The following is a 243,793-nucleotide window of genomic DNA, read 5'->3' as shown; positions in this document are numbered from 1 at the left end:
TCCTGATGAGAGTAGCAGGGCCCTTTATCTCAGGGTGAGTCACTGAGTGGGCAGGTGGCTTCGTTGTCCTTCCTTCATTCATCCTGACCTCAACCTGGCCAGGAGGGGAATGGCATCCCTACTTTACAGGCAAGAAAACTGAGCCAAAGGAGTTAGGGACTTGCCCAAAGCCACACAGCTAGAAGGGACAAGGTCTCCTCTGAGTCCAGAGCTTGGTCCCCTTCCACAAAAGTGGTTTTATTTTTCCTTCTCAACTACTGAATATACATAAAGTTTAAGAAGCATTCTATTGATCAGTTATATATCTATTATTTGACTGTTAATCGCACGACATTACGATGATTCCCATCACTGATGACTAAAAGTACCCAAAATAAGATTATAGCAAGATGGACATGAGCAAGGTGACTCTGAACAGCTATGGGATTAGACAGTGCTGCGCGTAAAACTGCACTTAAAATGTACGTATGACTAAGTGCAGGTGCCCTGGAAGCTCTTGAATGAAAATGCATGTTTCTATAAACACATACACATACACATAAACCTTAAGGTGGCTTTTTCCATCAGCGTAGAACCATTTATTCATGTTTCTGATTAGGCTGTGTGGAAACAAAAGGTGGGAAGGGAAGTTTGAATGAGGTAGGAAGAAACTGGAAGAGCAGTGAACAGTCGAGGTGGACGTGGTCCTCACAAACAACTTTGGATCTCCCCAAGCTCCCTACGACGACCCTGTGCGTTTAAATCGGTGCTATGGGGTCACCGCGTTAAGCACCTGACGATCATCCAATCAGAAAGGCAGACAGCAGAGAGGGCGACCATGAGTTGTAGAGTCAAAAAGGTGGATACTGTTTTCTTGCCAGTTTTGTTTGCAAGAGCACTTTTGTTTAGGATAAGTCATCGTTGCTGGTGGATACCTCGGGCATGTCTCTGACCTTCTATTTCTTTACCCATGAAAGGGAGGTGACAGAATGGCATCTGCCTTACAGGATTAACAAGAAGTTTATGGGGGGGAATTCCCTGGTGGTCCAGTGGTTAGGACTCCGAGCTTTCACTGCCAAGGGCGCGTGTTCAATCCCTGGTCAGGGAACTAAGATCTGGCATGCCCCGTGGTGTTGCCAAAAAAAAGCAAAGCAAAGCAAACAAACAAACAAAAAACCCAAGAAGTTTATGGGATCATAGACCAAATGAAAGCTTTATAAAGCATTACTCACTCAATCAGTTTTAACTATTGTGCTATTTAAAGCACTAACACACCATCATAAAGTAATTATACTTCAATAAAGATGTTAAAAATAAAATAAAAAATAAAATAAAATAAAGCACTTAACACAGTTTCTGGCACATAGCAGGTGCCCGCAAATTATTAGTGTCTGTACCCCTTCTCTTCCTGCACTGATTCATACTTCTTTATTGCCAGGACTGTATCATTAGGAATCCATTCAGCAAACTAATAGTGACTTAAATAATAAAGACGTTTAATGATCTCACATAAGCCATCTGAAGGCACCTGCATTGGTGCAGTAGCTCAACACAGGTATCAGAGACCCAGCAGGTTTGTTCTATATTACCCCACTGCTACCCTCGACATAATAGTTTTTCAGCTTTAGGCTTGGGGCCTCATGGCTGCAAGGTGGTTGCTGCAATTCCAGCCAGCATATCCTCCCCATATTCAAGTAAGGAGAAAGGTGTAGCTCAGAAGGGCCCTCTCACATGCCTTTATGCTTTATTAAGAAAGAAACATTTCCCAAAAGCTTCTAACAGACTCACCCTTAGGGTTTTGGGGTCATATTTGGGTTTCATGCTCAGCCCTAGACTAGCCCTTGTCGTGGAAGCATGGGATTACCATGATGAGCTGAGAATGACTATTAAACATTCCCAGGGACTTGGGGAGGAGGTTACCTTCCTTGAGTGCTTTTCAGTTTTGTTGGTAAGGAAGAGGGATGAATGGCCGTCGGGTGGGCAACCAACAGGGACCACAGCTAGTAAACCTGCTTCCCTTCAATTGTCTAGAACTGTCCTAAGTACACAGTAGGTGCTTAGTAGGTGACAAGGCACCATCCACCTGGGAAGGGGGCTCCCTCCTCAACTCTGGCTCCTGGTGCACCCTCCTCCCCTCCCCCAGACTGCCTGGGCTCCCACTTCACCTGGCTACAGGATGTCTTCACCAACTTCCCCGCGCTGCTCCAGTTCGTGAGTGGTATGAAGTGTGTGGCTGGTCTCTGCCCCCGGGACTTCGAAGACTACGGCTGTGCCTGCAGGTTTGAGATGGAAGGGCTGCCTGTGGACGAGTCTGACAGGTGAGCACGACCAAAAGGTGAGCTCATGGAGGCCCGGCTGAGGCTTGGGAAGAGCACAGATGCGGAAAACTCCCTTGGCTTCGTTTGTGTGTGCAGGTGTATGTGGGTGTGTGCAATAAAATTTAAAATCTTAGAAGCATCCGGGGTTGGCAAGGATATGGCAAATAGCTACTGGTAGCAGGAGGGTCAATTAGGACAAGTTGGTGGTATCTGTTAAGAGTTTTATGCATGTCAAAGTAAAGGAGCTGTTACAGTGGAGGATTACTGGACTGAATGTCAATATTATGACATAGTATGAGTGTGTTTCATGTTTGGTAATTGCAATCATTGTTGCTTTTGTTGTGGTCATCCATGTACAATGCTTGGTGTCAGTCTATTTATCTCTTGTAAAAATAAAATACAGTGTGTGTGTGTGAGAAAAAAAAAAAAAAAAAGAGTTTTATGCATGTCACCTATAACCCAGTAATTCCAATTCTCTGTTCCTAAGGGACTCTGTGATCTTAGGCACGTTCTTTTACTTCTTTGTGTTCCATTTATTCATCTATTAAATGGCGGTAATAATAACACCTACCTCATAGAGTTATTGTTTAGAATTACATGACCAAATACAAGTTAAAGTGATTGGGATTCTGCCTGGCTTATTAAGTCTTCAAGAGTAGTTGCGATTGATAACAATATTAGTAGGGCTGTAGTAGTAGTAGTGATAGTAGTAATAGTACTGTGGGAGTCATAGTCAGGCTGTAATAGTAGTAGTAATAGTAACAACATTAGTAGTAACAATTGTCTAGGTAGCTATAGTAGTATTAATAGTAATAGTGGTAATAATAGTAGTGACAGCAGCAGCAGCAGTACTAGTAAACCGGTGGTGGTGGTGGTGCTGTTAGTAGTAGTAGTAACAGTAGTAGTAGAATAGTTGTCACAGTAGCTGTAGTAATAGTAATAGTAATAATAATAATAGTAGTAATAGCATCAGTGCTAATAAAACTGTAATGGTGGTGGTGGTAGTAGTAGTAGTAGCAGTAGGAGTAGTAGTAATAGCAGTAATTGGAGCTATAGTAACTGCAGCAGCAACAGGAGTGTGGAACCAGGAAATTGAACCCACATCTCACCCCTACTCCAGGACCATGTCTACACCTCACTGGTATTATATTTGTGCCCAAATCCAGTGTGATAAAGTGTGTGCTTTCATCTACACAGACTCCCAGAAGATAGGGAAGGATTCCCATTGGTGTAAGTTGTTTCTGCACCAAAAGGGCAGTTTGTCATTTCTGGGGCCATAAGCCAGCTCGTTGACATTCAGAGAGGCGGAGTCTGATTCTGTTCCGGGCACGGTGCCAGAACCATTTCTGGGCATGTGTTTTCCTTTCAGGTCCTCCCTTACCACTTCCTTTAGTTATTAAAACACCCACAAACCTAGAAGTCAAAGAAATGAAGCAGTAATTCATCCCTGTCTGAATGGTCAAAGCATTGATGGCCAGAACTGGCAGAATGGTGGGCCTACCCAATTTCAATTACTTTTCACATTGCAGTTGATGGAGGTGGGAATTTCCAGACTCCTGGAGGATAGATTATTTCCACCTTGAACTTGCACGCCAGATTCCAAAAACAATTGCCATAGTTTATTGAGTGTCAACCACATGACAGGGTCTTTATAGACATTCTCTTGACTCCCCCAAATTCTTACGAGTTAGGTAATGTGAGAAACTTAGTAGCTTGCCCATACAGCTGCCTGCATATCTTCTTCTTTACATTGGTTTTCACTGCTTGCTGCATGCACTGCAAGAGCCACCTGACTCCCTTGTTTAGTGTCAGCCTCTCCCTGTGATCAACCTTGACCTTGGCAAGTTACAGAGCTTTATGTGTTTCACTTTTCACATATGTAAATGCTCATAAGAATAATAGTACTTGCTGCATAGGTAATATAATTCAAATTCAAATATCGTGTGTGTGTGTGTGTATACACTAAGCATTTGGAACAGGCCACTGCCAGAAACCAACGAGAGACACAGAATGATCATGTGCTGCCTGCCCCTCTTCTGACCCTAACCCACACTCTCACCCTGTCCCTTCCCCATCCTGCCACAGCTGTTGCTTCCAGCATCGCAGGTGTTATGAGGAGGCTGCAGAGATGGACTGTCTGCAAGACCCCGCCAAGCTTAGCACAGATGTCAACTGTGTCAGCAAGAGTATCACCTGTGGTGAGCATCTCCAGGTGTCCCAGGAGGCTGGGCTGAGAAATATCAGTTCAGAGATCGCAGGCCCGGGCTCCCAGGGTCCGCCCTCATCATCATCACCATTGGCAACATCACTGTGTGTACTTAGAGCACTACAAGGGCCAGATCTATGGCATCTGTACCTTGCATGGAGTAGAGGCACAACAAATTCTTTTTGAATTGAAACAATGGCTGCTCAGCAGATTATTTGATCTACAATTTTATGCTTGTACCAAGCCTGGGCGCTTGAGAAGAGCAAATAGCTTACTACTTATGCATTGCGTGATTTAGGGGGAATACCCTGACCTTCTACTTAACAACTGGGACCCTCAAAATGGGGAGGAGGAAACCTGCTTCAGAGATTTGTTATAAAAATTAAGTAATGCAACAATGTTACATTTTAAAAATGTAAACAATGTTAAGTGTAAAACAGTTAATATGGTGACTGGCATCTGTTGAGAACTCAGTGACGGAAGTGGAGTCCACGAGGGAGGAATAAGGCTGGTGTGGTTGTAGGAATCAGGCACACACGGCGGTTCAAATCTCAGCCCTCCACATTACTAGCTGTGTGACTCCAGGAATTTTATTTCATGTCTCTGGACAATCCCGGCAGAAGAAGTAGAATAGGCAAAGGCATTGAGGGAAGAGGACCATGGCACGCTGGGGTAGTATATTAGGGCATCCTCTCTGAGTGCCTGTTATGTGCCACGGATGTTGTACACAGCAACTCTGATCGTCCTGACAACCCTATCAGATGGGGGTCATCATCCCCAGTTTTCAGACAAGGCGAGGAGAGCTCAGAGAAATTAAACAACTTGCCCAAGGTCACACAGCTGCCAAGTGGCTAAGGCAGAGTTTGAGCCCAGGTTTGACTGGTCCCACAGTCCAGGTCACATGGGCTGGCTGGAGTTCAGAGCATCAGGAAGGGTGTAAGTTACAAGGTGAGGAACACAGCGAACACGAAGAAACGAGACTCATTCATTCACTCGCTCAACTCACGCGCGCTGAGCACCTACACCAAGTGTAAGACAATCGCCTACGTGTTGGGGGTACCCTGACCTTCTGGAATTTCCTCTTGGTTGTCAGACACTGAAAATGTCAGAAACAAATCATATGGTATGTTAGATAATGCTAAGATCTGCGGAAGAAAATAAATCAGAGGAAAGGCATAGGGAGGGCTGGGGTGTGGGTTCCTTTTTAAATAAGAAAGTCAAGAGAAGCCTCCTTGGGAAGATGACAGTTGAGCAAAGACTGAGAGGAGAAGGGATGCTAGCCTGTGGCTACTCAGAATAGCAGATGTTGGAAGCAGCCTGTGGTGGACCCCAGGCTCCAGGTGCCTGGTGTGTTTCAGAAACAAGGGGGACAGTGGGTCAGAAGTGGGGAGACGGGGGAGGAGTGAAAGAAGGTGAGGTCTGAGAAGGAACAGGGGGCAGTGGCATTTACTTTGAGTGCAGAAGTTGCTCAAAGTTCTGAACACACACACACACAAAGGTATAGTTTGACCTGGGTTTGTAAAGGACTGTTCTGGCCCCTCAGTGAGAAGAGGCTGGGCAGCCGGGGAGGAGGCGGGGGGACCCGTAAGGCCACTCACATCACCCAGGCAGGGGATGATGGGGGTGGAGTGGAGATGGGGACACCTGTCAGACTCAAATAGGTTGAGAGTAGCTGGTAGGATGGCCTGGTGGATCGGGTGTAAGTGCGGGGGAAAAAGGAGTACCTATGGCTCCCGGGCTGGGCCCACACGGCTGAAGGGATGGAGCTGGCGCGGATGAGATGAAATTGGCGTGGGTGAGATGAAGAAAACCGCAAGAGAATCAGGGCTTTGGGGGCAGAGCGGGAGTCAGTTTTAGAGTTTGCCTCACCTCTTGGGATTCCCAGTGAGCTCTTCTGGTCTGCTCTGCCCTTGCTCTGTGGACAGAGTCCGGGGACGCTTGTGAACACCTGCTGTGTACCTGTGACAAGGCTGCCATAGAGTGCTTGGCTCAGTCCAGTATCAACTCTTCCCTGAACCTTCTGGACACGTCCTTCTGTCTGGCTCAGCCTCCAGGTAGGAAGATCTGGGCCCTGCATCAGCGGTGGGGCTGGCGATCTGCGGCGGGAGCTGGTATGGGACCAGTCGTTGCTGCGTTTCTTCAGATGCCAAGTCCAGTGCCTTCTAACATTCTCCAAAACCACTTCTCTAATGTGCTTTCTCTTCAGAGACAACCAGCAGGAAAGAGCTGCTGACACTTCTGCCCAGAGGTAAGGTCTTCTCGGGAAGCTGCTCTTGTTTGGACCACAGGGCTCTGGCTACTGATGGGAATGGGTGGATACACCTCCTCCACCCGGCCTGCCTCCCCGAAGCTGGAGTGACCCATGGCACTGAAGACGTGCCCACATCCCCCAGCCGGAGACGCCATTACTTCTGATAAACTCAGTTCACACCCAAAATCAAATGGCCCTTTCTATGTAGACAGGTGTGAATTTAATCCAGTTAGGATGAAGACCCCAGGTTCTTTCTCTCGGCCTATAATTGTAAGCAGGACAGGGTCCAGTGCTCAGATGGGGCAAGGCCCCTCTGAGCGCTGGGGGCGCTCCTGGCCACTGAGGCCTCCTGGGAACAGACCAGCTGTCCCCCTCCTCCGCCCCCCAGAGCCTGCAGCCCAAGGAGCTGCCTGGATCCAGGTGAGGCCCCTTGAAGGGGAAGCTGTATTCTCATGTGTCACTTTTCAGGACAGAGTAGCCTCCTTATAACTGTCTACTGAGCTAAGCAAGGGATGATTCTGACTCTAAAACATGCATCTTATGAAAAAAGTGAGAGTTAAGTTTATGCCCATCATTCCTTGTCTGCCAAAGTTCCCACGATCTTTCAGTCCCGATACTGTGGGTACCTGGGGATGAGAAGTTCCAGGTGCACCTCGGCCAACCACCCCTCCTTTCCCGGGGCCAGGGTCTCTTTCTCAGAATTAGCACTGCAGTGTTTGTTAAAGAGGAAGCCGATATGGCTGTGTGTGCGTGGATGCAGGTGTGCCCGTGCCTATGAGTGTGCACGGGTGTGTGCACGTGTGGGTTTGTGTATGGGCATGTATAGGCTGACGCGTGTGTATGGCTGCGTGCGTGCGCGCGGGTTGTACCTCTATGGACTTTCTGTGTCAGCGCCCTTTTCTCTCTGCCATCTGCCTTCCCCTTGAACAGAGGTTTTCTCAAATTGGGACCACACTCCATAGGCACAAACCTTTGGAGTCTGCAGCCCTTTCGTCGCCACAGCCTGTGTCCAATGGTGTCGCCTTCTTCCCCAGAACCCAGCCCTGGCTGGAGTCCCTCCCGAGGGGGGGCCCTTGCTGGGCACCCCTGTGTCCTGGGCGGTGTGCGAGAGGCAGAGGTATCCCGAGGCGGGACAAGCAGCCCTTCTGGGAACATCTTTTACAGCCCCTTATCCTCCCGCCTCATCCAGCCACCCAGCCTGTCCTTGGGGACCCTTGGCACTTGCATCCCTCACTCGTTGCTCCTGGGGGCTCTCTTTTTCCAGTGGTTCCCGTGGAGCCCACGGACTCCAGCCTGACGGCCCTCTCAGGAGAAGGTGAGCAGAGGGGGACCGGTATGGAACCCAAATATCTGTGGGTTTTTTTTTTTTTTGTAGAGTAGCTTTCTTTTCTTTTTTTAAATTTTATTTTTTATTGGAGTATAGTTGATTTACAAAGTTGTGTTAGTTTCAGGTGTACAGCAAAGTGATTTATTTATACATATACATATATCTCTTCTTTTTCAGATTCTTTTCCCATGTAGGTTATTACAGAGTATTGAGTAGAGGTCCCTGTGCTCTACAGTAGGTCCTTGTTGTTTATCTATTTTATATATAGCAGTGTGTATTTGTTAATCCCAAGCTCCTAATTTATCCCCCTCCACGTTTCCCCTTTGGTAACCATAAGTTTGTTTTCAAAGTCTGTGAGTCTCTTTCTGCCGTGGTTTTTTTTTTTTTTTCTGCCGTGTTTTGATTGTGCCAGCTGCCTGCTTGCTGGGATTATCTCCCTTAAAATGCTCCCTGCCTGGGCTTACAATGGAACTGCCTCAGGAACATTCTAGAAACCCTCTTACTTCCTTTTGACTGCCAAATCTCTTCTCTACTTGCTCAGCTTTCTCCCACACTCCTAGTCCCACTTTAGGAGAATTGTCAGATAAAACACAGACCCCGCCCTCGACCATCTGACATTGAACTTCAGATCAACAACACATACTTTGTTAACATAAGTTATGTCCCAGGATTTGCATGGGACTTACTTCTACTAAAAATGTATCTTTTCTTCATGCGAAATCCAAATAGAACTGGGCATCCTGGATTTTTATTTGCTAAATCTGGCAACTCTTCACCTCAGGGAGATCACGCTGCACACCCACCGCCCTACAAGTCCGTGTACTGCTCTCTTCTGCTGTTACTGCTGCTGCTTCTGCCAGGTTAAAAGCAGAGGCTCATGTGTTCACCCCCAGCCATCCTCCATGTCCAAGGGCATGTCATCCCCAACGGCTTCTGGACAGCCCGTGCCTTGGAGACCAGGTCCAGAGAAAAGAGGAAATGGCACCAACGCCAAACCAAAGCTCCACCATACGCCCTGCTTCCAACCGGCAGCCATTCCCAGCATGCCTGGCAGTGGCCACGTCCCTTCTAAATTGAGGATAAGCTACGGGCTTCACGGCCCCGCCAGACAAGCACAAAATAACCCCAAATTCGTACATTTTCCACTTTCTTCAGCCTGAACCATCACCCCTTTGTGGCACAACCCTGGAAAAGACTCAAAGTAAATAAGGTTCCTCAAGGAGTCTAGAGCCTAATGGGAGGAGGTGAGGGGGTACACCCTCATCTTCGCTCCCCAGCGCACTCACACTCTCCCCCTCACATCCATGACCTAGGCAGTGGCCACAGATGCCCTCAGAGGAGGGGGCAGCCTGAATGCGGGCTCAAAAATCAATCATGCAGGTGCAGGTGGGACAGTTTGTGAGGAAAAGATCTGGGGTTTGTAGTTGTTCTCACCATCATGGGATGAAATTATGTTTTGGAGTCAGGCAGATTTGGGATGGATTCCCTGCTCTATTTCTCATCTGTGTGACTTGGGAAGCGTGGTTTAAGCTCTTTAAGCTTTAATTTCCCCTTTGCATAAAGCAGGTATCAGCTTTTTTTTATGTTAAGGGCCAGATAGTAAATATTTTAGACTTTGTGGACCAGAGGATCTCTGTCGCAACTACCCAACTCTGCCATTGCAGCAGAAAAGCAGCCATAGACAATCTGTAACTGGATGGGTGTGGCTGTGGTGCCAATAAAACTTTATTTACAAAAACAGGCTGAGGGCCGGGCCATAGTTTACCAATCCCTGGAAAGGGATGATTATTCCGGTCTGTTGTGGTGACCGAAGAATGAGACAGAGCATGGGAAGATTCTGGACCAGCATCTTCTTCCAAAAATTCTAGTGTGACTATAAAAAACCGCACACAATGTCAAATCACATGCAGGATACTGGACGACTTGCCTAAAATACATAATCTCATTTAATGCTCATACAACCCTATGAAATAATTGCTGTAACCTCCATATTGAGATGGTAAATTGAGATGGAGAGGGAAGTTGTCCAAGCCCAGAGCTGGGTGGTAGGGCTGAGATTTGAGGCCGCCACTGTCTCCATCCTTACTTCTAGACCTAAACTGCCTCTTCAGCTGCCTTCCCCAACAAAGCCATTCCAACCAGGGGAAATAATGGCCCTTTCTCCCAAAGAGGTCATTTGCAGGTCTCTCTGCCTAAACACAGGACTGGCCCTTATCTGGCCTCTTGTCCACTGAACTGGGAAGTAAGGGAGCAAAAACATCCAGACGTAGTCTGATCAGATTGCCATGGGCCTTCTCTCCTCTGCCCAGCTAAGGTGCTGAGCTGGGTTGGTAATTGAGATGTGGTGGTTTCTTTTCACAGTGGCGGCTGAGACCAGAGCTGCCCGACTGACCATTCTCTCCAGGACAAGTAAGCAGAGGGGACTACATAGGAGGACAGCAAGAAACCCAGTGGAGAAATGCCACCTAAATATTTGTGTTCAGTTCTGGTGACCAGTTTTTGACATGGCCTGGAGGAAATATTATTATACCCATTTTGCAGATTATATCGGAAACTCGGGCTCTGGGAGGTTAAAAGCTCTGTCATTCAGCAGTGACTTGTAGACTGATTTCTAACCCCAGACTTCATTCAGGCTTTCTGTTATACAATAGTGATTCACAGAGAACAACCTCCTGCTTAAAAATACCTAGACCGAGATGTCATCAGAAGAATTAACATATTTACTTTGCTTGTGGTCATTAACAACCATGGCTCCTTTATTAATAAGTATAAATAACGGATAATAACAGTTTACTAAATACTAAGAGTGACTAAGTAAACAAATGGATTCCTTGCTTAATAGGCAGTGACATTGTTGGGGACCTCCGATGTGTCGGCGGGTTCCTAGGCCCCTATGCACCTTCTCTGAGTTAATCCTCCCTCATCCTAGAGACCCGCTGTTATCCCCATTTTACGGGTAAAGGAGGAGCTCTGAGAGGCGGGGTCATTTCCCCAGGGTAGTACAGCTTAGTATTCCTTTAGTTCTGAATCTGTACATTCTGCCTTTGACGAGAACCCTCTGCCCCAGCTTAGAACTGCCGAGATTTTCTCTCTTTGTTGAGCATTCGTGTCCACATCAGGAAATGTCAAAGCCTATTTTCACATAACATCATCATAAACTTGGTCTTTGGCACATTGAAGTTAAGGCAGTTCCTTCCTTTCTGAAGCATTTTGGAGTTCCCACCTCTAGCTCTCTGGGGTACAGCCAGAAGGGAAGTAGTAGCCTAGCATAGTGGTTAAGTGGGTCAACTTTAGCCAGGTGGCCCAGGTTTGCATGTCACCATTTCCTGGCTCTGTGACCTTGAGCAAGTGTGTCCCCTTTCTCATTTGTGAATGAAGGTGAGCATAGTTCTAACTCACGGGGTTGTTATTGAGTTAATGTAATCGAAACACTTAGTGCTGTCTATGGCATGTAGTAAGTCTTAGTTCATCCTGGCTGCTATAACAAAGTACCACAGACTGGGTGGCTTATAAACAACAGACGTTTATTTCTCATGGTTCTGGAAATCCAAGATCAAGATGCCAGCATCGTCAAGTTCTGGTAAGAGTCCACTGCTTAGTTATGGACGGCTGGCTACCTTCTCACTGCATCCTCACATGGGAGAAGGGATGAGGGAGCTCTCTGGGGTCCCTTTTATAAGGACACTAATCCCATCACAAGGGATCTGCGCTCATGACCTAATCACCTCTCAAAGTCCCATCTCCAAATGCCATCCTATTGGGGGTTAGGTTTCCATATATGAATCTGGGTGGGGGGGAAACACACTCATTCTATAGCATACTAGAAGCTTGATGACTGTTAAACAGCAACAAATTCATTTCACAAAGAAACCAGGGCCCAGCAGCCTTCCTGAAGCCACACCACAAGCAACTGGAATCACACAGTTCTGCTGCCTTATTCTCCCCTGTTCAAAAAATGTGATTTTTATTTGTTTATTTATTTTCATTCAAATTCTGGAGAAGTCTGCTTTCTCAAAGTATTTCAACAGACTCACCTGCTTGCAGCATGACAAGTTGCGGCTGTGTTTATCAGCAAGCCTGAGTCTGGGGGTTTTTTAGCTCAGCAGGGACCCTGCCCTCACCAGCTCTCCTGGGAGGCGACCAGGGGCAGAGCAAGGAGCACGTTGCCTCCTGGGCTCAGCGGGATGGGAGCTGCCTCTGGAGACCAAGATGGGACAGACTGGAGTTAATGCTTACTCCCTCTCTCTTCTTCTGGGGACAGAACCAGGCCAAGTCCAGGAAGACACAGAAGATGCAAGGGCCACACCTTCTCCAGGTAAGCATGCTCAGCTTTGTATATGTTGTATATATTGTTGTCCCCCATATATTTATGAAATCAAGTGTGTTCCCCAGAATGAAAGAAATCATTGAAGCCGATTTACTTTTATATCCCCCAGCCCAAAAGTAGACAAGTGAAATCAGAAAATAGATCCATTAGTAGGAAGATATTGAAACCTACCTGCTAAAGAGATGCATTTAGAAAAATATAGAAAACTGTACTTAGTTGTCTATTTAAATCCACATTACAAAAATAGCTACTTTTAATATTTGAGGATGCTTTCTTCCAGTCTGCCCCAACCCACAGTGAGCACATCTGTGAACATAAATAAAATGAATTTGAGATCACTTGGCAGCCATGGTTTTGCAGTCTGAGTTGCATCTCTTCATACAATGAGATGATATTCCCCTGACATGAAATATTTTTCTGTAACATGATTTTTAGAGGCTGTACAATGGTTTCTTGTATGGAATCCTATAAATTGTTTAATCAATTATTTCCAACATGTGTTATTATAAATAATAGATATGCACTTTCTTTATGCCCATCCACTTCTGATAAATGCCTAGAAGTTGAATTGCTGGATAAAAGGTATAATCATTTCAGGGCTCTCAATATGTTGCCAAATTGCCCTGGAGAAAAATTGAACCAATTTACATTCATATGCACACGCCAGGGGCCAATAGCGCCTACTATTATTTAAAAACAAGGAAACAAAAAACCTGTACCCATTTTTAATAGAAAATAAAGGTAGCTCATTATTTTCCACTGTTCCCTCTGATTCACCTTTGTGGGGTTGGAGAGCTGGGCAGGATACTAAACCTAGGAGACTGAGGTTACGACAGGACTACTAAAGGGCTGCTTCTAACCCATCAGGACCAGTGTTGAGCAAGCTGAGACAGAAGCCCAGATGTATGAAGCAAACCAATATGGTGGATTTGGGGAAGGACTGCAAGTCAGAGGCCCAGGTCTTACCCAGAGCGCTGGGAGCTGAGCCTGGGTCAGCAGATGAGTGGGCACATAGCCTGCCGAGGCTCCCTTGGTCTGGACCACACTGGGCTGGAGATCTGGCCTGTGGGCTGGAGATCTGGCCTGTGGGCTGGAGATCTCCCTGCCTCCAGCCAAAGGAGCTGGTGGGACTGAGGTCTGAGAGCAAAGGGAGATCCAGACAGGGCCAGGGAGCCTGCATGGGGCAGGCAGAGCCACATCACGGGCAGCCTTGACGGCCACGGAGAGGACCTTGCACTTAATTCTGAGTATGAGGAGAAGCTGACGCAGTGCTTTGAGGAGTTTGCATTACTGGGTACTGTGAGTTGGCTTAATCGCTCCACCATTCTTTTTCTCTCTTCACCCGTGAGCATCATCGTGGACCTTCACTTGGCAGGCTCATGATGGTAAACACAGCACAAATACAGGCCTGAGAGGCTATGACTTTTCTCGCCCACGAGATGTCATCCAGGTGGTCTAGCTCCTGTCAGTTTTAATGTTATCGTAGGAAATTTGGAAATTCTCATGTAGTGTCCATGGATCCCTGAGGCTCTGCCCTGATGCCTGCAGACCCAGTTTGAAGACACTCTCCCGATGCTTTGTCTGCATTTGGCCCTGACTACATGTCCATCTGCAAACCTCTTCTTGAACCACTTTTCAAATATGGACCATAAAGGTATGTGTTTTCAGGGTCTGCAGAGATTGTTGCCACAGCTAAAGGTGTAACCATCGTCCCTGCCGGCATTAAATCTTTGGGGTTGGCTGTGTCATCCGTCAGAAGTGGTCCTGAGGAGACATCTGGAAAAGGTGAGCAGAAGCAGGCAGAGATGTCTGTCCTCTCCCGGCCTTGGGATCCTCCGGTGAAGTCGTTAACCAAGCCCCTTCGGCTACCGCATCGTACTGTGACTGTCCCACTTGGTGCCACTAGGAGGCGCCATCCCTCCTGCCGCTTGAGCACTTCGATTCTCAGAGCGGGCAGGTGAGCCTGCAGCCATCAGCTGCTGGAGGCCGAGCCGGGGAAAGGAACGCCTGACCGAGGGCTCCTGTCGCTCTTACTGGCCCTGAAGGGAAGAGCTGGGCGTCATCCGCAGCATGGTTTTGCTGGAAAGAGTGAAACACTTGGGTTTGGATGGTTCTCCTCCTTGGCTGTCCTCCCTCGGCTGCCTTAGCAAAGGCCCCGCACCGGCACGCAGCCACAGCCGGTGGGACACACAGGGCTCTGCTCACGCCTGGGCGAGCCCTCCACGCATGCAGGGCTCTCGAGGGGGAGGTTGGGGAGGAGCCCTGCGCAGGCCTCCGGCTTCGTGGTTCTTCCCCCTCTGAACGGAGGACAATGGAGTTTGCACAGTGGGCTTTTGCTTAGCTTAGCACAAGTTGCAGGCTGAGGAGGAGGGGAGAGGAGAAGGAGGGCAGAGACAGAGAGACAGAGAGTCCTTGTTTCTCATCAGCCTGTGACAGGTTCACCTTCCTGCACCTGGGAAGCGGGGACAACGCTTGGGTGATGCCACAGCTTGGAGAGATGCTCTTTTGTCTGACATCCCGGTGCCCGGAAGAATTTGAATCTTACGGCTGTTACTGTGGGCAGGAAGGACAAGGCGAGCCAAGGGACGCTCTGGACAGGTACGGCCGGGCAAGGATGGCGGGTGGGCGGTGTTGATGCTGCAGCGAGAGATGATAGCCTTCCTCGATGTCGGACATCGCTTGGGGCTCACAGAGAGCTCGCCGAGTGGCATTATTTCACTCAGGAGGGCTTGTTGCCATTATGGTCCCATTTTCCTGATGAGCAGTTGAGGCCCCGAGGCTGACTTGTCTGAGGTCCTTCAGCCACGAAGGGGCAGAGCCGGGCAGATCCAGATCTTTCGATTTGGTCTAGAGCTCCACCACGAATACTGCCCAGCTGCTCTAAGAGGGTCAATCTGCAAAGACACTTCAGAAGACCCCAAATCTGCCTATTTTGCAACGAGCAGCATGTAGAATTGGGGTCCCTAGTTGATTTGCTCTGCAGGATGACACACTGAGATGAGCTTCTCAACAACTTTTAGGTGTAACTGTCAAATGTTTTACCTACTGTTCTTTGAAGAATTTTCACTGACCTCATGCATTCATTAATTTATTCCTTCATTTATATAGGCATTCAGCCTACATTTGTTGTGCTTTTGCTCTGTGTTGGGCACTGTGCTAGGTGCTGGAGACATAAAAAGGATTAAACCTAAACAAAGCAGATTAAAACAAGCTGCCTCTGCCCCATAGGAGCTTGCTGAGTGAAAGAGATGGACAATTCAACAAAATACCACCCACTACAACAAATGCAGTGGGGACACAGAGGAAACGATGGGGAACTCAACCTGGAGATGAGTTAGAGAAAGGTTCTGAGAGCAGAATTGATCAGGTTTAAAGACTGATTGCACGTGAAGACTCACCCAGTTCACAGCCAGTTAGAGCTCTAGTGAAATTGTGTATGCCCGCCTCCAATGTTGGGCTTGCCAGGGGAGAATCAACAACTATAGCTGAGAGTGAAAAAGACAATTCTTATTGTAGTTAACACAAAGGACACAGTACCGGCAGGAACGTGGAACATGTCCACTGCAGGTCACGTGGCGTCTTCATGGCTGTATGACTCACACACCCACCTACCTCCACAGTAGCTCTCCTGTCTCCACTGAACAGTCATCCAGCCCCATCATCCAACCTTTGCAGGGCATTCCAGGAAATCAGGGGCTCTGCTGCCCAGGCAGACTTCAGAAAATTTACCTCCCACCAGGTGATACTAAAGAAGTTTTTATTCTAGCAAAGTATATACCACACTGTGGAATCACTGTGTTTTCATCATGGGGCTTGACAACATGCCCTCTACTCTCCAAGACAGAGAACCATTTAAGGATTGTTCCTGAGTCCACAGCACTCAGTGAGATAAGGCAAAATAGAAATCTAGGTAGCAGTAGTCACTGTGTTCTGTTGAACCCTATGGAAAGAATATGGGGGTGCTGTTGAAGAGGTTTCCTGACTACTGACCTTATTTCACAAAAAATATGAGATTTGACCAGGCAGGCAAGTGAGCTATGATACGGCTTCCTTGACATCCATTAGGAAGAAATGGAAAAATGGAAAGCCATAGCCTTGACCAAGGAAGGATTAGTCAAAATGGTATTATTTTCTGCAACGGTGTTTTTCCAAACCATGTATACTTTATATTCTGGGACACCTGAATGGTTTTCAAGGGTAGTTGGATCATATATGATTTCTGATTCACTGACTTTAGATTTTAACTATTATATTAACTATCCACCGCCACCCACCCCAGCCGAATGCCACACAAGATAGTGGCTCGGCTGTCCTAACAGCAGAATGGGGGCTGCAGTTCTCATCCCACACAGGCTAATGTGATGTGAGAGGTGGATTGTTCCTCCTCCGACTGCTGGCACCACAGAATGGGTGGTGAAGCCCATACGTGCCCAAGCACAAGCACTACCAAAAAGCCACAAGTCTGCCTGATCCCAGCTCCGGCTGTGGTCTCCAGGACGGAGTGAGAGTAACTAAAGGACAGGGGAGAGTTGAAAAGAGAGGATTTAAGGAGCAATTGTAGCCCCCTATTGGTTGGAGCCATCACAAGTTCCCTCGGGATGTCCATCAGCTGGGGGGACACTGTGAGGCTTTATCAGGCCAGATGGGTGGGTCTAAAAAGCAAGGACATGATTCATTCTCATCTATTTCCTGAGGCCTTGCTCTTTGCTGGACACTTTCCTAGATGCAGTTCTTGATTTACGTTCGAGATAGTTACTCTGTTCTCTTTTAAGGCTATGGACAAAGGGGGTACCTTATGGATGTGAGATTAACTGTTCTATTATGTAAAAGGTTGGAGGGAGTGGGTTATTTCTAGCCCACATGGTATGCTAGAAGTGGTACCCCTTCCTCAAGACTCTTTATTTCCATCTTTTGGAAAATTATTGTAATAAATATGCAAGTCACCCATCTTTTCAGTCAACAGATTCACAATAAAAACACCAAGTTTTTTAAAAAAGAGTAAGATACATCCAGTGTGATGGACACTGCCTTAGATGGGGCATCCTTGTGCAGTCCGCAACCTGAACAACCATACATGGTGGCCCTTGGGATGTATATACATCAGTCCAGTGGCACTGGAAAGGAGGCACTGGCTTCTCTCATTAATATAGGGAGTATGGGATAAGCAGGCCTGGAGTTCTGGGGACAGCTGGGGGCTCTGGGCAGTAAGCGATTTTCCTTGCTCTTAGGTGCTGTTTGTCCCATCACTGCTGCCTGGAGCAGGTGAGGAGGCTGGGCTGCCTGCTCGAGAGGCTTCCTCGGTCACCAGTGGTATGCGTGGATGGTACCCCCAAGTGTAAGTGCTATGAGCCAGCATAGTGGGTTGTTCTTTCATTCAAGTCAGCATCAGGACCACAGCTCATCTTATAGATGCTTTCCCAAGCACTTGTTCATCTCTAATGTGATTTAAAACGTTTCTTAACTTTGAGGCACACATTAGTACTCCTATTCCACTGAGGAGGAGACTCAAGTTCAAGAGGCTAAGTCAGCTGACAAAAGTCACAGAGCCAATAAGAGCAGACGGGGAACAATGTAAATTACCCATGCTTATCGAGTGCTTCCCATGTGCTCTTCTGAGTTTTTCATGTGTATTAACAGAGTTCATCCTCACACCAATCCTATGAGGTAGCACCACGAGACTTCCCATTTCACAGAGGCGGCGACTGAGGTCCACGACCACACAGGTAGAAGGAGGTGATAGAACTGGGGCTGGAACTGTGAAACCATAGAGCCTCAGACGCAGAACCGAGTCTTCACTGTGCCAGTGGGTCTCTTTCCCTGAGAAGCAGAACGCTTTTCCCAAGTGAGGTCCCCTGAGGAAGCCCATAAAAAGGGGAGTGTCTCCGGCTGAAGGAAGAGGTGGGCCTGCATCTCCACTCCTCCCAGGTGTGGAAGCCGGAGGCGCCTCCATGGTCATTCAGGGCCTGGGGGGTGGGGGGGCAGGGGGGAGGGGGACATTTAAAAACAGCCCCACTCCCAGGAGCTTCACTCTGCTGGGCTTGCTTTACAACTGGCTTCATCTTCATTCTCTGGCTGCATTTCCTCATGTACATCAGTGGATGTATTTCCCTTACCCTTTGCAGTTTAAAAGGAAATGGTCCCTATAGCATTTCTCGAGAGCCCTGAGAGGGCTTGTCTCACCCTCACTTTTTATCTGGGGAAGCCCCAGGCTGAGGCTTCAGTGCTACCTTGTCCCTCGGCCTCCGGGAATCCTGACCTTGGAGGATCCTGTGTGCCTCTCATCTCCCAGGAGGGAGCTCTGTGCTTTACATATCACTTACTCATTCATTCATTCACACAATTATCTGCTTATCCAAAAAACCTCCCATCGGGACCTAGAAACACAGTGAACAGACATGATCCCTGCCTCAAATTGCTCACAGCCCGGAAGGAAGAGAGACAAGCAAGGGACTCTTCTATTATCATTAGTATTGCTACGAGGTGGTACAGGTGCCCGGGACCGTGGTGAAAGGGGTTTTGAGACCGCGGAATACGGCAGCCAGGATGGGAGAATTTGGGAGAAGTTAGAAGGGCAGTGAAGGAGGTTTTCCAAGAGGTTAACAGGTTCCCAGGTGGCCGCGCTGGGTGTGGGTGTTCCAAGAAAAGGGAAGAGAAAGATTGTGGCCTTTGGGGAACTCCTGGCAGTTTGGGAATGACACGTGGTTCTGTATTTCGGGAAGAGATAGTGGGAGTCGTGGGACCATGGTGATGCAAGGTGAGGCTGGCGAGACAGGTACCAGATCACGAACCCAAGGCTGAAACATTTACATTTTGTCCTCTAGGGGGTGAGAAGCCAGGGGTGGGTTTAGAACCCATGAGTGACAGGATCAGATGATCGTTGTTGTCTGTGATGCAATCACGCCCTGAGGTCCCATCAGCTCAGGTAAAGGCGCCTTCATCTCTCTGGTCTCACTGAATCCAGGAAGGTTGTGTGTGTCGTTTGAACCCCTACAGGGCTTCTGTGAACTGGTTCCGACCCTCTGTGAGCCCTGAGCACCGTGTCCTGTAGCAGCTGCAGGTGGCGGGTTGTGAGAAATGGGGGCATCTCGGAGCCTGCTCCGGGCCACCCCACATAAGGCACAGGGGCCCAAGCGCAGAGCTGCTCTGGGGAACAGGCTCATGTCTGGGTCCACTCTGCTCTTCCATGTCTCCTCTTTCTGCTTCCTGCTGTGGAGATGCAACGAGTATGTCTGGGGCTGATGTGAAGGCCAGGGTAGGAGACGTGGAGGGTCAGCGTGATGAGAAAAGGTCTGGTTGACCTGGTTGATGAATACTTTGCGGTAGGATCAGAAAAAAAACATTAAACAGACCAAATACGTCTTTGAAAACCACAGACAAGGAAAACGTCTGCAGAATGCTTGCCTATGTCCGAGCACCTTCACACACGTTATTTCCTTTGAATCACACGCGTGTTCTGCACGCCAACCCGCACTACATGCAATTGAAACCTTCAAGAAATAAAGTAGGGTCACCGGACTGAGCAAATAAAAATACAGATAGCAAAAATATATGTATTTCTGCTGTGATAGTAAGAACCATAGGGTGGGATTCGATGGGAACCCAAAGGAAAGACACTCCCTTTAGCCAGAGGGGCTGGAGGAAGCTTTCTGGACCGGGGGGTGGGGGGGGTGGGGGAATGCCGGGTGGATTCCTGATGTACGAGTATGCGCTAACCAGGAGGAGAAAGTTAAGAATATTCCCAGTAGGGAATCAGTGGACGCAGGACCAAGAGGTGCAAGGTGGAGCCGGGGAGCACAGGGCGGAAGGGCCAAGCATCCTGCGGTGTCTCAGGTCTGCTGCTCTGTTCTTGCCCCCTAAGGTGTGGGGCAGAGCCTGTGCGAGAAGCTGCTTTGTGTCTGTGACGAGACGGCGGCTGAGTGCCTGGCCTCCGCCTTCTATAACCAAAGCCTCAAGTCACCTGGCAGACAGGAGTGCCAGGGCCACCGGCCGTCCTGCGAGGACGGCAGCATTTCAGCTTCGTCCCTTGGCTCCAGCTCTGAGGAGAACAGCGAGGAGGCCCCGCCCCCCAGGGAGGGCCTGAGAAGAACCAGAAGATTCCTGGGGAAGTCACTTGGTCTCCTGGGGACCAGGCCACAACGTGGCCCCAGATAGATTCCCAGAGAAAATGACCATCACACCCTGTCGTTCTGTCCCTCCTGCTACTGTAACCTCTCTGGGCCCATCTCCATCCTCTCTGTCCTCAGCAGAGGCTCAAAGCGGGGAGAGGCAGGAAGACCCTTGCACACGTGCATTGTGATGTTTGTCAGCTCACATCCGAATGTGTCTTTGGAGAAGGCAAACGAGGGGGTGGTTATACGTTTCCTGGAGGGCACTGTAGGGGCTCAATAAATATTCCCGTCAATGTTTCTTTGTCTGGTTTGGTTTTGAAGATACTGGTACATGAACGGATGGCAAAGGTGAGATGGCAGAGGAACGGAGGGGGAAAGATATCTCCACTCCCCAATCACTGAAAGCTACTTTTTCTTCTATTAAAAAAATACAGAAGGGAGTATGTTTAATCAATCTTATGAGATCACCTGTGGGTCACCAATAACCCACCAAAGACATATGCCAAGCACGGAGATGACAGCTCTCCGGTGTGTTATTAGGAGAATGGCCTCAGCCACCTCCATGAAGAATCGCTGATAACCCTGTCGTGGGTCTGGCAATACTAAATTGATTTAAAAAAAAAAGATAGGGTTTATCCCAGTGGCTGGAAGTTTGGGGGAGGCCAATGCCCACTCGGACACAGACAAATATAATGGGAATTACAAAAAAACGGAAATTATATCCCTCCATTCATCCACCCACTCATCCATCTGATTATTGAGATTTTACTGTGCATCAGGCAAAAAGGCAATGTGCCTCCGGAATCCCCTGCAATATTTGATAAGGACACGAACTATAGTTCACATCACATCCTTGGTTCTCTATTCCCATAAATCACGTGTCCTGCAGTGGGAAGATACAGGGTCCCTGCCTGCTCCTCAGACAGGCGGGAAAGCAGAGCCTCTGAAGAGTTTGTGTTCGTGACCTTCTCATGGTGCGGAACTATCCTGACGTTAAAGAATTGAAAACCTTAAGAAATCAAAAGGTTGTGGTGCCAAGCCAGCAGCTGATACCCTTCCCTACCTGCCAGCGAAATCACCTGATGGGCACCTGTTGATGAATCCAACACATTGGAATCTTTTTTTTTGCATGGCATGTGGGATCTTAGTTTCCCAACCAGGGATCTAACCCTTGCCCCCTGCAGTGGAAGCGTGGAGTCTTAACCACTGGACCGCCAGAGAAGTCCCTCACATTGGAACCTTTTGAATAATGTGACCTTTTAAGTAACAGCTTAAAGTTGGGTCCTCCCAGAAGCGCACCCTTAGACAGGGACTTGAGAGCAAGTGGTTTATTTGGAAAGTGCAGGAAACGCTGAGGGGAGAGCAAAGAGATCAGACGGCAGAGGAACGGTAGCCAGTGAAAGCTGCGTTATCAAGGCAGTTGCCACTGGAAGTATAATACGCATAGCACACACACACACACACACACACACCCTGGAGAGGAGACAGATCACCTTCTATCAGATCAGTCTCTACTCCCGTGGAGGGCGATGTCTCCTGCCTGCTGCAGCTGGGGGCCGGAGGCTCTGGCGGCTGAGGAAGCCTTTAGGCAAAGAAACGCAGGTGAGAGTGGCCGGCAATCAGCCCGCGGGCACAAGAGCGGTCAAGGCGAGGCGTGCCACCGATGGCACTCCCTTCCTTCAACCCAGCAGGTGTGTGCCGAGTGTCTGCTTCCCATGGCCGGCACCGTGCTGGGCCGCCCACAGGTATGGTGACCGCCTGCCTTCTCTGCACCTTCACCTGAGGCAGCTGAATGTTGCTGAAGGACTAAAGCAACTGAGCTGACCCACTTCACTTGAAGCTCATGACCACAAAAACCTCAAATGGACGCTCAACCTTTTCTTAGTAAGCTGAGTTTTCTGCTCTCCAAGACAATTGTTTGGTCCCTTTCCTCCTCTCCTCAAACCTTCCACACCTCCCCTTGCTCTCAGCTGAGAATTGTCCAGAGCGGAAGGGCCTGAGATTTTACCTTATTTGTAACTTAACAAGTTGGTCTGCATTTCATGGATGCTGGCAGAAGATACGAGATGCTTGGGTCAGAGACAAAGGACTTTATTACTTACAGTAATGGCAGTAGCCTGAGTATGAGTATTTATGCTGGTTCCTCAAGCCCTGGGCCAATGCAAAGAGGGTCAGGTAACACCTACACACAGGGTGGGTTTCATTACATAGGGAACCTAAAATATTTATAATTGGCCACAAGCCTGCATTTTACCCCAGAAAAGAGATCATCTGTATTATACAGGACAAGAAGCATGTCTGCCCTGGGCTTCAAAGGGAGATGCCATCTCTGTGTTCCAAGTCTGTAGGATGTACTATATCCTTAAAAAAGATAATCCAGAATAAAGATAGTGTCTTTGTTCACAAGACATGCAGAAATGCAAGGCACATGGCAACAATGACCTCACCTAATACTCCACTGAGAAAATTGAAGTTTTCCAGTGGGAATGTCCTGATCTTCTAGCCACCAAAGCTACAAAATTACCGGCGGTCTTTGTCTTCCTTCTTGTTTCAATGAAAAAAGTGTTCCTTATTCATATCAAAGGTCAATCCCTCCACCTATGCTCTGGATACAGTACCCCCCATTGCCTTTTCCAGGGCTTGAATCCTGCAAATATTTCCTTTTTATTCTGTATCAATTCATCCCTCTCTTCTTCTGTATCATTCTAATCAGCATGCAAACATGCCCTAAAGTCTCCCATCTTTAAAAAATCTCTCCCTTGACTCATTAAACTAAGATGGTGGAAACATGAAATTATAAATCTGATGCTCCTAGATTTAGTCTTGTCCTTAAATACCACACTAGGTGGTGCTATATTGGATATCTTCTGCCTGACTTCACATCATCCAGCCCTACCTCACTCCAGATCCTGCCGCGATAACCAGTTGCACACAGGCTTCAACCTGCCTCATGCGTGGGGGTGGAATCTGACAACGCCTGCCTTCTGCACTTCTACACTTCGTGCATGGGACGCAGGACTTCTCTGAGAAAAAGGCATGGCACACCTTGGGAAACTGCCCAGTGCGCAAGCACACACAATCCAAAAACGCGGGGGAGTGAATGTCCACAGGGCCACCCTTGACCATGAAGAACAGAAGCCGAGGGTACATGCTTCCCCAGCTTTCGTCACCTGGGTGGACAGGTCTGAGATTATTTCATGAGACTCCTGTCCAGTAGGATGGATCTCCAGTCACCTATGGTGCTGGCAATTCATAAATAAACCCTCTTAATGAGCTTTTTCTCATTCCACTTCACGGGTCCAGTCCCTCGCTGGGGTTCCTTGGAATCACTTCCCAGAGCAATTCCTACATGTAAGCCTTTGTCTGAGGCTCTGCTTTGGGAGAACCTAGGCTAAGTTACTGGCTCCCTAAGTCTGCCTGTGACTCAAAGTGTAAGTACAAAGCGAATGTAATGTAGCAAAACTAAGAGGCAGAGCTTGATGCTGCACACCGGCTCTGCTTTCTCATTCATGTGAACTTATGTATCAGATGAGAGAACAGGACGCAACAAGTTACAGCTGAAAAGAAAACACACGAGATAGTGTATCACACAGGCTGCTCGTTTTACACCTAAAGAAAACAGGTTCAGAAAACTGGAGTGACTGGCCTAAGACTGCAGAACTGAGACAGCTGCCCAGGTTGCTTAAGACGCTATGCATAGTGACCTCAAGGATTATTAATGACAAACACTGACTCAGTGTCTAGTCTGTGCCGTGTAGGCATGACACGAGGAACCTCTTCTAAGTGATTCATTTACCCCTCAGCAGATGACCTCTGAGGGCAGAACATACTATCCTCATTTTACAGACTTCAAAGCTCAAAGTTCAGTCACTTGCCTAAGGCTACTTGGCCAGGAAGTGGCAGCGTGGGATTTGAAGCCAGAGTCCGTGCTCCTCATTGCTTTGCTAAACTCCTAAAGGAAGTCCCTGAAGCCCATCTGGCTATGGTGGGCTTTCCTGCCAGCGGTAGGAAAGCAGACCAGGTGGCAGAGGGTACTACAGAGGAGCTATTTTTTTAGAGAGAGGCTTCATGTAACTTATACAGCAAAGGGGTAGGGTTGAAAATACAAACAGTAAGACTGATGCAGAGGTGGAAACCGTGCTTTCGCAAGCACACGCTAAGAGCTTAATCTTAGCTGTATCTTACCACGACTGCAGTTATGGTTCTGATTCTTCCAATGTATGTGAGGATGAATCCATTTGGCAGCTTGATTTTCACTGAAGTTCTTCATTTTTAACTAAAGCAAAATAGTGAATACGTTTAATTTAATAAATGCAATGGCTATTACAAAAATGTACTTATACAGAAGTAATTTGATTTTGTTTTATTGCTTACATATGAATTGCACAGTGAATTGTTACATTTCAAAAAACTCAATTCATTACATTTAGTACATATATTGGTATGAATAAAACAAATTAGTACCATTTTCAGAAAGGAAGAAAAGAGATATTGTGAGGAAGGGGAAGTTAACTGCTGGTTAAGTACAGTATTATGATTCTAAAAGATAATGAGTTCAGAAGTATTAAGGAAGTGTGTGTGTGTTTAGCTTAACTCCAATGACTGTATAAGCAAAGACAACACAAGTATAGGAGGAACATTTCAATGTTAACTATTCAATGTCAAGGAAAAAAATGAATGATATAAGCAACAGTATACAGCAAAAAGAGAATGATTAACAGTTTTTATTAAGAGTTTTAAATATCTACAAAAATATAGCAATACAGTGAATTTCAACACATCCTAAACTTTCAGTATCCAAACTGGCTGTAATATAGTAGGCATACCTATGACGTGCAGGATCTCCTGCAATCTCCTGGAAGGGACAGAAAGCCTAAGAAAAGACCCCTCATTTCTTGGGAATCGTTGTTAACAAGACCAGTTCAGTAATCTAGGATATACAGAAGTCTACTGTGATTTAAAAACAACTACTACAGGAAAAAAATCCCACAAAACCCAAATCTACAGTTTACAAAACAGACCAAAAGAGAGGTGTGATAAACATTAACTGAAATGGTTTTCCTTTACATGCTATACATGCATTTTTAAATCACAGAGAAACATGAAATTTTGTAGAGCAAAGTTTGTTTTGCATGAGTGCAAATGAATATATATCTTCTTTTCTTATACTATTAAATTATATATATTTTTTCATACAAAAGCACACAGTGTTAATCTATAAAATGACATCCAAGTGGATGATGATTGTTTTTGCATGTCCCCCTGCTTAGATTTTTACACAATCTTTCTTTAGAAATACAGAAGAAAAAAAGGGAAATTAAAAAAACATAAAACTTGGCCTATTAAATGGTGAAACATTTTACCTGGTCAAGAGGTAAAGTTACAGTGACAGCTGCAATGGGGCCATTTAACCCCCCAGGTGGTGACTGCACTATCACTTGGAAAACAATGCCTTGTTTATCTACAGTGAGTAAACCACCCAGGATGCTTGAGTATCATTTAATAGGTTTAAAAAGACTAGGATCTCCTGCAAGATGTTTCAAGATGCTGTACTTTGGCTTAAATATTCAAAAAAATTTTGAGTATGCTTGTTCTATTATTACTTCCTCACTTTTTTGTTTCTACTAAAGGTGCCCAAATAATTGTAAACACCAAGTAATAACATGCCTTCCTTCACTGCAATTTTTCAAACAAAATCTAAAGCTAAAAATGCAATTGTTTTTTGGGTTACAATTTTTGATATGTATATTGTTTTATGTAAAAGGGAATCAAATCTGAAAAGGTAGTAGAATTATAAACAGATTATTTTATAAAAATGTCCTAAAAGAATTTTATGAGTTGCAAAGAAAATTGTTCATTTTTGCCATGTGATGGACTTCACTAAAATGTACACAATTTTAAGAATTTAAGTCTGTCAGCACATGTAATCTTGGTAGCTTAAATCAACACAAGCTTAAATTGACGATCTGTAGCACACTTGATTGCTAAACCCATAGGCACTCTCTTCAAATGTAATATCACAAATCCTAGACAGAGATGCATACAAGTTGCAGTTCAAATCTTACAAACTGAAAGTCCATTTGGGGCATTTTTTGACTATGAGGATTTAAAAATCGCACAATATTAAAATGTAAATTAATATGCTCTCAACAGAAATCAAAACGTACACACTCTTCACAGGTGAACTAGTAGCTGTTTTAAGTGTCTTTTTTTCCTATACTAAATATATAGCTCATTTAATTAATGGAGCCACAGCAAAGTACTACTATAATTTCAAAGCATAGTCTGTAAACTAATACATCTAACGATGTAAGAAATATTGCACAGTTCAGTACTCCAAGAGCAAGCTCTAAGACTCTCAAGTAGAACGGTCAAACTTTTGGCGGAAAACACAGTATTACAAGAACTAGACACTTTAAAGTCGGAGATTTTAGTGTCATATTCTAGGAATACTACTCAGTAAATGTCATTTCCACAAACAAGCTGAGGAATGACTGTCACATAGTGTTACAGCGAACGAACAGAGGGATGCCCAGCACGACGTCTACAACACGGGGACAAAGAGCCACAGAACAGCTGCAGCTCCAGGATTAGGAATATATTTGTATGGTTTTGCTTTTGCAGATAAAGAAAAACAACAGCAATTCTAATTTTAAGCAGTTGCGTAGGTGTCTAAGAAATACAGTAGACACTTCATACATCTTCAGCCCTCTGAAGGCTTAATTTTTTTTTAAATTACATGTTTGTGAAAATTTTTAAATATACTATTTAACAATTAATGTGAGACCCATATACGTTCAATTTTAAAAGCCATCAGGAACCTCAAAAAAAAAATGAACATGGCATAAACCTATCTTCAAAAGTACTCTAAATCATATAATATAGCTGCAAGATATCTAATCTGATATGCCAAGCATTCGGTTAAAAGATAAATTCCACCATAATTTTCAAGAAGTATGTTAACACACATTAAGTAAACCCTGAAAACTCAGCTTGGCCCTAAGTTTTAGGCTTCATGCTGAGGTCTTCGCGAGCCACTCAGTACACACACAGATCTGGAAACTTCATCTCGTAGACCGGGACAGACTGGTATTGGGCGTGCCCAGAAGTAATGGTCAGTGTTCCTGATGGACTGGGAGGAGGGCTGTAAAAGAGCGAGGCATTGTCAACAGGCGAACTGCAAAGCTGCTCACGTCACAGAGCACTCCCGTTACTACCTGCTAGCAGCACAGAGTCTCCTTCACCGCAGGGATCAGTGCGACGGAGCTGCGGGCCAGCTACAAGCTGGCGTGGCACACAGCTCGCAGTGGTACCAAGCTGTCTTTAAGCCTACACTAGACATTCTCCTCTGAATGTATGTATACATAACTTTTACAGTGGGATTACGCTATACCCACTCATGTAAGCTTGCTTTGTTTCACTAGTAAAAAATCTTATATATACATATATTAACTTCTTTTGATGACCACCGCATGGTACTTCAATATATAGATATTATTATAACTGATTTACTTCAATGGACAGATATAGGTTCATTTTCATTTTTCATTGTCATAAATAATGCTGACAGGTCTATTCTTATACATAAATTTTATCCTGTCTCCTTGGTTTATAGTCTTACACACAGAATTTCTGCATCAAAGTGTATTTACATTTTTGAGACTGGTACATATTGCCATAACACTGGCAATTCATACTTTCAACATCTGAGTGTACCCATCCTCTTACACCATTATAAATATTGGGTATAATCATTCTTTCTTGTTATTTTAATCTCTGGCACTCTGGCAGGCAAAAGGGAATTCATTCTTTCTTTCATTTTCACATTTTGGGTTACTACTAATGCTACATACCTTTGTAGATTTAGTATCCATTCTGTGTTTCTTTTAAAATGAATTTTCTATTTGAGTCTACTGCCTGTATTTCTACTCAGATATTTTTCTTTTATCAGTTTTGGAAACTGATCTTTTGTCATATGATACCAATGTTCTTCCCTCAATTCATTACTTCATTCTTATCTCTACCATAGATAAAGATACTGACACTTTCATCATTCAAAAAAGGTCCTTTGTGTCCTCAACCAATTTCTCCCTACTCCCACATACCCATTCACATACACCCACATCCAACAGTAACTATGTTCTGATCACTGTCACTGGAGGTTAGTGTCACTTGTTCTTGAATTTCACATGGTCTATACAGCCTATAGGAATGGTCCATACAAGCTATACTCGTTTATGTTTGATTTCTTTTGCTCAATGCATTCTTGAAAATTTACCCCCAAAATGTGTTCCTTTTTACTGCTGAATAGTATTTCACTATATTAAGAGTACCACTATTTGTCTACTCTCTCTCCATTCTCCTGTTGATGGACATCTGGTAATCATGAAAAAAGCTGCTAAAACATTCATGTACATGTCTTTTTGTGAATCAAAGTTTTCATTTCTCTGGGCAAATACTGAGATATGGGATTACAGGATCAAGAGCAGGTATATGTTTAACTTTATAAGACACTGCCGAAGTTTTGCAAAGTGTACCAATTTATACTCCTATGAGCAATATATGCGAATTCTTCTATAACGTCCAATATACTATTAAGCCCATCCAATAACATTTTTTTTCTTTCAGATATTATAACATTCAGTTCTTGAACTACAATTTGGTTCTTTTTTAGACTTTCCATTTCTCTCCTAAAATATACATAATTTTTCCTTTAAATTCTTTGATATGTGTGTGTGTTCTTTTAAGGTCACTGTCTACTAATTCTAATAATTGGATCAATCATCTGCGGGGCTGCTTATTCTTTTTCTGTATTTTCCTGCTCCTTTGCATTTCTTGTAATTTTTTTCTTATTGTACTAAGGTCAAAGTGAATGAAGGAACAATGGAAACATATAGTTATGATAGTGTGATTAAATGTAACATGGTGGTCTCTAGCAACATTTCTTTTAAGAACATGAGTTAAGGATTTGAATTTTGATCATTTCCACTCACTAGCTGGATAAACTTCAGCAAGTTACTTTACTTCTTTACTTTACAACTTACTTTACTTCTCTAAGCCTCAGTGTCTTTACCTGGGGGGTGGGGGGAAAGCATCCACCTAACTTTTCAGGACTATGGGGAGGATTAGTAAAAACAACAGATACAAAGCGGCAGATATTTACTGTTACAATTAAGAGGCACCAAAGAAGCTGTGGACAGGGAGTGCTGCCTGCCATTCCAGTTTGCAAGATCAAGCCATCAGCCACTGCAGTCGCCTACAATGGTGCGCCCTGAGGGGAATTCAGGATGGAGGAAAACAGGGAGCAGTCTGTTCTTTGGATACTGGCCCTAGACAGTTAAGATGCATATCTAAGGAATAATTTCAATGCACCCAGATCCTTGCACCTTCCCATGCATAGAAAAGCACTAAAATCATCAACCTGAGAGGTCTGGTCTTTGTGATTGGCAGTGATCTTTTGATGTTTGACTACATGTTTTTTTTCCAGCCCCAAACTCCTAAATATCTTGGCTCCTCCCTTACCTCTTCGGAGCAGTTCCTCAAAGCTATCTGAGAGGCTGTCTCCTGGGCTATAGTCCTCAGCAAGGTCCCCAAATAAAACTTAACTCTCAACTTTTAGGTTGTGCGTAAATGCCCACACCCAGCAATTTTCTTTGAATCTAAGGTATATAGTATATTGCATATTTTAGTCTGATTCTCTGTTCTGAACTTTTATAAATGAGTGATTCTCATATAGTGGGGGGGGGGGCGCAATATTGGTGGTAAATGCCTAGAATAAGATGTTAAAGTGATGAAAACATGCTTTTGAGTATGAAGGCAGAAAAAAGGCTGGGGAAAAAAAAGCAAGTGAACTTGAGCATCTACCTGTTTATTCTGTTTATAAGGATACATACAGGGTTTGAAGCAAAACAGATTTAGTTAATCAAGTTGAAAATATAAAAGATACGGCGATGTAAAAAAAAATTTCAGACGCACAATTTCTATCTATGGCTCCTTTACTGTGCCACATTATACACAGACTAGTCTCCACACTGAAGTCAATATAAGAATATGCAGAGGGCTTCCCTGGTGGTGCAGTGGGTTGAGAATCCGCCTGCCAATGCAGGGGACACGGGTTCGAGCCCTGGCCTGGGAAGATCCCACATGCCGCGGAGCAACTAAGCTTGTGAGGCACAACTACTGAGCCTGCGCGTCTGGAGCCTGTGCTCCGCAACAAGAGAGGCCTCAATAGTGAGAGGCCCGCGCACCGTGATGAAGAGTGGCTCCCACTCGCCGCAACTAGAGAAAGCCCTTGCACAGAAATGAAGACCCAACACAGCCAAAGATAAAAAAAAAAGAATAAGCAGAGGTTCTTTCCTTAGGTGGAACCTGGAGTTTTTCTCTCCCTCTGCCATGTGCTTCATTACTTAATAACCAATAGACACAGAAAAACCGATATTAGATACCTTACGTTTTTGGAGCATAAGATACAATCGTTCAATGGTATCCACAGGGGATTGGTTCCTGGACCCTCCACACAGACCAAAATCCTTGGATGCTCAAGTCCCTTATATAAAATGGAGCGCTACTGGCATATGGCCTACACACATCCTCCCTTATACTTTACATTGTATCTGGATTATTTATAATATCTAATACAATGTAAATGCTATGTAAATAGTTGCCAGCATGCAGCAAATTCAAGTTTTACTTTTTGGAACTTTCTGGGAATTTTTTTTCCCCCAAATATTTTTGATCCACAGTTGGTTGAATTTGCGAATGCAGAACCTGCGGATATGGAGGGCCGACTATAATAACTAATAACAGGACACAAACAGACATGACTTAGGAAAACTCAAGTGAAGTTTAATAATTCAAGTGAGCCATCTGCATATGTAGAATCATGATTGCCCTGGAAAGAACTATGAGGTTGAACCATATAAAACTATAGTTTTTATAGGTCACAATGGTTAAATCTGAGAAATTACCTTTTTAAACATATCATTAGAATAAGAGTCTTCCAATTACTCAAATGTCCTTATAGGACCATTTTAAAGGAATAAACGATCTAAAAAGGAAAGCTAGAAAAGCTAGAAGCCCCCGGACAAGAAATGGTATCAGACAATCCAGTAAACAGAATAACCACTGAGACAGAGCACCTGTATGATCTTGTGTTTACCCTAAATGAAAAGCACAATTACTTAAAAAGCCACAAGTTTACAGGGATCTAATAGTTTCTATTTTGTTGCTTTATTGCTCTTGTAGTACCAAAACTCTTACCGTACGGTGAGTTCCAATATTTGAGCAAGTCTATCATGAAGCAAATTTGCCTACAAAGGAGAAAAAAAACGTTAAGAATGGATCTGTTATTTTCCAAACACCCATATGTAATAACACAAGTGTGATTTAAAGGACAAAGCATAACTCTAACTATTAAACTGATGCTTTAATGTTTTGGTTTTATCTGTCTCATACACTGGAATTTAATGTAAAGTTTCTCTTTTATTCCTTTCCTAGTCTCACTGGTAAAAACAAAATCGATAGACACACAAAATACCTACAGCAAAATCATTGAAAACCACTGCAAAAACAGTTTCAAAGCAATAACAATCGTTAACATTTAATTTGGGGTCTGCCATTCCCATCAGCTGACATTACACAAAAAAATTATTTAGGCTTCATAGCTATGTCTTCAGTTTTCAGTCCCGATCAAATCCACTACCTTGTGGATTCTGTTGATCTGCCTGAAGCTTGGAATCTACCTACCAATTACCAGGACAGCTTCCACAAAGTCAAACTCCACCCCCCACCCCCTTCACCATGTGTTCACTTACTTTGGATTCACACTGTGCTGCTATTTCCTCAAAAGGTGCTTTCTGGAATTTCTCTATTACTAGACGCCTCTTTTCCTTTTCCTGTTCTTCCATTCCACTGGTATCTATATAAATGTTTACAAAGACCCATTAAAAGGAACACAAAATTTCATAGAACCTTGCCAATGACCCTAAGAGCAAATGATCTATAAATAAAAAATAAGGGTAATTTATAGGACTACTTGTATAGGGAAGAAAGCAAATGGTGTGACATCCTTGAAGTGTCTTAGTTAAGGCTAGAAAGCCCACACATAAAAAAATTTAAAAACTACACAGCACAAAACCCTTTTTCATAAGACTACCTTTGTCTCTCTTACCAAATAAAAGCAGAAGCATGACAACTTCCTACAAGTCAAGCAACTTCAAGGCCCTTCCTGAAGGATGATTCTTTTATTAATAATCATGCCCTTGCACATATGAGGTACTAAATTAAAAGTCTGCTAAACTTGATAGTGAATGGCGTGATTGAAATATAGATAGGGTCATGAGGAACCATATTGTTTTAGCCTTTTCCATTTATCTTCCACAATTTGAAAAGGGATTTTTTTAAATCTTAAGATGACGTGTGGTCTGGCCAAAGTTTGTGAGATAATAAAATAATAAGTGTCTGTCATTTTGATACATATAATAACTATGTCTATTTGCTTAAGAATCTGAAAAGAAGGCTAATTAATGGCTTATTTATTGATGGTCTACAGTAACAACTCAGTAACTCTTCAGCTTTTTTTTTCTCCTGGTCAAGAATTTCATAAGATGAAACACAATCTGTTCAAGGTTCTTCAAAAACAAAGCTTCTCTTCAGGTAGACAAACTGTAACAATTAGCTAGTTTTAAAAAATGGATATAGCAGGTACAAACGAAATAGGTTTCTTTTTCCCCCCTCTGAAATTGTGGCAGGTTAACAAAGTTGTCGAATTTATGTACTTTTTCTGAATGACTATAATACAGAATTATGATCACATCTCTCGTGTTCACTAGTTCAGGGGCACAAGCTCAAATGTGCCAGAGGCTAGGCAGGAAACGTAAATGTTTTAAGAGCAGTAAGAAAAACAGGACTTGGGCAAGCTGAGCATACATCCCTGGTCTTTATTCAAATCCAATTTCTGAAAATAATACTTCCACCTAAATTTGGCCTGCAGGCAGCAAGTTTCTTTTCCATGCATTAGTCCAGTAGTTCTCAAACTTTTTGTTTCAAGACTCCTTTCTACTCTGAAAAATTATTAAGAAAGCCAAATTGCTTTCTTTATGTATTACATCATTTGATATTTTCCATATTACAATATAAAAATGAGAGACTTTAAAAATATTCATTAAATGCATTAAAGAAATGAAACCACTATATGTTAACATAAATAACATTTGTTTCATGAAAAAATAACGATATTTTCTAAAATGAAAAGATTTAGTGAAGAGAATGGCATTGTTTTCTATTTTTGCAAATCTCTTTAATGTCTGACTTAATAGAAGCAGTTGGATTCTACCTGCAAATGCATTCAATCCACTGCAATATGTTATTTTGGTTGAAGTATATAAAGAAAAACTAAACTCACACAGGTATGGACTGGGAAAGAGTAATTTAATAAATAGCCTTTTCACAGAATTGTAGCTATTTCTTCTTGGACACTACAACAAAACATGACAAACGGTAGTTTCTTAAAAGTTAGTTGCAATATGGAATTTGAAACCTTATTAATGAACTTTTTGTAATTGGTTATATTAACATCTATTGGTCTGTTCTACAGTTTGAATAGAGCTTTACTCATGTATGGTTTTGTAACATCACGCAAGGTCATTTGGAATATTGCTCCACTGATTTATGCAGACCCTCTAAATGTAGACATATCTCACTGTAAAATACTCTTTAAAATCACATTTGTTAGTTATTATCACTGATCTCATTAGAAAAGTCTTTAAATAAATATTGGGGAACTGTCAAACTTGCAGTGGCAGACATAAGCTTCAAAATTCTAATTTTGGTAAAAAGTGCTAATTTTATCACTGGGAGCAAATACCATCAGGGTGGTTTTTTTCTCTTGAAGTGACAGCTTCCCTTCAAATACCACAGGTTTTCTGTCTTTCTTTTTTTTTTTAAGTAAAAGTGATCTTCCTTAAAAAAACCAACTAGTTCTGCTTGCAAATAAAAGCAATCAAAGAAGTGCTTTATATGTGCTTCCCAAAGGCATGTATTCATGGGATGAGATTAATAAAATTAATCATTTATACTGATTCTTCAAAGGCATTCTTTTTTTTTTTAAAGATTTATTGATTGATTGATTGCTATGTTGGGTCTTCGTTTCTGTGCTAGGGCCTTCTCCAGCTGCAGCAAGCGGGGGCCACTCTTCATCGCAGTGCGCGGGCCTCTCACTATCGTGGCCTCTCTTGTTATGGAGCACAGGCTCCAGACGCGCAGGCTCAGTAGTTGTGGCTCACGGGCCTAGCCGCTCTGCGGCATGTGGGATCTTCCCAGACCAGGGCTCGAACCCGTGTCCCCTGCATTAGCAGGCAGACTCTCAACCACTGCGCCACCAGGGAAGCCTTCAAAGGCATTCTTAAGAGAAATCTTGACTTTTAAAAATAACTGGGGATGTGTGGTGCTGAAGAATTCAATGACCACTAGTACAGTTTGACGCCACTGCCTTCATTCACGTTAATCCATGCAGTAAAAAGGCAAATAATGTCTTAGTATTGTGCTGAATATACTTTTTGACTTGAAGGATCCCTTGCAAGAGTCTTCCCCAAAGCTCCAGGGGTCCAAAGACATACTTTGAGAACCACTGCCGGACTGTAAGTTCCTCAACATGTCTTATTAATTTTTAAATGTCTCACAGTATCTTGTACATAATGGGTGTTCAAAAATTGCTTACTAAATTCAATTTTATTTTGGCAAATTTGATATTACAATAAGAAAAAAAAATCCTCTGATGGATTAAGCTGAAAAAGGTCAGATTTTATTTCATGTATGATGGGTACTAGAGCACTTCACCTCCCTTGTTAATGATTTTCTTATTCTAATATTTCTTAAAAATTAAAGGCCAATTTCCACTCTATCGTGAAAGTTCATTTCCACCCTCTATTGCTTTACCAATTAGAAATGAATTGAGATCAAGGCATCATGAGCCTAGCAGGAATTTATATTAATACTTAATTGAAGGAATCATTTAAAAAATTTTTAAAAGAGGCAAATTATATAAGGTAAAATTTATTTCCATAAAGGCTACAGGAGAAAAAAAAAATCAGAGTATTATTGTATGCAAAGATAAGTGAAAAGATTACAGAGTCAGTCAGACCTGGGTATGAAATTTGTCTCCGGTATTTACTAGCTATGTGATCTCAGGAGAGTTGCTAATTTCTCTGCCTCAGTGTTCTCATTGATAAAATAGCAAGGATTAATGTGACTCTATTGTGCCTGCTGACAATTTCGGCCAGCTCCTTTCTCTTACCCCATTAGAAACACGCTTCTAATTACACTGCTATATGCCTACTAAAAATCATTCTATGTAATTCTCTCAGAATTATTCACCTGCCCATCTCCTATAAAAGAAAATACATTCACTATTTCTCATAAATTCACTCAGCCTCAATGTTGGCCACCAAATAAGGGCACCATTCAAATACATGGCAATATGCTTTCATAATTCTAGAAAAGTCCTTCTATAGAGAGGAAAATAATTATCTATGACAAGACAGGACAATTACAAAAGTCTAAAGAACATAAGCTAATAAATTGATTATATATTTATATAGAAATCGACAGTATATACACTTACCATGCTGCCTCTGTTAATTCTGGCATTTAAACAAGTAACAAGATATAGATAAGCTAGAAAATACTAGAAGAGTTAACAAGCAAAATCTCACCAATTGCTTTCTTTAACGCCTCAAAGGTGATTTCTTCAGTGTTACTAACCTAGAGAAAAGTGATTTTAAGTAAAATAAAGAGTTAAGAACGGTCAATATAAATGATACCTTCACCTAGTTACAAGTCATCTAAGAACTTTGACAAACATTTTCTCTTCTTTGTGTTGGCTTGCTTTGTGATCACACTCAACAGTATCAAATAATCTCCACGTTTTCATTGGTTTTAACAATGGTCTACCACAGTGGTTCCCCAAAGAAGCCTACAGATTGATGTTAGGCTGGCAGAATTAGCAACCTTTAAGGCAACCCAACCAATATTCAAGGCAGAGATTATATATAAATGCAGCTTCAGCTATGTAATAAATGAAAACTAAGTATTCTATACTCTTTATAATTTTGGTACCACATACAGTTTAAAAATCAAAAATGAAATAATCTAGAACTTTAAATGCAAAAATTTTAAAGCAAAAAATCACTACTTTGGGAAGTGTTCAATGAGTACAGTTAACGAACATTTAAAAATAATTATATTCTGGATCTTTTAAGGTCAACCACCAAGTCTTATTCTCCAGAAACTCCCTTTAACTTGAAGTTTTCAAATCTCGCTTGCTTTGAGACATGTAAAAGGTATGAAATCAAGTGCTTACATAAAAAGTCAGTAATACTTTTTGTGGCACTAGCACATTTTCAGAAGGAATAACATATCCAGTTACTATAGTATCTCTGAATAAAAGTTACGAAATGATATATGAGTACTTGCTTTGGACTCTGGTCATCCCTAATTTTAGCTTATGAGCTTCTTTTTGCTAAGTCTAAGGCAGCAAGACTAGTGAAAGCAAAAGACTTCATGCTTTGCACCTTAGCTCTCTGTACAAAGGATTTAGCTGGAAATCAAGCAGCAAGAGTTCTACTACCTCAGTTTTTCTACTGAGGGCTCATATTTCTAGTTGAAGTCAGATTAAACTTGGGAGTCTTCAGTTGCTTTGTTCTAGACATTTGGAGCAGATATATAAGATTAGGCTCTGGCTGGTCAATTATTTGTACCTAGAAGCAATCCAGTACTTCAAAGTTGTTCTTACAACTGGTTAAGAGCTTTAGACTTTTGAGAATCAACTATAGTATAGGAGAAAGAACATAGGAGAAGCTAGAAGGCCAGAATTCTTATTACATAGAATTTTTACTTATTACCTGTTCAATCCTGGATAAGTGAAAAGCTAGAGTACTTTATCTAATAACTCTTCTCTGTTTGTTGTTTTCCTTAATTTGGATAATGATGATGCATTCGCCCAGCATCAAAGAATCATGCCTATGGTGCTTTATTCTACTAGTCAAGCTGATCATTTAATTTCAGGAGGCAGAGACGCCGCTGAAATAAATAAATGTTTTAGCCATTTATCTTCTTGAATACCTTAATTTAATTAGGTATCTTTATACATATATAGTGCAATTTTTAGGAGAAGTTCACTAAGTGATTCATGGTGGGCTAAAATTTGAATTGCAAATGTCAGGACTCACATACCTCAGAAATGAACCAGGTATTTTAATAGACCATAGTAATAAGCTGAGTTATATCTAGGGAAAACAAAAGTTTTGCTATGATCTCCATCTAAACAACATTACAAGCTCTAAAAGCAGGTATCAAATATATCTGAGGACTAAGTGGGATTATGTATATACAATTTCAAGTAATTTTGATGAAATAATGAGCAATTTTTCAAATGAGCAATTTTTAAATTTGATTCATTGTTTGCAAATATACTTATTCTTAGTTTGATATTTTGTTACACCATTAACTGGTGAATACCTAACTGATGACACTTTCTCCTGTCCACACAATGAAATTAGTTAGTTTTAGCCTAGAAGGTACTGTTATTCTGTCTTCTGGTGTTTCAACGACCATTCCTAATACACAAAATCAGATACCATAATGGTAAATGAGTTTGAAACTCCAATGTGCTCAAGTAAATCTTATACACTAAACTGTACTTAACTTTTCAAATACTCAGGGTGAGGCATATTTGACTTAGGATTTATAGTTAGAGCAAAGATAAAACAAAAGGATCTTTAATAAGTTAACAAATGTATTAATGAACTTTTAATGTAAAATTCATGCTCAAGAATGTTCCTCCTATATTGTCTTCATGCAAATGTTTCTTCAGTTCATTTTATCAAAATAGACTGATTCTTTGCAACCATTTAAAGTGCTATATATGTATTTTTAAAAGAAATAAAAATGGTTAACAAAAGGCAAATGGAAAAATACCAGTCAATAAAATAGACTGCACTCTTGACAAGTATAAACTAAGGCTTTGGATGAATTTCTTCCCTCAAAAGGTAATAGCAGCAAATTCATAATCACCGAAAGATATCGCTAGCAAGATATCCTTCTTGCTAGTAAGGAGTGTAAAAATTAAAATGGCTTTGAAGAGGTGAAATTTAGGGAAGATGATTTTTCCTGAGTCTTAAACTGGTAAGAAACTCTACACCAACCTTAAAGCCCCCAGTTCCAAAATGAACACTAACTGCCTATTCCAACTACTCTGATGCTCTGCAGATAATTCCTTGATAAAACTGATTAATTTTACATAACAGGGCGTTAAAAGCATGAAAGATATAAATTAATTGGCTGTACCCTGGCCACCAAATAGTTTTAATTCCTGAAGACAAATTAACTGGCAGGCATTGGAAGCAGGAGGGAGAAAGGAGGCTGAGAAAGCATGAATTCAGACAACTTCCTTCCTCTTTTCTTACATGGATATTCTTTTAGTTATTTACATTGTACCAATGAGAAATAATGAAATACCTAGGAAGGCAAACAATGGATAAACCACAAGGAGGAGGCTGACTTGACATGCTGGCACATTGGCATTTTTACTTGACTATCAAAAAATTCTCTGCTGATTTGTGTGGACAAGTCCTAGAGAATACTGGCTGCTTTTTCTTCCTATAACTCAGTTGGGGACACTCTTGTGCTCTATTGAAACAGGAGGAGAACATTAAATCTATGATGTTTCAAATAACTCCTTAAAGAGTACACAGGTCACTGATACAGCTTAACCTACGTTAAATTCATTATATTTACTATCCAAAAAGATAAAAAAATTTCTCTCATAGGTGAAATTCTGAAACTTTCTAAAAGTAGTGAGCATTTGGCTTCACATGAGAGTGTATAATTCCATTTATTTTCACAATTTATGTTTCATAAATCTTTAAAAATAAATAGGATTAGAGGGCCTACTTATTTAATAACAGGCCTTGTGTAGCATTTCTTACTTATTAAAAAAACTTACTTAGTTCTATCTTATGGTTCCTTTTACTACAATGTGAAATCTAGTGATATCATAACATACAATATTAAGTTTATGTATCTTTATAGGTATATGAAATGAGTTCAGTAAAATAAATTATAAATAAGTTCAAGCCTAAATCAAAGTTGTATTTGATCCTGTTTAGAAGTGTGGAGGGGCAAAAAGTTCTTTTAAATTGATGTCTATCTCAGACAGTACTTCATCATAAACTTTCAGCAACTTACCACATCATCTGAAGGAATGCTGTTGGGTAAGATATCCACCTGAATGGATACAGTGTCCACAATACTTTTCCTTCTAGAAAGTCGATCTTCATCTAAAATTTTAAAACATTTCCCCCATTATGTGCTAGTTAGAATGATATGTCACTTATAAACTCCACCTATTTCAGATTTAAACTTTCAGAAAGTTAAGACCGTTTTTTGCCTTTTTTGCTTTTTTACTAAATATACGAAACAGTGCGCTCTCAGACTGTTATATGTCGTGAAGTAGATTAAAAAAATAAAATTGATGGCTGAACTCAGTTTAATACAGCTGACCCTTGAACAACATGGAGGTCAGGGGTGCTGACACCTGCACAGTCGAAAATCAGCACAGCACTTTACAGTTAGCCCTCCACATCTCCAGTTCCACATCCTGTTCAAATTTCCCAATTCTCTATTAACCAATTCTATTCGACATGTTCTAAACCCAATTTTAACATCTCTAATAAACCTCCTGTATCTCCACAATGCCATATTTATTTTTCAAGAATGCCATCATTCAAAAATCTTTATATTTTCTTACCTAGATCTGAGGATAGCTTACTAACTGGTCTAATACAACACTCCCTCCTATACTACCAGTAGAGTTGTTCTAAAATAAATCTTTTTCACACTAAACTATAATTTTAAAACAAATCCAGGGACTCCCCTGGTGGCGCAGTGGTTAAGAATCCGCCTGCCAATGCAGGGGACACGGGGTTAAGCCCTGGTCCGGGAAGATCCCACATGCCGCGGAGCAACTAAGCCAGTGTGCCACAACTACTGAGCCTGCGCTCTAGAGCTTGCGAGCCACAACTACTGAAGCTGCACACCTACAGCCCGTGCTCTGCAACCGCAATAAGAAGCCTGTGCACCACAACAAAGAGTAGCCCCCGTTCGACGTAACTGAAGAAAGCCCGCGTACAGCAACGAAGACCCAATGCAGCCAAAAATAAATAAATAAATAAATAAATAAATTTATTTAAAAAAAAAACAACAAAAAAACAAATCCAGCCCACTGACTAATGCTGAGCTTCGCAAATTTTTTCACATCAAAACACATATATATAATTATAATACGTGTAAGGCATATGGAGATAAAAGGAAGAGGTTGCTCGCACTGCAAGCTGACTACCCCAGGCCCGACCCAGCTACCTGAAGAACTAAGGAGATAAATATCCAGCCTGTAAAGCTCCCAATAACAACTGGGAAGCTCAGGTCTAGAATCTTAGTCGAACAGCACAGTCAGTCACTTCATAATCTGGCAACACTCCATCTTTCTAATCTCATTTTGTATATAGAGTTGACTCTTGAACAACATGGGGGCTTGGGGCACTGACCCCTGCACAGTCAAAAATCTGCATTATAACTTTAGTCGGCCCTCCATATCCATGGTTCTGCATTCACAGATTCAACCAACTGAAGATCATAAAGTACTGCAGTATGTATTTACTGAAAATTATCTGTGTATAAGTGGACCCGTGCAGTTCAAACCCGTGTTGTTCAAGGATCAACTGTACTGTGATTTTATCCTTCTGAAGGGGTGAAGAATGAACTAAAAGAAGGCCAACATAAAGAAACTAGCTTCTTTCTTACTGACTACTCCTCTACTCCAAGGTAGCCTTCCATGGCAGTAATTAATGCTGTTAATCAAATACGGCAATTTACTCTCTTTCTGGGACATAGCAGGATTGCAATTCCTGGCCTCTTTGTGGTTAGGCGGGACTGTGTAAGTAGTTCTGGCCAGTAAAGTGTGAGTAACATTTCAGATGGCGGCTATCCCGTCAGCTTGGATTCCAGAATACGGATGACATGAAGTCATGCACAGTTAGTTGGAGCGATGAATACATCTTTACTGGTTTAAACTACTAAGAACCTGTGACTGTTTGTTCTCACAGCACAACCTAGCCAGGGTTTCTTAGCCTTGGCACTAGTGGCATTTTGGCCCAGGTAATTCTTGCCGTGGGGACTGTCCTGTGCCTCACTGGATGTTCCGTGGCATCCCTGACCTCTACCCACCGGATGCCAGTAGGCCTGCCCCAGTGGTGATAACTAAAAACGTCTCTAGGGTTGACAAATGTTCCGTGGGATGGGCAAAATCACCCACAGTTGAGAACCACTGACCCCGTCTATCCTGACTGATAACAGACCTTTCTAGAATTTTCCCTCTATGCCAGCATGAGATTCTTAAACACTAAAACACTAACCACATCACTCCCCCAAGCAAATCTGCCCATTGCTTGACGAAGTAAAAAGGCATCTGGGTTCTCCAGTCAGATCTTGCCAACAGTAACTTCAGAGCTGCTCCCTTATTTATCTCGTGTTTAAGGCAAACGTGCCTATTCTCCAACCTCTGAGCAGGCTTTGGCACATCTGCCTTACATGCTTGTCTACAAACAGAAACTCCTACTGGAAGCCCTTTATTACCTGCCCTTTCTTAGGTCCTCCCCACTGTAAAGATTCTCACCTTTCAAGCCCTGGTTAAACATTACATCGCTTCCTTTAAATCTTAAATATCACTCTAATTATTTTTACTTATCCCTCTTTCTTCTAGCTACAAAAATTTACTTTCAGTTATGACTGATCTTTCCTTGTCACTCTTCAATCATCATCACCCTTTATTCATCTAGTGGGCCTTGAAGTACAGACATATGACTTAATGTCTTATGTCCCCAAGTATACAAGAAATTCAGGGGCAGACTCTGTGTCTGCATCTAGCACACACCAGTTACTCAGGTTCTGCTGGGTGAAGGCTGGAGGAACACAGACCTATATCTGTGACAAGTTATTACCTATCGTTTTTCTACAGTTTTCAGGCTGGAAATATTATATCTCTTGCATAGGGCCATTACTGAGGTAGCCTAGATACTGTACTTTGTCTACTTTTTCTTCATGATCATATGCACTAATATAAATCACCAAAGCTAATGACCAAACATCAATGGAACTGCCACAAAATACTATGTGGTCATCACTGCTGACTTGCTTTTTTACCCTCTCATCACGCCAACTTTCAATGTCTTACCAGAATTCAAAATGAGGAATAAATAATAGCCTGCTTCCCACCCACACAAGAATTTCTAGGTTAATATACAAAGGCTGATGGTTGCAGAGAAAAGTCAAATTGAAGCCTAAGATAAAAATAAAAAGGAAAGGAGAAGTACCGAGGCAGGAGAGGGATTACTGAGTGACAAAAATCAACAAGAAGAGAAGGGAAGTATAGCGAGCAGAGATTAGGGAAGAAAATGAAATTCAGTGGGAAACTCTAATACTATATTCTCAGAAAGTTCTTTCTTTTGACCTATAGAGCAACCCGCTTGTAGGTGACAGAAAAAGCCCAGATACAACTATCATCAGATATCTTGTACATCTACACAGAAGTAAGCTTTCCAAAACAGAGCTTACCAAAGATAACTCTCCTGTTTCCATGGGCCGTCCACATGGGTTCCTGACCTGCCTTTCAACGTCTGCTGGAACGCAGCATCACTGCAGCCTCCGCGGACTGCGCTGTCCGGCCAGTTCGAGAACCACCCCGTCACCATCTCAGCGCCTGACGTACGCACCCCCTCGGGAGGCCCCTGCTTCCCTTCCTGAGGTTGGTTTGGGGGAGTCCCAGACACCACTTTCTGTGCCCTTTCGTTTTCCCATCCCTTCTCCCTCTCCGCTTCCTATAATCTGCCGTTCACAATGGTTATCGTTGTTTCTTCTTTTTGTTTTTAATTAGAACCTGGGTTTTAGAAGTAATACTTAGAGAGAGCGAGGCCTAACGTCCTTCAGTGATATTTTGCTGCCACCTGGTGTATCTGTGTGTAATGTATATAACTGCATTCAGATGGCTAAAGAATAGAGAAAACAGTCTGAATACAAGTATAACACAGAACTACATTAAATTACTCAATATAATTTTCTATGGCTATATAAAAAATAAGATGTAGGAACTTACTTAACTGTATATAATAAATCACAAATGTAATTAGGGCTACTATACCACTCAGATTCAATGAAAAAGCTAACTGGGGCAAAATGAAATTTCACAGATAATTTATCTACACGAAATTTAAAACGTCAGTTTAATGCTGATACTACTTATACAGATATACTTTTTTTAGTCCTGTAGAAAAACACAAAATTCCATCTAGAGCTAATGCATATTTATAAAATAAAAAGAACCTAAAAAACCACTGTCACCATGAATAAGAAGCCAGTGTAATATAAAAGACAATCTTTTATTTCTAAAACAAGCTTTAAAACAAAACCTCTACAAGGAGAGATAGAATATATACATGAAAATACTTTTATAAGCAGATATTTGTTGGAAAATAATGGAGGTTTTGATAAAGCAGATAAAGGCATCCATGTGTTGTAAGTGCTTTTAATCAATAAAACAAATTAACAAAATTCAAAATGCCAACTGGAAGATTAAGACATTAAAAAAATACTAATAACATTCTTATACTGATATGGCATTTTGTAGTTTTTTTTTTTTTTTTTTTTTTTTTATTTCTGAGATATACATTTTAAAGTAGTAACTAGGATTGTATGTAGTTTTTAAAAGTACTTTCATGTATATATCCCACTTGAGCGAAATGGCTTCAGGGCTATGGTCCTCGCTTCACATGAGGATATGGGGTCATTGAGAGATTAAGGGGTTATGCCCAAGGCCACATAGCAAGGGTAGAACAAAGCCGTTCTATTCTCTCTTCACTTCTTCACTTTGAGAAGTCATCTTTCCTGAAAGCTCTTGCAAAATTCCCTATACTGCTAATTTCAAAATTCTCATCATAACCTCTGTCTCGCACACAAAACACCGTCCTGACCCCTACCGTACTTGGGTGCTCCATTGTCCAAGACACTCAACAAAAGGCTGAACTCCAAAACTACTCCCTCTTCCCTCTTCATTTCTGTTAATAAAAAGTCCATCCTTCTATCACCCAAGATTCAAAACTACTTATAGACAGTTACATTTGAAATGCACACTTCTTTCTTTCTTGACTTAAACCCAGTCACACCACCCGTCCCTCCTAAAACAAAAACAACAAAAAGCAAGCAAATGAAGCAGCAAACAAGCTCTGTCTGCTCTTCCTCCTGGTGCTGTACCAAGCACCCAAATGTCCATGGTAGAGCCCTAGACAAAATCTTTGCCTTTCTCCCTGCCCCACCCCCACCACCGTATCACTCAACTGTTTATAGATTCTCTCTTGCAGTGTTCTAGAGTCCACTCACTTTCCTGTAGTCACGCTGGGACCTCCTTAGTACAGGTCACTGCCATCTCTCCTGGAGATTACTGAAGAGTATTCTAAATGGCTGTCCCATCTTCAGTTTGCTAAACTACAACTAGAGTAACATTTCTAAATGCAACTCTTATCATGCCATCCCCTGTTTAAAATCATTTAATGACTCCCCATTGCTTTTAGGATAGTTCAAACTATTTAACCCGGTTTTAGAATTCCCAACCCTACTCTTCCAATTCCCTCCAAGTAGACTAACTTTATACTAATTCCTTGAAAAATCATGTTCTTGCCTACCTCCATTCCTCCACATATGCGATTACTTCTGCATGAAACACAGTTCACTTGCCTAACACCTGCTTCAGGCTCAGCGTAGGGACTTTTTCCTCTGGAAGACATCTGTGTCACCAAACCTGGACCAAACATTCTCCTAGGTGCTGCCTGAGGACCCCAAACCTCTCTGATCATAGCCTTTAAGGCATATTGCAACTGTCCTGTTAGACAAATTGTATAATGAATTAACTTCTTTCCTATGCATCTCGAATAAAACTGGTGAAGTGCCATCTTGGGAGAACTGAGAAAAACGTCACTCAAAATCATCTTCTGTGTTTTGTGGTCCAGATGAGGAACCCGTTAGGAATGACTATAAGTGTTGTGAAAGCAGAAACCTCTACCTGTCTTGTTCATTTTTGCTTCTGTTTGCACAGCAGCTGGCACACTGTAAGTACTCATTAAGTACTGTACCCCCTCACAGAGGAGCATTTAGCATACACCTAGACATACGCTATTAACTCAAATTCTAGGTTGATTTGAGATAAAAGGAAAATGCAATAATCAGCTAACATTTATTGATCACTTACTATATGTCAGTCACCAACAGTTCAGTAAGCTTTAGGCAGACCATTCTTCTTTCTTTAGAACCAGTTACCATTACATTTCAATCATTTGTCTGTCTTCTCCACCAGATTTTAATCCTTGAGGATAGGGACTGAACCTTAACATCTTTCTACCCCCAAAAGTCAGAAAAGTGCTTGATATATAGTAGACTCTCAGTAAAGGTTTGTGGAATACATAAAAAAATAAACTTGGATCAATATGGATGACTGAACAATCTTTGAGCACACAGTTGGCAAAAATCAATTTATTAAGCACCTAACTGAACAGGCAAGGCAGTTAATTCTAGTGGTCTTACCTAACCAAATTATTTAATTTCAGTCTCACTATCCTCATTTGTAAACAAAGACAGTGCTACCTTCCTCACCAAACTATGTTACAGATTAATTGAGAACATGAATACGAAGTGCTTATCACAGTGACTGGCATACAGTTAGTGCCTAATAAATGGCAGCTACTATTTTGATGATGATGGGTGTATATGCATGACACACAACAAACTATTTTGTTTTTTTTCTTTTGATATATTGTTCTTAAATCCCTTATTTTTTAAAACGAATATCTGATGGTTATACAGCAGAAGGAAACTTTAATAACCGATTGATTATCCCATAAAGTATCACTGTATCTTCTGACTCCTTCTGCATTAAGGCAGGACACACATGCCACGGACTGGTTCTAAACTATCAAAATCTTTATAAATCAGAAAAACCTTATTTATATTGAGGGATTTCTGTGCAGTTATGTAACTAAGTATATGCTGAAATACTCAGAATTCTCCTAGTCAATGATAGGGAGGCATTAAGAAAGAGAATATATCATTTTCAGGGGTGGGAGGAAATGGGAAGAGCAAACCACCTCTTAAAAAAAGTACCATAATTTTCATTAAAAATTGTTTAGAGTTAAAGGAATAGGGTAAAAGGAAATAACAAGGAGTGAAAATAAACTACAGCTATGGGGAACGTAGAGCAAAATAATAACTGAACTCACAACTATATAAAATATACAGGCCACTGGCTCCATTTTCTAGAAGGTAAATTGTATTAAGCTATTTTCCTAGAGGACAGGTGAGGGAAAGGGCAAGCCAAACTGACACTTGGATTTACCTTTGTACTTGTGCCTGGGTTTATGAGGTTTTTTGCCTGAAGGAAAGAGAGCTAAATCCAAGTTATAAGAATGAAATATTTTAAAAGTCGGTTTTAAAAATTCTTTTAAATTATAAAGCTCTACTCATGTTTTATTCTTAGCACTTTTATTTCCCCAAGGAACTCATGAGGAATAGAATTTTCTATACTATGGAATTTAAAAGAAAATGCAAAAGCTTTCATTAACATCTCAGACTATTATAAACAACCATCATTGTAATAAATGTATATACTTTGGATCCACATTATAAAAAGATAGCTATTCCCAAAGACTGTGCTACTTCTAGTGATTAATCCAGAAAACTACCTAACTGAAATCAAATAGTTCTCTTATAGAACAGAGGTATCCCCAAAGGAAGAACTAGTTTTTCTACCAAATTTAATATTTATATAGTCATCAAATGAAAATGAAGGTGTAAGATAAAAATTCTTCGATTTTAGTTTTCAAAGTAAAAACTGAATGCAAGACACCATGCAGTTTTGCCTTGAAACAAAACAGAATTATCTCAGGCAATGAAAAGAATGGAAGGAAATACATAATGCACAGAGCAAAACATATTCTTAACTTAAAAAGTTTGCAGATTTCTTTACATAGCAAATAGTCTGTACTCTTTCAAATGACAAAAATTACATAATTCATTAAGGTCAATAGTCACAAATCACTAACTAAACAATTTTCACCAATTTCCCTAAGTTAAACACAATATTGCTTAAAGAGTAAAGATCTCACTTTGCTTCTTTGTTTAAAGGATAATATTATTCAGTATAATATCAATAAAATATGAAGTACAATAATAACGATAATCACTTGAGGATTCAACATGCTCATGATAAAATCATATACATGTTTTTAGAGATTTACTAAAGGTTTTCAAGATCAAAATTTTAAAATAGAAGTAAATTCTCTTAAGCTAGTAAGTATACAAACATCATTAACTTTCTAACTGGGCTAACCAAAAAATTGCTGACACATAATCACCAGAGTAAGAGTTCTAATTACCTTCCTCTTACCTGTTACTTGTGGTACGTAAGGTACTGACAATCTCTCAACACTATAGCCACTGCCACCTAGTGACTCTGCAATCTTGTTGGTCAGAAAGTACAAATTTTTGTCATGCTTCTCTAAAGATTTTGGAAGCCTGTCAAGTTGATCAAAAAAGAAGTCATTTAGTATTATTTAAATTACTGGGCAAAAATAAGTTAACATATAAACATTTTAGATCAAGGTCTAAATATAAATTTAAATGCAACTTAAACTGTAATTAGTAATAGAAAAATCAGTGTATTTTAGGTGGCTAATTTGAGCTCTTTAAAAACATATGGTACGTGGACCCATATATGAAGTATTCTGCTGATTCTTTCCCCAGTAATGTCCCAACGGTGATGCCAGCCTTACATGATTCCACTGGTATTCACACATTAAATGATGAAGAGGACTAAATTCAGCTTTAACTTTCATGCTAATTAAAAATCTACTGAGAGAAGAAAATAAAAATGAAGCTCACTGACTGTTAATGAAGAAGATATTAGCCAACTAAGTGATACGAAGCACTTGGCTAAGACCTACGATTTCACTTTCCTTTCAAACTGCTTAATATTATCTTATGCGCATGCTTTCAATATTAAACTGGTTTTAGAGTCCAAAAGTTTGAATAAAGTATTTTTCATATATATTTTTTTGTTTGGACAGCAAGAAAAAAATTCAGGGTATGACACTGATTTTCCGTAATACATTCTTTCTCCTACAGCTTTATTAATATTGTTGTCAGTTATTGAGAGTCTTGAACAGGATATTGTATTCTCTTAAAGGAGTGTTCACTTATATATCAGAACATGCTATATTTAAGAGATATACCTCCATATTAAAAAAAGGTAAGATAAATTTTTTTCATCAAAGATTGATTCCATGTGTTCATGAGTCTACATTTATACTGTACAAGAACTTTTATAGCAAGAGAAACAAGTTAGATGAATAATGACAGAAACATAAAACGATGAATATTTTAAAACACCGGAAAATTATTCTAACAGTAGTTTACTCCTTTGTAATTATCATTGATTGGTTTCCCAAGTCAGTGCCCCTTCCTTAAAATGTAAAGAATTAACATACATGCACTTATCTCTGAAAATATGCTCTGGTAGAAAATAAGGGGCTTCCATAGTTCGGATTTCAATAACCTGAAAAGTATTCAAAAACAAAACAAAATAAAAATCAAAAACCTCACTCCTCAGGACCCTGCCACAAAAATTTGGAAAACTAAAAACACAGAAACGGAATCTAAACATTTATACAAAATACCGTCATTTTATTTTGGAATTTAAACTACATTTAGAGCCTAAAAGCAGAGTTCATTTTGTTTTCACATTTATTATTTTAAAAAGTCAGCAGGTAACAAAATCGTGATAGTAAAATAATACAGGTTGTAAAAAAAAAGAGGATACATTACATTTGATTAAACCTACTACGGAGGGGTTAGAAGCTGTACTTTCTCAAATGCCCCATGTGGGAAATGCCTTCACAAGCACCAGGCCCTCGCTGTCCCCCCTCCTCTGCACCACCTTCTGCAGCACGTGCAGGTGGTCTCAGCGCTCTTATGAGGTCTGGCTCCTCCACTCACCTGGGAGCCACTTAAAGGGGGACCCTGCTTTCACAGCATTTGTATCTCTAATGGCAGATGTCAAATATTCACTCATACATCTGTTTAATGAAGGAATGAGTTTTATTTCTTAGAATGCTCTAAAAACCTACATTTTAGCAAGGACTGAGAGATGTGCTTCCAATTTCATAAAAATGAGGTTCTCCCTGAAAGATGTTTTTTTTTTTTTTTTTTTAATTTATTTATTTATTTTCGGCTGTGTTGGGTCTTCGTTTCTGTGCGAGGGCTTTCTCTAGTTGCGGCAAGCGGGGGCCACTCTTCATTGCGGTGCGCGGGCCTCTCACTATCGTGGCCTCTCTTGTTGCGGAGCACAGGCTCCAGACGCGCAGGCTCAGCAGTTGTGGCTCACGGGCTTAGTTGCTCCGCGGCATGTGGGATCTTCCCAGACCAGGGCTCGAACCCGTGTCCCCTGCATTGGCAGGCAGATTCTTAACCACTGTGCCACCAGGGAAGCCCGAAAGATGTTTTTAAAGAATAAAAACTACAGTGGACTTTTTCTGCCAGGTAAGTTAGGAGCTCTGAAATGTATATTAAATCATGCAAGTAACTATTTAATGAGTTATTGCTGAGAAAGCTAAACACAGTTGAATGACACAGGACAAATCTCTGAGAGGCATATTAATTATTCAACTTTTGAGATCTAACTCAAGTAGATTGGTTAAAAACAATAACAACAAAAACAGTATAATTAAAGAAATATTAGATACTATGATTCATAATGGTTTAAAAAGGAAAACAATTATATAAGAAATCACATGAAGTATTTTAGAAGAAAATCATATATTCTACTCAACCATTACACAGAAAAATTCTAACACAACAACAGGTATCAAAGAAAACATAACACTAGTCATAGTTAGAGCTGTAGTGTCGATTTTGTCACTATTGAAAAAGTCATGCATACTTTTATAGCATTATCTTAATAATTTGGTACATAATCATCAAAATTAAAAATAATCATCACTGGAAGAAAATCCGCCACTTTTGTATAAAAATCAAATTCGAGGGCTTTTCTAAATACATTACCTTGCTAACATGCTGGCAAAACGCAGGGACAGCTATCATCTGACTTACAAAGTTGAGGTATGCAGCAACCAGCGCCATGATTCCACAACGATGGAACATTGGCAAATTATCCTCATTGATAATTGCACTGTCCTTTAATAAAAAACCAAAAAACAAACGCTGAAAGATCAAGGTCTTACGCTTCATTAGCATTTTCTCTGTGATTATACTAAAAAACTGCAGGTAGTTTGGAATGCTAACAAAAATGTCCCCTTATAAGAAGCTTTTTAAAAAAAAAAATTCTAAAAAGAGAATAAATGCCCATTTATAAGAGACTTAAATCTCTCAATTCAAACAGTTCTTTAGGAAAGCCCTTCCTAAACGTGGGCGTGGGCAGAATATATATAAGATATATAAAAATAAATATATATATTCTCGTTGCAAACTGTCCTGTTATTGCGTAACACTTAAACTCCAATTAAACAATGACATATATGTAATTCTTATTATTTAACGACCATCTTCCCCGCTAGGATGGGCACAGGGACCATGTTGTCTTTTTCATCACAGTATTCCGGTGGCCTTGAACAACAGTTAGCACACAGTCAATACTTACTCAACATCTGTTAAAAGGATAAATGAATGGGATCGTAGCCTTGAGTATTTTAGATTTAAAACTAGACATCTCACTTAAAAAACTCATGTCCTTGGATAAAGGCAATAATATTTTAAAGATGGTGTCTAATTCATGAAAGAATCCTTTCTTCAATGAAAGGTTATGAAAACATACCTGTAAAGCAATGGCTAATCGAATGAGATCAATAACCACTTCTTCATTGGCCAATTCAATAGTTATAAGAGCAAGAGAAGTATAAAGTAGCTCATAGTTTTTCTGAACATTGTCTTCTTCTTTACAGCCCAAATAAATGTGCCGATATAGTTGTTGCCCATTCTGAAGAGGGGAATGACAGAGGAAAAAGATAATTTTGCTTAAAATGTAGCAAGGCAGATTTTACATGCATATATAACCTCTTAAAAAGTAGCTATCTTATTACATAACTTAACATGGAAGAGATTTAGGCTGATAATCGGAGGGTCAAATTGTATTCCAATTATTAACGTCAATAACTACACCAATGTATGACTACAAACTAATATTGGAGTTGAGGACAAATAAGAGAGTTTCTCCCATTTCAAGTTACTATGTGGTAATTAACTCAACGTGTTGCATTGGTTCTCAACACAAACTGTAAGCTACGATCACTGGGAAATGGAAGGACCACCATGCCTCCTCCCCACTATTCACCACTGCCCACCCCCGATATGATTTAACCCGTCAGTGGCGAAGCCCAGGCATCGGTGTTTTTAAAGCATAAAGCTCCCCCCGTGATTGTAATGTGCAGCCAGGGTAAGGCCTACTCATTCCACGTGGAGGGGCCTGAGCTCAACACTCCAAGCTCAGTTTCTGTTTCTCAGAAGGTTCGTCTGCTTCCTCACTGGAGGAGAAAAGAAGTGAGCAGCAGCAGCACAGTCTTTGCACGCCAGCCTGTCTTGAAAGGTGCACATTTTGCTCTGTTCTCTACTTAACATGCACATGGACCCACGCAGGTGAGGGTGGCCACAGTCCTCCAGCTGCGCCAGGGACTGGTTAAGTCTGTTTAGGTCTGTGGTTCAGTATCAGCAAGTGGGGGGTTTTGCGGCTACAGATACACAGCTATGTATGCTCTCCTAACAGATTCCTCTCTATTTCTGAAGCTGACATTTTGGTTTCCATCTTTCTGAACCCAGAGTTTGTCTCTCTCTCAAAAGATTCTATACTCTGGTGTATAACAGTCTATGTATTGGGCCCTCTCCAATCCTTTTCTTTCTCTTTCTTTTTTTTAACATCTTTATTGGAGATGAAGATAATTGCTTTACAATGGTGTGTTAGTTTCTGCTTTATAACAAAGTGAATCAGCTTTACATATACTTATGTTCCCATATCTCTTCCCCCTTGCGTCTCCCTCCCTCCCACCCTCCCTATCCCACCCCTCTAGGTGGTCACAAAGCACCGAGCTGATCTCCCTGTGCTATGCGGCTGCTTCCCACTAGCTATCTATTTTACATTTGGTAGTGTATATATGTCTATGCCACTCTCTCACTTTGTCCCAGCTTACCCTTCCCCCTCCCCATATCCTCAAGTCCATTCTCTAGTAGGTCTGTGTCTTTATTCCCTTCTTGCCCCTAGGTTCTTCATGACCTCCAATCCTATTCTTAAATCTGACGTTCCTAAACGTCATTAACAACCATTAAAGCAGTGCTTACACACATGGGAGTTTAAACTTCGGGTTCCTTAGTAATTCAAGTTTATTTTTAAAAAATTACCTACTACATACCTACCATATTAGATAAAATTAAAACCTAACATTATGTATTATTATAGTGCAAATAGACATAATGACTTCAAAAAGTGGTTTGGCATTGTCTAGTAAATTTGAAGAATGCATAACTTATTACTCAGCAATTTCTCTCCTACAGGCATCAGAGAAATGAGAGTTATATACAGCACAATACATGGACAAGAATGTTTATAGCCGTACTGTTCATAACAAACCCAAACTGCAAACAATTCATAATTCCACCAACAGAATGGGTAACTTGTGGTATATTCATGTCATAAAATACTATAAAGCTACACATGTGAATGAATTTCACCAAAATAAAGCTAAATGAAAGAAAGAAAACATAAAAAAATATATAAGGTATGGTTCCTTTCACACAAAATACAAAAACTGATAAAACGACACTGTACTGTTCAGCGATATACAGATATACACTTAGGTGGCAAAACTGTAGGAAAAAAAAGCAAGGAATAATATTCATGAAAGCAAGAACAGTGATTACCTCTTGGGGAGAAGATGGAGTTGTAAACAAGATGGGCATGTGGGATGCTTTTAGCTGTACTGCTGTTCACTTAAAAGTAATTAAAATAATAATGCCTATATATTTTACATTTCATAATAAGAAGTACTTTTTTTCTACATAATCCTTAATTGATAAAACACTAACAAGAGCTCTTTCATACAGTGACATTCTGCCAGGAATTTAGCTCTAGGAGAGTAGCCCTGGCAGGTGAGGAAAGAGCTGTTTGGAACAGCTGAGTGGAAACAGCTGTTTTCTCTTATCTGGAAATAGCTTCATTAGGATATTAGAGCTGAAAGGGCACCTACCAATGTAATTTGTAAGGGCACCTTGCCCTGGGACAATTTTTCAAACTTAGATCCAATGTCTAAGATGTCCCTAAAACATTCAGGTGGAGCAGTTTTAGGCTGGGTAGTCATCTGAGACACAGCTGCCTGGACATAATGCTTGCATGGAAAAGCCAAAGGTACTGTCCATTCTAAACTGCAAGCTTCTCTTAACCAAAGCGCAGTCCACAGTCCCCTGGCTATAGACCTCAATTTTTTTTCTTCAGGTCCTCATTGAAATTTCCATAAGTGGCTAGTTAAAGTTGCATATGAAAACCAAACAACATTTTTACTGATAAAATAAATTAGAAAGTAAATGAAAAAGGGTATCCAATTGTAAAAATAAAATTTGATAATGGAAAGATGTGAACAGATTGTTCCTAAAGAAAAATATACTAAAGAAATGGTTTATACTAATGGTAACAAATGCTTAGCCATTTATTTTAGATTATAAAATGGAAGGAAAACTAATTCAGAGAACAGTTTAATGATTCAAAATTTAACAAGGAATAAATAGTCTAACCTTTCAGTTAAACCATACCCTTTCAAACTGATTGGCTAGCAAAATTAAGCACAAAGGATTATTTCTATCATACTAGATAAAATAAAATCAATCCAGTCCCAAAGTTCAGGATTGCTTAATGTCATGATGTTAAAGTAAAAAAACCCCAAATTAACTATCAGTAAATTTTTAAAATTCATTCTGTCACTCGATTAAAAAGTTCCTCAGTTATGGGGAATAATTTCTTTGATTAACTAGATGATATAAAATATCGAAAAAATAAAAGTTGGAAAGAGTTAATGCCTTTGACCTATTATTAACCGCTTTTTTCATGCACAATACAGTCAAACTTAAAGAATTCTTTCACATTAATTTAGGAACAGTGATAGTTTGTAAATTATTTTTCAAATGAAGTTTTTAAACTGTGAGGCCATTAACTTGAAACACAGCAATCGATATTAACGGATAAGGACAAAAAAATAAAAGATGGTGACAGGAAGAAAGCAGGGTCTGACAAAGAGCCAAAGATGATCAGGGATTATAGATATCTGTACCTATCTTCCTATAGGTCTGTTGTTCTCTGTACCTCTAAAGATCCAGGCTCAACAAAACTGTGATTATACTGAGGTCAGTTAGCACACATGGCATGTTTACTGTTGTAACTCTCAATGCTGAGCTCAGCGTCTGGCAATACTAGGTGCTCAAGCTTTGGATGAAGAATAACTGCACAGAAAGTTTATTTGATATACTAAATAACTCTAGATGCCATAATTTTCTAAATTCAGCCATTTGCCAATACGCCTACAAAATTTAAGCGATCATAATGATAATCTAGCTAAATACTAGTTATACAGGCAGAGATCCTGCCTACCTGACCTTTATACCCCAAATAATGCACAGAATAATGCCTAATACACAATAAATACTCATTATATGTATTTAATCAATGATGATAAGTATTTTCAAAAGCTTGAAGCTGTCTATTAAAGACCCATTAAAAGCGAAATCAATATTTGTGTTTGGGGTGGCGAGGAGGGCAGGGCAGAAATTACAGAGAGACATTTTACTTAAAGGGAGAAATTTGGAACTATCACAGCAGACCGACAACCCAAAGTTTAAACGCAGGCCGGAGGAGACGCCATCAGGACGGTTGTGGCAATGTGGGGAGTTGAAGATGGCTTCAGATTTTCAACTCCAAAATGCTATGGCTTCATCTTAAGGTTATCGATCAATATAAAACTACCTAACAATTCAAATGGCTATAACTTAAGTCATGCATTCTTTTTCAGAAGATAATCTTACCTTTTTCATGAAACTTGTGTCTTGTCTACAAATTTTTTCTCTTTTTATTTTTAGGTCAGCCACATCTGGTATTATTCTAGAGACAATCAATGCATCATTTTTAATGAACAGCACATTTAGTTATAATATCATATCTTATATGATGAATCAGCTATACTTAGGAGTCTGAACTATTTAACACTCATTTCAATGAGCATTTTAAATAAGCCTATATGTAATAATACGACTGAATTCCAAGTTTAATCAAGTAGAACTGCATAAAGTAATCTTGACTTCTAACGTCATTCCTAAGTTTAAAGCAAAACCAAAATAAAATTTATGTAACTAGTGATTACTAGTAGATGAGATCTCTGAAAGTACATTAAAAGACCTTCAACACTGAGTATCTTAAAACATATTAATAATTAAATTGTCACAATACCAATTAAATAAAATTCTGGATTAATAAAACCTGAAAATCCTAGATTAAAAAAATTACAATACTTAGAAATCTGAAAACATTACCATTAAGCCTATTTTCAAATAGCACATTACCTGATCCCTCGAAGCTTTGCCCTATTGTCATGGCGATCCATGAGATTATGCATTACTTCCAAGACTAACTGTCTCAGTTCATAGTCTTCCATGAGGGATGGTGATAACAAAGGATCCAGAAAAGACCCCGGCAGTGCAGTAACTATTGTCTTTGCTTTGTATCCAGAGGTTACCTGATTATAGGGAGGAAAAACAAAGAAACAAACAAAAAAACCTTTGCCATGAGTCCTTCTTTGGTAAAACTCTCAAGCTGTTTTATAAGAACCATAAGCTTAGAGAAAACAGCAAGTATGGACACAAGCTTGAAGGAAAAACTAAAAGGAAATTTGTGAGATGATGAGGATTTTACTGAATTTACAAAAACATCATTCATAGAGTTAATAAAATTAATAATAGCACACATTTACCATATGCCAGGCATGAATCTAAACACTATATGTGTATTAACTTCACTGTTACCGTATTCCTATGAGGCTAGGCATTAGTGTACCCCCATTTTGTAAAAGAAAACTGAAGCTCAGAGAGACTAAGAATATATGGAACAGGTAGTCAGTCCTAAATGGATATAAGGAGACTAGGCAGCAAATAACACAGGTAAGACCTGAAAATTTTAAAATGGCAAATAATTCTTTTATTTTAAATTAAGCAATTTAGGTTAATAGGAAAGCATTTTCATTTTGGAAAGCTGTACTTTATTCTTTATTTGATGTGACATTTCTGAGTGTATCCCTATGTCTAAAGTTGGAGCTTTTAATTAGCATATACTTTAATGCTATTAAATAGTTTAACCATACCACATAGAAATTCATTCAGTTGACTATGTAGTACAATTAGGATTAGAGACAAGGTTATTTATTCAGGGAATTTATTTAATAAAAAGGCTTAGGACCAAATGAAATTTCATGTGGGTAATCTCTATTTATATTCAGGATTACTAGCATATATAGAACATCTAACATTTACATTTGGGCACTCATTATAGGATAAAAGTGATTTTATAAGTGAGCAGAAATTGGTGGGACAATTACTACCCACCTAGAAAAATTAAAAATATATCCATATCTTATACCACATACAAAAATAAACCTCAGATCAAAGTTCTACATGTGGAAAGCTGAATTTTAAACCTTTTGTAAGAAGATATAAACAAATGTGTTTATATCATCAGAGTAGGCAAGGAGCTCTTAAACAAGATCCAAATAAAAAAGCAAAGATCACATAGGAAAGGACTGACAAATCTGGCTCTAGCTGGGCCCAGGCATCTTCATCTATAAAATAGCAATGCTTCCTGCCCTCGGTATGTTTCATCATTAGGAAGATCAAATAAGACGACAGGAGAAGTGAGGAATAAACAATAAAAGTAAAATTTTAAAGAATGAAAAGCATAATATTCAAGTATATAAACCACAGAAAAAAAACTTACTGTAAATACTATCTTATAATACAAGAAAAAGAAACCGATAATGTGAAGCTATTCTTTTAACCTCTTTAATAATTTAGGGTTAAGTGTGTTCTTCACCTGTCTTAAATTCCTTACCATAAGTAAAGATCTCAGCAACATTATCTGAATCCGCCTGGTTCCCAAATCCCTAAAATATACAAAATAGTGGTATTATCTTATTAATAGTAATTAACTTCATTTCCTTACATTATTATTTATTGATTTAAAAACTCTATTCATATTAGCTATATAGATTTTATTTTCATACTAGCTAAAGTCAAGGCTCACTTTATACTCTAAAGTAAATTTCACATGAATTAAAGGGTTATGTTAAAAAAAAATTAAATTTGAACAAAAAAAATTAAAAAGCTATTGGCTCTCAAAGCAAACAGACCTCTGCACGTAATGACATGAAAAGTCAGTTGTATGAATACACAACAAAACAACCTCAATTAAAAGATACTATAAATTGGAGAATAGATCTATTGCAAATATAATTGACAAATATAACATCTATTTAACATATACTAATAAGCAGGTAAGAATGTGCCTAAATAATTCTTATATAAATAGTTCTTCAAAAAAGAATTAACAAATGAAGAAAGGGTTCTCTAATTAATGGCCAAATAAATATAAGTCAAATAAGACTATCATTTCCTTATTAAATTAGCAACACACAAACATATTTACAAACTAAAGCTTTAGCATGTTGTAAAATCAAAGCAAATCTATAAAATGAGGGGAGGGGGCCAAGACATATGATCTTTAAAATAACTTTCAGTTCTAGAATTCTAGAAATAAGTCAACATTCCTTCCACAGTGACAAACTTGAAACTTTACCCTAAATAGTCTACATATATAGAAAATGCCCAGGCTGAATAGACCTTCCACCTAGCCAATATAAGAAAATTTGAGAATTTATGATATACTGAAAACTGATTCTAAAAGCATGCAATGTTTTTTAATTTTTATTGGAGTGTGGTTGCTTTACAATGTTGTGTTGGCCTCCACTACACAACAAAATGAACCAGCCATGCACATACAGATCTCCCCTCCCTTCTGGACTTCCCTCCCATTGAGGTTACCACAGGGCATTAGGCAGAGTTCCCTGTGCTATACAGTATGTTCCCATCAGTTGCCTATTTTATACACAGTATCAATAATGTGTATGTGTCAACCCCAGTCTCCCAATTCCTCCCACCCAAGCATGCAATGTTGATTCAACTGCTTAGCAATCTAGTGCCATAACAACACCACAGGACTTTTATTACTGAGTAAAAAGACAAAACAGTTTATAGATTTAAGATAAAATTTAATACAAGATTAAGTTCAACTTTACAGTTTGAGAACGCAAAACAACTACATACACATACCCTAGTTGACTGATATCCAAAGTATGGGTGGATGTTCCAAAGACGGGTACTTTCCCCATAATGAACATCATGATTTCTGACCTCTGATAATCTGGTAGGTTACTTCCAAAAAATCCTATAAAAATATTAAGATAAATTTAAGATAAATTTTGCAAATGGAAAAGTTTATTTTTCCATATAATAAAAAATCATAATATATTTTTAACCACAGCTTTCAATATGTGGTAAAATAATGTCTTTGAGCTACATGTAAGTCTAAAGATATTATAATTTCTTTGGTGAAAATCATTTAATGATGTACATTATAAGATGTGTTTAATGGACTAATACTTAGATTAAGATAAATGTTTGAAAGTCTTTTGCATACAGTTAACAGTGGCAAATCATCAATTTGAATTGACTGGAGTTTTAGAAAAAGGAAAAAAAAACTTTTGGTAGTATTTCTGATGAAACCCTTGTTCCCATTTTGTAAGCCTAAATTCCTGTTCTAGTAAGAAAGTCAATAATTAAGCCACTACTTTGGCTTCCCCAGGATTGTTGAAATGTTCTAGAATGTCATTATAATGAGCCAGGTTTACAGTCTAACACTGTGGGTTAATTCAATATTAATTCAATATACATAATTCAACTAATTTACTTATTTGTCATTTTTCTCAAGGAACTCTTGGGTATTGTGCATATTTTGAATTTATCTGTTATAGCTTTGGAGAGTTTACTTCCTGGTCACAGAAGACTTAGGACACTTAATTCACTTACTCAAACTTTTAACCCTGTTGTTTCTTTGACAGATCAGAACAGGTATTAAAACCTGGCTATTTTTGATCATTTCTTAAAATGCAACATAATCATTACAGAAACCTACATTTTTAATATTTCTTTAAGAGTAAATTAGTTTTTCAACTTAACTCTTCAGCCTGTATTACTGGAGTTAATAATATCTTTCTATAAATTCAAATTGTTCTATTTATCATTTTGATTAGATCTAGGGGTAAAACTCATTTCTCTTTAAAGATAACATACTCTAGCAATCAAAAATCTCATGATCTTAACATTATTCAATCAGCATAAAGTATATTATTCTACCTAACACTTGAGCACAGATTTATGGGGGTAAGAAGCTACTTTGTATTTCTATCCTTACAGCAACAAATAGTAGTACCTTATAAATCCAGGTACTATTATTTGTGTCAGTTTCCTCTTGTGGAAATTAGGATAAGAGAGGTTAGGAATTCACACAAGAAATTACACAGCTAACATTAAGACCTGAGGTGAGATCTATTCATCTCCAAAGCCTATGTATGTTATTATTACTCTCTGCTTCCTCTCTATAAGGTATTTTCAACTTTCCAAGAACCCAATTAGGTATGTTCCTAATCACTGTACAAAACTGGACACTGATTTTCTGTTCCAAGCAAGTTGGTCATTAACCACAAAGGCAGAAATTTTCCAACAAGTCAACTGTGAGGACAGCCAGAAAGTTAACTCATTCTCTATTCCCATTGTTTGTATTTGAACTGCTGAATAGAAGTGCTAATAAGCCTCCCCCAAAGAGGAGAGCATTTTTTTAAAAGAGCTTGGCCAACGGCCTCCTATCTTCAAGTGCAAAAGCTACAGCAGCCCTGTTCTGTGTCCCACCAATATTCACGTGATCTGATAAATAAAGAATACTGAGAATTTCTGAAAGAAAATATTGAGGAAAGCAGAAGTGTGACTTAAATAAAAGTCTTATTCACTGTGCCACACTGCACTGTTTTTCTCTCATGTTTTAATTTTCACGTTATTCTGAATGTGTTATGTCACAGAAATATTGCTTGTCTGTGGTATATACATTTTATAACAACATACTTGAGAAACAATAAATTAAATACTCTAGAGTAAAACAGTAACACTGAATTAACTAGAAGTCACTAAAGCAATTTAAATTAATTCTCTGAAAACAAGACTAGCTGATTTGATATACCATCTTAAAATATCACAGACACTCTGGGCCTTTGCCCTAATGAGGACAATTTCTATGCACATGATGAGATTGTGATTAGGTGAAACAGAGGTACTACCCCAGGCAGATCAACCAAAGGCATCCACAAGGTAGGAGTCACGTGCATCAAGAAGCCCAAGCATACGGCCTGGTGTAAGTTCAATATGTTCAATAAAAAGGTGCTGAATGTGGATGCGTGATGCATGTATGCATATCCATAAAGCTTTAGAAATAAACAAAGGAAAACTCTGTATTAAATATTCCAAAGGACTATTATAAACAGGTGGCCCATAGGTAGGATATTACTCAAATGAAAGGCATAAACTGAGCTCCAGAATAAATTTATATGACTCTATTATTAGTAGAAACTATTAGTAACCACTAGAAATTAGGTACTAAACCCCAAGAATACAACTCAATTTGGAAATTATCCTAGAAATCATACAGTTACATTAAAATATGATCTGGATACTCTAAAGAAAATATTGGAAGAGGAGGGTTAAAGTAGGAAGAGTTTGACTGCTTTAATTTGTATTTATATACAGTCTGATCATTTAATTTCCCAAAAAATTCCCCATGGCTTTCTTTTTTTTTTTTTTTTTTTTAAGTAAGCTCTTTACCCTTTTACCCTTTGTGTGTGTGAGGGGAGGGGGAAGCATATGATATTAAAGCCTAAGTATCAGTACCCAGATCCTGGTCTCTAGTGCCTCTCCCCACTAAAAGGAACCACAGCTCCTTAGAGAAATGACTGATTCTAGGATTGGGGCAGGAAGTATAAAATGAACCTAAGGCTGTGCTTAAAAGAAATGTGGGGGGATATTACAAAGATACAGAAAATAGGGGCTCCACTGGCCAAATCTGGGACAGTTTGACCGCCGAAATAATAATAATAATTTAAAAAGTACAGAATAAATTATGAAGATAAAAATATAAATCCATGAGCTCATACCACTGTATTTAAATAGATAAACACATGTATTCCTACATACATAAGTAGGGATAAAAAGGGGCTCTTGCTTACAATGAACACTGAGTGCCAAGTGAGAGTGCCAAGTTGATAACCATCATTTTGTAACCATCATGGTAAAGACTGGTTCAGGTAAGAATTTTGAATGGTTGCTACATCTAGGGGGTGGTTTGGATGGAGAGCAGAATATCTGCACGGCCTAAAAGTATCTTCTCAGAGACTGCTTATTATTTGCAAGGGGAAAAATGGAAACTGCGCAGCAGAGAAATAGAACAATACTTTGCGTGATCAAAACTAACATCACCAGCGAGAAGCAGGTGTACACTGTGTACCTCCGAATGTGATAATCTGAGAAGAACACTATCACTTACGTAGTATACAGCCAGGAACCCATAACCTGAATTTAACCATGAGGAAAGAGCAGACAAACCCACGTGAGGATATTTTTTTTTTAAGTGAGGGGTCAGGGGGACCTATAGTCTTAAAAAATGCCCATATCATAAAAGAGAAATGTTCCAAACTAAAGGAACCAAAGAAACATCACAACTAAATGCAACTAAATGATCCTAGACTGGATCCTGGACCTAAGGAGAAACATGCTATAAAGGACATTATCAGGTCAAATGACAAAACTGAAATATGAAAGTTTGACTAAAGTACTGTATCAAAGTTAAATTTACTGATTTGGTAACTGTTCTCTGGTTATGTAAGAGTACTCTGGTTTATTCTTTGGAAAAATAATCTGTAGTCAAGACCCATGCACTTACCATCCAGTGGTTAGGAAAAAAATGTAGATGTGTATATGTATGTATCTATGTCTCTCTATATGTATATATTTATATATGTGCTTATGTGTGTATATCTATATATACACACATATACATACACACACAGAGAAACGGAGAAAGGGATGGAGAAAGGCAGACAGAGAGAGAAAGGAAATGATAAAGTAAATGACATAAAATATTAATAGATGAATCTGGGTGAAGGGTATATACAGTGTTCTTTGTCGTAGTCTTATATTTGTTTATTTTCCAAACAGAAAGTTTTTTAAAAAGTCTAAGCTATCATTCACCTTTGACTAATGTCCCGTAAGAGACAAGTACCTTCTGTGAGGGCTTTCTGAATCACTGTTTTCCAGAACAATTTGAAAAGTGAAATGTACTCACCTATTGTTTGGATGATAGCATTCTGCACAATCTTCTCATCACTGTCTTTGGAACTTGTGCTTAAGTTGGCACTGCTTATAGATCCTCCCTGTAAATCATTTGCTTCAAATTCAACACTGAGACGCAGATGCTTCAATAGGGTGTTAAAGACTTCCAGCACTGTGGGTCCTGCAAATGAACCCTGATGTGAGCAGATACATTTTTCCGGCAACGTACACTCAAAACCAATCCTCGTATTTCTCAGCAGAGATTTCTGCATATTTTCTAAGTACTTGGAAATACTTCATAATTTATGAACTAACTAGCACATTAAAAAAGTAAATGAGAAATACCTAAATAAGAAAGTCTCCTAGCTATTCCAACAAACATTTACTGGGCATCTCTGAGCAACTCACTGTTTGAATCCTTGGTACAAACCACACAAAATGTATATATTCATATAAAGATTACCAAAAACTTTCCATCTATCTAATCTTGTCTACTCAGAATAATGTGTACAGTATTGGGATAAACTGACTGTTGGGTCAGAATCCACAGAACTATAACATAGCTCACTGTGGCCTAAGAAATTTGTTTGGCATCTTTTGAGGCTGAAGAAGAAAGAATTTTGCCTCAATTATTAGACAGAAACTAGCTAATTTACCACATTCAGGTAAACTAAATATGCTCTCTGTTTTTAGTACTATAAATACTCTGCCTGTGTTTCTGGCACTGCATCTATCACGCTATACTTTAATCAGTGTTTTTATTTCTGCCTCCTACTCTAGATTCCAACTTTCTCCAGGACAGACAGCCACGTTCAAATGCTTCTTTGAATGTACAGAACCTAAAACATAGCAACCTCACACATAATAGATATTGGCAGGTGAGACGATTCAGTCAATGCATCATCTGTGTTTCACTTCATATTTCAAGTTAACTCTTCAATTAAATAACCTGCTTCCATCTCTTTGAGATAAGTTATGAGTAATGACAAGTCCATATCCAAAATGCCCACTCTCATTTGACACTGAGTGAATATTAGAATACTTCAGCAGCTAATATATAGTTCCACTTTCATTTTGAAGCAAAGAAACCATAACTAGATTTTCCTCCTAACTTCAGTAATTTTATTAGGGACCCTTCCATTCTTCTGATCACATGTGAGTGAAAAAGCATGATGTCTGACCTGTCCCGTCTCCTTGTTACCCCTCTCTCTAGTCAGTCACTTATCAGATCCTGCTGGCTTTACGTTCCCATTCCTACTGCTGCCATCAAGGTCAAGTTCTTTCTCTGTGCCTCCAATGGTGACAACCACCTGCGACTTCCAATGTGCCCTACGCTCTGCAGCCAGATGAACTGCCCTGTAACACGCCTCTGATGAAGAGCACAGTAAATCTCTAACTAGTGTCAGTCCACTGTAGAATGACACCCGTGACCTGGCCACGACTGGAACTTGAAGCCTCTTCTCGGGCTTCCCCCACACTACCACCACACGTCGTAGTCAAACGGGCTACGTAATACTTCCCTCCTGCTGATCCATTTTCCCTCCCTTCTCTGGACCCTGGTTTTCTTATGATATGTGATCAAATTCTGCCTTGTATTACAGTTATTAGGTAAAGTCATCTAACTCCAAGTAAACCATAACTTTCTTGTATCTGTACCCTCCCAATGTTTAGCATATAACTGGTATTCAAAAATCTTTACTGGAAAAAAGGATGAAGGGAAGAAGAGAATGATTTGGAGGGAAATGTTTAACTGTACACTAGGGAAGTCTGACAACAGTCATGTGAACCTAACATTTCAAGAGAAATTAGAGCACATTTAAAAACATTGCAAATATTTTCAACGAGTTTTCCACACATTGCTATTCCTACTGAAAAAAAAAACATTCTGAAAATGATTAATGAATTTTTTTTGGGGGGGGGTGCTGGCACTCACCTATGGAACCTTTTGCAGCAATGGCAACGGCCTCTAACAGAACCTGAATAATACCTGCTCGAACTCGTGGAGAATCTTTTTTACGAGCATCAAGGTGTCCTAGAATCTCCTGGATCACATGGTGAGAATACTGAGCCTAAAAGAACAAAATAGTGTAAAAGTATATGAACAATTACATGCATCCTGGCAGAATTCATAAGAATGATAAACCATGTGACATTTAATGGAACAACAGGTAGCCATTAGAAACCATTCTTTTTTTTTTTTTTTAATTTATTTATTTATGGCTCTGTTGGGTCTTCGTTTCTGTGTGAGGGCTTTCTCTAGTTGTGGCGAGCGGGGGCCACTCTTCACAGCGGTGCGCGGGCCTCTCACTGTCACGGCCTCTCTTGTTGCGGAGCACAGGCTCCAGACGCACAGGCTCAGTAATTGTGGCTCACGGGCCCAGTTGCTCCATGGCATGTGGGATCTTCCCAGACTAGGGCTCTAACCCGTGTCCCCTGCATTGGCAGGCAGATTCTCAACCACTGCGCCACCAGGGAAGCCCTAGAAACCATTCTTTTTAAGAATAAATAGGGATACCGGAAAATATTTACGATATCCTGAGTGAAAAAAAGCAAGTTATAAAATACTACGTTAAATAAAATTCTGTTTTTTAGTATATAAGACTAGAATTATATGTGCCTACATATTAACACTGGTCATCTCTGAGAGGGAGATTTATGAGAAATTTTTACTCTCTTTGTACTTCTCTGTAATTCCACAAAGAATATTTATACACTCTTATAACTTGATAATAGGACAAAATGTTGTTAAAAAATAAGACAGATTATGACATTTATAGTACTTCTCTCTTACCCAACCAGATACATACTATTTCTTATCATGGACATTTAACAATGCTAAACAGTTAAAACTCTCATCTAATCAAGAGCCACTACCAAAATTGAAGTCTTAACAACGTGTACCTGATGAAATTTCCTGATTAGGGCCAGCTAGTTTAATGTTTTATGGACAGAGGTTGAAATATTACCTAAGAATGATTCCTATATCAATTTTATAGTAAATGGCAATTAAAACAATCAAATCTATCAGAAGTTTTGATTGTATCAGGATAGTCTTATTAAACAGAAACTCCCATTCTGGTGGGTACTACCATGTAATTTTTGATTAATGGACTTCAAAAAACATATGGTGCACTTAAAGCTCCTTCTAAAGCAATGCTCTGGACCAGAAGTCATTTCTCAGAAATTTAATCAACAAATACTTATTGATTCCTTCAGTTTCTTCAACTTAGTAATTTACTTTACTTTTTGTAAAAAACAATTTCATCTAGTAACTAAATCTGAATGAGGAGGGCAAATGAAGAAATACAAGGCTACTGAAGACCAGGGGAACAGCCTTAATTATGTCCACAGATTGCCAGATCAACTTCTCACCTACTAAACTAAAATTAAATTAAAAGATCTTAAAAGTTCTCATCAAAGGGGAAAAAAAATGTGTAACTATGTGAGGTGATGGATCTTGAGAAAACTTATTACGGTAATCATTTTGCAATGTTGTATGCCTTAATCTTATATAATGTTATATGTCAATTATAATCTCAATAAAACAGGGAAAAATTTTTTTAAATTATCCTTCCACATCCAAACCAGCTTTATAATAACTACCATGCATTGAAAACCTACATTATGGTAGGCATGCTATAGTAACCTAAACTTAATGTTTAATTTAGACCAAAAGTTCTAGAACAGAATGACCGGAATTTGAATCCTTACGTTCTACCTGTGTACCCTTGAGTGAGGTGTCTGACCTCTCTAAAGGTCAGTTTTCTGATCTGTAAAATGGGGATAATAACAATATCTACTTCATAAAATAAGGAGGATTAATGAGATAAAGCATATACATAAGGTTATTAGCATATTCAGAGGTATAGCCAGCACTTGATAAATGGTACCTTCTATTTTAATATAAAAATGAACCATTCAATGAATTCATTAAAATTTCCTTTTCAGAAATGAGGAAATTGAAGCTCAGAGGGGCTAAATAATTTGCCCAAGTTCTATGCAACTAGTAAACAGCACATCTAGGATGCAAATCCTGGTATGACCTATACTAAAAGCTGTACTGCTTCTTACTACCTTATCTCCTTTAAATTAATGATGACTTTTTAGGGCATTAAAAATGTAGATAGTGTTAAAAAATAAAGACCTAAAATCCCACTTGAATTAAGAGCTAATTGGGTCTGTTCAAGGTTTGAGGAAAACCAAGGCTGTCCTCTGCAGTAGATGAGAGTGCCTCATCAAGTGCCTCAATCTATAAAAACTACACTATTGCACAGTAAATATCCAATAAATGTATCAGCTATATGATGCTGTAATAAATATCAATTCTAATACCAGTTTATCATAAAATATAAATGCTCAATAATGTATTTAATAAATGCACAATAAAGATTGTCATCATAAAATCATTTAGTTCTTTTTAATTAGATATTTTCTCATCTTGGCAAATAAGAATATAAGCGGTAAATAAAAATAAATGAGACAAAGAACTAAATTAAGAACACGTCTTATCTCCTACATTGTTCTCTATCTCTGTCTGAGGACATGCTTATCGACACAGAACTAAAATTACTTATATATAAAAATAACAGTTAACCAATCCTTACCTGAATGGAATACATTATAATTTTAAAGCAGTGAACTGCAAATTCATTGGGATCCCATAGTCTGTGATGATCTAAATGCCTGTAAATTAACAGTAAGAAAAGTACTTTAAGAATTCCTTATTTTTATTACACTTTCTCCTCTAGAACCCTCAACAATATGCAAAGCCTACCAATCAAAAGAATATTATCTAAGAGAAAGTCAATGTTTCCATTTCCAGAAAAACTGCCAGATCCTTTCATAAAACAGTAACAATAAAAGACTAGAATATATATATATATACACACACATATACATACATATACATATATATATGATTTTTCAATACCAACATGAGCTGGCAAGAAAGAAAAGTCCCTCAGTCCAGACTCCACAGGAAGGTGAGAATCTGGAGAGGTAAGTATACACTGAAGCCAGCAGTTGTCTTAGGCACATCTTCAGATCTCTGGTAGCTGATAGCCAGTGGTTTAAAGGGTTGTATACACAGGAGACTGGAGACAAAGTTTAGGGTCCACCCAGGAAAGGTGGCTATCAGATCAGAAATACATGCATCAATTCAAGCCGTAAAAGACGACACCTTCAGTGAATCTGGGGGAATGTTCTATGTTGTAGAAGACTGTCAAGAAGCTTGTCTGCATTGGTCTTGGCTCTGAGAAGAATCACGAAAATGAAAGTCTCTCTGAAGAATTCAACCATACACCTAGCACCCAGGCTCTCGCCTTGGCTGACAGAATTCACAAGTATCTATGTGGCTCAAAAAAACTGAAGATAAGAATGTAGTTCAAAGCGGTGCCTGGACAACACTGCATCCATGCCTTCAGCAGAAGCAAAATAAAGCCTCTTCTGGAGTACACACCATTAATGCAAGCCTCAAAGAAGTCTCACAAATAAAGTTACAATGAATATGAGCTCAAAATTAAAATTCACAGAACACACAAGGTAAAAAGCCACTATGAATGTCAATTATCAATCAAGTTTTTAAGGACTAGGACAGTTTTATTCATGTATATATTCCCCCAAAATACCTGGTACCTTACTTGCAGAGGGCATTTAATATTTAATCAACTAATTAACTAAATAGCTAATATATAATTAACTATTTAATTAACATTTAATTAGATTAATTAACACATGATCAGGAGGTAAGTCCACTAAGTTCTACATAGAAAAGAATATGGCCCACTTCCAAGTTACTCAAGTAATCAAGTATAGTTAATTCAGTATTTTCTTTCTTTTAGACTAGCTCTCTAGATTTTTAAGGCCTTATAGATTACCTCTCGGTTAACAAGAGGATTAAGATAAAAACTGGAATTCTGATATTAAATCAGCATGTCTGGAAAAAATAAATCTGCCTTTAGTTATATTTGACATAATTTGATTAGTTCTTAGTAGCATTTTCATAAGCCCACAGAGTCTTTAAACGGTAAATCTCAAATTTTTGGTGGTGGCAGCAGTCGGGGGTGGGGTGGGGGGAATCCTTTTGAAAACACTATAATGATTCTCTGATGCTTAATTTTGAGGTTTATAGATTCTTGTAACTAAAGCTCAACTTCGAACCCAAATATCTGCCCTAAATAAAGAATTCTGGATATTACATTTCGACTACTTTATATATGCTATAAAGACATTATTATAGTCAGGAAGGGGAAAGGACAAGGCAAATGATTAACGAAAGAAAGACTAGCAAAAATGTCCAGAAATTACACAGAATGTTATATAAATCTATCACCTGACAATTGAGTTAGAACTCAGAGGCTTTACAAGGCTTGAGAGATAATGTCTATGTCGAGAAACTCAAAGCTCACAAATGTATTCTGCTTGGAAGGCAGCATATAAGTACCAACAAGATATTTAATATTCCTGCTCTGCTCAGTCACTCGGTATAAGATACAATTTACTCAGAGAAGAGAATGCGACCTAAGGCAGTCCAGCCACGGCAAAAAGAAAGCCAGTAGAAGCCAGGGAATATGAGGAACTGACCAGAAGTTAATAAAACAAGATCCATCATACTTGGACATTCGTTTGTTTTAATATTTTACTGGATATATACATTTCAAGGTGTGAATAAAAACTCTAGTGAAATGATGCACATGACTGTATTTCCTACTTAAGGGGGAAAATCTAGTGAAGTGGTTGAACAAGTGCTCAAAGGGATGTTGTCTGACTCAATCCTGTACCCTTCCCACGTTGCTACACTGGCTCTATTAATAACTCACTCACACAGGTAAGAGTATTTGTCCTCTGTAAGTAAATTAAAACAGAATGAATATAGCACAGTCACAAGTAACCAGGAAAACACCAACTACTTACGCAAAAACTGGTCTCACAGCATTATTCATATTCCCAAAAGTTGCTCGGCCCAGCAGTTCTCTGAAGCAGTTTTCAGCCAGAACGGCGGGATTCTCCTCTTTGTCAGCTGCTGAAGGAGAAGGAGGAGGGCCTATGCGACTGAAAAATAAAGACAAAAAAATGAATGCGAGGATTCTGACACTAGTTCTGACAGTTAAACAGAACAGATTTTTACTTCTCGGAAATATTAGAATGACATTTTCTTTTTATCCCAAAATAACTTTAGAGCTTAATTCTACTTCATGAACTCAACACCTTGAAGCTAACCACATAATCTTTCAAAATTGGAGAGCTAAATTCACTTGTATAACTTGTTTCTAACTAATAGAATATCTTTTCTAAAGGCAAAATACTCAGTAGTTGCTATTTTGTTAACTTCCTACAACTTCGCTACATTTATAGCAAAATCCTAGTAAGAACAAGGTGCCCAAAGATCACCCAGTTTAACTGTAAGTGAGCAAAAATTGAAAGCTAATTAGAACATTTGTATAAGTAGATGTCTTCAATAGACACTATTTGTTCATATTTTAAAACCTTATTTTAGACTAATGTATTCATGTGCAATAATAATTTCAAAAAAGCATGTATCTGTAGCATTGGGATAAAACCATGAGAAAACACAACTTCTTAAAATTTGGCAACCAATGGTATCAGCATTCCTGTATCCTATTTATGCTAATCCTGTACCTCAAGAGCCATAATTATGGGGAGTCAATTCTCAACTAGCCAGGTACCTTTAGAAGAATAAATATTTTAGACAGAAAAACTAACCTCAGCTACATTGCCAAGAACAGGAAAAATACAGAAGGTGTTAAAATATATCGTTTCACATTTTAGGTTTCCAAAGCTGGGGACAATCACATCTAAGGAATCTAGCAAAAATACTTGCTGTAATTGCCATAAATTTTGATAAACATATAAGTGCTTGCAGAGTTCCCAGTTTCACCTTTTCACTTCTAGACCACTTTTATTTTGATATTGCACACACAATCATCAAAATTACAAATTAAGTTAAAATTTTAGAACTACAGAATTAAATATCTTTTAAATTTGATTTGGATTTCCCTCTTTAAACTGCAATAATCAGGGAGATCAGCATAATAAGCCAAACTGGAGAATACTGGTTCTAAAACTTGGTTGCATAGTACCTCTGTGCAAGGCAACAGAAATTTGGGAGGAAAGCATGCTTATGGCATTTGGAAAAAGAGAATAAAGTACAGAATTCTAAGTTCAACAGGTTACTGGGGTGGGTGGGTGGGGGAGAAATCAGCATATACCCCAAAACAATATTTCATGCCAAAATATCTTAGAAGAATAAATAAGACATGAATAGTCTAGTCTAGTTTTTATTTCTGTTGAAAAATATATATACAGTGAATAGTAGCTGCTATTATTATTATTACTTTGATTAGTACTAACTCCCTATGAAAAAGCATGCTGGATCTCTAAAGAATAACAGAAGTTCAGTTTATAATCTCTGTTTCTTACACTTGCAGCTTTAAGTAGTATTAATTCAAATAGCAATGTGGATGCCCAATAATAAGCAGAAAGTAAAGTGAAAATTTATTCTGAAAGAAATAAAAGCTTAAGTGTCTGAGTCAGAATCTGTCTGCTCAGTCTAATTTGACGACTGAAGCTGACATTTTTTCAGAAAGGATACATATTTAAACTTGCTCAAGTTTATGAGACTACTATACACACAATACTAAAGACAAACGTTCTTACCCTAGCAAGCGAGCACACATACACACGTATTAAAGTAACACAGCCCCAGCCCTAACATCTTTATTCAATACCTGTCAACCTCTTCTATCTTTTGCATGTTAAACAGCAGGGATGGAACAATTTTATCCATATGCTGGGGTTCCCAAATGGTAGCCCGAAGTTCATCATTAACTGTTTTGCGAACCACACCTTGAATACCTCTGATTCCAGCAATTCGGATTCTGTAAAAAAGAAAAAAAACTGAGTCATGAAAAAAAGCTATTTAAACAAGTCTGCTTACTTAGCTAAGAGAATGGATGTCAAATAAATAGTTATCTCAAGACAATAAAAATAACATACAATAAGTCTAAGAAATAAAAATCTCAAAAATCTAAGATGGACAGAGATATGGCAGTTCCAAAAGAGGCTTACTTTTTTTTTTTAATAAATAAATTTATTTATTTATTTATTTTTGGCTGCGTTGGGTCTTCGTTGCTACATGTGGGCTTTCTCTAGTTGTGGCGAGTGGGGGCTACTCTTTGTTGCAGTGCGAGGGCTTCTCATTGCGGTGGCTTCTCTTGTTGTGGAGCACATGCCCTAGGTGCGTGGGCTTCAGTAGTTGTGGCGCACGGGCTTAGCTGCTCCGCAGCATGTGGGATCTTCCCGGACCAGGGCTCAAACCCGTGTCCCCTGCATTGGCAGGCGGATTCTTAACCACTGTGCCACCAGGGAAGCCCGAGGCTTACTTTTAATACCATCTTTTTACAATCAGCATTTAAAGTAGACATATTTAGTCTGTATCAGTTTTCAATAAAAAATAATTTAATCAAAGGAATTAGGTTCTCCTACATTCTTTGACATAAACTGTACCAATGTTTTCTTAGGTCACTCTCCCAAGGCAATAGAAACAAAACCAAAAATAAATAAATGGGACCTAATCAAACTTATAAGCTTTTGCACAGCAAAGGAAACCATAAACAAAACAAAAAGACAACCTACGGACTGGGAGAAAATATCTGCAAATGATGCAACTAACAAGGGCTTAATTTCCAAAATATTCGAACAGCTCATACAACTCAATAATGAAAAAACAACCCAATCAAAAAATGGGCAGAAGACCTAAATAGACATTTCTCCAAAGAAGACATACAGATGGCCAACAGGCACATGAAAAGATGCTCATCATTGCTAATTATTAGAGAGATGCAAATCAAAACTACAATGAGGAACCACCTCACACCGGTCAGAATGGCCATCATTAAAAAGTCTACAAATAACAAATGGTGGAGAGGGAGGGGAGAAAAGAGAACCCTCCTACACTGTTGGTGGGAATGTAAATTGGTGCAGCCACTATGGGAAACAGTATAGAAGCTCCTCAAAAAACTAAAAATAGAGCTGCCATATAATCCAGCAATTCCACTTCTGGGCATGTGTCTGGAGAAGACTATAATTTGAAAAGATATATGCACCCTAATGTTCAATGCAGCACTATTTACAATAGCCAAGACATGGAAACAGCCTAAATGTCCATTGACAGACGAATGGATAAAGAAGATGTGGTATATACATACCATGGAATACTACTCAGCCATTAAAAAGAATGAAATAATAGCATTTGCAGCAACATGGACGGACTTAGAGATTACCATACTAAGTGAACTAAGTCAGAAAGAGAAAGACAAATACCATATGATATCACTTACATGTGGAATCTAAAACACGACACAAATGAACTTATCTACAAAACAGAAACAGACTCACAGATACAGAGAACAGACTTGTGGTTGCCAAGCGGGGTGGGGAGGGATGGATTGGGAGTTTGGGATTAACAGATGCAAACTATTATATATAGAATGGATAAACAATGTGCTACTGTACCGCACAGGGAACTATATTCAATATCCTGTGATAAACCATGATGGAAAGGAATATGAAAAAGAATGTATGTATATGTATAACTGAATCACTTGGCTGCACAGTAGAAATTAACACAACATTGTAAATCAACTATACTTCAGTAAAATTTTTTAAAAAATGAAAAAAAAAGAATTAGGTTTTCCTAAGAGGATGATGATAATTCAAACCAAAGTGGACCAGATTCTCTCCCACTTCTTGCCTAGAAGTCTCAGCAGCTGAGTGAGAACAGGATTTATTTCACTGTTCCTGAACACCCTTAATGCGTCCGCAGACTTTTCATTCACTGTTTCTCCCTGAGAACCTCTCACCTCCCTTAGTCCACCTAGATGGAAGATGAGGCTGGTTCCTTAAAAGGTATGACAAAGGAGAACCATCAAAATGGAGTGCCGATAACCTGAGCCGTATACATATACACATATACATCCGTGTGTCCCATTGTGTATACATTACTGTGTACATATGGGACTTAAAATTTATCCATACTGTGAGAGAATGCTGCCCTATCCTCCCTTCCCAATTCACAGCCCTCAACTTCTTCAAGCTCTTCCTCATTCTTCTTTAAAAATAAAATCTATTCAGTTCAAGGATGAGAAAAGTAGTTAGAAAACAGTATATAAAATCTGGGTAAGAACAATCTCGCGAGCAGAGCTAACACGGTAGCCCCTCTGCCCCAAAACACCTTCATTCTGGCCAAATTTGATTGTTATTTACCCTCCTTTTTTGTTACTACCTGAAATAGTCACCATTAGAAGTTTACTCAGCTTACCCAGCACTTTTTCCAAAAGCTGCAAATAGGGTTAGAGAATGGAAGCTGTGGGGAAGGGGGTGATACTGCTTAGAAACCCATTGGGAAGTAATGCAGGCATTCAGTAGTAGCAGGTGGAGCATGGGATACGGCGGTAACATGACACTGAACAGGTGAGAAAGTGAACTAGGAGACAAATTTTGCCTCTTACAAAGCTGTGTCTTATTTATGCTGCTTTCTACAGCAAAAAGAAAGTCTTGAAAATCTCTTCTGCAGCGATCACAAGTGGGCAAGCCTAACATTACTACAAAGGTAGTATTTGCAAGTCAAATATTTTAAGAAAATCTTAACAGTTATCTGCCCCGTTTCCTACTGGCCATGCCCCCTAAGTTTTATTTGACAGTGTATTGCTAAAAATAGAGGGATTTATAATAATTATCTAAGTTAGAACCTAAGAAGGAATATAAATAGTCCTGAAGAAAACCCAAAGAGGGTTTTTACTAAAAATGAAGCAGAAAAAAAATCAAGCCCTCTAAGTATCTTAAAGCATTTTAGTTTACTCATTTGTTTCACAGTGATTCAAATGAAGTGTTATTTTGGAATATCAAATATTATATAATAAAGAATTAAGACAAAGTACCACCTTTCATTTGTGTACAGAAAATTTCAAGTTTCTTTTTTGTAAATTGAAAAATGTTACGAAAATACATGTTCAAAAGACAAGATTTTTCACTAGGGGGCACTAAAACCTAAAAATCAGATACTATGTAAAATTTTTGAATTTTTAAAATGCATCCTTTCATGTTTATAATATCATAAACACTTTTCACTTACATTGGTTTATATGTGAAATTCACCACCTCAACCAAAAATTGGGAAATGCCTATGTGAACAAACTAAACAAAGAAACAGGTTTAGAAACCCCTATCTTCTGGATTATTTTCTGTATTTTAAAAGAAAACGAAATTGTTACAACTTTGAAAAAAACCTGCCTTTTTTTTTTTTTAATTCTATTGTGTTTGAGCTGTTTTATTATTTTTTGGGTTTGTTTGTTTTTGCAGCTAGTGTTACCCTAACTAATACAGCAATTGAGAGGGGAATTCTCTGGAGAATTTGAATTTTTTTTTTTTTTTTTTTTTTTTTTTTAATGGCTGTGTTGGGTCTTCGTTTCTGTGCAAGGGCTTTCTCTAGTTGTGGCAAGTGGGGGCCACTCTTCATCGCAGTGCGCGGGCCTCTCACTATCGCGGCCTCTGTTATTGCGGAGCACAGGCTCCAGACGCGCAGGCTCAGTAATTGTGGCTCACGGGCCCAGTTGCTCCGCGGCATGTGGGATCTTCCCAGACCAGGGCTCGAACCCGTGTCCCCTGCATTGGCAGGCAGATTCTCAACCACTGCACCACCAGGGAAGCCCAACCTGCCATTTTATTTAGCTAATTTTTATACCTTTTTGCCCCATTAACAAGTTAATACCAGCTTCTGAGAACAGGGAACAGTTTTATAAAACATTTTTTGAATATCCTTTAGGGAGAAAAAGAGACTTTAGCAGTGATTGGGAGAAACAGGAAATTTATTATTATAAGATAGTTATAGTTATCCCTATTCTTCTATAAGGCTTTACACTCGTAATAAAGGAATAACATCAGGATCCTAAACGGCCTATAGTATACCAAGGAAAAATTATACTAACAGCATCTCAGACAGAAATAAATCTTATATCTGAAAACTATTAAATTACCCCTCAGCTTTCTTTCTCCAAGTTAAGTAACTTTTACACGTTTTTGTTCGTGTAAAGCAACACTGTAGCTTGCATACTTAAAGCTAACTAGTTACATTTCTGTATATTCCTTTATTTTAAAAGAAAAGTAAAAATCACAAAACATGCTAAATCTTGACAATCGACTGCCCATGACAACACTCTGAATTTGGGTTAGTTTCTTTCTTTTTAGGTGTATTATGGTAAAGCTCAAACTACATTTACCAGGGTCATTTTGAATTTAATTTTTAACTTTCATATACATGTCAATCTATCGATTGTGTTTGCAGATAAGTATTTGATTCTAGATTACTACCAGGACGTATCTAGAAGAAATGTTTAAAAATGCCCAAATCAGTTGTCATGACAACCTCAGTCAGACAATGATCCCGTAACATACAGTCATTCATTCATTCAATTTATGTATGTATTCATTCAAAAAGTGCTTACTGAGAGCCGGCAACGTGCTCAGCAATATTCAAAGTACTAGTGATACAGCAGTCCTCAAAACAAAACCCTTGCCCTCCTGCAGTTCATCTTCCATAGAGGAGAGAAAACAGACAACAAGATATGAGAAGACAAAGCTTAACTGGGAGTGGGATGGAAGGGTTGATATTAATAAATAAAAGGTGGCTGAGGGAGGATTCTCACGATAAGACGACATTTGAGCAGAAATCTGAACAAAGTGAGGTAAGGCCGAGAGACCACTGTGAAGTCCAAAGGCCCTGGGGAGAAGTGTGCCTCATGTATTCAAGCAAGCGAGGAGACCCATGTACTAGAGCAGAGTGAAAGGAAGAAGAAATGACAGGATCCAACACTGGGGTATGGTGAGCATTAAAGGGCATTCTGGGTTACAGTAAAGACTTTGCATTTTATTCTGACTGAGTTAGGAAACCACTCTCAATTTTGCTGCTTTAGTCAGTTCTTCTAACAGCAATGAAAAGTTGTACTTCAGGAATAAAGCATATGTTTTCCCATCTCCTTTGGTGATCATTATGTAATATATAAATACAATATTCATCAATAAATAACTCCAAGACTATAAACCATAAAACAATACATACTCTGTTCGTGTTTCTGGATCACTGTCACAGGAGTGACACATGGCACTGAAGCGAGATACAAAAAAATCATAACGTCTATGATAGGAAGGTGTGTCTTCTTCAATATTTGCAAATTTGACAAACTAAAAAAATAACAATAAGATGTATTATCACCTTTTTGAAAGTGTGGAACAAACACATTTACTTTCATTCATTATTTGTTACATACATCGACAAGAAATATCCAAGTAAAAAGCAAACGAAATATGAAATATCATAAATGCCACATATATACGAAAGGAAGTTTTTGATAACGAACTTTACAAAATCAAGAATATAGCATTATAAACATCGAATATAACTTTGTGATGCAATCTCTTTTGAGTGAGCCCACTCTCTCAAGAGCTCTAAAGCCCTTCTGCATTTCCTGGATGCTGACAGTGTTTCCATGACAACCTCAGTGAGGCCCAAACCTTCAGGGAATTTTATTTCTTAAATCTCGGGTAGGAAATCTTGACAGTTGTTACATAACGCATGAATGAGTAATATTTATACAAATGAGATGGGACAAGAAAAAAGGGCCCTAAACTGAAGAAAACCAACTCAATAGAGAAGAAAAAATACTGAGATGGTAAAATTTATTCTACCTCTTTTCTAAAGATTACAAAAAGAGAGATATCCATATGTTTAGGAAATTTTAAATATCCTACATGAGTCACAGACCTAGCCATATGATTCCTTAATATGTACTCTTTTTTTCTTATTTGCTTTCTCATTTATTTGGTAATTTATTACTTCTAAAATAGCCTAAAGCTGTCCTGGAAACAAAACTAAAGTAAGCATAGAATAAATTTGAAAAAATAAAATTATGATACTAAAAGTATTTTAAATTAATTTAGCCAGAGCCAAGTCATCTGTTTTAAATGATAATTTCATATGATTCATATTATCTAGAAAAAGACCACAAATACCACACCTGGTAGAGATGAAACTGACACTCATTACCTATTCTGTACCATACTCTGTACTAGGTGTTTTCACACGAGTTCTTATCTCATCGTTCCTACAATCCTGTAAAGAATGTGTCATTATCCCCATTTTACAGACGGGAACACTGAAATTCAGAGGCTAAATCGCTTGCCCAAAATGACACTGTGAGTAAATGGTGAAACTGGCATTACAGTTCAGGGGTTTGATTCCAATTTTCAAGATTCCCATACTACACACTGACCATATGAAGAGTTTCAGAAAATATTAAGCCAAATATCTGTATTTTTCATTAAAAGAAACTTTGAATGACACCAGGAAATGCTCAAAAAATGTAAATGATAAAAACACATACAAGTGTATATACAATATGTTCCCCATTTTCTAAAATATATTTTAAAAAGAAATTAAAATATTAAAGGACTACTTCTGGATACTGAAATTACAGGTATCTTTAACTTGTTTACTCTTTCATATTTTCTTACATTTTCCAAATTTGCTACATATCACATATTAAATCACATATTAAATTAGAAAAAAATTAATCAGATATTTTAAAATTTGGCCATTAAAATGTTAAATGTTCTAGAAAATTTTTAGGCAACACTTTATTCTCTTTTCACTTGTTGAAAGTCACAAATACTCAAGTATAATCTGAGTGATCATTTACAGAAGCCTCTCCTATTGCCCTTTGGCATAAAGAACAGGATAAAACACGTGCGGCTATGTTCCAGGGCAATGCATAAAATATTATCTTCCTTCCCAATTTTATGGAAAAGCTCTTCTAATTCCTGTAACTCTGGGAGCTCTCTAACAAATTCTAAACCTATACACCCTGTGCTAAGATAAATCAATAAAAAGAAAGGTATTATCATTATAGACTTCTTATCATACGTAGGAGTGGAAAAAAATGAGACAGTATGGTGCAGAGATTAGGAATGGATTCTGTTAGATGGCTCTGGATTTGGATCCTGGATTTACTAACAAAATATGTGACCTGTGAAATGGAATAGTTAACTTACAGGGTTGTTGAGAAGTTCAAATGAGAACCAAACAAAAGTTAGCACAAGGCCTTGCTACTTTCTCCCCCTCTCAGCTCGGTGCTCTGTGATGACCCAGATAGGTGCAGGAGTGGGAGGGAGGTCCAAAAGGGAGGGGATATATGTATACACATAGCTGATTCACTTCGTTGTACAGCAGAAACTAACACAACATTGTAGAGCAATTATGCTCCAATAAAAAAAAATTTAAGTGAAGAGCTAGATATGTTTTAAAAGGTACAACAAAAGGCAGCAGCAGTGTGATCTGAGATGTAGTTTCTCACAGTAAGCGCTATTACATTTTCCACCCAATAAGCTCTGTGGTGGGGACTGTCCTGGGCATTACGGATAGCATGTTCAGCAGCACGCCCAGCATCCTAGATGGCACTAGCACTCCCCCGACCCCAGGTGTGAAAAATCAAAAACGCCTCCAGACACTGCCAAACGTCCAGTGAGGGTTAGTGAGGCGGGAGAACTGTCCGTGTTTGAGAATCACTGCTTTAGTGTAGTGAATGGTTTAAATGACTGGGCCCTATGGACAACTGTCAAAAATAGTTAAAGAAAAGGTTAAGATTAGCAATAGGCTTCAGAAAAGTGAGATGGATCAATTGAATACAAGAGGAAGAAAAAAAGGAAAGTAACCTCTGCTTTTCCTAGATTTTAATCCACAAAAATGACAGTGTATTTATATAACACAAGTTTTGGAGTAGGAAAGGCCTAGCACTGAATCCCAGTTATATAACACTATTATTTCACTATGTCTTTGGACATGTTATTTAGCTTCAATTCCTCATCTGTAAAATGGGAATAATACGTCTAAGCTTGAAGGGTTTTTGTGAGAATTAAATGACATAATGTATATGAAGTATCTAGCGTATACTATATGGTTTCTTTTAAAAAACATGAACCAATGTTGCAGAGTGTTAACATTGATTACTATTATGTATTATTATTTATAACAATAATTATTATGTATTATCATTAATTGATATATTAACTACTTAACATTTTTCTTGCCTGAATCTGTGTTTATGCGGGTATGCTATATTATTCTCTATACTTTTCTATATTTGAAATAGTTCACAATTTTAAAAAAGGGTAAAAATAAAAAGTACCTAGCACAATTTCTAAAACAAAGGAGAACCTGAATAAATCATGTACTGTTATACTGAGTCAGCATCAGCACAAAGTGGCAAATGTCAACAAATTAAAATAAAATGTACAAAGACCACTAATAAATACAGAAGCACTAAATCAGTACCAGTCGTGTTTGACAATATTTTTTTAATATTCAATTTTCAATGTTAGACAACTTAGCACCACTAAGAAATTAAAATCAGACTTTCAGGGAATACTATATAAATAATGTTGGTCAAGATAATATAGCATTTCATTTAATACAATTCATTCAAATCAAAGTAGGTAACTGGAGAATTTTGTCTTTTTCCCAAATGAGTCATTAAAGGAATTCTAATGGCATTGCTGGCTTGAAGTAAAGAAACATCTGGAGATATACACTGAAACTCCTTCCCCCACAGCCATTAAAACATTTCCCCTAATATATAGGATGGATAAACAACAAGGTCCTACTGTATAGCACAGGGAACTATATTCGATATCCTGTGATAAACCGTAATGGAAAAGAATATGAAAAAGAACATATATATATATATATATGTATCTATAACTCAGTCCTTTGCTGTACAGCAGAAATTAACACAACATTGTAAATCAACTATACTTCAATAAAATTAAAAGAAGAATTTCCCCTAAACTTTCCTCACCTAAATGTAAAGGAAACAGGAGAAACATAAGTAGCTATGTTGCCAGAAATGGAGCCTGTCACACCACCTAACTGCACTTGGAAATAGCCAATATTTTCCCTCTGAAACAAATGGACAAAATCATATTAAGGGCTTTTTAATGAGGATTTTATTTACATACTCTTGCTTCAAGAAAAGAAAAACATTATATCACTACCAACAATAACTAACAGTGCCAAACACTGCTCTAAGAACTTTATTTATATTAACTCGTATCACACAACAAGAGTACCAAGATCGGTACTATTACTACCCTCATTTCACAGGTGAAAAACTAAGGCAAGGAGAGGTTAAGTAACTTGCCCAAGATACACAGCTAGAAAGTGGCACAGGCATAATTCAAAGAAAGGCAGTCGAACCCTAGAATCCATGCTGTCAGTCACCCCCTACACTTCCTAACCACAAAATAGTTATCTATAAACAGTAGCAGGTAGTACATGCCTTGTTATTTGTTGATAAAAATCTGGATGGGAACATATAGATTGGTTGAATGCCTGAAAGCTTCCTCAGAGATGAAGTTGGAACCGAAAGACTGAAGGTTATACAATGAAACTAACGACAAGAGGAGAAAGGTTATCACTGTATTTTATTTTCTTTATTAGATATGCCTTCCCTAACCCCACACATGTTTAACAAACTATGGTTCCGGATAAAAGAAAATGAATGTTGTTAGCAGAGATAGTTCAGAAGTAGTGTAAGAAGGCCTGGGGGGAAAAGAAAAACCTTCTATTTATGGCCAACTGAGTTTCTGTTGTTCCTTATGATTGGTTAACACCCCAGATTTCACAAGCAGCAACAATAAAAGCTAGAGACAAAATGTTCTAATCATCTACCACTGTACTGGTTGTCCAAATGCCCTGACCAGAGCATCTGCTTCTACCAGATAGACACTCTAAGAAGAGTTAATCCAAGTTATGCTAATTAAACTTAAAATTAGAGAATAGTTTTACTCACAGAATTTGTTCCAAGAACTTGAAGCTTTGGTTCCCCTGATTCCAGCAGCTTTGCTACCATATGAAGAAAGCTTTCTACAAATGGCTTGATGCTTTGAGAATGGCAGGCCATAAGAAGTTGGTCCAATGCCTCCATAGCAATTAAAACATACCTAAATATAAGAGAAAAATAATGTCAACACATCTCTAGCTCTCTTAATTCTCCTAATCACTTTCATAGGGATAATTAAAGTAAGTTTATTTAAATGCACAGAACACAGAAAGGCAAATTTAGCAGCTTCTAAGTGAGATCCTAATCTTCACACAACACAAATGATCTTGAGATTATAAAATATTCCTCATATGGAAGTATATAGAAACTATACTGTACTACCCCATTTTCTCCTGCTCACCAAAAACTCTTCCAGAGCTTCTTTAACATTACCTTCATGTGAATTTTTTTGTAAACACAGATATTCTCCATTTTCCAGGCTTTTAACCACATTTCTTTGCATCCAACCCAAAAGTTATTATAAGAAATGTGCCTAAATTTCTAACATAAGCTATTTGTATTTGTAAATATGAGTACATAAAACAGTATCAGCAATATTATAAGGAAAGGTCTCATACATTTTACCATATAATTCATCAGATTTTAAAGCCTGTACTAAAAATTAAAATTCAGACTTTAGATAACTTTGCTTGAACAGTCAACTTTAAAAACTACTTGTATCAAGACTCACATTTGTATCAAATGCTCTAAATGGTAACAATGCAGAAGTAGAGAAAGCCAGTATAGCACTTGGAGAAAGGAATACTCTAAGAAACCAGTATCATAAAATGACAATATGGAAAAGTATTTATAAACCAAACTGCAAAGTTACTGCTGTTCAAGCACAGAGAATGGATTAAGATGGTAGACCTTTATTTATAGGTAGATGTACAGCTAGCACAGGTCAAATCAGCATGCGCACATATTCTGAACCTTAAGCCTAACATAGCTCTGTTTTATTGCTCCTCTGATAGGTAAAACTGGAGCTGTGATAAAAATCAGTTCGTTAACAGAATTTCTGATAGTTTTCTATTTCGAGACTGATTTTTAAATTACAGTACTGTGCTGACAGACTAAGGGAATCAATTTCTACTATTTCCATTAGGGAAGTCTTAAAAATTAATGGATACTTAAACAACTCTGTTAAGTAACATGAGTTTATTCTTAAACCTGACCACCAGGAAAGTAATAAAAGCTACAGCATCTATTTGATATTACACATTTCCTTATATGATATTACAATGTTTTATTCTCCATATGTTATCTTTCCCTGACTAGATGGCAAAATAATTTATAGGATGATTTAGCCTAGGAAGAATTTTCCAAAGATCCTATATTAGCAGCAATTAGTTTCCTTACCCAGACCGATGTCTGACAACATCCCTGCTCAACCTTTCTGCCAGGTAAGAACCAATTCGATCCAGTTTCTCTGGAGCAGATACAGCATAAAATGTCAATTTCTCCATATCAGCTTTAACAAGGCCATCCTAAAAATAAAAATGAAAAAAACAAGTGAAATAGGTTATATTTATATCTATATTTTTCATGCTTATTTTTTGTACTTCTAAGTGTTGCCTGCGTCACATTTCCCCTTTTTGGATTGGTAATTAACCCATATTTATGCTGAATCTTCCTGGATATAGCCTCTTAAGAGCTAATCACCATTCTGGATATGCAGAATTTTCAAAAAGGTAAATAAATGCCCCATTTAGGAAAAGCATTTAAATATGCTTTCACAAGCAATGGATTATTCTAACACCTTCCTTTACAGAAAAATAGCTCCATTAACTGCATATAGTGCGTAAGGAATAGAATATATTTTAGTAATTATAAGAAAAGGTTTGGTTATTTGTTCCCCTCATTCGAGCACTCTCTGAAGGCAGGACTATGACAAGTAGACCTCTGCACTCTGGGAACCTACTGTTGGACGCGTTTTGGATATACCACAAGATTTGCTCGTTTAATAAATTAAAAATAAGAAATGTAGTCAATTGGGTTTATGGTTGCCATATGTATGCAAGGTTCATGTAAATCTTTTCTTTTCCTTAAACCTTATTTTACAGATTGCTATTTAAGTAAATCTTATCTAAATACTTGACAAAAATAAAGATTCTTTCTGTAACCATTCTCTAATTTACCTGCCACCACTCCCATGATCAAAAGTGTTCAAAGCTCCCTCACTGCCTGTAAGTTAAAGGGGGTAAAGTAGATGCCTTGTCTGTCATTCACATTCCTCCATAATCTGTGCTCCACCTTATCTTCAGTAATCGTATGTTCCAGATTCCTTAAGAAAATGATCTGAATATTCAGTCTATTAAATGATACTTCTGAAACTTCCAATCAGGAATTGTGTACAATTATCATTCATTGCACTTCAATTAGGCTATAGGCACCTTCATTTGAAGGCTCTTGTTCTCAAATGTATCTCTTACTTTACCATGATTTTTCTCTTGCTGGCAACAAAGAGACTAATCTCTGCTTCTCCAGATGGTGTACATCCTTCAAAGTTCAGCAAATTGCATTTCTTCTGAGAATGCTTCACAGAGATTGCCAACCCATATGATACCTCCTTGATATAAAGGCAGAAACTTTACCACCTGTTTTACTTAACATTTTACTTACTGATTTATGCATTGTGATTTAATATTTAGTATGCTTTCGCTTTATTTCAGTCAAATGGATGGAAAGCTTCTTAAAGGCAGGTACCCTATCTTAGAGTTATTTATATGCCATAAATTATCCAGGATATCTCGCAGCCAAAATATTTAATTGGCAGGTCTCCTACAAATAGCTGAATATTTAAATCAGATTTGATTAAAAATGAGGCGTATCTCATAAATTAATATCAAGATAACCAAAAGGTTTCTAGAGTTGGCTACATTTTAAAATAAAGCAACTTCTGGAAATCAAACCCATGTAACATTTTTTTGTTCCTATCCATTTAACACTAGACTAAAGGAGTCTTGGAAAATTTAAGACAGTGTCAAACAAAATCAATCAAAGACAATTGCTTTGAAACCAGTCGTCTTCCACAATAAAGTAACTTTTATGAAAAATTTAAAAGCACTTAAGTAAAAAGAGAACAAACTCTGCCCGGAATATTCTCCCTTTACTTCTCAATTCTCTTCTGAAAATTGTGTGGCCAACCCTATTTATTCTTTGGATCTTAGCCTAGATTTCATTTCCTTCAGGCCTTTCTTCTCCCAAGCCCAGATTAGATATCATTCCTACCTACTCCAGCAGTACCCTGTACTTATTTCTCTATCACAGCATATTCTTTCACACAATATTGTAATTGCCAATTTACTTGTCTAGGAGCTTGGTGAGAGCAGAAGACCACGTCTGTATTCACAGCTGTGTTCTTGGCATTGCATACAAATGATCTGACACTAGTTCATAAATTTTTGGTAAGTGAGTATTACTTAAATTGAGGAACTATACAGACTAAAGAACATCATCCGTCCAGCATTCTGAATTTATGCTTAATCTAAGAAAAGAATCCGAAAACAAGACAAGCAAGCATGGATCATTTAAAGGTTAAAAAAAAGGAGAGTAGTATAAAAATAGTAGTGTACATGATGAGATTTGGGAGTAAAAGTAGAGAAATGAAATTAGGGAAACCTTTAGGGAGGTCAGCGGGGGGGAGGATGGGCCAGCAAAGAGAAGGAGCAGTAGATGCAGATCAAATTACTTTTGGGTCTTCAGGGAAGATGTTGTCCACCAGGCGCTTGTAGCGAGGACGCAAAGCAGAACAGCAGCAACACACTCCTGTTCAAAGAGAATAAAATCACCAAGTACAGAGATTAATCGTACTGTAAACCGATCTAGAAATTCAAGTTTCTGAATATTTATGGGTTCTTTAAAATAAAGGGGGAAAGTTCAAACAGGCAGAAATAGAAAAAGGCATGCAAATTCAATTACTAATGAAGAAGTGAAAAAGTTAAATTTCTCCTCCCCTCCCCAAAGACACCAGGTCAAAACGAACATGCTAATGAATTATTCCAAAGTTTCAAACCAAACTGTTCAAACTGTTTTGGGGCGCGTGTGTGTGTACACGCATGCACGCACATCCACGTAAAACCCACCCAATTCATCCTCTAAAGCATATACACAACTGGTACCCCACCTTGCCTCCTTTCTGGTCTCACTTCCTACTACTCTCTGCAGCCCCTACCCCTACCTTGACCTCCCTCACCCTCACTTTTCCTGCCCAGCCCAATCCACTCAGCTCCAGTTACAATGGTCTTAAAATGGCAGTTCGCTCCTAGTGTAGCTGGTGAAAACAGGTAACACCTGTATCTATATGATGCATCATACAAAGGAACCACAATAGTTTGGGAGAACCAACATCGAGGGAAAGTCCAGGAATTTCAAAAAATGCTCAAAGGCTGCTCTATACATTTTCAGTTGTTGGCATCTTGGAAAGAGTCAAGGATTTGGATTAGAAGACCTGGATTCATTCCAATTCTTTCACTTAAATGGCTACATGACCTTGGGTAAGGCACATCAGCTCTCTGGAAAGAACTATGTAAGTAGGAGGGATCCATTTTCTTGTACTACAAACTAATAACTTAATGGGAATGTTGGTCTTGAGCCATTATAAAATTCTTCCCATGATTTATGAAACTGGGGTATGTGTGTCTGTGTGTAAGTGTGCACTTGTATGTATTTAGAAACCAAAATATGGTATGAGAGAACACTTAAGCTAGAAGTTAAGAGAACTCAGACTTAAGCAGACTTCTATGATCTTATTGAGTAATGTTATTCCACAGACAACTTCTCCAGACCTCACTCTGCTCATGAAGTATACATGACTCATGCATGCAGTCATATATCACGTCAAGTAAGTGTCCAACAGGCCAAAACATACAAGACTGAGTCCAGATTTGTCGTAGAACGGAGCCATTATATTGATAAAAACAAGACAGAATTAAGACATGTACAGCATCTTTAGTCATCATAAAGCAGTGTGCATACATTATTTAACATTTCCAGCAAATTAGTTAGGTATTATTATCATTACTACTTTACAAGAGTGGAAACTGTAGCAGGACTGACCAAGTAACTTACTCAACAGCAATGGCTGGGTGAGAATCCAATGTCTAACTCTGAAACCTCATGCTCTTTCCACAAACCCATAGACATTAGTGGTCAAATCAATCAAGATCCAAATATTTCATCTGCACCTGCTATGTCCCTAGCCACCATCTGTGGCTAGATGCCACAGATACAAGAAAGTATAAGAGACAAGATCCCTGCCCTTGAGAAGTTCATAAACTTGTTATTAAAAAACAAACAGTGAATAATTCAGCAATATATACACAGGCACTACATGCTGATAATGCGAAATGTTATACATTGTTCAGGATGTTTTCTACTTTAATAGAAGAAAAAATTCCAAAGAGTCCATTAGGGAATTTTTTTCAGACTAACACCAAAATACCTGAACTCTTTTTAAAGTCCAAAAGCAAAACACAGGCCTGATTGCTAGAAAGAAAAACAAGGGTAAAAGCCAAGTAAGCAAAAGTCATATTTCTGTGTCAACTATACCTAATATAAAAATACTTCAGATGAATATTAATACACTGAAATAAATTAAAATCAAATATGTATCAAGTGATTAACTTACACAGGGCACTGAGCTAGGTATTGCAATGATGAAAGAAGCTTATAACCTGATAAGAAGATTAGGATGAATACTTTGCTATCACTAACACAAGGCCAAATATAGTAAATTCAAATTGCTATTATGGCAAAGAGAGAACGGAACTGAAAAACAAGTCCCAAAGCTTCAAGTTTCCTGTCAGAATGGTAAATTATGTAATTTTCAGTAAGTAAGAAAGAATTCTTAATAAGGTATTACATCTCACATTGACACTTTCTGATATTATACACTGCTTTTAGTTTAAAGAGGCTTCCAAAAATGGGGACTTGGAATACACGTAATATCCAGTTCCCACTTTCAGGAAGCTTGGGTGTACCGGAAGAGACAGATGAGTAAAAAGACAAAATGCCCAATAGGTAGCATGGGGTTAAAGGGCAGGGGCTCTGGGGTCACACAGACTGTGGTGAACCCAAGGTCTCTCACTGTCCAGCTAGGTAGGCACGTTACCTTCTCTTATTTTACCTACGTTTCCTTATCAGTTAAATGGGTATAATAACGCCTTCTTCATATTTATTGGGAAAATGAAATAAAACTATATGTAAAGTTCTTATTAAGGGTGTAATACACAGTAGCATTCAATAAAATGGTAGTTATTACTAGTAACGCTGTAAGTGCTTACAATCAGGGTAAGCAGAGGTGCTTGAAGGCCCTTGAGATAGTATTGCCAACAACGTGAAAACTTTTGCTGCGAATTAATCATCTAAAAATCCAACAAATTTTATATGTGGTTCACAACAAGCCTTCAGTAACAAGAGGAGAACCAGTGGGGTAACCGCTATTTTCTGAACGTGATGTGTGCAGCACTACACTAAGTACTTTACAGCATCATTCATTTACTCCTACGGCGGCTCTCTGAGGTGCTATTTCCAGCTTTGTGTGATAAACGAGGAAACAGAGGCTAAGGGAGGCCCATCTGTCCCACATCATACAGCTGGTAAGGAGAGGAGCTGAGATTCCAACCAGATCTGATGACTTTAAAGGGTAACTGCCACTCTGAATTCAAGTACCAGACAATTTCTAAATTACTTTAAACGTTTTAGCTCTCCACAGACCATTACCAATGAACATGACTGCAGGAATGAGTCTGGCTAACAGATGAGGAATGCACTGCCATGGAGGGAAATAAACAATCACAGTGAGCTTCTCCAGGAGGTTCAAAACGAAACAGAACAAAAACAACTTCTTGACCACTTACTATGCATGAAAACTTACCAACTATAGAGAAGACAGATGAAACTAGATTTGAAAGCTTCAATTTACTCAGGTTTCTATAAAATGATAACATACTGAAGGTAATACAAGGTGAAAGTGAGTGGTAACAGTAATCACAAAAGAAATAACTCTATTTTAAATAAGACAATTCTGTACTTATCAGCACCACAAGAACAAGTAAAATAAAATCACTGGACCTACTCAGGCACAGAAATGTGGTTGACTCCCTTGTTGAAGTCAGTTCATAAGGCTTTTCGAGTTCAGCTGCAGGTACCTGCACATAGTCCTTCATGTTGTAAGAGACGATTTTCTAGCTGATCTTCCTGCTCTTAGATCCTTTTACCTACTGTCCAGGAAGTGCCTAGCTCACTTTACTTGTAATTAATTAGCAGAAGGTACTAATACACTGTAACTTATCTAACGTGCTGACATCAAATATAAAGCTATGGAGAACTTGATAATATCCCTATCAAATTCTGCTGACAAGGCCAAACAGCTTAAACAAGATACTATTAAAGTATTGTATTGCTAGTTTACTAAATATAGATTTTCATATAGTTTGAATAAGAAAATAAACTTATATTTTTTTTCTTGAAGCATCCCTTTAATTCCTTCTCATCCTAGCTTCTGATCCCTTCCAACAAACTCCTCACTTTTCAACTGCTTCCCAACCTCGTCTTTTCCAAAGGAAAAAGGGGCTAAGCATATCACAAGAAAGCCTTAAGCAACTGGCAGGTCTAAGCAATATGAATTCTTCCTTTAAATTTAATTCTAACACACAAAGGAGAAGGTAACTCACTATCCTCCTCCTGTAGCATATGGAATTTAGAACCCTACGTATGATACAGCAGGAGGAGAAACAGGAAGTCTCAAGTAGGTAACGGAACTATGGTAAAATGGAACTGGGGCATAGCTGGAAAGAAAAATTATGACCAAAAAAAAAGTGCCAAGCTGCATATGACAGTGGTGTGCAGACAGGCTCATGGGGCAATCTGTTCAATAATGCTCTCTGAGCCTTAGTCAGGAAACAGAAAAATCCTACCAATCTCTCAGGGTTAGGAGTACTAAATCAATATAAAAATTGCCTGGAATATAGAAGCCACTTTAAGAGCATTATATATATATAATAATATACATAATCTTTTGGTAAATTTTGTTTTGGTAAATTTTGCCCTCCTAAATTAACCATTTCTTCTTTAAAGACACCCAAGACATCATGTGGCTTCACCAGTGTCTCCTAGTCCTCACCTCAGGCAGGAGTGAAATGTATCGACCTCTATCATCCTCCTTCTTTGATGGTGAGGTGTTAGAAATAATTTCCAACCCGTCCTGATCCTACAGGCATTCACAGAAGGACTTGAGTAGCTGCACAGAAAACCTCATGGCTGAGCTGATAGAAGCCATGGATCGGATCGGGTACATGGGCACACAGGGGTGCTGGGAGAATTCTGCTTAATGGGGCCAGTAATCTAAGTGGTTGGTCCACCAGTGAGTACTCCTAGTTTGTGATGACATTTGCTTTCCTATGCAGCTTTGTAAGTCTGGGGGTTTGGATAATTAATTAAGACCCCTTTTAAAATAAGTTACTTATGCTTTCAACTAACTATATTACCAATGATAATTTAAACCTAACTGGAAATAGTAATATCTCCATTATTAAATTATTAATAATTAAACTATTAATGTCTATTATTAAACACCATCATGGTACTGGGTACTTGGGAAAAAGCTACCCTCTAAAACAAAAATAATAAGTTACTGTCACTGAAGTTGAAGAATGATTAGATCTTATGATGGGAACCAACTGTATGATTTTGAATTAGGTTTGTCTCATGATCTATTAAAGGAGAAATTAACAGTATCTATACCTTCTACAAAACAATTATATTATCTCTGTTAATTCTAACATGTAATGCATTAGGAATTCTCTGGCATATTTAGGGCTTACTAGGTGTCATACTTTCAAATGGGAATGGCTATGATTACTGGATTTTGGTCTTTACGATATTTCTATCATTGTGTCTATAACAAATTATTGTACTTATTTATACATATGTCTGTCTTTCCCCCCAGAAAATGAGTCACTCCAACATAAAGCCCATACGTTTTGTTCATTGTTGTGCATGTCTGGAATATAAGCAGACATTCACAAAAAATGTTCCTTCACTAAATGAATGTGGACCCAAAGTTCACTGATAAACAAAATGAATTTAATATCTATCGATATGTGGTATAAAAATCAAAATGATAAAGTACACTGCCCACTACAAAATACTAAATAAATGCCAGAACAATATAATTTCTCCAACGAATAGCTGACAATGTCAAACGAATCACTTTGAACAATTCAAGTTTTATTTTTAGGCCTAGTGGAAGCTATCAGTAATCAAGGTGAAAAGAGACAGCGTGTTTTTCTATTAGAAGATTTAAAAAATTCATTACTTCAAGACCTCGAGCTCTATGGTATCCAAAGCCCTTTAAAAGAGTCTGCATCACATATAGTCTCTTCAAGGTTAAAAGTAAAAGTCAAGTTATTCATTCAGTTAGTGTCAGAACAAGACATTCACTTCATACAATTAAAAGATTTAGCAATATTACAGTCCCACTCACACATATCCCTCCCAAGTACCAAACATGTAATATGTAGATTTACATATACCATACACACTCATATAGACACCATATATAAAGCCTGTAATACGGCTGTTCTTCCTGCACTTCAACACACGTACAAGGCACTGTGTTAAGAGCCACAGGGGATCAAAAAGGTAACTATTTACTTGAAAAGACAAAGGTTTAAAAACTGAAATCTAAAACAAGATTTGGACATCACTGGAGGACAAGGGACATCTAATGTCAAATGGACCACATGGCCATAGGGCCACAGAAGTTCAGAGAAGAGAGAAAGCACTCCCAGGTCAAATGAAGGGAGGTTTTGTGAAGGACATGGGATTTGAGCTGAGGGCTCCCCCTGCAGAACAAGTAGACTGAACTATAAGGATACACTGAAGACAGTGGAGGACGATTACAGGCAGGTGGAACAGTGCAAGTTTCACTATGGAGGACGGCGCATGGAAAACCCAAAATGCGTTTTCTAATGACCCAGAGCTTAGAAAGGAAGGAACGTAGAAGGTGGCACAAAGGAAGCATCAAAAGGGTTTGGTGACTAATTAGATAGGGGTCAAAGTAAAATGGGAACAAAATAGTCTTATCTTTAGGAAAGTGTTCCTTTTGAAAGGATTCTAATCCATTAGAGGAGTATTTTATTACATGATTCTTTCCACATGTAATTCTATACGTTCTCTCCTTTCATTCTCAATTTCACTACTTGTTCTTTATTCCCAGGCACATAAACTTCATGGAAAAGAGGACAACAAAGGCAGTAAATGGAATTAAAGCTCCAATTCTTTTTTAAAAGATGGTCTTCCCACTGCATTGCAATACTTGCCTCTACAAAAGGCATAACATAGACAAAACTCTGCACACTTCACAAAACTACTCTGAGATACTCTCTGTAGGGAAAAAACAGCTTTTTGCTGCGTCAACTAGTGATCAGTCTGTACTCAACACATTTTTCCCCCACTATCACAATTTTAAAGGAAAAAAATATATTAGGCATTGTCCTACTTACAGTCAATTTACAGATTTATACCTAGACTTTACAGTATACTATCATACTTAACTGAAAAAAAAATAAATATTACTCAGTAGAGTTACCCAAGGACAAGAGCAATAAAATACAGAATAATCATGGTTTTTAGAAAATCTAATCCTGCAAGATTGCATTTGAAAACCTTTTGGAATCCTCATATGGAAAAAAAAAAATACCACAAACATTAAAATAAGGAAATACAATTCTCTATTCATTTCATCTGATGTTGGCTTAGTTTGCAAAACAAATAAGAAAGGATCCACTGGATGATACAGAAACCAGAGCTGCAACCAGGAAAAAAAAAGAACTCACACCTCTGTCCCCACCACCATTAGGACATAGTGTACGGTTCATCCCGACTTCTAAGACAGTATGACCAGACTCTGCGTGCCACAGCCCTTCTTCAAGTGCGCTCAGGGGTGGTCTTGGAAGGGAGTACACAGCGCTCCGGTGTCCCCATCTCCGGAGGTAAGAAATTAGATGAGGCAGAACTGAAAACTGAAATAGTATGTGATTCCCTTTTTTGTTTAATAGATAAAATACTGACTAAAGGTCCTCTATGATAATGTCAGTAGTACTGTTAAGAATTACAAAAGGAATCACATTTTCTCCATATGTAATTGTTTAAAAAAGCATGTAAACAACAACTTTCCCCTTGAATCCACACCATGGTACTGACTATTATATTGATAATTATTTTGCACAATTACTATGTTTGGGGGGAAGAGAGAATTATGTAATGGTCAAAGATAAATTTAAGGATTATGATTAAGATAGAGGAACAAGGGCATAAGGCAAATCAGACTATGTAGAATTTATAACGTAAATGAGAAGGTAAAGTACTAAAGCACAAATGTGTTTTAAGAGTCCTATTTAAAACACAGTCTAACAAAAACTCTAGCTGACAAAAAACCCTTTATCTTCAAAAGGAGATTTAATACCCAGCTAGGGAAACAGTTGGCAAAGTAATTGAGGGCTCTGACAGTTTCCATCTCTGTAGTATATTTCAACAAACCAATCTTTGGAGCTTTGTACAAAAACTTATTTTCCACTTCTCAGAGCAAATCTTGGTAAATATGTAATATGACAAAGCTAGCCAAAGAGTACAGGAGTATCTTACATTAAGAAGAAAATGTGTTCTTCAAAGATAAACAAAGATTGAGATCAGTGTATATCTGAATTCCTTTACTATGAAAAAGAACAAAAGAAACTGAACTTACAACTTTCCCTTTAGTTAGAACTTCTTGTAAAGAACCCTTAACATGAACAAATGTTCATGGAACACCATGGAATATTGTTTTTTTATGTGTTCTTGAAAATTGTTTTTCTTATATCAATGCCTAGACATAAGCTAATGGCCCAAGAATTCTCTCTCACCCATTTAGAATCCATTTTGAAAGGGCAAAATTTTCTTGAGACAGCCAAAACCTTCTATTGCATTGTTCAAAAATAAGATTAAAATAAGTTAAAAATTCCACATTTAAAAAACACAAAAATTCTCAATGAAAATAAAGATGCTACTAGTGCTACCTGTTAGAGGACAACAAAACTTCAGGGTCTAGGAATCCTCACATTAGAAATCAAAATACAGAAAGAGCCACTAACATTAACACAGCAAAGACAAACTTGCAGAGCCTCAGAAGGACCTCCATGGATAAGTAAAGGCAGGAACTCCATTTGCAAATCACTGATTCAGATGGTTCTGAGGCCCAGGGATGCTTAGTAATTTAGCATCTCTAGAGTGACTTCAGGATGCTATTAATAATTATGCCAGGACCAGTGATATAAATCTCGGCAGTCACAGGCAACCTAGGACCTAGGATTATCCTTATTCTCTTAGACGGAGTATTGGGACATGTCTAAAGGCATCAAACAAAGTAGACAAGTTTTCAGTTACAGCTACAAAATGAGGAAAAGCAGCAACAATCTAGCCAAGGAAGATAAAGAAAAAGGTAAGGAAAAAAAAAAAAAGAAACATAGAACATTGGCTACAAAAATAATAATAACTTAAGAGTTTACCTGGCTTTAATTTTTCTGGTATATAATAACTACAATCGTAATATATCAAATGATGTAATAATTTTTTGTTATTAACTGGTAAAGTCCCTGCACATCTGTAATTAATGTTCTATAAAATGCCTACTACAGTCAAGGTACGAAGCTAGGGACTGTGATGGGATGCGTGAATAAGTCACAAAACTGGTTCCTAACATGAAGACCTTTAAAATATAACAAAATTGTTTTTTGTTTTTTGTTTTTTTTTTTAGATTCCATATATATGTGTTAGCATACGGTATTTGTTTTTCTCTTCCTCGGGGCAGGACAAGAATAAAGATGCAGACGTACAGAATGGACTTGAGGACACAGGGATGGGGAAGGGTAAGCTGGGACAAAGTGAGAGAGTGGCATGAACATATATACACTACCAAATGTAAAATAGATAGCTAGTGGGAAGCAGCCGCATAGCACAGGGAGATCAGCTCGGTGCTTTGTGACCACCTAGAGGGGTGGGATAGGGAGGGTGGGAGGGAGACGCAAGAGGGAAGAGATACGGGGATATATGTATATGTATAGCTGATTCACTTTGTTATAAAGCAGAAACTAACACACAATTGTAAAACAATTATACTCCAATAAAGATGTTAAAAAATTTTTTTAAAAATCAAGCAACAACAAAAAATACTAACAAAATTGTAAGAAATCAATACTACAGAAAACAAGATGATTATTCCTTTACTAAAAACGAAAGGCATATGCAAACAAAACCATAATGGCAAGTAACCAAATTCACCCTCAATCTCCGGGTAGAATTATATATATCTAATTATGCTGATTTTTCTACCATACTCTTAACACAAACATTATCTCTAGGGAACAATTAGAACACCCTCAACTTCCCTAACTAAAACAACACTCTCAACTCTTCTGCTTTCACGATGTGAATGTGTTTATTACTCTCTTATGATAAAAGGTTACCTCATAAGAAATCCTACCTAAGTAAACTGTGTTTCCATAGTACAATGCTTTCCTTAGGGTTCTATGAGCCATCTGAAGAACAATCTCCTGGAATATATGTTTTTAACTGAATACTCCCTGGCCCCAGCCAGGACCTTCCGAGTCAGTCTCTAGAGATGGGATACCAGAATTCCTATTTCTAGAAATAACCCCCGCTTCCTACTATGACCATTCAAGTTCTCAAGAACCACTCCCCTTGCATAATGATTTAAAGAACTACGTATATGATTTTTTCTAATTGTGTACTTGAGGTACGCAGGACATTGTACTTACTACCTAACTTACGCAATGGATAAAAAATGGTAATACCGGCGGCATCTTAAGTTCATCTAATACATTACAATAAATGAATCATATAAAGCACCATTTATGAGACCAAATGAATGACAGAGATGACAAATACTAGGGCATTTGGAAACAACGTCACAGAAGATACTGACCTGACAGAACTTCACTGCCAACAGTGCACTGGTATTCGTGGCTGAGGTCTCTAGAACTTCCCCATCACTGTGAGGTGCCACCACCATACCTCCCTGTGGACTAGATTTTCTAAGCAACTTACATTAAGTGAATACTTGGCAGACCCATGCTGGAGTAAATCAGGGTGAGGCACTAAATGGCCTTTAAAATCCTAAATCAGGTACTGGAGCAAAGGAAAACAAATTATCATGGTCAGACTTCGCACATGATTTTCTAAAATATGACCAGAACTTTGAAATTTCCCCTTTTCCTAAAAGACTGCTCTGGTATGCTTCTCTGTATTTCATGCCACTTTGTCCTTAAAATTATCAGTCCTTGGAATTTATTTTACATGCAATAGCTAAGGAATGAGCTCTACAGTTTGGAAAAATTGTTCTATTCTCCTGACCTACCTTTCCTAGAGAAAATTTCTATTATAAGGAGGAAGAGTGACTTACTTTACTGGTGAGTCTGGACAAAGGAACTGAGCGTGCCTTGAAACATAAGCTCCGGATATGTATTCTTAGCACTTACGCAACGCCCAGCGCATAGGGAGAGTGCATATCTATTTGCTGAATGAGTGAATGGTGCACTCTCAAACGTTTCTCTTTCCAATCTGCATTCTGCAAGTCACTCTTTCTGCCTCTACGTGATCAGTATATTTGGTCCTGGAAGGCTGTCTCTTATGTGGCCACTAGGGGGTTACCCAGAAGTCTAACTCAGAATGTCCTCCTTGCAGAAGGCTGGTAAGTGCATTTGCTCTGCCAACCTGGAATGTCCCTTAGACACATCGTTGGAAAGTCTAGATTTGGATGGAAAGTAAGTGGGAAGCCTGATGACAGACAAAAGTCAAACCATATTTTCTGACCCAGCTTTACTAGTAATAAAGCTCATATTTTGACTTTTATCAGCCTGATATTTATGTTTCTCTCAGTTGGTTCCAAATTCAGAGGGGAACAAGGGTGCAACTGCTACAGTCTTAAAATCAACAGAAATATATCTAATTGGAAAAAACACATACACAATCACATTAATTCTTTCAGCAAGGTTTTCATGAGACCTGCCATGCCCCAGGCACTAGGCTAAATGCAGGGAAGACAAATACAGGTCACAGTCCCTGGCCTTCAGGAGCTCATAGTCTGATAAGAGAAGATAATCACATACAAAGAGAATTATAACTCTATGTGACAACAGCTATGACAGAAGAGATTGCTATAGGAGAACAGTAGTGCAGCCCTAACCTTCCTGCAAGAAGTAATAACTAAACTAAGTCTTGAAGAAGAAGTAGGAATTCAGCAAAGGGGGGAGGATTATCATTCTAGGTGGAGAGAGCCACATGTTAAGAACAAGAGTGTCGTTTTAATTTGCAAACAAACATAAAGTTCTGCAATATGAGAGAAATGGCTAGACAAACTTGTAGGAAGCAGACTTGGAAACCAACTGAACTTAGAAGGTACAAAGAGGGAGGAGTCAAAAGTAACAGACAGGGTAGTCTGGACAAGTGGTTGGATGGTGGTGTCCAATAAGGAACAGAGGAAGACAAATTTGGGGGTAGGAGGAAGTATCAAAAAGAGAATAAATTTTATTTTGTACATGTTAAACTTGAGGTTACAAACCTGAAAGTGGGACATCCTGTAGTAGGCAAGTGATCTAGACTAGAAATATAAATTTAAGAACCAAAAGCATATAAATGATAGCAAAAGAAACTAGTTTGAGTAGCTAAGGTCGTCAAAGAAAAATAGGATGTAATTGGGGAAAGAATCCTGGGGAAAGCAAACATTTAAATAATGACTGGCAGAGAAAGAAGTGAAAGGGAAGATATTTAAAGAAATAGGAAGAAAACTACAAAAAGAATAGTATTAGAGAAAACAAAGGAGAGTTTTCCAAATCCTATACCTTCTCTAAAAGTACCAATTACATAGATAAAATAAGAACTCCAAAAAAATAAAATAAAATAAGAAAGACTCCAAGAATTCACAAACCTTCAGTTAAGTTGTTCTATAATTTTGTTAGTAGGTGGTGTTCAGTTTATTGACTTGTACTTTCTGAGCTCCACTTACTGGAAGGTAGTATTTGGTCCCATATGTATGCCATGATATTTCATTTTACATTCACCACTTTTCAGTCTAGGGTATGAGAACCCTGTCACAGTCAGAGTTCTTGAGTTTGGAAAACACAAACCTAGAGGAAGACTTCTAGTCATTCCCACAAACTCTGAATTTAGCTCTTTTGCTTAACAATCCTATAGCTTGGACATAGAACAAAAAGGCAACGTTCTGCATGTTGCATTTTCAAAGGCACTGGCAAACTAATGTATATGAAGAGGGTAGGCTTCTCTGTTGCTGCTCCTTTCCTCAGCTAACTTACTCACCTCCCTGCCTCAGCCTAGCGTTACTGCTGAAGGAAGTTGTCCTTGATGACCACCCAAAGCTGGGCCAGGCCCACCCTTCTCAGCCACCACCACCACCATCATCATCTGTTTAAATGACCTAGTGATCTATTTCTCTTAGAGGTCTATAAACTCCTCAAGGGCAGGGCTGTGGTTTACTCATTTCTGAGACTCAGCAGGTAAAAGATGTTGAAAGGGTAAGGATCCAGAAATGTCTAGAAAGAAAGTCTACAGTTATGTACATTTTTCCTTTCTGTGAAAGAAAAATGGAATCTTGAAATTTGGAGACCTCTTTGATATATTAGACTAAAGCAATCTTTTCTTAGTTTAAATCAGTTATAGTCAAAATGATACAATAGGAAAAGAAAAGTAAGAGCACTTGACTCCCACACTTAAAATGAAAGACATAAAAAGTTATACAGACAGTAAATGCTGGCAGCTGGTAGGTATACAGCTTAAAATGTAATTTTTAGTATTTGGTCCCATATGTATGCCATGATATTTCATTTTACATTACTGTATCACAATAAAGCTTTAAGGCTTTATTGATTTCATGATCATACAAAAAAACCAAACAAGAACAAACACATTTTTTCTTTCTTAAATTTCATCATTGTTGATGTGGTTTTTGTGTTTAAAATGTGTTGCTGTAACATTATAAAAAGCAATACTGTAGTCATTTGATCTTAACTACTATATAGGACCATCATATATATTTAAAAGGAAGTTATATAAACTTGAAATCACAGAAGAGACAAATGGCCTTTTAAAACATAATACTTTCTCAAACTTTGTGACTAATACATTGCATTTGTGATCAATGAACTAAGCCACTGAAATAGCCGTTAGAACTAATATTTGAACTAACACTCCACTCCATATGTTTCATAATTTTTAAAGCATGTGCAATTTTTAAGCCATGCTGAATACCAACATTATCCTGGTATATTCATTTTGTATACACTACTGTTCTCTGTTTTAGCAAAATTTGGGGAGGGAGACAGGATTTTGTTTTTTTGTTTGTTTTTTAAAGTAACTTCCTCCATTCTGCCACAGGAAACAAATTACTTGTTCTTGAGAACTTCTCCATTCAGACTTCTGTAAAAGTACGTACGTATATTCTTATCATTTTTATGGTTTTGTGTTTTTCTATTTAATGTCCTTTGAAACCAAATCAAAATCATTTCTTCATAATCATTTCTATATAATTCTCTGGATGCTCCTCATCATGTATCAGTGGTTAGAAATGGACTGCAATGCAGTATCAGCTTACAAGAGCTAAGTAGGTATCTTACCGTTAACAGAAAGGAATTCTGCCCTGCTTCATGGATTCTGCAAAAATGAATTGCTGTTGGATTTGACTAACTGTACATAGATTGTGGTATGGTAGATTTGAAGGCTACTAAATGCAATTCATAATTCTTAACAAAAATTTTCATTCTTTTAGTTTGAAGAAATGTTTAGCACAGACTGTATCATGTAGTAAATGTCAAAATATCAGGTACTACCCAAATATTTAAAAGACATCATGTAAAAAAAGGACTAGTCTATAATGCCCTCAAAGAATAGAACTTGAATAAAAGTAGTCAAAATAATTGAGAACTCTCTGAGAACTTCCAAACAGGATCATCTGTCAGTTGCTGTCCAGATTCAAACTAGAGGTTAGATTAAATAATCTAAGATTCCTTCTAACTCTAAATGCACATGACATTCCAACTCAGCTGCAAAACAAATATTAATGAATACCAATTATGTGGAAAGTACTATACAAGGTATTGTGGAAGGTACAGAAAAGACCAGCAATGGAAACTATTATTTAACAAGGACTCATATGCTTTGATACTTCCCTTCTAAATTAACTTGCTATGCAGGTAATAAGAAAGTCTACTTAACTTCTTGGTAAACAAAACACTTTATACTAAAACGAGATGAATGTTTAAAGTTCAAACCTTGACACCTTTGCAGTAAAGATAAACAAGATGAAAAGGCAGAGGGCTATGTACCAGATGAAGGAACAAGATAAAATCCCAGAAAAACAACTAAATGAAATGGAGATAGGCAACCTTCCAGAAAAAGAATTCAGAATAATGATAGTGAAGATGATCCAGGACCTCGGAAAAAGAATGGAGGCAAAGAACGAGAAGATGCAAGAAATGTTTAACAAAGATCTAGAAGAATTAAAGAACAAACAAACAGAGATGAACAATACAATAACTGAAATGAAAAATACACTAGAAGGAATCAATAGCAGAATAACTGAGGCAGAAGAACGGATAAGTGACCTGGAAGACAGAATGGTGGAATTCACTGCTGCAGAACAGAATAAAGAAAAAAGAATGAAAAGAAATGAAGACAGCCTAAGAGACCGCTGGGACAACATTAAACACAACAACACTCGCATTATAGGGGTCCCAGAAGGAGAAGAGAGAGAGAAAGGACCAGAGAAAATGTCTGAAGAGATTATAGTCGAAAACTTCCCTAACACGGGAAAGGAGATAGCCACCCAAGTCCCGGAAGCAGAGCGAGTCCCATACAGGATAAACCCAAGGAGAAACACGCTGAGACACACAGTAATCAAACTGGCAAAAGTTAAAGACAAAGAAAAATTATTGAAAGCAGTAAGGGAAAAATGACAAATAACATACAAGGGAACTCCCATAAGGTTAACAGCTGGTTTCTCAGCAGAAACTCTACAAGCCAGAGGGAGTGGCATGATATACTTAAAGTGATGAAAGGGAAGGACCTACAACCAAGGTTACTCTACCCAGAAAGGATCTTACACAGATTCAATGGAGAAATGAAAGCTGCAGTAGCAATACTCATATCAGATAAAATAGACTTTAAAATAAAGAATGTTACAAGAGACAAGGAAGGACACTACATAATGATCAAGGGATCAATCCAAAAAGAAGATATAACAATTATAAATATATATGCACCCAACATAGGAGCACCTCAATACATAAGGCAACTGCTAACAGCTCTAAAAGAGGAAACCGACAGTAACACAATAATAGTGGGGGACTTTAACACCTCACTTACACCAATGGACAGATCATCCAAACAGAAAATTAACAAGGAAACACAAGCTTTAAATGACACAATAGACCAGATAGATTTAATTGATATTTATAGGACATTCCATCCAAAAACAGATTACACTTTCTTCCCAAGTGCGCACGGAACATTCTCCAGGATAGATCACATCTTGGGTCACAAATCAAGCCTCAGTAAATTTAAGGAAACTGAAATCATATCAAGCATCTTTTCTGACCATAACGCTATGAGATTAGAAATCAATTACAGGGAAAAAAACGTAAAAAACACAAACACATGGAGGCTAAACAATACGTTACTAAAGAACCAAGAGATCAATGAAGAAATCAAAGAGAAAATCAAAAAATATGTAGAGACAAATGGCAATGAAAACACGACGATTCAAAACCTATGGGATGCAGCAAAAGCAGTTCTAAGAGGGAAGTTTATAGTAATACAAGCCTACCTCAAGAAACAAGAAAAATCTCAAATAAACAATCTAACGTTACGCCTAGAGGAACTAGAGAAAGAACAAACAAAACCCAAACTTATCAGAAGGAAAGAAATCATAAAGATCAGAGGAGAAATAAATAAAATAGAAACAAAGAAAACAATAGCAAAGATCAATAAAACTAAAAGCTGGTTCTTTGAGAAGATAAACAAAATTGATAAACCATTAGCTAGACTCATCAAGAAAAAGAGGGAGAGGGCTCAAATCAATAAAATTAGAAATGAAAAAGGAGAAGTTACAACAGACACCGCAGAAATACAAAGCATCCTAAGAGACTACCACAAGCAACTCTATGCCAATAAAAAGGACAACCTGGAAGAAATGGACAAATTCTTAGAAAGGTATAACCTTCCAAGACTGAACCAGGAAGAAATAGAAAATATGAACAGACCAATCACAAAGTAATGAAAATGAAAGTGTTTCATTAAACTGGTTAAAAATCTTCCAACAAACAAAAGTCCAGGACAAAAGTCCAGATGGCCTCACAAGTGAATTCTATCAAACATTTAGAGAAGAGCTAACACCCATCCTTCTCAAACTCTTCCAAAAAATTGCAGACGAAGGAAAACTCCCAAACTCATTCTATGAGGCCACCATCACCCTGATACCAAAACCAGACAAAGATACTACAAAAAAAGAAAATTACAGACCAATATCACTGATAAATATAGATGCAAAAATCCTCAACAAAATACTAGCAAACACAATCCAACAACACATTAAAAGGATCATACACCATGATCAAGTGGGATTTATCCCAGAGATGCAAGGATTCTTCAGTATATGCAAATCAATCAATGTGATACACCATACTAACAAACTGAAGAATAAAAACCATATGATCATCTCAATAGATGCAGAAAAAGCTTCTGACAAAATTCAACACCCATTTATGATAAAAACTCTCCCGAAAGTGGGCACAGAGGGAACCTACTTCAACATAATACAGGCCATGTACGACAAACCCACAGCAAACATCATTCTCAATGGTGAAAAACTGAAAGCATTTCCTCTAAGATCAGGAACAAGACAAGGATGTCCACTCTCACCACTATTCTTCAACATAGTTTTGGAAGTCCTAGCCATGGCAATCAGAGAAGAAAAAGAAATAGAAGGAATACAAATTGGAAAAGAAGAAGTAAAACTGTCACTGTTTGCAGATGACATGATACTATACATAGAGAATCCTAAAGATGCCACCAGAAAACTACTAGAGCTAATCAACGAATTTGGTAAAGTTGCAGGCTACAAAATTAATGCACAGAAATCTCTTGCATTCCTATATACTAATGATGAAAAATCTGAAAGAGAAATTAAGGAAACACTCCCATTTACCATTGCAACAAAAAGAATAAAATACCTAGGAATAAACCTACCTAGGGAGACAAAAGACCTGTATGCAGAAAACTATAAGACACTGATGAAAGAAATTAAAGATGATACCAACAGATGGAGAGATATACCATGTTCTTGGATTGGAAGAATCAACATTGTGAAAATGACTCTACTACCCAAAGCAATCTACAGATTCAATGCAATCCCTATCAAATTACCAATGGCATTTTTTATGGAGCTAGAACAAATCATCTTAAAATTTGTATGGAGACACAAAAGACCCTGAATAGCCAAAGCACTCTTGAGGGAAAAAAACGGAGCTGGAGGAATCAGACTCCCTGACTTCAGACTATACTACAAAGCTACAGTAATCAAGACAATATGGTACTGGCACAAAAACAGAAACATAGATCAATGGAACAAGATAGAAAGCCCAGAGATAAACCCACGCACCTATGGTCAACTAATCTATGACAAAGGAGGCAAAGATATACAATGGAGAAAAGACAGTCTCTTCAATAAGCGGTGCTGGGAAAACTGGACAGCTACATGTAAAAGAATGAAGTTGGAACACTCTCTAACACCATACACAAAAATAAACTCAAAATGGATTAAAGACCTAAATGTAAGACTGGACACTATAAAACTCTTAGAGGAAAACATAAGAAGAACACTCTTCGACATAAATCACAGCAAGTTCTTTTTTGACCCACCTCCTAGAGTAATGGAAATAAAAACAAAAATAAACAAATGGGACCTAATGAAACTTCAAAGCTTTTGCACAGCCAAGGACACTATAAAGAAGACGAAAAGACAACACTCAGAATGGGAGAAAATATTTGCAAACAAATCAATGGACAAAGGATTAATCTTCAAAATATATAAACAGCTCATTCAGCTCAATATCAAAAAAAACAAACAACCCAATCCAAAAATAGGCAGAAGACCTAATAGACATTTCTCCAAAGAAGACATACAGATGGCCAAGAGGCACATGAAAAGATGCTCAACGTCACTAATTATTAGAGAAATGCAAATCTAAACTACAATGAGGTATCACTTCACACTGGTTAGAATGGGCATCATCAGAAAATCTACAAACAACAAATTCTGGAGAGGGTGTGGAGAAAAGGGAACCCTCTTGCAATGTTGGTGGGAATGTAAATTGACCCAGAGAAAAGCATAATTCAAAAAGACACATGCACCCCAATGGTCACTGCAGCACTATTTACAATAGCCAGGTCATGGAAGCAACCTAAATGCCCATCGACAGACGAACGGATAAAGAAGATGTGGTACATATACACAATGGAATATTACTCAGCCATAAAAAGGAATGAAATTGGGTCATTTGTAGAGACTTGGATGCATCTAGACTGTCATACAGAGTGAAGTCAGAAAGAGAAAAACAAATACTGTATATTAACGCATATATGTGGAATCTAGAAAAATGGTACAGATGAACCGGTTTGCAGAGCAGAAATTGAGACACAGAAGTAGAAAAAGAAACGTATGGACACCAAGGGGGGAAAGCGGCGGGGGTTGGGGGTGGGGGTGTGATGAATTGGGCAATTGGGATTGACATGTATACAATGATGTGTATAAAATGGATGACTAATAAGAAGAAAATAATAAAAAATAAATAAATAAAGTTCAAACCTTGACTCACAATAAAAACCTTCTATTTCTCCTCAGAAGCTGTCTGACTGTGACATTTCCAATTTGTGAAAGTTAAAAAAAAAAACAAAAAAAACCTGACATTTTCCAAATGCCTTTGAAAAAGACTGTGAAGTTTATATAAGGCAAAGTTAACACAGAAAGAATATGACTACAAGACATTTTATTGTATGTCAGAAATATATTGAGAATATAATGGAATATAATGGAAAAGGTTATTAAAATAGTATCCATGATTAGACAAATTATCAGATAGTTCATTCAGAGCATACCTACAAAAACCCAAATCACTTATTTTACAAAATGTATATGACAAATTTAATAGTTTATTTTAGCTACACACACACACATTTATTTAAAGATTGAAAAAGTGAAGTCAGTTACACTTTACCAAAATAAAGATCTCCCCAATTTATTTACACTTCATTGTTAGGCTGGTTTTGGAGATGAACCTGGGCACAGTCTCTAACTTTTCAGCCTTACTTCCCAGATAAAAACTGTGAATATTCACAGCTCTTAAATCAAGCCCCAAACCTATTCATCCCCATGCACCTGCTCACACCATTCTATCTGTATAGAATACCTTGTCTTCATAAAAAGTACTACAGATAAGATGCACTCAGCAGTAAGATAACATGCGTTCCAGTTACAAAAGGCTCCTGGAATTGAAATCTATTGTAAACTATACAATAGTAGGTTCAGCAATTTCAAACTTAACTCATAACATTGAGTTGGTAAAGAAAGTATGAGACAAAAGGCACTTTAAAAAGAATTTGCAACAAACTACTGAAACAGGACAAAGAGCTGAAAGTGAAGCATAATTCTTTACCTGGAAAACCAAGGTAATGGGTTAACAATCAAGACACTGGGAGGGTTCTGAATTGTGAGGCTCAAGAACATTAATCTGTGATAACAAAGTTGTCCATTTACTAGTCAAGAATACTTGCAAGGTTAGAGAAGTTAAAAGAAACTAACTTTTTAAAGCAATGGACAAACGTTGCAGGTTGAACTGTGTTCCCACAAAAAAGATATGTTGAAGTCCTAACCCCAGTACCTGTGAATGCGACCTTATTTGGAAACAGAGTTTTTGCACATGGAATCAAATTAAACGGAGGTCATCCTGGATTAGGGTGGGCCCTTAATCCAAAGACTGGTACCCTCCTAAAGAGAAAGATAAGACAAGTGGGTAAGAGAAAGAGGAGACACACAGGGAAGAAGGCCACATTGGAGACAGGAAGAGATGAGATTCATGCTGCCACAAACCAAGGAACTCTAAGGCTTGCCAGCAGCCACCAGAGCTAGAAGAGGCAAGGACGGATCCTTCCCTAGAGACTTATGGGGGAGCATGGCCCTGCCCACACCTTATTTCAGACTTCTAGGTTCCGGAACTGTGAGAATATTCTGTTGTCTTAAGCCACTTGGCTTATGGTACCTTGTATACGGCAGCTTTGAAAAACTAACACAAGTAAGATTTCATATAACATGTAGGCCAGTAAATTCTGTATTTGCTAGATATTAAGATATGTACCATTCCTGAAATCAACTCAAATGCCAAAATGACTACAAGTCAGCCTTCAGAGAATTTAGTAGCATACCAAATAACTGAGCCATGAAAAGAAAGAATTTTTGTTCCATTCTACCAATTTTCTTCTAGTGCTAGATATACTTCACCATAAGTTTAAGTAAATGAATATTTGGTTATAGTAAAAGAAAAAGTTACTATGCCATCAGTTTACATCGAAGTTTAATAAATAAGCATGGCTTAGAAAATGGAAATATTGTAAGTAAAAAAATCTGTTTCACTTTCATGTCTCACATAGCTATTATGGGTTGAACTGTATCCCCCTCAAAATTCATATGCTGAAGTCCTAACTCCCAGGGCGTTAGAATGTGACCTTATTTAGAGATAAGGTTTTGCAGAGGCAATTAAGTGAGGATGGAGTCATTAGAGTGGGCCCTAATCCAATATATCTGGTATCCTTATAAAAAGGGAAAATTAAGAGACAGACATGCATATAGGGAGAACTCCAGATGAACATGAAATTGGCCATCTACAAGCCAGATCAAAAGACCTGGAACACACCCTTCCCTCACAGCCCTCAGAAGGAAGCAACTCGGCCAACACCTTGATTTCAGACTTCTGACCTCCAGAACTGTGAGCCAATAAATTCGTTGCTCAAGTCACTCAGTTTGTGGTATTTTATTACAGCAGCCCTAGTAAACTAATACAACAGCAAATACTAAATGCAAGTTCCCTGCGGCACAAATTCTGGTTTCATGGATATAATACAAAATATAGTAGAAAACCAGAAGACCTAACCTAATCTACCCCAGGAATAAATACCCTGTTCTTATCTATTCCTTATCTGCCAGTCTTTCAGAATGCATTCAACCAATATTTGACCATCTACTATATTCCAGATTTTATCTTCCTTAATGCTCATAACTGTATGAGGTAGGTATCAACATCTATAGGTTACAAATAGGAAATCAGAAAGATAAAAGTAATTTGTCCAAGGTCACACAACTAGAAGTTGTGGATCCACTTAAGAGCCTGTGCTCTTAACAGTTTCTATACTGTACTGCCTTCCTGAGATGGCTTTTTTTTTTTTTAAATAAGCTGAACTGTTTAATATGGAGAGTAGAGCAACATAGTCAAAAAAAATACTCAAATAAAATATACTCAAATAAAAAATACTCAAAAAAAATATACTCTTGTTACCAAGCTCTCCATCAAGTCAGATGGCAGAGAATGGAGAAGTGACACCCTGCCTGAGAACCTGTCATATTACAAAACTTCCCACTTCGAGAAAGTGTCTTCTTTTCCTATTGTAGGTTACTGAGCTCTAAAATATCCCTAAGAATACAAGAACATCATGAAAGGAAAAATGAGAAGCTTTTGTTAGGCTATTAGATTGCCCCCACAAAAAGTTACTGGTGAATTCCCAGCACACCTGACAACAAACAAGAGCTGTATGGAGCTCAGCCACTGAAAAAAGGGGGAGAGAACCTCATTACTTTACAAAATCACAGCCAAATGACAACCGCTGTTTAGGATGTCTTAAAGCTTCCCTATCCACTGTGCACTGTGAGTTTCAGCTTGTGACAACGAAATACTCCCAAAACTAACAAGGAAAATAACAGAAGCATTTATATGTAAACTTTCACAAAACTCTAGCAGCAAATCCATACTTAAAGCAAGTTTCAGTTTTGAAGCTACAACCCATTTTCACTTTGTAGAAATAAGGTGGGAATCCTTTGCTTTATTATAATTTGGGCATGCAGAGGAAAAAGTCTAGTTAATTCTCCCCTCTACAAACTAAAACACTCGTTTTGGGATTATGGTAATCTGACACTGGATGATTTCAGATTTTTAAATTTAAAAATATACTGTGTAAATTTTAAAATCCAGAGGAAAAAATATCTGATTTATAATAAAGAGGTTAAAAAGAACTAGAATTTCACAATCTTGCCACTCAGTATCTTTAATTTTAGCAAGTCTCCTAACACCGTGCAATTTATCGAATTGTGAGTCCTACTGAATCTAAATCTGGGGGAAAGGAAAGGTTGGGCATCTAGGATTTCACATTTATAATCACTGCTCAGGTAATTTGTACAGTTTTTATTTTACATAAAAATCAAGCTTTTCCATATACTTAATACAGGTATGCAAGTTATATATCTCAATACAGCTCTTCTTAAAAATCAATTATTTCCATCAGTATACTTACTGTGACCTTAATAAGTATTTGTAATACCAAGGTCACAGTTTAAAACCCTACTGCTACCCTACTGTCCACAATGAAAACCTGGATACTAAACAAAGATAAAAGTGGGGTTTTCTGCAGATTTTTAGCTAAGTTCTTTAAAAAACAAAAACAAAAACAAAAACAAAAAAACACCAACACATCCAAATCCAATTTCTGCTTAAACGAGCTAAGGCACTGTAGTCAGGAAAATAAACCCTTAAATCAAAAGATACTAACTTGTCCCCATTACAGACATAAAGAATCCACCACAGACGATGACTAGGATCTTTCTCAGTGAACCAGATGTTTGAGTTATTTTTAATTAAAAATTCTCTGAATATTTCAAAAGTAGGATATGAGTTATTTCAGGCAAAATTCAAAACAGCATTAAAATTCCCCAACGATTTAAATTTTAACAAATTCTTATTTCCTTATTAGTCACAGAGTAACAAAAGGGTTAAATCTGGGGTGTTTGTAACTTCCAAAATTATTTTCAGAACGAATACATTCAATATACCAACGGCATTGATTCTTCTTACAGATTTCACAACACCCACGGTGTCTATGCCATATGTTGAAGATTTTCATTTGAACTGAGATGATTAAATTTCCTGATTAAACAGTAAAGGGAAAGATAGGGAACATTCTCATTATGTATCTAAACAGAATATATATTTAATTTCTCTATCCAAAGTTTGAAGATAGGAAAATATAACACATGACTTGCTGAGTGGGTCTAGCTAAGTACAAAGTTTAATTTAAAAAACATTAAGCTACTAATTTAAACTTTCAAGGTTCAGTGCTTGACATAGTCTCCCCAAAACTTCCAGCTAAGACATAAAGACTCTAAACATTTTGTATTCACTTGGGTAACACAATGTCAAAAGCCTAAGACTTCTTTAAATTAGGTATTCTTTTAATTTATTATACACATTATGGTCACAGCATGCACAACTTTTATCTTAATCAAAACTCTTAAGAAGGAAATCTAATCTTCTCTAATATCTTTTTTAATGAATCATAAACCAAAATCTGATGCTACCCGAAGATTTCAATGTACTGCTATATCTTCCTCAAGTTCAAAGGTAAGACTTATAACAACGAATGCATGGAAGAAATAAAAAACACGGCAACTTTCTGTGGCATTTATACACAAAGGGAGAACCTGGAAATCTATACACACTTGTGGTATTCATGTTATTACTACAACTACAAAAAGAAACTATTCACTCTTGAAAATTAAAAGGGAACAAGAGAAAATCATCTCACTTTTGTGTAAATACTCAGATTCTTTAGCAAGGTTGAATACAGTGAAATTTTAGATTTAAAAAATTAAGAATGGTGGAATCAACTGCCATTCCAGCAAAAGCTCTGCAGCCAAACCACACTTAATTGTACTCACCCCTCCCTAATGTTCTTGAAACCACTGGATACAAAGCTTTTAAAATTATTCAGCCCTTAACCAGCATGTTGCTGTACCCTATCAGGGCAGGCAGCAAAAAGAGCAGCAATATTTCTTTGCTGCTGAAAAGAGAAGAGAGGCTGTTTACTCCATGTCACTGAGTAAATACGCAGAAAGCAATGGATAGGGAAGGGAAAAAAGAGGAGTATCAGGTGTGGGGGGAGAATGTGGTGCTCAACACTCAAAGAGCTAACTGATGCTCTCAGGTGACAGCTCCAGTCTCTAAATGCTCCCTCAGTTCTCTGTTTGAAGTAAAGCAGTTCCTCAGCAAGTTTACATAAGCATTGTATCTGCCACGAGCAGATCATTCAGTTCTTCCACAAATACACGTAACAGTGAGACTCAAAGAAGACAGCATGGGATGATAAGTTACTAATAGTTTAGTTCTATATGAAAGTTTTAGATTACATGTGGGGAGCTTCCCTAATTTCTACCTGCAAATTGCACAATTTAGCTTGTCTACCCAGGAATTATAGAACAGCTTATATCCTCTCAACCAACTATAATCTGACAATCTCTTCCCTCAGCTAGGAAGCAGTGACAAGTTAATGACATAAGTACAGGATAGTACATACCACAATTAAGACATACAATCATCTTTAAGGTTTTAAAGTAAGATTTATTTTTCCTAACAACACTTCATAAATCATCATCGTCAAAGCCTCACATCAAACAGTAAGCGACTGTCCAGCTTCTTTTCCTCGCTACACTGAAATGCTTGCAGTGCGTCTATAAATAAAGGGACTGTCACGAGCCTTACCTAGTTCTTGTCACGCACGCATTTGTTTTAGCAATGTTCCACCTGCTCCCTCTGCCTATTCCATCCTTAAATGAACATGTTCCTCGAGGATCTGCCTCAGCATCTTTACTCCCTTCACAACCTATCCTTTAGTAATTTCATCCACTGTTATTCCTACAAATGTACCTGAAAGCCCTGTAAGGCACCACACACTTATCATACCCTAAGATGGACTCACCTGCCTTCTCCAAAAAGTCCCTGTATCATACCAGAGCAGTTCACCCGAACGATCACGCCTGAAATCTGGGAGTGAATCCTGACTCCTCCTTCTCCCTCAACCCCTCATCCAATGAATCCTACGAATTGTACTTTCTCAACAATATTCAGATTTCTACACTGCAATCCATCCCACTATCATCCAAGTCCAAAAGCCCACCACTCAGACTACTGTATTCTAATAACCTCTAACTGCTAACCCTCCAACCTCGCTCATGTGTTTCCATAGCAACCTGTGTTTCTCCTTTAGTAATTTGAGTCACTCTACAAATATACACCGAATGTGTACCATGAGCCACCTACTGTATCAAAAACTATATATACGTTGGCAAAGAAAACAGGCATTAGGTGCTTGTAATTAGTCTGGTGAGGAAGATAAGGGCTGTTGTGTGGAGAGGGTGCTGAAGAGACTGAGCAGGTGGGCCTTTCTGCCTGACCCCGCTTCAGCCAGGCCAGCTCTGTCTTTAATCTGTCAGCACTTGTCCCTGGTCAGCACTTGTCTTTCTCACCAGATTAAGCTTCATGAGAGCAGAGAAGATGTCCGGGGGGATGCCCATGTGTCTGGTATGAGGTAATGCTGTGTCCTCAGTGCCTATAATAACTGGCACATACTAGGCGTTGATGTATGTGTTGCTTAAAAGACAAAATTACCAAATATATATATGGCCTTAAAGTCGTCACGCTCCCCAGCACCAATGACTTACTCCCGCCAGCTGTTGGTTATTTCCACCTGTATGACTCAAACATCTTCCCCAAACCCGCACTCTCACCTCTGGTAACTATTCAGGCTGAGGACGCCATCTCCCACTCACCTTTTCCTTGCGGTCTCTCTGTGAACCCCACAGCACTTTCTCAGGGGGCTTGCCATTTCCTTCTTTGTGTGATAGCCATCTACACAAGGTTCTATAAACTGGATAGACTTTTTAAAGCTAGGGACTGCTTTATTCATCTCCATATTCCCCACCTATCACTGCCTTGCACATGTAGGCACTAAAATAATCTGCTGAGTGAATCAATCCCTAAGAGAAATCCAACAGGAAAATAAGAAAGACTGAAAGAGAATGTTTGTGACTCCAAGAGTATACAGACAGCGCCTATGACCGAAACGACTACAAGGAGAGATGAGACAACTCCATTCCCAGAGATCGTTAGAGCAAAAGCAGGTGAGACACCATCAGCTAAATGGCTTTGGTTTTGCCTCTAGGTCCCTAAGCTTTTGATTCTAAAATATCTTACGTTCTTGTCAGAAGGCATATTCTAATATCTAAGACCATAAATTTCAAACTTTTTAAAAAGGAAACAATGTTATTTACCTCCTGAAATTGGAGGCAGAATCTTACCATAAAACAGATTAAAGACAGAGCTGGCCCGGCTGAAGCTGGGTCAGGTAGAGAGGCCTACCTGCTCTTTCAGCACCCTCTCCACACAACAGTCCCTACTATATTTCCATGGAAGACATTCTGAAAACTTAGGTCTAGCGGTAGCTCAAACTTCCCTTGTGCCACCCTCCAATACGGATCAGGAACAACATGTAATGCTCAGGAACTCCCAATGAGAATCCTGTGCCAGGGGATGGAGCTTTAGTAAAGGTAATACAAATAGAACTGACCTGGGGCAGTTTCTTCCCTCAATCTCCTGGACCTGAGCTGTTCCATTTCGTAAAGATGGCGCAGTAAGACAAACCTGGGGCAGCTTCCCAAAGGTGCTCCCATCCTTGGAAGACCAAGTGATGAAGCAGGATGGAATCAAGGGAAAAGGCAGCATGGAGTAGACAAATTATTTAAGGCTGTTTCTGATCCGGGCTGTGAACTGAAAAAGAAACTGGACCCCTGAAGTTCACGTAGTCCAGCCAGCTAAGAGAATGCGAAAAACCTATACAGCCTATACAGAAAGGGACTGTAGACCCCAAATCCTAGCTATTACACATCTGCCTGGACTACCCTCCCCTGTAGATGCCCTTCTGGAACCAGCTGCAGCAAAGGATAACAATCCAAGAAGCAATTCTAATTCTGATTCTGATTCTAATCACATGTTCATAAAGTATTTCTACCTCTAAAGCACAATTACATAAATTCTACTGCATCTAAATCTCCCTGAGAAGTATTATCATTTTCCATTGAATGGATCAAATAGTTAATAAAAATACTTATAACTAAGTTCAAAAAACAATTTATGTCAGATGTCATAAACGGACCACTCCTTTCGACTTCCAGGCCAGTCCTTTAGCCTGGCCAGTACCTTTTGCCATTTACGAGGCCCCAGGCATTGACCGCAGCAAACTTGAACATCTTATATTTCATTTTCCCTGCCCAGCGGGAGTGAGATCCATTTAAAGTTAAGTGCAACCACAGCACAGAGAACTTTGTAGCAAATTGCCAAGACAGCTGTTCAAAAAGCCAATTAAATAGCAGGGGTGTGAAGAACACTTAGAATTATCCAGAAAACTGGATACAGTACAGCAGAAATACCCTGGAGTTCAGGTAATGAACTCACCAACTAAGAATAAAACCAAAAATAATGGCATTGAGGAGAATGAAAGTCCTCTTGAAGACTGCAGAGCAAAAGGTTTAATGCCCATTTTTTAGAATATGGCAAACTTGATGCAGAGGTACAATGACAAAAGCTGAGTAGTGATTCCTTCTTTAATAAAAATTAGAATCATGCTATCTAATAATACCTAAAGTTAGGAAGCAGTAAATAAACATGCAGAAGGGAGGATATGACAGCCTATACAGAAAGAGGAAAATTAATAGTAGCTCCTGCTTGATTTCGAGCATATGCGAAAGCAGGCTCATTTTAAGAGTGGAATAAACCTGGCAAATACAAATGATGAAAGAATTTTGACAGGTTTGACATATTAATCATAGGAGGAATTGCCAACATCCATTTTGTGATCATACTTCCCTAGAATTGTGTTCATTCTACAATACACAATCATTCAGGGAAAAAAAAACAAAAAAAGCCTACAAGCTCCCAATAAACCAAACCCAAAGTGATTCATTTCAACCCTTCAGGTTTTCACAACTGGAACCACCACTTAATAAATCAGAAATTATTTCTTCCTCCTTTCAGAATAAAACACCAATGATAAGCATTTGCTATCACCTGACAGTAGCAATCAGACAGTAAATGCACTGTTTTCCTAAGCCATATATATATACATACACACACAATCAACACTATCTGATCAGTTACCCAAAATTCTTTTCTATGGGGTAAAGGAAGAACCAGTTCAGGGCAATATTTTGTTTCATTTAGGTTTTGGAAAGAATTACGAAAATGTTGAAAAAAATTATGGTAAAGTTGTAAAAAAAAAACTTAAGCATCTTTTTCTGATTGTGGATTATATGCTAACTGTAGAAACTCTGGAAAACACAAATTATAGAAAAGAAAATAAAAACAGTTCATAATCCCAGTGCTTTCGTAAGTATTTTAAATGGCTGCATGATATTTTGTTGCAAGGATGTTCTATATTCAATTTGCACCACTTCTCCATTATTGAATATTAAAGTTTCTAGGTTTTTACTATTTTACAAATATTAAGGTGACAGACACCTCAGTGCAGACATCCTAGTGCAGTTTATGTTTTTAATCATTTCTTAAGGATTCCCAAAAGTGAAATTACTGGGTCAATGAGTAAAAGCATTATCAGAGCACTTGATAAAATATTGCCAAATTACTTTCCAAGAATTGTACCAATTTAAACTTCTGCCTTTTCTACTGCACCTCACCACCACCTTTGCCTATTACTGTTAAAGTCTTCGGTAATGCGGTAAACCTAAAATGATTTCAGCTTCTAATGAGCATTTCTTTATTAGTAAAATTGAGCCATCTCCCCCCAGATCTTTATCAATCATTTGTACTTAGACTTTGACAAGCATAGGTGTGTGCTTTAACCACGGAGGGTTGGTGGTATTTTGCTTTCCGATTTGTATAAATACTGCAAATATTGATCTCTTATATTTGATGTTAACTTTGAATCCTTCTTCAAATCTTTAGCCACAGATTTTTATAATACTTCTATACCATACCTTTCCATCCCCCATAAAGGTAGTATGAAGTAGTACATAAAGGTAGTATGTAGTTGTGAATACCCACCCAGTATTCAGGTGACCTGGGGTCATTCCATACCTAAGTTGAGCTATATAATAGGTAAGATGCGGCTTTCTCCTAAGAACTAGTGCCTTCATTTGACTCGGGGGGAAAAAAGGGCCTCTGCTTCCCACAACACAGTTTTCTTTCCTTTTAGAGAGGTACCTGTGGGTGGGGGAGGGGACAATACTGAAAATCACATCCTAGGAGACCAGAGAAAGATGGCGGCAGCTGTTTTTCTTTGAAGTTGCCCACCCCAAATCACCCGAAGTGGGAGTCCAGGCAGATGGAGTTTCCCGAGAAAGTGGGGCTTCCTCCACCCACCTGCCCCTCTACTCAGGTGATAGAGCTTTGGGAGGTGCTTAGAACCGTACCAAACTCCTGAGATGGAAGTGAGGTAATGGGGGCCGGGGGGGACCTTCTCACTCAGGCTCCCCAAAGAAGCTGGACAGGGTCAGGCAAGACCCCACCCTGACCCAACAGATCACTGCTGACCGGATCAGGCCTGTAGTCTGCTTGGACCTCCAGGTTGAGAAGGTAATCTCTGGGGAGCAGATTGTAGGGACCCTGGATGGGAAAGCAGGCCAGGCTGTGGCCACAGCTTGGTCTATAACATTTAATATTTAGACCAGTGGTTCTCAACCCAGGGACAATTCCCCCCCCGCCACAGGGGACATTTGGCAATGTCTGAAGACATTTTTGGTTGTCACAGCTTTAGGGGACAGGCAGAATTACTACTAGCTTCTAGTGGGTAGAGGCCAGAGAAGCTGCTACACATCTTACAATGCACAGGAAAGCCCTAGACCTCCCAAACAAGAAATGATCCAGTCCAAGACATCAAGAGAGCAAGAACTGAGAAACCCGAATTTAGACTATGATTTGCGGGCCTCCATTTGTATTCTTGTCTCAGGTCTTGCAAATATTTCAGGCAGGTGTGCTAAGAATCTAATTATAAACTATAAAACTTTTTATAACACTGTTTTTATGGGAAAAAAGTTATTTCAGGTTATAGTATCCAAAGAATAACTTCTCTGACTCCAGTTAGAATTCATTCTTTTATTCAACATTTACCAAGTACCTATTATGTGATCAGGCATAGTGCTAAGCAAAAGTGACAGTGTTAAAGGAAACTGATAGGATCTGAGGACTGCAGATTCAACTCCTGCCCGGCTCGGAGCAGTGCAGTGTGAAGAAAGAACTGGAACCGTGAAGTCACACCTATCCACTTCCAATCCCAGCTCCACCACTTACTGTCATTAGGCATGTTACTTGACTTCCCCGAACCAATCTCTTCATTTCTATAATTGGTCAAATAGGACCCTCCTCAATGTCGGAGACAACTAAGTAAGATCATTCCTGTAAAGCACAAAGTATATTGCCTCGTACACAATCAATATCCAATAATCAATTTCTATTACTAAGAGGGAATTTTAAGTTTTTAAGTAACCACTAAGTTGGAAACTGCTAATATGCCTACAAAATAGCCACTAACTGTGACTGTGACAGCTGGAACACAATTTTAGTCACGTTAATTGCACAGCATCTTACATCCTTCAAATTCTGGCTCCTTTCTCCTTCTCCAGCCTCATCTCCCATGACCTACATCATCTTTAATGCAGCCCCGTGTCCCCATGAGTGGGGACAGATTGAAAGATGAGATCTGGTAGTAACCAAAACACGTCAGGCCAAAGGTCGCTGTGAGAAAGAAAACTCTTCAGCTATAACTCTGGCAGTGTACATAGGTGCTGGGTGGGAGAGGGAGAAAAGGGGGTGAGGGGCAGAGAGGGAGAGAGAACGAACAAACACAAAAGGTTCACAAGCCAGTAACAGATCAAGTTTACTTGTCATGTGTTTCTAAATGAAAACACTTTCACCAGCATTCATCCCTCACTTCACAATTCACCTATATTCTGCACTTATTTCATAAGAATGGATGGAAAAATAAGTCAAATATAATCAACCTCATCAATGGAAAAATCCACACACAGATGGACCACATTACCACAGCCTAACAAATGCGGCCAGATATCAATGCCAACATCTAAATGAGAAAAGAAAGCATTACCCACAAATAATTACTGAAAGTATAGTTTAACAGCAAAGAATGGTTAATAGTTGCAGTTTCCCTTAGCCAATATACAATGTTTTCTTTTTTTTTTTTTTTTACAATGTTTTCATATATAATAAAAGGGCACATTTTATTGGACCTGCTTTGAGACAAGTTATCTGTCAGCTAACAAGTCCCTTTCATATAAGTAGTTTATTAAAAAGTTTACGTCTATACCTATATAACCAAGCATCTACCTAGCACACCACTGGAATCCCCGGCGATCTCTGCTAAGATTCCTGTGACAAGACAGAAGCAAAGGCAAAAATGTTAAATATTCTTTTAAGTTCACACGTCTGATGTAAGTTTTGGCCAACCTCACTTTTGCCTTAGTGTGACTCCAGGGAAAATTTTTTAAAAAGATAAACTATTATCAACTTAGCTATGGAAAAATAAACATTATCTATGCTCAGTGTGATTATGGATAGGAACCCTAACCCAAACCCTAACCCCAGGTCTGTGTTCAAGTCCTGGTTCTACTCCACCTGTGACCTTAGCCGAGTTACTGAAACTCACCGAGTCACAGTCTCCTGATATGCAAAATAAAATGAAACGATTGGATTGAGAAGCTTTAACATTTCTTCCACTCAAATTCTGATACAGGGTTTGGAAAATCTTCACAATCAAAATGTTTCTTAACGATCCTTTGGGTGTAGGAGGATGAAATGACGGCCTTTAGAGAAATGATGTGACAAATTACAGGTTTGTAGATTTGAAAAGATCGTTTAGTGAAACAGTCTTGAAATCTGTGCTTAGTGATTATTGCAAACTACTGCCTGAAAATACACAGTGACACGACCACAGAACTGTTCCTGTGTCGCAGCAACTTCCTGTCACACATCCTTCCAGGTAGCTGTTTTCTGAAAAAGCGTCTATGGGGCTTCCCTGGTGGCGCAGTGGTTGAGAGTCTGCCTGCCAATGCAGGGGACACGGGTTCGAGCCCTGGTCTGGGAAGATCCCACATGCCGTGGAGCGACTGGGCCCGTGAGCCACAACTACTGAGCCTGTGTATCTGGAGCCTTTGCTCCGCAACGAGAGGCTGCGATAGTGAGAGGCCCACGCACCGCGATGAAGAGTGGCCCCCGCTCGCAGCAACTAGAGAAAGCCCTCGCATAGAAACGAAGACCCAGCACAGCCAAAAATAAATAAATAAATAAATTAATTAATTAATTAAAAAAAAAAAAGAGTAAGAAATCCTGCATGTCACCTGATGACTACAGCATTAGCAGGAAGGCATGTCAGGTCTTGCCATATCCAAGGCATATCAGACATTCAGTGCAAAAAAAAAAAAAAAGAGTCTATGGATCTACGAAATAAGTCCAATGAAGTGACTATTAACACTCATGAGATATGCCATCGTTCAGCCTTCAGGGGTGTACTATGCGCCACTGGATTCTACTTACCAATTCCAGTTTCAATGACTGAGGGTATCAGTATTCCAAATAAACAACAAAATAGCAAGAGTAGAATAATTCTATGACTTGGAATAAGGGTCACCCTCAGAATTATAGAGTCTGAAAAGACCCTAGTGATCATCTCCAACACTTTCATTTTACAGAAAAGCATTACATTTATTTCACTAAACGCTTAAGGATTAACTGGCTGAGCATGTATGTACATGAGCCTCCTAAGTCATTTGACATTAGAAAGAAAAAAAGCTTCGCTTATTGCGGGGACGGGGGGGCGTTCCTTCCTAAAAAATCCCTAAAGAAAATAATAATTTTGCTGGAAATTACTTATTCTACATGCAGAATTTCTGAGAAGTACTAATATCCATACACTATCACAGCTATTTTGGTGGTTCTGGTCACAAAAGAAGAGAAAAAGGCAATTATGAACACAACTGACTTCACACGTATACCACCAATCGGTACCACACTTTTAAGCAACCACAGAAACTGTACCATAATAAATATTAACAGCAATGATAGATAACTCAAATATTTCACTTGCCCTCCAGTCAGGTCACGGATCTTGTAATCCTAACTATGCAAAGTACACCACGGCTCATCATTGTGTCATTCTGCATTGTAAGTCACACAATTAGGGGGAAAAAAAGGTCCTCTATCCACTCTATGGGGCTAAATAACCTTAGAACATAACTAAAAATCTCTGTTTAATTGCCATTTTACCAATAAAGTCCACATGAAGCCTTAACTTTCAAGAAAGGTGTTCCTCCCCCACCCCCTTTGCTTTCTAAGAAAGTGAAAGATTAGCACAGTGCTAATTCACTTGTTAACATGAATATAAATTTAGGAACAAAAAATTGACAATAATACTGATGATGATATTCCTCCAGTCTAGAAGAATAAAATATAAACTGCTGACATACGTACGGGATACAAAAATCCAAGAACATCAAGTTTAGGACACACAGGACTGGGTTAAGAGAACAAAATCCACCTTACCCATACATATATGAGGAGTTATTAGTAATCTTTACATCAAGATTGTTTAAAAAGTTGTAACAGCGTTACATAAACCTTTCTAGTATCAGGAAATAATTCCTCTTTACCCACCACTGGACAAAACATGCATTTGAGGCTGACCTGGAAATCCAATGTCCCATGTGTCTACAAAAATAAGGACAATTAGGAAAAGTTATGAATTCTAAGAAATATGAACTAATTGGAAACATACCGACAAGTGTTTCAAGATTCTACAGCATGAAACGCTTGCAAGAGCCCTACTTGAAAAGAATCTCAAATCAATCATCATCATGCTTGCTCTACGTCCAAAATCAGGAGCTTCCCTAGTCTGCACGTATCCAGATAGGTCACCGGGTTTAAAGTCACAGGGTGATTCTCTGGGTAGTTTTAAAATTTGTCGTTGGTAGTGTTATAGTACCCTGTTTGTCCAAAACGCCTCCACTATCCAGCAATTTTCAAACTTCAGGGTCCCTCAGTAACACGTAGGACACGCAGATTCCAGGGCCCAAGCTCCAGAATCTTATTCAACGTGTCTAGGGAGGAGCCCTACACCTGCATTTTCAATCAGTTGCCAGTTGGATCTGAAGCCGGTGGGTCCAACAAGTTCCCCAAAGAGCACCTGCTTCAACCCCCGGGACGTGTCACAGAGAAAAGTCAGGGCTGCTGGGACTTCGGGCGCCGCGGGGAAGGGCTCTGGGCCAGGCCGGAGCGTCCCACCAGGAGATGCCTGGTCCTCGAGCAAGTGAGGAGGCAATGGCGATGGGACGGAGCTATTTTCAGCATTTCCATAAAGTGCCATTTAGCTCTGCTGGAGAAAGAGCTGGACTTCCAAGTCCCACAGATCAAGCTTACTAGCAGCTCTGCCACTTACTAGCCGTGCGTCCTTAGCGCTCGGACCTCGGTTTCCCCGTCTGTGCAACGGGCTCCCACGCCACCCCACCGGGGAAGCCTAAGCCCAAACGAAACTAACTCGGCCGGTCGCCGGCACTTCCTGGCTCTCCCCGGCCCGCCTGCCCCGCCGCCCCGCCGGACGGCGACACCGGAGTGCGCGCCCAGCGGGCCGCCGCCTCCCAACGCTCCCCGCCCGGTCCGACCCTCGGCCGGCCACTCACGGGTAGGCATGGTGACCCCGAGCCGCGCTCGCCGCCGGGCCGAGGCTCAGCGGGGCCTCGCCAGACGCGCCGACGGCACCATGACGGGTAGGGGCCGGGCCGGGGAGACCGGGACGAGGCGAAGGGCGAAGGGCGAAGGGCGAAAGGCGAAGGGCGAAGGGCGAAGGGCGGAGGGCGCAGACGCGGACCCCGCGGCTCACGCAAAGGAAGCTGGCAACAGGGGCCGCCGCCAGCCCAGCTCCGCGCCGGACGATACTTGGGCGTCCGCACGCCCTGACGTCAGCACGTCACCGACGTCTCGGCCCCGCCTCCACAGGGAGGCCGCGCTCCGGGCAGGGAGGGGCTGCGTGCTGGGGCTTGGGGAAGTTGGAGAGGACAGGGCCGCGCGTAGGGTCACTTAGGGCTTCGTTTTATTGTCAGACCCTCCTGATTTGAGTCATATTCATTTTCATGAACCCTTATGCGAGGTGCATTAGCAATATTTGTTTCTTGCAACTGCACGCGTTTATGAGGTTGTGAGGCTACGCGTGATGGCCTTGAGTGCATCGAGTACCCGTAGGCTTTTTCTTTTATAAGCTCTTGAACTTGCAGTGTGTTCTGTATTCTCTGAAAACGTGATTTGAGACGCATGGAGGTCATCCGGGGCGACGGCTGCGCCTGTTCTGAGAGGACAGCAAGTGTAATTTCCTCTTGTTCTGTGCCGCATCTTCTTTATCCATTCATCCGATGATGGACACTTAGGTTGCTTCCATGTCCTGGCTATTGTAAATAGAGCTGCAATGAACATTTTGGTACATGACTCTTTGAATTATGGTTTTCTCAGGGTATATGCCCAGTAGTGGGATTGCTGGGTCGTATGGTAGTTCTATTTTTAGTTTTTTAAGGCACCTCCTGCTGTTCTCCATAGTGGCTGTATCAATTTACATTCCCACCAGCAGTGCAAGAGGGTTCCCTTTTCTCCACACCCTCACCAGTATTTATTGTTTCTAGATTTTTTGATGATGGCCATTCTGACCGGTGTGAGATGATATCTCATTGTAGTTTTGATTTGCATTTCTCTAATGATGTTGAGCATTCTTTCCTGTGTCTGTTGGCAATCTGTATATCTTCTTTGGAGAAATGTCTATTTAGGTCTTCTGCCCATTTTTGGATTGGGTTGTTTGTTTTTTTGTTATTGAGCCGCATGAGCTGCTTGTAAATCTTGGAGATTAATCCTTTGTCAGTTGCTTTATTTGCAAATATTGCAAATATCCTCTTATTCTGATGGTGACTTTCAGAGAGATTTCACGCCTCAGGAGTCAGTTTCCTCCAGAGAGGGCGGTTCTGTCCACTTGACTGAGTCACTTTTCTTTACTCTCTGAATGTCATTGATAATTGATGTATCTAATAGTCACCGACCTAAGCGAATACTTGGAGCCCAGAGCCTTCAGCAACCCACATACGCTTAGCTAGTCCCTGTGGGCTGTGGACAGCCAGTATGGAGAAGTCGAAGGAAACCACAGAGGTCTCAGCCGGTGTTTCTCAAAGTGGCTCAAGATCCTCTTGTGCCTGAATCACCTGGGAACCTGTTAAAAATCAGATTCCTGCCTTCCTAGCTGAACCCCGATGGATCACACTTGAGGGTGATTCAAATACCTACTTAAGTTTGAGATCCTTTGTCCTAGTGCCAACATTCTGGTTAAGAAATGATATTGTGTAGTACTGAAAGAAGAAGAAAAAGAAGGTGAAGATAAGAGGCGGGAGGGCTTGAGGGAAACTAGTCTTGAGGTGGACTTCTAAGAAAGCAGAATTTGAGTTAGCAAAGACCTGGAGAGCTCTTAAAGAGGCTGGGGGAGGGTGGAGGGCAATTTAGAGTGAGTCGGGGAAGTGTGTACAAATGCTATGTAGGAGGCTGTCTCTTGCTTAAGGGTATAAGGGGCAGATTACCAAATACTTGGTTTTCTTTCAATGCATCGTTGCATATTTTTATCATCTATAACATCTTTCCTGCTCCCAGTTTTCTTCCCCAGACTTTCACAACATCTTGATTTGCCTCTACTGTAGCATTTTTCCCACTGAATCCTAATTAAACTGTCATACGTGCTTGTATTCTACCACTGGGCTGTACACATTTCAGAAAATGGCAAAAACCATATTCTGTTCATATTTCTGTATTCCTGCCTGGCACACAGTAGGGGGACTAGAGCATGTTAATGTAATAACTATGTAAATAAAGTACATATTTATTCACTGGATGTAAAAACAGAACAGGTACAATGGAGCTAGTTAATGAACAACTTTACATGCAAGCTTGGAATATGTCCTTTAAGAAACCACTCTAGGTTCTTTATAAGGACCGTAGCATTGAATTATCAACAACAGGGTTCTATGGAGCCGACAGCATGACAGAAAAACCATGGAGGGAAGACCTCGATTTTGATACAGAAGGGAGTGTTAGGTGCATAGTATTGGTGGCTGTGGAAAAGGAAAGGGCTGAATCTTACTGCAGAAGAAGACTCTCTGGGATTTGCTGGCTGCTGACTTGGGAGCAAAAGCAGGCATCTGTTAGTTACGAAACTCCAAGTTTACGGAATGAGGAAACGGAAGAGCAGTAGGCAACTTGGGAAGGAAAGCTGCTTTAGGGAGGAGGTGTGAAGAGAAGGTGTGAGTTTCTCTTTTACGTATTAGGCTTGAGATGACATCCAAGAGAAACATCCGAGAGAACAGATCTGAAGGCAGCTGGGCATACCAGGCTGAAGGCAGGCAGAGGGATCTCAAGAAGAGAGATTTGGGAATCTTTGGCCCTGGGACAAAAGCTGAAGGCAAGAGTCAGAGAAAGCCTGCTGAGGGAGGGTGTGGAGCCAAAATGACAGAGATAGAGGAGATCCAGAGGGCACAGTGCCCAGGAAGGCAAAGGAGGATAAGATGCCGAATGACAGACATCTCTGCTTACATTGTTCAAAAAAGATGCAAATCCCAGAGGCCCTGAGATAGTTTGGCCCATACTGGGTTCGGTTTTTTCACTGTTTTTTTTTTTTTTTTTTTTTAATCCCCTGGACCTTTTGGTTTTGTATAGTTGCCAGAAATAAAATCTGCAGCCAAAGATCCTGAGGAGGGAAGGAAGGACAGGTCAAAGTCAGGAATAATAATATCCTGATGATTGGTTCACATATACCACACCTAAGTGTTTTCCTAGTTAGTACACGTAGGCTTTTGGTAACACAGTTACCGTACAGACCCCCTTTCCCTGCCAAATCCTCTGGATCAAGTTCTGCCTCTGTATCACCCCTCCCCTTACCCCCAACTTCTAGAGGACTGATTCTGCCACCACCTTCTTAGTAGTTGAGCTAAGAGTGTTTGCCTCTCCTGGACCTCTTTTGAATACCCTTCCCATCCCCTCTGTGCCAGTGCTTCTCTCTTAAAGCCCAATTTGAACTGGTAGGAACTGGGCTTTATCCATCTCCATGTCCGCACACTTCCCAGCTCTTGTTCTTACACACTGTGTAGGGCCAACACCAAGATGAGCCACTAGATAGATCCCTCTTCCAGGAAGGATGCCTGCCTGATAATATCAGTTAAGATGGTGTTAGAAAGATCATTGTCAACATCCTATCAGAGTATTTGCTTTTAGCCCAAATTGCCCAAAATAGCTCTGCTTCATGTTTAGTCCAGTTTTTGTTCCAATTTCCAAATCAAGCACTGAGACGATTCACTTTTAATTAGCACGCATTTTCGTGTTCAAAGGTATATATATATATGTATATATATATATTTTTTGGCTGCGTTGCGTCTTCGTTGCTGCACACGGGCTTTCTCTAGTTGTGGCAAGCGGGGGCTACTCTTGTTGCAGTGCGCGGGCTTTTCATTGCAGTGGCTTCTTTTGTAGCGGAGCACGGCCTCTAGGTGCGCGGGCTTCAGTAGTTGTGGCTCACGGGCTCAGTAGTTGTGGCTCACTGGCTCTAGAGTGCAGGTTCAGTAGTTGTAGTGCACAGGCTTAGTTGCTCCGCAGCACGTGGGATCTTCCTGGACCAGGGCTCGAACCCATGTCCCCTGCACTGGCAGGTGGATTCTTAACCACTGCGCCACCAAGGAAGTACAGTGTTCAAAGGTATTTGCCAGCAAATTTACAGTTTATAGGAAATAACTGTAAGGTTACTTACTTCTCCCAAAAGGTCAAAACGATGCAACTTGATGCTCTCATTGCTTAGTTTTCTTTCTCACTAAATATTTATATCAGTAATATGCCCTTCTTGTTTCATTTCTTTCCATTCTATTTCTACCATTGCCTAATAGTGACTCAGGGCTTTCTGGTTCTTATGAGGCATCAAAAGTACAGACTTTGGACTTGGAAAACGTGGGTCTGAATACTGCCTTCCCCCTTACCTGGCCTTTTGACAACCTTTGACCTCTCTGGACTTAATTTTCATCAATTTTAAAATCAAGAGACATTCCTGTGTTGTAACATTCTATGAGTCCCCTCAAGGCAGTAGTTCTCAGACTTGACTGAACTTTGGAATCACCAGGGGAGCTTTTAAAAATACCCATACCCGGTTCCCACTCCCCAGATTCTGATGTAGTTTGGTCTGCAGCGTGGCCTGGGTGTGGACCTAATTTCAAAGCTCTCCAGATGTTTCTGTGTGTAACCAAAGTGGAGCACCATTCTCTTAGAAAAGACTTGAAGTATGATGAGACTCTAATGATACTTGTCATACATCCCATCAGGCCATTTCTGTTGCCATTTAAGCTCATGCATTTGAGATCACTGCACTCTGAATGCCAGAGTAATTTTCTCACGACCGTCCTAGCCAAAGTCGTTGGAAACACACGAGACCAAAGGAAAAGGATGAGCCTCTAATCCAGAAGGTCATTCCTAACCCCTCTCTGTGCCAACTAGGACAGCATGCGAGGCACACGCTCCTGATCAGCCCACGAGCCAAATGTCACAGGCATCTGTGCTTTAGAAAGAGAATTGCAAATGGATGGGGAGCAAAATCCTGAGATAATAAGGCGAAGAGTTCTTGATTAGGTCAGACAAAACAGCTGGAAACTCTTCCTTAGAAACACTATCATTTTAAACAATTAGAGGAAAGCATTATCTCTCATTGTTATTTACTAAAATGCTAGCTAGCTTTAGCATTTAACATAGGGTGTAGTGGAGCTGCTAAAAGGAGAGAGAGGAAAAAGCTCCTTAAACACAGGGGCATTTCTGGCAATGAGATCCTTTACAAGACTTTTAATGACAAATGGAATCACATCATGTGTATTGGGGTATTCCCTCTACATGGAGCATATTAGGTGCTTAATAAACATTTGAGGAAGAGAGGGAGAAAGAGAGGGAAGAAGGGGGGAGCATAAACACAAAGGACATAAAGACAAGAAGCAAACATAGATAAATCGAAGTACATGGGCTTCCCTGGTGGCGCAGTGGTTGAGAATCTGCCTGCCAATGGAGGGGACACGGGTTCGAGCCCTGGTCTGGGAAGATCCCACATGCCGCGGAGCAACTAGGCCCGTGAGCCACAACTACTGAGCCTGCACGTCTGGAGCCTGTGCTCCGCAACAAGAGAGGCCGCGATAGTGAGAGGCCTGCGCACCGCGATGAAGAGTGGCCTCTGCTTGCCGCAACTAGAGAAAGCCCTCGCACAGAAACGAAGACCCAACACAGCCAAAAAAATAAATAAATAAAATAAATAAATAATTTTTAAAAAACACACAAAAAAAACCAAAGTACGTGATCCTTTTCCCATATAGGTTATTACAGAATATTCAGTAAAGTTCCCTGTGCTATACTGTAGGTCCTTGTTGCTTATCTATTTTATATATAGTGGTGTGTGTAAGTTAATCCCAAACTCCTAATTTGTCCCCCCCTTCCACATTTCCCCCTTGGTAACCATAAGTTTGTTTTCGAAATCTGTGAGTCTGTTTCTGTTTTGTAAATAAGTTCATTTATATCATTTAAAAAATTAGATTCCACATATGAGGCTGTATTAGAAGAGGCTGTTTGTGGTGTACTGGGAAAATGTTCTCAATTTCTTCCCCTGGCTGTGTGCACACTCTTGCAGTTGACTTTGGGACTCTCTTTCTCCAGTCCTAATTCTGGACTGGCCTTGCAACTTGCTTTGGCCAATGGGACAGCAACAAACATTGTGCAAGCAGAGACTTAGAAAATGTGATGAAGCCTGGCCTCCGTTGGAGGAGAGAGGCCCCAATCATCCCAACCATCCCAGACGAGGCCATCATAAGTCAGCCAGCCCCAGATGACCCACCAGCTCCACAAAGATTCAACAGTGAATCTAGCCAAGACCAGCAAAAGAACCGCCCAGCTGAGACCAGCCCAAATTGTCAGCGCACAGTGGCATGAGCTAAATAACTTGTTATTTTAAGCCACCAAATTTGAGGGTGGTTAGTTATGAACCCCATAATCCCTATTAATAGTTATCACTATATCTATAGCTAACTAATCCCTGTTGTATAAAATTAATCACGGGGGGTATAATCTATCAAGATCTCAGTATGTGCCAAGTACTGTGCTGAGTACCTTACCTGCATTTTCTGACAAAATGCTCACAGGAACTCTGAGTAGATAAGTATGAGTATCCCATTGATTTAATAGAGGAAACTGAAGCTTGGAGAGATTAAATAGGTCTCAAAAGTCATATGTAAGTAATGGCCCTGGAATTTGAACTCAGGTCTGTGCATCCCCAAACCCAAGCTCTTAACTACAGACAATGCAGAGTCAGCTGAAGAGCCAATCAGAGCCCAGTAGGAGATGCATATTTAGACTCTGTGGAGTTAGAGACAATGATGGTCTCTCTTCCAGTTTGTTTTGCAGAAAAAATTGTCAAGCCCTCCAGGGGAGGAATCGTGCTTTCCATCTGTTTCAATGACCTTAAAGGAAGCCAAGAGGTTTTGTACTGATTCTCTTTTTGTAGGATGGGAGCTGAATGACAGTCACCATGTAGTTTCCTGTCACTTGAGAAGAAGATAGAAATAAGAAATTGTGATGATTGGCTATTGTTTCCAAATAAGTTCTACATATGTCCGTGTCCACCTTTCTCAGAAAAATGTTTTTTAAAATATTGCATCCGATGGGATATGCAATGCTTATAGAGTTCCTATGAGAAATCTTCATCCATAAATTGTGCCATCATGGTCTTTAATATAGCTACTGAGAGGAAGGGAGGGAGAGAGGGAGAGGGAGAGGGAGAGGGAGAGAGAAATCGCACACGCAGGAGAGAGCTGCCTATTAAATTTGCCTCAAATAAGGTAATAGCATTATGGTTAGATAACATCACTGCTAATCATATTTACCTTGAATCATGAATGTAGGGGGAGAGAGCAGGGAGGTTACTGGTTAGAAATAAAGCCAGTATATTTTATGCCTTTGAAGGAGAAACCCAGTTGCAGACAAACCCTACTCTATCCAATGAAATGAGGGAAGAGAGTGGCAGATCTGCTTGGAAACATTAAAAAAAACCTCACAAGCAGGTGGCTGAAACCAGTGTCAGTAATATCAGTAATTCCGCATGTAGTGTGTATGAGATTGTTTTTACTAGAGTATAAAGGAGCAATATTGTGGATAACACTTTGAATGGTCTGTAGGTCTCTTTGTATCTTGGAAGCATGTCCTGAATTCTCTTGGCCCCAATTTTGGGTTCCCCCAGCAATCTTTTTTAAAAAAATTTTATTTATTTGATTTACAATGTTTTGTTAGTTTCAGGTGTATAGCACACTGATTCAGTTATACATATACATATATTCATTCTTTTTCGGATTCTTTTCCCATATAGGTTATTACAGAATATTGAGTAAAGTTCTGTGTGCTATACAGTAGGCCCTTGTTGGTTATCTGTTTTATATATAGTAGTGTGTGTAAATTAATCCCAAGCTCGTAATTTGTCCCCCTCTTCCACGTTTCCCCTTTGGTAACCATAAGTTTGTTTTCGAAATCTGTGAACCTGTTTCTGTTTTGTAAATAAATCCATTTATATCATTTTTAAAATTAGATTCCACATATGAGTAATATCATATGATATTTGTCTTTCTCTGTCTGACTTACTTCACTTAGTATGATAATCCCTAGGTCCATCCATGTTGCTACAAATGGCATTATTTCATTCTTTTTTTATGGGGCTGAGTAATATTCCATTGTATATATGTACCACATCTTCTCTACCCATTCCCCTGTCATTGGACACTTAGGTTGCTTCCATGTCTTGGCTTTTGTAAATAGTGCTGCAATGAGCACTGGAGTGCATGTATCTTTTTAAATTATGGTTTTCTCAGGGTATATGCCCAGTAGTGGGATTGCTGGGTCGTATGGTAGTTCTATTTTTAGTTTTTTAAGGAACCTCCATACTGTTCTCCATAGTGGCTGTATCAATTTACATTCCCACCAACAGTGCAAGAGTGTTCCCTTTTCTCCACACCCTCTCCAGCATTTATTGTTTGTAGATTTTTTGATGATGGCCATTCTACCTGGTGTGAAGTGATACCTCACTGGAGTTTTGACTTGCATTTCTCTGATAATTAGTGATGTTGAGCATCTTTTCATGTGCTTTTTTGGCTATCTATATAAGCAAACTTGATTTGATTTCTCATCTATATTTACTATAAGAAAGAATGCACTGATAAGGCTGATGTAAACTCCTGGCTTTTCTGACAGTTGTATTTCTCATCACGTGGACATCTGATCTATATACCTCTCATGATTTTAATCAAGGTGAATAGGCAGGCCAGGACATACCAAAGCATACTCACACCTCTATTTTTTGCATTAATTGCCATATGGTATTACATGATCTCATCCCCCTGGCCACTGCTAAATGAACAAGACTTCATGCATGCATTCATTCATTTAAAAAAATGTACTGAGTGCTTACTACATGTCAGATATCCACGAGGTGCTGGGACCTACCATCACCAATTGATGATGATAGCAATGTGGTAAGGTAGACAGTAAATATGTACATGAACAAATATGTCATTACAAATTATAAGTGCTGTAAAGCAAATTAATAGGGTTCTGGTGATAAACAGAAATAAGAGTAGAAGGGAGATTTACTTATTAGATAGAGGGGTCAGAGAAGACCTCTCCATTGGTTTGCTAAAGTCCAGGCACTAAGTGCGGTCCATTGCAGAGGCAGACACTAAAGGGATGCATTCTTAACAGAGAAGTTAATGACAGTAATAAAACCAATTAAAAGTGTGTCTGCTTTTTATTATCACCACGTGCTGGCCATTGTAAACAATGTCAGTGATAAAATAATCTGAAAAAGTCTTTCGTTGGTCTAAGTTCTACTCAATTTCTGGGGTTACTGTGAGTTCTAATAATTTACATGTAATGTAATTTGTATTATTTATCCTTTAACAAACATAATATTCTCTGTGAAAGTCACTTTGAAGAACTCCCAATCATAAAACCGAGCCTCGACGCACATGGACACAGCTGTTTTAAAATTTTAAAAATGCAGAACCACTCTGAACCACTCTGAACTCACTGTCAGATGAAAGTGGTTCTGAATGGTTCCAGCTCTCTTCTGGTTCAATTCCCGTCTGCAAGTTCTGTGGCACAACATAACCCTGCAATTAAATAGTAGAATTGAAATAAACCATGATAGTGCTGTGATTACCAAAACTGAGAAACAGAACTTGAACTACTTCAATTCTATGGGACAACTTGGAGTTTTTATTTGCTGAAATTTTAAAACAGCGAACTGTGAACATACATAATATTGCTTGGAAGTACAAATTTTAGTTCCTAAATGAACTGGTTTATGGGTTTCAAACGATACTTTAATTTGAAAAATGCTTTTTAAAATAATTGCTTTAAAAGTAAAAAATAAATCAATATTATATTTGATTTTTATTATGACATGGTTACTCAAAATATTTTCGACGTATAGAGGAAAAGTTTTTTTAAAAAAGGGTCTGTTCCAGGTGACAAACACACGAAGTACCACTGGGTCTCTCGGAGATGGGCACCTGCCCAATAAAAGCCTACCTGTGGGCAATCCAACACCTCCATCCAGAGAGGAACCCTGGGAACACTGTATCCTAGATCAGTCCATCTCTTCATCCAGAAGTTTAACCATAGATACTGGGAAAGAGCCAAAAGCTGTTACTCAAGCAGGAATGAACCGCCTGTGTGAGGTGTTCTGGGAAGGTAAGGAGAGGGTCATGTAGTAAAGCTGAGAGCCAAGCAACATTGCCCTCAACGCTGTCAGCTTTGCAGTGATTATGACCAGGAGCCGTGAACCCCCTTGTCCAGGAGTCAAGGGACTCGCGTTGTAGGTCCTCATCTTACAAAGAGGAAGGTGAGCTTCAGGAGGACAAGGGTGAGGGCTTCCAAGGCCAGCTTCCCTTTTCACGTGAAGTTTTTCCCTCCGATTGTTAAGCTCAGAGGATTTGGGATTTGCTTTTTTAAGGAAGAAGGCAAACTTACTAATTTATAGAAGTCTCCAGTGGGGAAAGGAGTAGGTCTTTCTTTGAGTTGGGTGATTAGGGAACGATCACTAGTAACAACAGAGAGAGCATTTTTAACTGAGCAGTTTATAAATAGATGAAGAACAAATTAGATGGGGAAGAAACAAGGCTACAGGAAGCGATGAAGCAAAATGAAGAGGGATCTACTCTCCCAAAGAAGGGATTTGTTAGCCAAAGGAAACCCCAGTGGTTCATGAAATACGGCAAATGGAATTCCCTTTTTGCTATTAAACTTAGTTTCAAACTAATTGTCCAAAACCACAGTGAAGTTTATACTCTTTTAAATGGCATCTGAAAGGGAAAGCTTGGTGGAATGCAGAAGTCTGAACATAAGGGACCATCAGATGACTCAGAAAAACAAACACAGCATGAAGAATGAGCTTGCGGGAGGGGGGAAGGGAGGAAGGGGGGAGGGAGAGAAAAAATGACATCGATTTCTGTTGATATGACTGTTCATTCACCATGGTGGCAAAATATAACTAAGCGGTTTCCATAGTTTAGACATTTAATAAGTCACTTTTTAGGGACTTCCCTGGTGGTCCAGCGGTAAAGAATCTGCCTTCTAACTCAGGGGATGCGGGTTCAATCCTGGTCGGGGAACTAAGATCCCACATGCTGCGGGGCAACTAAGCCCACGTGCCACAACTACTGAGCCTGCGAGCCACAACTAGAGCCCGTGTGCCGCAACTAGAGAGACAAAACCCACACGCCACAACTAGAGAGAAGCCCAAGCAGACTGCGCACTGTAACGAAAAAAGATCCTGCATGCTTCAACCAAGACCCAATGCAGCCAAAAAAAAAAAAAAAAGTCATTTTTTAAATTACCTAATTTATATGCAAATCTCTTAAGAATAGTTTCCCCCCCATGGTTATTTATTCTAATATTCAATACAATTGTTCTTACCACAACCCGACCTGCGTTACTTGTTTTATAACTGTGCTCACAATAAAATTAAGCATATCTTTCCAATCACATTAAGACGTATTTTATTAACTAATTTGGTATAATTTCCCATAAACCAAATACAGTTTCCAAATGCTATTATAATGATGCAAAGTAGTGAGAATAATTTTGATTGCATTAACCAAAAATCTTTGCAGATTTCAATGATTCTAGTTGGAGAATAAAGTACGATCTGTCTGGTGGAAAAGATAGGTTTTTAAAAGACATATTTACCAATTCTAAAGAATCTAAAAGATGCAGAAAAGTATAAAGAATAAAATGCCATTTAATCTCATTCACCTCACTCTTACTCAGAAATAACATTTTGCTTTAGTGTTAGGAGAAAATAGTGTCAAGGCCTCTGAGGAATATAAACGTGGAAAAGACAAGAGAATCAGTCTCAAATGTATTTTCATTACTTGATGAAAATTTCTCTCTGTAGACTGTAAGTTCTCTGTAGGCAGGGACCATATCTACATTTGCTCTCTGCTGGTATCTAATAGCATAGCATTTAATTCAGCGTCTGGTACATGGTAAGAGTTCAATTAACAGTCATTGAATGAATGATATTTATCAGTCAGGGCTCAAAGTTTCAATCAACAGAAACTAATTCTGGCTGATTTAAGCAAAAATGAATTCATTAAAAGATAATTGAGTAACTCTCAGAATAGTTGGGAAAGCCTGAGGTTTCAGCTCAGAGTTTACAGCCAGGAGCAGAACCCAAATCCCAGGAAACTAGCCTGACGTATCACAGGACTGCTGCTGGCAATACTGGTCACTATTGTCCTTGGCACTACTTTGGCCATTGCTGTTTTTGTCTCTGGTGTCACCGCCCATCCCAAGCATAGATTCAGTGAGGTTCTGCCCTATTTTCTTTTTTCATCGCTACCTTCCAATTCAAAGTTTCGTGCAGGTATACCTGGTGGGAAAGGTGGAGGTCGGGTACCCAGCTGCAAGAAAAAGTGGGCAAACAAATTGATGACATTTTCAGATTCTAATAGGAGAAGTGTTTTGCCTTACCAGGGGTGGGCTTGCCACACATAGGAAGGGAGTTAGATGCTGGGCAACCAAAAATCATGGCAAATGTTCGCCATTTGGCTGTTCTACATCAACATGTCTGTTTTGTTTTTCCCACATTTATAGTGTCAACACACACACACACACACACACACACACACATGCACACACACTAAACCAATCAACAAAACCTCACCTAATAATAATATAATGTAAATAGCCTTCATAAAATCAAAAATATTTTTCATCTCCTCCCTCAAAGAAACCAACACGAAGTCATTTCTTTTTTTCTTTTTTAAGTCATTTCTTTTACCAGCTCCAGGTCTGGGGTGTCTATTTTCCATTCTTATTCTAGTCCAACCACCATCCCATCTCAATCTTCTGTATTCTAGGAAAATAAATTGTGAAGTTAACTACCATCAACACATCTTATAAAACATAGCAGGACAGAGAAGAAAGAAGAAAATTAGTTAATACATTTGTGTACATGCAGGTCAAGGAGGAAGAAAACGCCAGGAGATGCTGAGCACTAATTACAGTAATGGTTCCTAAGGCTACAGTTGGTATTTGTGAATTTATGACTTCTCTTCTATTCATTTCCCGTTGCCTTTAACTTCAGCCAGCTCCCTGGCCTCTTGAGGTCCTCTACCTGGTTGGGTGACCCACATTTTCATCCCTGTGGAGTAGGGTCCTTCGTGTTCCACCTGCATGGGGTTGCTGTTATCTTCTGCTAACGTTTGTCACTAGACAAGGCAGGAATACTAAAAGCCTCATCACAGGAGATCACCTGAGATCCAGACATAGCCTTTCATGTCCCCAGCTTCCCTAGCTAGTCAAAATTCATCATCTCAAACAACAACTTACCCCTCACTTTCCCCTGTTCCTCTAACAGAGGCACCTGAATGCATAGGCAGTGGCTCAGCTCCCCATTCAAAGAAATCGTGCTGTGTCTCCTAAAGGCAACGTTCTTCTCTGGGATACAGCATTTTCTAAACCATTGAAGTCCAGAGTTGTGGGCATGGAATGCAATGTATTCTGGCTATTAAAGAAACACCCAGTGAATTACTGTCTGGCTCAGAGCATATACTACATTTTATATGCATAACTGCAACTCAGCCTTGCAAGGCAGTCCAACTGGCATCAACACTGAGTTTTCAAGAAGCCTTCTCACTCTTCTAGAAGGCCAAGAATTCTCAGGTGATGGGGTATATGATAAGAGCAGTGAATCCCATGGGCTTAAACTCCTTTCTTCTCTCACTGTAAAAAAAGAAAAGGTTTTTGTTCAGAAGCAATGTCGAATGTATTATATCACCATTGTTGATAAATAAATCGTTTAGAAGTTCTACGGATCTGCTGGCAGAAGCTTTGTGGTCAGGGTGATCTTTTATTTTCAGATTCTGCAGTGAATCTCCAGAAGTAGCATTTCTGGAGTGGAGAGGGCCCTCTTGCTGCAGGGGAGGGTGGCAAAGGACGTGTCCAGGATTTCAGATTCCAGAGTGGGACGCAGATTCTGCCTCCTATGTGGAGAGGTCAAATGCTAGATGGGCAAAGACTGAAGATTGTCCTCTATAGAAAGAGGACTTTAAAATTTCAAAGTGGCAGAGAAATAAAGGAGTTTAGAATAGAAAGGTGATGTCCAGATAATTTGTGAATCCTCCCCACCTCCCGCCCCCCAGGTTTCCTCTCCCCTTGCCCCCCAAGCTCTCTTTATGCCGGAAATTGTATGAACTACTTAACAGGGCTGGGTACAAGGCAAAGAATAATTATAACCATTTTTGCAAATAATCTACCATCCAGGCTTACCCATCTAGACCCGGTTGAAGTTGGAAGCCTGCAACTCTCCTTGCTGGGGAAGGTTCCTTTCCCACAGGACAGAGGCAGAGCAAGACATATGCTTTCTGTAGGCATACCAGCAAGGAGGGGAAAAGGACTGACAAAAGGGCCAGGCTGTGCCTTTCCAATTCTTTCTGCCAAACTCACCCAAATTCACTCTTGCCTTGGGAAGAGTAAGTGAAAGATGAGAGAATCCAGGTGTATCACTGTGAAGGCGCTCCCTTCACTTGGCAGAAAATGACAGGCGTTGAGCAGAAATTTTCCCCCTTTCATAATAACGGTCAGCCTAATTTTTCTCTTTGGAATGTATAGCCTAAAACTACCCAGAGGATGATGTGCCATTTGTCCCATGGTTTTGTCTAAGCAAATTCTTTCACGCTTGAAAACAGAATTCAAATTCATCTCAGCAAGAGTTAATTGATTCTTCCTCTTCCAGGCAGAAAGAACAGCAGGAAAAAGGGTACTTCTGCACAGAGATCATGGGGGAGTTGTAAGTTGTTCAGGATTGCTGAAACGAAGAGCACAAAGGCAGGGCGAGGGGCAAAGTTGAGGTAAGGAGTCTGCATTGTATTCAGTAGCGCAAGAGAGGTCATTTCAGAAGCGTGCAGGGCGGGCAGGGGACACACGTGAGAGAAGAGGGCTGTTGGGACCGTGACCAATTGGAGGCCAGACCCCTTGCCCAGAAGGGCAGCTGTTACTCAGTTCCAGCCAACTGCTGCCATATGGAATCTGAGAGCAAAGGTGCCGGATTCTCCTATTTTTCATGAGAAGCTAGAAATACAAATTCCTGTGAACCTTCCCAATTTTTAAATGTGGCCATCTCATTTCCTTTTGAATCACTGACTAAATATGTAGTGAGGCTAATTTGCCCCATGGCCACCAGGTTGAATCCCTTGCTGGACCAAGGGACGTCCTGGTGAAATACTTTACATGGATGGTCGTATTTCTTCTTCACAGCGTCCCTGTGAGGTAAGTACTGTTGTTACTCCAATTTGACAGATGAGCATCTGAGACTTGGCAATGCTGAGTAGTTTATCCTGTATCCTAGTCCTGGTACCTGGTAAGCGGAAGCCTTTCCAGATAACCCTTACCTCCCCCTTACCCACCAAAGACTATTTACCTGCCCCTGATCTGTTCCACCATAGTCACCTGTCCTATCCTTCCACTGTCATAGTACCATAACCCACTGTACAGCAGGGACCTTTTAAATGAGCTGTCGCCTCTGCTACTCTAAGTTCTACGAGGCCAGGGACCATGTCTGCATCCCCTGTGCTTAGCAGCACCCTGGACCCAAGGTAAGCATTAAATATGTGATGTTGAATGAACAAGGTCTGGTTCCTTAATCGTGGTGCATTTCAGTTCTCATGACCTTTCTGTTTTGTATTCCCTCGTTTGATGTTATTTCAAGGCCCTTCATCATCCTGGTCACCTTCCTCTCCCTTCTCTTTCTCTCCCTCCTGTACCCTCTCCTTTTCCTTCTCTTCTGCTTCTTTTTCCTCGTCTTCTTTCTCCTCTTCCTTTTTCTCTCGTAGTTCTATCTACGTTTTGCAATGTCCCTCTTAAAGCAAAGCGCCCCAAACAGAATGCATCACCCCTAGTATTGCTCTGGACATGACAATATCCAAGGGGACGTTGATTGCACAAGGAGCCAGGCACAATGCTTAGGGTGCTACTCACGTTCTTAAGTTGACTTATGTTTTCAGGGTTCCCAGCAACCTGGGGAGGTGCGTGCTAACATTTTGTCTTTTTACAGGTGAAGTTGCTGAGCCTGTGAATGAATTCTCCCTGATCTCACTCTCTCACTATACTTTCCAAATTGTTCAAGTACTATTGACGCCCTTGTCATCAGGTCTTTAGGCCAGGCTCTAAGGAAAACAGATGGAAGTCAGTGATTTCAGCGCATCAGACGTGAAGTGGGTGCCTGGAACAGAATTTGTCTTCTGGTTTCACTCACTCCCTCTCCTTCGTGACAATCCTTTCCCTGCAAATGGATGGCTTGCTCATTCCCGCTGAGTGAGGCTTTTACAAATGGATGGGGGAAAAGACAGGAAATGGATGCTGTGAGCCCACCTTTCCAGAGCCTCTCTGTCAAGGACTAATCATGTCAGAAAGGATCCAGAGCAACTAAGGAAAGCACCTTTAAGTTTCCAAAGTTCAGTTTAAATCGCAACTAAAAGGCACTTACCAATCTGGGAAAAAGCATGAAGGCAGTGTCTGGATGGCTCTTATCTTGAAACCTGTGAGTCAGTAATCTGTCAGGAGTGTGGAGAAGTCAAATCACAAGAGACCTCATGTATCTGCAGACACATTATCCAGTCACTGTTACACACACAGGCTGATGCTCCAGAGAAATGGAACGATGGGTCCCTGCAGACAGCATTTTTTGTGCCTAATCATTTGCTTTCTGTCTTGACAATATGCTATGGGTATTTGTGAGAGGTCCCTATGGCCAACAAATAGAGAGCTTTTAATCACACCATTAAAATGGGAAAAAAGCAGGCATAGAACGCAGAATGGTGTCTCCTGAAGTGAACAGAAGAGCGAAATGCCCAAGGAACCAACAGCAGAGCTCAGAAGTGGTTTTGGAAAAATGAAATAGTCTTGGTATTCCCTAAACATAATTTTGTGTGTATTGGCTTTAAACTGTAGGGAAATTATCTGAGGAGTGTGTAAACAAACAGAAGCAAATGCTTTTTAGAAGCAGTTGTTAGATAAAAATATTTAGTTCAATTTGACATGTATTGCATCCAATTTGTTGTTTTTATTTTATTTAAACCCCAATCTGTCCAAAAAGCGATTTAAATGGGAAAATGTATTAGTATCTCCTCTGTGCGAAAAATAGTCGCAAGGAAGGGGGTTCAGAGATGCAATGGACCGCCATCTTCTAAGATACTCCCACAGAAAGGAGAGAAGAGGTTACATGTAACAGTCAGAGCTCTTAGTTGCAAGAACAAAAGTTATTTGTTTTGGTTATCTCTTGCTACCCCAAACTTAGTGGCTTAAAACAATTTATTGTTATCTTTCATGGTTCTATGATTGAGTGGGCTCAGCCAGGAGGCTGTGGCTTGGAGTCTGTCATGCGGTCATGGTCATTGGCTGGGTTGTGGTTATTCATGGGCTTACTGGGCTGGAGGTCCAGGATGGCTCACTCCTGTGGTTGACACTTGATGCTGGCTGTCATCTGGGACCTCAGCAGAGACTGACGGAGTGTCTACTCTTGGGAAATGTAATTAAAACCAAAATCTTCTCCCAACCCAGAAAACTGCTCCACCAAGGTAGTAGAAAAAGAAAAGAGTTTTATTATCGAATAAACATTAAACCAGAATGTGATGCACACATCAGAAGCAATCTGCTAAGAGATTGCAAAGATAGAAAGAAATCTCACCCTTGTAGATAGCCAAGCAGATACAATCTATTATACACATGTTCTCAAGATAAGCAGTAACTAGTCCTCAGGTAAGAGGACTTGATGGCACTGTTTGTCACATATAGTTCATCCTAACTTTACTTGGTAATTGAGGTGACTATCTGGGTTAGCCAATTGGCTTTATCCGGAGGAATAACAAACTTCTGATATCTTCATGATAGGAGATTGTCTTGCAACTTGGAGGAAGTTTCAAGAAGAGGGGGGTGTGTTCAGAGCCTCACTTAAGTTAGATCCTACCCTCTCACAGAAACTGAGAGAGAGAGACAGAGACAGAGAGACACAGAGAGAGACAGAGAGATGCTATTTCTCTTGATGTTTATGTTTCAAAGAAATAGCTCCCAGGTCCTTGAGAAAGACATTCCTGGGTCATAAAGCTGACAAAAGGCCTATCTAATTTTCTAAAGTAAATGTTCCAAGGAAAAGAAAGGATGAAGAGAAATCTCTACTCTTATTTTCAACAGGGACAATTAAGCCTCTTCTTTTTAATTTGATTTATCCTTACTCTATATAGCTTCTCCATGTGGCTTAAGCTTCTCACAGCATGGCAGCTATGGTCCGAATCAGACCTTCTCAAGAGCAAGCATTCCCAGCGGGGCAAGCAGAAGCTGCAAGGATTCTTACAACTAGCTTTGGAAGTCACACTGTCTCTCCACCTCATTCTGTTCCGGGGGAGACACAGGGCTAGCCCACATTCAAGGGGATGGACAACACCAGCTTCTAGGGGAGTTATCTTTGGAGACCAGCTACCATGCCACTGTTGTAGGTTTGAACAGAAAAATGTGTTAAAGTAACAGGTGACATTCAGACATCCCAGGAAAGCATAAGAATCAGGCTTGGAAGCTATACATTCAGGAACAGTGCTCAAACCACAATGCAAGGCTTATATAGCAGAACCCACTACTATCATGCCTGGGCACGGTTGCAGGATGCTAGCCTCTGTATGCTTGAAACTCCACCACCTGACTCCCAAACGTCTCTGGAAAAATAAATTCCACGTGCTGGTGGCCTCCTCCCATTGCTCACTTTTCTTTTGGTGTCGTCATGATTTTACTGATGCTGATGCCTGTAATTTACAAGTTTTAGGGAGCCATTACGCTGAGTTGCAGCTCTCTCTCAAGCTCTAAAATTGATTCATAACGTTATTGTTTTTTAAAGACAATAAAGGCCCATTGCTCACTTTTGAATAGACATCATGTACTGGAGCATCTGATTGGTGGAGCAGAGGTCACATGGCTGAGTCTAGCGGAAAGGGAGGCTGTGAAAATGAGACGCTGCATTCCTTCTTGGGCTGATGGAACTCATAAGGTGTTTACCTATGTCAGATCACCCAAGTCAGATTGCTGGAAGTCTGCAACCTCTATCTTCCTCTGCCCCAGCATCTAACCTCATGACCAAGTCATATCAATTCTATCGAAAATAATCATCCTTCTCAGGCCAATTGCAAAAATTTGCATGCGTGAATGAAACTAGTCTACAGAGTAGGATGGAGAATTTGATTTAGAAATTTTTAAATAATTTGTTAATTTATTTAATCATGTTAACAACTAAAAGGGAAAAGCCTCCTTGCCAGCTTGTGGGTCCATTTTGCTAATTAAACTTAAGAAAATCTTTCTTTGCCTCAGTTTTCTCATAGGTTGAAAGAAGAATGTAGACTGCATGTCCTCTGAGATTCTTTCCCACAGTATCGATAAGCAGATTTTTTTTGGAACACCAAAGAAGATGAGAAAAAAACAGGAACTCTGCCTGTGTCCCTATAGACTGGACGTCATGAGGCCACAGATTTCTTGTGCCTTGCAGTAAATCAGTATTATCAGAATTTCTGATTATCATAACCTTTAAAAATAGAAGCTCATTATTTTCTTCCCATTCGAGGCTCAACAAAATTGGGTCTGATTAAAACTTTATAGGTGGTAAAGGGAGCCTTTAGTAATTTTTATCACCCCTGCCATTTACTACATTTTTCTTCTTAAAAGTCGATTTTAGAGCTATCTTTTCCTGTATTCCTTAAAAGGCAGTTTGCGAATGTTAGGAGAGATGGTTGGAATACTAAAAAGATGTTGAAAATCATGTGCTGCAGGAAGTTCAACAACAAAATGTCTTATAATGATTCACTGAGAGCTGTTGAACTCAATGGGAACATCTTTGTAGAAGTACAAAAGCCTAAGGGCATCTTTGTCATCAATATGTTCTCACCTTCATGTGAATAAGAATAAGGAATAAAACCTCAATAATGAGAGCACCACCCCACAGCATTTTTACTCGGAAAGATATCCCAAATGATACTCTTGAAGATATCTTTCCAAACCACGCACAAGGGTATTTTTAGACTGCCTCTGTATATATTTGTAGATCTTACTGCACCATATTATTGCACCGTAAACAACAAGCATGAAACAGTGAAAATCTCCAAGAATTTAATAAAAGAATAAAGAGAATTTGCTGAGTATGTTGGGATCCAGGGATGGTTTTTAAACATTTCTTTCTGTTCTCTAGCCAGAGACTTGGTGGTGGGGATAAAATTTGTAGGAAGAAGGAGTCCACATCACTCAGAAGTGGTATCAATTTCTTATATTAAAAATTAGGATTTTAATATATTCCCAGGAGTCAAGTAATTTTCCAGGAAAGCATATGTTCAAGATTTTAATAGATGTCCAGTAGTCTAGTAATTTTTCAGAGAAGCACATTACCTGGGCCTCCTGGGTGGCTCCCTCTGGTTCAGGCTGGTCAAATCTTTTCATAAAAGTGTATTCTCCTTGTATATTTCTCTTTTTGGCAGATGTTTATTGAATACCAATTATCTTCTAGACACTGTTCTAGGTACTAGAGATGCAGGAGCTCATAGTCTAGTGTGTGAGAAAGATAGTAAAAAATTAAGCATATAAATGAAATAAGACAATTTCAGATACTAATAATTACAGCGAAAGAAAGAAAAAGAGAGAGAAAGAAAGAGGGACCTCCCTAACATTGTAACATTTTATCTTCATTTGTAAAAGGAGAATTTCACTACCCACTTCAGTGAGGTAATGTATGTAAAGAACCTGCACATAATAAAAGAATAAACACACACACGCGCACACACACACACACAAACGCTTTGTAATAATGAAATTACCTTTGCATGAAAGTGAAGCAAAGGGTGAACAAAGTATCAAATTTGTGCAATCCAGTTTTTCAGGCAAGACACAAATGGCTATAATTCATCAGGATACACAAAAGGATACAACAGAAATGGCCTTTGACCACCTGCGTGAGAATGATATCCTCATCACATTCTTCATTCACCACAGGATGGAGACATTAGCCCCTTGACCACAGGCCCAAGAAATCCCCTGCTCTCTTGTCTGTCCCCACCTGTGTAAACATAAGGATTGTTTATTGCACAATTACCCCTGAGGGCCAGGCACTATGCAAAGCACTTTATGTGCTTTCTTTCAGTTAATCCCTGCAAGAACCCTGTGAGGGAGGGAATACGAACCTCCTTTTAAAGTTGTAAACCTTGAGGCTCATGTATTTGAAAATGCTCTGTTTCCTAAATACATGATATTTCTAGCATTTCTGAGCCCCAATGAACATATGTCTAACAGCTGGAAAAGGAAGTAAGATCAGAATTTCTGGAAATAAAATAAAACCTGGGGTAGGGCACAGACATGGTGTTGACATGCTGATGGGTGGCACCAAACAGCGTGAGTTCAGAGACCAACAGAAACAACAGAGTTGTTTTCTGAATGGCGTGCATCTGGGGCCACGCTGTGTGGAATTCCACTGCTTTCTTCTCTGTACTTTGTTAGATCTGGAATCTCTCTGATCCATGTTGCCTCTGCCTGCTGAAGGTCGATCACTTTGAGCAAAGTGAAGCAGAGGTGGTTCAATAACTCGGCTCTTTAAAGGGAAGATCAATGGGAGCTGCTCATCTTATCTTTATATTTCACTGATTGATGAGGGCACAAACATTGGGGTCTGCAATACTGCTGTCATTAGAGATAAGCCACGTTTGCACAAAACACAGTGCCAACTGATTGCTATCAGTGCACCTGAGCTATTTTTAAAGACCTCTCTTCCTAGTTGCCTAGCTCTTCTATTATCATCCAAATGCAAGTGTGGGGCAGGGAGGGTAAAATGAGGGAGAACAAAACAGTTTTCATTGGACTTACTATTACAGGGTGTCCAGCAGCCACTGCACAATTTGGCTTTTCCAGCTAATCTTGAGACTCTCTGGTGGGTGTCTCGTGTGCTCACAAATGCAATCATCTCCCTGTCCACGAAGTGTCAGCCATGGTTCTTCCAGTCCTGGCTTTGGGCAATGTCTATATGGGGGGCTCTCATTTCAACCCCTGAGCCATGGGAATGATGGGGTCCACTGTGAACCATGTGATGGGAATCACTTGACTGGGAGGAAGCCACAACTTTGTGCTACAGCCATTGGCTCTTAGGAGTCCTGTAGTTGGGTTGGGATGACAAAACTTGATGACATGTCTCAGAGAAAAGTATGGGACCAAGGACACATTTGAGGTTGTTAATCTGGTTTCTCCTGAGCATGAAGGAAGAGAAGATGAAACAAGCCTCAGATAAAAATAGAAGAAAAGAAGACACTCCAAAAAACCCAACCAAACAAACAAGCCCCCCCCCCAGCCCAGTATGTGTATGAATGCCTTTATATAAAATTATATTTATGTACATTATACATGCATTAAAAGATTAGAAAACAGATATAAATAGATTGACCACAACTGTTTTTAGCAATATCCATGTTTTTTATGTCAAAGGCATCTTGCAGAATAACGAGTATTGTATGACTCTTTTTGTAAAAACAAACAGTGAACTCATGATTATGTGTACATATGTTGTAGGTGTATATGTGAAAGCAAAGAGAAAGGTATGGAAAGGTAGAAATAGGTATGATTTTACTAGGGCTGCCATAATAAAGTGTCACAGACTGGATGGCTTAAACAACAGAAATTTATTCTCTCACCATTCCGGAGGTTAGAAGTCCAAGATCAAGGTGTCAGCATGGTTGGTTTCTTCTGAGGGCTCTGTCCTTAACCTGTAGATGGTTTTCTTCTCCCTGTGTCTTCACATGGTCTCCCCTCTGTGTCTGTGTCTTAATCTCTTATAAGGACACCAGTCATATTGGATTAGGGCCCACCCATGTGACCCCATTTTAAATTAATTACCTCTTTATAGAGTCTATCTCCAAAGATAGTCACGTTCAGAGGTTCTGGGGGGTTAGGACTTCAACACATGAATTTGGTGGGGGGGACACATTTTAACCCAATAGTAACATCCATCTGTTAATATTGAATATTTCAGAGGATAGGATGAGAAGGAACATAGAAGTTGATTATAAAATTTGTCTTATGTATCTTTCTATTATTTCTTGTGCTTCAACAGGCATGTATTACTTTTATAGTTTGACAAATATAAAACTAGCTTAAGTCATAAAGGGAGTTTATTGGCTCATAAGACAGAAAATGTCAGGAAATACGTCAGGAAAAAATGTCAGGATTCTGCTTCAGGCATAGTTTGATCTATGGGTTCGTGATGTCATCAGGGTCTTTCTCTGGGCTCTGCCATTTGCTGTATGTGACTTTGACCTCTCCATGCCATCTTCTGTTGTTAACTCTTTAGCTCATGGAAGCAATATTAGCTGCAAGAGTTCTGGAAGACACAGCCTCAGCCATGCTGTCCATAGGAAGAAGAATGATTTTCTTTAAGCTCCCATGGAAGAGAGAAACTTCTTTCCCAGTAACTCCAGCAAACATCTCTTCCTGCCTTACTGGATCAGGTTGAGTCACATGCTCTTCTGAAAACCAGTGTTGGTGGCCGAGGGGTCACGTGTTGATTGCTCAGGTCTATCCAGGCCTGCCCCCTCGATCTGATGTCAATCCTGCCCAAATCCTGTGCTGCTGCAAATGGAAAATCTGCATCCTGTTGGGGTGTGTGGGAGGTGGATGCTGGGGAAGTAACAACCCAAGCCCTCTCTGCCTCGCCTGGCCCTCCCAGGGAGCCTCCGACTTCAGTTCTTGTCTCAACCTTCAGGGCCAGCAACACGTTGACACAGGCTCCATCCATTCCTCACCTTGGAGTTCACGCATTTCATAGTTAACAAACATCTCCCGTGAGAATGTAGCTTCCTGGAGGGCACACATTTCCACGGCACCTGGGATGAGGATTGGCATTTTAAAGGTATTTGTGGAATAGATGAACACACATTTACTGAGTGTCAACTATGTCCTAGACTAACCCAAACCCTGAGGACCCAGTGATAAAAACCCTGTTCTCCTGGCATTTACATTCCAGTGGGGGATGTAATAAACACATAAACATGTGTCAGACAAGCCCTCTGTGCTATGAAGGGAAGTCAAGTCTGGGTAGGAATAGAGTGTGATGGGGGTGTCATTTTATTTTAATTTTTCCAATTTTACTGAGGAATGATTGACAAGTAAAAATGGTATATATTTAGGTGGCACAGTGTGATGTTTTGATAGGCATATACCTTGATCCTTGATTACCACAATCAAGCGAATTAACATATCCATTATCTTACAAAGTTACTTTTTTTTTTTTTTTTTGGTGGTGAGAACACAAGATCTATTCTAGAAGACTGCTGTTTTAGATAAGGTGGTCAGAGAAGACCTCTATCATAGAGACACTGGAGCAGAAACCTAAGTGAGGCAGGGGAGCCAGGCTTAAGAATATCTCAGGGAAAAGTTACTCCAGATAGAGCAAGTTCAAAGGCTGTTCTCTCATTGAAAGAGTTAGGACTTTTTAGTCTGCAAATAGAACAAAAATTAACTGAGATTATTTTAAGCAACAAAAGAAGAATTATAAAGATGTAGGTGTGTTTCCCAAAAGCCAATGGCAGGCATGTGACAAGGTCAAGTGCAGAGGAACTAGGAGCTAGAAGATCATCCAGGACCCAGAAAGAGCTCCCTCTCTATGACTCCTCTCAGTGTTCACATGTACTGTACTAATGAATTAATTAGCTTATTAATTCATTGCAATCTCTTTCCCATGTTGTAATGAGAGTGGGAGGTGGTGGTGGTCAAAGCCAGACAATAAGCAATATAAATAATGAGAATCTGTAGTATGTCAGGTGGTGACAAGTTCTGTTTATCCTTCAATAAAGCAAGGGTAAGGAATATTACAGAGTGTTTTAATTTTTAATAGGCGATCAGGAAAGGCTTCACTACAAATATGATATTTGAGTAAATCCTAAAGGAGGTGAATGAGTAAGTTACATGGATCTCTGGAAGAGGAGCTTCTAGGCTCAGGAAAGAGCACATGCAAAGGCCCTGAGGCAGCACATTTGAGCAGCAGCAGGGAGGCCAGGGAGACTGGTTGAGGGCATAAAAGGGGAAGACTTAGGAGATGAGATCAGAGACATAATGGTGATCCTGGGGCAGGTCATGTGAGCTTTTTAAAAACGATTTTAAACACGATGGCTTCTACTCTGAGATCGAAAGCTATCAGACAATTGAAGAGAGAAGTGACATGGTCTGGTTCAAGTTTTAACCGGATCACCCACCTTCGTAAAATAGAGAGGGGCAAGGGCGGAAGCAGGGACAGTTATTAGGAGGTTCCTGCAATCATCCAGGGGACACATGATGGTAGCAGAGTGGTGGTGAACAGGAATGGAGCTATGTCGTTCTTCTCCTGCAGACTTTATTTCTCTGCTGCTTTACTGACAGCAAATTATGGCTTCTCCACACCTCCCTAACCTCCCTAAATGATACATCGCGTTTCTTCCCAATTGGAATCTGCCCGTTCTCAGTTCTAAATTCCCAGCTCAGCTTGGCTAAGGTGTTCACTCCTCGTCCATTCAGCCCTGGCTGCGACGACGGGGAGGGGTATAGTACAAGCTGTGCCCATGGGGGCCTCACTTCATCCGTGATTTAGGCGGCTCTTGGACAATCCCTGGATTTGGTTGATACTCTTAAATATACCTATTAAACCAACAACCTAAACCCCTCTTCCCTTCCCTCTTTTCGCCTTTACCTGACTAGCTTTTTAAAGAGGCTCCCCTGACCCTATTCTCAGACTTTCAAAGGTGTGCCTTCTTTAAGCTCCTTCCCACACGCTTTATAAACTGATCACATATTTCGTCATTCTGTATTTTAATTGTCTGTTTTGAAGTTGGCTCTTCGAAGGCAGAATCGTATCCTCTTCAGCACTGCAGTATCACCAGTACCTTGCAATGCTGGACACAGAGTTGGTGCTCAAATATTATTTTCATATGGAGTTAAATTTAATAACAACATACTCGTAAATGTATTCCTTTGCTCTGATATCTCTCCCCTTGCCCTTCTAACTAGATATAAAAGTCCTCTTAGGTTGAGTGTTGCACTTCCACTTCTTTTGGCACATTCTGATGCCTAGTTCAGGGCTGATCTCTATTCTTCTTGGTTGGTGAAAGAGCATGCATGGATTTTGCAAAATTCCTAAAGGGGAAGTATCTCCTAAGCAGGAAATCACTTGCTTCAGGACGCTAGGTGGCGCTGTAAGCGAAGCATAAAGACGCGCAGAAACGTTTTCCTCCACTGAGCTGTGTGGAGGGAAAGAAACCCTTTTCATTTTCACAGAAGATACCTATTTCCTCTCACCTGAAGTGTCGCTGTGATTGTTGATCGGACTTGGAAGAATCTGCAAATTCCAAGGTTAGAGCTGAGAAATAGTTAAATATGTGTTGCCCACAAGCCAGGAAAACACAGGTGTTATTGAGAAGCTGTATCTTTGGGATAGAATAAGCCTCTTCTTCTCCAGGAACAATGCTTTCTCAGTCCATTAGAGGCCGAAAAGCAGCAGATCGCCCTCCTAAAGCACAAGAATGGCCTTTATTGCTGTGATCCCTGACCTGCAGTTTCTGGCCACAGCTTATGAGATAGCCTCAGACACAGAGACTCAGATTGGAGGCTCCAATCTCTAACTGCAGCTCTGCAGGGAAGGGTGCTTGCTATCTCTACCTGGAGGTAACCTGCTCATTCTTTGGGATGTCTGGGTGACCTGCCTGTGACAGCTGTCACCTACTGACCTCTTGCAATAGTCACGTATCTGGCTGGTGGGGGGGGGAAAGTTGCCTCGGTCCTCACTATTCTTGAGCTAGTCCCTCAATTAAGGAGGATAAGAGTTCTTCACCCAAGAAAATGGAACACTGGCTTCTTTAGGATGTAGCTCAAAGGTCACGTTTGAAAAAAATTTTATTTTATTGAAGTGTAGTTGATTTACAATGTTGTATTAATTTCTACTGTACAGCCAAGTGATTCAGTTATACAAATACATACATTCTTTTCCATATTCCTTTCCATTATGTTTTATCACAGGATATTGAATATAGTTCCCTGAGCTATACAATAGGACCTTGTTGTGTATCCATTCTATGTATACTAGTTTGCATCTGCTAATCCCAAACTCCCACTCCATCCTTCCACCACACCCCTCCCCCTTGGCAACCACAAGTCTGTGCTCTGTGTCTGAGTCTGTTTCTGTTTTTTAGATAAGTTCATTTGAGTCATATTTTAGATTCCACATATAAGAGATATCATATGGTATTTGTCTTCCTCTTTTTGCAAAGGTTGCTTTTCCAATGAAATCTTCTCTGGAGTTTCTTCTGTAATAGGAAATCACATGTAGAGAATATTTGTAGACATTAGGCACCACATTAGCCTCTTTCAGATACATCAAGCTCTTCAATCCTTGCAATGTGGTGTGGTCATCGTCTCCATCCCCATTTTCACGGAGGAACCTGAGACTCAGATTTAAGGTAACTTGTCTTAGGGCCCACAGCGAGGAAACAGTAGAGCTGGTTTGAGGACCCTGGCTGTCTGCATCTTTTTCTAATGTCAAGTTAATTGCTCCCTTCTCTGTTCCCACAGACCTTGACGTTTACTTCTACTGTGGGGATTGCTACCCTGTGCTCCCGACACCTTAGTACAATTAATACATGCTTTCTGTTTATCCTTGCCCAGTGGAATGGCAGCCCTCTGCAAAACTAGAAGCCTCTGAGCCCTGCTCTCTGTGTTGACTGCCTCTCTTTGCCATCTCTGCAGGGCTGTACCATTGGAACGCTCAAGCTCCTCGTACCCTCTCTTTCTCTTTCCCAGTCCATCATCCCTCTCTCAAAGTGTAAAATGAATCACTGGATCATTTGTACTTGGCAATGAACTGTTTATACTTCAGCTCCAAATATGTTTTAGCTGAGAGATTCTCAAAGTCTTTCAGTCCTGAGAAATGTTGAAAGCTAGGTGGGTGCAAGCTTCAGAACACTGGGTGGCACTGTTCCTCTTCAACTAGGACATCAGTGAGCAACTATAGGTCCCTCTGCTTCACGGTGCTGAATCCTGAGACCCACCTCCAGCATCCTGCATAGTTTGTTCACCTTAGAAGTGCAGACATTTGGCTGCATTTACCACTTTGCTCTCTATTTTCCTTTCTTCCTATGAATTTTCTTAATTATGTCAAAAATTTCTTCTAATGCCCCCTGGTGTGTTTCTAGCATTCTCCTCTGGCCCCCATTAATCTTCTAGGTGGTCTCTTCTCAAACTGTCTTTAAATTCCGTTCTTTTCCACAGCACATTCTTGGATCTCAGTGATCATTTGTAATAACAATACATGGAAATTATAGATGGAAATTAGAGGACCATCAGATGCTGTCTAGAGGAAAGAGTCAAGTCTCCACAGAGATGATGGCGTAGAACTGGGCATGGAGGTATGAAGAGAGTTAATTCTTTCTTTTGTAACCTTTTTTTTTCTAAAATGCTCTCGTGCCTTTTCTTACAGATGAGAATACTGAAGTCCACAGAGGCTTAAGTCCTGACTTAAGATTGAGGTTAGGAAGTAGTAAAACTTCTACTGAGTTTTAGTGAGTGAGGTCTTCCACCATCGATGCATCCATCCATACATCCATCCATCCATTCCTCATTCATTAGAAGATTTAAGTCCTGACTTAAGCTAATGTAATTAAGAAGCAGGAAACTTCTGTTATACGTTTAGTGAGTTGTTTCCACCATTCAGTCATCCATCCATCTATTAAATATTTGTCCAGAACCTACTATGTGTTACTACTATACTGTGCACTGGATATATAATAGTGAACAAAAAACCAAGTCCCAGGGAATTTCATTTTAGTGAGAGAGAGAGTAGGGGCAGACAGTAGACAACAACAACCAATATATAGTGTGTCAGGGAATGATAATGTCCCACTTGTATGTGTGTGTGTATGTGTGTGTGTGTGTGTGTGTGTGTGTGTTTGTGGGTGTGTGCTCTCCTGTTATGCATGTGTTATCTGGGCAGCTGTCAAGGAGGTGAGGGTAGGGAAGATACACATGTGCACCAACAATTGTAATATCAACATTTTCCTTATTACCATGATGCATTTTGTTAAACTGGTTTCCCCTCTCTTGCCTATCCCCACACTCCAGAGAATTAGAGGCACAGATGCAGTTGTTAAGCTGTGGAGGGACATTTTCTCTGGAGTTGCAGGCTGGCAGATAAAGGTGAGACAAGGGTTGGTCCAGGTAGCCCTGCAGTAGGTAGTAAACTGCTCTTAGACAAGCACCGGGAGGACTTCTCTGGTGGCGCAGTGGTTAAGAATCCACCTGCCAATGCAGCGGACACGGGTTTGATCCCTGGTCTGGGAAGATCCCACATGCCGCGGAGCAACTAAGCCCATGGGCCACAACTACTGAGCCTGTGCTCTAGATGCTGCAAGCCACAACTATTGAGTCCATGTGCCACAACTACTGAAGCCTAGAGCCTGTGCTCTGCAACAAGAGAAGCCACTGCAATGAGAAGCCCGCGCACAGCAACGAAGAGTAGCCCCTGCTCGCCACAACTAGAGAAAGCCTGTGTGGCAATGAAGACATAACGCAGCCAAAAATAAAATAAATAAATTTATTTAAAAAAATTCATTGTGCTGAGGGAGATTGGGCAGCAATGATTAAACTGAATAAAAGTTATTTAAAAAAAAATTGGTTCGTGGGAATGTAAATTGATACAGCCATATGGAGAACAGTATGAAGGTTCCTTAAAAAACTAAAACTAAAAACACCATACAACCCAGCAATCCCACTACTGGGCGTATACCCTGAGAAAACCAGAATTCAAAAAGAGTCATGTACCACAAGGTTCACTGCAGCACTATTTACAATAGCCAGGACATGGAAGCAACCTTAGTGTCCATTGACAGATGAATGGATAAAGAATATGTGGCACATATACACAATGGAATATTACTCAGCCATAAAAAGAAATGAAATTGAGTTATTTGTAGTGAGGTGGATGGAAATAGAGTTTGTCATACAGGGTGAAATAAGTCAGAAAGAGAAAAACAAATACTGTGTGCTAACACATATATGTGGAATCTAAAAAAAAAAGGTTCTGAAGAACCTAGGGGCAGGACAGGAATAAAGACGCAAATGTAGAGAATGGACTTGAGGACACAGGGAGGGGAAATGGTAAGCTGGGACGAAGTGAGAGAGTAGCATTGACATATACACACTACCAAATGTAAAATAGATAGCTAGTGGGAAGCAGCCGCATAGCACAGGAGATCAGCTCAGTGCTTTGTGACCACCTAGAGGGCTGGGATAGGGAGGGTAGGAGGGAAACGCAAGAGGGAGGAGATATGGGGATATATGTATATGTACAGCTGATTCACTTTGTTATAAAGTAGAAACTAACACACCATTGTAAAGTAATTATATCCCAATAAAGATGTAAAAAAAAAAAAAAAGAAAAGAAAAAGTATTACAGGAAGGCTTACTTCCTAAAGGTTAATTGGTAGACTGGCTTTGTGGAAACAAAATACTGCCTTCCCCTGGTCACAGACTCAGGAGACGGCCCTGGCCAAATCATTTCGTTCCACTGGGAATTTTTGACTTCTGATCTTGAAAATTATGGTCATAAACACAATCTTAACTATTGCTATATCATTACAGATGATGATCCTGGTATAATACATTCCCACAGAATATGTTATTGTACCATAAAAAACCATGCTCTGTGTAAGTTAGTCCTCACGAATATTTTAAGTTTTATTTTCGTTTTACAGTAAAAAGAGTCTAATTATTGGAAACAGACATGAATAGCTTTTTAAAACCTTTATAGTTCTGGTTTTCAAATATAAGGGAGAGTTGAAATGATCATGTTGAGATAATTTCTATACTTGAAGCACTCATTTGATGAATTTAGGGAGCATTTGAGATGTCGCACTTTGGAACTTTGATTAAATAGTTCCGCATTCTCAGGGCTAAGTTCACATAATCCTAAAAAATGTAATGCCCTCTGTACTGCTGGTTCCGAAGGACTCTACAACAACGTGAGTATATGGAGAACTCATTTTCACTCTCTCATTATATACCACCCTCACACTTGAGACATGTGTTTTATAGTTTTTTTTGTTAAGATGTGTTTTCTAACTGTGAAATAATCCTGTTTTATTTTGGCATCATAAAATAAAAATCACAACTAGTTTTTTCTTAAAAAAAAAAAAAAGAAGCATGTTTAGCAGAATTTGATCAGTGATGAGGTGACCAGCTACTATTCATTGAGGAATTACTGTGTGCCCTTGCTTAAAGTGCTTTCCATATGTTAACTCGTCAGCCTCAGAACAGTCCCATAAAATAGCTACTAGTATAATCCCCACTTACCAATGTGGAAAACAGTTTCAGAAAAGTGAAATAAGCTGCCTAGGAATTCATAGCTGCAAAGTGGAGTTGCTGTAACTCAGACCCACAGAGCTGGGTCCAAAGCTGCTCACTTGGCTACTTTTGCTCTTTTGTCCCCAGAGGAGATGTGGGGGGAAAGGGAGAGAGAAGAATGGGAAGGAATCCCAGAGTCTCAGTGTGAGACAGAAGGTCCACTGGTAGACCCAGTTCTAGAGTATTGGGGTGATCACGTGACATTCTATACTTTGGGTCCTAGTTGAGAACTAAAATATAATCAGCATTAATATACAAAGGCCCTCAACTTTCCTGCCCCCGCCCAGGGTGAGGTCCATCTGCCACTGGTTATCTCAAGGCCCTACCTCACAACCTGTGGGCAGTTCTCTGCTTCCCCACTCCAATTTCTGCTAATTTCTGGAGCTCTGTAATCTGCCCGTTCACTCCTGCCTGAGGTTTTGTTCTGGGAAGTCTCTTGGCCTCAAAATTAGAGTTTCCCTTTCTGTGGTTGTTGGATTACTCTCTGCCCACACTGACTCGAATCTCCCCAGGTGTGCATCCGGTCACACAGGTCATTGGTGTGACTTTGGAGGCTGGAGGCTGTCCCAGTTACTATTATATTACTGAGTAACAAACCACCTGGAACTTACTGATATAAAACAACAGTCATTTTGCTGTGCTCATTGGGGTTTATTTTAACGGAGAATTCGAACAGTGCACTGTCGAATTCAGAGATGGCTTCTCCAGGCTTGGGCATCTGAGGCCTCTACTGGGGGTGACGCAATTGGTGAGGGCATGGGGGCTACATCATCTGGAAGCATCTTCACTCCCATGGGTGATTCAAAGCATGTGCCCAGCTAGGACGGTCCCCCGGGGTACCTTCCCTTTGGCCTCTCCATGTGGCTTGTGCCTCTCACAGCATGGTGGCTGGATTCCAAGTGGGCATATCTCCAGAGCAAACATTTGAGAGAGCCAGTCAGAAATGGCAAGATCCTCAATGATTCAGCCCCAGAAGTCGCATAGCTTCACTGCTGCCATGCACAAGCCCGCACTTTTTCAAGGAGAGGGAACGTAGACCCCACCTCTCTGTGGGAAAATGTTAAAGAATTTGCAGCCTTTTTTTTTTTTAACATCTTTATTGGAGTATAATTGCTTTACAATGTTGTGTTAGTTTCTGCTATATAACAAAGTGAATCAGCTATACGTATACATGTATCCCCATATCTCCTCCCTCTTGCATCTCTCTCCCACCCTCCCTATCCCACCCCTCTAGGTGGTCACAAAGCACCGAGCTGATCTCCCTGTGCTATGCGGCTGCTTCCCACTAGCTATCTATTTTACATTTGGTAGTGTATATATGTCCACGCCACTCTCTCACTTCGTCCCAGCTTGCCCTTCCCCCTCCCCGTGTCCTCAAGTCCATTCTCTACGTCTGCGCCTTTATTCCTGTCCTGCCCATAGGTTCATCAGAACGATTTTTTTTTTAGATTCCATATATATTTGTTAGCTGTTAGCATACAGTATTTGTTTTTCTCTTTCTGACTTACTTCACTCTGTATGACAGACTCTAGGTCCATCCACCTCACTACAAATAACTCAATTTCATTTCTTTTTATGGCTGAGTAATATTCCATTGCATATATGTGCCACATCTTCTTTACCCATTCATCTGTCAATGGACACTTAGGTTGCCTCCATGTCCTGGCTATTGTAAATAGTGCTGCAGTGAACATTGTGGTACATGACTCTTCTTGAATTATGGTTTTCTCAGGGTATATGCCCAGTAGTGAGATTGCTGGGTCATATGGTAGTTCTATTTGTAGTTTTTTAAGGAACCTCCATACCGTTTTCCATAGTGTCTGTATCAATTTACATTCCCACCAACCATGCAAGAGGGTCCCCTTTTCTCCACACCCTCTCCAGCATTTATTGTTTGTAGATTTTTTCATGATGGCCATTCTGATCGGTGTGAGGTGATACCTCATTGTGGTTTTGATTTGCATTTGTCTAATGATTAGTGATGTTGAGCATCCTTTCATGTGTTGACCCACCTCCTAGAGAAATGGAAATAAAAACAAAAATAAACAAATGGGACCTAATGAAACTTAAAAGCTTTTGCACAACAAAGGAAACCATAAACAAGGCAAAAAGGCAACCCTCAGAATGGGAGAAAATATTTGCAAACGAAGCAACTGACAACGGATTAATCTCCAAAATATATAAGCAGCTTATGCAGCTCAGTATCAGAAAAACAAACAACCCAGTCCAAAACTGGGCAGAAAACCTAAATAGACATTTCTCCAAAGAAGATACACAGATTGCAGCAATGTTTTTTGACCGCCAAAGAGAGGGCTATAGAGCAGTGATGCAAACATTAGGACATTTAATTTTATGTGCCTTTGTTCTTAAAATCTTTTGACTTCTCTACTCCCAGGCATTTCTCACTGGACACTTCTCTCCCCAGGCTCCTTCCTGCCTCAGTGCTATTCCCATTACCCACAAATTCCTATTTACTTTCATTAATGCATCTGCAAGTTCATTCTTGCATTCGACAAGTGTGCCAGGCAGTTTTAAGTGCTTAGGATAGATCAGTGAATAAAAGATACTAAAATTATTTTCCTTTAGGAGGTTATATTCCAGGGAGAGGGAAACAAAATGAATAATAAAGGTAAGAAATAGATTTTATAAAATGTTATGTGGTGGTGCTACAGAAAACAGAGTGTAGAACTTGGTAATGTAATATGACATTTGAGGGGGACAAGTACCATTTTGGATAGGGTGGTCATTGTAGAGCTCATGAAGAAGGTGGCATTGGAGTAAAGACCTGCAGGAGATGAGGGAGTGAGCTATGTACTTAACTGAAGGAGAATAATTCAGATGAAGGGAACAGCTAGTCCAAAGGCTGTAAAGTAGGAGTAGGTCTGGAATATTTAAAAAAGAACAAGGATGCTGTGGTGGCCAGAAAAGGGAGAGCAAACAAGATCAGGGACATAACAGAGGCCCAGACAATGGAGGGCCTTGTAGAGGCTATTGTAAGAAATTACAAGGAACTCTAGGGACTTCCCTGATGGTCCAGTTGTTAAGACCTGCGCTTCCAATGCAGGGGGTGCTGGTTCAATCCCTGGTCTGGGAATTAAGGTCCCACATGCAAAAGGTTCCACATGCATGGCCAAAAAAAAAAAAAAAAGGTTAAAAAAAAGAAATTACAAGGAACTCTAAATTTGGGATCCATAGGAGGATTTGAGCAGAGTCAAGATTTAATAACTTAATATTTCAAAAGGATTTTTCTGGATGTTGAGAATAGACTGTAGGGAAACAACTGTAGAAGAAGGAAGATGAGTTAGGAGGCTACTGTTGGCATCCAGGTAGCTATAGTCTAAAACACATGATGCTCTTTCTAATCTCGCAGCCTTTTGTGTGGGTAAAAAGTAAAGAGATAGACCAGATCAGATGTATTCTCTCCAACACTTCTGGAGCTGGGGTAGAAGTGAAATTCTCCTTGTCAACCAATGGGCTGAGGTAGGAAAGTTGGCTGAGAGGTGTTCAATGTCTTCCTGTCTAAAGATGGAAGATACTGAAAACTGCTTTTCTATCTCCAGATGGTGTATGGGTTGATTTTGATGCCATATTGGTGCCTAGCCCACCTACCGTGCATGTCCTCCGTGTTCTTACTGTTGCGCCTGCCAACCAACCACAAACAACATTTCAATCACAGAGTCCTGTCTATATGATAGATAATCACAGTGATAATCACAGACCAAGAAGATAAGACTGTCCTGGAGAAATGCACACAGGACAGTGGATAGAGGGCCACTCCTGCCTGTACAAGACCAAGCAAAATAACATCTGCAACATTTTCCTACTTCAAAAATGATTATGTGTATTTATCTCATTTGATCCCTGTGCCAACACAGTAAGAAAAAGACTTGTATTAACCTGTTTGTCAAAATAATAATATTAATGATTATAATTATCAAAGGGTAGAAGGTGAAGGGCAGAAAAAAATAAGAATGTTGGGACTCAAAATTCCTACACAAAATGACCACTGTAAGATGAGTTTTAATACCACTCTCAAACCAGCGTTGTAGAGGTATTTCTTGAGATATAATGCCTTTCCACAACTATTCAATTGCTTTATATTCCTGTATAAAATGTAATACTTTATAAGAAGATGTTTTGTGATTTTTTAATGGGTCTTAAAGAAAAGATATATGGCTATACAAAATGTAGCTAGGAAGTGAAATGGTAAACATAAAAAAACGTGGAATTAGCTCAAAAGTCTCTGAAGCTTTGCAAGAATCTGATGTAATGCACCAAAATGACCTTCTTCATTTTCGATAATTTCCCCCAAGATAATTTCCCCCAAGATGCTAATGCTTTAGATCTATGTGTAAATGTTACATGGGTTCTGTCATTAGGTAGATATTTGCTCCTAGATAAAAAGATACTTTTTTCTCCCAAATTTAATTTGATTCAATTGCAACCATGGCCAATGAGGAAGAGTACTTGGAGATGGGTGTTGTCAACTGTTCTTAGGAATTTGACATCTGTTATATGGAAAAAAATTGACAACAGTATTAAAAGTCTAGACTCAGAAGGGAAAATATGAAAGGCCATTTCTCAGACTATAGTATTTGTTAGTAAAACTCACAAACTCTTAGAGCTTAGAAAGTTGCATACTCCATTTGCTAGTTTTCTCTAGTAGCTTGCAAGACCTCTTTCAGATGTTTAGCTCATACACATAAATACCGAAGCACAAAGTACAAAAGTTTGTCATCTACTATTCTCCATGCCTATGATGGTGTGTCCGTCCTGATTTTATCACATGGAAGTGGCCTTGTGTTCAATAAAAAGATATAACACAGCAATAACTCTGTGGTTTCCCTTTGCTCCCTTGTGTCAGTGATCAATTTTAGAAAAGGCAGTGGCCAGACCTAGTCTTTCTTCCTTAATGTGTCTGAAATAGTGCTATGTATTCAGCCTAAACCATTTCACTTTTATCTTGGGTGCTGAGGAAGACCACACAGTCTGCCCTCTGTATCCACAGGTTCTGCATCTGCGGATTACAACAACGGTGGCTTGAAAACATTCAGAAAAAAAAATTCTAGAAAGTTCCAAAAAGCAAAACTTGAATTTCCCAAGCTGGCAACTATTTACATAGCATTTACATTGTATTAGGTATTATAAGTAATCTAGAGGTGATTTAAAGTATATGGGAAGATGTGCACAGGCTATATGAAAATACCATGCCATTTCACATAAGTCAATCCTAATATATTTAATATTGCCATCTCTCTATTTGTGTTATTTGGAGGAACTACACATTTGGACAAACAAATTAATTGGATTGTTCCCTTTTGGAAAACCACATAGAGAAGATACAAATCCTGATGGTCTAGAGCTGGGGATTAAACTAATTATAAAGATGAGGTCCTAAAACCTTAGCAGCTACAAATAGATACAACCTCCTACCACCCCCCTTAAGCCTTCACCTATGATTCAGTCATATCCAGTTACTTGGAGTTTCCCCAAGAACACCATAGGCTGTGTGCCTCAGCATCTGAGTTCACACTGTTCTCCCCACTCTCAACAGCCTCCATCCTGATCCGGGGTGGGGGTGTCTCTTTCTCCTCCAGCACTCCAGTTGGGCATTATCCCCTTTGGGAAGCCTCCTCCGAGCCACAGACTAACAAAAGCACTTCTCTTTGTGCTCTCATGGCACCTGTACTTAACCCCTATCATAAAAATTCTTAGTCTGCATGGTAAATACTTACTTACATCTTTCCAGTAGACTAGGAAACCCTGGAGTAGATGGTTCTGGTGTTACTTATCTCTGCAATCTTAGTGCCAGCAGATGCCTGGCATGTTGGAGGTGCTCAATAAGTTCTTATGGAATCTGATTGAGCTGACCAGGTAACAGCAGTCCCAGAAACAGAATAAGTTTAAATGTCTTCTATAATCTACGAACAGGGCAGCATATGGGATGGGAGACTAGGATGACACAACGTAGAGGTGGAGGTGCTAGTTCTCTATTATTGAATGTAAGGAGGACATGAGCTTGATCCCAAACTATAGTCATTCTATGATGCAGATATATGCAGGCATGTCTAAAGGCCAATTGAATGAATCCACAAGCATTCTGTTGTCATGACAGACTAGAGGTCTCTTGGGGACAACATCATCCTGAGCAAAGACAGAGTTTGGACAAAGAGTTTTGTCTGGAATACAATGGTTTGTAAAGAAGTGCAAAGTCATTCTGAATAATGCCCATGGCTATCGCTCCTGGCCAAACTACTACATTCTCGCCTGAACCTAGGGAAAGGGAACTGAGGATAAAACCTGAAAGAGTTGTTTCAGCAGAAACACTGTAAAATGTGGAGTCCCTAAGGCTTTGTGGCTGCCGTGACAGAGCTGCACAGGAATGGGGCATTTTCACATCATGAGTTACTCTCAAACACAGCGCAAACTCAGCCACCTGGTATCCAGCTAAACTAGCTTTCTTCTCAGATGGAAGAGTGGTAGACGATGCCACTCTTTAGTGGGTGTTAACAGAATCACAGAGGACATGAGGCAGCTTCATGACGGTTTCATGACCAGCAACAATAGGACACATCAAAGCAGGAGAGCAAGAGAGGAGGAACTTGATGGGTCCCCATGGCAGCCCAGAGGATGCATCTGCAAACATCTGAGACATCCTAAGTGATATGCAGGCGTGCTGGTTGGGGAGGAATTTGAATCAGATGGGAGTCTCAGAGTTTGTGAAGCAGAAATATACTATTTTATTAGTGTTAGGATGACCATGATTTAACCACTGTGCTGGTATGGCCTGGGGAAATCTTGGTTACATTTTACGTAAGCGGGATGCGTTTTAATCAGCAAGGTTAAGTTTCCCCAAGGTCCAGTTGGGATATCACAACCACTAGCAATGATTGTAAGTGATCCATGAAGATTGGGGGAGGTGGTCAAAGTGAACGAAAGGAGCAATTTAAAGTCCATTCTCACAAAAGGAGAAACAGGATAGTGTTGCCTGATATGAATCCATCAATGCATCATACTGCAAAACAAACAAACCGAATATCTCACCAGAAATCAATTTCTAAGCAGCCATAAAAGCACAGGGTTTTGGGTGAAAACCAGCAGGGCTTTGTAGAGAATCGATATCATCAAAGTAGTCTGTTTTCTTTTTGTGACAGAGTGATAAAGAAATTGAAATGCAGTATGTTTGGATTTTGCTAAGGCTTTCAGTTTTTCTTGATGTGAATTTCTCTTCAATAAGGAGGACCACTCAACAGATATTTTGGAAGGCCTAGTGCATATGCTAGGTAACAGGTATACCGTGACAACCATTCTCCATCTGTGAGAGAGGGAGACTCTTGTCGGGACAGAAAGACACATGTTCAGGTAACTAAAAATCAAGGTTAACGGGCTTTAATACAACTATGTGCAAAGTACTATAGTAGCACAAATCTAAAGCTGCTAGAACTTTCTGAGGTGTTCTAGGAAAGTGTCTTCAAATAAGGAAAAGCTTGAGTAATTGTTAGCAGTTTGATCAGAGAGCAAGAAATAAGGACTTGAAAGTTAGGAGAAAGAGTCAATGACTTAAAATTTGGTAAAGCATGCAGTCCACTGAATTGCCAACAAATGCCTTCTCAACCTAAATTTGTTGAACCTGACCAAAGAGAGTAGACAATGGGAAAGAATCTAAGTGTCTCTGTGGACTTGGGGCCAAATACAGGTTAGCCCTGAATGTATTATTTCAGGGCTAAAAAAAAAAGAAAATTGCTTTATAATGTTGACCTTATAAGAAATAGGAATTTCAGATGTAAGAATCTTTAGTAAAAAATAGGATGTCATTGGGCTTCCCTGATGGTGGAGTGGTTAAGAACCCGCCTGCCAATGCAGGAGACACGGGTTCGAGTCCTGGTCCGGGAAGATCCCACATGCCGCGGAGCAACTAGGCCCATGCGCCACAACTACTGAGCCTGCGCTGTAGAGCCCACAAGCCTCAGATACTGAGACTGTGTGCCACAACTACTGAAACCTGCGCGCCTAGAGCCCGTGCTCCACAACAAGAGAAGCCACCACAATGAGAAGCCCGCGCACCGCAACGAAGAGTAGCCCCCGCTCGCCTCAACTAGAGAAAGCCCGTGCATAGCAACAAAGACCCAATGCAGCCAAAAAAAAAAAAAAAAAAATAGACATGTCAGATGTAGGACTCCTTAGAAGAATTTCCCTTCATGTCCATCCCTCTTCCATTTCCAAAGCAGAATATTGATAGTGCCACAATGTTTAGGACTTGTGGTTGGGTCCACTCGACATAGGTGACATTTCTTGAGAGCATTAAGAGTGAGTCAAGTATCACAGGATCCTGAACGGATTGGTGGCTAAGACCTAAATCCAAGAACAAAGAAAAAATAGGAAGAAAGAAAAGCATTAAGGTGCCAGCAGAATTTGGGGCCAGGACATCTCTTTCAGGCGTATTTAGAGGTAGCTCACACAACATTGTAAATTAACTATACTTCCATAAAAAAAGGTAAAAAGAAAAAAAAAAAGAGGTAGCTCGACTGGACCTGCCACACTGCCATTGTCGTTGCCACCCCCATCATTTTCCCACTCTATAAATAAAAATGGTGGGCAGGAGGAAGGAGCCCTCAGCATCCTTGAGAAGACGATGCCAGAGGGGAAGAGGATTGACTTGAAGGGACTGGCGTGTTTACACTCCACCTCCTCTCCCCACTCCAAATGGTACAGGGCTCCAGAGAACCTTCGTAGAAGCAGAGATGCTGGCAGCAGAGGAAGAACGTGGCATCTCATGCCCTGGTTGGATGTCTGCTTAGGCAGTGAGCCTGCTGATCTCGCCTGAGCCTATGGGAGCGGGCGAAAGAGAGCAGGAAAGAACTTCCAGTCAGAGGGGTGGAGGTGCAGCTGCCTTCTTCTTCCACTGTTTGGCTTCCAAAGATGTGTGAGTTTCTTTTGCACCACAACCAGATTGCCGCTGTCCCATCCGATGCTTTGTCAGGTGGGCAGGAGGACGCCAGCAGCAAGAGGCTCTGAGGTGCCCAGTGGTTGTGAGAGCCGAGGAGTGGGGGGAAGGGGCAGTGAACGGAGACAAGAAAACTCATGTTTGTATCCAACCAAGGTGGGACTGTTCAATACAACAATTCCATGGGATGACAACGGAAGCTTTGGATGGAGCCAGGGATTCCTACAATTTACACAGAATTCAGTTAATGAAATGCTTTCGACAGCAACTCGAATGCACAACCTAAAAGTTGAGAATTACGTTTTATTTGGTGGACAAAACTGAGGACTTAAGCCCAGGACACAGCTTCTCGGGTAGCTCCGAGGGACTGCTCTCGAGAGGTAAAGCCTGGATATGTAGCAGTTTTTGCAACAAAGATCAGGTAGTCAGACCATCAAACGATAACTGTTAATTAAAGAAAACCAGATATCTCAAGTTAATGAATTTAGCACTTTTCTATGTATGGGAAGATGCAAGAGTCTGGGCTCACTGAAATCATTCCTTTGATGTGCACCTTAACTATCTAGGGCTAGTATCCTGCTTTTCTCCATCCTGAATCCCCTCAGGGTGCACAGTTGGAGGTGGCTGCAGTGGTTTGATGGCTGCAGCATCCTTTGTTCACTGATATGGCAATCAATGTTTTTCATTAACAACTGTAACTCATGTATTAGATGTGTGTGCACCATATTGTGTAAAGTATCTCTGATTTTCACAAGAGCCCTTTGTAGGACTTTGCTCATTCATTTTCCAGATGAGGAAACCGAGCTGAGAGGTAGTCAGAGATGTGATCTTATGGCACAGATAATAAAAGAGCAAAGCTAGGATCTAAATCTTGGTGAAAGCTGTCTGACGTCAAAGCCCATGTTTTTCTTGTAATCTTCTCAGCTGTGTGAAGTGGGCAATATTTTATCCCCATTTTACTGACGATGGAATGGAGGCTAATAAAACGATAAAAGATGGGAACAACAAGGACTAAGGCTTGAGAACTTTTACTAAGCTGAATTCCCAGAATGTCTCATCTCTCCTGCCTACTCAAGTCATGCCAAGAACAATTTTATTCTTTCCAATTAATATCGAACTGGGTGCTAAATAAATGCTCAATATTGACTCAGTGACTCACTGACTGGTTACACTATCAAGGGAGAAGGAAAATTCTTTCCTTTTCTGGAGGCTTATGGAAAAGAACAGACAAGGATCTTTCTGGTTTAGTGTTTGATTTGGGAGATGACAAAATGATCTCTTGCGTCCCTTCTTCAGCCCCTAGACTTGATGATTCAGAACCATTTCAGGGAAGTATGATTCCTTTTTAGCCAATTTCTTTAATTATTAATTCTGCAAGCCTTCTGTGTATCACCTCCAAATTATGAGTCTGTACCAGGGAACTTCAGATTACATAGTTCTTTCAGAAACTTTATTGATTTTTTTAATTGAATCTTTACAGTATTTTTTTTTTTTTTGGTTCACACACATAAAAACAAGCAATGAAGTACCATTTGTCTTCTCATTTTAATCTTTACCAAGCACTGAAAAGGAAAGAAAAATATTTTATGAATATAATAAGCTTTCCTGGGGCTCTTGCTAAGGGACTTATTTTTCTATTTTTTCAGAGAAAAAGCACATTCCTCCTAATATAACTGTCCATTTGACGGCTCATTTCAAAGCCAGATCTGTGGACCTTTATTGTACCTTCACCAAGAACTTGAAAGAAATCTACATTTCATTAATCTCTGTGTCTCCTGCCTGCTAGATATCTCTCATCCCCAGGCACAGAGGTAGCAGACATTTTCCTCTGCCTGGTTTCCAGACTTCATGCTGATAGAAACCACAGTTTGGTGCTTTGACGCAGAGTGACTGTGTCCATTCTCAGGACCATGGAATAGATGCTCCCTGCTGAATCCCAGGTGCCAGATTCAGAGGTAAGAGACTTTGAGACACACTTTAGTAGTTTTTGGAGAGAGGCTGCCCAAGTCTGTTTTTCTAATTCAGGTACGAGACTTTACCACCAACCTGTTTTCCCCCAGATCTGGGGTCTCACCCTGTATTAGTTTCCTGTGGCTGCCATAACAAGTTACCACAGACTGGGTGGTTTAAAACAACAGAAATGTATTCACAGTTCTGGAGGCCAGAAGTCCAAAATCAAGGTGTCAGCAGGCCACACTCCCTCCAAAAGCTCTAGGGGAAAACCCCTTCTTGCTTCTTCTAGCTTCTGGTGGCTGCAGGTGTTTCTTGGCTTGTGACAGCATCACTCTAATCTCTGCTTCTGTCTTCACACGGCCTTCTCTCTTCTCCTCGGTGTCTCCTTCTCTTCTGTCTCTTATAAGGACACTTGTCATTGGATTTAGGACCTGCCTGGGTAACCCAGGAAGATCTCATCTCAAAATTCTTAATGTAATTACATCTACAAAGACCCTTTTTCCAAATAACGTCACATTCACAGCTGCTGGGGCATGGGCATATCTTTTTGGGGGCCACTATTCAACCTACTATGCACTTTCAGATAAGAAAAAAGGTAAATATGATAAGAAGCAGGTTATATAAAGACTCCAGGGAAACAGGTGCAGAACTGTGTACTGGCCAGGGAAGAACCTTTGATTCTACTCAGGAGTCACCTGTTATCTGGTTCTGGATCCTCATCTTAAAGATGATTCTGTCTTTAGAGACCAAGCTTCGGGTGAGCATTTGGCCTGAAAACCTTGATCCAGTAGTGACCATTTCAGGCTTTTTCTTCTCTTCAGTGATTTGAGGTTATCAGGCTTCCCGGAGGGTCGAAACAACACACCCGCACGTTAGAAACTCAATTTTAATCTTCTTAACTATAGCGCTTGTGACTATGGACCTAAGAACATTTATTGGTGGTAAAATAATGCTCTTTAGGTAAACTATACATGGTATTTTAATACTGCTCAAAACAGACTGCATTTGTGTAACTCCTGTGTTGCCAAAATGTCACTTAAACTGCATTGCTAAATTAGAAATGAATGAGATGATTTCATCATGAATAAGACAAATTGTATGAAGCATGCATATGAAAATTAAATTACAGAAAGAGTAGATGGAACAATATTTGAGACTAGAATTCAGGAAATAAAAGTTATAAACCCTGCATATTTGACAAGATGATGTCTAAGAGGAACCACGATTCTGCATTCTAACCTTCGCCCAGGGAACTGGACCTTAGTTAAGCTCCTGCTACGCTTAATGAGGAGAAGGTGCTTTACATGGAGCAGGAGGCGGGCGGGCGGGGGGGCTTTCTGAGAAATGTAATGTTAACCACAGTTTCTGGGAAGCTTGTGCAAGACAACCACACACTCAAAGGGAGAGCTCTCACAGCCGACCTTTTCTTCTAGCACTAAAAGTTGTGTATTCGCTGAATACACTTGTGGTGACAGGAAGCAAGAGGTCATGAGAATTTAAGTCCTAAACAATGAGGAAGCATTTCAATTTAGCAGCATCTCGCTACTTTGAGTAGAATTCAGCACTTTGACCTCTTTAGCTTACCAACATATCCAGGTCATGATGCTGTTAATTCTGTTATTTCAGGTATCAATACCACCTTGACCAGCTGGCATTTAGCTAATAAAAAAAGAAAATAGGTATATTTCTGGTAATAATAACCCATTCCCTTTTTCTCTCCCTCTCTCATTCCTTTTTCTCCCCTTTCTCTTTCCCTTCCTCCCTCCCTTCCTCCCTCCCTTCCTTCCTCCCTCCCTCCCTTCCCTCTTTCCCTCCTTCTTTCTCCCTTTCTTTGTCTCTATCTCTTTCAACATTTAGAAGTACTTTCTGGTCCATTATTTCAATTCACCTTCAACAAACTTGGGCCAGTAGGGCAGATGTCATTATTTCTAGACTGGCCAAGAGATTGGACTTCTGTCCGAGGTCACAGAAATGATTTGTGGCAGTCTACACAAGGACCAAGTCATCTAACTTTTGACTGGTATTGAAAGTAGTAAAGTGTAATGGGAAAATACAAACAAACCAAAGCAAGCAGAAAACTGAGAGCCAAGAAACAGACATTCTAGTTCTGGCTGAGGCACTAACTTGCTGTGCGACCTTGGGCAAGTCACAGCACCTCTCTGAGTTTACTTTTTTTGCATCTGCATTTTGAAGGAGCTGTAGCAGACGAACTGTGAGTCTCTTCTCTCTTGGTAGAGTCTCAACTGGTGGTTGAGGATAGACTCAGCCTTTCTCCTGTATTCTTTTCCCTTGTCTCAAAGTACACCTGAGCTCCTGACCTTTTTGCAGGGCTCTAGACATGCCTTCTTGGGTGGGTTTGATGGCTGCTGCACCCATTGCAAGGTCTCTGCTGGGTCCCTGGTCCCTCACCCAGCACCTGGCACAGCCTGTGCTTGTACTGTTTTCACAACCTGGTGATTTTTCCTCTTAGATTTAGGGTTGGCATTTCTCACATGTGAAGTCTTAACTCCGCAGGGTGTTATTTTTAGACCTATCATTTTAGGAGAAGGCTAAAGCCCTGCTCTCTTTGGGTGGATTTCATGAGTCCATAGGAGTATAGGGACAAAAAACACTAAAAGATAATTCCACTCTTGAGTGATTTAATAGTTTCTAGGCTCAGCAGGTACCTTATTTTGGTAAATTAGGAGGAAAAACTTTTTTCCTGATAACAAAATTAATAATTCTTTCTTGTAAAAAATAGAAAATAGAGGGACCTCCCTGGCAGTCCAGTGGTTAAGCCTTCGCCTTCCAGTGTAGTGGGTGCGGGTTCAATCCCTGGTCGGGGAGCTAAGATCCCACATGCCTCGTGGCCAAAAAACCAAAACATAAACAGAAGCAATATTGTAGCAAATTCAATAGAGACTTTAAAAATGGTCTGCATCAAAAAATCTTTTAAAAGAATAGGAAATAGAGAAAAGCCCAAGGAAGAAAATGGAAACATATGTAATACCACCGTCTAGAGATAACCAGACTTAAGTCATTGGTCTGTAACCTTCCTGTCTTTTTTGTGTATATGTACATATATATTACTCTTTGATAAAATTGAAGACATGCTGTATATATTATTTTTAACACTTTTCTGTTAATATTGTATCAAGCTTTTTTCTAGTATAACTTTTAATTACTACATAATATTTAGTACATGGATAAACTGTAATTTCAATAAATTCAGTACATTCTTTTGACTGCACAAATTCATTATTTTTGAAGGGTGGCAAACATTAATAGCACTCTAAAAATGTGTTCTACTCTTTCCCAATGACCATGTGGCAGAGATGATACTTTGAGTTCAGCAAATCCTGTTTCTTATTCCTCCCTTTTAGGCCTATGGAAAATTACATTTCCCAGTTCCTCTTGAGGTTAGATGAGGCCATGGAACTAGTTCTGGCTAGAAATGTGAGTGGAAGTGAATTTTGTTAGTTCTAAATGATGCAGGAAAAAAAAAAAAATCTTTGAGATTTTCCCATCTTTTGTTGCCATGGAGATCATGGAGGCCTTGATTTGGGATGGTGAAGTCACAACATGAAGCATCCTTGATCCCTGAGTCACAGCACAGAGCACAGGTGCCCTGTAGAGTTACCCAACCTACAGATAATCCTGGATGAGTGAGAAATAAACTAATAGGGTTTAACTCCTGAGATTTTGGAGTGTATGTCTCTCAGCAAAGGGCTAGCTTATTTGACATAGATCATATGTAGAAGTGGTCTAAGATGATTTAAAACCTTTCTTCTCTGATGTTTTCAAGATACAGTTATTTACCAATCATCATTCAGCACTTAACTGATTGAGGATCTTATGTGCAGGCAGAGTATCAGCCTCTAAAATGACACAAAATGGAGTGAGACATAGTCCTGACTCCCCAAATAGCCAAATGAGTATGGCATAGATTACAAAAATTAAAGCAATGGCAATGTTCTCGTAGAGGATGCACAATTTCTCACGGGATCACAGAGAATAGGATAACTTTGGGGAACTTCACACCTTGACTAGGAGATGACCATGTGTATGTGGTGGGAGAAGATCTTTCTAGGCAGAGGGAAGAGTATGTGTAAGTCCCAGAGATGCATGTGAAATGGCATGACATATTTGGAAACCCAGTATGTCCATCGGCGGGGGATGGAAGACAATGAAATATTATTTGTATATTATTTATATATATTATTATATTATTTATATGTAATATATAATATATATCATTATTATTTATATATTATATTGTTTATATTAAAATATAAATTACTATTTATATTATAAATAATATATTATTTCCAACAATGGGAAGCGCTCTACCTTTCAAGACTAACAGTTCTATTGTTAGATGGATCTAATCAGTAGCAAAATCTTTCTTCTGCAAAATGAAAATGTTCCATCTTTTAATTTTTCATGACTTGGCCCTCATTTTCCTCTCTGGAAATGTGGAAACGAAAACTATTTTTATGTGATAGTTCTTCAAATACTTAAGACACTTTTTATGTCCTCCTGAATTCTGTATTGTTTCTTTTCAAGTATGAGTTCTAGACTTTTAAAGGCAGTGTGTAAAATCTTGCACAAAACCTGGCATAGGATAGTTACTCAATGTATGCCTGATGGATGAATGTATAGATCAGTTCAGAGGACGTCAGCAACAGTCTTGCTCAGTAAAAAGTTATGCTGGACAATAATTTACTATACTTATTCATTAGCATTTGTCAAACTCCTAAATTTTTGCCAGGCAATTTACCAAGTTCTCTACATGCGTATCAGTGCACTGTATCTTCACAACAACTCTATGATGTAGATACTAATGTTATAACTTAGAGATGAGGAGTATCAGGTTTACAGGGGTGAGGTGCCTTTCTCAGTCACGTGGCAAAGAAATGGTGAGTCAGGATTCGAACTCATGCCTGTTGAACTTCAGAGCCTGACTTTAACTGTTTTCAAAGTGTCTTACGATCTCATCCAACTCTTCTGCCAACACTGTCAAGTGAGCGCCTCACCTCACTTTACACTTGAGTGTCGTGAAGAGTCAGAGGGGCTGAGACACTTGCTCAAGGTCACGCAGCTCACTCAGTTTGGCGCTAGGATTTGCCTACTTTCAAAACCGATGACTGCTTGATCCTTTCATGCTATTCTGTGGAGAGAATGATGTAGGTAGTGATTATGTAAGGATTTTTCTGATAAAGAGACAGAACTCCAATCTCTCCCTTACCAACTTCTCTTCCCTTTCATTATTTCACTCAGATCAACCTCCAGTGAACAAATTAAAAAAAAAAAAGAGTGTAGCTGCTTAACGTCATTTTAAATGGTTTGCAGATATTCATAGTGATGTTTGGACTGAGGATCACCTTTTCCGATGGTCCTTGGATTTGCTTACTTCTGCGTGGCCCGTCACGTTAGGGTGGAAGGATTTCCCCCGGATGCTGGATGAGATGAAGTGCAGCAGAAATTACCCCTAATTGTTAGTGGGAGACTTGAGATTCAGTCCTTGAATGGTCTTCACCTGGACTTGTGACCTTGGGAAAGTCACATCTCTCTTCGGGCTTTGGTTTCCTTATCTGTAAAGTGAAGTAGTAGGAAATTCAGTAGTGGGATATTGGAGTTACCATTTATTTCCTACTTTATATGTGACACACACTGTGCTAAACTCTTTATATGTAACCTCTATGCTAACCTGATGGAATGGTTATCATTCCTAACTCCATTTTATAGCTGAAGAATCTGAGGATCAGAGGAGATAAATAACTCACCCAAAGCCACATAGGTAGTTGTCTGATGAAATCCACCCATGTCAGCAGTGGTACCATCGAGTTATCGTTGAAGCAAATGTGGGAGGTGAGGTTGGAACTGCTGGGGTTCTGGCCTCCACACTCAGTCAAGTCCAATCACCTCCTTAATCCTCAGAAAATGGGAACAATAAAAATGCCTACTTCATAGGGTTATTTTTCCAATTAAAGGAGAAAATACATGCACAATTCTTAAGTATGGTACTTGGCACGTGTTAAGTAGTCAAAAACATTAATTGATACAATTAAAAGGTTCTAGAGCAGTGGCTAAGTGGTTACTAACCCTTCTGTTTGTTTCGTCATGAATCTAACAACAGATGTCCAGAGAAAAATAGAGATCTGAAAAAATAACCTTACATAAACGTTATGGATTCCAGGACATCTGTAGGCAACCAAGGGTTAATAAATCCAAGGTTAATATTTCCTGGGAAAGAATCTCCCAGAAGGGAGATTTTAGAATGGATGATTCTCTAAATGTTTCTCTTTCTTCCTTTAAGGCAACGGCTTAAAACAAAAACAAAAACCAGAAAACAAAAAACCTTTTGTGTTAACTGCCTCTTCCATCACTGAACAACACTCATTTCATGCCTCGGGGGCCTGAAGTCTCCTTTGCTGCCTGGAGCTCAGCAGAATTCTCCTGTTCTTGTGTGCTGACGTGTTCAGCAGGCCTTCCTGCCTTGTCTGCCTCAGCTCCTTCAGCATAATTATCTCCATATTTATTTCTACCCCATAAAAATGCACACAGTCTGTCCGTGTTGAGCAAGCAGGGCTGTACTTTGCTGCTGGGGTTTGCTTTACAGATATTTTTTTCCTGTTTGTGGAAAAACAGAATGACATGAATTTTATGTTGACATGCAAAGCTGCTCTTGGAAGGGGGGGATGGGGCTGGGATGGAGGGTGAAAAGGAAATCCCATCATTTCAGCTCTAAGGATAGAGGTGGGACATAGCTGAGTTCAATAAGTAATTTTTTTTTAACATCTTTATTGGAATATAATTGCTTTACAATGGTGTGTTAGTTTCTGCTTTATAACAAAGTGAATCAGCTATACATATACATATATCCCCATGTCTCCTCCCTCTTGCCTCTCCCTCCCACCCTCCTATCCCACCCCTCTAGGTGGTCACAAAGCACCGAGCTGATCTCCCTGTGCTATTTGATTGCTGTACACCTGAAACTAACACAACGTTGTTAATCAACTGTGCTCCAATATAAAATTTTTAACAATTTTTTAAAAAAGTAATGGTAGAATGAATGAATTTAGTATAATAGGCAAAGGGAACTACCCTCAGTTATTCTTTGATTACCCCCTTATTCATCCGCGATCTATTGAGCACACATTACGTGTCATCACTGTGCTGTGCACTGGAGGCTTAACTTTGAACAATACATACAGTGTCTCAGCTGACATGAAGCGTATAATCTAGTGTATATATATGTCAATTAAAAAGTATGGATTCAATAGACTCAGTTTTCCTTAGCAAAGTACTGATACAAGGCAGAAGCAAAATATTAGCATGATGGTGACTGGTTTTATCCATTCACTCATTCAGTTATCCATTCACTCATTCAGTTATCCATTCACTCAGTCACAAACATTTACTGACAACCTACTCTGTGTTATGTTTGGAACTGTGCCAAGCACAGGGTGTTACTGTAATGCATAGTTTCTGCACCCTGGCACTACTGAAAATAGTGCTACTTTTTTGTTGTGGGGTGTAGTTCCGTGCACTGGGGAATGTTTGCCAGCATCCCTGGTCTCTACCCACTGGATGCCAGAAGCACCCCTCGTTGTGACAACCAAAAATGTCTTTAGATATTGCTGAATATTCTCTGGGAGGCAAAATTGTCCCCCGGTTAAGGACCACAGCTCTAATGAATAAGACGTTGCCTCTTTCATCAATATCAAATAAAACTCACTTTAATAATGTCAGTAATCCCCCAAATAATCACAGTGTATGACACATTTCCTTCCTGTCGGGTTTTGTGCCAGGTACAGCATCTTATTTAATACAACAATCCTATGATGTAAGTAAATATTTATTTATGGATTTCTAAAGATTTATAATGAATGACCATATTCACAATCATTTATTAATATGTGAATTACAAACTTCTAAAAGCAAGAATCCATGTTTAAAGACTAGAATTATGGAACTTATATTCTAAGAGATGGTAGAGGCTAAAATTAGAAAGATTGCATTTTAAAGAAGTGTTAGGTTATCCAATAGATCATAAATGCCAAAGCAAAAAAAGGTCTCACATAAAAATATATATGTAGCTAAACTTTTCCTTTCTTGGTTCTTTTAGTTTATGTTGGCAAACACTTCACTTTACTCTTTGTGTGCTTCTTTTTAATATTTTTTAGAACACACATGTTAATTTTTTATGTTTATATTTTAATTGAATAAAACCTTATACTGTATCCTTCCTATTGCTAATAACGTGAGTAAAACAGGATGTTTTCTGGGCTTCGGAACAATAATTAATAGTTGAGTTTCGGAGTAGAAAGTCACCTAAGTTACATCAAAGTCAAACCATCAATTTATTGATGAAGAATCCAAAGCTAAGTCAAGGGAACTGAATTACTCTGGGTCAGTGGTCCCCAAATTATAGCCTGTGAACCAAATTTGGTCTGTTACTTGTTTTTGTAAATAAATTTTTATTGGAACACAACCACACATTCATAATGTCTATGGCTGCTTTCAAGCTATGACAACAGAGTAGATTCGCTACAACAAAGACTGTATGTGGCTCAGAATCTAAAATATTTATTATCTGGTCCTTTACAGAAAATATTTGTCCACCCCTATCTAGGTTCAACCACAAGCTAGGGCTAGAGTTGTAGTATCTCTCACTGGGCAGCAGTGTGGTAGAGTGGAATATCCCTGGATTCTAGAATCAGACCAGGATTTGAATCCTGTCTCTACCTTTCACAGCTGTGTGGCCTTGAACATGTAACTTGATCTCTTTGAATCTTGTTTTCAAATAGAATAAAATTGAGATAAATATTCCTGTAATTGCATTATATGGTTTATGAATATTTGATATTCATGCTCAAATTAGTTATTAAAATATACTGCCCTTTCTACTTAACAACTGTGACTTTTACTCATTCATTCAATAAATATTTATAAAAAACCAGGTACCTTGGTAGGGACTGAGGGCACAGGAAATGTAATGGCAGACATGACCTCTGAACTCAGTAAATTTCAGCTGAGCAGAGAGCAGGTAGGCGAGGCACCTCACCCAGACCATTGCTCAACCATGGTTTCCTGAAAGAGAGGACATTTACTCAAGACCTCAGAGAAGAGTAGGGATGAGCAAGGCAGAAGAGCATAGGGGTATGGTAAGGAAAGTTCCAGGCAAAGGGAAGAACAAGAGTAAAGGACTTAAAATTAGCAAGATGTGGGACACAGAAAGAGCTAAAAAAATGTTTAGTAAAGATTGAGTGGGACTTCAGCCTTGGGAGAAAGTGGGGAGATAGATGATCTCCCCAATCCAGATCCCCAAAAGTCACGTAGCAGACACTGTTAGCTGCCTTCCCAACAGCCATGGCCCCTTCCTTACCAACAGGATCATGATTTTGGACAAGTGGCAATATGCCCACCTGACTGATCCTAGGTGAGCTGGTGACTAGGATCTGGCCAATGAGATGCAAACAGATGAATTCTGAGATCGTTCAGAGAAAAGTCTTCCAGCTTAGAAATAATGAAGAGAAAGCCTTTTACCTTCCCTTTCCTCTTTTTCTGCTTTAGATGCAAGTCAAGTCAGATTATGGTGCCTGGAATTGCTGTAGCATTTTTGACCCTGATAATAAAAGCCAACACGCTGAAGATGGAGAAGTGAACTGCATGAAGATACAGTTCCAGGGATGTTTTGTTGGATCAGGGCTATCATCTAGGACCAGCCCTGGGTCCGCACGCACATGAACTTCCTGGTACAGAAAGCTGGGGCAAGACCAAAAGGGGCTTAAGTGCCAGGATAAAATGACACCTAAGGGGTAAAGCAAATGCAACAAAAGGCTTGCTACCCAAAGTCTTCTCAACTGCAAGCAATTGAGCTCCCAATGGGTTAGATGGCCCTTTGTGAGAAGTCACTAGGTTTTGGTGGAGCCCTCAGTTTCCTCATCTGTAAACTGGAAGTGATAATAGACTCATATAAAGAACCCTCTGTGAGGATTAAATAGTGTACAGATTAGGAGTACGAGCGTAGGACCTAGCGTGTAGAAAGGTGCTCAAAATGGTAGGTGAATACCATTATTGTTGCATCATTATCTGTAAACTCAAGTGTCTTGAATGACTTTGACATTATTAAGTAGTACCCCATACTGACATCACTCAGAATTTTCATTGGCATTGCATAGGGGGTTGAATGAGATATTCTCCAAATCAGTTTTTTTTTTTCCCAAACTACATGTTATGATCCATTAGCATCTTGAGAAATTAATTTATTGGGAAGCAGGAAGAATAGAATGGTTTAGAATAGGCAGCATTAGAATGTTTCACATGGTAAGGATAGTAATTATTTCATAAAAGTTTTATTTGTACATTTATTTATATATGTGTGTGTATTGGGTTGCAATTATAAAATGTGTTTCTGACTGTGGATTGCATCGAAAAAAATTTTTTTTGAAAAAGACTGCTGTAAGATCCCTTGCAGCTCCAGATTCTGTGGTCGTTCTCAGATGCTGTGTCTCATTTTAGCATCATGCCTTCATGTTACACAACACTGTTACCCTGCTGACTCATGGTCATCAGGCAGTTCCCTTCTCCACTGAGAGTTTTCTCTCTCTCACTGCCTTTGTTTTCTACATCAGCCCTGCTTTGTTTATTTTAAAGGGGCCAAGGAAGTTGAGCATCTTCTGTGGAAGGGACTCATTGCCCACTAAACTGAAACAGTTGTGAAACTGGTATCTTAAGAGGTTTTGGGGGGGCCCTTCAGCTCAGTCCATGGGAGAGTGGACTCATAGCCTGGAAGGGAAATGGGCCATGTCCTAGGAGCAGAGTAACTTTGCAGGTTTTTGGATGGATTTTTCCACAGGTGTAATGAGTTCTAATTCCCTGATCTAATTGTAATCTCTAGTGTTGACATCATGGAATGCGAAGCAGGATTTGGGCAACAGATTTTTACTGGGAAAAATAGCAGACAATTATGATGTAATTTTTGTGGTTGGACACAAAGAATAAAAACAAAGAACAATATGCAAAATGCATCTATATAGATATTTAGATATAAATAAATATGGGGTACCTGTTCTATTTTTGGCACTGTCCATTGCCAGCAATAGACGATTACCTAAGTGCTATAATTGACACATCCAGAGGAAGCCGGGATTAGAATCAAGAGAATTTAGAGTTCCTGCTTATGTGACCTTGGGCAAGTCACTGACTTATTTTGAGCTTTGGTCAATAAGAAAAGATGTATTTTAGGGAATACTCACCATGTGTCAGGCACATTACAGATATTACTTGTAAACCTGAGAGCAACCCTGAGAGGTAGGTAAATATACTAAGTGATCAGCTTAGGACCACACTGCTAGTCAGCACCAGAATCTAAAGTTGGGTGTAATCTGGTTGCTTCAAAAGCCCACAGTCTTTCCATTTTATTTCTCTGTTTCCTTTTTTTCTTCCTCTCTCCTTCTTCTCTCTCTCTCTTTCTTCCTTTCTTTCTTTCTTTTCTTCTTCCTTCTTTCCTTTCTTTTTTTAGTTGAAGTATAGTTGATTTACAATATTGTGTTAGTTTCGGGTGTACTGCAAAGTGATTGTTATATATATAATAATCTGAAATACCTAATTCTCCATTATAGGTTATTATCTTTCTCTTTTATAATTGAAATACAGTTGATGTACAATATTATGTTAATTTCAGGTATACTCCATAGTGATTTGACACTTGCATACATTATGAAATGATCACCATGATAAGTCTAGTAACCATCTGTCTCCATATAAAATTATTACAATATCATTGACCATATTCCTTATGCTGTTTATTATATCCTCGTGGCTTATTTATTTTATAAGCGGAGGTTTGTACCTGTTAATCCCCTTCACCTGTTCTGTCCCCACAATGTCTCTCCCCTTTGGTGACTACCTGTTTTCTCTGTATTGATGAGTCTTTTTTCATTTTGTCTGGTTTGGTTTCTTGTTGTTGTTGCTCTTTAGATTCTGCATATAAGTGAAATCATATAGTATTTGTCTTTCTCTGTCTGATTTATTTCACTTAGGCTAACATCCTCTAGATCCACCCATGTTGTCATGAATGGCAAGATTTCATCTTTTTTATGGCTGAGTAATATTCTATTTTGTGTGTGTGTGTGTGTGTGTGTGTGTGTGTGTATCATATCTATATATCACACCTTTATCCATTCATCTATAGATAGACACTTAGGTTGCTTCCATGTCTTGGCTATTGTCAATAATGCTGCAATGAACATAGAGGTGCCTATATCTTGTTTCCTTTTTAAAATGGAGATAAAAATAAAAATGCTTACCAACTTCTAACATTGTTTTAAGGTTGAAACCAGCTAAAATAAGTGTAAAAAGTTTGAAATCTGTTAGTTACTGTGATTATGAGCATTATTTGTGTTAGCATGAACATTTTTTAGGAGCCCGAATAAAACAATATGTGCTTATTGTTACCACAACTCTTATTACACACATACATTTATTGGGCTCTGTTTACTTGTTGGTCTCCTGCACTAGACTGTGAACATCTTGGGAGAAGGGATCTTGATGACCTATTTGGTTGTATGTTGCTAATATCTGATACAACGCTTGGCACAGAATTAAGTGCTCAATATTTGGCGTACTGCAAGGAAAGTATGGACAATCTTCAGTCTGTCACTATACAGAATATTCCTATATTTAGAGCCATGTCTGTATCTCAAGAATTTGTCTTCTAAATTGCGAAATTACAAAGAGATTTGGAAAAATATGTGTCACCATATTAACAAGAATTATGGGTGAATTATCTTTTTCTCCTCTTCCTTCTATTTTCTATAATAAATGTATTTTATTCATTCAATTATGGTTTTGATTGTTTTGTTTATTTTCACTAGAAGGAGTAACATCAATCCACTGAAAACCAGATACATTAACACCATTAATTTATTAGTTAATTTCTGAGGTCCTGAGACTTGAAAGGGCTGGAATGGAAGAAGAACAAAAGAAAAGGCTTTAGACTTGGTGCCTGAGCTGGGACAAAGAAGGGGGAATTTCCTAGGCTGCACAGGGGTCTTTATAAATTGTAGAATTTCAGATTTGTATGAGGGGGAATTGAGGTTCACTCTTCCATGGCGTCACCTTCCAGAAATTCTTCCCAGAGCCTCTCACGATGGCTGCATGTCTTCTGCTTCAGGATTTCCAAGGACAGGAACACAGGCTACTGTGCAGGAAATCTCATTCTATTATTGGTTGGAATGGATGTGACAATGCACCCTAAGTAGAGTTAAACATCTGCCTCTCCCAAGTTTTGACCATTGGTCACATTTAGGTCCTCCAGTGTGAAAGAGAATACACAAAAGATGATTTCTACTTCCCTGAGTCTCTTATCTACACCCAGCTGCACACACCCTATCTGTTAAGCTCTCTTCAGATGTACTGGCTCTCAGCTCTCTCACATCTTGGTTGCTGATTTCAGGACACAGACTTTATGGGATGATGAAGGGCATAGGTTTGGGAAGCACATGGATTCGAGTTCTAACCTGGACTCGTTCTCCTATGTGCAATGTAAAGACCAGTTAATGCAATAGTAAAAAAAAATAATAATGATAAATGATAATGATGGTGAGAATAACAACAGCTACAATTTTGGGTGCTTATTATACACCAGGCACTGAGCAATGGGCTTTACTAGCAAGATTTCATTTCATCCTCAGACACTGATTTTGATTTCTCAACTGTACTATGAGGATAGCAATAGTAATCCACACTGAGTTGTGGCATGGTTTAAATAACATAATGCATGTAAAGTGCTTAGAATAGAGCCTGGCACACAATGTGCACTTCATAAAGATATAATAATAATAATAACCATGACAGCCACAAAGGGTCATTATGCCCTAAATGAGGTCACTTCTCTGCAGAATACGGGGAGATAACAGCTCTTCTGTCAATATGGCAGGGAGTTCATTGGTGCAAATGGGAGTCAAGTTCATTAATAGCAAGTAAGGCAGAGCGGCAAGAAGAACGTAGGGCTGTAGTTCCAGATCAAGTTGAACAGTGTAGCCATTCTGTCTGGAGTCAAGGATCTGAAATTGAGTATTTTAATTTGTGGTTGTATTTTGAACTGGTTTTTTTATTTTCAGAATAACCTGCTGGTTTCTGGTGTCCGTGTAGACGGGCCCCCCAAATGTCTTCTTCCAGGAGAGTGAAGGGATTAAGAGCGTGAGCTCTGGAGTCAAACTACCTGAGTTCAAATTGTGTCTTTAGACCATACCAGCTGTTTTATCTGGACAATTTTCTTAACCTCTCTGTGTCTTAGTTTTCTCATCTGTAAAATGGTGTTAGCAATCATATGTACCTTCTAGAGTTGATTTGAGGATTCGATGAGTTAATAGGTATAAAATACCTAGGATAAGGCATGAAAAGTGTTGGGCATTTTTCTTTTGGTAAAATAAAGGAAAGACAGTGTCAGAATTATTCTTCCTGGACCAGCCGGCCCTGAAGAAAGAGCTTTAAATAAGTCTCAGTGTAGCGTGCACATGCGCACATACGCGCGCACACACACACACACGCGCGCGCACACACACACACACACACCTCCAGCCTCTGAGCTCTGCGGCAGCCACCTCTTTTGAAGATGTCATGTCCAAGGCATCCTTGGTCTTGCTGCACTGCAGGACCATTCATTATGAAATTGCCTCTTGCTGCAGGAAAGCAGGATGCAGCAATATTAAAATGCCTGCACGAGATAGAATATAAAGTGGAGGTCAGAGACAGAGCCCTAGCAAAAATCCACAGGCTGGTGCATAATCAAAGTACAGCCCTTTTATCATATTAAGAGTTATTTCTATTCCCATTTTATAAACAGGCAAAGAGCCTGAATTAGAGTAGTGGGAATGTAAATTTATCTCCTAATACTACAGTCTGATCTTGGATGTGTGTGTGTGTGTGTGTGTGTGTGTGTGTGTGTGATAACATTTTTCTTTTTTTTAATAAGTTTGTTTATTTTATTTATTCATTTTTGGCTGCGTTGGGTCTTCGTTGCTGCGCGTGGGCTTTCTCTAGTTGCAGCGAGTGGGGGCTGCTCTTTGTTGTGGTCCGCGGGCTTCTCACTGCGGTGGCTTCTCTTGTTGCAGAGCACGGGCTCTAGGCACGCGGGCTTCAGTAGTTGTGTCATGCGGGCTCTGTAGTTGTGGCACACGGGCTTAGTTGATCTGCGGCACGTGGGATCTTCCCGGACCAGGGCTCGAACCCATGTACCCTGCATTGGCAGGCGGATTCTTAACCACTGCGCCACCAGGGAAGCCCCTGTGATATATTTTTCTTAAATTTATTTTCAAATATCCCTATGATATTGTTCAAGATAATGGATGGTGAAGGTATAGGAGATTTTTCAGTAACACACAAACAAAGCCAAACTCAAATCATGTAAATTGCTTCATTCGTGGGGATAAAACTAAATTGCTTGGCAAGGCAGTGAGTCAGAGAGAACAGAAAAGATCCAGAGGGAGCAGTGGAGGAATGATGAGTACATTTTCCTTACTATTTCTGCATTTGTCGAAATGGAACGCACCCTTCTCCTATTTTATATTCTTAGCTGTATACACAAGGCAATCAATGGCTTTATAAATAAGTCTATTTTTATTATGGGTATGAGACTTCTCAGGAAAAGGAACAGAAAATCACTTTCCAGTCTAGTCTCAAAATCAATTGTTTCCAAATTATTTTTCTTACAAAACGTCTACTTGTCTCTTGGAATTTTCTTTCATTTACCACCACCCCTGTCTCTTTTTCAAAGGTATTCCATTATTTCTTTTGACACTTGTGATCTGTATTATAGAATCAAACCCTTAGGTATGTATTATCCTTTTTTTCATCAAGACTGTAAGATCCCTGAGGATAGAGTATGTCTTCTACTTCTCTCTCCCCGATGGAATGTAGCACAGGGTCAGCAGTGTAATAGGCATACAGGAAAATATTGAGCTCCTCACAATTTTCATGGCACTATCACACAATAATAATATATTGAATGCCTATTACATGTCAGAGAGTGAGCCGATTTCATGTCATTTGATCTGCATCCACAGCAATTGCCCCAGCCATCAAGATCTGTCTTCCTACTCCTTCCCTCCCAAAACTGCTGTCCCTGGGCCATGGCCGATTGGTTTAGAGAAAGAGACAAAGCTGAGCCAATCAGGTGCTTCCTATAGGAATGTGAAACTAGGGTGGAACCCACATTTTATGGCATTGCTCTGAAAGAAAGCCTCCAAAGTGTCCATCGACAGATGAATGGTTAAGGAAGACGCGGTATACATATGTGCGATGGAATACTTCTCAGCCACAAAATGGAACGAAATAATGCCATTTGTAGCAACACGGATGGACCTAGAGATTATCATACTGAGTGAAGACGGTCAGACAAAGAGGAGTATCATATGATATCAGTTATGCGTGGAATCTAAAAAATGATACAAATGAACTTATTTACAAAAGAGAAACAGACTCACAGACAGAAAACAAACATGGTCACCAAAGGGAAAGGTGGGGGGAGGGATAAATGAGGAGTTTGGGATTAACAGGTACACACTGCTATATATAAAATAGATAACCAACAAGGTCCTCCTGTACAGCACAGGGAACTATATTCAATATCTTGTAATAACCTATAATAGAAAAGAGTCTGAAATATATATCTGAATCACTTTGCTGTCCACCTGGAACTAACACAACCTTGTAAACCAACTATCGTTCAATAAAAATAAAGAAAGCCTCACAGACCTCTCTTCAGGTGAGGGTTCCTCTCCAATCCATACAAGGGTTGGTCTTGCCTGAGATTCTGTGAGTTACTTCCATTTTCCAATAATCCCCACTCCACTTTTTCGGAAGGGTTTGATGTAAGCTATTGAGTGATTTGCTCCCAATCCTTCACCACTACACGCACACACATACACACACACACGTACACACACACACACGTACACACACACACGGCATGTCTTATTTCAGCCTCACAACAGTCCCATCAAGCAGCAGTTCTACTCCTCCCCTCTGCTGTGTAAGATCCAAAAGCCCAGAGACTCCATGAAACTCAAGGTCCCAAGTTGCAGGTGGTACAACTGGTCTTTGACTAACTTTTAGCTTCTCACAGAATCAGTTTCAGAAACGATTTATTGGCTCTCTATCATGTTCCAGACCCTTTCAGGTGAACTCCTATGAATTCATTCAGAATTAATGCCTACAAAAACTGTCCGTTCTGTGCAGATCAAAACCACCCCCATACCTTTCCAAGGGAGCCTGAACCATTGTCCCCCCATCCCCCTGCTATCTTGGTGGCCAGTCAAGGTGTCTGGGAGTCGGTGAAGTGACTTTGAATGGAAAACCTAACTGGGTCAGTTTGGGTAACTGCCACCAGGAATTTGAACCTGGAAGTTAGCTATAGGGGCTGAAATGATGGGTCAGGATTTGGCGAGGGCATGGCGAGGTTATGATGGCTCTGGGCAAGCTGAGGGTGTAAGTGAGGAACAACCAAGAATAAGCAAATGAAGGGACTTCCCTGGTGGTCCGGTGGTTAAGACTCCATGCTTCCAAAGCAGGGGGCGAGGGTTCAATCCCTGGTCTAGGAACTAAGATCCCACATGCCGTGTGGAGTGGCCAAAAATTTTTTTAAAAATTTAAGAAAAGAATAAGTACATGAATCCTTGTGTTAGAGAAGAATGGAATCCTTGTGCAGAAGGAAGCAGAGAGAGTGAGGGAGAAAGGCAGAGAGATTCACAGAGGCACTGTGACACGTGCACAGACACACTTGCACGCACATGTGTCTAAAATAGCCAACAGCCAGCTCAGCAGAGGCATGATTAACTGGAACAGAAGCAGGAAGACTGGCATCTGAACAGGTCTTGGAGAACTTGCACTGCTGAGTTGCAGGAAGGCCTGAAAGCCTATGAAGACCCCAGGGGACAGATAAAGGACTTTGGCCTAGGAACATGGGGTGGGTTGGAGGCTATTTATCAACTAGTCTGGAAATTTTTCAATATTTACAACCTGTGTGGTCATAGCAGTGTATACTGGCAGAATATCAGGCCCATATACTTCATACACCCCTGTCCTTCCACACTCACTCCCAGACACACACTTATTCGTGACATGGTCCTTGAGAGTTGAGAAAAGTAGCTAACACTTTACTCTAGGGATCCCTAATAACTTTTTACTTTGATGTTTCAGCTCTGTTATACACAAATCCTTATCATAATACTGTGTCTTTTCCTCCTCCCTCTTTTTTAAGGTCTGGCCACATAAAGAAGTTAAGAAAGCTGTCTGACAGAGCTAGTAGGCGGGATTTAATCATGGGTCTTAGGACTCCAGCATTCTTGCCTTGAAACCCTAGGTGACTTGATGTGGAACAAAGGTTGGAATGAAGAAATCAAGTGGTAACATTTATAATAAGAATAATAATCACTGCACTGTACCGAGGTCCTCTGTCGGAGCCCAGCTTGATTCTTAATATCCAGGCTGTACAGAGTTTGGGTAATGCATTCACAAGTTGTGTCAGCAGGCATAATTAAATCATCTTGAATTGTGCTGTAAATATTTCATAGGTGTGTAATCTTTAGGTCTCTGGAACATTGTAGAATCTGAATCTATATGACTTTTTTGAGAATTGCTCTGCAGATACTGTTCTAAATCCTGGAGAGACAAAGATGAATAAGACCTGGGCCCATCTCTGAGATGCTTATAGCCTAGTGATAGAAGTCAAGAAGGAGACAGAAGAGCTAAAAATGACCAAATGTGTCATCATGTAGTCCATTAATGAAACATACATATGCTAAAGTATGTGTTTAAAAAATTTTAAACACAAAAAACATAGTTGCCCGTGGGGTGGGGCGGCGCGTGGTTGGGTGAATATGAATAGGTATAGTGATCAAAGGGAATGCATTAAATAAGCACATTAATAAATATAGAAAAAAGAAAGAAATGAAGAGCAAGGCTATTTCACTTAACCATGACAGTCGAGGCAAGAGCAATAAAATATCATTTCCTTCCGCAGTTGCAGAAAGCTTGTAAATTTCAGGGCTGACTCTGAGGCAGTTGGACTCCGTACTGACACCTGGCCGTGGTAGCAGTTGGGGAGACGTAGGGCAATGACAGCAGCAGAAATAGACGTGGACCTGGGCAGACTGTGCCCTCCTCATACTGACTAAGGGTACAGGTTCATGAGGAGAAACTAGCAGGTGATTCATACCAGGTTCACATTCTCATATGCTATTTGCAATTTTTAAAGCATATTCATGCTCAAGATTACAATTTTATCTCTGTCTATCTATCTAACTATCTATCTATCTATCAGCCCTGCATATAGATTACTTCATCGTGGTTTCTTTCTACAACCCTTGAGCTTGAAAAACTTCTTTAGTGTCAATGGACATTGGAATCAGCTCCATATTGCATGGAACCCAGATACCCTGTTCAAATATTTCATCTGGGTAAGTTAGATGAATAGAGACTCAAAAAGAGCACCAGAAAGAAAAGCAAATATCGTATAATAATACATATATGTGGAATCTAGAAAAATGGTATAGATAATCTTATTTGCAAAGCAGAAATAGAGACATAGATGTAGAGAACAAATGTATGGATACCAAGGAGGAAAGGGGTTGGGTGGGAGGAATTGGGAGACTGGGATTGACACATATACACTGTTGATACTATGTATAAAATAGACAACTGATGGGAACATACTGTATAGCACAGGGAACTCTGCCTAATGCCCTGTGGTAACCTAAATGGGAGGGAAGTCCAAAAGGGAGGGCTTCTCTCTATGTGATGGCTGATTCATTTTGCTGTGCAGTGGAGGCCGACACAACATTGTAAAGCAACCACACTCCAATAAAAATTAATTAAAAAAAGCACCAGAAAGGAATGAACATATATTGAGCATTTACTCTGTACCATCTCATTCATTCCAAAGAATATTGCAACTTAAGTATTGCTTTTCTCATTTTCACAAGGGGAATTTGAGACTCACAGAGGTTAATTCATTTGCCTGGCATCATAAAGCTCTTTAGCAATGATCCCAGGGTATGAAAATGAGCTTATCTGATTCCAAAATGCATGTTCTTTCTACCAAACCCTGCAGGAAAAACGATGTTGCCCATCTTGTACGACTTCTATTCCCAGAATTTATGTTCACTCAGTATTATGATTTCCTCAATGTCAGTGCACCCTGGACCACAGCTACGGGCAATTTTTATACACTTCTTTGAGTGCTTCTCAAGCACATCCGCCTCATTCTTGCAGCTGTGGCTTTGTTTAGATAGTGTACCTGGTCACAATTTTCTCATCCTCTTATTTTTTGCCACTCAACTAAATCTTCAAAGCTCACTCATAGTCCCATCTTTTTACCTTACTACTCCTGCTCCCATAACTTCAAGTGTTTTTGCATCCCTTGTACCTGTCATCAATAGCAAACATATCCTTTTGCAACTAATGTCCAGCTTCAAAATGTCCTCGAATTATTTATACAGGTAAGTTTTGTCTTTTCAACTACACAAAAAATGGATTCCTTCATATCCTTATTGATTGATTTCTAACAAATCGTAAGACAGTCCATGATAGATGAAAAGGACACAGGACTCGTCATTTTTCTCTGCTCTGCTTCTCCTCTCCTCCATCTCAATGAGAGGCATCACCAAGCCCTAAGTTGCCAGCCCTGAACCTGCTGGTTGCCAGAGCAATAGCCAGGGGTCATCCTTGAATCCTTGATGGTCACCGCCTCAAGGGGTGAAGTAAGAAGAGGCAAAGGGCACTTGCAGGTTATCTTCTTGATTTTCAAGAAACTGGCCATGTAGGAAGACATCAGAGTCTGAGGATAGAAGTTGCTCTTGGGTACAGTTTGTATCTTTGGCAGGAGCTTCTTGTATCCTTTCCTGGGAAAGTGAATGAAAGACAAAGTGCAAGAGAAAGAATAAAAGGGACCCCAGTGGATACCATCACCTGGGCTGGTTTAATACCTTGCACTTGCACTGCCCTCTGCCAGGCAAGCCTTGTCTCCAATTAATTGCATTATTGCATCCTCACTTCCTTACAAGTGAGGCCACTTCTGACATGATGTGACATCCCCCCCCCCGTGTGGCAGTCACCATGACACTTGTCCTGCTCTATTTACTTGCCCTGCATTCATTCACCATCTGTCATTCTATATATTTACTTGTCATATCCTCCGGGAAGACTTCCCTAATCCCAGAATGGTCCATTCCCTCATGTGGGCATGCAAAATTATCTTGTATTGTAATTGTTTGTTAATTTTCTGTCCCTCTCCAACATTCTACAATGTAAGTTCCCAAGGGCAGGAATTTTGCTTGGTTCACTGCTGTATCCCTGGTAGTAGATTTCACTACTGCAATTTCACAGATGAGAAAACTAAGGCAAGAGGTATGAAGAGACTGGCCAAAAGTCATGCATTAGTAAGTGCCAGAGACATCATTAGAACAGGCATTCTACTCACTGGATGGTTTGTTGATTATTTAATTAATTGATTAATTCTTCTGCTCTTTCAACAAATATTAATTGAAGGGCTTCTGTGCTCTGTGTGACATAGAAGAGTGAATGATACAGAGACCCTGCTACACACAGTTCATGGTCATGGTCTCATGGAAGAGAAATAACATAAGCAGCTCCAAAACATGGTGATTGTGGAAGTAGAGAAGTAATGCTAACCCTGTCAGGGTGGGTGGTCCAGGAGAGGCTTTTCAGCTGTGACATCTACAATGAACCCTTCAGAATGAGCGAGAGTAAGTCCATCAGTAAGCCGGGAAAGGGGGGCCCGGGAAGCATCAAGTGCAAATTTCTCCTGGGGCCTCCTGGGCTGTAATAAGACATCGAGGCATTGTCTTAAAGGAAGGGAAGCCAATGAGGGCTGGAGAGATGAATAGAATTTCCACAGGGAAGGATAGGGGAAGGGAGCGAGCAGGTGATTTCCTGGAAAAGAGCCCAGAAACCCCTAAAACCCAGGTAGTCTTTGTGGTTTGCACGACTGTGGGTTAGGAAACAGGGAGACAGGACTGGAGACACGGCTCAGGAATCTCATTGGATGTGGCTTCCACCCTTTTCCTGACCCTCCCCTTGTAGATATTAATCTGGAAAGTGAGATTCTGTAGAGATAACTGAATTTGTGGAACATTTGTCTGCTTCACGCATGTTTTCAGGACAGAGGAAAAGTGGCGAGATAGGGAACGGGCAGAGCATTTTGGAGGCGATGTTTTGCATGGCATCCTTCTGTCCACAACCCCTGCTCTTGCACTTATTGTCAGCTCTGGAGGACCAAGGGCAGTGCCTCTGCTAGGCAGTAGGTGGTGCCGTTGCCTCTGTCTCAGAACTTGTGAAGTTGAAGAACCATTTGACAAATTTGTTTCTTCTTTGCTCTGGGGATCTCAGTCTCAAGAGTGGTATCTTGTAACCTATGTAAGGAGGAAGAAAGGAAAGATGGCTAACAGGTATTGAGATGCTTTCCCGAGCCAGGCATGTGCTAGGCAGGTTGAAATACGGAATCTTAGTCTGCACATCAACTCCATGGCCTTCCTCCCCCTTCTCCACTCCTGCTCCTCCCCACCGCCCCTTCTTCTTCTGCCCGCACCCCCCCCCCCACTTCCATCTTAATTTTCACCATCACCATTGCAACCACCATCTACCGAGGACTTTCTCAGAGCCAGGTACCAAGCTGAGCCCTTTCAGGCGTGAGTTCATTTCATCTTCACAAGAAACTTCTTTCCTAGGTTCCACTGTTGTTTTCTTTTTGCAGATAAGGAAATGGAACCATAGAGAGATAAAGTCATCTTTCAAGATCACACAGTAATAAGTGGTAGAGAAAAAGTTTGGGACTAGTTCAGCCTTCCTCAACAGTAAGGCTCTGCTTTTTCTGTTACATCATGTTATTCATTTTTAAAAGTTTAGATTCACAAACACAATTCCTCCCCCAAACATATAGCTAAAAACTTTGGTCCTTTGTTCCCCAACACAGACTAAGGACTGCATTATATCGAGAGTCGGGCTTATTTGCATCTTTGGAGTAATGTGAGGGATGTCAAAATGGCCCTTCCCCATATCACAGATGTTCACATCTGGAATCTTGAGACCAAGGTGACCCTGTGTCTCCTTGTCCTTGCCTTCTCTTGTTTCAGCTGATCCCACTGTTAGCTGTGTACATGCAAGTCCTTTGGTAGATTGCATGCTCATCTGTTATTCCTTTATTCATTCACCCCTTCATTCAGTAGTCATTTTGGCTAACATTTAATGAACAGGTACTATATGCCAGATGATGTTCTAGAAAGGCACAGTTTACTAAAATAGAGTCCTTGGTCTCAAGGAGTTCACAATCTAGTAGAAGAGACATAGCAGTGAATACACTATTATAACACAGTGTGATAAGTGCTATGATACAGGGGGGTCATGTGATGCTGAGGGAGCCCCCAGCAGGGGCACCTCTTGTGTGCTCAGTACAGCGCCTGGCACTTAGCAGGGGAGCAACAAAAGTCTGTCAAGGGACTGAATGAATAAACCCAACCTGGATGTCAGAGAAAGCTTTCTCGGGGAAGAGAAAGCCACATCTGGGAGCAGAGGGAAGGGAGAGGCTAGCCAGGTGAAAGTGGTGGATCAGGGTTGGGACGAAGGGGCACGTGATATAGCAGCAGCATGTGCCTTGAACTCTCCCAGGTTCTGGAACACGTGCCCAGCTCAGGATGTTGTGCATAGTAGGTGCTCAGTGAAACCATGGGGACCCTGTAGGGTCTTCTATTCAGGCCTCTGCTGTGCAACTTCAGGAAGCAGCTTCTACCACTCCCTTGCATTTTGTGCACGGGGCAGTCACAGCCTGCAACGCAGATGCTGCCTTTGGAGTTGAGCAACGTGGTGCTACTTCCTCGGAATCCAGATGTCTCTGTCTGTCCTTTTTGATGCTGCCTGTCATCTGGTTCCACCGTGCTTAGTCTCCCTGTTTTCTGGAGCCTTCTCAGTACACACCCTTTGCTCCTGCAAAGCCAGCTCTTCTCTGTTTCCTTTATTTCTTTTTTAAATGGAAATAGAGTTGACTACAATATTATGTTAGTTTCAGGTATACAACATAGTGATTCAACATTTAAATATATTATGAAATGAGCATCACGGTAAACCTAGTTACCATCTGTTCCCGTACAAAGCTATTACAGTACCACTGACGATATTCCCTATACTGTGTCATACATCTCCATGACTTATTTATTTTATAACTGGAAGTTTGTGCCTTTTAATTCCCTTACCTATTTGCATACCCCACCCCCTCCTCTCTGGCAACCACTTTTTTATTCTCCACATCTATGAGTCTGTTTTGGTTTAGTTTGGTTTGCTTTGTTCACTTGTTTTGTGTTTTAGATTCCACATGTAAGTGAAATGGTCTGGTATTTGTCTTTCTGTGTCTGACTTATTTCACTTAGCGTAATTATACTCTTTAGTTCCATCCATGTTGTTGCAAATGGCAAGATTTCATTCCTTTTTATGGCTGAGTAATATTCCACTGTGTATATATAACACATCTTCTTTATCCATTCATTTATTGATGGACACTTAGGTTGCTTCTATATCTTGGCTATTGTAAATAATGCTGCAATGAACACTGCAGTGAATATATCTTTTTGAATTAGTGTTTTTGTTTTCTTTGGATAAGTACCCAGGAGTGGAATTGCTGGATTATATGGTAGTCCCATTTTTAACTTTGAGGAACCTCCATACCGTTTTCCATAGTGGCTGCACGAAGTTACCATCCCACCAACAGGGCACTAGAGGTCCCTTTTCTCCACGTCCTTGCCAACGCTTGTTATTTGTTGTTTTTTTGATGATAGCCATTCTGACAAGTGTGAAGTGATAGCTCATTGTGGTTTTGATTTGCATTTCCCTGTTGGTTAGTGATGTTGAGCATCTTTTCACGTGTCTGTTGACCATTTGTATGTCTTTGGAAAAATGTCTCTTTGGGTCCTCTGCTCATTTTTAAATTGGATTGTTTGGGGGTTTTTTTTGATGCTGAGTTGTATGAATTCTTTGTATATTTTGGATATTAACCCCTTATTGGATATGTGTTCTTCTCTGCTTTCTGCACATACATTTTCACTCTCCATGGCTTTCCTTATGCAGTCATCTCCATTTAGAGCATCCTTTCTCTCTTCTGTGTGCTTGAGTCCTTCCAGTTCTGTAAATCCCACCTCCTCCAGGAAGTCTTCTCTGATAAGCCCAGTCCCAGATGATCTCTACTATTTCTAAATCCCTCTACTGTTCTATAGCCATGACCAGATAGCTTACTAGTTGACCATGAGTCCTACCCTGTCTTATTAGTTCACCTGTAAAGACTACAGTGTCCCAGAGAAATGAAGGCACCTCTTCAAGATTACACAGTGAGTCAGGACCAGAGTTGAGCTTAGAAAGCCAGGGTCCCAGTGGCTTCCAGCTCTCAGCACTTTTCTGTTGCCTCCAGGGACTGACAATTAGCCTTGTCACAACCTATTCAACTTCCTTCTCATTGGAGGGTGTCCTAGTCTGTTTCCTTTTCACCCTTTTCCAAATCTCTACCTCTTTTCAGCTCCTTCTGGGAACACTGGACTTTCTGTTCTACTTGGGAAACAAACAACTCAGGCTCAGTTGTTCTTAGGCATGTCTCTGAGCAACCAAAAATCTCCTCCTCTGTGTATATGTTGGTATGTGTGCACGCAGGTGCCATTGCCATTGTCGGAATGTTTTGGGGGTTGTAGCTACTGTTCAAACAGGAGGCTATGCAGGCACACACATGTACACACATACACACACACACACACACACACTCTCTAAGGGCTGAAAACACATCACCATCTTTTTTCTTCTCTCTGGTATTTATATCACTCTGAGTTGAAAGTGAGTTGGGGACTAGATCACCAGATCTAAATCCACTTGCTGCAAACAGGATTGTCAGTATGACCAGAAAGAACAGTGGATGGGCTGTCTGGACTAAGTGAGGGTGAACATGGGGTTTGGAGTCAGGCAGACCTGGATCCTGTGAAATCTATGGGTCCTTGAGCAAGTCATTGGATTGTCTAATCTTTTGTTTCCTCATTTGTAAATTGGAGCTAAAAAGAAATATAAATCCATCTCAAAGAGTTGTCATGATTGGACTCCCTGAACCCCATCTCTCTCACCTCTGATTTGTCTTTCAATTGGCATGGTGGGCATCCCTTTTACTCCCCTCTTCACCCTGTCATGGCTTCTCATCAACTTCAAGGCAAAGCCCAAACTTTCAGCATGGCACACCTGACATTCAGCCCCATTCATTCCATAAACATGTATTGAGTACCATGTACCAGGGACTGTTCTAAGTGCTGGGAAAACTACAAGAAAGACCAGTGACCCCTTTTCTAGAGGGATTCACCACTTCTGCCCCTCCCCTACAATCCAGCCACACTGAACTAGTGAGGGTCTCAGATCCCACCATTATGTTTCAACCCCTGGACCTTTGAACGTGCTATTCTCTGTGCCTGGAATTCCCCCACCCACTTCCCCCAGTCTTCCTGGAAGACTATCCTTAATTTTCTCATTCCTACTCAGGTGAATTTACTTTTATGAAAAGCCTACCCTGAACCCATTAAGCAGAGTTATCTTTCTCTTCTCTCCCTCACTCCCCCTTGCACCCACTGCAGCTCCTCCAGCTCTCTACCCACTCACGGCATTTCTTTGCTTACACTGTCTGCCTGTAGAGGACATGGGCTATGGTTTATTCAATCACCAAGCTAGCACCTGGCAGAATGCTTCACTCCTCCTCCTTACCATCAACCATTGTTTCTTACATGGTGCTAAGTCTTATCTAATCTTCAGAGACATTATATAAGTCCTGTTAATATACCTGTTTTATAGATGAGAAAACTGAGTCCAAGAAGAGTTAAGGAACTTGTCCAAGGTTACCTAGCTGGTAAGCATCAGAGCCAGGATTTGAACCCATGCAGTCTGACTTCAGAGCCTGTGCTCCTATCACCCAGCATGCCCTCAACCAATAAACACGTTGAGTGAGTGAAATGTGATTTGCAACGACTGTTCCATCGTTTCACAATTATGTGTGAGTATCCTCTACCCAGTGCTTTCCAAACCACTTGTAGAGAAGGAGTGGGGTTTTTTGTTTGTTTGTTTGTTTTTAAGTTCCCATTTTCTCTGGACCAATACTTTTCTACTTTACAATAAAAAATGAATCACTAGGGAAATGATCATACACTAGGATAGTGTGATGATATCAGATTGCTTTAAATGTTTGTAAATATTGACTCTCAGTTCCTGTCTTTAACATTCAGACTGTCTTTGAACAACTCTGCTCTATCTGACCGCTCGCTCAGGCTAGCATTAGGTTGAAGGTGGATTGCACAATGAATCTGGATTATTTGACTGAGGGTTTTGAGGAAAAAGAATGGAAAGCTGAAAATCTTGTGAATTTTTACCATGAGGCAGATCATGACCTGGGCTTCTGTGCAAAGAGAAGCATTCCATTCCCTGGAGGGTGGTCCTGACCCGAATCCTAGAGGCCATTTAAAGATGTCTTCTTACAGTTGGAGAGACAAATTAGGCCATGACATTAAAACAGTCGAAACAGCTATTTAAAATGAATATACTGCTCTTTCACACTCAGACTGGTTTTAGGAAAGGGATGATGAACTCTTCTACTGATTCAATAAGACAGTGGTATTATTGATGAGTTCTCTGGTAGAACATTATATTTTGAAAAATCTCATTTTGAAGTTTTTCATTGCATTTTAACATACTGGTTATTTTTTATGATAAATAGCAGGAGATTATGAGGAAGCAGGGTTGGGGAAATACACTGGATGCAAAAGTATAAATAGCATCAGACATTGTACCTTGAAAGGACCCATAGAGGTCTGGCTCAAGGCTTTCATTTTCCAAATGAGGAAACTGAGCTCCTGGGAGGGTTGGTGCCAGGAGCACAGATACACATATTTTGTGAATAAACGAGCTGGGATGAAAAGCCTGATTCCTGGGCATGCCAGGCAAACATTTGTTGAGTGTTAGGGTCTCTTCAAAAGCTCCAGGGGTGAGAAGGGAGAAGCAGAAGCTTCCTGTGCTGGTACACCGTGTACTCCACTGGTGTTCCTGGATGGGTCTACACCACATGCTTTCACAGTCTTCACAGCAAGTTCCCAAGGAACTAGTGAGATAATGCCCAGAAGTGGTTGGCATCCTTCCAAAGTCAAAGTATGGGCTAATTCCTGCATACATAAAGTCCCAATTAATGGCCTGATAAGGAATGTTTCTGACTTAACTGTACGATTGACTATTTTCAAATACAGGTAGATGCTATCGTGATTATTCATGAAGTTTAAATTATGTACTATTAGAGTAGCTCTTTTTCATGTATTTTCCTGGTTAATGATACTCAAAAGATAAGTACAATCATATAGGGATCAGCCAAATAATTTGATGTTAAAATAAGTTCTCTTATTTGAAAGACTGTAAACCACAGGTATAGGGGACAGTGTGTTGAAAACCACTGTGAACTTGGAAGAACACAAGGTGCTACATTGTTCATCACGCCCCGGGGTGGGGTGAGAAGCACATTGCAGCGGACGGAGGTGGGGAGTAATGGCTTCTGAGAGCTTAAGATGCATTGAAGCACAGTGATTAAGAACACTGGTCTTACGGTCAGATGCTCTTGGGTTTAAATTCTTCTTTTCCTACTTACTACCTGTGTACACTTGGACATGCCGTATGACCTCTCTGAGTCTGTTCCCTCGTCCGTAAAATGGGACTTATAATAACCTATTTCATTGGGTTGTTGTGAGAATTAAGTGAAATCGTGGGCCTAATACAACGCGGGGATCATAGTAAATATTTTAGCAATGGTGACTATCACTCTACCTCTACCACCACCACTATCACTATGACAACCACCACCATCAACATCACCAGCACCTTCCGGGCTACAGAATGTAACCTTGTTAATTTCCCTGAACGTGATCTCAGTTCTTCCTTACAATCTTACCCATCGCTTCCCCCCATTATCCATGTGTCATCTGTGACTGACAGGAAGTATTCAGGGCATTTTGAGTCTAAAGTCTCACTTTTTTCCCCCTTCTCTTACCTGTTGCTGTTTGGCTACCTCATTGCACAACTGCCACCTCCTTCTGCCTTTGTCTTCCCACCATGGGCTTTTGGGGTGGGCGCCATCTGCAATTCTGCGTTGCTTGAGTTCATGAGCTGAACCCAACAGAAAGCACATCAGCTGCCTCAGTCTGGCCATCTGCTGAAGTAAGTCTTTCTGCTCGTGAATCCGATGTGCATGTGACAAGAGTACACAATGAGTTGTCATCGTCCTCTCCTCTGACCTATGGTACCATCTGCAGGCCTTGGCATCTGCCTCTCTGTCGAGGCCTGGCATTCTAGTTCCTGATGAGGTGGGGACTGGATATCGTCTGGAAACTAAGTCTGTTTGATTCGGCTTTGATGTCCTGCATAGTCTGGGCCAGACTCATACTCCAGAGGTCTGGACCCTTCCTTCCATGAATGTATATGGTACCACCTGGTAGCCTAATGTGCAAAATAACCCAAATTATGTTGCCAGTACCAGTCTGTATTAGTCAGGACTTTTTGGTGTCTGTGGCAAAACTACATTCAAGGCCACTTAAATAAAAGATTGTATTATAGTCTCACATAACTGAAAAAAAGTTTTGAAGATACTTTGAGCTTGGCTGGATCTAGGTGCTCATACTTTGTCACTGGGAAATCTCTCCATCTCTTGGCTCCTGTCTCTTCTATGTTGGCTTCTTTCTCAGACAGGCTCACCCTAGTGCTGGTCCTGCCTGTGCCCAGCTTCTTCCCTGTCTTCTCAGCAACTCCCAAGGGGGACAGAGATTACCTTATAATTCTCACAAATGTCTTGTGATTGATGTCTATTGTCTATTGTGCTGATGTGAATCACTGTGCCCATCCTTGAATCCATCACCATGACCAAGGAGGTGAAGTATATGGTGTCCATCAGTCTGGGGCTTGTGGTTATCTCTAGAGCAAGGGGCAGGGGTCAGCCCTTGGCAAACCACATAGCCACAGATGGGGAGGGGTGGTCAGAAGTAAGAAAGGGACCTCACGGAGGTAACATCAATGTATTGGCAGGGCTGTGTCTCTTGGGGTGTCTGTAGAGGGGAACCTGTTTCCTTTCCTTTCCCATCTTCTAGAGGCTGCCTGCATTCCTTGGCTCAAGGCCCATCCCTTCATCCTCGAAGTCAGCGATCACATCCCTCTCTCCTCTCTTCTGCTGTCACATGTCCTCTGACTCGTCTGCCTCCATTTCCCTTTTTTAAAGGACCTTTGTGATTACATTGGGCCCCTCCAGATAATCCAGGATACTCTTCCTATTTTGAGGTCCTTAACTTAATCATATCTGTAAAATCCCTTTTGCCCTTGCAAATTAACATATTCACAGGTTCCCAGGATTATGATGTGGACATCTTTGGAGAGCTATTACTTTGCCTACCACAGACATTATCACCATCTACGCTCCCTTGGGAAAGTTGCTAAGTCTCAGTGTTCCTACTTGAAAAATGAGCCTAATAATAGCACCACTATCATAAAATTGTTATGAAGATTAAATGTGAAAGCGCTTGTGAAGAATTTAGGGCAATGGGTACCACATAGTAAGTGCTCATTAAATCATAGATATTATTATTATGATGCCTTGGGAAGTGATTCTCTTTTCAGCTTTCAGGAGGAGTGGTGGGGAGTGAGGGGACAAAAAGGAGAGTTAAAGACTAGGTCTCTGATCTACTTTTTTTGTTTTCTAATTCTTCTAGTAAAAGTTCAGACATTGGACTGGTCTACTACTGCCTTTTTCTCAATCTAGGGACTTGGATCAATTTTTCAACAAAGGAAAATAATTGTTTGCCACAATCAGAAATCGAAATTTAACTTCACTGAAAGTGTGCACGTGTCAGTGTGTATTTTGGGGAATAAGGGTGTGGAGGATGAATGGAAAGAAATATAAAATGTCTTCGCCCAAGGGTATGATGGTTAGAGCACCAGAACACACATGCTGGGTGGTTTTGTCTTTTTCTTTTTTTTTTGTCCTCATAAGAAATATCTGAATCTGCCAAAGCAATTTGGTTTTTCATTTAGAGGGACTACAGGTATTGCTTCCAAATATTGCTCTGAATCAAACTTAATTGAAAATGTAATCAAAATGAAAAATTGCTCCTCAAGCTGGGGTCACAGTCATAAAGGGACGTTTGTTTATCCCTCCACCGTGATGGGGTCTTGTGCAGGCACACCTGGGTGGAGTGTCGGTCACATCACTCACTGCCTCTACTGGGAGGTAGCCCCTCACCTCCCGCATCTGGCTGCACTGTAGAAGCAGAGAGCAATCCTTTACTGGGGAGGCCCGCCAAACAGGTCCCTTTTGATTCCACCTCGGAATCCCTGCTTTCTGAGAGCTCTCGTTGCTTGTCAGGCAATGGGAGTTTCCCTGCTTCAGAAGACGGCTCTTCCTGTGCTGGTTACGTAAGACTGTCCTGAATGCAGTCGCTAGTCTCTGGCTCTGATAGCCCCAAATTCTTTCCCCAGGTCTCCTGCTTGAAGCTGTACTGTGCAAAGCAGAAATCCAGAACTCTGGGGTGATAATACTGGGAAGGCTCGTGCTATTTGGTGTTATTTAAAGAGAAGTAACTATGCCATTTCATGAGATGCTTGATAGAGACAGAAAGCGTCATCGATCTAGAACCATAAGACTGTTAGGGACGGAATGATGTCCCCCTAAAATTCATAGGTTGAAATTCTAATCCCCAGTATCTCAGGATGTGACTGTATTTGGAGACAGGTTCCTTCAAGAGGTGATTAAATTAAAATGAGGTCACTCGGGTGGGCCTTAATCCAATCTGACTGGTGTCCTTATAAGAAGGACACAGCTGTACAGAGGGAAGACCATGTGAAGATACAGAGAGAAGATGGCCATCTACAAGGCAAGGGGAGAGGCCTCAGAAGACACCAACCCTGGTAACACCTTGAGCTCAAACTTCTAGCCTCCATTCTGAGAAAATAAATTTCTGTTGATTGAACCACTCAGTCTTTGGTGTAACAGCAGACCTAGAATTTAAATGCAATCTCCTTTGTGTAACATTAAGGAAAGCATTAGATTTCTGAGTCCCACTTTCCACATCTGAAAAATGTGGTTAATTATAATCCCTGTTCTATCAAAGTCACAAGGTTATTGGTGAGGATTCAGTAGTATCTACTGAGAGGTTCTCTTATGTGCATCTCACCCAGCCCCAGCGGACGAGAAGTAAATGGTCTTGTGATTTCTGGGTGAGCCACTGTCTAAGCCAGATGGTGAGTAGACTGCATTTCTTGGGCCATGTTTGAACAAGGGGTTGTGACATCTAGGAGTGGTGAGATGAGATGGATCATAAGAATATGTGAAAATTCAGTGTGAAACGTGCCTCAGTGGAGTTGAAATTGACATACCGAGGGCTTAGGAGAGGGAGGCAGTGAGTGTGCTTTTTATTTTTCAGCTTAAGTTGGAGGTCATCTGCTCTATGACATCTTCCATTATGAAATCAGTTGACACTTAAAAAATTTTTTCTTTAGATAATGTTGGACACACTTTAGCCTTCATCTTCAATTTTTTAATTTTATCATTGGGGTCTTAATTAAAACCCAACTATTGGGCCCTGCTATTTGGTCCTTGGGCCTCTGGGTCTGGGTCTCCTCTCCCTACACAGAGAGGATGACAACACCTTTTCCAGAGTCCCATGGGGATAATACATGTATTACAAGAAAAGTGCTACAAGAGAAACTAACCATGTTAGTTTCCTACCGCTGCTGTAACAACTTGCTACAAAACTGGTGGCTGAAAGCAGCACACATTTATTGATTTCTAGTTCTAGAGGCCAGAGGTATAACTATCAGTTTCACCCGGCTAAAGTCAAGGGGTCTGCAGGCCTGGTTCCTGCTGGAGGCTCCAGGAGAAGACCCATTCCCTGGCCTTTTCTAGCTTCTAGAGGTTGCCTGTATTCTTTGGCTCACAACCCCTCCCTTGAATAACTCCAACCTCTTGCTTTTGTTGTCACATTTCCAGCTTCCTCCTTGACCTTCTTGTCACCCTGGACCCTTGTGATAACAGGATTACATTAGGTGCTCCCACATCAATTAGGATCGTCTCCCCATCTCAAGATCTTGAGCTTAATCATGTCTGCAAGTCCCCTTTGCCATATGAGGGAACATTCACCGTTTCTGGGGATTAGCATGTGGACACCTTCTGGAGGCCGTTATTCAGCTGCCGCAGTATTGAAGAGGTGCTGTGGAATAATGGAAAGAGCTCGGTCTTTCCCTAATTTCTCTAGTCTCAGCTTTGTGACCTTGGGAAAGTCGCTTAACCTCCCTGAGTCTGTTTCCTCAATTGTAAAATGAGTATAATATTACCCACCCCATAGAGTTGCAGTGAGAATTCAGGTGCCTGGGAGCAATTAATGTAATTGCAAGGACACAGCAGGCTTTTAAATGGTAAATGGTAGCTACTTTGTTTCATTTGATCTTTTGGTTTTCCAAATTTCCCACATGCCTGTGCCTTGGTTCCTTCCAGCCGCGCCTGGCACTCACTGTGGCCCATCCTAGGGACTCTAAAGGCATGGAGGCAGAGACCTGGATTTCCAGAGCAAGAAGTCTTTCGAGAGCTTTGTCAGCTTCTCTGCTCTGACGGTCCCTCGTCTCGCCACAGTCAACCTCAAACAGCTTTAATAGGGCTCCCTCCTTCCACTCTGTGCCTTTGTGAGCACACCCCATGGATGTGCTCGCGTGTCCCCATGGATCTCAAGAACTGAAATACACCCGGACCCAAATAACTCACCCTATCTGAGCCTGCTGCTTCATAACAACTGCAGCACCACCTGCCCTCAGGGAGAATGGCTACAACGTTACACTGCAGGAAAAATAAACAGGTGCATCATTTTTTTTTTTTTTGTAACATCTTTATTGGAGTAAAATTGCTTTACAATGGTGTGTTAGTTTCTGCTTTATAACAAAGTGAATCAGCTATACATATACATATATCCCCATATCCCCTCCCTCTTGCGTCTCCCTCCCATCCTTCCTATCCCACCCCTCTAGGTGGTCACAAAGCACAGTCATCTTTTGAGTTGTTATAAATGAAACCCATTCCTTCTCGTCTCTGCCTGAAGGCAGCTGCTAAGGAAGCTGCTAGAGGAGAGGCGTGCCCAGTTTCATCATCGTGCACATGTTTTGAGCACCTGCGGTATGCTGTTATAGGCTCTGGGGATTCAGGGAAGAATAAGATACAATCTTCCCCCATGAATGAGCCTCTGCCTAAATAAATACATGTAGCTCTGTATGCAGCTCAGCAAGAGCTTCATGTGGTAGGAAAGACCCCTGACCTGCTGAAGCCTCTGTGCTGATCTGAATGGGGAATCGAGAAACCCATTTTTCATTGTTATAAAACAACATATGGAAGCATGCCCAGTGCCTTGCTTGGCATATGGGAGGTGCCAATGCTTTCGTGTATCCTATAAATGTGTCAGAGTTAGAGGCAGGGGTTCTGAGCATGGATGAGGGTTTGTTTTGGAGGACCTGGGACTACAGCTCAGCTCTGAAGGGAGCGCTGAATAGGACAGTCACAGCCTCTCACAACTTGACCCTTGTCTGCCAAGGTGGATGGACCTGTTTCAAGAACAATCTGGGGGTAGAATAATAACCTGACACTTCCAGATCAGGGAGTTTTGTGATCTCTTGGTTAAATTCTACCTTGATTGATTCTTACAGCTAAAAGTCTCTTCTGACTATATGGGCTTTGAGGAGTGATTCAAACCATTCAGTTTAAGATCACTGTAGTGTTGTTTTGAAATATTAGGATTAGGAAACAGAATAAATGTGTGATTAAAAACATGACTGAGGAGTCAGTGTTTAAATTCAAGGTGTGCCCTTCATTAGCTGTGTGACCTTGGGATTCTCTCTTCACCTCTCTGAGCTTTCTTTTCATGGTCTGTAAATAACAACAAACAGAAAGGATTATAATACCCAATTAACTGGTTGTCATAAGGAAAACCTTGACATTATCTATGTAAAGTGCATCGCACATGGAACCAGCCCTTCATCAAGGCTGGAGATCATTACTAAGAAGAAAAGAATGGAACAAGAGCTAGAAAGCATGAGAGAAAGAAAAGAGAAGGAAGGATGGAGAAGAAAGACGCACAGGAAGGATGGGGGTGGCAAAGCCGACCATGAGTGCTGTCTTCTCACATTTGGAGAGTTGTTCTAAAGAAAGTGGGACTTCGCTTAGGACCAATTTATACAAATGGCAGGGAAGCAGATGTTGCCTAAAATGAAGACCAGTTATTCTAGAGGGAGACATTAAAAGAGGGACTGAACAAAGAAACGTTAAAGACATTGAGAAAAGCATCTCTATAGAATACAGAGAATCCTAATACATGTGTAGTTTCTTATACATAATGCATCTTTATAAATATGTAGTATTGAGTAGATCCTTTGGTTCTGTGAATAATATCAACAACCAAAACCTGAACCATGTGTCAAGCCAGGGGCTGAGCACTTTTCTTGTAATACATGTATTATCCCCATGCAACTCTGGAAAAGGTGTTGTCATCCTCTCTGTGTAGGGAGAGGAGACCCAGACCCAGAGGCCCAAGGACCAAATAGCAGGGCCCAATAGTTGGGTTTTAATTAAAAAAAATTTGAACCACTTTACTGAGGTATGATTGACATGTAAAAATCCATACATATTTGATGTACATAACTTGGGTTTGAGGATAAGTATACACTTGTAAAACCATCACCACCATCAAGGCTATAAATATAACCATCACCTCCCAAAGTTTCCTCCTGCCTCTATTACTAATTATTATTATTATCATTATTATTATTAGTAGTAGTAGCAACACAAAATAAGAGCTACCTTCTTAGCAAATCTCAAGTATACAATACATTATTGTCAGCTATAGGCACCATGTTGCAAAACTGATCTTCAGAACCTCTTTATCTTGCATAACTGAATCTTTGTACCCTTCGACCATCACCTCCCTTCCTTCCCTCCCCTCCAGCCCCTGGCAACCACCATTCTACTCTCTGCTTCTAGGATTTTGGCTATTTTAGATGCCACATCTGACACCACAAGTTAGGTGTTAAATTATGAAGGAATGCTTCCAAAACCACATGACCTCCATTATACTATTACCTGTGTGCTCTGTGATTTATTTGTTGGCATTACATGTCAGTTTGTCCCTCTGGACTGTGGGCTCCTCGGATGCATGAACGCTGATCTCTTTATCTAGGTATCTTTTGTGCATAACAGCTCCAGGCAGAAAAGTTGCTCCATCAATATATTTTGAAAGAATGAATACCTAAATAAGGTTCAACAGAAAACACAAAAATAGGAAGAGAGATGTTTTTTTTGAGTGCCCTATATATGTTGGGCTGTGAGGCATTTTACTTTCAGTATCCAGCCTCATTCCAAGAGACCTCCCTCTCTTGCAGAGGCTAAAAAGCTAAAACGCTGCAGCTAACATAGATCCATCCAGCAAGATGCACTTGAATGAGATTTAGGAGGTGGAATAGGGTTTACTAGTCCCTTTATCATGGGGTCCTCTCTTCTCCCTCCAGCTCATCTTTCACTGCTTTTTTCCCCCTCTGAATTGTCACTCCATCCATCCTGAATTTTTTCCCCCTATTCTCCTATGTGCCTAGATAGCCCTTGATTCTTTGCTGGGAACTTTGCTCTCCCTATTATTATTATTATTATTTTTCTAATTCCTACTACTTCTTTATAACTCAGCTCACATGCCACCTCCTCCAGGCAGACTTCTGTGACTCCTACAGTCTGGGTTAGGGGTCTTGCTGTGGTCAGAATTCTAAAGATGCTCCCAAGATTTCCATTCCCCAGTTATTCAATCAAACACTAATCTAGGTAGTGCTATGAAGGGATATTATATATATTTTTTAAATCCCATATGAGTTGATTTTTAAAACGGGAGATTACCTGAGTTCACCCAATCTAATCATAATATTAAAAGCAGAGAACTTTCTTTGGCTGGTAGCAGAAGAGGAAGGAAAAAGGGGAAGTCAGCGAGACTCAAAGACTCGAAGTGCCATTTCTAGTTTGAAGACGTAGAGAACCATGTGAGAAAGAGTGGGAGTGGCTTCTAGGGACAGAACCCCTCATGACAGACAGCAAGGAAAGGGGCACATCGGTCCTACCCCCACAAGGAACTGAATTCTACTGTCAGCCTGAATGAGCTTGAAAGTACCTTCTTCCCCTGACCTTCCAGATAAGAGCCTTGTCTGGCTGACACCAGACACCAGTGTCTGGTGAGCATGGGTCACCTGGCCATTTAGGTGTGGTGACAGAATTACCAGATGAGGATGGAGGTGATACCAGATGGTCATAAACAGTGGTGACGGCCCCAATCAACAGTCTGCTTCTTCTTTTTTTTTTTTAAATAAATTTATTTATTTATTTTTGGCTGCGTTGGGTCGTTGTTGCTGCATGCGGGCTTTCTCTAGTTGTGGTGAGCGGGGGCTGCTCTTCGTTGCGTTGTGCAGGTTTCTCACTGTTGTGGCTTCTTTTGTTGTGGAGCACGGGCTCTAGGCAAGCTGGCTTCAGTAGTTGTGGCACACGGACTCAGTACTTGTGGCTCGCGGGCTCTAGAGCGCAGGGTCAGTAGTTGTGACGCACAGGTTTTGTTGCTCTGCAGCATGTGGGATCTTCCCAGACCAGGGATCGAACCTGTGTCCCCTGCATTGGCAGGCAGATTCTTAACCACTGCGCCACCAGGGAAGTCCCTTGTCTTGTCTTCTAATATCCTCTTTCTGGGCAGCCCCTCCTCAGCTCTTCTCTCCTCCTGTTCGAGGCCCAGGCAAGCACAGATTTCTTTAACAATCAGGATTGTAGATGTAGCCAATTAATTAAGAAGATTCAGGTAAAGAGTGTAATGTCTAGAAGAGTAAATGTTACTAATTTACCTTGAGAAGAAAATGATAAACTGCTCTTTCTACAACCCTAGGGAGGCTAATTAGCAACCCAAAGCTAATTTTCTGATGTCTGTTTTCTTTCCTGGAGAAAAATAAATGAGTTGAAAAGGAGGCTGAGAAGGGTAGGTACATTTTCCCAGAGGAGCTGGTCTAGGAGTGGGATGTGGGTTGAGGAGATATAAGAGGAAAGAGGTCGGAGTTGGACAGACGGTCTTCAGAGAGTAGTAGGACTGTTAACCTTCCTGGAAGAAGAAGCAGGTCCGCTCTGTGAGTTTCAAGGAGGCAGCTCTACAGCAGGAAGCCACCTCTAGCCAGCTGAGTTCTCTGATGGACGTATCAGGTGACTCATGAAGTAGGAAACTATATTTAGCGGTATTCAAGCAGGGGCTGGATGTCCACAAGTCAGGGATGCTATAGAGGGGAACCTTACAGTGTGTGAAAGTGATGAATTTCAAAATAGTTTGAAACTAGGAAAGTCTGGGATTTGACAGTCAACCTGTCCCCTTCCAAAGTGAAGGATGATCAGAATTTGTGACTTACTCCTGGGAATGAGCTTAGAGGATCATAGAACAATTCATCTAGAGTCATGCCCTCCTGGGGCAGATCTAAGAGTTACAATTTCCACGCCTGTCAAGAACAATGTAAATGCTTCATTTTGTGACCCGAGTACAGCAGCTTTCAGAAGTTTCCTGCTATTGTTCCAGAATTTCTACCATTAAAAATCTACTCCATTTAAGACTTGGGTCCATTATGCAGCTGGGCACCCACAAACAGTGGGCTTTGGGAAGGAAGTTAACACTACATGACTAGCCTTTCACTTCCTTATCTGCAATTAGGAAGATGAACGAATGTCCCCTAAGGTCTGCTCGAGCTCTGAGAATTCATATAGTTCCATAATTCCATAAATACACAGAAGGAGTTTATATAAATAGAACTTGGCATGGCACTGCTTGAGTCAGCAGGCCTGGGTTGGTAACTGAGACTGAGGGATCCTACATAGACGGGGACAGATAGTGTAACAGCAATGGGTTCCAGGCTGTTACCGTTGGGGCAAGAGGTGAAAATGGGAGAAGAAACAAATAAATTCTATAAGAGGACATCGAGATTCTTTTATAGACTTATTGTCTGCTTAGGAACTTAGTTAAGTATCTAGTCCCTACTGGGCATGCCACGAATGTATGTTGAATTGAATACTATTGAATCCGCCTGTTGCTTCAGCCAAACCAATGACTCATGGTTCCCAGAGCATGGTATGCATTTTGGGACTTCCAGTGATTTCTGTGCTTCTCTGTGATTCTGATTTGGGTTTCAGCATGTTCTTGGCAAACAGACGTTTTTAAAGCCAGACTAGGTCAAGGGGGGTGGATATTAGGAGGATGTGATAGGCAAGTTCATGAATGTCAAAGCAGGAAACAATGTACCATTGGACCACATGGACTCGGGAACTGGAAAGTTAGACACAGAGACTTCTGCCTCTCTCCACGATCATATGGTTCCACATTTTTTTAAAATTTCCATGGTATTGTTCCATTCTCCTGCTTCTGTGATTGTGTATCTTTCCCTACTGGGTCAAATACTGTAGGCAGAGATTTAGCATAGTGGTTATAAGAATGTGGGATTCACAATCCTCCCTTCAAAGCTGTGAACCCTGGCATGCTGCTCTGCTTCTCCAGGTTCCTGTATCTGTGGCTATAAATTGAAGACAATACTGATGATGGAGTGTCACAAAGAAGCGTTCAACCTTTTGTCCGTAGCTGGATGCTGGTTTCTTGAGCGGGAGGGTTTCTGTTGTAGGGGAGAACACAAAGACTGGGAATCAGAAAAGGCAAGATATAGGCCCCTAAAGTTACCAGGCATGGAGCTACTGGATTCTAACAATTTCAAGATTGAGGAGATCTTTGAGGTCACATGAAGAAATCTTGAAGTCCCAGCACATTCGTTTCTTCCTCCACCTGACAGTTTTTCTCTCTGTCATATACATGAGAAGAGAGCAGTGCCTGCACCTCAGGAAAACACGTAGGAGTTTTGTTTCTAAACACCCCTCTCTGCAGGTGTGAGAGCTAGTCACATTTTTATTACTGCTGGGTTTAATCCTGTCACTAGCGCCGGCACATGAGTCACTCTGCTGGTTCTGGGAGCATCATGGTGCAATGGATTGATGGAGACAAAGAGGCCAATCCTGCCTTTTCATTTTCCCAATGAATCCAGAACATCGCCAGCCAATAGGGGCAGCTGGGATGCTGGTGGAAGTTTCCATTCAAGCAGGAAGCCAAGCTGAGCCACCTGGACCTTCTGAGTCTCTAGCAGGAAACTCCTGTGTTCCCTTTCAAAGACGGTTGCCTGCAAACCTGCCTGGCTCGCCTCCATCAGCATGAGCAAATGTTTACTGCACACCTCTTATGGACCAGGCACTGTCCTAGGGATTTCATTTAATTCTAACATTAGCCCTGTGAATTAATCACTAATATTCCCATTTTATGTAAAAAATAACGCCTCACTGAGGTCACACTTCTTGTCAGTGGGACAAAAACCAGACCTGTTTATCTTCCATGTACCAGCCCCTCCTCTACAACAGGCTGTCCCTCCAAATTACGAATTAATCACTTCCATGCACAACTGCATTTAACCTTCATCACAGCAGCATAAGGTAGTTTTTACCAAGGAAATCGAGGTTCAGAGAGGTTAATTAAATTACCCAAATTCTCGAATTTATGGGCCCCTGCATTTTTTCATCTTATATTTAATAAATACCCCCATGTTGGATTGAATTCGGTTCAGGTTACAGCTGTGATGCGACCCTGGCGTTCTCGCCTTCATGGAGCTTATATGCTATTGAAGACCTAGGTAAATTCTGTCAGACAATAATCAGTTATGCTCTAAGAAATGACCTAAAGGGAAATTACATAGTATTTTGACATTAGAATGAGGCAGCTGTTTGGGAAGAGCCCCTTGAAGAAGCGACCTGTAAGCTGAGCCACAGTTAGGAAGGGAAAAAGCAAGTGTTCTGGACTGAATATTTGTGTCCCCCTAAAATTCACACATTGAAGCCCTAATCTCTAAGGTGATGGTATTTGCAGGTTGGGACTTTGGGAGGTCTTTAGGGTTAGATGAGGTCATGGTGGTAGGACACCATGATGGAATTATAAGAAGAGGAAGAAAGACCAGGGCCCTCTCCCCGTCTCTCTCTTTGCCATGTGAGGACACAGCAAGAGGTGGTTATCTTCAAGCCAGGAAGAGGGCTCTCACGGGAACCAAATCTGCTGGCACCTTGATTTTGTACTTCTAGGCTCCCAAACTGTGAGACGTAAATGTTTGCTGCTTAAGCCTCCTAGTCTATGATATTTATTACGGCAGCTTGAGCAGACTGATATAGAGGGACTCCATCCTAATTCCAGGAAGTCACAGGCTCTGTTTCCACCGCCAGCCAGTGAAGTCAGAAATGTTAGTCATGCACAGTTTTCCAAGTTACTCAAATGTTCTGCCTGGACCTGCACAGATCTTTCTGGAGTAGGTTAAGAACAAGTCCAGGGAAAGTTATTTGCTTTCGCGGGGGAGAAAGCAATAGCCATGGAGCCATTAACTGAAATGTTTTTGGACATTAAGTCAATTTCTAGGGGAAATTGAATCTGGATGAACTGGCACCTTTGAGCGTATCTGACGTTCGCTTCTCTTTTGTGGTTCTCAATGTGGTTTCACCAGTAAAAATTGTTTCTCACTGTAGAACCTGCCATTGCCAGATAAACAAAACCCTTTTGGCCTTGGCTGGTGGGGCGCAAGAAAGAGAGGCCAGGAGATACTTTTCTAGTGTGAATGATTTTTTCTTTTTGTTGTTGACTCACAGCGTGCTAGAGCTGGAAGGGACCTTCGATTCAGCTAAGTCCAACCCACTCGTCTGATAAATGAGGAAACTGAGTCCCAGAGAAGGAAAGTAACCAGTCTAGGGGAACCCTCTCTGGTGGCAGAGTTGGAAAGATATCCCTGGTCTCTCCTTCTTGGAACCAGAGGCTGATGTGGGTCTTGTAACTTTGAAGTGGTTTAATAATGGGGATTAATGGCGTATAAAATTATTGAAAGGACTAGATGAGCAAAGGTTAGGAAAAGCTGCTGACACACAGTTTTACTGCTTAGCTGTCAATCTGGAATTGCAGGAAACTGCCACCAATGATTATAGTTGCTTACAGCACCAAGGCAAGTGGTTTGTAGGAGCAAGCCTGGAGATTTTTGTAGTCTCTCATCTGCTAACGTCCATGCATATCCTTGGAAAATGTAGAGAAGCTATAATATGGCTTCTGCCTCTCTTACACCTTGCCAGCCTCTACTGGCAGAAGCTAAACGATAACCCCAGTGGCAGAGAATCTGGGGGAAATGTAGGTCCCAGGCTTCCAGCCCTTGGGAATAGAGGGGAACTTAGGAGGGAGCAGAACTGGTGTTGAGTTGATAAGAGACTTTCTGGTATAGCAGGTCTACTGAATTCTCTCCACACTTTCTTCTATTAGCCTGTCTTGTGTCCTTCCTCTTTTCCCCCATCTTCTTTCCTCTTTCCATTCTTACCGGGACATTTGGTGAGGTGCTTAAGGGACCTCTGTTTAAGTGGAGACCTGGCTTGGGTGGAATGGTAGAGGTTTGGCTTGACAATAGCGTGTGTTTGATGGGAGAGGGCCTTTCCAAATATTTGTGAACATGTGAAATTTATTTTAAAGGACATCTGGGCGTGTTTAAAAATCAACTAAAAAAAAATCAAACACTGCAATAAGAAAATGGTAAAGATGGAGGAATGGGTCAAGGCATAGACTGTAGGTATAGACAGATTTGGATTCTACTCCAGATTTCCATCCTCATATGGAATGGAAATATCCACGAGGCTCTCCTCCTCATATCCCTCTGATGCTGAGCATCTGACTTAATCTTTCCATGGATTAGTGATAGAAATAATTAAAATATTCATCTCAGAGAGTTCTTGTGAGAATTGCACAAAATAATACATTTTGCAGAATACTTAGCACATAGTGAAAATTTACTAGTGGTCCTAATATTATTATATGTCTTATTCAGTGCTGGGCTGCTATCACAAAAATGCCATAGTCTGGGTGCTTAAACATCAACCATCTATTTTTCAAAGTTCTGGAGGCTGGAAAGTCCAAGATCAAGGAGCCACATCTGGTAGGAGCTAGCATCCTGGTTTGCAGATGGCTGTCTTATGGCTATGTCCTCACATGGCAGAGAGAGAAAAAGCTCTGGCCTCTTCATCTTCTTATAAGGACATTAGTGCCATCAATGTGGGCTCTGCTTTCATGACCTCATTTAAACCTAATTGTCTCCCAAATACCACCACTCAGGCATTAAGGCTTTGACATATGGATTTGGAGGAGTGGGAGAAGGAGGGAAAAACATTCAGTCCACAGCATTATACTTATTTAAAATTATTAGTAGTGACTAATCTTGGATGAAAAGTTAGGACTCAGTTGCAGAGATCAGAATTCACTCCAGCTTGTATTAGCAGAAATGGATCGATTACAACATATTAAAGAGCTTCCAGAATCATTAGAGAGGCTTAAGAAGTCACATCTTGGTTGAGCTCCCAGGAACATCTTAGAGAACTGAATCACCCCAGGAGCTACTGTCTCTTTTCTGATCTAAGCCTCCGACTAAGTTGGAAAGCTGCTGCTCCAATGTTGCTTCCAGAAACACTTGTCTCTGTCATAAATTGGAGGCCACAAAGACTGGAAGGACATCGGCTAAACTGGCAAGCTGCTTGTACAGATACTGGCTTGAGGCTCGTGTCACCTCTGTGTGGTCAAGAAGCCACCAGAGAAAAATCAGACCCGGTGATTGTCCACTGAAAGAGAAGCAGCAGCAGAAATAGCCTCTCCCCTGTATCTACCTTCCACCTCTCAGTCAAGTGTATCTAGCCCAAGTCCTCTAGCTGTACTGGAGTCTGGACAACATAGTGTTTAGCTTCTAGACTGCAACCCAGGAAGGCACTCCAAAAGGATGTGCCACCATACGCCTCACTTGGAAACCTAATTTTTATCATTTCTCATGTTTTTGTTGGTGGGCTTGCTGGCCACTCTCTCCATTCATTACTTCCTCTCGCCCACGAGCGCAGGGATGAGGTACCCAATCCTGAGCTTGGCTCAGCCCCTTGTTTTCCTGTTCGGGTTCTGCCCTCCACTAGCGAGGGTGCATTCTTCTCTTCTGGCTGTGCAGTCATCTTAGTCTGAAAGCCCTGCTCCCGTGCATGGTGACCTGTACCATCCAGATATGATGAAACTGGGTGAATAAATCACTCTCATTCAGGGACCGAGGGTTAGCGAGCTCGCCTGCCTACAGAGCTAAGCCATATTCTCTAAACAGCTTTCTCAGGAATGAACCTCACATTTTGACTTCCAAAGGCCTGAATCCTGTGCCTCTTCTTCACTTCATAGCAGTGTAGAGCATTACCTTAATTTTATAAAAAAATCTATCATCTATCCAGCTAGCTATGAAAAATGCAGTTATGACATATATTTTCTAAGTTTTCTATGATGAATAGGAGGACTAGAGAAAAAGAGATGAAAGAATGAAAGATTCCTGACTTCTTGGGTTTGGGTACCAGCCTCTTTCTACCACTTTCCAGTCTGCTTCTGGTTTCTGATGCAATTGCTGTCCATGAGGAGAGATTTTTGTTACCTTGATGCTCTCTCTTTCATAATCCGTATCACTTAGGACACAAACAGCATTACGGCCATATTAACAAAAATGAAAATCTTCCCTGACTGTCCTGTCACCCCAATAAGGCAGCTTCCTTTTATGCCTGTTCCCGTCTGTTCTAATCCACACACATGCAGGTATTTATTCTATAACAATGTAGCTTAGTAACAATGGATGTTCTTATAACAATGTTCCTATAACACAGACATAGTTTTCTATTTTCCTTTTAGCTCTCCTTAGAGTCAAAGCATTTTCCCTGTTGCTGCAGGGTCCATTCATCTGCTTCTGCGCTAGAAAGAAAAGCAGCGTGAGAATGTGTGGTTGCCTCTGGATCTTTTGGTGCTTTCTTGCAGCCTTTGGCAGCCCTGGCAGCTGTGGCTGCTGCAAGGCCAGCTCTGATGCAGCTGCCAACGGCCTGAGTCTGGCTGGTAGAGCGCTCTTGGTTAAGATGGTACTGATGCTAGGTTGGGTCAGTGACCAACTTCAGTGTTGTTTCCTTGCTGAACAGGATCTGTTCTGTTTCGGTCAGGTTCTGATATTTTTCTGGAATCTGGCTTGGACATTGAGGGTGTTGACCTTGGTTCTGCCTTATACGAATGGGCTCTAAGGAGTAGGAAGGGAACCAGGATGCTTTCAGGGACTCCTGTGTTCCAGGCCCTGTGCTAAGATCTTAAGACACATCATTTCCTGTAGCCCAGGAGACAGGAAACAGCTCAGGGCATTGGAGTGCAGGGTAGAGAGCGGGGGCCAGGCAGTCTTGCGTTCCAGGTCCATCTTTGTCACTCACGTGCTGTGATGTGGCTCAGTCTGTGATTCCTTGCTGCGGCTGAGACTTAGCTACCTTAAATGCACAACTGGGATAACAACAGCCCCTGCCTCTCTGAGCTTTGATGAGGATCAGATGAGATAAAGCTTCCCTGGTGGCGCAGTGGTTGAGAATCTGCCTGCCAATGCAGGGGACACGGGTTCGAGCCCTGGTCTGGGAAGATCCCACATGCCGCAGGGCAACTAGGCCCGTGAGCCACAACTACTGAGCCTGCGTGTCTGGAGCCTGTGCTCCGCAATAAGAGAGGCCGCGATAGTGAGAGGCCCGCGCACCGCGATGAAGAGTAGCCCCCGCTCGCCGCAACTAGAGAAAGCCCTCGCACGGAAACGAAGACCCAACACAGCCAAAAATAAATAAATAAATTAAAAAAAAAAAAAGAATATATTAAAAGAAAAAAATGTGTAGAGCACTCAGACCTGTGCCTGAAACATGGCTTGAGCCTGATGCACATTAATTACCATATTGTTGTTATTGGCGACAATTCCAGGGCACAGGTGTTGTCCTCAATTTACAGGTAAAGAAGGTGCAATGCAGAGAATTTGAGTAGCTTAAGTCTATGAAGATAGTCAATTGGGTGCTTTTCATTGATAGAATATTCAACTCCTTCCTTGGACCAAGAGAAGAAGCCCTAATTACCCGGGGGTGGCCATTGGCCAGGCAACAGACAACAGGGGATACAGCCAGTTAAGCCTGCCAGCCCCCAGCTCAGTGGGTCTCAAACTTGGCTGAATATTTAAATTATCTGGGGAGGGACTGGGACACTCTTGAGGTCCAGCTCCACCTTAAACCAATTAAGGCAGCATTTCTGGAGGATGAGACCCAGGCATCAGTGTCTTAAAGTTCCCCTGGAGAATTTCATAGGAAGGCAAGTTTGAGTTGACCAGGTCACTCATTCACAAGATGATGGCCAATGGCAAGAAAAGGAGAGGAAAGTACCCTCAGTCAGTTTCTTTGCTCAAACTGGCTCGCTTATAAATGCTCGCGATGGAAGCGTTTATTATCAGTGGGTGAAATGGTGTTTTAAGTGATTGATCAATGGCTTTTTATCTAATTTTATGCATTGATATAAGCAGCATGCATTGGCTGTATATGCTGACTTTGCCCAAAAAAGTAGATAAATATTTATACTTGGCAAAAATAATTTTTATATTTTACACCATTTTCCAACTGAATTGTATTATAAATGCTGGTGTTATTATAAGAAGTCTCATTGAAAAAATCAAAAACCATTGAAAATGACCTGAAAGGCCAGTGTTTATTAAGCATTTACTATGTGTCATGTGGTATATATTATGTTCAAAGTCCTGTTACACATGCCGATTGTGTTAGTCTACTAGGGTTGTCATAGCAAAATACCATAGACTGGATGGCTTAAACAACAGAAGTTTATTTTCTCACCTTTCTGGAGGCTGAAGTCCAAGATCAAGGTGCCAGCATGGTCGGGTTCTGGTGAAGTTTCTCTTGCTGGCTTGCAGACAGTTGCCTTCTTGCTGTGTTCTCACATGGCCTATCACACTGACTGAGGGGAGAGAGAGACAGTGAGAGGGAGGGAGAGGAAGAGAGAGAGGGAGGAAGAAGGAGGGGGAGAGGGGGAGAGGTAGGGATTTTGGAAGCGCACAATTCAGTCCATAGCACCAATTTGCTCTTTTTCCACCACCCTGTGAGTTATTTACATCTTTTTGGATGAGAAAAGAGGTCCAGAGAAGTGACATAACATGACCAAAGATACACAGCTACTAAATGACACAGCCAAATTTAGAATGCAGGACTGACTTCAAAGCCCATATACTATCACTCTATCCACAATCCTCACTCGTATTTATTCCCAAATGTGTTCTCCTTTTGCCAGTGTGAATTCTACCTGTTTGGCATTTAATTTTCCCACCAAAGCCCTTTTAAGAAATTTGCAAAAGAGACAAGTGACAGTCATCCTTTTAATTCATACTCTTCACATGTATTTGTTCCAAATTAGATATCCAATAATATCAGATTCATACCCAAGGATGCTCACGATCTAGAGGAAGAGACAGACCAGTAAACAGCAAAGGATCATCCAGTGCGAAAACTGCTCTGATGGGATGCTCCTGGGCTGTGATGAATGTCAAATAGGGCAGCCACTCTGGATTGGGTTAGTGTGATGGGGGAGAGCAACCCCTCCATTTTACCTTAGACAGGGGGAAAATAGGTGAAGAATGGGAAGGAGAAAAGGCATTCCAGGTGAAAGTAATAAACACCCAAAGGAGAGCGGCAAGCACTGCCCCAGGGCCGCCGCAACTTAAGCTGGAAGCCAGGGAGGGACTGTGCCTTAGGTATCCAAACTTACTTCCCTGACAAGTCTCACTGATGCTGTGGGCCTTGAATGTTATTCAACCACAAGAGCAATAATAACAATGCAACAACAATAGTAACGGAAAATATTTATAGAGTCCTTATTTACATATGTAGATATTTCCCACACTTTCTCCCTTGATTCTCATAACAATTTTCATGAAGTAGGTTCTGTCATTTTCCCCATTTTACATCTGACTTAACTGAGGCCGGAGAGCAATAGTAAGCTTTCCAGGAAGACTTCCCCGACCGAAAACGCTAAATGCAGATGTGGCTTTGTTTGTGTGTTTCCAGTGGGGGCTATAACTTCTGGAATATACATGTAAAATTTTGGAATTACCAGACACTCTCGTTTCAATGCTGTGAAATTATTGATGTGTCCCAAGTGAGCGCTCACCTATAGGCATGCCATGTATTTATTTATAGGCCATTTCATTCCCACGAGGGTCTGAGGGAGCTATGATTCTGTATTAGGCCAGGTGACTAGCAGATCGATCTGAGAGCTGGCAGGGCAAAGCCTTTTTAAATGTAGCTGCTGCAACATTTTCTCCCCTTCCTCTGCTTTGCAGCATAATCTTTTGCAAAAAAGACAAAGATAAAGATGCACACTTAAAAGTAGAAGAATCAACAGATGTCATGGATATTTTTAAACCAATTACTGAAGCATTCCTGCAGAAGCAGGCACATGAAATATAGATGTGTCTTCCTGCACCAAATTTGATTTATTTCTGAGAATCATTCCTTCATCACAGCTTGAGCCGCATTCCAATGTGTTCCGAACAAGCCGATGAGCAATCAGGGCATTTCTGGTTGCTAGCAGCCCTGCAGACAATTTACAAGGCGTATTATTGCCAGCGGCTTTAATAACAATTACTACTGAGCACTGTTCTCTCACCAAGGGTTGGAAGCAGGAAGGACTGCTCAGACCCTCCTACGTGACTGGTTAAGCAAGTACATATCTCCTTCTCTCCCTCTTACCTTCTTCCAGTTTTCACCCAGGGCAGGTCTTAATGGAAATGAACACCCTGGGGCAATGGTGCCTGGGAAACACAGGTTACAGCTTTGGGGCGGGGACTCTCTGAAATTTTACAGTTCATAACCTCTGTACCTCCCAATAGAAGAGTACGTAATAACATCTCACTGCCTTATGTGGGGACCCAAATAGTCTTATGTGACGGAGATGTCTCATTAATAAGGACAGGTGTCCAGTCTAACTCATTAGCAAATGATCGTTGAGCTCCTAATTTGTGATAGGCACTGGGGACATAATTGTAAACAAGATGAACAAGGTCGCTGCTTGCCTGGAATTTTGGGGAAAAACACCATTCAACAAGGAATACTAAATGTGCTGAGTGTTATGAAAAGATATTGCATACTTTCTTCTCTTCTTGCGTTTAATCCAACGGTTCTCAAAGTGGGGTCCCCAGACCAGCAGCAGCAGATTCATTGGGGAGTTTGTTAGAAATGCCCACCCACGATCTGCTGACTCAAACTCTGGGGGTGCTGTCCAGCTAGCGGTGTTTAACTAGCCCTCCTGGTGATCCTGATGCATGCTCAAGGTTGCGAATCCTTATTTCAACCCAATCAAGCATAAACCAATGTGGCTGAATGAGGATCAAAGAAACACATCATTCTAGAGTCAAGAAAACGCTCAAGGGACTTCCTTGGCGGTCCAGTGGTTAAGACTCCACGCTTCCACTGCAGGGGCTCGGGTACGATCCCTGATCGGGAAATTAAGATCTCACCTGTCGTGTGGCGTGACCGTAAAAGAAAAGAAAAGAAAAAGCTCAGTAAGCCCATAGCACAAGCTTCATAGTAAACTGTGTTGGAGAATGTGGTCCTGAGGCCAGAGTAGGCTAACTAATTCTTCCGGACATGCAGACTTTGGAGCCTACCCGTGGGGAGAGGTAGTTCTCTAACTCAGGTGACTCCCAGCTGCCTCTATGCAGCATTGTGCATATGCCCTACAAGTAGAGAATTTCAGGCCTTCACTGTCCACCCAAAGGAAGACCTGGGCAGGTGGGCTCACCCCAGGGGAGTGGGAATAGAGGGCCCTCCTTTGTACAAGCTGGAGTCAGGCAGAAGAGGAGCACCATGTATTAAGGGGCAACTTCTCACACCTTGGTCCCGCTCATCAGTGAAACACGGATGGAGTCAGATTGTCACCAATTAGATGAGCCACTCTTTCTGAGGGAGGAGGAGGGGAGGGCACAAAACAAGTGGAACAAAGAGGTTTGGTCGTTCTTCCCTTGGAGGAGGGGAGAAATCTCATTTGCTATGGAAATAAGCCACGGGGCTGAGGATCATGTCTCCTCCAAAAAAAAGGGAGAATTGGAAGATGCCCTGGGGGGAGGCAAGGTGTTCCAGGTGGAAGGTCAGGAACATTTTGGCGGGTGGGGGGGTCACAGGGGAGACACTCAATTTTATTGATTTGACTGTATTGTTCCCCATGAATTGCATTCTCTCAATTTTTTTTATTTCACACTCTTCTCTATTTCTCTACCTTTGTTCTCTGACTTCCTTTTTCTCTCTCTCCTAATTTCTTCCTCTTAAACCATTGTCCTTATGCCAGGCAACTGTTACTGACTGAGGCTTACATAACCTTGAAACGTTGGCTAACTCCATCAGGAGTGTTACAGGAACCTAGGGCTGTGGATATGTCTCTGCTTGGGAGGAGAGAGTGATTATAGGGAGGTAGCTGCTGCATAGGCACAGGCCAGCAATAGCCTTGAAAACTAATCAGAAAAGCAGTTGCTACCCCGGGGAGCTCCAGGTTGAAATGAGGATGCTCTCAGGACTGGAGGAAAGGTCTTCATCAACTTTTGTACAGGGAACGCTATTTCCTACTTTGGCTTTGGCTGCCATCCTGACACCACAGCACTTACCTATCTCAGGAGATCAAGGGCTGCTTCTCCAGATGCATCCTGTTCCAAACTGGAATCATCCCCCTTTACTCCTAATCACCTCTTCTGTGGTTCTCATCACAAGTAGATACCACACAATGGGGTAAACGCTAGAAAGGGAAACACAACAGAAACTCTTGGTAAGTCCACTCACATACCCTGTAGCTCCAATTTTTCTCTGCAGTTGTTAGAGTTCTTTCAGGTAGTGCAAAATGGAGCCCTCCTATTTCTCCACTTGAGCGCTTAACCAATGGAGAAGTGAAACAAAATAGGCTGGCATATGGAGAAACAGAGCATCTCTTCATTAATAAAAAATAAAGGTTGGAAGATGTTGCTTAGGTTAAGAGCCAAAATGAGCTTGCTAGCTCCTCCAGCCTAGGTCTTGGAAGAGCCCATCCAAGGGGGAAGATTTGAGTGTTCAACGGAAACACCCAGAACTCTGCTTCCCACTGGGGATGGAGGAAGAGAACAAATGAGTGACGTTCGTGGCCTTTGATGGGCTACAGCCAGCCTCTTTAGACATTGGACCAATGGACTTGTCCACCAACCACATAACTCACTCCACCACTGTGGGGAGGAGCAGAGGCAGAAGACCAATCTTTAGGCATAATCTTCCATATACAAGAGTGTTTTAAGAGAAGAGAAGGTTTTCCTCAACGGCAACATTAATGCCCTCATTCTCCTTTATCTGCTCCTCTCTTCTCTAAACCGAATAATGCATAATGGGAACGAGAATTCAGATAAAAAGACTAACAACTGTGAGAACCTAGAGTGGGAAATAATTAATTGGATCTAAGGGTTTTGAGAAAGATTTTGCAGAAGAGGTGATGGATGAGTGGGTCTTGAAAGATGAGCTTCTGTTTATTAGGAAGAGAAAGAAGGTATTCTGGGCAGAAGGATAGTAGGTATGAACGTCCATCTTGTTTGGGTAATAGCAGAATGTCCAGTGTGTCCTGAGCATAGAATATGGGGAGAACCGAGGGGAGGGAGGTTTTCTTATTGGATAAAGTACAAAGGGATAGATATGTTTGGGAGGAAGGATGGCCAAGGACAAAGGGCATCTCCCAGGCATCATCTTGGCAGGGACAAGAATTTGGATCTTTGGAGAAAGTGTTCTTGCTGTTCTAGGGACTTATCTCTCTGGCCGTCAGGCTGCTCTCAAACTAGGTACCATATCTAGGCTCCTGGCTTCCACCCCTTGGGACAGAAAAGTCTTATTCTTTTTCAGAGCATCACAGGAATTCACAGAGAGGCTGGGTGAGAGATGTTACTTGAAACCCTTCACGGGCACTTACATTTTCTAGAGAAATGGGCAAGACACCAGAGCAGAAATGAGAATCTTTTGAACCTATAAAACACTGTTAAGTTTCATTTTTTTAGGGTCAAAGGAATGAGTGGCTTTATTTTTTTCAGAAATTCTTCACCAAAGCCACTTTGCAAGGTCTGAAGTGCTGGATGAGTCACACTGAGGGCCCCTGTGTTTTTGCCTTGGAGGAGAAAGTGCTCTCATCACCTCCCTTTTGTTTTAAGTAATGGTATCTTTCTGGTGTTGTAAGCACAGTGCTAGGTCATATTCTCCCAGACAGCACCTCTTATTTTTCCCCAGAGGCTGTTGGAGATAGAAATTTCCATGAAAGAATCAGGAAGATGTGATAAGTAAGATATGCATGTTCCTGTTCTTTACAGCAGATGTGGCAATGCTGGCTTGGAGGAAAATACTGTAAGGAATATCCCAAATGTGCCAGGTGTAGTGCCAGACACTTTTTTCAGCCTAATAAATAGGGTATTGTTATTCCCATTATACAGATAAGAAAACTGAGCCCCAGAACTGTTTATTTGATCATGCCACGATTTGTGCTCTTCCCAAGTTCTTAAGAAGGTTGAAGAGAGTCAATGTGTTTGCTGGAATAATAAACTGATTGTCTTTCCAGAGACCTACTGACTTTCCATTTAGGGGTTTGGATATTTAGAAATTATCAGTTGACCACAATGTAAGCCCCGTGGGGTAGGGCTCTTGTCTCTTTGATTCATTGCTTGCATTCCCAGAATCTAGAACAATACCTGGCACATAGTAATTTGTCAGTATTTACTGTTGAATAAATGAATGAATAATAGGCACTCAACAATTTTCTAAAGGGATACACACCATGCCAATATGGTACTTTCCATCTACTCACTTATAAACATTTAGAAAATATGTACCATTTTCTTGGCATTATAACACATCACTACTGAGGGGACAGATAGGCATTGAGCGTGGATCCTGTCCTGGATGAGCTTCTGGATGCAGAAGGGAAATAAATTCCAAGGGAGAAATGACAAATGACCAGAGAGGTACTTAGACAATGTTATATGAGTTATCAGGAGGGAAACATCACTTTTAATTGGTGGGACCAGGATGGCAATGACATTTGAACAGACCCTTGAAGGATACCTATACAATCGTTTACCAAACAATTTAGGAAAATAACCAGCCGTTCAGTGCATAAATGAGTTAGATTTAAAAAAAAAACAAACATACAAGTAATAGCCAACTGAATTGACCAGTTCTCTAACTTGTCTAGTTGATTTAATCATAAAGCAATCTTGTTTGGGTGCCAGTGCTCCTAAATGTATTTCTGTGGCAAATGAGAAATAAGCCAGGCACAGCATCTTGCATCAACTCTCCACACTGAGCCTTCTCACGTCAACAATTCGTTAAAATTGTTAACGCATCTGTGCCAAGATCTCCCTTGCTTCCTTTCTTCCTCTCTCCTTCATTAAAACAGAACGATTATGCAATCCTATTCCTCTGCCCAGAGCTCATTCTAAAAATGTTCCTCTGCAAATGCCTCTGCTTGGCTGATTGGCACCAGGAGACAGCGGGAGATGGTGGGAGACGGCAGGAGCTCTTTTCCTGAGTCTAGTTTGGCAAAATGCTTTGTCTGGGATGGGCCGTGGGTCACTCCTAGCCTCACCCACAGGCACTATAGTGGGAGTTAAAGAGGGAGGGTACAGGGAGGCGGTGAGGGTGAAGCAGAATCTGGCCTCTGTACCCCAACACTGAATTAAATCTCGGAGACAGAGTTTTGGGTGAAGTAGAAAAGGATAGCTTTATTGCTTTGCCCGGCAAAGGGGGACACAGTGGGCTAACGCCCTGAAAACTGTGTGTCCCAACTTGGAGGGGGTAGTGAGAAGTTTTATAGTAATTGTTCAGAGGTGGAGTGATCAGCTTGTGGACGTTCTTCTGATTGGTTGGTGGTGAGGTAAGTGTGTGTCAGCATCATTAACCTTCAGGTTCCAACTGGTCTGGGGTCTACGTGCTGGTGGACAGCATACCATTAATTTCTCCCACCTGGAGGGGGTTTCAGTACCTGCAAAAGAGCTCAAAGATGTTTTTGTGTGTAACCCTGGAGGGGGAACCAGGACCCTGCCCCAAGGCTGCACTATTGTTTCTTTTGACTGTTCCTCCCCTGTCTCTGCATCCCTTCCCTTCCCTAATGAGCAACTGTTTGAACCTGCCCCTTGCAACTCGGGGAAGGTCATGGAGGCTGAATGAAGCCGATTTCCTGTGATCAGAAATGGGGGACTCAGAAAAGGCTTTTGTGCCCAGGAACTCCACAGGGTCCTGCTTGGTATCAAGGGGAAGGCGAAGGGGCAGTTGAATGGATGACTCAGTGAGTCATGGACTATTAGAGCCCCCAAGATGCTTGGCTACAATGTGGTCTGGTATGTTCAAGGTGCAGATGGAGAAACTGAAGTCCCCAGACAGAGGCCTGACCTGATCAAGAACACACAGCTGGCAGTGAGAACATGGCCATTGGCTCCAGGCTTTGTTTTCCTCACCCCCTTGTGTCCCAACTCCTGGATGGAGCAGAGAGGGATAAGCAGGTGACTGAGGGAGGCCCAGAACCACTCTGTTCACAGGTGGGACCTCTCTCACTGCCCAGCTGCCTCCTGTTGGATGGAACACAAACACAGAGTTCAGAGCCCAGAAGCAAATGCCAGAGGGGCACAGGGAGGGCTGTTTTTGCCCTTGTGAGACTAGCTCATGAATAAGAAAGGATGAGTCTAAAGGGCCATGGGATCCTGAATGAAGCAATTCTTCGGTGGTGCAAAGAAAGATGTGAAGGAGCCCCCTCCCCCCAGCGACAGTGGTCACCATCTTGAAGTCCCCCAGGCCTAAACTCAATGTTTTCCAGGCTGAGTGTTGATATACATGAAACTATACCAAACAGAACTGCCCCTCAAACTCCTGTCTCTTCTGCAAACGTTCAAACCCCTTAATTCTTCCAACTGCTCCAAGCCTCATCCAAATACCAACCTCCTACTTCCCAGAAACCCACAACTCTTGCACAAAATGACTTGAGGAGTTGTCTACAGTCTGGTGATGGCAAACTCTATTCTCTGTCCTTAGTGTGCAGGATGTTCAGGTCAAAGGGCTCCTTTTTCCCTCCTCACTTTGCCCTCTGTGGGGTCCTGGGAAAAATCAGGGAGGGACACCCCCTCAGCCTCTCTGGGGCTGCAGAAGACCAGCAGGAGCTCTCAGGCCCTCTCCTAGCCTCATCCTGCCTGGCTCTGGTTCAGTGAGGATGTTTTGAGTGCCTACTTGGGAAGTGAGCACAAATGTCTCGAAGGGAACACAATTTCCTTTGAGATCTTGCCCCATTTTTCCTGCCTCTGTGTTCTATTGTAAACCCCCTTCCTCACCCTTGGTGCCAAATCCAGATGTGGGAGAAGGTGTAGCTGTCTAGTTTTCCCAGCACCACTTATTGAAGAGGCTGTCTTTTCTCCATTGTAAGTTCTTGCCTCCTTTGTCGTAAAATAGGTGCCCATATGTGTGTGGGTTTATCTCTGGGCATTCTATCCTGTACCATTGATCTATATTTCTGTTTCTGTGCCAGTACCATACTGTCTTGCTTACTGTAGCTTTGTGGTTTAGTTTGAAGTTGGGGAGCCTGATTCCTCCAACTCTGTTTTTCTTTCTCAAGATTGCTTCGGCTATTCGGGGTCTTCTGTGTTTCCACACAAATTGTAAGATTTTTTGTTCTAATTCTGTGAAGAATGCCATTGGTAGTTTGATAGGGATTGCATTGAATCTGTAGATTGCTTTGGGTAGTATAGTCATTTTCACAATATTGATTCTTCCAATCCAAGAACATGGTATATTTCTCCATCTGTTTATGTCATCTTTGATTTCTTTCATCAGTGTTTTATAGTTTTCAAGCCTTTCGCCTCCTTAGGCAGGTTTATTCCTAGGTATTTTATTCTTTTTGTTGCAATGGTAAACGGGAGTGTTTCCTTAATTTCTTTTTCTGATTTTTCATTGTTGGTGTATAAGAATTCCAGAGATTTCTGTGCATTAATTTTGTATCCTGAAACCTTACCAAATTCATTGATTAGTTCTAGTAGTTTTCTGGTGGTATCTTTAGGATTTTCTGTGTATAGTATCATGTCATCCTCAAACAGTTTTACTTCTTCTTTTCCGATTTGGATTCCTTTCTTGTCTTTTTCTTCTCTGATTGCTGTGGCTAGGGCTTCCAAAACTATGTTGGAAAAGAGTGGCGAGAGTGGACATCCTTGTCTTGTTCCTCATCTTAGTGGAAATGCTTTCAGTTTTTCACCATTGAGTATGATGCTTGCTGTGGGTTTGTCATATATAGCCTTTATACGTTGAGGTAGGTTCCCTCTATGCCCATTTTCTGGAGAGTTTTTTTTATCATAAATGGGTGTTGAATTTTGTCGAAAGCTTTTTCTGCATCTATTGAGATGATCATATGGTTTTTATTCCTTAATTTGTTAATGTGATGTATCAAATTGATTGATTTGCATATATTGAAGGATCCTTGCATCCCTGGGTTAAATCTCACTTGATCATGGTGTATGATCCTTTTAATGTGTTGTTGGATTCTGTTTGCTAGTATTTTGTTGAGGATTTTTGCATCTATGTTCATCAGTGATATTGGTCTATAATTTTCTTTTTTGTGATATCTTTTTCTGGTTTTGGTATCAGGGTGATGGTGGCTTTTAGAATGAATTTGGGAGTGTTTCTCCCTCTGCAATTTTTCGGAAGAGTTTGAGAAGGATAGGTGTTAGCTCTTCTCTAAATGTTTGATAGAATTCTCCTGTGAAGTCATCTGGTCCCGGACTTTTGTTTGTTGGAAGATTTTTAATCACGGTTTCAATTTCATTACTTGTGATAGGTCTGTTTATATTTTCTAATTCTTCCTGGTTCAGTTTACAATTTGGAAAATTGTACCTTTCCAAGAATTTGTCCATTTCTTCGTGGTTGTCCATTTTATTGGCATATATTGTAGTAGTCTCTTATAATCCTTTGTACTTCTGCAGTGTCAGTTGTGATTTCTCCTTTTTCATTTCTAATTTTATTGATTTGTGTCCTCCCCCTTTTTTTCTTGATGAGTCTGGCTAAGGGTTTATCAATTTTATCTTCTCAAAGAACCAGCTTTTAGTTTTATTGATCTTTACTATTGTTTTCTTCACTTCTATTTCATTTATTTCTGCTCTGATCTTTATAATTTCTTTCCTTCTCCTGACTTTGCGTTTTCTTTGTTCTTCTTTCTCTAGTTGTTTTAAGTGTAGTGTTAGATTGTTTATTTGAGATTTTTCTTGTTTCTTGAGGTGAGATTGAATTGCTATAAACTTTCCTCTTCGAACTGCTTTTGCTGTATTCCATAGGTTTTGGGTCGTCCTGTTTCATTGCCATTTGTTTCTAGGTATGTTTTGATTTTCTCTTTGATTTCTTCAGTAATCTCTTGGTTATTTAGTAGTGTATTGTTTAGCCTCTGTGTGTCTGTGTTTTTTACAGTTTTTTTCCTGTAATTGATATCTAGTCTTATAGCATTGTGGTTGGAAGAGATACTTGATACGACTTCAATTTTCTTAAATTTACCAAGGCTTGATTTGTGACCCAAGATATGATCTATCCTGGAGAATGTCCCATGAATAATTGAGAAGAAAGTGTATTCTATTGTTTCTGGATGGAATGTCCTATAAATTTCAATTAAGTCCATCTTTTATAATGTGTCATTTAAAGCTTGTGTTTCCTTATTTATTTTCATTTTGGATGATCTGTCCATTGGTGAAAGTGGGGTGTTAAAGTCCCCTACTACTATTGTGCTACTGTCGATTTCCCCTTTTATGGCTGTTAACATTCGCCTTATGTATTGAAGTGCTCCTATGTTGGGTGCATAAATATTTACAATTGTTATATCTTCTTCTTGGATTGATCCCTTGATCATTATGTAGTGTTCTTCTTTGTCTCTTGTAATAGTCTTTATTTTTAAGTCGATTTTGTCTGATATGAGAATTGCTATTCCAGCTTTCTTTTGATTTCCATTTGCATGGAATACCTGTTTCCATCCCCTCACTTTCAGTCAGTATGTGTCCCTAGGTCTGAAGTGGGTGTCCTGTAGGCAGCATATATATGGGTCTTGTTTTTGTATCCATTCAGCCAGTCTATGTCTTTTGACTGGAGCATTTAATCCATCTACATTTGAGGTAATTATTGATACTTATGTTCCTATTACCATTTTCTTAACTGTTTTGGGTTTGTTATTGTAGGTCTTATCCTTCTCTTGTGTTTCCTGCCTAGAGAAGTTCCTTTAGCATTTGTTGTAAAGCTGGTTTGGTGGTACTGAATTCTCTTAGCTTTTGCTTGTCTGTAAAGGTTTTAATTTCTCTGTCGAATCTGAATGAGATCCTTGCTGGGTAGAGTCATCTTGGTTGTAGGTTTTTCCCTTTCATCACTTTAAATATGTCCTGCCACTCCCTTCTGGCTTGCAGAGTTTCTGCTGAAAGATCAGCTGTTAACCTTATGGGGATTCCCTTGTGTGTTATTTGTTGCTTTGCCCTTGCTGCTTTTAATATTTTTTCTTTGCATTTAATTTTTGATAGCTTGAGTAATATGTGTCTTGGTGTGTTTCTCCTTGGATTTATCCTGTATAGGACTCTCTGCACTTGCCGGACTTGACTATTTCCTTTCGCATATTAGGGAAGTTTTCAACTATAATCTCCTCAAATATTTTCTCAGTCTTTTTCTTTTTCTCTTCTTCTTCTGGGACCCCTATAATTCGAATGTTGGTGTGTTTAATGCTGTCCCAGAGGTCTCTGAGACTGTCCTCAATTCTTTTCATTCTTTTTTCTCTCTTCTGCTCTGCAGTAGTTATTTCCACTATTTTGTCTTCCAGGTCACTTATCTGTTCTTCTGCCTCAGTTATTCTGCTATTGATTCCTTCTAGAGAATTTTTAATTTCATTTATTGTGCTGTTCATCATTGTTTGTTTGCTCTTTATTTCTTCTAGGTCCTTGTGAAGTGTTTCTTGTATTTTCTCCATTCTATTTCCAAGATTTTGGATCATCTTTACTATCATTACTCTGAATTCTTTTTCAGGTAGACTGCCTATTTCCTCTTCATTTGTCTAGTCTGGTCGGTTTTTACCTTGCTCCTTCATCTGGTGTGTATTTCTCTGTCTTCTCATTTTGCTTAACTTACTGTGTTTGTGGTCTCCTTTCCGCAGGCTGCAGGTTCATTGTTCCCGTTGTTTTTGGTGTCTGCCCCCTGTGGGGAAGGTTGATTCATTGGGTTGTGTAGGCTTCCTGGTGGAGGGCGCTGGCACCTGTGTCCTGGTGGATGAGGCTGGATCTTGTCTTTCTGGTGGGCAGGACCACATCCAGTGGTGTGTTTTGGGGTGTCTGTGAACTTATTATGATTTCAAGCAACCTCTCTGCTAATGGGTGGGGTTGTGTTCCTGTCTTGCTAGTTGTTTGGCATGGGGTGACCAGCCTTGTAGCTTGCTGGTTGTTGTGTGGAGCTGCATCTTAGCGTTGAGATGGAGATTTCTGGGAGAACTCTCACTGATTGATATTACGTGGGGCTGAGAGGTCTCTGGTGGAGCAATGTCCTGAACTCGGCTCTCCCACCTCAGAGGCTCAGGCCTGACACCTGGCCGGAGCACCAAGACCCTGTCAGCCAAAGAAAGAAAGAAAAATGGAATAAAGTTATTAAAATAAAATATTAAAAATTTAAAAATACTATTAAAATAAAAAACATTAATAAAAAAAAGAAGAGAGCAACCAAACCAATAAACAAATACACCAATGATAACAAGTGCTAAAAACTAAACTAAGATAACCATATAAGTCAGAAACTACTCAGCCGCATACAGCAAACCCCAAGTCTACAGTTGCTCCCAAGGCCCACTGCCTCAATTTTGGGATAATTCATTGTCTGTTCAGGTATTGCACAGATGCAGGGTACATCAAGTTGACTGTGGAGATTTAATCCGCTGCTCCTGAGGCTGCTGGGAGAGATTTCCCTTTCTCTTGTTTGTTTGCACAGCTCCTGGGGTTCAGCTTTGGATGTGGTCCCGCCTCTGAGTGTAGGTCGCCTGAGGGCGTCTATTTCCGCCCAGACAGGACGGGGTTAAAGTAGCAGCTGACTAGGGGGCTCTGGCTCACTCAGGCCAGGGGGAGGGAGAGGTATGGAATGCAGGGCAAGCCTGCGGCGGCAGAGGCCAGCGTGACATTGCACCAGCTTGAGGTGCACTGTGTGTCCTTTGGGGGAAGTTGTCCCTGGATCACGGGGCCCTGGCAGTGGCGGGCTGCACAGGTTCCCGGGAGGGGAGGTGTGGAGAGTGACCTGCGCTCGCACACAGGCTTCTTGGTGGCGGCAGCAGCAGTCTTAGCATTTCATGCCCGTCTCTGGGGTCCGCGCTGATAGCCGCGGCTCGTGCCCGTCTCTGGATCTCGTTTAGGTGGTGCCCTGAATCCCCTCTCCTCGCGCACCCCAAACCAATGGTCTCTTGCCTCTTAGGCTGGTCCAGACTTTTTCCCGGACTCCCTCCTGGCTAGCTGTGGCGCACTAGCCCCCTTCAGGCTGTGTTCATGCCGCCAACCCCAGTCCTCTCCCTGGGGTCTGACCTCCGAAGCCTGAGCCTCAGCTCCCAGCCCCGCCCGCCCCGGCGGGGGAGCAGACAAGCCTCTCGGGCTGGTGAGTGCTGGTGGGCTCTGATTCTCTGTGCGGAAATCTCTCCACTTTGCCCTCTGCACCCCTGTGGCTGTGCTCTCCTCCACGGCTCCGAAGCTTCCCCCTGGCAACCCCCCGTCTCCGCCAGTGAAGGGGCTTCCTAGTGTGTGGAAACTTTTCTTCCTTCACAGCTCTCTCCCAGAGGTGCAGGTCCCATCACTATTCTTTTGTCTCTGTTTTTTCTTTTTTCTTTTACCCTACCCAGGTACGTGGGGAGTTTCTTGCATTTTGGGAAGTCTGTGGTCTTCTGCCAGTGTTCAGTAGGTGTCCTATAGGAGTTGTTCCACATGTAGTTGTATTTTTGATGTATTTGTGGGGAGGAAGGTGATTTCCACGTCTTACTCCCCCACCATCTTGAAGGTCTTCCTCCAGATGTATTCTTATAGGAACAATGACGCTCAGATAAACGGAGGATGTTTCCACTGGCGACCCCCATGTCTCAGCTGCCCACCACTCAGCATTTATGATGCTAGAGCCCAGAAGGTAAGTCAGTCCTCAGATCCTGGAGGACCAAACATCACAATCACCACGTGAGACAAAAGACGCAATCTCTCTGCCACTGGCTGACACCTCACAAGGGTCATTCCTCCTTCCATGTCTCAGCCTGTCTCATCTGCTTGACAGAACTGAGGTCAAATGCAGAACCTGGGTCACATAGCGTTTAGCTTCCTAGCCCTTTCAGAACAGAAAGACATGGTAGAAAGGGGTTAGAGTGGATGTTGAAAGAGCCAGTCTGCAGAATCTGGACACACAACAAACACTCTTGAATAAATGAATGGATGTTGCTGACTTCATTTACTTACTTGTGGTTCCTGATCTCCATAATATTATAATATCAGCTGACACATGCTGACTCCGGCTTTACCTCTGCATGACTATTCATCTCTAATCTCCATCACCCATGGATTACAGTCTCTGAGTGCCCTTAGTCAAAGTACCAGGAGAGAGAAAGATTTTTCACTGGCTAGCCAATAAATTGATTCTTTCTGGGTCAGGTGTCCATCTTAGCTTTAATTTGCTGTAGCTATGGAGGTTGAAATGGTCAAAATCTGACAGCCTAACCCTGCTCCTTCTTCTGGGAAGGGGAATTTCTTGAAAGGAAAAGACTTTGAAGTAAGAAAATTACCCTGGAACATGTAAGCTATACTGTCTGAGCTCGGTTTTAAAGGAGGAATAGGCATTCTCAAAATGGACAAAGGACCTTTAGGGCTGGAGCACACAGACATGCAAAGGCATGAAGATTTGAACTATTTTACAAGCATCTTGTGATGAACTGGGTCTTTCCTTCCTTCCATTTAGTTCTAAATATGTTTGCTAACATTTGCTTCTCTCAGAACTTTAAAAGCAATTATTAGCCCTCTTTCCACTGCCTACACTCAACTTAAAAAAAAAAATTAACTCCTATCTCTACCCTCATTCTCTTCATCTTTCTACTTCATAAGCCTCTGACTATTCTTAGGCATGTTATATAATTTCATTGAGCTTCTCCTCCTATAAAATGGGGACAACAGAACCTCCGTCTTCTAGGTTAGAGTGAGAAGCAAATGGTATGATATATGTGAAAATACACAGTGAACCTAACACCACTGCATAGGTGGAAGTGATTAAAATGGTGACGGTCTCTTTAGCCCAGATTTTTTCCAAGGCATTAAAGACGTCTCTTGACGTCTCCTTATTAATCCCTGTGTGCTCCTCAGCAGCAAAGGACACGAATGTGAGATGTGGCTCCAGAGAGCATCACTGCTTCTGTTGCACTGGCTCAGCAAGTCTGCTCCAAAGCTTGGCCCAGATGCCAAGGTCCTCGCCTCTCTGCCCTCAGCGGGGCCTCACGCACCCTCAGGCTTTGCTCCTGTGACTGCTGCAGCTGTTCACCAAAGAACAACCTAAAATGCAGGCTAAGCTGGGGACTAGCCTTGCACCTGCTTTTGGCTTCTATTAAGAGTCAAGGACAGTTAAAACCAGAAAGACGTTGGATTCTCTAATCTTGCCCACACCCTAGTTTTTGCATCCTCATGCAATGGCACCAGCAGTTACTCAGTTACACAAGCCAAGAGTCTGATCTCCTTCTTCCTTTCTTTGACCATCCACCCCTTGCTCATCAGCAAGTCCTGTTAGCTCTACCTACAAATTATATCCCAAATGGAATCACTTATTTCAAACTCCTTTGCTGCCCCCTAGTCCAATCAAGTCATAGTCTTGCTTGGGCTGTTGCAATTAGCCCTCCTAATTAGCCACTCTATTGATACGCTTGTTCCTGTAATCCATTCTCCGAAAGAAGCTCGAGTAGCCTTCTTGAAATAAAATTAGTTCAGGACATCCTTCTGCCTAGAGCTGCAATGCATCCTATTGTAATTAAATTAAAATCCAGAATCCTTACCATGGTGGCCCCTGCCTCTCTCTCTGGTATCCATCTTTCCCCACCTTCCAAGCACACTGCCTTTGTTCTCTTCCTCAAACAGGTAGAACTCTTTACAACCTCAGGCCTTTGCCCTTTGAGTTTTGTGTGGCCCCATCTTCCACAGAGTAGGTGCTCAGGGGGTTGTGATAGATGGATGGATGGATGGAGAATGAAATGGCCTCCTATGACCTCTATGGTGTTATTCTCACAAAGATCACTATCTGTGAATGGGAAGCTTTGAGGCACTTGGATCAGTAAAGGCAAGGGAAGTTGGAGGACTGGGGAATCCAATTTTTAGCAATGCGGACAATGAGAGGCCAGATGTCAGGCAGTCCCTCATTTTGCCTGGCAGCTAGAGGGAAAATATTGAGATCTTCCCAACCAGAAACCAGAGCCTACTCAAGGAAAGAAACTGTTAAAGCCAAGGTAAGTCAAGATGGGCTTCGGGACATAGACTTTCTCCACAGACAGCTCTTCTGTTCCTTCTTAATAAACCATTAGATTGTAGCCCTGACAATGACAGAACTTTGGAGCCTCCGAGAAGCCATTATTCACCTACCAATAAAATAGGTAGGGAACACTGATTTCATTTCTCAGTTGCAGAAAGAAGTTCAAAATGAAGAATCTTCTTGAGTTTGAGCTTCTACACTCTGTTATTTCTTCCTCTTTCGTGAAGTGGAACTTATTTCAAATTGGAACATTTACTTGCTATCTAGCAACACCTTGACTTAGGTCATGGACCAGAAAGAATAGTCCAGGATCATAGAAATTATGGGTTTCTGTAAAACGTGGCTACGACTTCACAAGCTCCCCTACCCCCACCTCCTCCCACTATCCCTCCCCAAGCCCTCATGAACCAGGGTTGGACATCAGAGGGGTCCTTCTAATGGCAAAGCTCCAGAGTTTCATATTACCAAATCAACTTCCTGGTTCTCCTTTAGAGAAGGATATTCTTTGTTCACTTCCTAGAGTGGAAAGGCAGACTGAGTGGGCTTTGAATTCTAACTCCACCACTGTCTAGCTGTGTGGCTTTGGAAGAGTCAATTTCCCTTCCAAGAATCATGTGTGAGAAGGGGATAATGGTGGGGTTAAGAAGAAGAAATAGGAAAAGCTATATATAAATGCACTTAACATGGTCCCTGGCATATAGCAGGTACTTTATTAATGTAGCCTTATTTTCCACCACCCTAACACCAAATCCTCCTTTCAAAACCCAAGAGTAAGCCCAGATATGTGGTCAGGTATAAAAGAATAGCTCTTCCGCTCCTAAGAAAGCTTTCCTATGAAACAATCTATCATCACACTTAGGGCTTTCTGTCCTTCTTTATGTAAGGCTAATAAGCAGTCATGTGACAACAACATTGCTCAGGAGCCTGTCTGCCCAGTTTATAGGCTCATATTGGCACTTACTTTCTGTATAACCTGTGACAAGTTACATAACCTCTCTGTGCCTCAGTCTCCCTTCTGTAATAATAATACAACCATCCACATAGGATTGTTGTGCATATCCAAGAGTTATATGCAATGTGCTTAGAACAGTGCCCAGGGCAGAGTAAGCCCCATATGAGTGTGAATTGGGTTTATGTGACAGCTTTGCTATAAAGGTCTGCTTTATTGAAATGTCCCCCAACTCTCTGCTACTGTCTTTTGTCTTTCACTGGGATGATGATTACCTTTCTGTAGCCCAGGGGTATCAGCACACACCTGAGGAGAGGTAAAGTCTCCCCTGGGGTGGGGTGGGGTGTAGGGCTTAATGATACGGAAGGGAAGTTGGTCTAGTGTTGGAAGTTAAACCTTAAGTGGCTAGGAGAAGGAATGTCCTTTTCTCGACAGGTCTTGGGCTTTCTTGGAACTGGATTTCGAGGAGTCCAGAAGTCTGAGCTGTGCTCCTGGATGATGTGCTTAGATGGTACCCATCACAGAGTACAAGCAAGGATAGAGCCTCAGAGAGCATGCCATGGTTTAGAATTCAGATTACCTAGTTTGTGCTGTTCTATGCTTGTATCCGTCTTATGTTTGTTCGTCCCTCCCCTTATGTTTTCTTGCCATAGTAAATGGATTTTGTCTTGTATGCCAACTCCACTCTGCAGGTAGAAGTTGCTTTATTCGCAGAGGATTGAGAAAACGTCTGAGGTTCCCTCTGGATCCACCAGAAAAAGTGGCCATGATTGATTAGCTTCATCTTCTAGGTATTAAATGTGGGGGTTCGGAGTTACATGGGCCCCCGGGTCTTGTTCTTCCTGCATCTGTCCAGTCCTGCTTCAGCGTCCCTGCCTCAGCCCAGCTGCAGCATGAGAAGCAAAGAAGTAGCCAGACGTAAATAATTCGTGTGACCCAATCTGACCTGATAGGGGCCCGTCTCTTCATAAAATAAAGGTTTTCTCTTACCACGCTTTTCAAGCTAATTTCTCAAAATGTATATGATGTATTAAATCACTAGACAATATGTAAAGAGTAATTGATGTCTTTTCCCACCCGGCCTCCACATGCACCTCCTGTTACTCCATGACCTCCACCATTCAGACCAAAAGACTACCTGAGAAAATTGTCATGGGAAGAATCCAGGGTATTTTGTCTCCTAAGTTTTAAAGAGCTACAGTGCAGAACCAGAACAGAAAGATGGAGAGCTCATTAGCGGCCTGTGCTTTGGAGTTAGACTGCCTGGCTTCAGATACTGGCCCTGCTGCTCACCTGGCACGTGGGCAAGTTCCTCAACCTCCTTGTACCTCGATTTTGTCAGATATCGAGTGTGTGATAACAAGAGCACTTCCCTTGGAAAGTTGTGAGCATCATACGAAACATATAAAACACTTGGCACGGTGCCTGGTACAGTAACCACCCCGTCAACGACTGCGGCTATTATTCTGGGGAAGAATATGAGCTAAAAGGAGTTTCCTGGGGGGCGGAGTCAAGATGGTGGTGTGGGAAGACGCGGAGTTAGCGTCTCCCACAACTAGGACGCCGGCCGGCTGCTGGTGGGGGGCTCTGACGCCCAAGGAGATGGGAGGAACCGCAGAGTGAACCAGTAGGATGTAGGGGGACTGAGGGGGGAGGAGAAGTGGAGGCCAGACGGGATCGGCGCCCCTGAGGCCCGGGAGATCAGGAGAGGCAGGTGGGAAGGGCCCTTTGGAAGGAGCAAGAGAGAAGCGGAAGGCGATTGCCCCACCCACTCGAACCCGGGTAGCCTGCTGAGCTCCCAGGCCCATCCCCTGCCCTCCAAGGCCCACCCCCCCCCCCAGCCGCATTGGTCCTGGGGGAGATCAGGAGAGGTAGGTGGGAGGGGCCCTGGAGGGGCCCTCCCAGACCCCAGACCGGGGGAGCAGGAGAGGAGAGGAGGGATTTGCCCTGCCCACTTGAGCCCAGGAAGCCTGTTGGGCTCCCAGGTGAGTCCCCCGCCATCTGAGACCAGGGTGGGGGGCACGCCTGGGCCCCTTCTGTTCCTTGAGCCTGCGCCCCACCCCCCACAGCTCCCAGGGCCTTTTCCAGTCCTGTGGGTCCTGAGCATTGGCCCCGCCCACTGCCCAAACCTCACCGTGGCTTAGGCCCCACCCTCCACAGCCAAGACCACCCCCTCCTTTTTTTTTTTTTTCTTTTCCCTCCTCCTCTTTTTTACTGCTGTGGTACTGATGTACCTTCCGGTTGCTGATTCGTCTATATTTTTATTTTTACATTCTTTCTAACATATCTGTTAGTTTCCTAGTCTAATTTTATTTTTTGCTTTGTTATTGTTCTTTTTTTTTTTTTTTTTTTTTTGTCACCCCACGTGGCTTGCGGGATCTTGGTTCACAAGCCCAGGGTTGGGCGGAAGCTCCTGCAGTGGGAGCTCTGAGTCCAAACCACTGGACTAACAGAGAACCTCAGACCCCAGGGAATATTCATTGGAGTGAGGTCTCACAGAGTTCCTCATCTCAGCACCAAGACCCAGCTCTACCCAACAGCCTACAAACTCCAGTGTTGGAAGCCTCAGGCCAAACGACCAAAAAAACAGGAACACAATCCCACTCATAAAAAAAAAAAATGAGATGGCAAATAAATAGTTCACAGATGAAGGAGCAAGGTAAAACCTACAAGACCAAATAAATGAAGAGGAAATAGGCAATCTACCTGAAAAAGAATTCAGAGTAATGATAGTAAAGATGATCTAGAATCTTGGAAATAGAATGGAAGCACGGATTGAGAAAATACAAGAAATGTTTAACAGAGCTCTAGAAGAACTAAAGAACAAACTAACTAAGAACTAAGAACTAACACCATGAATGGTGCATTTAGTCCACCAAAACAGAGATAAAGCAGGAGTCTGGGGACATACCCTGAAGAACAGGTATTTGTGTAGCACAAAGAAGGAACCTGGAGCCTCTGCCTCCTAAGGAACTACTTAGGTTTCTTTGTAAGGATGGAGAAATGCATGTGTTTTCATAACTTTACTCTCCCTCCTGTCTTATTTCTTGCTTGGCTTCTTCATCCTGTGGAAAGGCACTCTAAATGCTTATAGATAGGCAGCAGATACCTAAGTTAATGGGAAACAAAATGGGCCTAATCCCTTGCAACAACCTTGCAATTAAACAACCATAGAATTAGTTGATGGCATTTGTGCTCCTCCTTTTATAGATGAGAACATGGTGCCCCAGAAGGGACAAGTGGCCTACCCAAGCTTGCAGTCAGTTGGTGGCAAAGCTGTGAGTCAAATCCAGGTCTTCTGACTCTTTGGGGTCCTTTGAACCTCATACTGTGGGCACATTTGGAGGGTTGCATAGCACTGGTGAGGGAAAAATCTTGGCTTGAGCTATTTGCATTCAGCAGACTCTCCTGATCTTCTCTGTTGACTCAGATCTGGGACAAGTCTCCTCCTGCTTTCCTTCAGGGTTGGCTGGAGGCAGCTGAGGGTCCCCATTGTGAGGTGGCCACGAGGAGCAGGTGGGCCAAGCACTTTCATTTCATAGACCATTAGCTCTTGGAACAGTAACATTTTTTTTTGTATCCTTGGCTTCCAAGGTCTTATATCACGTGCTAGGATGGCAGAGGAGGCTATGGTCTGGGAATCTGCATGCGTAGAGCCAGTTAATAGAGCTGGATCTGGCTGGCTGAAAACTTTCCATCGGCTGCTGGGCTGCTGAGAAGCTCACCCAGAGACATCCTGTCCTGGTTTTGATTTTTTTGTACACATACTCTTCTTTAAGGTGAGAAAGATACAGGGAGACAGAGGTAGACTGAGGGACAGAAAGGGAGACAGAGTTAGAGAAATATAAGGGGATAAAGAGAAAGAACCTGTGAAACACAGAGACGGTGCAAGATGAGAGAGACACCAGAGGGATCAGAAAGGCAGGGGGGTGGGGAGAGGAAACAGAACAATGCAGAGGAGATGGGAAAAGGAAAAAGAAATATAGATGGGAGACATGGAGACAGGAAGATGGTGCCATAGAAAGGAATTTAGAGATTCTAACCAAACTCTCTTATGGTGTCAATATGGAGATAAATTTCCCCAAGGGTCACCTTGACCTAAGGCTCAGAGCCAGTACCAGAAACCAGAAGGTCTAGTTCTTTCTCTGGAAAGTATTTAGTTCCTTGCAAGTGAAGATGCCCAACATGTATTTATTGAGTAAATAAATGACAGTTGAGATGGTCAAGGGACTCTAGCCATGTCAAATGAGCCAAGCTTAAAATTGGTAATAGTCTGGAGAAGTCTTCAGAGAATATGACCAGTAGCTCAAATATTTAAAGGGCTGCCATTTGGAATAATGATTAGATTTGATATACTTGTGCTTTAGGGATCAAACTAGGACTAGTGGGTGAAAGCTACAAATAGATAAATTTGGGGTCAATATAAATCGTCTACACATATAGAGAAGAACATTCCTCATATCTGGAGGTTTGTAAGAAACATCTGAACAGGAATTTTGGCAGGGATGTTATAGCTGGAATCGAAGAATTAATGTGAAGTGAAGGCAAATGGTTTTGTTGGGCAATTTCCACCTAATTTTGAAGATTCCTAATTAGTGATCATCTATGGATGGGTGAAAAGCCATCCATATGTCTCCTGAAATTTGGTATGGATGTGTGTGTGTGTGTGTGTGTGTGTGTGTGTGTGCGTGTGTTGGACTATTCTATTTATGGTGTATTTGCAGAACCACCACAACTTCCTTCACTGAATAATTCTGGATGGACTTTACCAATGACAGGAACTTGGTCAAGCTTTGGAATGTAGAAGTGAGAGGGACATTGTTTTCTGGAGATTGGAGTGGCCAGATTTGATGGTTTCACAGACCTCTGCATGAACTCCCACTTCATAGCTGCTGCTAAAATACAGATTCCTAAGCCCCACTCAATACTTACTAAATCAGAATTTTAAATTTTGAGAATTATTTGGAAGGGAACAGTCAGGATCCAGATTAAGAACTTCAGTATTTGGGGTATGGGAGAAAAGGCAGCTCAGGAATGACATGGAGAATACAGATGAGCACTGGGGACCTGAATTCTGGTGCTAAGACTCAGTATTGACAATATTCCCCCAGACCGGGAACTTTGCTAAGAGGCCTGGGTTTGAACTCTGGGTCCTCCATTTACTATCCATGTACACTTGAGCAAGTTCCTTAAACTCTCTGAAATGGGGATGGTAGTGTTAATCTCACAGGATGGTTTCCCACCACCCCATTTATTCATCCATTAAACATTTATGGAACACCTGTGATGTGCCAGGCCATTCAGTCTAAATTACAGGTACCATTGCCTTTTCCTTTGACCTATCACAAAGCGGTTTTTAAGGGTCAAGTGTAATGATATTTGTATATTTCCAAACACACTGCTACTTGAAATGGTGAGTGTTGCAGATTATTCAGCACATTTTCACATCCCCTTTTATTTTAGAAACAGACCCTGCACCCCAAAACTCAGGGATACACATTTGATTCAGGCTTGGCTAATCCTCAGTACCATTCTCTTGGACAGAATGATTGGTTAGGGATGGGCAGGTGACCCAAGCAAGATGAATCAGATATTTTTTCTGGGGTTGTTATATGGACACTGGGAGAAAGATGGTCCATTCTCCTGGAGTTGCCAAGCTTGACAGAAAGAAGTCTGGGTCTCTTGGTGCCACATTTTCACCATATGGAGAAAGTTGGACTGTAGAATGTGCTGGAGGGGAAGGTCCTTTTCTCCACTCCATTGCTATGAGGAAGGAATTTCCCCTAAACATACTTTTGGTCTTTCTCTACCCTTAACTCATTCTGTTCCAGGGAAGTTGGACTGAGCCATGTGACTGGTAGCCTGGGAAAACTACTGGGCAAAAGAAATCTTACAATGAGGATAAGTTTGAACTCAAGAGACAATTTCTTAAGTATCAATAGTATTTACTAGTGAAAATTGACATAAAACTCCTAGAAGGCAATGTAAATCTAAAAAATGTGCAGATTTTCAAAACTAAATAATTTTAATGCTAGAAATTTGTGCTTTTTAAAAAAATTTACAAATGCACAAAATTACCCTAAAATATTCAAAGAATTCCAAAACTAAATCTTGTACACCATTGGAGTTCTCATTTTATGTTTTGCTCAGTTCCTTCCTTGCTTTATTACATATAAAAATCAATGTCTTAATGCTTGCAAGCTTACTTTCAATAATTGCTTTCTTAACATCTTAAAATAAGGAAGTTTTTGTACTCCATTTGTTAATAGGTTGGTTGAATATTGCCAGTTTATTTTGAAAGAAATGTAACCAAAATTTAAAAGTCTTTTCAAACAGTATAAAACCAAATTTATGACAGAAACAAAGAAAGAAATAATTCTGCTGAATTATTTTCCTTGTGTATTCTTATTAACTCACAAAAAAAACCCTGTATTTTGGTCACTCTCCCTATGTATATGCAATTTTTTTAATTTAGAAAAATACAGCCCTGAAAAAAATTGCAGATTTTTTTGGTTGCTCTTGAAATGTTTAAAAAGTAACATTGAATTGAAAAAAAGAATGCATCCTTTGGAAAAACATTAAAGTATATGACTACCTATAAAATATTTATTCTATTTATGTTAATTTTTACTATTTAGGTAGTAAAGAAGTTACTTTAATGGATATGGGCATCAATTAGTTTATATTTTTTATAAAATTACTTTTTGAAAATGAGTTTCCTAGAATCATTTTAGGTCTAACATTTTTCAACAAAAATAAATATTTCAAAGCATCAAAGAACAAACAAACAAACAAATCTACATTGAGCTCTGCTCCTCTGGGGTCAGAGTAGGAGGTTAGTCACTTCTTCCTTTCCTGTCCTTTGTCCTCTGGGAAGCCAGCTGCACATAGGAGACAAAAAGTCTTACTGTCTCTTCCAGCATTGTCTTGCCTGGGTGAATAAATCTACCTAATTCCAAAGTTCACATTCCCATTTGACTTTTGTACTAAGTAACATCCTCCCACCTAGCCTTTCTCAGTAGTAAAGGCGATATTTGGGTCTCCCATAGGGCATTTAAAAAAAATTCTTCATTTGTTCAGAATCCTAGGGAAGTAAGAGAGTTGCTGTTGCTTGAGAGTACCCAGCAGAGACCCCTGCAGAATGAAGATAGGCAGCAGCAATTAGAAATAAGACAATGAATAAAGAGAGAGAAAGAACACCATTCAAGTCCCTGGAGCTCTTATTCTTGAGACCTATTCTTGTATTTTATAAGCTACTCAGGTATCCTTTCCAGCAATGTCAGCCTCTCTCTTTCCATTTTACTTTCCCTAGTCTGAGATGAGTTTCCATTGATAGAAACCAAATAGTCCTAAAATAGTTGCCTTTCCCTCTTGAAATAATGTCTGCTATAGCTCCAGATTGGGCAGATGACTGGGAAGAGGTTAGCCTTCTGGAGGAGAACTCAGAGAGCCTGGCTTTGGGGAGCAGGGGAGTTGAGAAGGGTCTGAAAGTCAGGTTGGTTGAGCTCTGGACAAAGGACTGGTGTTGGGAGACAATTCTGCATGTCTTTCACTTTTCTTCATGTCTTGTGAGAAGAGGCACTAACTGCCTTTGCTCTGGACAATCTTTTGTGGTTAAGAGTAATTATTTAAAAAAAAGCTTTCATTTATGTTTTCTTTTTTTTTTTTACAAATAATTGATATAACAATGTAATATTCACAGTACTATAAAAATGTGAGATTATATGTGACTATGGATCTCACAGTTGATAATATAAAATATTGATGAACCTGAAGAAGTTCATTGATAAATGCTTATAAACATGAGGTGTTAAATTTCAGGTATTTTTTTTGTGAATATTTTCTCCTACTCTGTGCCTTGTCTTTGCATTCTCTTAACAATGTCTGTCTCAGGAAAGAAGTTTTTAATTTTAATGAAGTCAAAATTATCAACATTTTCTTCCATGGATCATGTTTTTTTGTGTTGTTTCTAAAAAGTCATTGCCAAGCCCAAAGTTATCTAGATTTTCTTCTATGCTATTTTCTAGGAGTCTTATAGCATTGTGTTTTATACTTAGATTTATTGTGAGTTAATTTTGTGAAAGGTCTGTGTTTAGATTATTATTATTATTTGCATGTGATGTCCAGTTTTTCCAGCACCATTTGTTGAAAAGCCTGTTCTTTTTCCATTGAGGTACTTTTGCTCTCTGTCAAAGATCAGTTGGTTATATTTGTGTGAGTGGCTTTCTGGGATCTTGATTTCATTCCATAGATCTATTTGTCTATTCACCAGTACCACACTATTTTGATTACTGAAGCTTCTGCTTCTGGACTTCAGTTCCCTTAAGCTGTAATTCTCTGTGTCTGCCTTTCTCTCCAATTTTGGAAGCTGAAGTTTGTCCTGTGACCTCAATTTTCTGATGAATCTAAGAATAGTTATTAATTTTCAGTTTCTTCATTTTGTTTCTTGTTGTGAGGACCAGAGTGATGATTTCCAACATCTTTACATGTCATACTGGAAATAGAAGTCTGACGTAGCTTTTACAGCATGTCTGTGTAGCAAACAACCCTGGAAGATGGAGATGGTGTGTCCCTCTGGAACAACGATCAAGTTTGCTTACAGCTTTGGGAGATACTAATAGTGTCTCTTTCCAGAACAAAGGGTAGTCATCTCACTGTTTCAGTTCAGGATTCCTCCCTTGTAACACAACATGTTGCAGGTGCAAGGGTCACCTGGCCCTCTTTCCATCATGCACTGGGAGATACTACTTGAGGAACTGGCCCAAGAAAATTCTGATACTCTGGCTACTGCTATTGTTGTGAGCAATAAAGTCTGTGGTCTTTGGCCCAAGAGTCAAGGCTTCTTTCAGCATCAATGAAACTCTTGGGTTAAACTGTTTACTTGTAAATAAGGTAAAATCTCAGAGCCTTCACTGTTATTGACAATTGGCCTCGTATATTTACCCAAAAATAATGGAAAAGTGGGGAAATTTAATTAAATTTCCTAAAATTTACTTGTTATTAATATTAACTATTTTAGATATCTCCACCTCTGTCCAAAGCTTTTCTTTCTATGGTAATTGTAAGAAGAGTTGATTATGTGTTGAGCTGGAGACCATTATTTGATGGTCTGTGATGGATTTTGAAAGATGCTTTTATTTTTCCCTTTGATCTCATGCACGGTTTTATTATCCAATACTTGAGTAGCTACTAGGTGCTAGGCATTGTGTTAGAGGCTTTTATATATGATATAATTTATTGTCATAATGACACTGTGATATAGATACTTATCCCTGACTTGCAGATTTGGGGTATTTTGGGAAGACACTAAGGCTAAGAGAGACCACCTGACTCTTTCAAGCTAGTACATGGCAAAGCCAGAACTGGAACTGAGGCTCCTGTGTTCCCAAAGCTCACACTGTTTCCACTGCACTCGTGGTTTTCATATGGAGTGCCTTGATTCACTGGAGGTAACACATGGGGTTTATCATGGGACAAGAGGGAATGCAGGGGGTTGGCCCCTAGATTGGCATCCCCAGTTCAACCAGAAAAGTTCTGGGTTTTCTTTTATATAGTGAGACACTGCTTCTAAAGAACAAGTTGTAAACCATCCACTCTAGCCCTCTCATCAAAAGAAGGTGCAGCTTCTAGAATAAAGTCCCTGACTCAGGACTGAGGAAGCTGATTTCGGAGCAGAAAGAGAATGACCTTCACTCCTTCATTCATTTCCCCAGCAAACATTATGGAGTCCCCATAGTGTGCTGGGGAAGAACTAAAGAAAATAGAACAGAGGTTGCAAACCGGTAAGCCACATGTTGTATTTGTCCTGTAGATTTGTTTTCCCTGAACAACAGAGTGTTTTGAGAAATGCTAGCCAGTCTTTAAAAACACAGTGATTTTACATGCACACACACACATCCAACTTCTTCTGAAGAGCTGGAAGCCCTGGCAGTACTGGTTGCATGTTCCCAGATGGCAGGGATTGGCTGACGTGGGGTGTGGTTGCCCCACCTCCTCTCAATTTCACAGTGTCACCACCACATCATCTTGCTCCCCAGCACTTGGGTCGAGTGTCGGCTGCCATTTGTCATTATTATCGAAGAGAAATATTGCTATATACCCATGTCTCTAAGAAAAGGGTGGAAATGAAAGATACATGAGGGCCAGATGACTCTAAAAACTTACCTATTACACTTGACTTAGAGTACTTGCCTGGCTCCAGCATTTTAATTTCTGATTTTTGAAATAGATTCCTGCTCTCTGGAAACTTAGAATGGAGCAAAAGATGGAATTTGACCTAGAATTTTCTTTTTTATTAGTTGCCTATTTGTCGCATGAGACCAAGAGGGTGAAAGCCAGATGCTTCAGCAGGAGGTCCATCATCTCTTACACATGCCTATTGCTCCAACGCCTTCTCCTGCTGGGTTCCATCTCGGATTTTATGTTCTAGCAAATTGAACTGCCTATGTGGTTCTCTCCATCTATAATGCCTTAACCCTCAGTGAATGATACCTATTCATCCTGTAAGACTGAACAGAGCTGTTCCCACCTTGAGGGCAACCCTAACTCTTTCCCTCTCTTAATTCTTTCAAGCCTGATTTACAGGACCACTCCTTGAAGTGTGGGTTATTTATCTGAAAGGAAGTTTGTTATATGCAAAGGGTACCGAGGTTAGCTGGTAGGAAAAAAAAAATAATTAAGTTCATCCATTCAGAAAAAGACTGTGTGAAATAGCCAAATCTTGGAAAGGCAGAAGCAGACAAGGAGAGAAAACGCAGAACTATGGGATGCTTTACATTGTTTTTAACCATAGGAGTGAGTTTAGTCAAGATCACAGTGGGATAAAAAAAGTATAGGTAAGATTTCCCATGACAGGTGTATTTTTCATGTCATTATTTCCCTCCCTATTGTCCTGAGGCAATGCTCCCTTAAGCATGTGCAATATTGAGCGGAGTGATTATGCAAGAAGATTCTGGACGAGTCAGGTGGCCCAGAGTTGAACTCCAGCTCTCTCCTTACTGTTTAACCACAGGCAAGTGACCAACAGCGCTATGATAAAACCATGAGCTCTGAAGCCAAGTGGCTAAGGTTCAAACTTCAGATCTACTCCTTTGTCATGATTTACCAAATTAAATCAGTTGTCATCCTTCCTTATAATTCCGTATTTAATTAGTTTCCTAGCTACTTTGTTAGAAATGAAGATCTGTGAGGGCAGGGATCATAATGTCTTGCTTACCATTACATTCCCAAGGTCAACAATAGTACTTCTCCCATAGTAAGCATTAAAATATACCCGGGTGATGGAAAGGCTGAATGAATAAATAAAGGAGCTGGACTGAGCAGCAGTGGAAACACTGTGGAAAATTCAGATAGTTGACCCTTTTGCAGTGGACTTGACTATTAATGAGCATACAGCCGCATGGATATATTATTTCTAGGCTCTCGAATTATTTCCATGTTTCCACTAATATTGAATAGGCTGATAGAGGCATCTTTCTACTGAATTCAAATATTTTTCTTTTTCACTTCTTTGGTGTACCATCACTGGACTATTTTAGCCAAGAATTCTAATTTCAATCTCTGATAACAAAATCTTAAACATTTTTTTTGAACATCTTTATTGGAGTATAATTGCTTTTCAGTGGTGTGTTAGTTTCTGCTTTATAACAAAGTGAATCAGCTATACATATACATATATCCTCATATCTCCACCCTCTTGCGTCTCCCTCCCACCCTCCGTATCCCACCCCTCTAGGTGGTCCCAAAGCACGGAGCTGATCTCCCTGTGCTATGCGGCTGCTTCCCACTAGCTATATATTTTACCTTTGGTAGTGTAAGTATGTCCATGCCACTCTCTCACTTCGTCCCAGCTTACCCTTCCCCCTCCCGTGTCTATCCTCAAGTCCGTCCTCTACATCTGCATCTTTATTCCTGTCCTGCCCCAGGTTCTTCAGAACCATTTTTTTTTTTAGATTCCATATATATGTGTTAGCATACAGTATTTGTTTTTCTCTTTCTGACTTACTTCACACTGTATGACAGACTCTAGGTCCATCCACCTCACTACAAATAACTCAATTTTGTTTCTTTTTATGGCTGAGTTTAAACTTTTATCACAGGAGTTTGGCCCATTTTTTCCATAGACGTTTGGATCTTTGTCTCTAAGGGAGCACTGGCTGAGAAGGCCCATAGTCACCTCCTTCAAGAACGTAAATATTTATGTGCAGGACCCGGAGAATCTTTCTGTCCTTGCTGAATCCAAGAATTGGAAAAAAAAAAAAAAAAAAAGGCCTTAAATTAAGGTGGTGGGCATCTCTTTTGGAAAAGAGGAATGCAGGCATCCCTCAATTTATTGTGTTTCCCAGATATTGCACTTTTGACAAATTGAAGGTTTGGACAACCCTGCATGGAACAAGTCCATCAGTGCCGTTTTCCCAGCCACATTTGCTCACTTCGTGTGTCTGTGTCACATTTCAGTAGTTCTCATCAAATTTCAAACCCTCCACCAGCAAAATGATTTCGACTCACTGAAGGCTCAGATGATGGTTAGGATTTTTTAACAATAAGTATTTCTTAGGGTATGTGCATTGTTTTATTTTAGACATAATGCTATTGCACACAGTAGACTACAGTATAAACATAATTTTTACATATACTGGGAAACCAAAAACTTCGTGTCTTTTGCCTTATTGTGATATGCACTTGATTGCAGTAGCCTGGAACTGAACCCACAATATCTCCAAGGTGCGCCTGTACTGGCTTGACTGTAAAGGAAATAAAATATTTGATTTATAATTTGAGATCCCTAGAGAGCTTAAATAATGAAATATGGGATTACAGTCTTCTTCTGTATGAAAAAGGGAGCTGAACAAGTTGCACTTTTGAGGTCTTTGAGAGACTGCTTGGTAAAATAGTGATAATGACTCTAATTTATCGTCCTTTATGTTCCAGGCACTGTGTTAAGTGCTTTTCATGCACTCTTTCATTAAATTCCCACAAAATGCATACAAAGTCAAGAGTATTTGTCAGCCATCTTTATCCATTTGCCTAAATGACTTCAGATAGGCTTTGCAGACCCTGCCCCATCCCTCTCCCTCTCTTGAAGGCACGTTTGGGCACGTGGGAACCAAAATGTGGATTATAAATGGGGGCCAGGAGGTCCTTCCTCAGCCATAGGCCTACATCTCTCTTTAGAATCCAGCTTTTACCCAAATCTTGTTTTAGAGTTCTGGGCACTTACATGGCCATCAATAATATTTGTGGAATATATGATTTTCCATTTGACTATAGATGGTTGTATGTGTTCTTCCTCAACACCGAACCCTGGGGAAAAGGGGTGAATAGTAGGTTTAAGGCATCAAACCCACACCCAGTCCCCCTAATATTTCTGGAAGATCAGTTGTACTTTGGTGCTGATAGCTTGGTTGTTGGGTCCCATTATTAAAAATCAGTTTTAAAATGGAAGCAACATTGAAGATAGTCTAATCTGTATTTTCTATTTTATTAGATGTGGAAATGTGCTTAAAACCACACTTGGCAAAGCTGGGACCAGGTCATAGTCCTTCCAGCTCAAACTCAGTTCTCTTCCTCTCAAGTTTACCCTCTCAAGATCTCTGATCCCAAGAGTCTAGATGTTCTGTCACTTTTCTTTCTTCCCCATGCCTCTTATCTGCAACCAACTCTGAGTGTGGAAGCTAGAAGAATCATTGGAAAGAATCCTGTTAACACCCTCATTTCATCAAACAAATGTGTACAGTACTTGTACCATGCTAGGAACTGTTCTAAGCACATCGCAAATGCTAATTTCTTTAATTCTCAAATAAACCTGGTGGAATAGGCTTTATTATGATTCCCATTTTACAGATGAGGAAACTGAGGCACAGAGAGGTTAAGTGGTTTGCTCAAGGTCACAGAGCTGGTCAGCACCAGAATCAGGATTTGAACTCAGAGATATTGTGACACCAGGGTCCCCAAGGTAGATCACTGAGAATGCTTCTCATGTTTTACAGATTAGGAAACAGGAGCCCAGGTTGTGGAAGTTGCTTCCAGAACACTTTGGTGAGTTGGGGACAGAACAGAGCTTCTGATCCCTTGGTCCAGAGCTCTTTCCTTGACATCATGCTGGCCTTCTCAGATTATTTTCTTTAATTGTTCAGTTTCTATTCTTTAAGTTCTGAATAGGATTCAACCATCAGGAAACTCAGGATCATTTTTCAATGTCTCACCTTTATTTATGTTTTCAGAGAAGGAGAGTTAAAAAGAAAGTCAGCAGTCTGGAAAATGAAACGTTCTGCCCTTTTCTCCCAAACACGACCAGGCCCAGCTGTAACTCACATCACTCTTTGTACTGCTTGATCATAAATCCCTCCAAACTGAGTTGGGGTTAAAATTAACGGGAGAGCAGGGTCTGGTCTTAAACCACAGTGAATCAACTAATCTGACCACTGAAGAAAACTCTCTCCCTTTATTTCTGACGCTGACTTAGGCAGAGATGATTTATCGCCACTAAGAGTCCCCACACATCACACCGCTTGCAGCTGGCTCCTTTGCTTCAGTACAGGACAAGTTGTTTTGCCTTCCTTATTTTTTCCATCTTCCTGATATTGTGGGCCATATAGAAAAGGGGATCCTGAATGTGATGGAGAAAGCCCAGACTTAGGAGGCCAAAGACCCAGGCTCTCCCCTGGCTCTGCCACTAACTTACTGTGTAACCAGAGCTGAGGAATTTCATCACCTGCAGCTTTGGTTTTCTCATTAATAAAACTAGAAGTATAGCGCTGCAGCCACATTTCTGCGCACTAAGCACTAAAGGGCACGTTCTTGGAATACCTCTTTTGGCTTTTCCAAAATACGGCTCCAGTTCTACTATCACTACAACCCATGGACTCAAGCTAATCCATGCTGTATCTCGCCACTGGACCACAGCATACGTAGGCCTGGTGAAGTGTCTTGGCCAGAACCACTAAGTGATATGGTGGTGGAATGGGATGAAGTATTAGTTTCCTAGGCCTGCTGTAACAAACTACCACAAGTGAGATGCTTAAAACAACAGAAATGTACTCTCTCACATTTCTGGAGGCTAAATGTCTAAAATCAAAATGTTGGGAGGGCTATGTTCTCTCCGAAGGCTCCAGGGGAGGATCATTCCCTCCTCTCCCTGCGTCTGGTGGTTGCTGGCAATCTTTGGTGTTCCTGGGCTTGTAGATGCATCACTTCAATCTCTTCCTTCATTGTCACGTGGCTTTGTCCATGTGTGTCTTCTCTGTGTCTCTCTGTCCAAATTTCCCTCTCTGATAGGGACACCAGTCATTGAAATAGGGCCCTTTCTAATCCAGTATAACTTCATCTTAATTTTTTTACATCTGCAAAAGACCCTATTTATTTCCAAATAAAGTCATATTCAAATGTACCGGGAGTTAGGACTTGGGCATGTCTTTTTTTGGGTGGCACAGTTCAACCCATAATAGATGGGAACCCAGCATTCCTGTCTCAATATTTGTGTCAGGCCAGGAGGGATGGAAGAGATAATACAGAAAGCTAACCATTACTGGGCATATGCCCTGAGAAAACCATAATGCAAAAAGACACATGTACCCCAATGTTCATTGCAGCACTACTTACAATAGCCAGGACATGGAAGCAACCTAAGTATCCATTGACAGATAAATGGATAAAGAAGATGTGGTACATATATACAGCGGAATATTACTCAGCCATAAAAAGGAACAAAAGTAGGTCTTTCATAGAGATGTGGATGGGCCTAGAGTCTGTCATGCAGAGTGAAGTAAGTCAGAAAGAGAAAAACAAATATTATATATTAACACATATATGTGGAATCTAGAAAAATGGTACAGATGAACCTATTTGAAGGTCAGGAATTGAGATGCAGAGGTAAAGAATGGACATGGGGACACAGCGGGGGAACGGG

The 243,793-nt window shown here is 40.5% G+C and overlaps 2 protein-coding genes and 1 long non-coding RNA gene across 5 annotated transcripts; 2 read left to right on the top strand and 1 right to left on the bottom strand.

Annotated features, from left to right (window-relative positions):
• Positions 1-389: 389 nt before the first annotated feature.
• OC90 (otoconin 90) lies at positions 390-25,585 on the top strand (the record flags this gene model as incomplete). The annotated part of the gene is made up of 12 exons (XM_082433884.1): positions 390-404; positions 2,071-2,297; positions 4,383-4,495; positions 6,429-6,557; positions 6,710-6,751; positions 8,019-8,069; positions 10,443-10,490; positions 12,343-12,396; positions 14,077-14,193; positions 14,835-15,006; positions 17,637-17,743; positions 20,267-25,585. 12 exons carry the CDS (start codon positions 390-392, stop codon positions 20,557-20,559), a joined length of 1,368 nt encoding a protein of 455 aa, XP_082290010.1. The 3' UTR covers positions 20,560-25,585.
• EFR3A (EFR3 homolog A) lies at positions 25,223-121,329 on the bottom strand. Of its 3 annotated transcripts, none has more exons than XM_082434078.1 (23): positions 121,050-121,329; positions 85,754-85,900; positions 83,492-83,619; positions 82,103-82,253; positions 77,320-77,441; positions 71,933-72,082; positions 70,098-70,235; positions 67,790-67,868; positions 65,119-65,254; positions 63,199-63,366; positions 59,085-59,199; positions 57,808-57,859; positions 56,271-56,443; positions 55,737-55,812; positions 51,496-51,657; positions 50,727-50,858; positions 49,154-49,221; positions 48,055-48,182; positions 39,759-39,850; positions 36,227-36,275; positions 32,330-32,433; positions 31,776-31,825; positions 25,223-27,660 (listed from the first exon to the last, which is right to left on the bottom strand). In XM_082434078.1, the coding sequence occupies exons 3-23, from the start codon at positions 83,596-83,598 to the stop codon at positions 27,555-27,557; spliced, it is 2,358 nt and encodes a 785-aa protein (XP_082290204.1). In that variant the 5' UTR covers positions 83,599-83,619; positions 85,754-85,900; positions 121,050-121,329; the 3' UTR covers positions 25,223-27,554. The 3 variants fall into 3 exon arrangements, with proteins under 3 accessions (XP_082290204.1, XP_082290203.1, XP_082290205.1); XM_082434077.1 differs by having other exon boundaries at positions 85,824-85,900; XM_082434079.1 differs by lacking the exons at positions 25,223-27,660; positions 121,050-121,329 and adding exons at positions 29,608-30,547; positions 30,814-30,921 and having other exon boundaries at positions 85,824-85,900.
• Positions 65,263-67,868, top strand: LOC309647125. The gene is made up of 2 exons (XR_014255827.1): positions 65,263-65,353; positions 65,658-67,868. It is a non-coding gene; the product is annotated as an uncharacterized lncRNA (long non-coding RNA).
• Positions 121,330-243,793: the final 122,464 nt, after the last annotated feature.

The sequence above is a fragment of the Balaenoptera physalus genome (genome assembly GCF_965194825.1).
Source record: "Balaenoptera physalus genome assembly, chromosome: 17".
Taxonomy (NCBI): Eukaryota; Metazoa; Chordata; class Mammalia; order Artiodactyla; family Balaenopteridae; genus Balaenoptera; species Balaenoptera physalus.
This window is presented reverse-complemented; position numbering and strand designations above follow the sequence as displayed.

Excerpts from the sequence above, each read along its gene's own strand:
- EFR3A (XM_082434079.1), bottom strand. The coding sequence starts at position 83,598 with ATGGAGAAATTGACATTTTATGCTGTATCTGCTCCAGAGAAACTGGAT. Across the intron at positions 59,200-63,198 it reads TGCTATCATCCAAACAATAG|GATTTTTTGGAAGTAACCTA; the intron begins GTGAGTACATTT and ends ATATTTTTATAG. Across the intron at positions 30,548-30,813 it reads TGTGTTGGGTCTTCATTTCT|TGTGGAGACTAGTCTGTGTA; the intron begins GTGCAAGGGCTT and ends TATTGACTTCAG.